Source organism: Lissotriton helveticus, chromosome 10 (genome assembly GCF_964261635.1).
Source record: "Lissotriton helveticus chromosome 10, aLisHel1.1, whole genome shotgun sequence".
NCBI classification, from domain to species: Eukaryota; Metazoa; Chordata; class Amphibia; order Caudata; family Salamandridae; genus Lissotriton; species Lissotriton helveticus.
Window position 1 is genome coordinate 978,894,767 of NC_136071.1, and position 288,358 is coordinate 979,183,124.

General features: G+C 45.1%; 1 protein-coding gene across 3 annotated transcripts; it reads right to left on the reverse strand.

Annotated features, from left to right (window-relative positions):
• Positions 1-1,518: 1,518 nt before the first annotated feature.
• Positions 1,519-162,417, reverse strand: FAM133B (family with sequence similarity 133 member B). Of its 3 annotated transcripts, XM_078663654.1 has the most exons (12): positions 162,259-162,399; positions 147,173-147,245; positions 128,576-128,673; positions 123,945-124,023; positions 121,848-121,922; positions 121,704-121,736; positions 94,165-94,233; positions 83,017-83,115; positions 75,757-75,804; positions 62,562-62,660; positions 35,493-35,567; positions 1,519-3,934 (listed from the first exon to the last, which is right to left on the reverse strand). In XM_078663654.1, the coding sequence occupies exons 3-12, from the start codon at positions 128,665-128,667 to the stop codon at positions 3,848-3,850; spliced, it is 756 nt and encodes a 251-aa protein (XP_078519780.1). In that variant the 5' UTR covers positions 128,668-128,673; positions 147,173-147,245; positions 162,259-162,399; the 3' UTR covers positions 1,519-3,847. The 3 variants fall into 3 exon arrangements, with proteins under 3 accessions (XP_078519780.1, XP_078519779.1, XP_078519781.1); XM_078663653.1 differs by lacking the exon at positions 147,173-147,245 and having other exon boundaries at positions 162,259-162,417; XM_078663655.1 differs by lacking the exons at positions 35,493-35,567; positions 147,173-147,245 and having other exon boundaries at positions 162,259-162,408.
• Positions 162,418-288,358: the final 125,941 nt, after the last annotated feature.

Sequence of the window (288,358 nt, forward strand, 5' to 3'; positions counted from 1 at the left end):
ACATCTACAGTTTCTTTTCTTGATTTAGCTATATTTATGGCTCCGTTTCTACTTTATTATCAACATTAGGTTTTACCATGGCGTAGTTACATTTACAAAACACTATTATAGTGAGGTGGGGCACTAGACCAGTGTGCCGTGGGATACCTTACTCATGAGCAGTCTTCACTTTTGGAACTGCTACTCATTGAAATACACGTGCCCTACGTGTATGATATGAATCATATTTGTACGGTCATGTGGGAAGGCTAATTATGGGTACTATACCTGCAATAGGAGTCTATTGCACTCTAGCGTAACCAATGAACACCATACGAACCACCAGTCACATTGATTACTCTAAAGTTTAACATCTCTACAGTTTCCTATACCCAAGCTGAATGTACTAACTCAATGTAACCTGAGGCGTACATACGAACGCCTATAAGCCTTGTTTACTCTGTTACGATTCTCTCTGTGTTTCTACATTGTGAACTATGAAAATTTATCAAGTTTGAAAGAATTTGAATTTATAACATTTTATGTAAAAATTACACGCTAAAAACGGTATTCAGATTACAATTGAAACGATTTCCTGTGTCAAATAATCAAACAGTCATGTCAATGAGCATTTATTTAACAATGTAGCAGATTGTTGATTGTTTCCAGGCATCTATTTTTACATTCCAATCTTGTATTTCAATTCTTCTACATCTAGTGATGCATCACGTAGTCACTACGCTGATGCTTGTACCTTTAAATACGTGTTTGACCCAAGAGGAGGTCTTTCTTTGCTTAAATAAATACCTATTTTTGCCAGATCAGTAGGCTTGTGGATATATACACACATATATATTTATATATCCTTCGCCAAAACAGTGTCTACTGGGTGTTGTAGCAAAGCCAAAGGAGCTAAATTATGCAATATAATATTTTGCATCTAGCAATTGTGTTGTCAAAAAAACACACTGTTGCGGGATGTTGGGGACAAGAAACCCTAACACAGTTCCACAAGTCAGAGATAAAACAGAGTGGGCATTGGCTGCGACGCATCAGGCTATCCTGAACAGATGACATGTTGGCAGACTATCTTAATACTTTAGGCTACCATACTGCAGGTCTCTGGGGAAGAGGGGGTCCAGATTACACAAATGGAAACGCCAGCACAAAATGCAGAAGATAACATGTAAGATGACATTAATGAGAAGGTACTATGCTGGGGAAAGGCACCATATGCAAAGAGTGCAGTAAAATTACTGATAATTGCAGTACTCATATGGATTGCGAACAGCTGGCATGGGGAGTGGGTTACCTGGCCCAAAATGCATAAGTGGTACAACATGAGATCTGTTCTCTTGGAGGAATGTTGTAAAAGTTGTGTTACTGCCTAACGCATGTTAATTTGAGAAAATGACAAATATTTGAAACAAATTAGCTAAATCTCCTGTAATCCAAATTCCCTGGAGATGGACCTGGAATGAAAAATTTTGTAAAGCATAAAATGACATTTATGCACTAAAAAGGAAATAAACAACACAATTGTAAGTTACACAGTGTCTTTATTGAGAGTCTGGAAGTAGCTTTAAGAGACAACCGCTTATCAGGCCCCTACTAAATGTTTCTCTGTAATAAATCAGCTTCAATATGAAACTGTTAAATATAAAAAAATGGCTTTGTACATGCTAAATATTCTCGATAACAGTGCAATATAACACAGCAATGCAAGTATAATATTATTAAGGGAAGAGGATAATTACATACCAACAATCGTGTGCCCTGAATGGAATTAATTGAAAAAAGGCTGTTTGCTGGTTACAACAGTACAGAGACTTCAGCTTGTGGATATGAAAATGAAATGTTTATACATGCAAACCTTTTAAAACAGACCTGCAGTATTTCTAGAAAATAATTACACATTTTAAAGAAGCACAGAAAAAGATGTTATGTTTTAAATGTGTTGAAAAATATAGGAGTGGGGGTTGATGCTAGGGATTTTAGGTGTTATGTCAGTATCTGGATTTCAATAAAAATGTACATGTCATCAATAAATTACATTTATACGCTAATGACTGACTAGGCAATAATGGCAAAAATAAAGCCTGCTTTCTCACACTGAACAATTATTTTTAAAAAAGCTATTGTGGATTAGCTATATCATTGATGTTGAGTCAAAAAGAAAATATTTAGGTTACATTTTTTCTGACAAACTTTTTTTACACAAGAGGAAAGCAAGAGCTTTGATCAGTAAACTAAACAATTTGAAAATCATGTAATCAATTTGAGGTTTTTAAGAAAGATATTTAAGTAATGTTACAGTTATGTATACCTTTTCCAATCTGTTTTGCTGTTGCGCCTGTCTGAAAGGAAGTTTCAAATGGAAATACCTTTACAAACACATTAACTAGGGTGTTTCCTTTACAGGAAATTCAAGAACCACAGTTTAATGACACTGTCCATTAAAGAGCAGTACCTTACAAGTGGACCCACAGAATATTTAAAATCTGTTTCAGTTTGGTAACATGCTAAAATATCAATTTATTTTTAAAAGAAAAGCCCCTTTTCACAGATGTATTCATAGCACTTAATGACATACCAGGTTTGATATGAGTTTCAAAGCTACTGCTAAAATTTGTTATTGTAACCTGCTCTTTTATTTTTGGTATCTAAAACTGGCAAGTATTTCTAGATTGTTCACAGAAGTTTAGTACACATGGTATAGTTCAGTTTTGTTTATACTGTTTATCTGTTTAACAAAGAAGGTGAACTGATCAGAAAGAGGTTTGACATTCATTGTATTTAGGATTTTCTCTACTGGGAAGCACATTGTATGCCGTCATTATGTAAAGTTGTTTTAGCACACATGTAATGTACTGTTATGTGTGTACATGAATATGTAAAATATGGAATACATTAAAAGTCCACAGAAGTATGAACAATAACAGAGAGGGCTGATGTTACACAGTCACCACAGGGTCTCACTTAATGCGTAAGCTATTAAGCATTAAGATATTATATTCTCCCCAGACAGACAATATCAATCACAACAGTGGAAAAGACCCAAGGTATTCTCCTTTAGGCTGCATTACATAATTATGCTAATTTACTCGTATTGTACTGTTTGAACATTACTTTCAACAAATGATTATCCCATGATATTTAGAAACTATAATTAAGATATGCTTTTCTGTTTTACTGAAAATACTTGTTCTGTTCATTAATTCTGCCAAATGCATAAAATGCCCATTGTGTTTTATCAATTTTTTTGGTTAAAGCAGCTTAGCTCATAATACATTTACACACTGACTGGCCACTGATAAGTGCCAACGCGCTCATTTCTTTTTTTTAAATAAATGTGCACTACATCTAAATGGACTGTAAAATTGCACAATGAAGACTTGTGCATCTAAAAACATTAAAATGTATTAAAAGGAAGCGTATTCCTAATGATAGATCTTGTTACTATTGAGTCTTATGAGGTAAAATAACTGGTGCAATATAACACTCGGTTTACTGCAATAAAACGTCCCAGAAAGGTCAATGTCAGAGGAAATGAAGGTGTTGAATGGCTGTTGATGTCAGTCCACCACAAATTTAGGTTAGTGAACTTGAGACAAAGGTGTCTATATACAGAAAACTGGACTAGGAATACGCTTCAAAACAGTCATAAATTATAAATATATATATATGATTTGTAGTTGTAACATTTTCTGACACAAATGCATATTTGTCGCTATAGAAACAGTTGAAACAAGAAAAAAAAACACAGCAGGTGCCATGCATTTTGGTAAATAATAGTATCCTTTTCACAGTTGAAGCTTTCTTCAGTCATTACACTTTTGTTGGCAGACTATTATTGGCTTCCTCATTCTTACTCAGACTCACAGCCCGAATTAGCAGTCTTCTTTTTCTTCTTTTTACTGTGCTTCTTGTGCTTCTTTTTTTTCCTCGCCTTATCCTTAAAAACAGGAATATTTCAATTTACTTAACAGAAAACTTTAGTCAAATTCAAATTTAAAATTCTTCATTTCGGTTCCAATTAAAACCATAAAAGATTCATCATAAATGATCACATACAGATGTGTAAAATATTCACATTCAAATTGGTTAAGTGGGATTAATACACCTGAGCTTTCAAATGGTGGCACTTGATCAAGGAAAGGAAGCTTAAAGAAAATAAATAATGTAAATGACCAAACTTCAATATAACAATTAAAATACATGGGACAATAAATACATTAAAAGCTAGGCCTTACTTATTTTGTAAAAATCATTTAAGTAAAATGCTTGAATCAAATGTCCCTTACATGGCAGTAACTTAGGCATCCATCATACAATCCTTTCAGTGCAATTCCTTGTCATAGGTCTTTCAAAAGGTAAGATTACTTTTTAGTGCAATAGTAAAACCACAAGGCTTACCTGTTAACACCATGTAATTATAAAGTGCCTGTGCATAGCTTACTTAAACCATAGTCTTGAGTACACATATTCCTAAATCATTAAAACTTCAACCCAGTTTTAGCGCTTATGCAATTCACATTAAAGAAGTATCTTCTGACACTAAAAACTATTTTATTAGATATATCTGTTTTCAATATTTTTTCCGCCTCCAGGCAAGACCTAGTACTCAAGTTTCTACAAATGGATTTAATCCATTTCTTCCTGCGTTTGTCATAAGCGGAACAAAATAATAATACATGTAAGTCCTTTTCCTTAGTCTCAGTTTGACATAATACACAGCACTCATTGTTATTTTCCTCCTGATTGCTAACCCATTTCGATGTGTTCACATCAATTTGCAACACACCATATCTAAATTTCATATATAATGATTTTGCTAACTGTGGGCGCACTTCGTCCCGAAAAGGCTCAAAACTTGCTATTTGTTTGAAAAAAAAGGTACTTAGTAGTGAATATGCTACTTACCAGTATGCATCTGTTCTTGGCATGTAGGGCTGCTGACATTCATATCTATAGCATAGATCGCCGCCTAGTGTTGGGTCCGGATGATTGCACATTGTTGTCCTGGAAGAGTCTTCGAAGTATCACGAGATAGGTGGCTCCTCCCCTGGACTACAGTGCGCATGGGCATCGACTCCATCCCCAGATAGTTTTTAGCCATTGTGGCGAAGATGGAGTGTAACAGTGTAAGCGATGACCATGCTAAGAGTAAGTGTAAATTCTGCAGCCGCTACAGGCGCCGGGAGGAGGGCGGGCGATATGAATGTCAGCAGCCCTACATGCCAAGAACAGATGCATACTGGTAAGTAGCATATTCAGTTCGAGGCATGTGGGCTGCTGAATTCATATCTATAGCATAGAATATATAGCAGTCCCTCCATTATCGGCGGCCGCCTGTGCCAGCTGCAGACGTTTGAAAAAGTGTTTTTAGAACAGCCTGCCCTACAGCTGCTTGCTGCTTGGAGTGCACATCTACACAGTAGTGTTTAGTAAATGTGTGTGGGGTAGACCATGTGGCTGCTCTACAAATGTCTTCCAAAGGGATATTACCAAGGAAAGCCATGGAGGCCCCCAACTTGCGGGTGGAGTGGGCTCTGTGGGGGACCGTTAAAGTGCGCTTAGCTTTTTGATAGCAAATTTGAATACACTTAACGATCCACCTGGCTATACCTGCTTTGGAAATGGGGTTGCCTTTGTGTTGGGCAGAAAAGGCAACAAAGAGTTGTTTCGTCTTCCTAAAATCTTTGGTCCTATCGATGTAGTACATCAAAGCTCGTTTGACGTCAAGAGTGTGGAGCATTCTTTCGGCCACTGTCTCTGGGTTTTGAAAGAACACAGGCAGTTCAATAGTCTGATTGACATGGAACTGTGAAACCACCTTAGGAAGAAATTTAGGGTTAGTGCGCAGCACCACCCTGTTTGAGTGAATCTGTATAAATGGCTCTTGTACGGTGAGCGCCTGGAGCTCACTAACACGTCGCAGTGACGTAATGGCTATAAGGAAAGCCACTTTCCATGTTAAGAACTGGATCTCGCATGAATGTAGAGGCTCAAAAGGTGGACCCAGCAGTCTGGTGAGGACCACATTAAGGTTCCATACAGGAGCTGGCGGTGTTCTGGGAGGAATGACCCGTTTCAGTCCTTCTAGAAAGGCTTTAATGGCAGGCACTCTGAAAACTGAGAGATGCTGCCTGTTCTGGAGATAAGCCGCTATGGTGGATAAGTGTATCCGAATGGAAGCATATGCCAGATTGCATTTGTAAAGATGTAACAAATAACAAATGATGTTGTGAGTAGATGCATCTAGCGGGTTGATGTTGTGTTCTGCACAGTAAATGACAAACCGCTTCCATTTTGCTGCATAGCATGCTCTGGTGGTGGGCTTTCTTGCCTCCCGTATGATATCCATGCAGTCAGGAGGCAAGTTAAGGTAGCCAAATTCTAAGACCTCAGGAGCCAGATCGCCAGGTTGAGCTGTTGCGGATCTGGGTGCTGAATGTCGCCATGGCTCTGCGTCAAAAGTCTGGGTGTGAGGTGCAGCCTTTGATGCGGTACCACGGAGAGTTCTAGAAACGTGGTGTACCATGGTTGGCGTGCCCACGTTGGAGCAACCAGGATGAGTGTCATCGAGTGTTGCTTTAGCTTTCTTGCCACCAACGGTATGAGAGGTGCTGGGGGAAAAGCGTACGCAAATCTGCCTGACCAGTTCATCCATATCGCATTGCCCTGCGACTGTGGGTGAGGGAACCTGGCAGCAAAGCTTTGGCATTTTGTGTTTTCCCTTGTGGCGAACAGGTCTATCTCTGGATGACCCCACTGCTGGAAGTACGGGCGGAGTACTGATGGATGTATCTCCCACTCGTGCATTTGGTGGCTGTACCTGCTGAGCAGATCCGCCATCTGATTGTCCTTGCCCGGGAGGTGGTCCGCCATGAGGAAGATGTTCCTCTGAATGGCCCACTTCCACATGCTCTGAGCCAGATGAGACAACTGTGGAGAGTGTGTACCTCCCTGCTTTTGAATGTAGTACATGGCTGTCATGTTGTCCGTCCGGATCAACACGACTTTGTTGCACAGATGTACCTTGAATTCCGTCATCACCATGAAGATTGCCATCAGGTCCAGGTAGTTGATGTGCATCTTCTGTTGCTGCGTTGTCCATAGTCCCTGCACCGTGTAGTGGAGTACATGAGCTCCCCATCCCTGGAGAGATGCGTCTGTTGTCAGGACAATTTGTGGCACAGGCTCCTGGAACGGTCGGCCCTTGCAAAGGTTGTGTGGATTCCACCAATGCAGAGAGTTGTATGCCCGACCGGTCACCAACACTAGGTCTTGCAACTGTCCTTGAGCCTGATTCCACTGATGTGCTAAGCACTCCTGAAGCGGACGCATATGTAGTCTCGCATGCGGGACTATGAAAATGCAGGAGGCCATCATGCCTATCAACTGCATGAACACTCGTGCCGGAAGCGAGAGTTGCGGTCTGAACTTCTGGATCAGCGACTGAATGCTGTTGATCCTCACAGAATTTGGCTGAGCCGTGGCTGCCAGAGTATCTATTGTCGCGCCCAGGTACTGCCGCACATGGGCTGGCTGAAGGTGCGACTTCGGATAATTTAGTGAGAATCCCAGATTGTGAAGAAGGTGAATGGTGTGGGACATGTTGGCAGCGCACTGCTGGGACGACTTTGCTTGGACAAACCAGTCGTCCAGATAAGGGTAGACGTGAACATTCTGCCTCCTGAGGTGCGCAGCCACTGTCGCCAGGCATTTTGTGAAGACCCTGGGCGCTGTGGTCACTCCGAAAGGGAGGACCTTGAATTGATAATGCGGATTCTGAATGGTGAATCTGAGGTATTTTCTGTGTGACGGATGTAGTGGAATGTGAAAATATGCATCCTTGAGATCTAATGTTGCGAGGAAGTCTCCCTGATTGAGCAACGGAAGAACCTGCTGCAGCGTGAGCATGTGAAAGTGTTCTGAGAGAATGTACTGGTTTAAGGGTCTGAGATCCAGTATGGGTCTGAGGGACCCGTCCTTTTTCGGGATCAGGAAGTACAGGGAGTACACTCCGGAGCCTCTGTCCTCCACCGGCACGATCTCTATTGCCCCTTTTTGCAGCATGACAAGCACCTCCTGCTGCAATAAGTGCAAATGCTCTGTTGACATAGGACGGTGCCTTGGTGGGATGTTGGGTGGAGTGGACGTTAACTCCAGACAATAACCGTACTGGATAAGTTTTCTGACCCACCTGTCTGTGGTGATGGATTTCCAGACTGGCAGGAACTGTTGGGAGTCTCCCCCCGACAGGTGTTGTATGGTCGGGGGGGCAGTGACAAGGCGTCACTGTTTGTTGGTGGCGGAGGATCGGGAGTTGTTGTTTCCACGACCTCTGCCCTTGGTGCTGTTGCCACGATAGCCGCCTCTACTCTGCTTGTTGTAAGAGGTCTGCGCCCCACCTCTATTGTACTGTGTTAGCTGGGACATCTGGCCTCTGGAAACACCTCTATTGCTTGAGCGACGAAAAGTACAACCCCATAACTGCTGGGACTGGAGAGCCCCCATGGACTTTGCAGTCTCGGTATCTTTCTTTATTTTTTCCAGGGTGGTATCCACCTCAGGTCCAAATAAGCGATCAGGGTTTACAGGCTGATTGAGGATGGTGGTCTGTATCTCTGGTTTGAACCCGGAGATTCGGAGCCAGGCCTGACGTCGGAACATCACACTCGTGTTAATGGCTCTGGCCGCGGTGTCCGCTGCGTCCAGTGCACATTTAATAGAAGCATTTGAGATGAGCTTCCCTTCCTGAATGAGCATCTCCGCTGCCTCTTTATACTGATCTGGCAAGTGTTGTAACAGGGTCTCTAGTGTATCGTAGTGTGCCCTGTCATATCTGGCCAAGAGTGCCTGAGTGTTTGAAATACGCCAGATATTGGCCGCTTGAGCCGCCACCCTCTTCCCTGATGCTTCTAGCACTTTAGATTCCTTGTCAGGGGGAGGAGCATCACCAGTGGTTTGTGAATTTGCCCTCTTGCGGGCATTAGAAACAACCAGAGAGTCCAACAAAGGTATCAAACAGGAAGTCCACTTCAACAGGGTCAGCATGCAGCTGGACGTCGTGATTTTTAGCCGCCCTCTCAATTAGAGCATTAAATGCTGCAGAATCCTCAGTAGGAGAGGTTTTGACATTGTACACCTGAGTGTCCGGGGCAGTTTGCTGATCCCCTGGGTCCCCTGCATCTGCCCATGAGTCCTGGTGATCCTCAGGATCAGTGTCGGCAGGGAAGTTGTACTCCTCATCGTCCCCTTCCCCAGCCTCCACATCTGAATAAGTGGGTGAGGGTGGAGCAATGGTTCGAGGCCGTGGATTAATCGGCTCAACCAGAACTGGGGAATCTGTAGAAGGCTTCTTGCGCTTCAAAGGAATCGTGTTGGACTCCATAGGCTGTGCCGGCGTGATCTTTCTCTTGTAGAGGGTAAGTTTACCGGTGTCGGCGTCGATAAAGTGTTCTGACTGCTCCTCCATCAGGGGTTGTCGATGCTTCGAGCTCACAAGTGGCTGAGGAGGCTTTGACCCTGTAGACACCTTCATGGGCGCGTCATCGACCTGTTCCTGATGCGTTGCAATGAGTCCGACACCTGCTTTGTGAAGGATGCGGACGGTTTCGACGACCCGACAGATGTTCTCGGTCCACCAGCATGTGCAGACTCGAGCGCCGAACCCTTGGCTTTCTCCGGCCGATGTGCAGGATCAGCCCCTTTTGGTGCGCCGTGTCCTCCTTCCGTGACGACGGCCTTTGGCGCCGACGGTGTCGGGTCGGCGGCCTTGACAATTGGTTTTGGTGCTCCAGTCTTCGGCTCGACGGCCTTGATCGATTTGGGCTCGACGCCCTTGAGCGACTTCGGCTCGATGCCCTTGAGCGACTTCACCGGATCGACAACCTTCTTCGGCTTCGGCTGCCCCGACGTGTCGGAAGACGAGAAGGCGACCAGAGCGACAAACGTCTTCTGTTTCGACGGCGTCTCTATCACTTTCGTTGTCGTCGACACCAAAGCGTTCACTTTCGGTTTCGGTTTGACCAATGGCGGCTCCGTCGAAGTGTCCGTAGCCGGGCCCGTAGGCGAGGCCGTGGATCCAGTTGTAAGATCTTGGGTAAGGCCAAGTGGCGATCCTTCGACCTGAGCCTTAGTGATTGTTCGAACGGGGCATAGCTCTTCGCCTGAGCTATCTTCCGTGGCCCCATAGGCCTCATTGTCGTCTCCTACCTCGTCGACGACTTCTTCTGTATCGAGCACTTCGACGTCTGCGTCGTAGTTGTAGTCGATCTCCTCCGCTGGAGTTGAAATCGGCTCTCGATCTTCTTGCTCGTCTGCTTCTTCCCCTTCGAAAATGTCCACCGGTGCTGGGGCCGTCTGCTGGGCCTCCTGGCGCGCCGAAGTCGAATCGTCTTCTTGGAGCGAAAACGGGAACAAGCCATACAGTTGGCTTCATCGTGATCCGGCGTCAGGCACTTGTTGCACACCGGGTCGACGTCGATGTGGGGATACTTTGAGTTGCACACGGGACATCTCTTGAACGGGCTCCGTTCCATGATGTGTCGTCGAAAGTCTGGTTGCGTTGACTGGGCCTCGAGCACCGAAGAGCCACGCGACTCCTCTGGATGTCCGACTCGGGAACTGAGCCGGAACAGAGCTGGGCACCGAACGCAAGACAATACCGACGCTATAGGAAAAGGCCTTTGGGCCTTAAGGAAAGTTTATATCGATTCCGAACTGGAGATATCGAATATGCATCCGAACCCAATGGCGGAAAAAAACAATCTGGGGATGGAGTCGATGCCCATGCGCACTGTAGTCCAGGGGAGGAGCCACCTATCTCGTGATACTTCGAAGACTCTTCCAGGACAACAATGTGCAATCATCCGGACCCAACACTAGGCGGCGATCTATGCTATAGATATGAATTCAGCAGCCCACATGCCGCGAACTCAATGTACCAGTGGCCGAATTATGTAGCACAATATTTTGAATATAAGCCCAGAAAATAGATTTTAACATTTCCTGTAGAATAATGTCAACTGAGTCGGTTTATCCACAAAATGTATTAGTCCTAATTTTCCAAACCAGGAAGAAACATGCTTAAGCCACGGTCAATTCTTAAGATCTCCGCTAGGCCATCTTTGTAGTAGGCAAGTTCTATTGTAGACCAGAGTCGCACCCAGAATAGTAAAGGTCTTAATACAGCATGGTGGTCTATACGTTTGACCATTAGGTCCTTGACAATAGGGATTAAAGGTGTTCGTACTGGTAGGCATAGCAATTTTCTAAAACATTTATTTTCTCCTAACTATAAAGTTTTTTTTACAAAAAGCCCCCCAAATTTCAGCCCCACAAAGGGAGGCAAAGTTTGCTCTATGCTTAAATACCTTAAAACTTTAGTCTGCTGATGTATTTTGACAGGCACTACTCTTTCAGTTTGCCCAGAAGTTTGTTATATTGTTACCTTGTTGCAAGTATGTTTCGGCAGGCAAAGTAGGCTTTTATTTTGATTATCAAATTGTAACATTTCTTTTACAGATACAGTCAAAAACATTACTGTAGATTTAGTTATAGACAGAATGTCTAGCCATATGACCTACATGCAAATGAAGACACTGGATCAGATTTTTTGGCTAGGCCATAACTGATTTCAAATTAGTTTTGAAGGCACTTTCTAAATCACCTAAGCAGCAACGTTTCAGGAAAAAAACAAGCAATGGGACAGTGGCTGGAGTAAATAAAATTACTGTGAATGTGAAAGGTGTTGACAATTTTCATAGTTCATGGTCGGATTAGTTCTGTGGAGCAGAGATCGGTCTCATTTAGGCCATTTAGCCCTATTCAATTGGAGGACATATCCCTCCGCTACCCCCTAAAAGTGATCTTCAGTTTCAATAGCTTGACTTCCAGACAAGGTGCTCTCAAGTTCCAGCCAAACAAATGTCAACCGTTCAACCCCAACTTCAGCTGCAAAACTGTTATTTAGCCCTGCACTACAAGATCCACAAGCCCTTCCTGGAGAATTCAAGGACGTGGGGCTGAGCATCAAGACAGGCCTTTCAGAGCCACGATCTTTCAGAGTCCACAATCTTGGCTCTAGTACTCTTTAACTTCAGGCATATGCCTTGGTGAGGCAACATATTCAAGCCAATTATGAGCTGTTTTGAAACACTGGCAACCCGTACATCATGCTTTAGGTGACAACAGACTTAGAAAATGGATATTCATTCCGAATAAAGACATCCTGAAACTTTTCAGCAAAACGTATTCTTTAAGGCTCCACCAACATTTTAGTCTATGCGAGAAGATGGTTACTAGTTGAGTGAGATGGCGGTGATTGGACGAGAGATAACAAACCCCTTGTTTATGTTGGGGGGGGGTGGGTAAATCAAACATACGCTGGTTTACATTGCAAAGAAGGTGGTCAGCAATTAAATACTCCACTGAAACATGCGTTGACTGCCTGCTGAGTCACCTAGCTCTTCTGCAAAAACTGTACACGAAAAAATAGTGATCTCCTGGTTGGGTAGATAAGAAAATCCTGCAGGCACATGACAGGTTGTTATGAGTACGTATGAGCATGTGTGAATGGTATGTATGGGAGGTTTCAGAGCAGAATGGGATTTGTAGTTACTGAGTACAGCTTTTATATTGTAAAATAAATGATAACTTATGGTCTCTGAAATGTAAATAATTGTAATGATGTTTTTACATTGAAAATTGTGAAAACAAGATAAAAATAATGAGAACCGAAATAAATGTATCAATAATACTGTTGTATCAGTAATTATTTTTTAGATTAAATTCAAGCAAGAAGCAATACAGGTTAAGCAGGAATGTTTGTTGTCACTTGAGATGTTATTTCCTCCTTTCCCAACTTTGGAATATATTATTGGGGTACCCTTTATGCTGTGTGCTACTCTATTTATAAACATAAGCAAATGGGAGTCCAAGTAAGAGAAGATAAAACCTGTTATGTGCATGCAGCTATGACCTGCATCTGACAGAACAGACGCTGGTTAGAAGCTTGCTGTGGTATCCTATTTACCTGTTCCTAGGGGACTGGATGCCATCGGTTCTAGAATGTTGGGGTGCAGGATCAGTTATCGTTAGTGGAGCTGGCCTGCGGTTGTACTTGCATGATCTTCTACAATAGGCCGGATTCTGGACTTAATCTGCATCTATGGTTCTTACAATTTGGTGACGAACTTGGGATATTGAACCACACGAATCCCCTACGAGTGAACAGGCAGAGAGAGGGGAGTTGGAACGAGTTTATTTTTGTCCTCGTCCTGCAAATCTGAATACCAGAAGAAACCAGAAGGAAACTTACTTACCGACCATAACTCGGATTCTCTACGGCAACCAGAGGTTAAGATTCCTTATTTTATGGGAATTTCGGTGGATCTCAAGGTACGGAGCCATTGGGGTTGTGTGTGACCATTGGTGTGCTCAAGGCTGCCTGCACAAGTCGTGGCTGTTTAACTCGAGCGCTCAAGACATCCTGCGCAAGTCAAAACAGATGCGCGCTTCAGTAGTGTGACCCCTGAACTCACAACGTGATGTCAGCGTGTATCTACGTGACATGCTGCCATCTTGGGGAAGATGCTCACCTTATCGGATCGGCAGTCAATATCAAGTATTACGGTGATGCGCACACTAGTTAACATTTGTGCTCACCAGTAATCTATATTTGAAATCACAGTGACGCGCACACCAGGGAATATTGTACTCGTTATACCAGAAGTAATTAATACACAGTTACGTGCAAGCCACGATAATTGTCGCGCACACCAGGGAATATTGTGCTTCTTATACCGGAAGTAATTAATACACAGTGACATGCACACCACGATAATTGTTGTACAATGCAGAAAGAATTACATTTTTTTCTGCTCACTTCACGAAGCACACATCGGATTACTCCTTGTTTTGCATCATTATTAAGCATGCAGAGCTTGGGCATCTCCATTTGTTTTTAAAATCCTTTAAAGCAAGTAAGTACTATTTATATTTTTTGCGTGAATTTTAACATGAGTGCACATAACTTTGGACTCGCACCTCCTGTTCCATTTCTTGCCCATCCAGGAGAACCCATTTTAACGTGGCCAGAGTGGAAAGAATTTCTTGAATTACATTTTGGCATTAGATGAAGAAAGTGAAGACGAATATTCACCTTCTAGGAAGAAAAAATTGCTTTTACATAACTTGGGTCCAGAAGGTTTGCGTGTGTATTATCAAATGGAAAACAAAGGCTAGAGCAAGCAGCACAAAGGTATTTAAGTTCTTGAAGACTTTTATCATCCCACTGTATATGTTGGTATAGACAGATACATCTTTTTCCAGAGGACACAAGAAGTCAATGAAAGTGTAGAAGATTACGTTGCTGCATTAAAAAAGTTGGCTGTCACATGCAAATTCAGAAATCTCCATGATGATTTTATCAGAGACCAATTAGTCATACATTTATTTAATTCTGGTATCCAAGATAAACTATGGGTGGTTGGTGAAGCACCTTTAGCAGAAGTCACTGCCTTAATAAACAAGCATTTGCAATGCAATTGGTCTCGCATTTGAAAGTTTCAGTTATTGGCATTGTAAATGATATTGTTTTTTATATATGTTTAGTTGTTTGTAGTGCAGTGGATGTATGTTTGTAGTGGAATTATGTGGTTTGAACTTGGATTGTTAGTTTCTGAATTGTGTGGGATTGAATTGTGTAGTGTATTTGTGTATTGTAAATATGTTGTATGGTGAATAGATAGGGGTGAAAGCTATATAATAGATTAAAAGTAAGAATGAGAGGGATACGTAGTTTGTGTATGAAGTGGTGAATGAAGCGCAGATAAAGTAGTATAACAGTGTGTGAGAAAGATAGATAGAAGGGGAGAGAATATTATTGTCGTATAAAGAAGCTGTGGTTGTGTATGTAGAACATAGAAAAATAAGAGGAGGCAAATGCGTGATTGTTGTTATTTTTTGAAAAGTTATGGTATTGAAAGTGTGCCAAAAGATATGAAGTGAATTAATATGATAAATGCTGGATTAGTGTAAGAAAGTGAGACAGTGGTATGAGAGAGAACGAGAGAGAGTGAGTTGTGGGACGTGACTTGGGGGGGAGGTGTGAGGTTGAGCTAAACCCTGGTGTTGGGATTATGACCCAGTGGCCAAAAAAGGCTACCAGGATGCCATCAAGACCTATCATAGGGCCATACACTCCGCAGGGGAGACCTATTTTACTAAGGAAATCAAGTCCAGCAAGTACCCTGCCAAGTGTATTTTTAAAATTCTTAATCTTAAAAGTAGGAAAGATTCCGCTACTTTTGTAATTACATCTGAGCAGCAGTGTGCGGACCTGGCTGTCTTTTTGTGGATAAGGTGGAAGTGATTTATAAGTCCTTTCCTGGGGCCACCAAAGGTTTCTCTGGTGCACATTCCCCTCCCCCCTATGCATACCCTGGCAGCCATTCCCCCAATCTCACAGGATGAGTTTCTCCTGTTAAGTAAGAAAGTCAAATCGGGCTCTCCTACGGATCCTATGAAACCTGCTCAGTTTAGGGAATCCCTACCTGTGCTTCTTGCACCACTGTGTCAGATGATTAACATCTCGCTTACCACAGCAGTTGTTCCTAGGATATGGAAGCATGCTAGGGTATTTCCTATACTTAAGAAACCCTTGCTGGATCCAGCAAAATTGGAGAATTTCCGTCCCATATCGTTATTGCCATGTGTAGCTAAAATAGCTGAGGCACACGTTAATAACACCCTTACATCCTTTTTGAATAACACCAGCTTCTTAGATTTGTCCCAGAATGGATCCCGCCCTGGTCACAGCACGGAAACTGCTCTCCTAGCAGTGACCGAACATCTGCGGACCATTCTGGATGGAGGGCACACCGCAGCGCTATTACTTGATCTTAGTGCCGCATTTGACACGGTCTCCCACCGGATCCTTCTAGATTGTCTGGTAGAGGCCGGGGTCGTAGGTCGAGCCTTGAAATACGTTTAGATCATTTTTGTCAGATAGAACGTTCCAGGTATCTGCTCCTCCCTTTCTCTCTCGCGCCCAGGCCATCGGGCAGGGTGTCCCTCAGGGCTCTGCCCTCAGTCCTATACTTTTCAATCTGTACGTCCAACCCTTAGCCACGGTGGCCAGGGACAATGGCCTTACCATGGTCTCATATGCTGATGATACGCAGTTGGTGGTGGCCCTCTCCGACGACCCTACGCAGGGCGCTGCCAAATTTCAGAATGGCTTAACGGCGGTCGCGGAGTGGATGACCACCAACTGCCTTCAGCTCAACGCCAATAAGCCTGAGGTGTTGTTGGTGGGGTGAGATCAGGGACTATGGAGCGAGCATTGGTGGCCTAAGACCTTGGGCTGCGCTCCCACCCCCAAGTTGGCAGAAAAAAATCTCAGCTTTCAGGAGCACACCAAGAAATTAGCTGGGACCTGCTTTGGCCTACTCCGAAGGTTGAGACCCTTGTTGGGGTTCTTTGATCCATCTACCCGCCAGACGATAGTGCAGGCGGCCATCCTGTCTAGATTGGACTATGCTAATTTGCTTCTGTTAGGGGCAAATAAGGAAGAAATTACTTGTCTGCAGCGTGTTCAGAACGCAGCAGCTCGTGTCCTGCTGAGGCTTCCTAGAACCTGTTCTGCGACTAGGGTGATTTGTCGCCTTCATTGGCTGCCACTGACTAAAAGGATCGAATTTAAAACCCTGTGCCTGACTTTTAAAATCTTAACATTTTCTTCCCCTGAGATCCTGTCCAATTTACTGCTACCCTACGTGCCCATGCGCCAACTATGATCACCTGAGCAATACCTAGCTATGTTATTTTGATAATTGTTATTTTTGATTTATAACGCGCTCAATCACCTGCAGGCCTCTAAGCGCTCGGTCCTCGAGTGAAGCGTCTTCGAGCTGGTCGATGTTCTTTTCGCTGTTTGGCGGCTAAATTGTGGAATTCCCTGCCTAGGCAGATCCGTTGTCTAGATAGCTTGATGTCTTTCCGTAAGGCAGCCAAGACCTTTCTTTTTCCCGTGGCTTAATCTCGTATTTCTTCATTGACACTGCTACTAGCGCCGGGACGCCTCTTTGCTGAGGCAGCTGTGCGCTGTATAAAAAGATTTAACATAACATAACGAGGATGTAAAGGTTCGGTCCACCTCAAGTGTCAAAAAACTCTGCTCATGATTGTTGACTTTGGCATGCCTTGGCATGTTTTAGGAGAAAGTTGTGTGTGCTGTAGTTAGTCCTATTCAGTTATGAGGGGAACAAATGAAAAATATTATTTTGGTAGTGGATTATTACATCAAGTAGACAGAAGAGGAAGTTAAAGAAGAGATCATGGATAGAAGCACTGAGAGACACTGAGAATTAATTCTGGTGTCCAAAGAAAGAAAAGAGACAAGTGAAATTAATGCAAAGTTTTCTGAACTACGTCATAGTGATGGATTTGAGAATTAGGTTCACTGCCAGCTTAGGCTGTTTTGCCTGACATTTACCTGATGGTATTATTCACAAGACTGATACTAAAATTTTAAAAACTGCATGTAATAATCACTAGTATTGGCCTGGGATTACATTTAATAGTAGTTCCTGTTTTGGTTAGATGGCAACTTAAATAAAGACAAAAGAGTACTGTTGGAACCCATATGGGAAAGTAAATGAAACGCACCTGCTGCTCGAAATGCTTTGCATTACATGTATGAAGTGAATGTAGTTAGGTGCCATGGTATGTGCACATAATTACAGCATGGTAAGCATCTGTAGATGCAATGCGCACAGATGAAATAACAGTAAAAAGAGAAAATGCAACTTATTTTAAAAGAAAGGTGTGGCGGTATGCTGGGTGAAATAAATAATTAAATACTGCTCAGTTGTATCTATTAGGTGAATGAATTGTTATGTTATCTGTGCGCATTGCATCTACATATGCATGCCATGCTGTAACTATGTGCACATTCCATGGCACCTAATTACATTTACTTCACGGTGGAATTCAAAGCTTTTAGAGCACTTTGTGAGTTTTATTTACTTTCCTGTTTGGGTTGCAACAGTACATCGCCTTCTTTTGCCCATTCTACACGCCCAACGGCCATATAGGTAGAACCAGTGTAATTTGTTGTTGCAGTACGCATGCATACGTTAAGCAAACAGGAAACGAGGCACCCACTAAGATAACATATTCCCGGTGGTCCGGACTGCTTTATTAACATACTGGTCATTGTAGAATTGTCATCCAAGTTTATGTATGTTTGCCTTTCCTAAGTGAAGAATTTAATTTGATGAAGCAGCACTACTATATAAACAGAGCATGACATGTACCCACAGCAGCAATTCACACTCAGAAACGAATTTAAAAAAAAACTAAACTGTACTGTGATGAAGCCACCAATAGGACAGCTCTAGTTTTGTTAGGATGAGTGTCACCTGTTGGGTGAACTCACCACTGATCCTCACCCTTAAGCTAGATCAACCTAATCAATAACTTTCTAACATAATTTACCTATATAGAAGAGTGTGAGCAAGCATGTAGGATCGCATTTTGACAAAAAATACGCTTGGGCACCAAAATACAAGTGGCGCATTACTGAATTAAATTGCTAAAAAAATAAATGGCCTTCATTTCCATATCAAGGTAGTTTTTACCTTTTAACCGCATGCGTGCAGCCGCGATTTCTGTGCTGTGCGGCTATTTACGAAAAGCCGCGTTACATGACGAGCTGAGCTCGCCATGAGCATGCGGGCGGCGCAACTCATGACGAGCTCAGCTCGTCATGCGCATGGAAGGGGTTAAAGACACCCTCTATGGTTGTTGGGCAAGGTATGGGAGAGTGCATGCATTTGTGGATGCTCCAGACAAGGTTTGTGGTAATATGGAAATCGACAGACCATACACAAGACTACAAACTGACAAAAAAACAGCCCACATACTGACCTGTCAGACCAGCCCTTCTGGCATTTCCACGTTACCTATAAGTCAGTCCGACCCTGTCAGCATGGATGGTGTTATAAGTATATTTTTTCACGGGCATCCTCCAAGGGCTTAGGGTGGCAATGCTAAGTATATAAGGTGGAACACTGCGAGATCGCCAGTTTCCCAATATAAAAGCCATGGGCTTCATGTGACCTTAAAAGTACTTCAACGGGCAAAAGGTATGTTACTAGAAATCAAAATCCTTTAAAGCAGTGCAGCGTCCCACATTGACTTCCTAGATGGGAGAGAAGAATGCGAGAAAGCACTGTATGCTTCAAATAAGTGTGCTACCGAAATCTCGGTTGTCATCTAACATTCCTAAAACCAAGCATGCAAACAGGTCCTGCTCCAAGCGAGGTGCTAGCTGTTGTGTAAATAAGAGTTTTTTTTATAACAGAGACAACCCAACCATACACAAACCATGCTCGGCGGAAAGGCATCAGGAAATGAATGTTGCCAAGCCCCATTGCTAACGTGTTGCTATAGATGCTGCTATCTAACTTAATGGGACCCTCTTATAAACCTTGATGACAAAGACACAATATAAGGCATGAAGATTTAAAAAGTTGACAGCTACCCAGCATACACAGACACCAACAAAACTATTGCATGGAGGATTGAGCCCGGCACATTATTGATCAAAAGATGCAAGCGGGTGCGAGTACAGGCTGAAATTCTAGGAAGGATGAGTGAAATAAGCAAATGCTAAAAGGATCGGGCAAAGTTTAATGTTACCAGGAAACCGTGGATTATTAAATAGTTATACATGTGGATTGGGATCATTAATTGACCTTTCTGTGCTGGACATTGGAGCAGCCTAGAAAGGATGGGTACGCTGCTGCCAAAGGAAGGCACGTTGACAGCAGGCTCCTTTCTTGGTATGGCCTGAAATTAGTGGTGCAGGAGCAGTCGCTCTTACCTATGCCGGGGGCATGTAGATAAAACCGAGGCAGAAGGAGGAGAGTGAAAAGAAGGTGAAGATGGAGCGACTAGCAGTCGCCGCAGCAGCATCCTCACGGCCATGGCAGGTTAGGCCGTGGCGAAACAAACGCCAGAAGCGCGACAAAGAGAGTGGGAAGTGAGCCCTCTAGCGCTAAGGAGGTCTTGTGCTGCTTGCTGGGACTCTCTCCCCATTACTGTGGGGCCTGCCACGCGCTAGAGTGTAAAACACACGTATCGGAAGCGAGCGCCGTGTTTATAAAGGAAGGCATGCTTTACGTATTCACCCTAGAAAAAGTGAAGGCACCTTCATTTGGTCACCAGCATTCTCGTTGTTTATTGGCGATGTAGACTGGAAACGTTTACCCCGGTATCTTATTGGTTATATAATTATTTACATCTCGCTCATTGGATAACACTATCACCGTAAATGTTACCACTAAATAGATGTGTCCTTCTTTAGAATCGTGATTTCGATGGCGTCACCTGGACAGACACCGAGGAGGAGACTGCACGCGTCGGAAACTGATTCAGTCAGAAGAAATCAACAGACGGGAAGCACCCTGTTCCGGCATCATCTCTGTTCCACCTATCTTGCACTGATGAAGACACATTACGGATAACAACTCCCAAACAGCTCTGAATCACAGGCCTGATCACCTGCCCTGCCTCATCCATTATTGCCAGCCTCCCCCTCTTCCCTCACACTGAGTACCCAGCTGGGTCCAGTGTGAGTATCCTTATTCCTTTTACACTTGACCGGTGTCTTCACTACGCACACGTGGCTGCGGATACCAACTGTTATTTTTTCAGATGTCCCTATATTATTAGGTCCTGAAGAGACCCTGTATCTTTGGAAGGGTCGAAACGCCGTTGAGTAAAAAGAAAACTAATCATTACACCAGCAATGATTATTGTTCACAGTATCTGAGAACACTGTTAAAAATATAAATGATCGTGTTTTCAATATAATGGAAACCATACTATAATTGGCACAAATGTCACTACTCCATTTCACTTTTGGTTCAAATTTTTCACTGGGGACACTAAGCACCAATCTTTGTATATATTTGAAATCTGTCCTAATTGTTAAAAACGACAAATACGCAATCACACTGTACTCGGCTTCCTTTATGTCTGAAACCCACTTGACCCATTGGTATTGCCATTGTGCATTTTGATTATCTATATAACTTGTTATTGTCTCCACAAGAACCGATGTTTCTTGATATACAATACATACCCTGGTTCTTTGTGAGTAGGGTTTCCCTTGTGCTTGTCGAATAATTCCTCTACTCCGCAGCACGACCTATCCTGCACAGTCCAAAGCTGAAATAGTAGCGCAGGAAGCTGCTAACTGGATTCTGCGCCGAACATCACCAAAACCCGAGATGATGCCCTCTGCATAACCCAGTGTTCCTCTTGCTTGCTGCAGCCTCTAAACCCCCACTTCCTTAATTCGTCATAGAGTGGGTGGAGTCCGTGAACCTCCCTGACACCACCTCACTATGTGATGAGTTCGAGAAGGGCTGAGTGACATGGCTCCACTCCTTGAATGACCTGAAGCCCCTAGCGTTGCTGGGTTTTCCATGAAGCGCCTGGAGGCAAATCTAATCAACACGTTATTGAGGGGGGAAGCTTACCCCAGGAGACTAGTACTTTGCAAGGTTGAGGACCTCACAGGCCTCAGGGCTCTGAGATTACCCTCCCCTTTAGCAACAGAGATATTATACAACAGAAACTGAAAAAGGGTGCTCTGAGAATGCAGTAAAAAAAAAAGTTGTCTAAACTGTGTTTTTAGGGATTGTACTCTCGTTTTTTGGCTAGGAGAGTGAGTAAGGTTTTAGAAAGATAGTATTGTTAGAGGGCAAAGTTTGTGAGGCCCTTACCTGCAGGACTCCAAAGTGAGGATTGAGCAGGTCTCCTGGGAGATTCTGAATTGAGGAGCAGCCTCCAGCCCCCTGCCCAGCAAACATTGCCTGAGGTTGCATGGACTTTATATAGGCTCCTATTGGATACTACATGTGTACACTGATTGGTGGTTGTATCTGGTGTTTCTATTGGTTTAGGGTTAGTGTTCTCATTGGTTGAATATTTGAGGTTGCGGATTGGTTCCTGGGTCAGTGACTATTGATGTAGGGCTTGGGGTTAGTGATCTGATTGGTGGATAGGTTTAGGGTTTTGGATTGGTTCTTGGGGCTGGGATTTCTACTGGACGTAGGGCTTAGGGTTTCCTGAATGACTGGCTGCTGGGAATAGGGTTGGGACTAGGGCTGGGGTTAGGCTTTCTAGTGGATGAAGGGTTTAGGGTTTCGTGTCCGATTGGATGCTGGGACTAGGGCTGTGGATTGGCTGTAAGGGCTTGGTGTCCCATAGGTCCTAGGGCAAGTGGTGCCATTGGTTAGGGATAGAGTTCCTATTGGCCAAAGGGATCACCTAATTACTAGAGCTATTTAAGGACAGGGTTCAGGGCGTCTCAGCCTGGGCATTGAGGAAAAGGGCGCAGAGGACAAGGGCAATTGCCTGTTTGAGCCAGTTTGTGACTGGTCAGGACTAGGGCCATAAATGCTGCCCAAACATCAAATACAGCAGCACCAACCCTATCCCATCCCATCCACAACCAGAGTATCAAACTCACAGCACATGTACTCTACTCATTTACTACAAACAAACCCAATACAAAATTCAATGTCTCAGCACTCACTACAAAACCCCACAATCAACACCTAATACAACCTTCTATCCCAGGGTCATCGCATTTCCACCTTCACCTACAAACAGTACACAACTCTATCCTATCACACTATAAACAATCCACTCATCACTAATACATCCCAAATCCACACCAAACTTAACTACACCGAATTCAGACACCACTCCCTGCTCTAATCACTCCGAACAGACCCCCTGTCTCTAAGAAACCTATACTCAGGCTTCCATAGTTTCTCCAACCAACACCCTCCTCTTCTTTCTACCACAATAACACAACCGTCCAACACTTAAATTCCACTGCACCACACATATTACCTCTTGCAGCAATCAAGTCTAAGACAAACACCTAACTCTACTTCATCCCCTCTTACACACAACATACACTCTACTCACAAACACATCACCACCCATTTACCTAACAACTTCCACTCAAAAACATTACTATACAAACATCCATCTCATAAAACAAATACACCAGCACCTTGTTTCACAACTCCTCAAAAACAAAACATAACACCCACACCAGTATACCAAAATCTCTCAAGCGCAACACCTCATAATACTTTCCATCACAAACTACAAACATTAAAGCGCCTTTCAGACTACACAAAGGAACAAACTCCAATGCCTAGCTTTCTCTCTTTCACTCCACCTAACACATATACAGCAACACAGCGATTCTCTTTGAACAGCCTCTCCTTCACTGGACAATTTACAACATGATCCACATGCTGCACCACCACCCCTAACTCGTACACCTTCCGCCCTAAACAGACGTAAACAAAATAAGCAACGTTCCATACCTCACACCTTCGCTTCTCCATGTCTAATGCACAACAAGGTTACACTACAAAAACAACACAGAGCACCAACTTTCAACCACAGTCTCCGCCATGCACACATGCAGACCCATCAAAATGCCTTCTTAGTCTGCTGAATGAGGAACACGATACAGAACAGATACACAATTGCTATCTTCATACAGCTAATACCAACACTAATAACACACCTGCTACAAAATCACACTATTGCCAAAGCACATTCTTTACACTGTCTACTAATAAATGCTTGATCGCTCTCTAAAAACAAACATCACATCTACGACCTTCTCACTGACACAAAACCTGACATTCTCTGCATCGCGTTTGTGTCCTAGGAGGTTGCTGCACCGTTGGACGATCCTGCTGGGCTGCTCTTTGTGTTACTAGCCTACTGCTCGCGGAACCCGCTTCGCGGGTCCCGCTTCGTGGAGGAGGTCTACGAGGGAACTTGCTGCTGTTACTGGGGAGCGCAGGGGCAGGGCAGGGCTGCGAGCGATAGTGCGGGGACTCCATCTCCCAGGAGTCCATGCTTGGCCAACCTGAAACACCTGGCCCGCTCTCTCTGCTAGCACCGCCCCCTGCATACAGGACATTGAAAAACTCTCCCTAACTGCTGACCGACGGGATTCTCTGCATCGCGTTTGTGTCCTAGGAGGTTGCTGCACCGTTGGACGATCCTGCTGGGCTGCTCTTTGTGTTACTAGCCTACTGCTGGCGGAACCCGCTTCGCGGGTCCCGCTTCGTGGAGGAGGTCTACGAGGGAACTTGCTGCTGTTACTGGGGAGCGCAGGGGCAGGGCAGGGCTGCGAGCGATAGTGCGGGGACTCCATCTCCCAGGAGTCCCTGCTAGGCCAACCTGAAACACCTGGTCCGCTCTCCCTGCTAGCCCCGCCCCCTGCATGGTTCATACCCAATAAGAACAAGATGCGATGCGGGAGCGTCCCGGGACAAGGGCGGGACCGTCTGTGGCCGTCAGAGGCCGGAAGAGACTGGACTGGGCAAAGGCTCTTGGCTCCTCTCCTGAGACTGTGGTAGATTTATTATTATTATTATTTGCTGTGCAAGTGTTCCTTTCTCGTATTGAGTTCAACGCTAGTTAGGGATTTTCTGAGTTGCTTAGCTGTCATTTTAGTGAAATATTTATGAGCGTCTAGTGTTCGCGGTTCCCGCTGTTTCTTCTTTTAGCTCTGGTGACGAGCATGGAGTGCCGCGAAACTAGAAGTATGGCAGCGGCAGGTAGTAAAAAATTGACAGGCACCCTAGATGATTTTATTGTGCGCACCAACTCGTTGATCGATGAAGGTATTGTACTTATGGAAAGAAGGGTTTCCCAGGAATTGGCTTTTGCCAAAAGATCATCTTTGGGTCTCATTGGTTCTGCCCGCACTCCTGATACTTCATCCCATATACTCAATCCTGTGCAGGTCCTTGCTGATATTCACAACGTAAATTGTAGTCAGTCTGGCTCACGAGTTCCATCACCCCTTAATCCCCAGGTTCAGGCTCATAACCTCACAGGGATTTGTTCGGACATTAACCAGGCATATCATCAGGTAGACACCCAGGTAGTGACTATAAACGAACAAAAGAGGGGGAGGCGGGAGGGGGCAATCCCTAAACGAAAACTCCCAAACACTAACATCACTGGAGCCAAGAAAGCCAGTGTTACTATAGCCGGGAATACTAGTATTGATTCGAATGAGAGGGATGGACGGGTAGAGTCGAGAGATCCTGGCAATGAAGTCATTAGTCAGAAAACTGGGACGATAGTAGCCCCGGCTGAGGTTGCCAGTTTACCCCTGAACATCATCGATGACACCATTTTGGATAACTCCCTAGCTGATATCTTCGAGGATAGCATTATAGCCAATAGGGCGAGGGTTGATTCATTAGGGGTGGCTAACGGGGAGGAGGAGCCTATAGGCTGCATCATAACCAAAATCGTTAAAACCATACTCGCACCCCTAGAAGCTAGGCTCCATGGCATTGAAAAAGTGCTTCATGATATACATAAGGACATAAGGTTTCACGATAGCAACTTTTCCAATAGGACCATCAATGCCACCATTGAAGCGAGTAAATCAGGGCTTGCGGGCAAGTGCGCAACAGCGACAAAAAACAAGATGCCCAAAAAAATCGGTAACAAACCCCCCCCAACCATGTGATTAATAAAGAAAGCACCCAAACCCCCACTTTAAATAAGCCCATTGACCAAGCCAACGTAATAGGCCCCGCTATCCCTACCTCAAAACCCGCCTCAGCCCCTCATCAAAATAACTTGACAAGGCGAAATATCCATCTACCGCCAGATGCATGTCCTTATGTGATTATTTTGACGGGGGTAACGGAACTGGCCCCGCCAAATACAGAAAACTTCAACGCGCTCAAAAATAAGGTATGCCACTGGTTGGCTAATAATTATCCTATACCCCCAAATCTTTGTGGCAATATCCTAATGGTTGAGCGAACGCCTTGGGTAGGTCAAAATAGGAAAAGAATATAGGGGGACTGCATAGTAGTGACCTTTGAGGATTACCGCATCGCGGAATATATCTGTCGGGGGAATCCTCGTAGCAACAACGATACTTTGGTCACGGCTAGGCCCTGTCCTATTTTTATATGCCCAATGACCAACGGGATAACATATGGAGTTGGCTTAAAGACCCAAATCATCATAGAGGAGCGCCGAGACAAGAGGTGTCCAGGGGAAAGAATCATTATAGCTGGGGCAGGGGTGGTGAGGAGGGGTGTAACCTGGTTCAGAGAAGAGGAGGCAGACAGAACAATGACAATAGATATCAAGTAGACAGCTTTAGGGCCAATGGTATGTTTTCTGGTCAACCTTACAACTATGCCCAGGTTTGTCATCCACTAGATAATTTTGGTAACATCCCAATGACAAATCAGTATGACTGCCTGTCCGATTTGGGTTGGGTGGATTGACAACAGGCGGTTAAAGCGCTAGGACATGATAAAGGAAATAGGACCAACCCTGCCTCACCCGTAAAAATGGTCCCGGAGACCGGGGTCTTATGTGTGGACATCAGGGAACTAGTTCCCGCTGCCCATGAGTTGGGTAAAGGTAGGGATCTAGTATCTAGCCCAAACACTCAACGGGTGGGTACAGATGCACCTAGAGATAATAGATATATAAAGGTAGGAACATGGAACATCGCCGGGCTAAGGAACAAAGTCGATGACCCCATCTGGAGGCAATCTATAGGGACCACAGACATCATTGCCCTACAAGAGACGTGGGATACAAAGAACACACTCACCTTGGATGGATACACTACCTATTCTCTCCCTGCAGTCACCACCACTAGAGGAAGAGCGAGGGGGGGACTGGTAACCTTGGTGGCAGCTAATATTTCAGGCACACACACGGTGATTGCCTCAGGGTCCCCCTATTGTCTGGTAGTCAAAATTGCACATAAAGGGGCATATAACGTTTTAATCATTAATTTTTACAATTCTTTTGACAGAGCCACCTCAACTAGCAACCTGACAGCGTTACATTCCTTTTTAACAGATTATAAGGAGCTGTCGGAACAAGAATACTATATAATATTACTAGGGGACTTTAATATCCATAGATGCCCAGACAAATGTTTGCCCAATGATCCTTCTGCCCCTATTGAACAGAGCGAAGCTCATTTTGAGCATACAGAGCAGGGAATTCTATTGGACTACATTTTGGCTGAAAATGGTTTAATGTTACCCATGGGGGATGAGGTGGATATACCAACTTTTAAAGGAAATGGTACTGGTCAACCATCGATTTTATTTTCACAAGTTTAACGCTAGGTAGTTACATTGTAGACTATTCTCCGGTCTGGTCTCATTTCAGCGATCACAACCCCGTTATTTTACGTGTTAGAGGTGCCCTTAGTAGATCTGAGATACAACCGAACAGGGTTGACAACCAAGACATCTGCGCAACAGACCAGGCTCGCAGAATTAAATGGTGCAAAATTGTTCCTGAGGATTTCCAAGGTAACCTCTCCAATAGTAGAGGGGAGGAGCTGCAGATATGCATGGATAAGGAAGCTGGGGACAGTGAGGTAGTGGAGGCATACCAAAAGGTTTGTCACCAGATCATGTCTGACCTGACATACCCTGGCAAAACCAAAGATCTAGGGTCAGTTGGCTGGTTCAATCACAATTGTTCAGCAGCCAACCATAATTTAAAGGAGGCCTTGAAATGTAAGCCTGTTGATAGATAACGCGTGGCATTGCTAAGGAAAGCATATAAAGCAGCAGTAAAACAGAGGAAACGGGAGATCAGGGAAGATGCCTGGGCAGAATTGACTTCTATTGACGTAATAAAAAACAGCGCCAAATTCTGGGCAGTGATCAACCAACCCTACTTTGTTGACTCGAGTAATAACGTCTTAGACTGTGGTATTCAGGAAGGCAAGTGGCTCACCCATTTTAAGTCAGTTTATGAACAGGTATCCACAGGGGATGACGATTCAACTTCGGGGGTTAGTCACCCATACACTTTGGAGGTGAACGAGGGTGAGGTGGTTGAAGCCATCAGCAAAATGACAAGCAACAAAGCCCCCGGCCCTGATGGCGTTCCAGCCGACCTTTTTAAATCAAACACAGCAACATGGTCCAAAGTTTTATCCAATGTATTTAACAGAATTTCTAAATCTGGCATCCCATCGACCTGGTCGCAGTCGGTAATTGTACCTATCTTTAAGAAAGGTAATAGAGAAGAGCCGAGCAATTACCGCTCAATTTCCCTTATAGATTCTGCTGTGAAGGTCCTAGGTAGAGTCGTCCTGTGCAAATTATCCGACTGGCTTTAAGAAACAAACTCTTTGTCAGCATTACAGTACGGGTTTAGAAAGGGGCGTAGCACGATAGATCAGAGCCTCAATCTCCAATTAATGATTGGAAAGTATACCATAGCGAAGCAAGGTTGTTTGTACATAGCATTTATGGACCTGTCCTCGGCCTTTGACCGAGTAAACAGGTCCAAGCTATGGGGCATACTCCTAAAGATGGGCATCGACGAAAATGTAGTATACTTTCTAGCTGACCTCCACAGAGACCTCACAGCCACAGTAAGATATGATCGTAAGGGGAATTGCACGGATAAGATAGGTATAGTTAACGGGGTCAGGCAAGGTTGCATTTTAGCCCCTTTATTATTTACTTTGTATATCAATGAGTTAGCCAGTGTCTTGGGAGCAGCTTGTAAGGACATCCCAAAAGCAGGCAAGTTTTCCCTCCCCGCATTATTATACGCGGACGATGCCGCACTCATAGCGCGCACCCCAGTAGGCCTACAAAGTCTTTTAAATTCCTTTTATGAGTTCATGTCCTCTTTGGATCTTAGCGTCAACTATACAAAATCTCACCTCATGGCCGTGGGCGCAAAGGGCAGGCACAGGAAGTTGATGACACTCCACTGTAATGGGAATAGGTTATCTAGGGTGGCCAAATTTCCATACCTTGGGGTGGTTTTCGATGAAAGTTCCACTTGGCTTCCTCAATTGTCCGAGAAAAGAAATGCATTTCTTCGGTCCATCTCTGCTGTCCTGGGTTATTCCCGTAAATTGGGGGTAAAACCACTACAGGCAGTATTACAGGTGTACGATGCAAAACGTGTCTCCATAGCAAGGTATGGCGCAGATTTGTGGGGTTTTAAGAACGTTAAGCTGTTACAGGTGGCAGAGGACAAATTCTTAAAGTCCATTTTATCAGTACCACAATCAACCCCAGGTTTTATAGTTCACCAGGAATGTGGGGTGGAATATTTAGAGGATCGGATTGCCATCGCACCCCTTTTAAAGTGGATTATGGTCTGGCTGAACCCAGAAGTGGATGTGAACCACGAGATCCTGAGGGACTGTCTTAGTTTAGAACACTGGGAATTTATCCCGGGGCTAAATTATGTTAAAAAGGTTGCAGTCTCATTAGGGCGCCCAGAAATATTTGAGGAGCCGTCTAAACTGGTTAAGGCCGATATAAAATGGGTCAAGACTGCTTTTAAGCTTCATAGAGGGATGGACAGAGAGGGCTTCGAGCTGATTAAACCCACTGTGAGAGCCCATCAGCTAGTCGTAACTACAGACAATGACCTGGAATTATATCTGAAGGTTGTTAACAATGCCAACCACAGATATCTACTAACCAAGTTTAGACTTAATAAATTCCATTTACTCCTCTCTGGGCGCCCCTGCTGGACCAAGGTATCAGACTTGAAACTATGTACCTGTGATGGTTTTTCCATAATGGACACTGCCTACTTCATGTTCTTTTGTGGCTATTTTATTGAGATACGGAAAAAATTCATTGTACCGCTACTAAAGGACAAGGGCTTTAAACAAGTAAAACCAGCCCTACTTTACCTTCAACTGCTGTCTAAGGTGTCGGAAATTAATAATGTTGCCACTTTTTAAAATATAGCCATGAGACTGAGGAAAAAATTAGCCGGTTTGAGTTGATGGGTTTCTGTGATCCTCTCTTATAGTTTGTCAAACAATTAATATTTATCCTCATCTAGATGAATTGTGTAGGTTTGTAAATTTAGATATTAACTTGATATCCAATTTTTAATGTTTTTTTAATTTTATATTTTCTCTTTGGATGCTCTGTTGTTGTAGATAGCTAGTCATATTATAATTTTAAATGATTTTTTCCCTTTGTGGTTTTCTGTATACTTTTGTGGTTTTTGTTATGAACCGAATAAAGTATTTTGACTGACTGACTGACATACTATTCATAACTGAATTATGGTTGGTAGATGATATGGCTCCAGTCCTGCATGAAGCTGTTCCTTTGGGGTATCAAACTATCACCAAAAAACATATAGGCAAAAAAGAAGGTGGCCTAGCTATTGTGTTCAGACAACCATTACACATCACTAAAGCTGACAACGTCTCCATAAAAGATTGAGGCCCTTTTCACCAGATGCAGTACTACACCATCTTCCTCCTGTAATTTTCTGCTCCTTTACAGACCTTCACATAGCAATGTGACATTCCCAGACACACTTCTAGATGCAGTTTCAAACCTGATAATATTACACTCTAACCTATACGTTCTGGGTGACCTCAACATTTGTTTGACAAACCCCATATGCCCCATCCAAAAACAATCATCACTGGCCTAGACGCAATGAGCCTGCATCAGATTGTCCACAAACCCACACATCGCTGGACACATCCTAGATGTCATTTTTGCAAATACAGAACTAGTTACCTTTCAAACAACTACTCCGGCTGTATGGTCAGACAACAATTTGCTTGCTTTCCAACATAAAACAACATTAAGCGGCTCAATTTGGAACACAGAGAAACACAACTAACATCTAGTACAGATCTAGACACAAAATCTGTTCAAAAACTAGATGAGTGGCTACAGGGAGCTTTTAGCATCCTGATACCACTAAAAACCACACACAAAAACAAAAGAAAACAAGCACCATGTAGAAATACAGAGATAAGAGAGATAAAACAACTAATTAGAAAGCTGCAACATGCCTGGCTCAAAATAATCACCAATCAAGACAAACTTCGCCTACAGAAAATTAACAGATTCTACAAGTCAGCTATCAAAAAAGCTAAGAAAATGTATTATTCAGATAGAATTCAAAATGCGAAATGTGCACATAACAAATTCTTTAAAATTCTCAATGAATTTCGTAAACCAAATTGCCTAAAAGGAGCTCCTCCCGTTACTCAAGATTTCACAGACAAACTGGCAAATCATCACACGGCCAAAGCAGACACGTTGGACTCGTACTTAAAACAAAGAGAAAGCACCAGCACTAACCCTTTTCCAAGACAATCCAAAAATACTGTAACCCAGCCTCTCAGTTACTTCGAACACATTTCACACAATGAATTTATGGACCTGGCCAAAGCAAGCAGGCCTGCCGGCAACTTTTCGGACCCGTGTCCACTGCAAACCTTCAAGACAATTCTTCTAACAACCTCTGCTGCCACACCAGAAAGAAAAATCATCAACAATTCCTAAACTACCGGAATATTTCCAGAATAACTCAAACAGTCATATATACGCCCATTATTGAAGAAAACAAACGTGAACCCTCTGAACCTTGACACTAGGATACAACACACAAGTGAACCTTGACAACTACAGACCGATTACAAATGGACTTTTCTTGGGCAAACTGATAAAAAGAGCAGCATTAACCCAGATGTCACAATTAATTGAAGATAATGCCATACCTGCAGACTTCCAAACGGGATTTAGTCCAGGAAGAGGCACAGAATCTACCCTCCTTGACATTTAGGATAACCTGAAGGACACAGTTGACCGCAACAGGATTGCTGAGCTACTTCTCTTGGACCTCTCGGAAGCCTTTGACATGGGTGACCATGACACCGATAAAAAAAAGACTCTACCAAGCCGGCATTTAGGGGACTGCTCTAAACTGGATCAGATTCTACCTTCAAAACAGAACTAATGTCATCCATACCCCCCTTTCTCGCCCAAACTGTACTTCACAAAAGCAAAGGTACCTCAAGGCTCTATCATCTCGCCCATGCTTTTTAACTTCTACATGAAGTCATTACCGGCACTGATCAATCAATTTCACCTCACGTGCTATAACTATGCAGATGACGCGCAAATACTCCTTCAACTGGAATGCCCAAAGACATTGGAAAGTGGCCAATTTTCAGTTGTCTCAGAGTCGTGGATTAATAAATGACGAGGAGCCATCTCAAATTGAATGCTCCCAAAACGAAAACACTCACATGTGGAGATTGGAAACATTATGAACAGCTCGCCGTGTGGCCTGATGATCTGGGAACACAGCCTAAAGTATCAAAGCACGTAAGAAACCTCGGCATGCCAATAAACTCCAACCTATCAATGAATGCCCAAGTGGACAAACTAGCTTTGTTACTATAAATACTCTGCGACAAATCTTCCCCCCTTTGGAATTTCCACACAAGGGCTAGGCTACCATCTCTCTTCTTCTGTCCAATCTCGATTAAGCCAATAGCCTATACCGCAGTTCACCTTTAACGACTATGAATAGACCAGAATGGATTCAGAACTCAGCTGCCAGAATACTCTTACATATAAAACCACAAGACCACATCTCCCCTGCCTTGAAAGCCCTGCATTGGTTACTGGTTACCAGAAGATCGATGTTCAAGCAGCTTTGTATCACCCACAAAGCGATACATGGAATAGGACCGCTCTTCATCAGGAATAAAATCACCAAACACATTCAACAAAGAAACCTCTGCGCTAGAGTCGCACCTCACCTCAAAAGCCCAACATACAAGAAAGAATTAATGGGAGGCACATCCTTCTCTGTTCTCTCTGCCACACTATGGAACTCCTTATTCCCCAATGTAAGATCCCCAGATAACCAACTTGTCTTCAGAAAACTACTCAAGAATTGACTCTTCCACACATAACCACCATACGCAAACAGAAATATACAGCACATTCCTCAGTATATAAGCATTTATTTGTACTAAATATATGTACCTGTACATGTGTATTGCGTTGTATAAACGTGTAGAATAATCATGTTAAGAAATATAGATATTCATTAGTTCTGACCACTAATCCTTTATGGGTTCTGGAGTAACGTGCTACTCGCCGAAAAAGTGCTTTTGACGCCTCGCCTGGGGTAGTAAGTGCTATATAAATGCAATTACAATACAATCCAAGCATGTGTGTGCATGTATATTGTTTTAACACAAAAATTAAGAGGGTAGTGCGCCAGCACCCACTTGGGGGAGCTGCTGCTGAATGTCTCTCTGGAAGCTAATGCAACATGTGGTAGACTTGCTGGTTTTAAAATGTTCCAGGGCCAAATTACCTTTGTGCAAAAAAAGCTGTGCATCACCAAAAGGCAAATCTATTGTCGCTTGCACATTCGTGGAAAACCCTATAAATCGTAAGCAGGTATGGCGAAGCCTATGGTCAGCACAATGGAATCAGCATCATCTAGACTAGATTTAATAAGGGTTCTGAAAGTATCCTGGCCATTTCGGCACATCTCTGAAAAATGATTTTTAAAGTGGTCTGGTAAAAAAGGAATGATTAATTGGGCCATGCTCCAAAGAGCGAAGGGTTTCTTCCTAAGAGTCAAGGAGAACTGATGAATTTAAGGGCAGTAAATCAGAAAATATCTTCTTGCCCCAATTTCCATCTTTTCAGATTCTCTAAATGCCCCAGTGGGTATGCTCCTGAAACTTGCTTTGAACTTGCACTATCAAGCTCTCAGGAAATAGAGGGGATGACAGGAAAGAAGAGTCTCCAGGCATTGGTCAGTGCATCCATGCCACCAAACTATTGATGACTGGGAAAGAAGTGGGTTACTCCCAGGTCAACATAATAGGATACAGCAAGGCCTAGTTCAACTGTAATTGAGGTTTCGTGGCCTGCGTTGCTAGCTGAAAAACCTCAGTAAGGTTGTTGGTCTTAGCAGCTGTGGGGATAACCGTATGGAGAAAACTCCGGAGGGACATAGCCAGTAGGAAATTCTATCTCCAGTTCAGAATGTCTAAGTCACTAACTGTTCCTAACCCTAAAAGGTGAGCAGTGTCAGACTGTCCATCTAGACTGTCATCCATGTCATGTATTCCCATTGGGTCTGAATCCAAACCAAAGAGTTCATGCAGTTTCCCAACACCGGCCTTTGAAAGTAATAGGCATAATGGCATTCAATCCTACAGTCATGTTTACATCTGTATGACATAAATCACCTCTGAGTGAGACATGTCTATATTATTAAGCAACCTACAATGCCTGAAAATCTTTAGTGAAGTTCTGGAAATAAATATCCACAGCTTATATAATTTGTCTTTACCATTGTATTATGACTATTTACAATAGCATGTGACTATATGTCCACTAGTGGTTAATGTATTTTCAACAGCAGTGTTTGCTTTTCTCACAGATGTTTTAGAGCAGACTCTGGCTTCAAGCCACAGCCTACTTTCAAATATACCTCTGCAACCCACATCAGGGGAGCTGAGCCTATATCTTGTTTAAGATGGAGTACTTCTTCAAAGCCAAATTTGTAAATGGTGTGCAACATAATTTTTTTAATGCACAATTACACTTGTCTCCAGGACAATTGCTATGCTATCGACCCACATGTGTACACACGGCACCTCTAAACTGTATAAGGACTATGGTGTTATCATTGATGTCATCCATTTTATTTCCGATATATTTAGTGATGGCATTTAACATATCATGAGTTATGTTTCACGTCAGGTCATAAGAGGTATATGGCAGGGACGCATGGTGCATTTAGCTCAGTAAAGTATTACTGGTGAATTTCATAGGTAATTTAGTTTTTTAACAATAGTTTTTACCTATTTCAACACCTAACTAGAACGTCATTTTGACCTTTGGTGTTTTCAGTGTATATGTATAAAAAATCTAATAAAAAAGGGGAATGATCACCCCCAAATATACCACAATGTGAAACTCCTTGTCACCATCTCTGGTGCTGAGAGCTTTTGAAGCTTTGAACAGACAAGAAATGTATGTTACTTGGTAGTGCAAGGCTTTGCTCTTTCTGCAGAGGCTGCAAGCAGAGATGTGGTATTCAGACTGGAAGAAAAAAGGCATTTATTGCCCAAAATACAAATAAAGATTTACTACATAGGCATTTGTGACAGAATCAAATGTGGCCACAAAAGAAAAAGATTGACAACGGAACAAGTCAAAAGGAGTCACACCAAAGATGAAAAAAGATGAGAACAGTGAAGAAAAAAGCAGCTTCAACTTAAGCTAGTCTTTAGATAATTAGCAAGGAAAGCTATGAAAAAAAGAAGGAAAAAACCAATGAAATTGCTTTGCTGAAGCTGAACATGCTGGAACTGTAATGTCACCTCTGTACTAACGTTTAAACAAATAGAGTTCTCAATTTTGAAATAAAATAGTGTTTCAGGATCCTTTTTTGCAGCAGGTAACTCTTAAGCTTCTGAAAAAGGAGAAGTCCTTTCCACAAGAAACACTTCATGTAATACAATGGAAAGAGAGAAAACATTCTTTAAAACACAACCATCTGCTTATTACTGCATATCAGCTTACACTATATGTTGGAATAGGAATTGCACTTGTTTTTTCTCTTTCTTCGCTGCTCCTTTTTTTCTTTTTCACTTGCATCTACAAATGTAAAAAAAAAAAAAATGGTGGCATGTTCTGAGGTTTACATTATGTACATATTTTTACACTACAATTAAAGAGATTATGGCACCATAACAAGGAAAATACTACATATGACAGACATAACTTTTCCCTTTTGCTTTTAAATTCAATTTCTTAGCTTTTTTTTTTTAACTGTTTCAGAGCGGAAGACGGCTCAGTGCCGCCCTCCACATCAGCGCTCCTGTACAGAGGACAGCTCAAAGCAGTCCTCTCACACGAAGCAGGAATTTCCTTTTACTGAAATCAGCCTCAGGAGCTGGGGAAAAGGTTCTACAGCACCTGTGGACAATATATTTTTAATGAAATGCCGACGTTATTACAATGAAAAGGGAAGGAAATGAGCCAATCAGCTTATTTCAGTGCATTGATGCCATATATCCACACAGCACGATTTGGATAGGAGAGATCCTATTGGAAAGGGGAGAATCCCCCCATGCCAATGGTACCTTTCCCAAGTGGATCCCTGCATGGGAATCCCCACAGAAGGGCGATCCCTAAGCAGGGATCCACTCCACAAGACACTAGGGACTCTGTTTGAGGGGGGGCGCTGACCATGAAATAAGGTAGTCCCCCTCCCATCGCCAAGTCTTTCCCCCCCCCCCACCCCCGGCAGAAAGCCCACTTGACACCAGGGATTATTTTATAAGGCCATAAATGGGTAGGTGGCGGCCCACCCAGGCATCAAGTCTAGCCCCCCACCCACCCATATAACCGCCAGCAGTCTTTCTGTTGCCCTTTAGGGACAGATTGGAGGTGTCTTCCTCCAATTAATTTGCCCCCAGGAGGAGCAGAAAGCCCATAGACCACCAGTGACTATATTTGGATGAGGAGCGCCTATCCCGGATGGAAAAGTCTTTCTTCCTCCCCCAGGGGCCAGATAGGAGGTTCTTCCTCCAATTTACTCATCCGGGTGGGCCAGAAAGGCCACTAGACACCATGGATTTATCAAATAGAGCCATAAATAGGGGGTGGTCCTCCAAGGCATCAGATCTAATCCGCCCACCCACCCATACAACGGCCCACAGTCTTTCTGCTACTTGTCGGCTGGAAATTGGAGGTGCTTTCCTCCAATCTACCTCCGCCGGGATAAGAAAGCCCACTAGACCATCAGGGATTATAATTGGAGTGTGGAGCAGCCACTGTTGAGAATGAATAATGCTACCCACTACCCTCAAGCCCAAAAGTCCTTCTCTCCCCGGGGTCATTTTGGAGGTTGTAGACACCAGGGCTGATATTTTTTGTGGTGAACGAGTGGGGGCAGCCCGCCTAGGCATTGGGCCTAATCCCACTCCTCACATGACCCACAACTGTCTGTCTATACCCCCAGGGGGCAGATAAAAGGTCTTTTACTCCAATCTGCCAAAGCAGGAGGGGCAGAAAGCCCACTAGACACCAGGGAGTTTTATTTTTACTGCTACTTGTCCACACACAGGGCCAGTCTCTATCTCCAAAATTACCCAAAAGTCTTTTTGCGCCTTGGGGACTAAAGAAACCCACCTTTTTGGCAAGAAGGGCGATTCTGATTTGGGATTTTTTTTTCTCATACATATTTGTTCCCGGTATCGTCCTATGTCTATCCTGAGTGGCTACACTTTTTGGGCTTGTGGCAGCTGCCACCTGGAGACATTTCTGAAAACTAGCTATCTAGGGGAGGACAGGTAGGTATGTATTGAGTGGATCTCACAAGGTTTTCTTACCCACAATGCCCTGCAAACCAGAAAGTTTGTCTAAAACTGAACAATTTCCTTGCATTTCTGTGATGAAAACTTTCGAAATCAGCAGGAGTGCACATGTTTCCTACAACCCAACTTCCTACCACCCCACTTGTCCCGATAAAAATGCTACCCACTTCTGTGACACGGCCTAGTGTAAGATTAGAATAGCAGGATATATGCATTATTACCAATTGTATTTCCCTGCATTTGAGCCTTCCAAATCTAAGCCAGTGTGCAAAAAAGAGGACATTTTGAAAAATCGCTGTAAATCATCTGCTCATCAAGGTACCAACATTTTCAGAAATGTACAAATAACCAGTGCTTCTAAACTCTGTATTTTGTGCCCATAACAGGAATACATAGGTTACCTTCAGACCTATTTTTCACACTTCATATTTCACCACATGAGCTGGTCTAGGCTCAGTACACAATGAAAAACCATTGTAAGGTACAGCTCAGTTTTTGGCTCTGGGCACCTCAGGTTGTTGGAGAAACTACAAACCCTATATATCCCCATAACCAAAATGTTACAGATGAAAACATTGTTAGCAGGGAAAGTGTAACACAACAGTACTGTTTGTTATCTCTTGATGCATCAGTTGTACAAAATCATTTCCTTTAGTATTTTTCAAATCCACATGAAACAGTTGGCTATGCTCACAAATTGATTTTCTTGGCCCACTAATCTTGCTGACTGTTAATTAAAACATAACATACTCTCCACTAACCGTTTATTAATGGAGAATTGCAGTTCTTCCATTACAGCATGAAGAATGTTGGTGTTATTATGGTAACAACCCTTTTCTGAGGAGACAAGTTAGCCTCTACAGCTAACAAGCATTGGAAAAGCAATAAGGTTTCTCCTATGCCTGCGTAGTTGGAAGAAATGGTCTTCCAGGATTAATGCTTCGAGCCCGTTGACACGTCTAAGTGAAGTAATGGCTATCAAAAAATCGACATTCCAAGACAGAAATTGCAGGGAACAATTATGTAGTGATCCAAATGGTGGACCCATACGCCTTGTAAGAACATTGTTATGACTCCACATAGGTGATGATGGAACTCGAGGTAAAATTACTCTTTTAAGGAGTTTCAAAAAACCTTTGAAGACTGGTACTTTAAACAAAGACCAAAAACAAAAAAGTGTGGCTCAATGGTTAGAGCGGTAGACCCTGATGCAGAGGTCTGGCCCGGGACCAGGGATCAATTCCCACCTCGGCGGGTCTCGGGCTCAATTTCCCCGGACCTGATAATTCTCGCTTCGTGCCTATTCTAATCATGGGTCCCACTCTGCAACTCTGGGCAATAGCTAGCTTAATCTCCACAACGGCCCCACCAGCGCTGGGATGCCTGGCTTCACCTTGGGGGTGCCCAGGAGTGGGCATTTCACAGGGAAAAGCCAGGAAGGGTTCCACAGCGGTATGAGTAGAGCGCCAGGACACCTCTGGGTATAAGTGCGCTATACAAGTACGAATTCATTTAATTTCATTTCAAATGTAGCCTGTTTTGATATAGGCGGCTACTGCAGCCAAATTAAATTCTATGGAAGTGAACGCAAGGCGAGAGAGCTGTAAATGGAGAAGGTAGAAAATAATGGTTTGTAAGGCAGCATTAAATGGATCAATTGACTTATTACGGCAGTAAAAGACAAATCTTTTCCATTTAGCTGCATAGCATGCACTAGTTGTAGGTCTGCGAGCTTCTTTGAGAAAGGTCATGCATTGAGGTGGGAGATTTAGGTAACCAAACTCAATTACCTGAGGAGCCAAATTGACAGGTTTAGTTCCTTGGGATTTGGCTGCCTAATTTCTCCATAGTTCTGAGTGAGAAGGTCTGGCATGAGAGGAAGCTCATATGTGGGGAACTACTGACAGTTTGTGTAGCGCTGTGAACCATGTCTGCGGAGCCCATGAGGGAGCTACTAGTATGAGTGTGAGGGATGTTTGCCTGAGGCACAAGTTACTTACCATCGGTAACGATATATCTGTAAGAAACATTAGTTAGTGTTAGATTCCTTACCTTAGAATATCCCCAGGGGTCAGACTGGATCCGGAAAGTTTTTGTCAGCAGTACCCCTGCGCATCGGTAGGCATCGTCTGCGGATCCGCGTCCGTCGTCGGCGTCGTGATCGCCGGGATGACGTCGTCGGAGTGCTTAGACGCCGCCTTCGCGCGCTGACGTCAGTTCTGTACATAGCTTTCCGCGCCAGGAACGCAGAGCAATGCAAGAAACTGACACTGGTGCCATGAAACTAGGGCCCTCAAAGGGAGATACCTTAACCCTAGATATCGGTTCGCAGAACAGGGAGGATGGGTGGGGCGGTAAGGAATCTAACACTGTTTCTTACAGATATATTGTTACCAAAGGTAAGTAACTTGTGCATCTGAAAGAAACACGTTAGTGTTAGATTCCTTACCTTAGAATAGATACACCAGCAATACCAACCCCGGTGGAGGATCTGCGAACCAAGATCACACCAGGAAGTCCTGGAGAACGGAACGGCCGAAAAAGCCATCTCTCCGGACTTGGCTGTCCAGGCACTAGTGCTTAGTAAACGTGTTCAGCGAGGCCCACGTAGCTGCCTGACAGATGTCCTGCAAGGGGACTCCCCAACCCAGGACAGTAGTAGCCGCCGTGGCCCGAGTGGAATGGGCGCGCAGACCCACAGGAGACTCCTTTTTCGCCAAAGAATAACAGACCTTGATGCACAAAACAACCTACCGAGAGATGGTCCGCTTGAGCACCGCCCGTCCCTTCTTACCGCCCACGTAACCAACAAAGAGCTGGTCGTCCACCCGGAAAAGGCGTGTGCGGTGTAGATAAAAAGAGAGCGTACGTTTTGGTTCCAGACGGTGGATCCTCTCTTCCTCTTTCGAAGGATGAGGAGGCAGAAAGAAGGTGGGCAAGGTGATGGACTGCCCGATGTGAAAGGCAGTAACCAGCTTGGGCAGGAAAGAAGTCCTCAGAACAACTTTGTACGGATGGACAGAGAGGAAAGGAGGCTTAGAAGGCAGAGCCTGGAGCTCACTCACTCTCTGGCAGAGGTGATGGCAACTAGGAAAGCAGTTTTAAGAGTCAGAAGCCGAAGGGGACAATTATGAAGTGCCTCAAATGGAGCGCACATCAGATAAGTAAGTACCAAGTTCAAGTCCCACTGAGGCATCATGAAGGGAACTGGAGGGAACATGTGTGTGATGCCTTTCAAGAATCTATTAGCAACAGGAGACTTGAAAAGAGAAGGCTGATCAGGAAGGCTTAAAAAGGCTGAAATGGCTGAGAGATGGCCTTTGATAGTGCCCAGAGCAGAGCCCTGCTAGGCAAGAGAAAGAAGGAAGAGGAGAACCTCTAAAAGATGGGCAGAAAGTGGATCCAGAGCATTTGCTGTGCACCATGCCACACATTTGTTCCACCTGCAGGCGTATACCGTTTTTGTGGAGGAACGCCTGGCTGCCATAATCACATCACAGACTTCAGGAGGCAAGTCAAATGGCCTCAACTCGCCGCTCAATCTCCACGCATGTAGGTGGAGACTGGACAGGTTCGGGTGGAGGACCGTCCCCTGTCGCTGCGACAAAAGGTCCTCCTGAAGAGGCAGACAAATCGGGGGATCGACTGACATACTGAGCTGCTCGGGATACCAGTATCTTTGTGCCCAGTCCGGAGCAACAAGGATGACTTGGGCCCGGTCGCGTCAGATCTTCTTCAGCACTCTGGGCAGAAGTGGTATAGGGGGAAAGGCGTACAACAGACCGCAGCTCCACTCGTGACAAAACGCGCCGCCGAGCGAGTGCCGCCTTGGAAATTCCAACGTGCAGAACTGATGACATTGCGCGTTCTCTTCAGTGGCGAATAGATCTAACCAAGGCTCTCCCCACTGCTGAAAGAGACCTTGCGCCACGTCCGAGTTCAGACGCCATTCGTGATCCATCATGCACCAGCGGCTGAGTTCGTCCACCCTGGAGTTCAGGGAACCTGCCAGGTGTTGAAACACCAGGGTAATGCCCTGGTGTTCCAGGCATGTCCAGAGGCACAGGTCCTCCTGACAAAGGGTCCACGACCCCACGCGTCCTGTTTGTTGCAGTACCACATGGCGGTGATGTTGTCCGTGAACACCAGCACTAAACTTCCCCGGACAAAGGGAAGGAAAGCCGGATCGCCCGCAGCTCTCCAGGAGGGACACATCCATCACAACTGTGTTGGGGTAGGCAGAGGGATCTGCCACTGACCCAATTGCAGTCCGCGAGTCACCACTGCAACTGGCTTGCAGTGCCCTCCGAGTTCAGGACGTGGTCAGACAGGTTGCCCTGATGCTGTGCCCACTGGAACTTTAGGTCCCACTACAGAGCCCGCATCCGCCACCTGGCATGATGTACCACCAGGATGCCAGAGGCCATCAGCCCCAGGAGCCGCAGCGTCAGCCTGACCGAAACTCGGGATAAAGGCTGAAAGATCGGAATCAGAGCCTGAATATCCCGAACCCGCTGATCGGGAGGATAAACCCGGAACTGCGCCGAGTCCAGAACAGCTCCTGAAGAGGAGCTTCTGAGAGGGGCACAGGTGTGACTTCGGCACGATGATGGAGAACCCCAGCGAGTGCAGGAGATCGGCCGTATTCTGGAGGTGGAAGACAACTGTCTAGGGCGAGCTTGCCTTCAACAACCAGTCGTCGAGATAGACTGGAACCCCTGATCTGCGCAGATGAGCTGCGACCACCGCCATCACTTTCGTAAACACCCGAGGGGCATGGTGAGGCCGAAGGGGAGCACGATTAACTGAAAGTGCTCGTGGCCTGCCGTGAACCGCAGGTAGCGCCAGTGGGCCAGCAGGACGGGGATGTGGAAATATGCGCCCTGCAAGTCTTAGCTTGGCTAAAAAGCTTTCTATGTAACCGGACCCAAACGGTTAGCATGGGTACATTTCGTTCTGCTGAAATGGGGATTGCTAAGGGGGTGCCACAGGGCTCTTGTTTGAGCCCGACTCTTTTTAACATCTATGTGGCCCCCCTGGCAAACTGATGAAGGTGCATCAAGCATAACAAACGCACCGAAACGCGTCGACTTTTGGACTGTTTTAATGTGAAAAAAATGTTTTTTATCGATTTACTGTATTGGTGTATTTTAAATATTGAGTGCATATCATAAAGTGGCGACTCTGTGATAGAAACCGTAATACGGAATTGTTAGTTAGCGGATATATACCTGTACCAGAGCACCACGGTGTAAAATTGAATGTGTATTTAAAAATGAATTCCTAAATATGAGCTTTTATGAAAATAAACTTTGAGTAAAAAGTATAATCATCCTAGTGTGGAGCTTAAATTTTGACTTCTTGTCTTCGTCAATTGCAAATGAATACAATAGCTAATTGACATGGATAGGCCTCATGGTCACCCTTTGAAATAAATACACAGAAAGGAATCTTTTCTTTGAATACAAATTGTTAACCCAGTCCTTTCTGGTCCCTGGGAAACTCTCTTTTTTTGAGAACCCCCTGGCAAATATCCTGAGAGAGTTTGGTTTCGTCCCCGTATCTTACGCGGATGATACCCAACTATTGAATCCTTTTAGGCATCTCACGAACGAAGTGAAGGTCTCCTTTTCCAATGGCATGAAGGCTGTAGCCAAATGGATGTCATCAAACTGCCTTCAATGCAATGTAGGGAAGACAGAGGTCCTGTTATTTGGAGAAGCTAAGATCCTGTGGACCCCAGATTGGTGGCCGCAGGAACTTGGGCCAGTACCTGAACCCAAACTGGTCGTGAAAAACCTGGGGGTACGCCTGGATCGAGAGCTTTCCCTGAAGCAACATGCCAACTCAGTGGTGGGCACTTGTTTTCATGTGATCGGCCTTCTTCGTAAAGTTTTTCCCTTGCTACCAGATGCCACCAGAAAAACCTTGGTGCAGGCTCTGATTCTTAGTCTTTTAGACTATTGCAATGGGCTCCTGCTGTCAGCCAACAGGGAGTTAAAGCCAAACTCCAGGTTGTGCAAAATACAGCAGCAAGGCTTGTTTTAAATGCCCCTCCAAGAACGCCATCCAAACCACTTTTGGATAAATTACACTGGCTCCCTGTTCGGAAAAGGGTGATATTTAAGACCTGTTGCCTTATTCAGAAGAGCTTAAATGGACTAGGACCAACATACTGGACAGATAAATTTGTACCTTACACTCCGGTGCGATCTCTCAGGTCCAGTAACCAGCTGCTCCTAACAGTGCCAGTCGCCAAGAAAGTAAGGCAGGGTGGTAGGGCTCTGTCCGTGGCCGGTCCCACTTTGTGGAATGGATTACCTCTGCCACTTAGGAAATGCACAGAACATTTGAGTTTCAGGAAACAACTTAAGACCTTTCTGTTTCAGTTATAAATCATTTATTTTTGGACTTGCTGATAGCGCTTACTAGGTCACAGGCGCAGAGATACTCCTTTGGGAGTCTATTCTAGCGCGGAACAAACCTATAAATAAATAAATAAATAAAGTCCAATGCTACCATCCAGTCTCTGGGGTCAAGGGCAGCCAGGACCTGAGCTAAAGTCAGCATCTTGAACTTCTGCTTGTGGAGGAAGCCGTTGATGCTCTGGAGGTCCAAGATAGGGCGCAGGCCCCCTTTACCCTTCTTGGTAACCAGAAAGTAGTGGGAGTAGCAACCACGTCCTACTTCTCGCCCAGGAACGCGCTCGATGGCCCCCTTGGCCACGAGGACCGTAACTTCCTCCTGCAGAAGCTGCAAGTGATCCCCCGACATGCGGTGGTACTGCGGTGGCATGGCTGGAGGGGTCACCTCGAATGGGAGGGAGTAGCCCCTTCAGACGATTTGCAGCACCCACCTGTCCGAAGTGATGGTACGCCAGTGGAGGAGGTAATGGCGAACCCTGCCCCCTATTGGCGTTGAATGGGCCTGAAAGCTCGGACTAGGCAGGCTTTGAGGCAGATGCTGAGGGAGTGGATGTGGACTGACCGGGCCTCTGTCCCCCTGCACCGCCACGGCGGTTACCGCGACCGCGTTGTGGTTGGTTCTGCGGCCTGTGGCTGGACGAACGTGTGGGGGCAACGAAAGGGGCGAAAAGCAGAAGTCGGTTGGCGCTGGCCCGACAGGCCCAAGAACTTGGCCGTAGCCCTGGAGTCCTTGAAACACTCAAGGGCACTGTCTGCTTTGTTGCCAAAAAGGCGACGGCCATCGAAGGGCATGTCCATGAGCGTGGACTGGACATCGCCCGAAAAATTGGCGGACCTCAGCCAGGCGTGGCGACGGATCGCCACCGTCGTGGAAAATGTTCTGCCCAGCGAGTCCGTGGTATCAAGTCCACCTCTGATGGAATAACGTACTGCATCTCACCCATCAGCAAGAGCTTGGGTGAGCCGGGCCTGGGCCTCCTCCGGGCACTGGGGCAGCACATCCGCAACCGTATCCCACAAAGAGTGGGTGTAACGGCCCAAAAGGCAAGCGGTGTCGATGGACCGCAACCCCAAGTTAACTGAGGAGAACAGTTTCTTCCCAAACTGGTCAAGCTTTTTGGATTCCCGATCTGGAGGAGCAGACAGGAATGCGGTCTGGGACGTAGAGGCCTGGATCACCAGTCTCTCGGGGTGGGGTGTACGGACAGAAAGCAGGGGTCGCCCGGAGCCGGGCGGGGGCTTCGGGCCACGTTCCGATCCACAGGGGGGACTGTGGAGGGCTTGGACCAAGTGCCCATCAGAACATCTGTGAGGGCCTCATTGAACGGCAGCAGAGCTTACTGGCGGTTGAAGCACCTCGGTGAGGAGATTAGTCCTCACGGCCGCCATATGTAGCACCCTCCTCCGTAGCCACGGAGGGAGGAGAGATGAAGCTAGTGTCAGGCGAAGTGTCAAGACCACTGGCACCCCCCAGCTCGTCTGCCTAGTCCTGACTCAACTGGCACTGTTGTGCCAGAGGGTCCTCAGACCCCTTCCAGTCCTCCCCTTCATCCGTGTCCTGATGAACAGGCAGGAATGACGGAGCGGGTCATAGATGAATTGTTCACCCGGACCTGGAACGGGGCTGATACCGGGGTCGTCGTTGTCCAAAGACGGCGCCGGGAGTGACACCATAGGGGTCAGCGCCAGCGGAGAAGTCGTGAGGTCAACTGCCGTCGACCAGGATCCAGGTTTGGTTCCTACGGGGCCTGCGGCGTTGGGACCGAAGTCGACGACAGCGCTGGGGCAGAAGCCGCCGGCTCGCTAGGACCCCCAGTCGGGACTGCGGGGCCCGAAGGTGCGCCGGCAGGCCTCAACGGAGTGAAGGGAGTCCTCATGGCCACGAGGAAATCACGAATCTTCTCTGGCGTCGCATGCAGCCTAGGGACCGAAGGGTATGGGACCGGCTGCGGCAGAGATGCGCGGGTGGTGCCACCCGAACCCTCGGTCGGGCTGCGCGACCAGCGAGGGGAGTCAGAAGAGCGATGCTGCCTCTTCGACTTCGAGTGCCTCAACTTACCTGAATGCGAGGACTTGGAGCCGGACGAACGGTGAGGACTCCTGCTCCGCGACCGGCCCCTCGACTTCCTCCTCGACTCGAACCTCGAGAGGCGCGGAGCCGACTGCCGGAGCTCGAGGAGCAAGTCCCGGCAGTCGGGGCACGACTTGTCGTCGTGATCGGCCCTTAGACAGTAGAGACACCGGCGATGGGGGTCGGTAACCGACATCAGTCGGTGACAGGCGTCACACTGCTTGAAACCGGGCATCCCTACCGGCACCAGGAGCTGAATCGATCCGAAAGGAGATAGTCAAAAAGACCAAAAAGTCAGTGAAAAAGTGACAAAGGGTACTAGCTCTTCCCGGATCTGCGCTTGCTGGCGCGGAAAAAAGAAGAACTGAAGTCAGCGCTCGAGGGGGGCGTCTACGTACCCGACAACGTCATCCCGGAGATCACGACACCAAAGACGGACGCAGAGCCGCAGACGACGCCTACCGAAGCGCAGGGGTACTGCTGACGAAAACTTTCCGGATCCAGTCTAACGCCTGGGGATATTCTAAGGTAAATAATATAACACTAACGTGTTTCTTTCAGATGTTCAAAACCAGAAAAGGAGGGAGAGCAGAAAGGCGGAGGGAGAGCAGAAAGGCGTAGGCAAATATCCCTAACCAATTCCTCCATAGAGTATTGCCCTTGGAAAGTAGGTGTGGGAACCTGGAGGCAAAGCCTGGGCAGTTTGTGTTGTCCGCAGTAGCGAACAGATCTAATTGTGGAAACACCCACTTGTGGAAGTAAGGGAGGAGGACTTTGGGGTGGGGCTCCCACTCGTGGCAACAGTGTCTACAGACTCTAGGGCACACCTAATGGAATGTTAAAAATGAGCTTTCCCTTAGCTACAAGCTCCTGCTCTCTTTTTATGGTTCTCTGGGAGGTGTTGAAGGAGTTCCTCCATTTCGTCCCAGTGGGCATGATTGTATCTGCCTAATAACCCAATGGTATTAGCAATATGCCAGGCATTGGCGGACTGCGCTGCTACTCTTTTGCCAGATGCAAAAAGAACAACTGATGGACGGAATGCTGAACAATGTCAAACATTCAACCCCCAGTACAAAGATCTGGGCCTAATAAATCCATCGATTTTTTGCTCATGATCCCATTCCAGTTTGGACCATATGGAAATCAGTACGCTGGCCCGGTGGAAAATTCGGCATCTCGATTTCTAACTCGGAGACCTCGACTGAATTACTTATCGACCCGAAGCATGATAAATATTAGTAGCATGTCTGAGAATCCCTTTGAGCATGGGGCGATATTGGCAGGATTGTTGTGTAGATGAGAGGGTTTCTATGAGGAACTCATCCACCTCTTGTTGTACATGTAGCTTCATGTTGTGGAAGGTGTCTGCTCTAAGCAAGACCTCATGATAGTAAGGCACATCATCTAGGCATGAGGAGAACTGGGTTAAGTCTTCTCGGGTTCTATGTCATAATCACCCCAGGGATCTGGACCCTGTGAGTCATGAGGTGGGTCATAAGGGAGCCTTGGACTGCCCTGACCCCCCGCCTCACCCCCAGAGTGTGAAGAACCCAGAGGTGAAAGTTGTAGAGATTCCACAGATAGCAAAGGGGAAGCAGGGGAAGGTGGAGAAGGGAGTGGGGGATGAGCAGGGGTCAAAGGAGAGGTGGCCCAGTCGCGTTGTTTAGGCTTTTTGGGAGTTGTGGGCACCGGAGTGTTGATAGTCTCCTCAAAAGTACATTTCCTCTTGTCAGCAACCGAGTCCCTCGGCACCTGTGGAGGCTTTGCTAGGATACGACCAGAGTCCAGCTGGAAGTGGAAGCACTGCTTCACAAGATGTTCTTGCAGCCGTTTGAGGATTGGTTATCCGAAGTCATGAGAGGTGGCAGTAGAAGGCAGCCTAGATGGAGCCAAAGAAGGTCGATGTCCAGGCGGCGCCAAGCTTGGTCTCCTCTCCGCAATTTTCAGATTAATGTGTCTCGGCTCAGATTGCTTCGGGTCATTTAATATTGACTCTAAAGCTTTGGATACACCCTTTGCGAGTCCAAGAGTAGTCAAGACTGCTTCTTCGGGTCTGGCGCCGAAGCAGTGGTGGTAGTAGACACTCAAGGATTCAAAGTGGACTTTGGCGCTGAATGCGAAAAAGGTGCCGGGTTGAGCTCAGAATGGTGGGTGTCTGTTGACCATGGCCGGAAGGCAGTGGTGCACCAGAGGCCTCAGAGGCAGCACGTGAACTCAAGGCTGGTGCCTCCATGCGGTAAAAAGATGGGATGGCAATACTCACTGTGGTCTTTGGCTGACAATGGGTGGGTGCAAGCTTTTCTGTCTCCACATCTGTCTCGGAAGAGACACTTTCTGGTGAGAAGACTGTTCCAACTTTGGTGCCTAGGGTTTCAATTTGCTCGTCATCAGACTCTTCTAGCTCGCCAAAGAGGTCTTCGGTGTCTTCTTCCTCCCTTTTGTTCATCATGGAGGCCAAAGCGATTCAAGGAGTGCGCCTGTTCCGAAGGGTTTTCTTGTTCAGGAATGAGATACACACCGAACAGGAGTCTTCACGATAATCGGAAGATACACACTGCAGACTTTGTGGATGTCAGTCCTTGGGTACTCAGTGTGGCAAGTAGGGCAAAACCGGAAAGGAGTCTGGTCCACCACGGGGACATTCTAAACCCGGAAGAGGGAAGTTCAGAGATGGAAGCCAGACACGGAGTCAAAAGGTAGAAGACTGTGTAGACTGACAAGAAAGCAAGATTGTTTAGAGAACAGCCATCAAGGAATATACCCAAAGGTCCAGCAAGAACACCACATAGCGTTAACCCAGATCTCTCATCGACACATCTGAACCGGATGGTGGGGAAAAAACAATCTAACAATGGTGTTAATGCCCAACCTTAATACCACTATTAGGTGGAGTCACTCAGTACAATGTCTCAAAAACTGATTTTGATGAAAAACAAGTTGTACACGTCTGACCCTAAAACTAGATTACGGAAACATGCACAGCATGTGTATCAACAGCTACACATGCCACAAACATGACCAAACCTCCCCACTAGAATTCCCCTTTACCGCCACAGATCTGTCTAACACACCTAGACTCCCTCCCCCGTCTCCGGATCCACACACTCAACTTCTGCCCGTCTCCCACCACCCAGACGTGTTGGCACGATTGGACGATATCTCCAACCTACTGCACCTTCTCTCCAAAGAATTTGATCGTCCTGAAAGCCCTCTCACTTGAATATCTCCCCTTGTTAAGCACCCTCCGCTCTCATCCAAACTGGCCCATTACCACCGCCAGTGTCACAGATAAAGCTACCCATGATCATCCCTCTTCCCCTACTATCGTCCCTCTTCATAACATAGCTTCTCCCCTTAGATGCGCATTGACAGGGCCTGCGTCCATTGAAACTAATAGCCTCCTCAAGCCATATTCCTCAAACACTGACTCCAACTCAAGTATAAAGGGAATAATTCAAACAATTCACTCTAACCCGATCAGAGAACCCCACCATAACCACAGAGGCATAAATAATAACAACCTCAAGAGAGTGAAAATCATTCAGCCTCCTCCCCCCCCATACTCCGACTACACTCAAATGCATACTACTTAACTGCAGATCTGCCAACAAACATGCATCTGAGATCTTCGACCTCATACATCAGAATGAGATAGACATCATTATCCTCACAGAAACTTGGCTCAACCCCTCGTCCACTCCGATGCTAGACCTCTTGGTGCCCCCCTCCCATGACATAATTCGTCTGGACAGAGTTACGAAAATAGGAGGTGGTCTAGCCTGTATACATAGAAGGACACTTGCGATCTCCCTCTCAGAATCCTCTTCCCCATCAATCTGCGAATACCTTTGCCTCAACATCTCTAGTAACAAGCTACTGGTCTGCAAACTGCATACATTCTATCACCCCCCCTGGCGACAACCTACCATTCATTGAACAACTAATGGAAATCATAGCTAACAATGTGGATTCAATGCAGCCACAAATCTACTTGGGAGACTTTAACCTTCATTGGTCAAATCCTAACGACCAAGCTGTAGCATGCTTCAACTCCTTCCTGAAGGATCACGATTTGGTTCAACATTGCGACCAACCTACCCATAATAAGGGAGAAATTCTAGACCTCATCATTTCCAAAGGTCAGTCTATAACTTTGAACTCCATCATACCTTGCGATTGGTCTGACCATCCCGTCATTTCCTACCATATCAACTTGGAGGTATCTCAGATTAAAACTCAAATTCTTAAACCAATGATCTGGAGAAGAGACCTCAGAGACATCAACACAGCTGACCTAGTAACCCGCTGTAAGCGGGACCTCTCTCTCCAAAGAGACTTAGCCGAAGTACAGGCACTTACAGATTTCTACAACTCGTCTATCTCCAACATCATGGACGATATTGCGCCACTCCAGCAAAAAAATGCACCCTTAAAAATATCTAAGCCTTGGTTCAACAGCAACCTAAATGCGGAGCGTCGCAATCTTAAGGCCTTAGAGCCCTCCTGGAGATCCTCTCCTTCAACGGTCCATCAAAAAAACCTTAGATCAGCTAGAAGCTCTTATAACAAACAAATCAAGACAGCCAAGGCAGAATATTTCAGATCCCAAATGAACCAAGCGGCCAAAAAATTGTTTGTACTGGTTAAACAACAATCTGTCATAGCCCCCAACCGATCAGATCCTGATGTCAATCCTCCCTCATGTTTTGACTTGGCTGACTTTTTTAATGAGAAATCCAGACTTATTAACATTGATCTAGAAACCAGGAGGTCTCTTTTAACATCCATAGGACCTGCACCCTCCCATGCCAAACCAGATAAGGCTGCTCCTCTTAGCAGAGGTATCAAGCACAACGCTTCCTGGGACACCTTCACCATCCTGAACAAAAAAGAAATCAATAAGGTCCTTCGGAGTATCAACCCATCTAATCACTTCAATGACCCTTTACCTCCCACCATCTTCAAAGCAATTAAAGATTCTATATCCCCCATCTGGACAAAGATCGTCAATGCCTCTTTTTCACAGGGAACGATCCCAGATTGTCTAAAAGAGGCCCAGGTAACACCTATTCTAAAAAAAACTACAGCAGACAGTACAGATCTTAACAACTTCGGCCCCATCTCCAGCATCCCCACTCTAGCCAAACTCTTGGAAAAATGCGTCCAATCTCAATTATGCGCACACATCGAAAACTTCAATCTCCTGGACCAACACCAATCGGGCTTTCGTAGTGGGCACACCACTGAATCGGCTCTCACTCATGTCATGGATGAAATCCTAATAATGCTTGACAAAAATGAATCTTGTCTCCTTAACCTACTCGACCTCTCCTCTGCCTTTGACACTGTCAATCACGACAACCTCCTAGAAATTCTGGAGCAAAGGATGGGCCTCTCTGGGCAGGTGCTGCAATGGTTTTCGTCTTTCCTCCAGCAGAGATCCCAAAGAGTTAAGGCAAACCACTCTCTCTCCCACCCATCCCCAGTCACCATGGGGGTTCCACAAGGATCCTCCTTATCGCCCATTCTCTTTGATGTACTAAAATCCTTGGACATTCGATTACATATGTATGCAGACGACACCCAACTCTACCTGAAAATCTCCACCCCTGACAGCATCACTTCACTCAATTCCACACTATTGACTACTCAACTTTGGCTAACTAAGAACCACCTCCTGCTAAACGCCACCAAAACAGAATTCCTCCTCATCTCTCCCCTGAAACACACTCATAACATTGACCTCTGGATGAACCAACTTACAGCCTTCAACTGCTCCCCCCGCATCATTGACTCAGCCAAATCGCTAGGAATCACATTGGACAAACACATGAATATGAAGACCCACATCAGCAACATAAGCAAGGGAGCTAACCACCTTCTGAGAACTCTCAGGAACCTCAAACTTTTCTTACCTCAAGCCGACTTCAAGCAGGTGGTCCAAGCGCTGGTACTACCGAGGCTTGACTATGGCAGTGCTACGTTATGCGGCCTCCCCAAATACACTTTGGCTCCGCTAAAGGCTTCATTGAACGCTGCGGCCAAACTGATTACGGGCATGGTCAGCTCTTAGCACATCGGACACACTCCAAGAGTGGATGTCACCCCTGTATTTTTCTATTGCATTTGCTCCCCATGCCTTTATGCCCCCAATGACTATATTGGTCCTTTCCTGTGCACTATTTTGGGATTTTCTATGTATATTCCCTATTTGTTCGTACTGATGTTACCTCATTCCCTTGTGAAGCGCTCTGATATCCTTTGGGATCAAGTTTGCGCTATATAAAACGTTATAAATAAATAATTTCCTGACAGTCATTTTGATCTTAAATATTTAGCCACCTTGATCATTTTACTATTATCACTGTGAGACAGTGTGGACACACTGCATTTGCCAACTCAAATGACACTATTAGGTAACAGTCGGACGATTAATTATGAAGCAGTAGTGCCCTCAAACCTAGTGGCAGATCAGGTTTCAAACGAAAGCTTGCATTCTCTCCTAAAACTTTCTATCATAACTTGTGAGAATGGCTTAGGAGATCACCATCCGAAGTGCTAAAGAAGACTGTGGCAGAGACGCTCTGCCGCATAATATGCAGGGTTCTTCCTTCTTCATCCTGGATAGGTGCAGGAAGCACAACTGAGATACCACCTTTGGATGTCTTCTTAAATAAAGGGTTGCTAACTCAAATACTCAGTATTTCATGTCCTGCAAGGGTCACTTTCTAGTGAAATAGCCGAAGCAAAAAAAAAACAAGCAGTTTGAGAAGAAGATCCAAATGTTGAAGGAACAGGTAAATCAGAAGGAAGCAGACAGTACACTTTATTTCAATCACTATATATCAAAAAAGTAAAACATAGAACAAAACATTTACACACGCAAATAACATAGGACATTTAAAATGCTCATTTGTTGGTCCATTACAATAGCAACACAATGAAAAGATGAAAACTTCATTTAAAAAGACCACAGAAATTCACCATAAAAAGGCCTTTCTTTGAAAAACAAAGAATAAAATACAATGAATATCTTGTATAAATGTTAAAAGACATAGGTCTGCAGATACTCGTCCAAGTGGCACGATACAGAATTAAGGGACCCTTCAATGAGTGGCAGCCCGTAAACTACCAAGCGAACACTTAGAACCCACATTGCCATTAGGAAATTGGCTATACAGAATACAACAAGAGTACGCCTCCTTGTAAATTCTTAATCCCAGATTTCTGTAAAGTGGAACTATCCATTTAGTTCGAGACTGACTATACAAAGGACAAAAAAATAGAACATGCTCAAGTGACTCTGGTCCGCCTTGGCAACAAGTGCCATTTTCAACCACCATGTCCACTACTTCACACCATTTCCTTTTAAAAGTGTTAACACGTAGGCACCGATACAGGAACTGTAAGTATAGCTTCCTTGCAAATGGAGGGACAATTTAATTTATAGTGGTCTCATATAACGGGGTTGGTTTAAAATCAAAAAGAACAGCAGAGAGCGAGCCTTTACAATTTAGTATGTTGTCAGTCTCAGCAATACCCCAGTAAACAGCTTTGAGACTAGTTTTATGGGTCTGACACAGGGTTTCTGGTTGGCCCCAATAAATCAGAAGGATGATCACTAAGAATATTGAGATAACTAAAAAGGATCAGGACACATTTCAGGAACTAGAATCTTCAGATATGAAGTAAATGCCTGCAAAATCTTGGACAAAAACATTTAGCAAGGGAGCAATGACCCCGATCAAAAAATGAATTTCAAATGTGTAGCAATGGAGTGAACAACAGATTACCCCTCTCAAAGCCTTCACTTCCTTCCTTTGTTGAAACCATTTTCTAGGAGTCTGTGCACTTTTACTGCTGCTAACCAGTGCTAAAGTGCTTGTGCTCGCTCCCTAACACCTGGTAAAATTGGACTGGATGATTGGTACACTGAATTTACTTGTAAGTCCCTAGACGGAACAACGCATTCCGCTGTAACGGAAATGCCTTTACCAAGCATGCGGTACAACGCAAATGCCTTTACAATGCATAACCTTTAGTACACATTTTGTTTTACAACAAATATGCCTTTACCATTTATGCCTTTACAACGAATTTCGTTGTCAAGGCATGCAGGTTAAAGGCATATGCATGGTAAAGGTTTTCCCTCACCCCTGCTCTTTGCTCTTAAACCGGTCCCCTCCCCCCAGCCCTTCTTAAAATTACCCATCCCCTGAGCCCTAAAATCGGTCCCCTGCGCAACTCCCCCCCTGGCCACCAGCACTTTTAAAAATCTCACGGACCCTGCCCTAAACCCATACCCTGGCACAACCTTCGCCCTTCCTAAAAAAAATGTTTTCAAAATAAATCCCACTACCAGTCTAAAGCCCTAAAAATGCCCCCCACCATCCCAGGCCAAATCCCTCTTACCTCACTACGACAACGGGGCAGCTCTTCTCAGGCATGGCGCAGGTGGGGAAGAGGGAGGGTCTCTCAGTTTCCTCTAATGAGCATTTACCATGCTTTACCACCAGTACCAGACATATGTCCTTACCATTCATACCTTTACAATGTTAATTAGTTGTAAAGGAATGTGCGGCAAAGGCATATGCGTTGTAAAAAAAATGTGTGGTAAAGGCTATGCCTGGTAAAAGAGCATGTGTTGTAGTGCCCCAAAAGGTTCATAGGGCAGGGTTCATGTTCCAGCAGTGGAACCCCCTAAAGTGGAATTTCACTGTTTTATGACCTTTCTCTCCTAAGGACTAACACTGGGTTACTGTATAACATTTACTAAGTGATAACTTTAGACTGGGAGCAGGTAGAGAAATGGTGTTTACACTCAAGTGATTTGCAATTATTGTAATTTAAAATCCTCTTTAATGGTTGGATTTTAAGTCACAATTCAGGAAATGCCACTTTTAGAAAATTGCCATGTTATTGCCCTAACCATTTGTTCCTTCTGCGTGTATCCTGGGTCAGATGAATCTGAAAGGCTCTGCTGTTGAGGTTTTTGCATTCTTCCCAGACTGTGAAACAAAAGGAGCTTAGATGTGGACAGATAGCTGGGGGAGAACTGTGCCCTGCCCCATTTACACTTCAAAGGGCTTCCCTGCAGGACATACAAAGGACTCTAATACTAGCTTATTTCCACCCCAGACAGTTTGGAGCCCGGACAGGGGAAGGGAAGAACCTTTGAGAACTAGATATGGAGGTAGGACAGGGAGTCAATACCACACACAAAATTTGGACCAGGTATAAAGACCTCCTGAACCACTTTTCAGTACACTCCAGCCCGTGTAGACATTACAGCGGAAGGACTGCCTTGCCCTCCAGAGGGCTGCCCTGCTGCTTGGGGCCTGCCTTTCGGTAGAGAAGTAAGAATGGACATGCTCTCATCGTTCCAGGCTAACCTGAGTGACTCCAAGGGTCAGTCGGCTGACCTTGTGTTTTGAGCTACAGGGACACAAAAAGCTCCAGTGGCCTTCCTGTAACTGCCCGGCTGACCTGCTGCGCCTGAACATGCTGGGACTGTCTAAGCCCCGCTGGCCTCTGCTAGAGTGAGTCCCAAGAGGTGCCTCCCTAGGTCCTGGACACTTGGTTGGCATCAGCGTGCACTCCTCTTCAAGGAAAGGAGAAATCCTGAAGTTCTAGGCTCTTCGTGATGCGAACATGCCTGCTCTTGACAAGAAACTTTTGTCTGTGACAACTGCAAACATAAAGCTCTGGTGAACCAGACTCTTTGCACTACAGGGACGACTGGCAAAGCGAGATCTGCACTTCACGCAACAGCAACAGCCCGCAGTGATCACCAATGCGAAGATACAGCAATGACCATCCACAATGTCGGACTGTTTCTCTGCGCCATGGTGATGATTGCCAATTCTGTCTGGCTTGCTCTTTACACTACAGCTATGACCACTAACAACGCTCTCCATATTCCCAGAGGCCTCCTCCACCATTAACGGAAATCTTCACCGGACTTTGAGTAGGAACCTTTTCAGCGGTGCTAAGCTAATCCACTTATCAATCCAGTGACCTAATCCACTTAGCATTCCAGTGCTCCATCGTGGTCGCCCTAAACTTTTTGTCATTTTGGTCTCAGTTTAATTATGAAAGCTTACTTTTTCTAAATTGGCTTGGGATTTTTATTGTGTAGTATCTTCACTTTAGTACTATTTGTGTGCTGCATAAATATTTTACACTTTGCCTCCAAGATAAGCCTGACTGCTTTTGTGCCAAGCTACCAGAGGGTTAAGCATAGGTTAATTTAGTGAGTTTTTTTATTCACCCTGACAAGGATTGTGGCTGCTGCATGAACCCAAGTTCCTACACTCTCCCTTTTATAGGATGCAATCAGGATGTGCAATTCAATGAAGAGGAAGTGAGGAAGAAGAGTGTGGTAAAGAAAGTTTGGTGGCACCTTGCGTGTGGCATTCTTCTTGTGAGGCAACTTTATCTCTATCATCTTAAATGGCCTCAACAGATCACTGGAGAAAATGAACACACCAGTTTGGCAGAGGAGAAAGTAACTGTAACGGCCACCTGTCTCTTTTTAACGTGCAGAGCTATATGGTACAGTCATATGCAATCTGGTGCCCACAATTAAAGCTGCACCAAAGCAAGCAGCTCAACAAGAGGGAAACATGCCCGAAGAAGGCACCTTCAGCATTGCAGCAGGACACAATGAATAACTATCCTCGGAGCACAACCTCAACTAGGAAATGCACTGATCTGGGAAAACAGAAAGCCCATCTGCTGCTGCTGTTTGCCCAGCCCTACGGTGGGGTCACGATTGTCCTGAGGATGAACGGCGGGACCAGGGGAACCTGGGGAGTGCAGCACTACAATCCCCAGCAACGTTCGCGGCACCAGGTGCAAGCCGCCAACATCATCGCCGTGCCTAGAGGCGCATATTTAATCCCCCTAGGGAGCCCGCATCGCGGGACGCGTGCCGGCAGCGCCTGGGACAAGGGCAGGCCCGTCCTGCGACCGTCGTAGCCCGAAGGAGACTGGGCTCGGCCATATCTCTTGGTCCCGCTGTCTGGGATACGAGGAAGACTCAAAATATTCCTGTAAGCACCAAGAACTTAGATATTTGACTCTTATGATTGAGGACGTATATGTGATTTTAAATCCAGCTTATAACAGTCTATAGTGGAAGGGTATTAAGGGGAGAGACAGTGAATATCGTGTGATTAGGATGCAGGTATTCAGTAGTTACTATCTCTTAAATCGGATCCTTTGGTCATAGGTAAAAGGGAATTACGAAGTCTGAACCATGCGCACACAGGTAGTAAACTTAAAGGTGATAATATGTCTTTGCTGAATTACTTAACGGGGCGGTTGGAGCTCTAGAAAAATGAATATCCACCATAGAGGAGTCCTTAAGTAAGGATTCACAGGGCTCCACTTTAAGTGGCAAATATACTGATGTACAATACATTGAGACTGCGGCCAGCATCGCTGCTGATATACATAAGGAGCCTTCAAATGGTTGCATCCAGGCCAATAGAGACGAGATATCGAATAGCGATCTAGAGCCGGAGGTGCCCCCACCTCCAAAAAGAACCTGTAATTCTAAAACGATTGAAATATCGGATAACCCACTGCCCTCTATACAGCAGAGGCATCCACTGCAAACAAGCCCAAAGTTAACAAACAGCAGGGGAAAGGCAACCAGTTACATTATAAAGGCAAAGCTAAAGATGTAGACATTAAAAAAAATAATAATGGCAATGTAGCCCCCACTAAGGATATTTTAGGGCTAGTAGACCTAACCAGATACCGCCTGGTAGACCTATAAGTAGTGGTAATCAGATGGCTGAGAGGCACAGTAATTGTAGCATGACAGGACCTAAGTCCCAAACTGAAACACAGAGCGTTAGATCTCTATCCAGGGAGATGGAGAAAGGATCTCTAGTAGTACAGCATAGTATGGCGGCCCCTTGCCTATAGACTTACGGCCAGGTACAGGATCTCATAGCCCTAACTTACATGGTTGCCCATCTAAATCACAGAATCTGCATTTACCCCCTGCGACTACCCCTTATACAATCATATTGGCTAATGTCCCTCCAGTACCCAAGGAAGTTAATGAAACATGGATTACCTTGAGGAATAGTGATATACATTGTCTGGGACAAAGAGTAGGCCTCACTAGAGAGATGTTCTCTGCTTTTAAGATAGTAAGACTGGTCCCGTGGGTAGGCCCACAAAGGAAAGATTTTGGGGGGAATGTGTAGTTTTGTCCCTGGGGAATCCCACATTGGTGCTAGAAATAATTTACAGAATTAATGGTAATACCAATACGATGGAAGGTATGCATGCCCTCCCCCAGGGATACTTATATCCGCCCAAAGACTTTAATAGACCTTCATTTCCGCACCGTCACTCACAGCCCATCCTCTCTACAAATTTTAACCTAGACGTATCCAATAGATTCGGGCCCTTTCAATCCTTAAGATGAAAATTACTGACTACCTGATAGTAGCTGTCATCATTTTTCTGGCGTTGATAAATCGACCTCCCAATCTAGTAGGGAGAGTACTTACATATGCCGAGTCGGGGATTCTAATACAGTCCCTGACAAAAATGGTATAGAAAGTATAGAAGCTGAGCCAAGGAAGAGGGTCATGGGCCAGGTACCCGAACGCCAGAATAACGATATGGTCAGTGAAAGTGTAGTTATGGGCATCAGATTGCTCTATTGGAATGAAGCTGGCCTGCAAATCAAGGCGAATAACCCAATTTGGTTGGATTTTGTCCACAGATTTGATATTTTATTTTTTCAGGAGACATGGTTGATGGACGAGGTAAATATTGATGGGTATAAGACCTACCACGTGCCATCAATAAGATCTATCCATGGGAGAAATAAAGGAGGTATATGTGTTTATATCTCTAATTTGCTGGGGGTTTTGAGAATAGAAACAAACATATCAACCCCTTTTTACCAAATTGTTATTGTTTATGTGAATTGTAATTTAGCTGTTCATGTCGTCAATTTTTATAACAATATTGAGAGGGGTCAACTGGCGGAGGTTTTAAAAACACTTAGCGAGGAATTAAACAAGATAAGAGCACAAAAAGACTGACGTGATTATAATTTGGGGAGGTGATTTTAATTTAAATATATGCACAATGGCAGGAACAGGGCAGTGTGGAGTAGTAAATAAAGGGAATGAACCTATGTCTCATTTTACACATACTGATAGGGGAGATAAGTTCAATGATCTAATGGCCACACATAATCTGGGTTTTGCAAACATGCGGTGTTCCCCTCCTGTGGATTTTGATCATACATTTATGGGCAGAAGCTGTAAATCCACAATTGATTTTATAGTTATTCCAACCCGCTATGCCACTTGGTTTCGAAATTTTGAACTCCACACCAATGTCCTGAGTGACCATTTGCCCCTTAGTATTGAGCTAACCATCCCCAAGCGGGGGTCTTACTTCAATAGCCTAAATAAAAACACAATTTCTGAAGACACCTTGAGGGCTTTTGCTGAAATCACTAATGTGGTTCAAGATTTGCTTACAACAAAGATAAAGGGTGGCTCCACTAAAGAAAATGGTTGGTTTGATTCAAACTGTACTAGATCTTACACTAAACTGAAAACTGCACTGCACAGAACTGTAAGAGACCAGAGGGAAATTAGAGAATGTAGGAGGGCATACAACCTTGCCAGAAAGGTACGAATGAAAGAACTAAAAGACCAAGCTTGGGATGCACTGTACGAAGCAGCCCTACGCAGCGCCTGTACCTCATTCTGGCAGGTGGTAAATGCCCCGTTTTTTTCCTGTAGGGATGGAGCAAAGATTGAGGTGGCAATTGATGAGAAATCATGGACTGACTTTTTTGCTAACGTTCTCGGGGGTTGGATGGTAGTTTTTTGGCTCCTGAACCCCCATGCGGGGAGGGCTATGATGACTTCACCCCAATAGATTTATATATAACACATGATGAGGTGAGAGAAGCTATTAATGCAAGCAAAGGAGGCAAGGTACTGGGCCCTGATGGGGTCCCGATGGCTTTATTTAAGTCTAATCCATCTTTATGTTCCCCGCTGTTGACTAGGGTCCTTGATGCTTGATGTACTAGGGGTTTCATCAGGACATGGTTGGTATCTGTGATCATTCCAATCTTTAAAAAGGGTAATCGGAATGATCCTGCCTGCTACCGACCATTATCTCTCCTAGATGCTTTGGCAGGTGGCAGGTATGGTTGTCTTATAGAGACTACAAATATGGGCCGAAGATAACAACATACTGAGCCCCGTACAATACGGTTTTAGAAGGGGGCTTGGGACCAATGAACAGGTTTTAAATTTAAGTTTAGTAATGGGGAAGTACGTACAATCTAAGGCTGAGACACTATATGTAGCTTTCGTAGACCTCTCGGCCGCATTTGATTGCGTCATCCATACTAGACTGTGGCAAATTTTGACGGATTTAAAGGTCGATCCTGTACTGGTACAATTTTTAAGACAATTCTATTCGGAGGCTAGTGCCAAGGTGAGGTTCGGGCGAAAGGGAGAATGCACCGCGCCGCTCCGCGTGGAGAGGGGGGTGAGACAAGGTTGCGTCCTGGCCCCGTTCCTATTCTCCTTATATACCAATGCTCTAGAGGGGGAACTGGTGGCGGGGGCGATAGACCCCCCTCGAATTAACAACAAGCCAATAGTGTCCCTTCTTTACGCGGACGACGCAGTGCTTATGGCTAGAACACAAATCGGCCTTCAGCACGCCCTAGTAATGTACGTCAGCTTCATGGATAGCTGAGGATTAAAATTAAATGGAAAAAAAACTTTTGTAATGTCTTGCGGTAAGGGCAAAAGAAAAGGTAGTAGACTAACGGTTGGTAAAGATAGGATTGATTCAACAAATATGTTCACCTATCTGGGTGTCGTATTTGAGCGTAACTGCTCGTGGGGAGCGGCAATTAAGAGTTGTTGCCCTCTCTTCAGGAGATCAGTCATGGCAGTAATTAATTTTGCAAATAAGCTAGGCATAAGGCCTCCGTAGATCCTCCTGAAAATCTATCAAGCGAAGTGCATTAGCATTGCAATGTTTGGGTCTGGAATTTGGGGCTTTCAGGACGTCTCTCCAATGAAAGTAATAGAAAACATTTTTAAGATTTATTTTAGCGGTCCCACAGAGTACACCGGTTTTTAACTGTCATAGTGAAATGGGGATTCCATATATTTCGGATAAGATCAGCATGCAACCTCTTTTATTATGCCATCGAGTCTGGACATCTACCACCACAGTTTTGAATAGAGATATTATTGGGGATATGATTAAATTGGACCATGTCTCCAGAGTAAGCTGGATGAACTATATCAGGAACATTTTAATAGACATTGATCGTTATGATTTTTATACCTTTCCTGAAACAATGAATTCCATTTCAAGGAAAGATTTTAAACTATTATGTATGACACACAAATTTTTGTTGCCTATTCTTAGAGAAGCCGGCTTTACCCAGGTAAGACCGGCTTTGCTCTTCTTACAATTACTGCCTAATCCCCACATTACTTTCTGCATTGCTAAATTTCTGGTAGCCGCCTCAAGGGCGAAAGCTGTCTGTCAAGATTAGTTACCTATGTCAAACAACTCTTTTTAACTGTCTGTCACAATTTTAAAATTTGTTGTTAATATTCAACATTATGTGTATTATGGAAAAATTTTGTATGAAATGTATTTTATCCTTTTTCTCTTTGTATGGTTTTTAAATAAGCCGAATAAAGATATTTTGACTGACTTTGACTGACTGATGTATGACACACTTAGAGTACTTAAGAGCAGCACAGGAAATGAACAAACTCATGGTGGCCCAGCACCAATTGACTCTAGTAACTTATCGTATACAGCCGTATCTGATTTGGTGCATGGGAGGATTTGACAGATATGTTCTCACAAGGTTTAGGTTCGATTGCTTCCATCACCAGGTCAGTTTTCCAGTTGTTAATGATTGGTCTAGAAATCTATGTCACTGTCCTTGCGATAATATATCAAATCAATCTACTTTACACGTGATAGTTTTCTGTAAAATGTACTGTAACGAAAGAAGTAGATGGAGCCTGCCATTTTTAAAGCATGGAGGATGGAGGCAGTGCCGTACGGCATTTTTGCATTTGCAACTAGTGGAAAATGCATGAATGGATGTATGCCATCATGACGGGTTTTCTGAAAAGCATAATAAGGAAATGAAAGACAATAACTGTGAAATAATGTATATTATCATTTTTTTTAGAAAGATTGTTAATAAAAATATGATGGATATGTTTTAAAATGCAATCGGCCTAGGTAATTCTGTCAAATGAATTTTTAATAATGCTTATTTAAACGGTGACTTTTATGATTTTAACATGCTTTGAAATCGAATAAAGTTAATTCTGGTTCTGACTAATTAATGCCACAGATGAGTGCAAGAACTATCACCCCCTGAACTAGATGTCAACCCTGATTATCAGCTTCCCCGGCAGTGCACGGGAGGCATGCTACAAATGTTTGTTTGCCGTACAGAATTCAGGAAGGAAACACTTGTATTCATCTTGGCTTGTTACAGTACTATGAGAAAGGAAATGTTACTTACTTGCAACAATCGTTCTCCAGCGGCGTGTCCTCCTCTAAAATCGTCGCATAAATGCATTTAAAAAAAACAAAACACATAGCACGAGGATGTTCAAAATTTTTGAATAAGTCAAACAGGATAGTTGACATTGCTCTCACAATCCTTGAATGGAGGGGGCTTTTCACATGATTAATTAATAGAAATATGAACCTCGTCTTCATCTTCTGATCCGGACAGAGACTCTGATGTAGAATGGCAGTCATCAGTATCAAGAGGTTTCTTCCTTTTCCGGCTTGGACTTTTGGCATCCTGTTTGAAATTTACAGAAAACAATAAAAAAAAAGATATATGCTTGAAGTGAACGCAGAGGCTTAGATAGTGAACTTTCTGACACTATTAGGAAAGATAATTATTGTGCACTTTAAAATCAGTTGGTTGCATTACAAATTTAGTACTACTTCATTCACACATTTTCATTCTCACAGCTAAAATCCAGCAGCATTCAAGAGAAGTTTAGAACAAATAGGCATTTTATCCGGCAAAACATGCTGGTCAGACACAAAAGCAAAGCCAATACATCTGTCTTTTTGAACAGTAGTTCAAGTCATTACTAGGTATCGGTCAAGTCCGAAGCAACAGCTGGAAAGCTGCAGAGCTTCAAAACTTTACAAGAAGTCCCTCTGAAATCAGCAACTGCTCAACAAGCCTTTCACAAAGCTTCAATATCTCAGCTCACTACTAGATGTCCCTCTACGGTAAGATATAACTGCTTCAAATGTCCTTCAGAAAGTTGAGGGGTTGTGGTTTTAACATAAAAATGTCAATGTATACTTTTGCTTGTTTTCCGTAGGATAAGTAAATATGGTAATACTGGTATATGATGATGACTCAATACTGCAATGTTCAATCTCTTTAAATAGGACATAAAACTCTGGAGAAAAATACTTCACTAAATTGTTCAATCATGTTTACAATACAAACTGGATCCCCCCCCCCCGCCCACCCACTTACCCCCCCTTCCCCGAAATCATGCAAAGGGAGAATCGTTCATCCCATATACAAAAATGGCAGCCAAACAACACCTTAGAACTGTAGGTTAATCGCACAGATAAATGGCGAAGCTAAATTGTATGCCTCATCTCTACTTGAAGATCTCCAGGCCAGGGCTGACGAGAACAAATGAATTCCAAAGAATCAAACAGGTTTCAAAGCAGGCAAGGGGACAATTAAAAACATATTAGTACTAAGCATATTAACAGAAAAAGCAATACAACAAAAAAGTTGTCTATTTGCCTACTTTGTAGATCTCAAAGCTAGCTTTGATAAAGTGCTTCTCTGACGTCTTTGAACAAAACTGGCAGAATGGGGTCTCCCTGGCAAATTTCTTAATGCAATTATTACCCTGTATTGATGCAATTATATCACCATGTACAGCGAAACATGGGCACAGGTTAAGATCGGAAATGTGAGCCAAGTAACATCCAAACTCCCTACAAGCCATGTACTGAAATAGGGGTGTGTTCTAGCCCCCACCATGTTCAATTTATACCTGGTCGATCTGGACAAACACCTGGCAAAAGTCGAGGGGTTTCACCCAAGATTAGCTACAGAGAAAATCGGGTACCTACAATACGCAGATGACAGTTGACACCCACTGGGCTTCAAAGGAAAATAAACACAGTGGTCAAATATATAGAACACGAGGGCATAGAGATGAATTTAAACAAAACAAAAATAGTCCACCTTGCAGACAAAAGAATTCAAGTAATTTTCTTGGAGAACAAAGGGCAAAAGCATTAAAGTAATAACAGCTTATATATATATCTTGGGATTTATATGGAACGCCAGCACCTAGATTCCCAATATGTCAAGGTGCAGTCTCTGATCTATGCATTCAGGTTGTTACGAAATAAATTTCAATGGCTCTTCACATAACCATCTTTTTTTAATTTCGAAATATTCTTCATTAATTTTACTATATACAACAGACAAAAAAGGCAAAATGAGACTGATTTAAAGAGATCAGAACAAATAAGGAGTCATTATTACAGTAGTGTATTACATAGGATAATCAATAAACTTTAAGCATTAAAATGAACCATGTTTTTTAAAAACAGTTCATAACAAATATTACCAAAGCCTTCCAGAAACAAATAAATAAATAACTATTAAGTAGAGCATAAAACCCCAGGTAGAAAAAATGGAAGACCAAAAAAGCAGTTTGGGAGAAGCCAAAAGCTGTAAGTATAGGTAAGTGGGTCTCATCTGGTTTAAACCAAATGCAAACAATATAGTCCATCGATATTTATGTCGGAGGGTGGAGAACGTTGGACATAAAAGTACTACGTGCATGGAGGGACAGATGGAAATCGTGTCACAGTTGCAGGGGATTGAGAAAATCAAACCCACTTTACGAATAACAGTTGATGGATAATATTCAGTCTTAGAAATGTTAAGAGAAGCCCGTGATGATTAGACATATCCAAGAACAGGAACCGCTCCATGCTCGGAACAGATTTAACCATGATAATACCACGTGATGACATTTCGTTAAGGTGGAATTCTACCTTTCTGTAATCACCCACTGGACAAAGGCTGTTTGAAACAAATTAGGTCCTTGTTTGTGATACCCACAGGATTATGAAAGAGGCCTAGGAGGCCCAATCCCGTGAAAGTTTTCTTTATGTAGGAGACCCATGGGACATGATTAGCTTTCTCTAGGATTTGTCTATTTAGATGCAATACTTCTTTTGACCAGACAGAACACCACAAAATACGTAGACGTGTATGAATGAGATCAGAAATGAAGGCCATCCCCAATTCCTCTCGAATTATCTCAGCAGATGTAACTTGACCTATAGACAAAAGATTCCTCAAAAAGGTATTCCCAACCATTTGAATTTGGTCAATTTTGGAGTACGCCCACATTTCACAGCCAAAGGTTGACATCAGAATACATTTGGCCTTTTATAGAAGTGAAAGGGCTGCTACATTTGCCATTAAAACCATATCTAACTACTTCTGTGAGGTCAGTATGGAGGGCTCTCATGAATCCGAGTGGAGCTGAATCCATCGCATGGTCCTCAACAATGCCAAGAGCTTTTCCCTGTTAATTTTATCAAGGGCCGATCTGCTGTCCATAAAGGTCATATGAATGCCTCCCCCCTTCACCCGGGTGTATTTCTAAATCAAGAGATGTAAATTGGGATTCTTTTTTATTGTACCACTGCCCGATCTGAACCCATAGTGTACTTCAGAAAGAATGGCCCTCTCATTTTCCCATGTGGCGAGTCGCTCCAAAATAACCCTCCCAATAATCTTGACCTCAACGTCGATTAGTGAGATACGCCTGTTACAGGTCGGGTCTGCTCTATTGCCTTTCCTGAATATGGGGACGATAACAGATCGCTTCCAAACGTCAGGCAGAGAGCCTCTAATGGCTACATTGATATGCAGGTGGTAACTGGGACCCACACATCCGGCGGAGAATTCAAAAGTTCACCCGGGCACCCACTGGACCAAGGAGCCTTACCAAAAGCACGCTTGAGAATACCATTTCTCACCTCCTTCCGCTGAACCATAAACCCATCAATCGGGGAAATAGAGGTATATGAGGGCTTTCCAAGTCATAAAGAAGATTAAAATGGTTCTCCCAGGCCTGGCAGGAATAGTGGCCTCCTGTTCCGAAAACATATCGTTCTTGAAGAAGGAATGATTTAAGACACCCCAAAATTTAGTTGTCGTTCACTTGGCTCCACGTCACCATGTGACCCCTACAGTTCTTTCTTCAGCTGCTCTAGAGATTTTAATAGCAGTCCTGTCACATGGAATATGGTTAAGAGTTGCCATAATATTATTAGCCAGTTTATCCAAATGCGATGGGAAGTCCTCTGAAAGCAATAGGGCCAACATGCTAATCAAGTAATTAATTATAGGGGTGAACATTATTTTTATGGTTTCTATGTGTCCTCACCAGGATATGAATTTGCGTTTCCAGCTTTCTACTAAGTGGTCTGTTTTTGAATTGTGAGATTTTCATTTTGTTTTATTGTGTCCATGATATCTGCTCTAAATTCGATGCCTAAATATTTGATGTAACGGGGTTGCCAGATCAAATCTTAGTTTTCTAGTAGGCATTTTGTACCCAAAGAATTGAGAGATTTATCTTTTGACATCTTTATGTTTAATTTGCATCCAGAAACTTTTGAGTACTTTTAAATTGTTTATGTGAGCCCCTGTATTCAGTATTTCAGTCTATCCGTGACAGTTAAAATGTCATCTGCATGAGCAGACAATTTTACTATCTTCCCGTGGAAGCAGATTCCTGTAATGTTAGGGTCGTATTAATATCTAGAATGAGGGGTTTGAAAGTTAGCAGAAAGAGGGATGGAGAATGGGGACAGCCTTGCCTGGTGCCTTTCCCCAGTTTGAATGGTTGTGATAGGGAGCTGCTTGTTCAGATATGAGCGCTTGGGTTACTGTAAAGGACCATGACCATTTTTTTTTATCCATTGCCTAAATTGAAGGTTCTAAGCGATTCTTCAAAAAAGGTCGAAGAAACTCTTTTGAATGTTTTCTCAGCGTCAAGTGCTATCGCCACAGAAGTTGACGTGGATGTATCTGCTCTTTCTAGAATGTGACATAGGAGACGTGTATTATCATTGGACATATGGTTCTGTTGAAGCCCAACTTGTGTTTTGCTTATCAAGCTCGGTAGGAATAGGGTTAGACGCTTGGCTAAAACTTTCGCATATAGTTTGCATTCCAGATTTATTAATAAGGCCTATAGTTTGTGGGAATCAGCAGGTCTTTAATGGCGGATATCTTCTTTTGATTCGGTTTATGCTCAAGATATGAGCCCAACATTTTGCCAACGTTGTTGGCTTCAAAGAGCTTGAGGCCTTTAAATCGGTTTATTCAAACTCTCGTTTTTTCACTCAAAATATTACTATATTCATATTTCTTTCCCATGAGGACGAAGAGGGTGCTTTTATCTAAATTTTGGACGAGAGATAATTCCAGTTGTTTGATTTCGTTTTCGAGTTTCAGTAGTAGAGCATTATTAGTTTTGCTAATTTTCACCTGCATGTCAATTAGATCAACTCTCAAAGTTGCTTTGAGTGCATCACAGAGTGTTTGAATGTTTATGTCCGATGAAGTGTTTTCTGTGATGTAGTTTGCGATAGTGTCTCCGATTTTGTTTAGGTTACCTGGATTGACAAGAAAGTTATTATTAAAGCACATAATTTGGTACTGGGTTTAAGATTGGCTTCAGCAAGGAAAGTCCTTATGCAGGAATGGTCTGAGCGTAATATTGGGGACATGGTAATATGGTCTATTAAGTATAAATAGGATCCAGAGATGAGAATGTAGTCAATTCTTGTATTGGAGTTGTGGTGTGCTGAGCAAAAGGTGTAATCCCTTGAGTCGGGATGTTGTAGTCTCCAGGAGTCTTTGAGATTACATTTTGAGCACATTTTTTGTAGGATTTTGTAGGACTTAGGAGGATGGTAATTACAGGTGGATTGGTGGTCTAGGATAGTGGCAACCGGTAAATTAAAATCCCCGTCTACAATGGTGAGGTTATTTGAAGGCAGGCATCCTATGTTGTCAGATATTTTGTTCTAGATGGGTGTATCATCATTATTAGGGCCATATATATTGACTCTGTGGAACAGGAAATCCCCTGTGTGTAAGCTGGTTATGATTCAGCTGCCATCTTCATCCACAGATCAGGACTCAAGTTTAATGTAGTATCATTTAGATATTAGAACGATAACGCCATGTTTTTTGTGTATTGCAGGGGAAAACGGACCGCAGATATCCAATTGCTTTTGAGAGACCAAGCTTCTTTATCATGGATTCTCATTTCTTGGAGGAGTATAATATCTCCTTAGAGGTAGTCCATTATTTTACATTTCTTGACTAGATCATTCAATCCTTTGACCTTGAAGGAGACTGTTAAGAATGTCAGGAAGCGTTGGATTAGCCATAAATCTGGTTCGGGTTTTAATCAGTCAGAGCATTAAGTGTATTAGGGTGTCCTGATTGTGTTACTAGGACAGTAATCGTGGATGCAAAATCGGTATGACCTTCTGATTTGGTCAATGGTGGGGTAAATCAACATTAGTGAAGAGACATTGTTTAGTGAACAGAATATATACATACCATCATTAAGGAGCACAGAGGGAACAGAAGAAACACAGGGTCGCCCTCCACTTAAAAGTCATCCAAACAACGTGACCCGGTTTCTAAGGCAATTTTTAATCCAAACGTGTGCTAAGTATTGCAGTTTTCTACATAACAAACACTCCCCTTCTTTATTTATTTGGAGGTAGTGTGCCACACGCTTTACTGCCTTTCATAAAAAGCCTCCATCCCAATTATGACAGTCTAGATGAACAATAAAGATGACTGACGTATATAATGTACAAATTCCAAATACATTCAGTTCCCAACATACGTGTTGTGAAAATAGTGCAAGGGCAAAATGACCCCTCACAGGCGCACCACCAACGGGATACCTGGCAGGTACTCACCAGATAAGCCCATTTTTCTCATCATCGGCGGTCATTTTGCCCAAAAGAAAAAAGTGACAAAGAATCTCACTTCACGTTGTGACAAAAAAGTGTTTAAAATTGATAGGTGCACTCGTCTCGCAACCACTTTATTTTTCACTTAGTGAAACCTATCAAACTAAAAAGCAAGGCAGGCTGCTATTCATGCACACCATTACCAAATGCCAACATGTTTCATTCCCCGGAACATTTTAGCAAAATTATTCAGGGCCAGACTTTTAGCCACAGCACCAAAGTTGGGCACACCATTCATGTAGACTTCAATTAGCCACAGTGTCTCCTACCGGCTATGAGGTGCGATTAAAAGGAAAAGGCTCCTCATGCGAGTCCTCCTCTCTGATTCAGCCTTCGGTCGTTGCGTGAATCAACCGGGGCCTCATGGAGCGTGTTGTCAGAGACAACACGCTCTGTGAGGCCTTCTTTCTTTAGGATGCCGGTGGTGAGAGATTTTCTGGAAGGCTTAAAGAAGGTATACCCTCCAGTCAGATCACCTTCTTCGCCTTGGGAACTTAATGTGGTATTGACTAACCCCTTCCATGCTCATGACGAGCTCAGCTCGTCATGGCATATACCTCTCAGGTGCTCATGATGAGCTGAGCTCGTCATGACCACACCCGTTTTTATTGTTGTCCAGTACAGCAGGGGAAACTCTCTAGCAGCGATGAGGCTAAGTTAATGGGTGCTCCTTTTGAGCCTATCTACAAAGCTTCCTTACAGCATTTAACTTGCAAGGTTGCATTTCTGGTAGCCATTACTTCTGCTCGCAGAGTGAGCGAGATCCAGGCACTGTGTTGTAAGGAACTTTTCACGGTGTTTCATGCTAATAGAGTAGTACTCAGAACACACCCTGCTTTTCTATCCAAGGTTGTTTCAGACTTTCACATTAATCAATCTATAACTTTGCCGACCTTTTTTCCAAATCCTACGAATCCTCCAGAAAGATCTCTCCATTCTTTAGATCTGAAGAGGGTTCTCAAGTTTTATTTGGACAGGACAAAGACATTGAGGAAGTCGGACCGTTTGTTTGTGAACTATGGTCCTATTAACACGGGGTCTGCAGCATCCAAAAGGTCTATATCTAGATGGATTGAAGTTAGTATAAGCTTGCTACTCTATTCAGTGCTTATGACTATTGATGAGTATCCCCTGGAAGAGAAGGATTAGTTACTTACCTGTAATCCTAGTTCTCTTCCAGGGGTATACTCATCAAAGTCATAAGCACCCTCCCGCCTCCCCGGGCGAGCAGTAGCATTGTGTTTAGATATGTTATTATTGCATTCTGTATGCAGGTTCCTGCAAATTTCCTATACCGTACAAAAGAACTGACCTAACTGTCACCTGTGGGGCATGATGGGAGCAGGGTTCTCCTGGAGGCCTTAAAGGCAAAGTGTTCAGATTCTCTGAGGCCTTAAAGGCGAGGTGACATTCTCCTTTTCTGTACAGGGATGTTATTTATTTATGCAGCCTACTTAGGCTAAATGCCTTTTATTACCTTTTCTTTGATGAAAATAAAAGTTTGTTTTCTGTGGAATGCATTTAAGGTTCAGATCCTTTTCTTGCATTTGATTGTATTGATTATTTTCAGTCTGCAGAAGACATGTAATTATGGCTTTATTAGCCTATTGATTATGGATAGGGCTGCATATTATTAGTTATACATGTATATCTGTATCATTATTTTAGTACTATGTACTATTTTTATATATTTTACACATATATATGTATTAGTCTATATGTTCCGAGTTCCCGCTTATGGGCGAAGATAATTCAGTGCTGATGACTATTGATGAGTATCCCCTGGAAGAGAATTTATAGTACCCCTTTAGCAGGCCTTACAGCATCAAGGCAGGGTGCATTATATTACATGTGAGGACATATCTGCATGAGCAGATATGCCCCCGTGATGTTCAAGTCGATTCTTGGACATTGACAGTGAACAGGGAAGCCGCCTTGAATGTATGTACTGGGCACTGGTGTTTAGGAGTTCCCCAGCTACATGATGGCTTCACTGAAACCAAAGATGTTTGGTATCAAACATCTTGTATTAATAAACCCACACTGATTCCAGTGATGGCTGTATTAATACATGCACCCAGAAGGCACCTTAACCACATGCGTGCGGGCGGAATTCCGCTCGTACGCGGAGATTTTTAAAAGCGCATGTTGCGTGACGAGCTGGGCTCGTCATCAGCGTAGCAGTAGGCTACCTCATGACGAGCCCAGCTCGTCATCAGCGAGGAAGGGGTTAAAGGTACCCCCTGAAAACCTACTAACCTCTCTCGTGCTGGCTGACTGGTCTAGATCAGCCTGCCACCATAAACAGGTTTCTGAACCTCTGCAGGTGAAAGCACAAGCTCTCCGGGAGTGGAAATAATGCCTGCTCTGGCAGGATGGCTAATAATCAGCATATCAAGGCAGGAGGCTTCACAGACCTCTGCCGCCTTTGATATGGGACTCCTCCTACCCCAGACCTGGGAGATGCCGCCCCCCTGCCCTGAGGCCTATTTGGCAGCAGGACAGGCGGGAAAATGAGCTAGTCATGAGGTGTGCTCACCATCAGACCAGTTCCACCCCTAAGGTGTGCTACCTGAAATGAACACAAAAAACAGAATTCCACCCTCTTGGTTTTTGGTGGAATTAGGTTCACTGGGTCAGGATTACGCCCACTTCCCAGAAGAAGTGGTCATATAGGGGGTGCACTCACCCTAAAGGTAGGTAGCCCATTGGCTACTACTTATCACTCTCCTTAACGCCCCTAAACTGAGTATTTAGGTAGCAGCCCTGATGCCAGGAACTCAGATTTGACGGGCCCAGAAAAAGAGGACAAAGAGCAGCGAAAACAAAAACTGAAGACTTGCTGAGGACATTTTGGCATCAAACCCTGTCTGCCTACACTAGTCTCAACAATCATAAAGAAACCAACTTGTCCAAGAACCTCGGTAAGCTGACAGCCTGGCACAAACTACCAGCAATCTCCCATTGGGTAGAAGAGCTACTTCCCTGCAGTCCGCAGGCACCAAAACACCATAGTCCGGTTTACCGTGCTGCCCCTCCCTGGTCATAGAGACACAGCAGCCAATGAGCAAGAGGTCACCATGCTCAGGAAGGTCAGATCTGTCTCCCAACCAAGAGAGAAGACTTCAGGACCAACAGGAGTATGATACCCATGTTATCAGACTCCTTACAGCATTAAGCCTGGTTGAGTCCACACTAGACTGCCACGAGACCAAACTGACGTTGAGGGACGTCAGCAACGCAGAGACCCACTTCCAGAGTGGGCCAGCTGCCCTGAATTTTGCACCCTCAACTGGTGAGACCGACCACTGCAAGGTCCTCCAGCCCAGCTGACCCTGGCCTAGATCCTCAAGAACCGGCTGTGCTGCCCTGCTCCCAAGACTCTTGTGAAACAATCACCCTGTTGACATCTCCTGGACTAGCACACAAATACCCCTCCGCAGCCTGTTTGTAGATGGCTCTGCTCTCTCTATTGGTGTAGCTCGTAAGGCAACCAACCCAACCAGCACATCTGCACCCGGACACCACAGGGAAGGTAAATTCTAACTGTTTGAAGTACTTTGGACCTTACCCTCCAACCACCTTAAGTCTTGAGAGGACCCCCAGAAACCTATAGCATGTACCTGTCTACGGTAAATGTCTTTTTCTCTCTCTCATAGAATAGCATTACGTGTAAAGAAGCTTTCAAGTGAACATTTTACTTAAATGTGAAAGTCTATATTTTAAAAAGTACTTACTTGTTCACAAAGTTCTTCGTATCAAAGTTTATATAAAAATACACGTTATTTTTCTAAATTGGTCTCCGATTTATTATTGAGTGTGCCTCTCATTTATTGCCTCGGTGAGTACAACACATGCTTAGCACTACACTCTGATAAACCTAAACTGCTCACCCACACTGTCAAATAAGAGATTATTTAGTGTTATCATTTTTGCCATTGTAAACCAAACAGAGTTGCCTGAACTCTCTGCACAGTGTACCTCGTGTTGGTACACTATATAGAGTCAGCTTCCTACACCCTTTATAGTACGACAGGTAAAAAGGGTGTTAGGGGGTGCCCCATATGGAAGGGATATGCTGATATGTAATCTGAAACATGAAAATTGAGGATCTGATGTCAATACAAAAATGAAATGATGTAGGTTGTGATGTGCTTGGAGATTTATACCTTGTGAGCCAATTTAGATCTCAGAAAGTTGCAATCGTCTCCTTTGCGCTCAATACAGGGCAAAAATTACAGTATGCAAACATTTACGTAATGGCACAGTAGATATGGCCTTGCTTCCCAGAGGAGGTGGAACCCTCAGACGTTGCTGTCGCTCCTATCTCTAGCGGAAACGGGCGGACTGATTTCACATAGCTAAGGGACGCTAAGAGAAGACTTGCCAAGAATAATACCAAAAGCCTGCGCCAGGTCGGAGGAAACCTTGGGGAAACCCTATCCACCTAGAAGTGGGAAAATGTCCATGCTGGTGTGCAGACAGTCAGCTCAAAAGCAGGGTTTGAAATGGTTCAATATAAATATACAATATAATTATCTCTCACCTAAAACCTCACATCATATTTATAATACAGGGACAAACAGATGTGTTTTGTGTGGAAGCCACGAGGCAGATTTTATGCATGTAGTGTAGAATTGCTCGTCTCTGGCACAATACTGGTCGGGTATATTAGAGAGCCTCAATAGGGCCACTGGGTGAGACCTGCAAGCCACATCCCATATAGTTCTGTTGGGCCTTATACCAACCCTGGACAACAAGAAACTGAGCTGAAAGTTTCATTTACTGGGTTTCCTGCTTGCAAAATGCAGCACTGCAATAAAATGGCTGGTGCCACCACCTCAAGATACTGAGATTGGCACAGAGATCTGTCCGAATGGGCAGGGGCAGATGAAACACGTAAGGCAAGATGAAAAAGTAGAAGATGATCTGACTGCGTGAACAGCAATGTTGGCTGACTTGCATGAACAACTCAGGACCTGGTGTGAATGATGAGGAGATGACGAGCGTGGAACTTGTGCCTTAATCTAGCGTGACTTACACTAATGGGGAGGCAGAGAATGTCGGCCAATTGGAGGAAATGCTGGAGTTCAGCACAGCAGGGACTGGAGAATGGAAGTGCATACAAACTAGTTTAGGATTGCAGCTCTCCTATTGTGGGGGACTGAGTAAATTAATCAATCAATCAATCAGGATTTGTAAAATGCGGCAAATCACCCATGAGGGTCTCACGGCGCTGGAGTTGCTAGCTGCTTAGCGGATAAAGCAGTGAAAAACGAGGCTAAAGCAGAAGAAAGCACTCAGAAAAATGGGGGGGAAGGAAGGAGAGAAGTGAAAAAAAGGACTCAGAAATCAGGGAGGAAGCAGGGCCGTGCAGCAACACGGGAGAGCTAGGCTGCTGCAGCCTCCATTAAGTTGGTCCTGGGAGGGAGGGGCTAGACGGGAGGCAGCAAAACGGCCAGCAAATGAGGGAAAAAACAAGAAGCAGCGAAAATGAGGGAAAAGCAGGAGGAAACACTCTGAAAAACAGGAGGGGAGGAAGGAGAAAGCAGTAAAAATCAGAGCAAAAGCAGAAAAAGCACTCAGAAAAACGGGGATGAAGAAGGGTGGAGCAGCAGCACAGGAGAGTTAGGCCTTGGTGGGACCACAGGGCCCGGAATATCCGTTATACATCATCAACAATGGGTACCCTTTTTAAACTTTATTAGAGGAAGATGGGGGGTGGAGGGGTGAGAATTAGGAACCTGTTATTTTTGTTGGGTTTATATACCAGAGCGGATTTACAGTGATAAATAATTCAACACTGCAATTTTCAATAAATGTTTTGATTAGTATGCAAATAGACACCCTACTATACCTGGGGACTAGCAGTCAGGGGAAAATACTAGTGTTTAAGAGCTCTATTCTTGGGGAACTATATTATAGGTATCTATAGGTGTAGGCACTTATGAATTATCACATGACTGGCGTTGCAGCACAAGAGTTTATTTTTTTTGTAAAATATATTCGTATTTAAAGTGACACAATTTACAGAGATGTATATATCCAAACAAAGTAGGAACCTTTAAAGCACGTAACATATTACAGCCCAAAAAAAGGTCGCATCATTTATAAGAGACTCAATTCAAATCATAAGATACTCTCAGTCATAGAAAAACTGCAAAACAAATATCCTCAAAAACGCTTGATCAAAAGGATCATTTGGAGCTGCTTGTGAAATGTCATCACATTTTCAGACATTATGGTCTTAAGCAATTCATTCAAAACTGAATTACCAAATCATGCAGAGTACAAATACATATCAGCAGCCATATCCCAATGCAAAATATTTTAAGCTGAGAGGTTTTCGTTCAGCAGTATACATTTTATTGATTATTCAAACCCGCCACTGCCCAATGTGAGTCATTTTGCATCCACAAAGACCATGACAAAGTACTTGGAAAAGAAATAGAATGCATGGATGTGATCTTATGAATGAACAGTTCTGCATGTTTATGAAAGACTACGTTTAGTTACACAATCAGGTACTTAAGCTTTTAGAAACGACTGCACGTATGAGATATAAGAGCCTTTTTATGCATTGAAAAGTGTGGGGAACAGAGAATCAGTGAGAGTCTTATCATTAAGTGCACAGTATGCAGTGGAGATAGTCGGAAATAAGAACTCATTGTCATTTCAAAATCCGTATGACATCAATAGCGTTTTCAAAAACATCTCTTGGACTTAATACATGTCTCCAATTCCTGGACACAAGCTGTATGCAATGATTGGTATTTCATTTTGACACTTCTCCCATATAAAAAGGCTGTTACCTTATCCTTATCTTGATCCTTTGGCTTCTTTTTCTTTTTGCTTCCATCCTAAATGTAACAGAATAAAGTGTGGGCTTAGGCATTTGGCATAAAGCGCATGAAAATATATATTTTTTAAATTGTGAAGGTTCTATAAACCCACGTAGCAGAGATTGGTTCTACACATGAACAAATTTAACATATTTTCTTAACCAAGGTTAATCGCATCCCAATGAGAATCTTTTGGTTGCCATTATCTGAAATTATGCCTGCTTTTCCCTAAGGTCGCTTCACGTCGCCTTTCCTGCCACAATTATACCTTTCTATACCCTTGTCAAACAAGTAGCAGTTACTGGTGACTGTTTTGAAAAGGTTCCAGAGAAGATCATTATTCGCTACCAACTGTTGCCATTTGCTTACAGTTGGAAGGTGTCCCTAAAGTCAGACTCCGTTCCAACAAACTTACAGTAAGAGTTAATGGTTTAAAGACCATGTAGTTTATTTAATTTCACTAATTTAACCATATCAAACTTTCCTTACCCAGTCAAAGTTCTGCAGTGCATGGACAAGTAGATATTTTATTAAATTCCACACCCCTGAATGCAAGTAAACCTGCAATAAAGGATACACACATTCTTAGTAAGGAATTAAAGTGTATCCACAGTGTATCAAGTCCATAAATGAAGAAAGAATGTATGTACCCTTACCTCAAAAAGTGTAAGGGAAAGAATGTATGAGTAATTATTGTTCTGAATCATTCAGTTTCACAATGCCAATCCAAAAAAAACATAAGGGTGACATTAAAGACAAAGGCTGGATATACGTAACACATGCAAGGTATGTGTGTTTGATAAAGGAGAGCACAGTGAGCGTGGGACCAAGGGGAACCCATCCATCTACAGTAAAACCGTCATGGGTTTTAACAATCACAAGTTTTGCTGCGGAAAAGAATACACCATCCAGAGGAGAGTGCCGCAAAAGCCAGGATGCGAGGTGGAGTTTAGCATGCAAGGTACATAACAGATACAGAAACCTGGGACACAGATACGCCTGAGGATATTCTGTGTGCAGCGCTCAGATGGAACCGCAATCAGAAAAGCCAGTGTGAGCTGTGCGCATGATGGAGCAACACACGCTAAACACTAGCTTTACACTTTAATTCATTACTAAGAATGCGTATATCCTTTATTGTAGATGGCTACTTGCATTGTCCTGATGAAGATTCCGTCAAAGTTGTACTTTTTGGGCCGAAATGTCAGCTTGTTGTTTAGTTGACAGTGCAGTCAAGGAACATGATAAATTCTTAGTTAAAAATTATTTCCTGAACGCCGTTCACTATTGGATTACTCAGAGAACAGGATGAAGGCATTCATAAACGAAAGTAAATTCTGAAAGCAAGTTCTCTTGACAGATTTTTCTAGGTTGGCACTTGAGAACTCTTCCACAGAGACAGAAATCTAAAATTGCAATCCCAGTTATGTACCTATGTACTTTGTTGTTGAGACAGGTTTGGGCTAGGATTGCTTGTTAATGCCAGAATTTTGTTTTTGTGGAGTTAAGCTTCAGGTAGGTACTGAGCACACAGGCCTAAATGACTTGCAGGCTTGATTTTGAGCCACTGGACCTCTAGAGCAGATGTGACCTGTCTCAACAACATGAACCTGGATGATTTCAGCTTCAGCTTCGACCCAAAGATTCATCCTGGTCACGGATTTCCCCCTCAAGGATAACATCGCAAAGAACACTCAGACAGCCAAGTTCTCGCTATCAAAGAAAATTAAACCTTTTCTCCGAGAACTTTACTTTAGAACTGACCATGTACAAAGCTCCACTGTCTTTCGGCTAGGTTTCTGCTTTGCGCACTTATTAGTCTACATACGTAAATCACTGGGATTGCAATTTTAGACTTCTATCTCTGTGGAAGCGTCCTTAAGTGGCAACCTAAAAAAATCTGTCAAGAGAAGGAAATTATTTTTAACAAAGGCTTTATCATTTTGCTTGACTGCACTGTCAGCTAAACAACAAGCTGACATTTCGGCCCAAAAAGTACAACTTTAACGGAATCTTCATCAGGTCAATGCACGTAGCCATCTACAATAAAGGATATATGCATTCTTAGTAATGAATTAAAGTGTAAAGCCAGTGTTTTGCGTGTGTTGCTCCATCATGCGCACCGCTCACACTGGCTTTTCTGATCGCGCTTCCTTCCGAGCGTAGCACACAGGATATTCTCAGGCGTATCTTTGTCCCAGATTGCTGTATCTGTTATGCACCTTGCATGCTAATCTCCACCTCGCAGCCTGGCTTTTGTGTTACTCTCCTCTGGATGGTGTATTCTTTTCCGCAGCAACACTTGTGATTGTTAAAAGCCATGATAGTTTTACTGTAGATGGATGGGTTCCCCCAGGTCCCACGCTCACTGTCCTTTCCTTTATCACACACACACCTTGCATGTTACGTATGTGCAGCCTTTGCCTTTAATGTCATCCTTATGTTTTTTTTAGATTGGCATTGTGAAACTGAATGACTTAGCGTAGTAGGTCGGCTACGCCACTTGTCGGAGCACCCTAACCTCAACACAACAACCTCAAAAACTTTTGTAGAACTCTTTCTTTAAGCTACAGCTGTGCACTCAGCCAATTTTGTTTTAGAATATGGGGAGGTGTCAGGCCAGTGGCATCACCCAGTGCCTCAAACCATTCCATGTCCTGGGGCTGCGGGATTTCTAGAGGATCCTGCTCCCCTTCCCAATCCTCTTCGTCTAAACTCGTCTAAACTCCAACCTTCAGAAAGGGGCTGTTTAGACAGTATGAAGCAGACAGCTCTGTTGGCGCCGGCTTCGGTGGACGCCAGACCAAATCTGTATCATCTGGAATAAGGATGTGGGAGGTGCCACCTGTGGGCGCCACATACCTCGGCATCTGACGCGGCACCGGGACAGGTTGCTGTGGAGGTGTGACCTGCGCCGATCCAGACCCAGGAACATGTCCAACATGAGGCCGTGGCGCCGCAGGCACAGAATCTCCTTCACCTGGGCCGGCATGGTCAGGCTGCTCAAACATGGCCCACAAGGCGTTGTAAAACTTTTTGAGTTGGGCGGGGGTCACTCCTGGCCCCGGAAAGTGGAGGACGCAGAGTTGACCCAGGAGTCTGCTCTGCGGAACAGGGCCTAAAATGCTGGTGCTCCTCTGTCTTGCCGCGTGGCGAAGTCGAAGCACGCTTTGACTTCTTGTGGTGCCTCTTTCCAGAAGACTTTGAGCCTCTGGAGCAATGCATGGACCTTCCCCGAGACCGAGACCGATGAGGCGACCTAGCGCTGCGTTCTGGGCCACAAGCAGCTGCAAGGACCGCTCCCTCAAAGCCTTCTTTGCCATGGACCAGCAATCAGAGCACAACTAACTGTTGTGGTCGCGCTCTAGGCACCAAATACACACGAGGTGGGAGTTTGTTACTGACATGTAGTGGTGACAGGCGCTGCACTGCTTAAACCCTGAAGTCTTCCTACTGGACATCCTAACACACCATATGGAGTGGACAAAAAGTTGAAAAAAAGTTGTAAAAAAGTGAGGGGGGTAGCTCTCTTCAACGGATTGGAGCCAGCTGGCGCAGAAAAAGAACTGCGGAGGAAGACTCTGTTTGAGTTGTACTTTTGGGGTCAAACGTTGATGTGTTGTTCAATTGACTTCATAATACTAAGTGCCATTTGTTGGACCCTGAATACAGGGATGCATCATTTTTTGAAACTGTGCACCTATAAGTCAACAGTATATGCTTTTTATCTCACAGTGCACTCTTTTTTCACTGCATTTCTCATTAGTCACTACACTGCGCCATTCACCAAGAGCACCTACGCTTGTGTTTCACACTGCTTGGTGAAATATTTGAATAACTGTGCTATATACTTTTTATATGTTTACATTTTGCACAGGATTGTGCAGAACAAGATACATAGGCAATCAATAAACCGATTGTCCATGCCAAATCAAACTCATGACCACAAGTACCTATCTTTGTCTAGGAAGCACAGGCTCAAGCTTTCCCCAAGGGAACCATTGTTTTTGTTGACATATCCGCTACTGCTAAGCGGATGCACTGTAACTCTAACTTAATTTAGACAAGATTGAGGCCATCGTCTTTGGCAACCATGCCTCTCTCTGGACAAATGAGTTATGTTATGTTATGTTATGTTATATGGATATTTATTGCGCGCACAGTTACTCGTGAGTATCCCGGCGCGAAGCATAACCACAGAGAAGTCGAGAGCTGAACAGCAGAACATAACAACTTTAATAGGCTACATTAAAAAGATGAGTCTTAAGAAGCTTCTTAAAGCAGCCAAGGTCTCTGGTGTCCCTGAGAGTAAATGGGAGGGAATTCCAGAGGGCAGCGGCTTTAACCGAAAAGGATTGACCGCCCAATCTGGTTCGCCGGAAGCGGGGACTACCATCCGGCGTTGGGAGGTCGACCTAAGATGGCGACTTGGGACATGAAAAGTCACTCTTTTCCTGAGATAGGCAGGGCCAGTATCATGAAGGGCTCGATGCGTGAGTACCAGGGCCTTGAATTGAACTCTTTGGGCCACCGGCAGCCAGTGAAGATTGGCTAAATGCGATCTTATGCTATTTCGTCTAGAGATACCCAACAAGAGTCTCGCAGCCGCATTCTGGATAAGCTGCAATTTGTTTACCAGAAAGGAGGGGGAACCCAGATACAACGCGTTAGCATAATCCAGGCGGGACAGTATGAGGGCTCTAGCGACCGTTTCTTTAGCTGGCTGGGGTAAAAGAGGGAAAAATCTACTCAAAGATCTGAGGGTCCCGAAGCAGGCACCCGTCAGACGCTTGATCTGCTCTGCGAACCTCAAGTGATGGCCTATGGACATTCCCCACACACCTTCTAGATCCGTGTGCAATATTGCAGTCACTATTGACTCCACCTAATGTTTCAAGACCTAAATCAACGAATAAGATAACGGTGTCATCCTAGGATGCTGCACAATCTCATGAAAAAGGCTAATCACAAGTAAAAGTGTTATCAAACTAGATCTTTAGGGCCAAGTAACCAAAAATTTCAGTAGGAGAAGAAGAATATGGTAATGTAACGGACTGTACAAAAGGAAGCACTGAATTCAGTCTGGTAGAGGCCCAACTGTAAGAAAGAGCAGGGGTTATAAGATAGAATAATTGAGTCTGCAGTTTTTTTTCTGGATAGCAAGCCGAAATGGGGTTGTACAAATCGCAGTAGGCATAGTTACAATAAATGACTGAAATACTGACGATTCCTCTCAAAACCTCATAGGCCTCCTGGGATCAACTCACTAGTTAATTGTCAGCTGTAACTGTGAAGACAAACATGTGGGTGGCATTATTATTATTCCCAAAAGTTTAAGTGCCATATGATGCACACTGACCAGTATTGCTTTCCAATGCATAATCCTTTACATTTCTGTTAGTTAACTAAAATAAGACTAAAAGTCAATTTACCACCACCCTGGTGATAGTTACTCCTTCTTGGAAGACTGTATGGATTTTTCTGCTACTCAGTTGATTTTGGATTTTAACGTCTTTCCTGGGGGCTTGCATTATGGGGTGACCAGAAGGACAGCATGGTAATGCTCATTTCATTTTCTTCCGGAATAACAATGTTCTGCAACATTGCTGAAACCCCACCATATTATAGGCACTATTCTTGATCTCATCATCTCCAAAGACTTTCAAGTACCTATCAATGATCCTTTCCCTGTAAACCGGTCTGATCAACATCTGACCACACGCACATTATACACCAACCTTTGACCAACCTAAAAAGGAGACTTCATGTTTTTGTGGAAGATTAAAAACAGATAGTGACAATCTCAATCACCAGCAATTCACAGCAGAGGAGTGCGAAAGTAGTGATAAAAAACGTTTTTGGGCCAAGCACGCAAAATTAAATCCTTACTTGATATCTTACATGTTCTCTTTAAGTCTCTAGTCCATTTTGAAGACTTCTTCTTGGCTCATCATGAACAACATTTATGTACAAGTGTATACATGTGTGGTGAATGGTGGTGGGCTCTCGATTTTGGCAATATAAAAGCTTTTATTTTTGTGTAGGTCGCATGTGTATAGGAGTGTAAACTTACATCATTCCTTGCTTGCTTGCAGCCCTGAGGAAGCCTATGGCTAGACATAACACGTTGGCAGTGCCTGTCTGTAATCTTTGAGGAAGAACAGAATAAAAAAAGAAAACTACAAGCAAGGACCGACTCATCTTGTTTTCTTTACTTCTTTGAATAACTCTCTGCTCTCATACTATAGCTTTTGTTGCCTCTCATTGGATGTCATAAAATGATTTGACATGAATACTTCATCCAGTAGTCATTGAACCAAACTGAAGCAGAACGTTTTGGTCAATGTAATGAATAATAAACAGAACCTCAATGACAAACAACTACACTTATTCGTAGAATAAGGGACCACAACCTTCACAACTGAAAAAAATGAGGACTAACAGAAACTGCCATATGCCAGCTTGTAAATGGATTTCCTTTGGGATAGACACATCGTAACAGATGGTTTGTTAGCTTCTCCTAGAACCTTTTTGCATTCCTGAAGAAAATGAATCTGAAAAGTTCAAAGAAACAGGCGGTGATTCAACAGCCCCTCTTTAGTTCTAGTTACAATACATGTTTTGTAAGGAATTCCACAAGTACATAGCAGGTCCAAGAAACGAAGAAATATATGGGGTTATCCCAAGTTGGGGTTACGACTGTCACGGTTGCCTTTGATGTCTTGAATTCGTTGGATGCTTCGGTACAGGAGGGGAAAAGTATGCAAATATATAGAAAATCCCCACAGCAGTTTACTGAAAGTGTATCTTCTTCCAAGCACTTGAAGGCATATCAGATGATAATCTACTGTGACCAGAATCTATTAAACTCTGCAGACCCGCCCTCACCGCAAGGACATTTTCAATACTCTCTTTTACATCCTACTCAGATTAAGCTTAAATATTTTGTAATGTTTACAACTCTTAACAGGTAATACCTTTCATTGTAAAACTTAGCAGTTAACTATTATATAATTAGCAAGCAGTATTAATGTAGCTGATTGAGTTGCCCTATTGTGCTTAACTAGGACATTGGCAGATAAACAGGGATGGCCAAGCTCAAGTGCTGCAAGTTAATAGATACTGAGATGAAAAACCGGTCTCCAAACCCACACCTTTATCCAACATCAATTTTCAACCAGGTATTATCAAAATGAGTAAATATCACAGGGACAATGATTAATACTGCACCTTGCAGTCAGATTCTATTTCAGACGTAACACTTTCAGAGGATTTTCTGGAAGAATGATGCTTCTTTTTCTTCGTCTTTTTCATATGTTTCTTTTTGTCCTGTTTGCAGATTGAAGGAAACAATAAAAGATTAGTTACTGAAAATGGAGTTACTTTCACACAGGTAAATCTGAATGTTTTAATCAGAAAGGTGTGAAACAAACAGTTCCATGTAAAGTAATTTCTTTCAATCGACACTGATGGGTTTGTTACAAATGACAGTGACAGAAATGGTAAATGATGTTTTACTCGTCTCAATTTGAATAGTGATTTTCATCTTAATCAGATCGTGCCACCTTATTAAGCACACAATGCTATAAAGGCAGTTAATGCTACAGGATTTAGGGATTTCAGAAACCACTTTGCATGAGTGTTTTTAACCTTTTCAGAGCATTTACTATTTTGAATCACACTGTTCTAATGGGCGGAGCCAGAAACTCCCGGTCTGCCAGAGATTTTTTGCTCCAAACTGCACGCTTCAAGAAAAAAAGAACGTACAATCGGGCTTTCTCCGGAGCCGCACAAAGAATATGGAAGTCGCTCCCACCCGCCATCAGGAAAATACCGTCTCTAGCCCACTTCAAAAAGGAGACCAAAACTTTCCTACTGAGCAAATTCCTCTCCTAATGCTCATCCTCCAGGCTATTGAGAATGCTTTCTAGCTTATTGTATCTTTCTGTTCCTATCCCAATAGGCAGTCCCATATTTTTATTTTATATGTACTGTATCCTACTATGTGCTCCCTATCCTTTCCACTCCCCCTCCCTTTTTTTGTCCTGTTAGCCCACCCGATAATACTGTAAAGCGCTCTGATACACTCACGGGTCTGGTTTGCGCTCTATAAAACACCAAATAAATAAATAAATAAATAAGCAGAGCATTTGTGTGGGAGGTGTTTGAGACTAGAATGGTGCGTCCGCTAAGTTAAGTCCTTTCCTTGGATGTGACCATGTTGTAGCAACGGGTTGGGAGACCCGAGCAGCTGCTCATATTTTCAGTGATCTGCCAAGGATTTTCTTTAAAAACCAAAAATAACATTTTGCAATGCATAATAATACTAACCCTAGAACTCCTGCTTGAGGTAAAAAACCTACTTGTGGAGGACAAACGAAGCAAGTATTTACACAAGGGATTTAAGGAAAGTTGTCAAGAAATAAACCTAGGAGGCAAATGCATACTTTACATAATACAGAGAAAGTGGCAGGGGCAACTGGATGATAACCAGGCACGAACGATGAAAGCGAACACTGTGACCCATTCTACGTAAAACAAAGAGGGGTGGAACCGGGAGCCGATATTTAAGCAAGTCCCGCACATGTGGCTCCGAGGAGTAACGTGTTAACTAAGGGGAGTGCAGTTCCTAAAGTGAGGATGAAAGGGAAAGGGTAAGAGGAAAAGATAAATCTTTTGTCATGTTGCCCTCACACACCCCGAGAGGTGTCATGCTTCATCATTGGGCCTTGCTCCTCGTCGGGACGGCGCTGCAATGCCAGACGGGCTCACAGTAAATGGGGCTCTTTCTCGGAGATCTTTTTAGAAGAAGCCATTGGGAGCGTGTGGGTGAGGGGGCAGTGGAGGTAATTTGTGCACGTGAGGTGTGATCTAAAATAGGTCAGGGTCAGTCCTATTCTCAATAAATGTTAATGGTTAAGGTAGATCCTGCCTAAATAAAAATGAAAGGGACGCCCTGTGGGAATGTGATGTTCCTAGCGGGCAGTCTTTAAGGTGGGGACGACATGTTTTGTCTTTCCCATTCTACGTAAATCATCTCCCACTGTAATGCTAGACCCAATGTAGGAAGCTGGCTTTCCATATAGTGCACCAAAACGAGGTTCACTCTGTAGAGTCTCCAGGCAACGCTTACTGGTTTACATAGAAGTTACAAACCCAAATGCTTTTTTTTGTGGTAGTGTGGGCTGAGGGGGAGCGCTAAGCATTTTTATACTCACAGAGGCCATATATGAGACACACACTCAAGAATAGATCGAAAACCAATTTAGAAAAATAATGCGTATTTTTATAAAACATTTCAACACCAAGAAATTCAGGATCAAGTCGGCACTTTTCAAGATATTGATTTTTACAGTTAAGTAAAATGTTCACTTAAATGCGTCTTTACACAGCATTGTGTTCCTATGGGGAAAAAAGGCATATACCGCATACAGTTACTTGCAAATGTTTTCCGGTGGTCCCCTTCACGAGTTAAGGGTGTAGTAGGCCAAGGTCCAAATAACCACCAGCAGTTAGTTTTTACCTGTCCTGGAGTGTCTAGTACACCAAAAGAGAAGAAAACGGGGGACCACCTAGAATCAGGCTGCAGAGGGGGGACTTGGGGACAAAGCCGGGAGCTCCCAACTGGGGTGGGGGGATAGGTTCCTGAGGACACTGGGAGGAAGGAGGCACTGTTGGCTCTCCGGAACCCTCATTGGAGTTCTCGATTGAAGAGCAGTTATGTCAGCTGGGCTTGTGCATCACTGGCACCTACGGTTGTGGGTCTCGCCTGTTGAGGGAACAAAATAAACAGGACAGCTATGCCACTTTCGAAGTGTTTCTCTGTGGTTCAGACGTCCGTCGACAGCTGCCCAGTCTTGGAGTCCGGATTGGACCACTCAGACAGGCTTTGGTTGCTGCAAGGGGTCCAGTACCAGCACCAGTATTGGTGCTGTGCAGCTCCGGTTGGTCCTGGCGTCTTGTCACTTGGGGGTGGGGGACTTTCTGTTTGGTGTCTACAAGCTGTAGGGGAGTAGTTACTCTACTCCAAGGAAGATTGTTGGTAATTTGCGGAGGGCTGGCCGACCACCGGGGTTCTTGGCAGATGGCCAGTGGCAGGACGAGTCGGTTTGTTGAGACTGTCAGGAGATGTGCAGGCAGGGTTTGGTGCCAAATTTCTGCAGCTGGTCCTCAGTTCCCACTTCATCGTGCTTTTTGTGTCCGTGGAATCTGAGCTCCTGGCATCAGGTGTGCCAACTAAATACTCAATTTAGGGGTGTTAAGGGGAGTATAAGGTAGTAGCGAATGGGCTACTTACCTTTGGGATGCCTACAGTCCTATATGACCACTTTCTATGGGCATAACCCACACCCAGTGTATCTAATTTCACCAAAAACCAAGTTGGTGGTAGCCTACCTTAGGGTGTTACTAGCCTGATAGTGAGCACGCCTCCTGATTAGCTCATTTTGCTGCCTGAAGTGGTTCCAAATGACGCCAGGGCAAGGGGGGGGGGGCATTCCCCTGTCTGGGGGAAGTGGGCTTGTATATCCTGTCTTGATATCCTGATTACTAGCCATCCTGCTTGGAGGCGGTGACAACACCTCCTCTAGCCGGAGGACGCATTGTTTCTGCGCTCAGAGAGCATGGGCTCTCACCTGCAGGGGATCAGAAACATATCTGTTGTTGCAGACTGCTCTACACAAGTCAGCCAGTACACTAGAGGACAGTAGGTTTTCAGGGGGCACCGTTAAGGTGCCCTCTGGGTGCCAGTTTTAATAAATGCGCTACTGTCATCAGTATGGATTTATTAAGACACAGTGTTTGATACTAAACACGATAGGTTTCAGTGAAGCCATCGTGTAGCTTGGTAGCTCATGAACCAGTGCTCAGTACATGTACTCAAGATAGTTTCCCTGTTAACATGCACTATCTAGCAATCGGACTAGACAGCACAGGGAGCTAATCTGCTCAAGCAGATACAATCTCACAAGTAATATAATGCACCTTGTCTTAGGGCTGCAGGCCTGCTGTAGGGGTGGCTTACATACACTTAATGCAGTGTCTGGGGACATGGCTCACAGGATGCAAGCAATATGTTTTCACTTTTGGTTGCACCATTTCACGCAGCTAACAATGGCATTTTGCATGAGTTTGGTGGTGGGCCCCTTAGGGTGGCACAATACATGTTGCAGCCCTTAGGGACCCTCTTTAGTACCCATACCAGGGTACAAGGAGTACCCTTTACTAGAGACTTACAGTTTACCTTGCATTAGGGAAAGAACATTGGCACTGTGAACCTGGTTAGTAGGCACCCAGTGCACTTTAGAGCTGGATCAAATACCAGACAAAAAATGGGGGTAACCATGTAAAGAATTAGGCAGACTTTCCTACACCCACCATCATGAAGAACCATAAAGACAGAACAGGATAATGTGATTGCTGTATTTAATCATACCACTTACCCTTATTTGAAAGACTACCAAATTCTAAGCCATTTTTTCAGGCAATGAAACAAAAACGTGTCTGATAGCTTGAATGATCCCCAGACACTCTTAGAAATTCCTCATAGACTAGCTGCCAATATCTGAGGCAGGGATGGAGAACCAGTCTTTGTTGCTGGATTAAGAGGTCAATTGAGATTTAGAATATGTAAGAAACTGAGACTGTAGACCCACAGAGGAGCAACAAGAGCCATTTGGTTTCTCTATTGCTTTCTGGAGAATATTGGGCATTAAGGGAATGAGAGGAAACCCATAAATTATTTCACTCCTCTATTCACAGAGAACAGTGATCTCCACAAATAACCTCCCCTCCTTTATCCAGTCTTTAGCAGAAGACAATATTCTATTCTCGCGTATGAAGAAGACATCATAATTATGTACCTTAATACAGTAGGCCTACAGAAGACACTGATGGTCTTTAGTGGTTAAAACGAAAATAAGCAATGAATGATTAACACATCTATAAGCAATTAAATTATTTGTTTTCCTCATAACAATATGGGATAAGGAAAAGAAAAAAAAGAGTTGCTCTATAAACGGTCAAAAGATGGACTTGGTCACATGTAGCTTATATCAGTGTCTCTAGAGGATACATCAACCAGGCCATCACATGGACAATTTTAAAGAAATGCCATCTCTGTATGTTTGTGTTTTGAAAAGCGCATGGCTACCAGAGGGCATCCCCTCACTAGTGAGTACTGTGCTGAAAATTAGGCCCCTAATAATTGATGGGGAAACAGCCATGTCTTGAGTTTCTTCCTAAAGCAAAGTTCATTTGCCAGTGTTCTGAGGCTCGGTGGAAGATCGTTCTACAACTTCGGTACTAAACGCGCATACAATCTTCCTCCCCATCTCATCCTTTTTACCCTGGTTGTACTGAGGAGAAGAAGATGCGAGGATCTCAGGAGTCTAGTTGGAGCATAAGTGGTTACCAACTCTCTGATCTTTACAGGACCCTTGTTATTTATGGTCCTATGAGCAATACAAAAGGATTTAATCTCAATCATTGCCTTGATTGGAAGCCAATGCAGCTGCTTGAGGGATTCTCTTGCAGAGACATAGCTAGAAACCTTTAAAAGGAGCCTTGCTGCCACATTTTGCAAGGTCTGAAGTCTCTTTATTATGTATTTGGGTGTGCAAAGATAAAGAGAGTTGCCGTAGTCCAGACGGGAAACTTTGAGGGATTCCTTAGATGCTGTGATCAATACCAGTATATTCCTGAGCATTCGAAGTAGTGAGAAGCAAAGGCCAGACAATTTATTTGCTTGGTTGTCCATTGCTAGCGAACTGTCCAACCAGATTCCCTAGTTTTTTATTACCAGTTTGGTATCGAGGAAGGGCGGCATGTCATCTGGCCAGCTACTCGGAGGTCTATGTATGGCTTGGTTTCCTAATAACATTAGTTAGGTCTTATCACCATTTAGCCTTAGGCGGCAATTTGACATCCAGCTTCGTAATTTATCTAAGCAGGGTGCCAATTGTTTATTTCCCAGATTAGGACCCTCTTTTAGAGAGACCTCCAACTGGGTGTCATCCGCATAGGAGATAGCCGACAAGTCAAAATATTACACTAAGGTGGCAGGCTGACACACATATATATTAAACAGCGTGGGGCTGAGTGACGATCCCTGAGGGACACCACAAATGGTTGGTAAGCTATCTGAGAGGCAGTCGTTGTCCATGACTTGGTAAGATCTGTTTTCCGGATACGAAGTGAGCCAATCTAATGCTTTGTCCTAAAGTCCCACTTCCCGAAGTCTGTCTCTTAAGATAGCGTGATCCGCGGTGTTGAATGCCGCACTAAGATCCAATAGTAAGCTAGCGGCTGAGCCTCCGTTAGCTAGTATAGCTTTGAGCTCCTCTGTGACCACCAGAAATGCAGCTTCCGTGCTATGTCCGATTGACATTTTTCTCTAGTAGTTTTCCTAGAAAAGGAAGTAATGAGATGGGTCGCAGGTTAGCAAAGATTGTTGAATCTAGCTGGGGTTTTTTCAATAGAGGTCTAGTTACTGCATGCTTCCAATGATTAGGAACCAAGCCCGCATCTAGTGAGTGATTAAGAAGCTCCATTAGTGAATGTAGTATAACCTCTACCACTTCGGATTAGATATATGGGGGTGCAAGATCTAATAGAGATCCAGATTTCGTTGCCTTTATTAGGTTTAGGATTGTATCTTCATCAAGCTTAGGGAATTGTGCTAAAATTTGAGGCAGTGGCAGATCCCTGCTCGTGATTTCCTACATGCGAACACGTTCAGGATTGCTCTTGAATTGACCATAAATACTGGTCACTTTTTTGTGGAACAAGGAAGCTATTTCATTGCATCTTTCTTTTGTGGCTTGGGGAAGGATGTTACTATCAAGTGTAGTGGACAGGGGTTTGACCACTCTAAATAGTTCCTTCAGGGAGTTCAAGGCCAGAGTAATTTTTTCCTCACAGAATTTATCCTGCGCTTTCTTTATTTCGTTCTTACAGGATATGATTGAAGCTTTATATTTTATTTTAAGCACCGGGTCAAATTCCTTTTTCAGTTCCTTTCTAGTTTCCTGCAATGTTTTTTCAATACAAAGCGATGGTCGTTGTACCATGGGGTTTGTTTTGTATGTGTTTTCGGACTGTAGTAAATATTGGGAATGCATCCATCTAACGACTGGACAATCCAGTTTTCCCACTGCTGATAATCCTTTTCTAGATTACGTACAAAATTAGAGATTGTATCCTTCAGGACAGTTTCCCAGGTCCTGGGATCCAGCTTCGACCATCTCCTTATGGCCGTAGTCTGGGTCCTTCCCTTGATCGGTTTGGCAGATTTGGGTAGTTTAAAGAGAATAAGGCAGTGGTTGGACCAGGGAACTGGGATTACTCTAGATAGTGTGACCAGAGGATGGAAAAATGAGGTCCAAAGTATGCCCTTTCCCATGTGTGAGGTTGACATGAGTGGGTTAGTTGTAGTGCCCCTCAAGGTCTGCTTTCACCTTTTTATTAGAAGGGTTGTCCTGTATGTCGAAGTGCAGGTTGGAGTCGCCCACAATTGTCATGTGGGTTTTCTCTAGCGCTAGGCTGGCCAGTATATCTGGGATTGCCTCCAATAATTTGGAGCTAGTTCCCAGTGGTCTGTAGATAAGGACATCTGAGAACCTACGGGTGGGAGACAGTGTGATCTGGAACTTAAGATTTTCACATTCTAGAAGGGAGATGGAGGATGTGAAACATCTAAAATAATGTTTTTTAAATAATGGCTATTTCACCACCAATTTTCCTACCCAATCTAATCTGTGAATCTGGTAGCCTAGCGGGAGGGCGAGATCGATATCTGGATCTGAGCTGTCGTTAAGCCACGTTTCTGTGACGAATAAACGTCCAGCGGATCCTCTTCCAGCAGAGTTCTAATGTCAAAGGCATGCCTGGGCAGCAAACGTGCATTCATCATTCCCAGATTCCATGTAACTATCTGTAGCTCCCGAGTTGCACGATGAGAGTCCTTATTCCAATGCAACTCAAAGCTGCATCGACTACAAACTAGTCTAGTATTAGTCAAAGGTTCATTTTTTGCTCCCAGCAGTGATGGACATAAAGGAAGTGGTGGGGGACTTAACGCTAGTAGCTGGTTTGTGGTGTACCTGACCTGGCCTGTGCTGGAAGGAGCAAAGGTCCTGGCACCTGGGCCTGGTCGGGCATGGACAGGCACAGACGGGCTTGCCTCCGCCGCACATCCGCTGCGTGCCCAGCCTGCAGCCGACATTTAATGAGAAAATGGAGTTGGCAACTAGAACGCCAACCTCCCGCCTTCGCTCGCACTCTATGGTTAGAGGAGGCAGAGAGCTACTCTACGGTCAAAGTGCTGACGAAGATAAACGATCCTTCCATATAAAGAGCTAACAAGTTCTGCAATAATTGGCCTCTCTGGACTCGGCTAGAGTAAGAGTAAAGAGAGAACTGAGAATATGAAATTAGTATATGAGAGAAATGGTCTGTCAATTCTACTATATGGGACCAATGGCATTGTTACAGAACGTTGTCCCTTCGAAAATGTTTAAATAGGTAATTTCGAGAAAATATCTTTCTAGGAGTCAAAGACTTTCTATTCACGCTTTGCAGCTTGAATTAGGAAACTACTGCATCTGGAAAAGCATAGGCCTGTATGTTATTGGTACAATTTTGTGAATGCTCATTAAGGTATATTAATACATTTACTTTTTGAGGACATACTTAAAAAGGGAGGTGCTATTGTTGTACTTAATTTTAAAAACATTATCCTTTCTGCGAGTAAAAGAATTTTATCAGCATAATTGCATTTCCAAACATGAGATCAAAAATAATGTTGGATAAATATTTAAAATAGTATGTTTGAACAGTGACATGGGTGGTACAATCAATTTGAAAGAGCCTCTTTATTTAAGTAAAAACAAGGAAATTTGTCAAAAGTTGTTTTATTTAAAAGATCTAAAAGATTGGGATGTTGCTTATTCAATTTGTGTTCTAGTTGTTTAGTTTTTAGAATGAAAAGATATGAATAGTCAGAATTTATTATTTTTGCCACATCTTTAATTCTTATACCATAGGGATAGAGCACATTTTGTTTGTACGTGCACTTTTTCTTTACAACCTAGTTTTGAAAATAATAAAAAAAATTACGTAGATCCTGCTATACACTATTGACTTATCCAAACCCGCCCTGGGACTGTTAATCTCTGTGTAAATATTTTATCACGTTTACTTAATTCCTCAGTGGAAGTCTGGAATTGTACGATGAATAAAAGAAAGCCTTTGGAGTCCAAGAAATGAATGCCAAAAATATTTCTAACAAAACATAGGCAAACACGGTCACACTTCTACTTCACCGAAGTTGTTTCTCAAGGCAATACTGCACCTTTTAGAAGTATGAATTAAAGGTATCTTATACAGTTTTGCAAAGATAATATCTGAATGCCTTAAATTCTTAGCAAATTGGAGCATCAGACTTTTTCTTCAAATGTAGGCAGTTACCTAAATGTGTCAGTTTCAGTCTCATGCTGCTCACTAAGCAGATGCCACATAGAGACTTCAACAGATTGTGATAAATTCCCTTTTTGGTAATGAGTTAACTTATAGAGTTCAAACTCATTGGCTGCACTTTATATCAAGTCAATTTCACAGATTGGATAAATAGCTTGATGTATAGGTCATAGAACCTTCTCACAGACTTTGTCAACAACATTTTTACAAAAAGAGGATGAGAGACAGTATTAAGAGTTAACTGAGACTTTATGTCAATTGAAAACTAATGTTCTGGTACTAGTAGCGCAAAGAGTAGTTTCCCCAGTAGTAGTCACACCAGTATCAGTAGTTGTAGCACGACACATAGCAATAGTAGCAGTATATGTAATACTACTAGTAGTTTCAGCACTACTTGTAGCAGCAGAAATACTCATCAATTTTTCAGTAGGACTAGTAATACAACAACAGTACAAGTATCCACAGATTTAGTTCCAATAGTAGTACTAGTACTTCATGCATTTCATCTAGAAGTAGGATTTGGATTAAGGTACCAGCAGTAGTAGCAACTGCTGGGGTGCTATTAGCAGTAGATATTTTACACCAGCAGTAGATTTGACAAGATGGATTGTTCTCATTCCTTAAAAATCAGACTGAACACCTGTGTTTGGAATATTTTTAAGTACAATCAGTTCAAGTGACAGAGCGATACTGTGGAATAGTTTTTGCTTTCTTCCTATGTTTTTACAAATGTTCCCCCTATGACCCAGTAGTGCTGAGAACTCAGCCCTTTGTAGAAAGGCTTCCTCACCCTTTTCTCAATTACGCTCTTTGCTGGTTAGCCCTCTCCCTGTGTTGTCTAGATTTATCTATGTTGGGAAGCACTCTGACATACACTGCAACTATGTTTGCACTACAGAACAAGCATTGGCCATGCCAATAGGTTCGGCTTTACACAAATATTGTATGGTAATGTGAAGCATTAAAGAAGACAGCAAGTGAATGGATATGGGTTTGTGTAGAAGCAAAGAAATGTAGCAGAATATTGGTGTAGGTCAAAAGAGTCAAGCCAGACCAAAATAAGTTGAATAAATTGTTCTAGAATTAGCAGCAGTACTTTGTGTACTACTAGTAGCAGTAGTGAAGCTACTAGCAGCAGTAGTGAAGCTACTAGTAGTGGCAGTATGAATAGTAGCATTAATAGGGAAATTCGAAGAAGTGGGACCAGTTGATGCATGAGTAACAATATGAGTAGTAGTGGTAGAGGTATCAGCTAGAAGCATCACCAAAGGCAGTTAAAAGAAGACTACTTTAATTTGAGAAAATGTCATCACATTTTTATATTTATTAAAATGCCAGTAATACTTTCCATGCTTTATTTAAAAAAGGAAAGGAGACAGGAGACAGGAAACAGTGAAGCTGACCGTTTTTGGTCCTCCTAATATTATTTTATATGGAAAACGAGAACATGAACTTAAGTTGGTGAGTATGACAACAGATTAATTGTAAGACTATATAAACTAATTAGCCCCCATGTTTTAAATTAAACATCTTCAATTCCTGTATCTTTATAAAATTGCAGATCTTCGGGGAAATTTTGTGAATGATATGCTGCAGGATGCTGTCAAAAGGGAAATATAATATTTTACCTTGTATTATATTAAACATGTAATGCCAGTCCAACCACAATCAAACTCTAACCCTCTCACAGACGCAAGACATCTATGTGAAAATGTGTGTGCTATAATATTTTTAGGAATGCAATGCAAAACAAAACAAATGAATGAGGCATTTGTTTTTTACTTTACTTTTCTCTTCAAATAGTAAAGTTTGATGCTCTCAAACAAAGAAAGTACAAGTGCTATACAGACATTTCTGGCACACTCTACAAAGTAATAAAATAAGAGCAGTTTTATTCCTTACCTCACCATCAGTGTCATAAGAACTGCTGGAAGAATCAGAGCTTGATGAAGGAGAGGAAGATGGAGACAACTTGACCAAATACAATAAAAAGTAAAGATTGTGAGATGACGCATTTAATAGTCCAAAATATATATTAAACTAAACAATTTAAAAGGCAAGTGCCAAATTAAGAAAAACCATTCTTCGCTAGCCGACATAGCAAAATTACCGCTGTAAGATAAGTACAGTCTTCCCAAAATATTCTGATATATGGTAAACTTTAAAGAGAATTGAGTTCTTTTGAGGAATTACACATTGCAAAAAGCCTTGGTTGAGAGTGTTTATTGTAAAATCTATAAAACAATGTCTCCCCAAACAAATATTTCAAAATTCATTTAATTAGGCACCACTTCTAACTAACTGAATTCCTTGCTCAAACAGATCAAATATGTCCAATTTCCGCAAATTATGCAACGGCAAACGGTTATGAGAAACGGTAACACAAATTGGCAGGTGCGATTAGAAATTCAATGAAAGGCTCAACGTAGTTTGTTAGAAGAAAAACAGAATTCTGAATATAAGGACTAAACTCCGGAGTCACCAAAAATGTTTCCCTAGCACTATCTTGCAGAGACTCAAAAGTGCAGACATTATGCAGCCACATGGTTTGAAAATCTATGAATTTAAACATGCATCTTTTGAATTTCTTTAAAATATCTCAACTACCTAAAAAGCTCATTCCCACAGTCTGATGAATAAGTTACTTACCTTTGGTAACGCCTTATCCGGTAGAGACTAGATCTAGCCGCAAATTATTCACAGGCGCAAGACTGGACCTGGAAGTTTTTGTAGAACAGGACCTCTGCGCGTCGGTAAAGGGTGGCGTGCGACTTCAGACACCAGAGATGATATTGTCAGAGTCCACATACAGAATTGGCACTGTACAATAATATGTGCCCAAGAAGGGTACATACAACGACCACAACAGTGGCCCATTGGCAGAAAGCGAGACAACGGCAAACTGGAAACCAGTCACATGGCCCCATCTAAAGGGAGAGGGTGGGGCGTAAGTACATACCCCAGAAAACCAAGGGAGGAGACAGAAACAGCACTACCACCTACAGAACAGTACGATTAGGCAGTCAAGAGCCAATTGGGGGGGAAACACAGGCGAGAACCAACTTTGCTAGAATAGAGAAAAAGAAAAGACCACAAAGGAGGACTGGAAAAAGGAACCAAGGTGGACGGGACCAACACCTGGGAGGTCTATGCAGGCAACCAGGCCTCAGAGTAAAAGAAATTAGTATCGGAAGACCAAAGCCAGAAATGAAAGTCCAACCAAAGGGCCAGTGTAAAGAAGAAAAGGACAGATAGCGAGGCAGTGCCCACAGCCTAGGAAGCAGAAAGGCCAAAAGGAAAGTCCTCTTATGCAAGCGACAACCCGTGCCCAGCCAAAAAGCCAGGGAACAACATGGGTGAGGATCCGGACACCACCAAGATGTTCGTCCCTCGGATGGAGAAGATACGAGGCCTATCATAGCCAGCTTGGTTTCTTTACACGTTATAAATTGCATAAAAATAATCTTCTCTACACGTATAGAATATTTTCACATTGTGTTAACCATGGCGACACATTGGAACAGCCTTTGAACTTTTGGGTCTATCACCAATTACTCTACTCTTCAATCCCGTGTCAACTTATAGAACCCTCTGATGTGAGGCATATTGGATCCTTTGCGCAGGCACCTTCACGATATACTGGGTGGATCCTATACGTTCTGTAGTGTAGTTCCTATCATCCCAATAGGCTCTGCGCATTGGAATAATACCTTCAATAGTATAGGCCTAGACCAGACGTTAACTAGGTCTACTACTGTCGATATTAGACTTAAAGTTTTGGGTTTGCCAGCTTAGCTCAGAGTTCACTAGAAACTTTCTCGAATAGGCAAGGAGGAGTTGAACCTCCCTGGATAGACAAGAAGGGATTTAGTTTCTGACAACCATAGAACATGACAACTTTGCTCTCCCCTAATCAAGAGTGTATCTCTAGAGTCGTGTGAAAACAAAAGACGACTTATTTTACTCAGTCAGTACGTGCATTCTTAGTCTCACCAGATTGTAGAGAAAAGGAAGAGACGGGCGTGTTCAATAAAAGATGTTATTTATTGATCAGTCTCTTTTCTCGTACAAGAGAAATGGATCGATATTATTGCAATACTTATGGTTAAGTAAAGTGCATACATTAAAAGCAGAAGTATAAAATAATACTGTAAAAACATTGATATGGTTTCTAAGCCATATGAAGGTTTAAAATGAATAAAATAGATACATACACATATACATTTGACTAATCGTACTCAACTGGTGTTTCTAGCTACGCCTACCCCGTGTACCTGACCTAAGCCTAATACGTGGGCGGGAATAGAAAGTTACAGTTTAAGTTAAGTTTGTTTTGCCAAGTGACTGACTAAAGAATTCTCTGCGAGGGGTTATTCAGTTCTGTACCTGGAATCTAGGATGGATGAGGGATGGTATCTCTCGTCTCTGGTCTCGATATTCCAGGCTGCCTGCGAGGGCTACCCGGAAGCGCCGGAGCTGGATTTCTCGGCAGGAGAAAGGCAGCGTGTCGTTCTCAGCGCGTCAGGAAGGCGGGGCTGCGCCAGCGGGGTCTGCTCTGCTCTGGGCTTCGGCAAGTCTGGCTGCTCCGATCTCGTCACCACCGCGTGTGTTTGCATAGGGCAATATCGGTAATATTTATACCTTTAAGGTGCCGAGATTGACGTAAGGATGGACATAGATACGTCAATAAGGATGTCATACGACTTGGTCGTTAGCACATTCTTTTGCTGAAGTTCTCGATGAAATCAAAACAATGGCCGCAGGGTTTTTCCCAGGTTGTCATAGGTTTGATTTGTTTTGAGAACTCCGTATGCCTTATCAGGGGCTGGAGGAATATCGCTTGTCTAATTAGGTGGCAAGCGTTATGACCTAATCAGATAACACGTTTCTGTGCCGTAGTGTGGCTTAATCAGATAACGGTTTCTGCATCATGGGGGTTTTCTGCATCATGGGATGGCTGCTAGTTAACTTTTTAACCAGAATAGGGTCAGGAATAGGGGGATCGATACAGAACCTATAGGAATACATCACACCCACTCCACGCTAACTATGGACATATTTACTAATCTAGGCATAGTAAAACATACTGTAGAGTATAGTGTATACCTTACCACCCCAAAATACATAAATGCATTTTGAAATTATCAAATATATGGAAAAAAGGCAATCATATGTATTATATGCACTCAAGCTGTAGAATAATGCTAAAGTAATCACGCATTTGTATACATTATTGCTAATTGGTATATGAGAATTTACACATGAAATGGCTCTTAATACAGAAAAAAGGTTCGAGACCATTTCATCACAGAATAAGAATATTTATGAACATACCAGCGGGCAGCTAATGTCTATAAAGTATCTAAAAATAGAAATTTTAGTTCTCTAAGAATAGTTCTTACTTTAAGCAGAAGATAATTGTCCCGAAAAAATTGTAAAAATATTTTTGGGGCTGCTGAAAAAAATTGCTGTCCGTGAACTGGAGGGAAAATTGTTCATGTGACTTTATTATTAAAGTTGAAGGCCAAATTCAGGGAACGCCGTGTGCGAGCTTGCTCAAAAGTCTCTATTTCTGCTCTGGTGAGAACATCATATCATTTAGGCTTTCGAAAAAGCTGTCAACAGCTTCCTGGGAGAGTTCCACTAACTCGGAAAAAGGTGTAACCATGCATTTGTGCGCATGATTGTCTCCATTGACGTTCTGATTGGGATTGCTGACAGAAGGTCGTACCTGATCGATGCTGCTTTCATCTTGAACTTCACTACCCCTCAATCGTAGTGGTGAAGTTTCCACAAATGCCGTCATCAGGATTGGTAGCCTTTGAGGGCAGCACAAAGCATGAGCCTTGATTGGACTCAACAATGTCTCTGCATCCATTGGCGCATCCGATTGTAGCGTCAGACAGGTGTCTAACACGCATTCTTCTCCGCATAGCAAGCACCTTAATACAGGTAAAACACATCGTTGCCACATTGGTCGAAATGATAGAAACCAAGTCATGTTCAGGTCTCTAAGCCGGGATAGTCCCAGGATTTTTGATATCCGGTCCCGGTATCCAATGGCTAGGATTGTTTCTTCCCTTGTCGCAGGTGTTTTGTCTGTGACATGGTTTGCCATAACGAAATATAAGGACTAAGAATAGGATTCCTGCAATTAGTCCCAAAATGAGGGGAAGTCCGCCAAAAATCGAATGGACGAAATCTGGAAAAATACCCAGTATGGCTTTGAATGGTGTTAGTGCCATCGAAAATACTGTCTTAAATACTTTTGAGACTCCACTGGTATCAGAAATATTTAAGATTTCATTCAGGATTTCTGCGAAATGTATGGGGGAATTAGTTGATAACAATGAATGAATCTCGGCAGTCGTCCTTGCGACTTGGAGATCATACGTTTCTTTTGATGACGTGAGCCTGGTCGGCGTCTGAAGAAGCACTGTTTTCATTCTGCTTAAAGTATCTATTCGAATAGAAGTAATTTTCAAGCTGGGCCATGCCCTTGCCTCCCTGTCTGGAAAGGAGCTGGGGAACAATGAGTGTCCACAGCACTTGACCTTCGCAGTCGTAGTTACGAGATAAGGAGTCCCGGGCATAAGACTACAACATCTGCGATCTACAATTAGAATGTAACTCCCATTATAGAGTCTTTGAAAGAATGGTTCTATCTCTGTTGCAGGTGCGCCTAGCTGGTGACATGAAAGGTTATTTGAGTTCCCTTCACAGGCTCCATGCAAACTAATTCCATTACACAGAAGTGTACCGCTTAGTGACATTGCACAATTATTGCCACTAAGAAACACTTTCTGTCCTTTATTACTGACACATGCATGTGAATAGGGCAAGTTCCATGTTGTTTTAATGTACCCTTTCCCCAATTTTTCGTACATGCCAGCCTGTATATATTTTTGGCAGTATTGAAACCTGAAGGTTGATATTGGAATATTAAGTATCCCATGTATTATCCATTCACTGACAGGTCGTTCTGACATTGTCACTGGTAATCTTTCGAGTTTCTCAATGCTCAGGATTGTATAATCAGCACCCTTCTGTGCCATACTGATTTGTTTATCAGTAAGGTTAAAGATATTAAATAGTGACGTTGTGTTGATTAAACGCCAAGGCACATAGCCTGAACGCAGATTTTGTAACGTCCAGCCAAGCTGTACAATAGAACGCAATTGAGACTGACCGTGTTGTAACAACAGTAAGTCTTGCGATATTATGTCGATTGCTGAAGACACAATGCTGTCCAGAGAAAAAATTCTGGAGGACAGAGTCATTAACCCATTGTCCACTACAGAAAGTGATTTTTCCAAATTAATACGGTCAATTTCCCGTATTCTTTCTGCTGTTTCAATTTGAGTCACCTTCCAGGCCTCGTTGTATGCTGCATATATGGAGGCTGCTATGAAACGTTTTTGACGCTGTTTGCGTGGTCCCATAATGAAATCACGCAAGTCAGCACCATCAGTAAGTAAAGTTAGGTGTTGCTTAATTTCTGCCAGTGTGGAAGTTTGTAGCCATTGAAGGCATAATTTGCCCACACTGTAGGTGGTTATTATCCCTGGGTGTTGTCTTTGGGGATATCTAGGGTCTGGCCAGGTCAATTTGAACCCCTGTGTTTTGTTCAGGAATCTGTTTTGACAGTTATTAGTATCTGTGGGCCAGATCAACCACTGTTTCCAATCAGGATGTGTTCTGTTTTGGTTTAATACATAGTTTACGTCTATCTCTTCATCTGTAGAGCTATTGCTGTTCATTGTTGGCTTTGGAATAGACAGTTTATTTAAGTCTTTGATTTTGGCTAAGCCAAGACAGGTAGTTTGTTGAACAGTGTCATTTAAAAATATTATTTGTTCTGGGATCATGCAGGCTCTAAACAAAGATTCTATACCTTGTACTTGCCATTCTTTTGTACCCCAAACACTTTTCAATTCAACATTTTTGTCCCAATAATCAAAACCAAAAGTATTCATTTTTTCAAAAAATGAGTCTGAATATATCAATTTCGTGTTTGTTATCATGGTCTTTGTCCCTGTCTTATTTGACAATTTAAAATAAAATGTTTCAGCATTACTTGTGTTAAAACCTGAAAAGTATGAATATTTGTCATAAAAGGTTCTTGAGCTTCCTTTTGGAGGGGTTGCACAATGTTCCCATTGATTATAATTTAAAACATTTCTAGGTTGTGCAGATCTATGTAGGAAATGGTTACCATAGTGGTTATAACAGTACATACTATCATAATTTGTAGAACCCTGCAAATAATCATGTTTGGTAAATTTAGCAGACATCACTAAATCAGACATCATGTTATTAATGCTTTCAAAGTCCCAATCATCAGCAAATGAGCTTGGTTTTACAAAGTCACTCAATGAGATCTTAATTTGGTGTGGATATTTCAGGATTTCAACCAGACCAAAGATTTCGTAGTCAGTGTTGTCCCATGCTACCCCACCCGGTATAGGATTGGCTGTGAAGTTGACTGAAGAAAGTTCTCTTTTCTCGACGTGTGAAGATGTGTGTGGTTTGAGGATCAAGTTGATTTTCTGACTTGCTGTGTCCATTTTAGCATATTTTCCCTCAATGAAGCGTCCCAAAGTTAGTACCATGATGAGCCAAAGTATGAGGATAAATGCACCAAAACCCACCCAAAATTCAATCCATGGAGAAATCAGATATGTTTCTTTCAGTTGTTTCAAAAGTTCTTTAGCTTTATCTTTAAAGGCTTTTGTTGATGGCTGTGTTTTTGATTCACTAAGGTCTTCAGAGGAATCATCGAAGTTTATGAAGTAGCCGGATGCAGTTCTGTCAATTGTTCCAATTGCTTCAGGATTACTGTTTCTTGCACATTCGTTTGTTACTTCATTGTAGATTGGTGTGTCTCTGCTAAATGTTTTTATTTGGGTTTTCAGAGGTCTAAGTTCCATTGCATTGTTGCATAGTCCTTGTTGTTCTTCTGTAGGCGTTTCGAATGTGATTAGCCTCTTAGTTAGGACCTCTGTATTGGTAGCAAACCTTGGTGTTCTGATACTTATTGGGAGTCCACTTGGCCTACTGTTTGTTATCGGCCACATGATTGTGGTTTAACCAGGTCGATGGATACAACTCGGTTCTCCTTTTTACCAGCAAGCGGCGGTAGTACTACTGATCTTGTCCCGTTGACAGACAAGACAGGAACTGCTTTTCTGTAAGAAGGCCCAAATTCCTTCTTTACCGCGATCTTTTCTCTGACTAGATCCCCGACTTTTGGAATCCAGACAGGTCTTGCTGGGACAGGTGGTGGTTCTTCAGTGGTTGTTGGCTGCTGTTTCAACTTTATGTTGCTCAGGTCTTTTCTTGTTTCGTTTAAGTCCTGTAAAATAGCCAAACGGTCTTTGATATCAAAGCTTTTTTCCTTCACCACTGAAGTCTGACTATCAAGGTCAGAGATTAACATCCTAGTTCCAAATAATAATTCGTACGGACTGAATCCCTTCAGAGAATTTCTTGGCAGGTTATTTAGACTATGTTGGACACTTATTAGATGTTTGACCCACCCAGCTCCCGAACCTAATACCCTTTCCGTTATAGATTGCTTTCTGCCTTGGTTTTTTCTTTACACCATCCCGTATCCCTCAGGAAGGAAGTGAGAAGAATCCCGCTGTGCTATGCTCATTTGACTATGTTTCCCCACAGGCTTGAGGGCTAAATGTGAAAACATTGGTCAAACGTAGCATGTTCCTAGCGTATATGCCATTTAGACTCGCAAATCTTTGTATAACAGTCCAGACGTCAGCCGAGTGCTGTGGATCTACATTATAAGTGGAAACTAGCCTGTATATGTTAATCGGACGCTTTGCTTTTTACTGTTGATCTTTTCTGGAGTGAAACGCCACGGTAGTATACCGTTTCTCTCGCCACTGCGATTTCTGTTACAGTTTGGGCAGTTCTTTACAAAAATGGTATGCTGCAGGCTCATGCCTGGCCACCAGTACCTTGATTGTAATTCTTCCAGAGAATCTTTTAGTTTGAGGTGTCCGAGACCCTCGCCCATATGTGCGTCTGCAATTAACAAGGTTCTCCTGTCCATGTTTGGAATTACTCTATCCCCCACTCCAGGGATTCGAGCAAAAGGGACGGAGTTTGCATCGATTATGTATGCATAATTGAGTGGATAGTTGATCGGTAGCGCTGAGCAGTCGCCTTTTGATGACGTTTTCACCGCCAGCACTGTTTCACCGTCAATGTATTTTAATGTACGCTTTTTTCTGACTACGGAAGCCGATTTAGTTGCTGCCGCTGTGGCTGTCTCAGCCAATGAATTCCCTGCAACGTGAACGCCATCACGCTGATGACTCAGTGAGTGTGTCACGTGAGTCTTTGGTAGTTCTTTTTGTAACAGAACTATTTGTTCCCAAAGCAGTTTTTGCTTTATTGTTGCACCTGTGTCATCTTTGTAACCGTTTTGAATCCATGTCTGCAAATCGTTGTTATATGATTTGACGCAGTAATATGAATCGGACATTATAAGTGTCAGGATTTCGCGATCCGCATTATCTAGCGCCATTTTCAATGCTAATATTTCAGTCTGTTGTTCTGAATTAGTTTCTACTGAGTGTGTTTTTGTTAATAGAGGTCTTAGTTTACCTCCGCGCCACACTTCTTTTGTAATCTCACATGTGGGGTTGTATGCTTGTTCTCCCCAAACGGAGGGTTGAGCATGTCCGTCTGTATAGATTACACAAGCGTAGTGTCGTAAGGGCAGAATGTCGATTGGCAGAGGGAATGTTCTTTCATATTCTAGATTTTTTAATTCTTTTAGTTCTGGATCAAAGTAGTAGTATACTTTGTCTGTTGTAATTGAATTCACCCATTGTATCCATTCCGGATTCAATGTTGTTGTTGGTAAATTACACGGTGTTGTTAGTGCCTCAAAGGCTGGTTCTGCTGTTCTGACTGTGATATGTCTACCGTCAGCTTTGTCTTTTTCTCTAGCTATTGCGGTTTGAACTGCACGAACAATGTTTTCTTTAATACTGAACTTCTTTTCAGCCTCTGTGTACAAGTGTGATTTGAATGCAATTGGTACCTTTTCTCCCTCATTAGAGGTCAGGTATGTGAATCCGCATCTTCCTGGGATGACTCGAATCACAAGATTGCGTGTGTTATCACGTGTTTCTAATTTTGTTTTAATTAACATGTCTGTTTGTAAGGATCTCAGAATTTCTGTGTGTATTTGAGTCCAATTGGTTCTTTTAAAATCTGGTTTTATTAGATCATAAAGGGGTTTGACCCTTTCTGCGTAATTTGCAATGTATGTTCTTCCGAAATTTAGGAAGCCTAGAATTGACTGTAGAGTTTTTAGTGTTCTAGGTGCTTCGAGTACGGCACATTTCTCTAGGAAATTGTCAGCCAGGCTTTTGCCTTCACTTGATAATTCATATCCTAAGAACAGGACTGTCAGATGGGCAATTCTGGATTTTTTAAAGTTGAATTTGTAACCCTCTGCTGCGAACCCAAGTATTATGGTGTTCACTCTCTTCAAGTGAGTATCCAAGTCATCATCCGTTAGGTATATGTCGTCGACATAAGATAATGCTTCGTCATCATATGTTTGTAGTAATTCTGTTACTCTCGCTGAGAATACTCCCGGGCTGTTCTTGTACCCCTGGGCTAACCGACAGAATTGTTTTTGAGTGCCATTTATGGAGAACGCAGACAAGTATCTGCTCTCTGGTGCTATGTTTTGACAAAAGAATCCATTAGAGATGTCTAATGTTGTTTTGTATTTTTTGCGCACTATGTTATTCATTAGTGCAGCACTATGCGAATTTTGCACTGCAAAAGTTTTGCAACATGAGTTAAGGTGTCGGTAATCCAAAACTAGACGATATGAATTGTCTGGTTTGGAGACCGGAAACAAAGGGTTGTTCATTTGTGAGGTGCAAGTTTCAATCACCCCCTGGTATTCTAGCTGATCTAGGATTTCTTTTACCTGTTTTTTAGCTTCTTGCTTAATTGGGTACTGCCTTTGTGCAGTAGGTTGTGATTTTAACTGGATTTTGTGAGGAGGAGAGTCCTCATCCCATCCTACGTGATTTTTATATAAAGCAGGAGCTTGAGCTACTGCCCACTTTCTAGCAAGTGTGTATTTTTTATGAATTGGGATATGATTTGAGAAGGCAGGCATAATTATTTCTTCGCCATGAGGGCAATCCCTGACAAACTCTGGTGGCCAGTCTTTTTCAGCTAGAAGGATGTCATAGCCCTTGGAGAGATTATCCCAAAATAGTCCCCTTATTTTTCTAGTCTTATCCCCCTCTATACGTAATGTTATTTCATATATTTTGTGAGGTTTGCTAACTCTGGTGTCTGCAGTTTCCACTTGAAGATATTCATTCGTGTCCACTGTCTCCAGATGATTCATAAGGACTTTGCGAGCTATGCTCACTTCTGCTGCGCTGTCTAGCATTGTCTGAGCCCATTCTCCGTTTTTCAGTTGTGTCCTCAGAATTCTCGGCATTGTTAACTATTTTAATGCTGGCTACCTTCTTTTTTGGAAATTGTAATTTCTTTTTTAGATGAGCAGGTTCCTTGTCTTTGGACTTGGCGTGCTCTTCTCTTTGTTCTGATCGTCCTCTTCTTTCCGATTTCTGCGAGGAAGTCTGAAAAGATTGAGAGGGACGTGTATCAATGTCTTGATATCTATCAGGTTTCTTTATATTATCCCTATTTCTAAGGTTGTATCTTTTCCCAGAGGGGTCACTTTGGGGTGACCTGTGTCTTTGGTTCGGAGATTTTTCTCTCCGCCGAGGAGATCTTCCTCTGGACTGGAATTTCTTTTCTTTAGGATTGGAGTGTTTGTTTCCATCCCAGCTCTTTTTTGGTGATGTTGAATTATTATTAAAAAATATTTTTTCAGGACTTTCAATTAACTGTGGTTTTACTGGTATTCCACCTAAACTATCTCTACCTAGTTCCTCATAGGATTTTTCTATGATTCTGGCAATTTTAGCTGGTTGGTCTGCTATATCTGTCTCTTTTAACCTCTGGCGGATCGCCACGTTTGCTGCTTCTCCCTTTATGTTGGCTAATAATATAGCCGAGACCTGCTTGAAGTCTTTCAGTAATTTCATACCAAGAGTTAAAGCGGGTTCTGGACCGTATTCGTCTTGAATTTGTTTTAGCACATCTGGTATTACCGAGATGGATGGAACACCATGCGTTTTTGTGTAAATGGAAGCAAAGACTGTACCCCAAGTGTCACAGTCCTCCACGTGTGGTGCGATTCCCATTGGAAGACAGATAGTCAGAATCCTGTGTTTTTCTAACGGGGTGGTGTCTGGAAACACCGCCTCTATTTGAGTGATTTTCTGTGCTAGCCAGAATGGTATTTGTTCCTGTTTAGCCGGTACTTTACCTAGGCAGGACTGTATGTTCTGTGGTGTAATTTTATTTGTGTTCCCCTGGTGAGGGGTCCGCAGTGGAATTTTAATTGCTGGTTGAATTGTTGAAGTCCGCATCACATACTGGACTAATTGTCTATGTATTTTTATTAATTGTTTTAGCTGTGTTAAAAGATTTGCTGCAGACATCCCGTCGATGTCTGGATGTGGTGTGTATCCGGCTAGGACCGGCCACGTTGCTCCTGGTCTACCTAAAGGACCGAGCCTGGTGATGTGATTGTTATGTTTTAGGGCGCCATTAAATAAGAGCAGGTGCTCTTGAAATTTAAGTGGTACTTCCACCTCCTCGAAAGGAGTGTACGTTTCAGGAGGTTCCTCTATTTTATAATAGTGGAAGTACTTTGTTACAGCATTTGCTACTGGAAAGATTATCCATTTATAGAATACCTCTGTCTGCCGATATTCGTGTGCCTCAATTACGAATATGACTGTGCCACCTCTAGGTGTCAGTCCATTTTCTATAAGTTTTAAGGTTATAGATTTCCTTGTGTTGACCGGGATGATTATTATACCCGGGTCTGCTTCCTGCATGGCAGTATCAGCTTCTGCGAGTTCAGTTGCTATTCTAACTGTCTCTCTTTCATCATCACTGTCTACCATTTTTCCGACAGGAAGGTTATTTCTTTTGTTTGCAGATCAGGTTTCTTATGGAAACAAAGATTGGATGCACAATATTTTGGAACAGTGTATCCTTCAACGTTGACTAAACCAAGAACCATACATAGGAGTTCCCTCCTGCGAGGTCTGGCGGATATTACCTTTCACCCACTCCAGACGTCTTTGGAGTATTATGGGAAAAAGGGGTCTGAGTGAAAAAGCACGACTGAGTTACTCTAAATGTCTTACGTTAGTTTTATCGCCTTATCCAAACGAGTTGGGCGCCATGTAGTGTAGTTCCTATCATCCCAATAGGCTCTGCGCATTGGAATAATACCTTCAATAGTATAGGCCTAGACCAGACGTTAACTAGGTCTACTACTGTCGATATTAGACTTAAAGTTTTGGGTTTGCCAGCTTAGCTCAGAGTTCACTAGAAACTTTCTCGAATAGGCAAGGAGGAGTTGAACCTCCCTGGATAGACAAGAAGGGATTTAGTTTCTGACAACCATAGAACATGACAACTTTGCTCTCCCCTAATCAAGAGTGTATCTCTAGAGTCGTGTGAAAACAAAAGACGACTTATTTTACTCAGTCAGTACGTGCATTCTTAGTCTCACCAGATTGTAGAGAAAAGGAAGAGACGGGCGTGTTCAATAAAAGATGTTATTTATTGATCAGTCTCTTTTCTCGTACAAGAGAAATGGATCGATATTATTGCAATACTTATGGTTAAGTAAAGTGCATACATTAAAAGCAGAAGTATAAAATAATACTGTAAAAACATTGATATGGTTTCTAAGCCATATGAAGGTTTAAAATGAATAAAATAGATACATACACATATACATTTGACTAATTGTACTCAACTGGTGTTTCTAGCTACGCCTACCCCGTGTACCTGACCTAAGCCTAATACGTGGGCGGGAATAGAAAGTTACAGTTTAAGTTAAGTTTGTTTTGCCAAGTGACTGACTAAAGAATTCTCTGCGAGGGGTTATTCAGTTCTGTACCTGGAATCTAGGATGGATGAGGGATGGTATCTCTCGTCTCTGGTCTCGATATTCTAGGCTGCCTGCGAGGGCTACCCGGAAGCGCCGGAGCTGGATTTCTCGGCAGGAGAAAGGCAGCGTGTCGTTCTCAGCGCGTCAGGAAGGCGGGGCTGCGCCAGCGGGGTCTGCTCTGCTCTGGGCTTCGGCAAGTCTGGCTGCTCCGATCTCGTCACCACCGCGTGTGTTTGCATAGGGCAATATCGGTAATATTTATACCTTTAAGGTGCCGAGATTGACGTAAGGATGGACATAGATACGTCAATAAGGATGTCATACGACTTGGTCGTTAGCACATTCTTTTGCTGAAGTTCTCGATGAAATCAAAACAATGGCCGCAGGGTTTTTCCCAGGTTGTCATAGGTTTGATTTGTTTTGAGAACTCCGTATGCCTTGTCAGGGGCTGGAGGAATATCGCTTGTCTAATTAGGTGGCAAGCGTTATGACCTAATCAGATAACACGTTCCTGTGCCGTAGTGTGGCTTAATCAGATAACGGTTTCTGCATCATGGAGGTTTTCTGCATCATGGGATGGCTGCTAGTTAACTTTTTAACCAGAATAGGGTCAGGAATAGGGGGATCGATACAGAACCTATAGGAATACATCACAGTTCTATTGCAAAATTCTTGGTTACTGCCGTAGACGATTGATGATCTTGTAAATCTAGCAACTCTGTTGCATCCGATACCCTTCAGGATTAGGGATAAAGCCTTGAGAAAGTCACTTGACGTGACAAAACACGTGTCGGCTGTCGCTTATCTGGACCAAGATGAAGAGGACACAACTACCGATCTTAGTCTTTAGAATGTTATTCCTCATTGGGGGATACCTGTCCTTTCATAGTCCATGTTTCTGAAATCTTTTGAAACTGTATGTTTGAAATCTTTGGAATTGTGATGTCTCAAATATAATTTTTTTTAATTTTTTTTTGGGTGTAAGATGTTTATTGCACGTTTCGCAGAAGTAAAATGCAATTTTACGCCTACAACCATATTAGGCCGGCCACATACTGGTGCAAATCATGTAATACTTTGTGTTTTGTACACAGCCCATCAGCCGACATCGTTAGGACCGGCGGCGTTACATGTAGAAGCATTGGTAATATAGAACAGTGCTGTATACGCTTCAAATCATGTCCATGTTCTTACATTTTATATTTTTAATTTTTCCATAAACCTGTAACTACAGTAAAACAACATGAGATTCTGTAACTTTGGTCACTGTGTCACAGCATTCTTCCTTTCCTTTAGAAACTGTTTATTACTACTCATCGTCATGTACTATGTCGCATACCATCCTTGTTCATTCTATTCGGTTTGTTCTAGTGCGTGCGCCATTAAGTAGTCACGCAAATACATCCAATAGTCCCTGGGGCGGGATCTAATCAGCAGCTCCTCCTCATAAGTGGCCAGTGTGTCACGACAGTATGTCAGATCTTCCAGCCAGTTTTTCATCTTCGGCCCTATCTTACTATTCCAATGTAATGAGACCCTCCTTTTTGCCAGTAAAAGCGCTACCACACAGAACCTACGCCGTTTCGCTCGTAACTGCGGGACAATACCCAACAAACAGACCTTGGCCTTACATTCGATTGATACCCCAAGCATGTCACTTATGGCCTGTACCACTTGCTCCCAGTATCTCGCCACAGAGCGACAATGCCATGCTAAATGCATGAAATCCGCATTCTCCTGTCTGCATCTTACACATTTGGAATCGTCCCTTAACCCGTATCTATGGAGCCGCTGAGGCGTTTAGTACACTTGGTGTATGTATTTATAATAGATGATCCTAAGGTTCCCATTCGATGTTAACATGCCAGTGAGTAGGCATGTGGTTTCCCAGTCCTCCTCTGACAGCGTATCATCTAAGACATCGCTCCATTTACCTCTCATCCCCTCAGTGCTCCCCCAATATCATTCTGCATGCTTGTGTATAGTCTCGACACTAGGTGGGAGGCAGTGGGCGTGGTGAGAACCAGTTGCAAGGGAGTCAGGGTCTGGGGTTCCTCCGGGAATGTGGGAAAGTGCTCTTTTACCGCTCTCTGTAACCTGTAATAGTTAAAGCTAAATAATAGTGTTGGATTGCTAATGTAGTCTAACTTATCTAGGGTTTGAAAGACTCCATCTTTATATAAAGCTCCCATCTTATCAATACCAGTGTGTCTCAGTAGGTCCATCCCAATCTGTTCTTGTGTAACTGAAAGAGCCGGGTGATGTGCCAGTGGGTGCGCAGGTGCGTAGAGCGGGAGGCGTTTAGCCACCTTGCCCATCAGTCTCCATGCTTCCGCGGTGGTGTTTACCGGGTTTATGTCACGCTCATGCAGTCTAACTCGTTTATGTGGCAGTATGCTGGCCAACGGGACCGGGTCTGCATCACCAGCTTCCACCGCCACGTGGGTCAGGAAAGGAATCTCGTGGTACTAGTAGTGCGCATGTTGCGCCTGTGCGCATAAGTAATACAGATATAGATCTGGCACTTTGAAACCCCCCTTAGCATATGGTAGTGTCATCGTTTGTAGTTCTAATCTGGCTTGTTTTCACGCCCAAAGCAGATTGAGCACCAATTTTTTAATATTTCGGAACACCTCCGCAGGAGGTTTAATTGGAATGTTATTGAACAAGTAGAGGAACTTGGGCAGAAGCACCATTTTTACGATTGCAACTCTGTCCGCCAGCGACAGCGGCAGTTTATTCCATCGTTTAATCTTCTCGTCTAACGAGGAGACTACTCTCCCATAGTTGGTCCGGATGACGAGTTCTGGGTCCCTGTGAAACCACACACCCAAGTATCTGGTCGGCTCATCCTGCCACTCTAGCGGATAATCCAGGGCCGTTGGGTGTGTGCCGTCCGTTAACGCCAGAACGAGGGACTTAGCCCAGTTGATCTGGAGATCTGAGTGTTGGCCGAATTTGATATATTCGCACAGTAATGGGTTAAGGTGCTGTTCCGGGTTCTTAACGTAAATTACCATATCATCTGCGTACAGTGAGATGTGTATTGGGCGTGTCGGTAGCTGTATGGCCGAGTAGTGGTGGTGCTGTCTAATTTTGCAGGCTAAGGGCTCTAGTACCAAAGCAAAAAGCATTGGGGAGAGTGGACACCCCTGCCTAGTGCCGCGACATATTGCGAGTGGTTCCGAGACATGCTTGTTCACCCTAATGCGTGCTGTCAAATTTGTGTAAAGCATCGTGATCCATCCTATGAAGATCGGAGGAAACCCCATACGCAATAGTACTGCGTGCAGAAATGGCCAATCGATCGTGTCAAACGCTTTGGCCGCGTCTAACAGAACCGCCACAGCCTTTACCTCTGGCGCCAGATAGTGAGCTAGCGCAAATAAGGTGCGTGTGTTATGTGTCGTTGACCTGTCCGGTATGAAGCCAGATTGGTCGGGTCTTATCAGCAGTGGCATTAGTGGTTTGAGTCTGTCTGCCAATAAGCTAGCTATAATTTTTGTATCCACGTTTATGAGTGATAGTGGGCGGTATGAGTCGCAGTACTCCTCGTCTTTACCTGGTTTTAATAATGCAATTAGCAAGGCCTCCCTCATGGATGTCGGAAGCGTTTGTGCTTCGTGTGCCTCCCCATATAATCTCACCAAGTGTGGGGCGAGTAGGTCCGCGAATGTCTTATAGAATTCTATCGTGAAGCCGTCGGGCCCTGGTGCTTTGCCACTTGGTAGACGGTTGATGGTGTCTACTACGTCCTCTACCGTGATAGGGCGAGCCAGGTATTCTCTATGACCCCCAGACAACCACGCCATTTCTACATCCGCCATGTAAGACAGTAATTCCTCTTGCGGTAACGAGGGGCGTGCCTCAAAGTTTGCCATAGGAGTCCACTAATTCACCCATTATTCCTTTAATGTCATGAGTTATGGTTCCCGTTCGGGTTTTGATAGCAGTGATGTGTTGTGGCATTCGCCCGGTACATATTTTCTCAGCTAGGGCCCTACCTGGCCTTCCCCCCTCACCGTACCTCCTAGCAGTTTTACGTTTGGATATATAGTTAAGCTCATCTGCTGCGAATTGTCGATGTTCTGATAGGAGTTTCTGTATATCTCCCAATACTGCTGTGTCTCTTGTTTGTGTATACCTTTGTTCTAATGTGTATATGGCGCCTTCACGCATTTTTAATTGTTGCCTGATGTCTTTTAATATGCCCGTGGTCGTGCTAATGCACACCCCCCGCAATGTAGCCTTGAAAGCTTCCCACAGTAGGCAAGGGTCTTCTGTCGTGGGGCAGTTTAGATCAAAGTAGTCTATTATTGCTTTATGTATGGTGTCTACGTATAATGGGTCGCGTAAGGCTACTGCATTAAATCTCCATGTAAAGGGTGGAGGCACATAGCGCGGTATGTCAACCTCCAGGAGCACAGGGCTGTGATCTGAAAGTGTTCGCGGGAGATGTTTTATATGGACAGCCCATGATATCACCTCCTGTGTGCCCAGCCAGTAGTCCAGCCTAGACCAACTTTTATGTGCTGCATTTATGTGCGTTGCCGCTAGTTCCCCTGGGTGTTGGACCCTCCATATGTCAGCCATCCGTAGATCTTCCAGAGCTTCCTGGAGTGTCGCCCTCGCTCGTACGTGTGGTTCCAGTGTGTTTGGTGACCTGTCAAGCCCCTCCTTCAGTGCTATGTTGAAGTCGCCTCCCCATATTATGTTGTCAACCTGGATATCTGCTAAGGTGCTCCATATTTTCTCAAAGAAACCCGGGTCGTCTATGTTCGGGCCATACGTGTTCACCAGTGCCACCGTGTGTTGTCTCACAGTGCCCACATCAATTACACTTCTGCCTTCGGAGTCTCTGTGTGTGTTCGAGATCTTAAAGTGTACCCCCTTTCTTATTAGAATGCTGACCCCTCGAGAGTAGGAGGAGTAATTTGAGTGGGTGACCGATTCTGCCCATTTAGCTCCCAATGTGGAGGCGTTGGTGGCCGCTATGTGCGTTTCCTGTAGGAAAGCTACGTCAACACGTAATCTATCAAAATATGCAAACATCTGCTGAATTTTCTTCGGATTGCCCAAGCCTCGGACATTCCACTTGATAAATTTCAGTGTGGTGGATTGTGTCACAACAGCAATTGTGGATTTTGTCGGTTCTTGTTAGAGCCCTTCTCCCCATACATTAGGATTACCGTTTTCTCTGTCCCGTATGAGAGTATACATTTTCTAGCAATGATCATATCGTCAAGTACAATGCATTTAGTAAATAAAGAGGTCGCAATGCTTCTCAGACACAGTGAATCAATTTGAACAACTCCCAATTCCCCCTTCCTCCCCCCTCCCACTTTAGCACCCAAACTTTGCCAAAGCCATCCCCATGTGATAACCAAACTAGTAGCAGAACTTGAATTGGGGCGCACCCGCTTGGGGATGTCGCCAGGTGCACACATCTCCATCCACATAGTGGATGTGGACGGGTGCGTACGCTATTTCTATGATCCGCCATATCCGTTTCACCTCTCTTTTCCCGCCATAGTCAGATAGTAGTCTAATACACCACAACTACAATTGTATATAGTTCCATTTTACAGCAGTGTGGCTGAAATCAGATATGTTACTTGAGTCCACCCCTATTTTTCCGTCCTCGGACTTTGTAGCAGGTCTCACCTTCTCAGTCGCGCAGGCTGGGTCCAGTGTTCACCAGCTTGTTAGTACGGCGTATCATCATTTTATTGCTGCTAAGGTGCTGCATGCCCATGTCCCAGCACCGAGTTCCCTCCCTTGTCCCATATACGGCATGGACTACCAGATTACTCACTGTGCAAATCCCTGGCGCGTACTCGGAATGCTGATAAGGATTGTCCGCGTGGCTCCCTCGGGCCCACATTTGCAGCTGCACCCAACTGTGGATGACGTCTGTAAGACTCCAAGTGCCTCAATGTTGACCTGTAAATGTTCGGAGTGGTCCTAGCATGGAGGTGCCACCATCCTCGTGGAGTCTTTTATACTGTAGTGGCACATGCCCTCCCGGCGTCTCAGTCATTATCACTAGTTTGTTCATCTCGGTCCTGTGCCGTGCGTCGTTTTCCCAATTTCTTGACATATTCCTGTGCTGCTTGCACCGTGGGGAGAATCACGGGTTTGCCCGCATTTGTGATTTTGAGTTTCGCAGGATATAACATTGCATACTCAACACCCAGATCTCGCAATTTCTTTTTCACTGGTGCAAATTCTTTGCGTGCTAGCTGCACCGCCATAGTATGATCTGGGTAGAATTCCAGGGTATTACCTTGATATGTGATTACACCCATTTCTCTGGCCAGCCTGAGAACTGTGTCTCTGTCCCTGTAGTTGAGCAAGTGGGCAATTATCATGCGCGGAGTAGCGCCTGGTTTTGGTGTAGGCGCCAGGGAGCGGTGTGCACGCTCGACGAGGAACACTGAGGACAGGCTTTCAGCTCCAAATAATTCTTTCAGCAACGTCTCGATGTAGTTTTCCATTTTGCCCGTGTTTGTTGACTCTGGCAGACCTGATATGCGGACGTTGTTCCGTCTCGATCTCGCTTCCTGGTCCTCCACCTTAGCTTTCAGGACCTCCAGCGTTTTTTCTATGCCGCCACATGTCTTCGTCGTGGTGCTGGATTTGTCCTCTACTCTAGAGATCTTTTGTTCCGCCTCCACAATCCGCTCATCGTGTTTTTCTATTTTCGCTGCCATATTGTCCACCCGTTGCATCACATTATCCAGCTTGTTGTTCATTTCCTGTAGACTTTGTTGAATCGCCCTTAGGACTGCCTCCATGCCTGTCCCATCATTTGTGTCTTGCTCCCCTTCCGCATCCGAAGCGGTCGCGTTGCTTTTAGTTTGTTTCCTCGTCTCAAAGGGCAGTTTAGTTTGCTGTTTGTCCGGTTTCCCCATATTTCCGGCGCTCGTTAAGAGGGCTGTGCCGTGGCTTCCCCGGGCTTACCGTCGCCGTGGCTCTTGCTGTAGATAGGTTGCGTTGTTGGGGTGTTCTCGCCGCCCACTGTGATGTAGAGTTATGCATCAGACACCCCGCATGTTCGCCTATTTTCCGTGTGATACTAGCTCAGGGACAGAAATGGCTGCGTAGGAACCCCTCCGTAGCTTCTCAGCGCTTTACTGCGATGTCGCTCGTTATGCCCGCAGGGCCGTGTTGAAATTGGCTGCCTGAGGGCGCGAGGTCTATCTGAACACTTTTAATTCCCCGCTTGTACAACCATGCACATCGCTCTCCCACAGTACATTTGCTGTTGCCCATGCATCCCCCTTGAACACCTGCAGCGCTAGTACACAGTGAGCTTCCGTTGCTCGGCCCGCTTATCTTTTTCTCCGTGTGTCTATTGAGCAGGCTTTTGGGGGGTACTCACATTCCCTCACGTCAGTCAGCCAGCATGGCCATGCGTTCGGCTCTGTTACAGAGTGTTAGGCGCCATATTCCGTTCAATGCCTTCCTGTCTGTAAAGCGGGGCAGTGTGATATGAGAGCGAGTAGGGGTTCTGTCCTTTCCTGCAATTTCCTCCACCGTCTGGCCACTCTAGTTGCCCCTCTCCCCGGTCTGCCGAGTACCCGCCTAGCCTTCATGCAGTCCCGTAGTATCACTCCGCCGCTGTTTTTTCCCTGCGTTCCATTGCCGCCGCAACCCTTCAGTTAACGTTTCGGACTTCGCCGTTAGTTCCGAGCTTTACCGTTGTGGCACAACTCGGTCGCTATAATAATGGGACGCAAAGTAGCCAGGGCATTCCTCGTACCTGCGTGTGTTTTAGATCTTATGGTCATCAGAGCCGAGCGCCGGGAGCGGCCATCTTGGATCGCAACTCGCATCCGTGCCGTTTTTCGCCAGTATTTCCGACAATGACCATCAGGCAGGAGTTTCATCACCGATAGAGTATGGGCAGCATGTTCCGATTTCCAGTTTTATCCTTTCTGTTGCTCCGGCGGTACTTTCGGAGGTGTCGGGCCGCTTTTCCTGCACCCGTCCGGCGGAGCTGACTGACTAGCCAACCATCCCGCAGTGCACCCTCTAGCGCCCCTCTCAAATATAATTTTGAATTAAACATCATTCAATTTTGAGAACCTAAACTTGTTTATTGCCAGTGATATTTGGTTAATACACAAAGTATTTTGCTTTGATTAAATACAGACAAGAAAAGTTACTTTTGAGTGCCGGGATATCTGTACAGAACCACCAAGATCATATTCACCGTCCTATCATCACAAGGGAGATGAGCCCTCAATGGTGAGAACTGCAACCGTGCTCACAAGAAGTGAAGGAAATTCCCTGGAAAGAATCCTAAGGGATCACAAACCTCTGTACGATCCGCCCGAGGAGTGGAAGGACAAGGAACCCATGCCTGAGAAGAACGGAAGAGGTACTTTCGCCATATACCCCCAAAAAGGGCAGAAGGCCCACCTAAAGAACAACCAGGCCAGTAACGAACGAACATTGGGGTTGGACACGGAGGTGTCATAGAAACGGCTCCAATCAAAAAAGTGAAAGCAACCGCAGCTTCGTGCAATCCAAAAGCAGGGGAAAACAGGCCACGCAGAGGCATTGAAGAGGGAGGGTGGCCGGTCATGCCAAGATACAGACAAGGGATGACCAGGAGCAAGTGTATAGCGAGAACTAGCACAAGAAGTACAAACTCCTGGAGAAAGAAGGAACACCACTCAGAGTGGACCTAAACGATCGCTGGCCAAGAACCATGCCCCTTCCCTAGCATCTGCTTGGAAAGAAGGGCACCAACAGAGTGGAAGGGAAGAACCCCTTGGCCAGAGCGGACAAACACTCGAACGGGGAAGAGGAGTAGGAAAGGCAGCGAAAAAAAGTAAACTGGCACAGCCCTATAACAGGAAACCATTCCCAGTCTGACACAGTACGAGAGGGAAAAAGCCGGCATGGCAATCAGATATTAAGATTTCGCTCCACTCCGACTATCCCGAAAATGGTGTAGACAGGAGTCAGCTTGAGAGCCAAATGGATATTGACAATCGAAAGGTAGGTCTATCAAGGCAGACTGAACAGCCTCAGAAAAGCCAGAGGTACGTAACCAGGCACGTTGGCAGAGAGCAACCGAAAGAGCCATGACCTGTCCGACAGAATCTGTGGTACCCATGCCACAGCTAATCAGTAATGTAGCTGCCTAACGGCCATCCTGGTTCAGTTGAAAAAGAGTGTCCTGGGAGTCATCAGGAACGGAGAGGAGAATGAGTACTGGATCCCAGAGTACATGAGACCAACAGTCCAAAACACAAGCAGTATTGAGGGACCGCAAGGTGCAGCTGGTAGCAGAAAACCCAAAACATCCAGACCTCTAGACTCTCTGTCTTGAGGGATGTCACGCAGGGAGCCGATGTTGGGGGAGGCTGTAGTAGCCTGAACCACAAAACTGTGTGGAGTAGCATGACAGGAAAGGCAGAGCGGGTGTCCAAGGGCAGGATGGTGCCAACGAATTATAGACAGGTCCACCGTGATTTATGGGAAATATTAGCATTATGGAGTCATTTGATCAAGGGCCTCTTAGATTTAGAGAGAAAATAAAAAATTACAATCACAAAACTAAGGGCCAAATGTACGAATTACTGGTTGCACAAAACACCTTGCAATTTGCAAGCAGCATTTTTGCAGCCCATAGCGAATTTTACAGACCAACCTGTGTACTAATGCATCATGTTGTAAAATTATGATTCGAAGTGGGTCAAAATCTTACCCACCTTGTCAACAGTAATGATAATGAAGTAAGTTGCAGATTGCAATTCACTAAGACTGGTAACCATTAAAGGGATAGCAGTCAGCTAAGTTCGGTTGGCCAGCAAGTCTGTGATTGAGTTTAAATAAAGTAAACCTTTATTTAGTTAGTTTCAAATGCAGCCTGTTTTACTTAAAGGAAACAGGGCTGCATTTTAAAGAAAAACAAGGGGGGGGGGGGGGAGTTGTAATGTTTGAGAGCTACATTGGTCGCCTAGACCACCACCTACTTGCTAATAAACTTTTCTTTAAAACTCACAAAGGAACAGGGGGACCCCCTTCCCTTTGATAAAAGAGTCACTAACCGAACTCAGTAATTTTTTAATGTTTTGAAACTGGATTATAGTTTCAAAATAATCATACATCTCAGAGATTCAGTATTTGGAAGCCATGCCTACAACATACTCTTTTAAAAAAAATTATATATCTTTATTTGTATTGCATTGTTTACATAGGAGATAGTGTTACACTAGGGTTCTACAGGAGCTTTCATTTATACAGTCGTATATAGCAAAAATGTGGTCAGCTTGGGCTCAGTTGACCGGTTAAGGGAAATCGGGGTTACAATGTTAATGCACAATAATTACCTTATGTTTTATAAAAACAACTGTTGTGGGTACATCAACATGTCTATATTTGGATCTTTTCATACCCCAATGCAGTCGTTTGTCTGCTTGCCCACCTGGCTTTTTCTTTTTCTCTCATACCTCATTGTCTCTGCCATTATAACTGTTTGATGCAAATGCAACACATTAATTAACCAAACAACAATACCAACATTCCGTCACGCCCAGGTCATTTCAAACAAGTAGTGAGAACTGCCTACTGAGTGTTATTTATGGACATATCTCCCATCCCCTCCTCGCGGTGTTGGGGAGGATGTAATGCTGGGCCTGGCTCACCCTCTTGCATAGTAATCCTATCTGTTCCTACTTTGCACACTCCTACATTTCACGTAGCCTGAACCTGGGTTGCAGTGTGTTTAGGTGCCTGTGTATGAGTCCAACCTGTCTTCATTTTGTGAGGGATTGCTCTCGAGTTCCCTATCTGCTCAATTCAGCTTCACAAGCATTACACCCAGGTATTGCGCGATGGCATATTTACGCAGACCGGCTATTTCCTCCTTGTGTTAGGACGTGCTTTCTGCCTGCGCCCACACCGCCAGTGAGTTTTTCCAGCTATTGAGGGCGGGAGGATTCTGTTTTTCCACCCTTTAGTAATCAATCTTTTGGCGACTATGAGTCATAGGTCGCTAAACCTTGAGGTAACCCTGTGTTTCTTTGATCTGGAATAGAAGCCCAATATACATGCCTCCCATGATTGTAGTTGGGGTCTGTCGGTGTATGTCGCGAGTGCCGTTGTTGTTTGCAGGGAAGGGCATGACCAAAGCCTGTGTAAAAGATCTGCATTTACCTGCAGGCGACGAGGGCATGCTGAGTTAGTCAATTGGAAGTATTTGCCTGGGGATAGGTACGCTTTATGTGTGATGTTTGTTTGTATGAGGTTGAACTTGGCGTTTCTCTGTATTTGAGTAGGATTAGCCAAGACCATTTCCCATTCAGGATCTGTCCATGGACTTCCCCTGTCTGTCTCCCACTTTGTGCTCAAGGCCAACATGGGCTGTGTTGTATGAGATAGTAGTGCCTCTGTCAGCCAGTGTATTATGTGGGATCCGTTGCCCCCTACATGTAGTTATTGTATGCATCTCCGGCTCAGTGTTTATGTCCCCTCAAACCAGTGAGAGCGATCTTGTAAGAGAATTGTATACCAGGAACTGACCTGCCGGAAAATCATACTCCTCCAACAGTCTTTCAAAGGGTATCAGAGTACCATTGGCATAGAGGTCACCCCAGCGTATTCAACTCGGCAGCGCGCCCGTGTGTTAGTGATCTATTAGGGGTGCTTATTTTTCTTCTTGGAGTTCCCAGGAGCGGCAGCAGTGGAGCATAGGGGAATGTATTCCTGGTAAGGTAGAGACTTCGCTTGTAGCAATGATGGGCAAGAGCTAGGCAGGTTTGTGAAGGACTGGAGGAACGGGCAATTGGGTGAAACAGATGATATATCTGAGATTGAGACCATGGTGGGAGCAATGTGGCTGTGTCATTTAAATTAAGTCCAGCAAGCCATTTTGTCACCCACTGAAATTGTGCAGCCAGATAGTATAACTCCTTGTTATACAACACACCATTTCGTAATAGCAAAATGATATGGGGTCGCAATTCAATTTAAAGAGTTGATAAACCTTACAAACTCCTAAAACGGTATTGATACAATGAAATAAAACTCGTTTGTGGTCATTAATCTGTCTCCATGTTCTAATTAAACAACCCTTAAATTAGAAAGACACTTTAAACATGATTGAAATTTTATTTAAAGTTACAATAAAGCTAGAGTTTCATTTTATGGACAGAAACTGGTCATAACCAAGGCAAAAGTAAACATTTACCTACTACGTCTGTCACAAAAATCTAATGAAAAAAATATATATATGAACAAAGAGCAGAATTTGCAAGTAAACTGCACAATGAGAATAGAAAATGTATGTTATGTTATAACTACTTATATAGCGCTCAGATGCCCCAGCAAAGGGGCGTCCCGGCGTTTAACAGCAGCTAGAAGAGCAGCATACTACGGTGGAGCTCAGTAAGACAGATCCCAGCAAGAACTTTATTTTTTTTAAGGGAAAGAGGTGAGTTTAAACTGCCTTCCTGAAGGTCAATAGGTCGTCCAGTTCTCGTATGTGGGCTGGTAGTGAGTTCCACAGTTTTGCTGCCAGGTAGCGGAAGGAGCGACCTCCCGCTCTGCAGCGTTTTATCCGAGGCACCGTCACTAAATGCTGCCCAATGGAACGTAATGTACGGGAAGGGACATGCGGGATCAGCAAGTTGTCAAGCATTTTAGGCTTAGCCAGTTTGAGAATTTTAAAAGACAGGCAAAGCATCTTCAATCGAATCCTCTGTGCCACAGGGAGCCAGTAAAGCCTCCGGATGGTATCGGCGGTGGAGCAGAACCGGGGAAGGCCATCTAAGGCTCTGGCTGCTGCGTTCTGGATACGCTGCATCTGGGTGATCTCAGCTTGATTGGCCCCAGAAGCAGGGAGCTAGCAAAGTCCGGGCAGGAGAGAATAGTAGACTGGATTATCAGCTGTCTGGTAGATGCATCAAAGAATTTTAGGATAGGTTTAATCCCTCGTAGAATGCCGAAACACGTGGCAGCAACTTTTTTAGTGTGGAAGCAGAAACTAAGAGAGGTGTCCATCCACACCCCCAAGTTCTTGACTTCATTCTTAGGTTCGGGGGCCTTACCCAAGGCATTAGGCCACCAATGGTCACCCCATAAGTCAGTGTTCTTACCGACTATTAAAACTTCTGTTTTGTTTGCATTAAGTTTCAAGCAATTAGATGTCATCCACTCTGCCACAGCCGTAAAGCCATTTTTAAACTTGGAGACATTCAGGCTTGAGCCATCCGTTAGAGCAACCACTAGCTGCGTGTCATCCGCATATGAGACCATAGTAAGGTTCCCATTGTCTGGCGACAGCAGCTACTGGCTGAACATAAAGATTGAACAATGTGGGGCTCAATGCCGAGCCCTGAGGGACACCCTGCTCAATTGGATGCGCCTGAGATCAAAATGGAGGAGTGGAGACACGAAAGGATCTTCCGATCAGGAAAGATCTGAACCCTTCAAGGGCCAGGTCTGAAATCCCTACCTCCTCCAGGCGTCGGGGCAGAATTGCATGCGAGACCGTGTCAAAGGCGACACTGAGATCCAGTAGGATCAGTGCTGCCGTTTGACCGGAGTCAAGAATGGTCCCCAGGTGTTCCGCCATAGCCAGTAGAGCAGCCTCTGTGCTATGCCCAGTGCGGAAGCCATGTTGCGTAACATCTAGAATGTTATTGGAGAACAAGATGTTGGTGAGTATGCTGTTGGCATGGGCTTCGGCAGCCTTCGCCACCTAGGGGAGGAGAGAAATAGGTCTATAATTCTCGGGCTTCGTAGAGTCGAAGGGTTTTTTAAGGATAGGAGAGACCCAGGCCTGTTTTCATTTTGCAGGCACGGTGGCGGAAGAGAAAGAGGCGTTAATTATCTGGCATAGAGGGGTCAGACAGAGCAAGGAGGATTCTCTGATCTGAGCAGGCTTAAGCGGGTCAGCAGGGGAGCCAGATTTAATTTTAACGAGCAGTTTACTAGTTCCTCGGGGGAGATGTCTGGGATAACCTTAAGGCTAGAGGCCGGTCCTGGTCTGGAGGGAGTATAGATGCAAGAAGTGGACATAGAAGGAAAGGACAGATAGATTGGCCATACTTTCTCCACGAAGAAGGAAGCTAGTTCTTCATAATGGGATTCGGAAATGGTTGTAGGTACCGAGACTTTCTTGGCACTGAGGTCTTTGAGGACTTTGAATATGAATTTGGCAGGGTTAGGCCTGCAACATCGGTTAAATAGTGTCTTTGAAAAATCTTCGTGTCTTACAGACAGCAGGTTTGTTTTGTGTGCATGCAAATTATCACATTTGCAATATTTGGAAGTAATCCATGTTAGTCTCAACAAAACAGAATACATTGGTCAAAGAAACACTTATTTTGCATTGTTCATGTACCATAACCCAAAGGAAAACTGTCCTCACCCCAGCAGATTTCTTCTTTTCCTTTCTCTTTTTCTACAAAATAACCAAAACAAAAAACAAACAGAAACATTACTGGTATCACCATCATTGGAAGGGCCATTCTAGTAGTACAATGATTAATATTTTTAAACATTGTTTTCATACCTCCTTCTTTCTGGAAGAGTCCTCAGTTCCACCAAGAACTTTTTCTCGATGTTTTTCCAGCTCTTTCTTCCAGTTCTACAAGAGAATGACAAGGTCAACAACCATCACAAAAGCCGACATTTGGTCACTCTCACATGCACTCTTTCACATACCTGATTATTACTTAAAATGATAATTATTATTAATAGGCATAATAAAGCATTCATTAATTCACGTATATCTACTATTATCAACAAAGTGTTAATTTTGAGGCAAGCTCATAAAACAGGACATTACAAAAATCTAAAACATTATTGCTATACACTTTAAAATACATGTATTCATAGCAAATTAAGTAATTAATACAAAAGCAGCTAAACATAAATTAAGTGCAAAATCAGAGCTGTAATCAATATTACTACCATATGAATAACATAGTATAAATATCTCATCACGTATAATGATTAAAGATCCTGCCGTACTCTCTCTTTACTAAGTCACAGATGTGTGCCAAACTCTACTCTGACAGAATATAGCAAGTTCTGAGGAGGCCGTCAGAATGATCGGTAATGCCTGCATGTGTGACCAGAGGCTCATACTACTACACAGAGGTTGAATTTATCATCTACGAGTATTGGTCAGATTTTATTAGTGCGGGCTATATTTAGCTCCTACTCTCTTCTGTGCTGGCGAGCAGACAAAGAACAGGTGTTCTTCTCAATCAGAAAGTGAAGGAGAAATAAAGGTGCCTTTAAATCTTTTTTTTATCTTGCCGCATTTGCTCTGTGTTCAGAGACAGAAGTCTTAAAATTACTTTTCTTTCGCTGACTATAGTTTCAGGATTTTGTAAAGTGAACTGTCTGACATGCTGTACAGAGCGTGAAACAAATGGATGTAAGGTACTTTTCTAACACATATTTAAATGGCTAATAAGTGAACTGTGCAAACATTTCAAAATATATTTCAGTAGCTATGAAAGCCCCTTTTTATAATTGTGTGCAGAAAAAAAATATTTTACATGGATGTAAACAAATCAGTACACTTTACTTGGCGATATGTAAATGATAAATACGTTTGCCAATTTCACACATTATTGTTTATGTACTACATAGTTAATGCATGTTAGTGAGAACGTTTTTGGCCATTTCAATGGGATATTTACGGTCTGTAAATGATAGTATGCTACCACATAATGCTTTATTTATTAAAAGTGAGTTTTTAAACAAGAACTAAGAAACACTTGTGCCCTTTCCATAACAGCAAGGCTTTTAGTGAACTAAGAGCCAAGTCAGGGTTCAATTATACTCTATATGTTGTATAGACTATTATACATGGAGCAAACGTTTAGTCTATTTAATAAAAAAAATAGTTTTTTTGTACAGCAGAAATACTGAACTCACATATCTGAATGTGCTCATGAAGTAAAGGTCGGCTCTGTAAAATAAAATAATTGCCTAGAATCACACAATTTGAGATCAGTTTATAGGTTAAGTACATTACAGCTAGGTGGGGCAGATTATTCAAGTTACTACACCTGCAGGTCTAGTAAAAAGTTTTTGATTTTTGCGAGCAAGGACTGGCTTCGCAGGGGGTATCCATCTGCCTTCAAAGAGGGAACAGAGATCTCCCTGCAGGAGGATGTAGTGAGTGACTGTACCCAACTGCAGGGGGATGCCTTCTCTCTGAGGAAGGCTGTCCTCAAAGGGTACATCAATTGTGCCACCTTTTTGTAATACACAGCTAGTGCGCGTTCTGATGGCCTCTTTACCTCTGCACCAGCGTATATAAAAGTACACAGGCACTGTGTTTGTCCCATACAAATAAGGGAACATGTGCAAAAGTGCTATTTGAAGGAAGAGGATTAAACTCTTAAAGTATTTACAGAGGGGATGAAGGACAGCAGCCAGAAAGTTTCTAACTGCATGGTTGCCAGGGTGCTATGTTTTGTTCTTTAAAGTGCTGTGTAGAGAACTAGCAACAAAGAGGTATGCATAATGCTAGCCTAATTGTCTTTAATAAAATCTAGAAGCTCTTGCCATTCAGCCTTGGAGGATCATCGTTCACCAGCACCAAGAGAAGGGGTTGATATTTAAGTGATTTTTGCCCACAGTGACAAACCTCATTCATCTTTTCTTCAAACTCTGCTAAAGCTCGAGATCCTTTCTTCTTCTTCTCTAATTGTTCTTTCACTTCTTCCCTTAAGCAACCCAAAACAAACAAAAATTACATGAATTAATTTTAAATCAAAAATGTCTTTCATTTTGAGCAGCACATATATAATGTATCTAATATAATCCAGCCTATGGTGTTCTATTAATCTCGTTGTAATCATGAGATACTGTTTGTGCTAGGGACGAGGAGTACTTCGATGGGGACCACCTTGCTTTCTGAGCGCCACAAACATGTCACAGCTTCCAATTAAAATATCAGGGGTTGCTTGTTTCACGGACAAAAATGCAAGTCATCTTCCAGTGGAGGCCAGAATATTCATGTGAAGGTCAGACTGATTTGTGCAAGGCTGACCTCTCTCAGAGTTAGGCTGCTGGATTTTAGTCTCCAAATTACTGTCATTCGGATTGGCAGCTAATGTTAAAAAAAAAGAAATTTAGATTTTGTTCACACAGCACACTTATATAGAACTTTTAAAGACCCGGCTGAGTTGAGGGCACCAGGAGATGGAGGCCACCCTTGTTCCATGGAATGGAATGGAATGGAAATTGCACTTATATAGCGCGTAACTACCCGGAGGCCTCGCAGCGCTTTAAACTGATTTTTTGTGGCGGGCACCGGGTAGATCACCAAGCTTTTGCATACAAGTGCGTTTTTAAAACCTTTCCGAAGGACATGAGATTATTGTTTTCTCGAAGGGAAAGGGGGAGGGAATTCCAAAGTTTAGCCGCAGCATGAGAGAAAGAACGGCCGCCCCAGCGGGCCTTGTTAATTTTAGTTGTGGTTACAAGCTGAAGAGAGCTAGAGCGCAAGGCTCTGGATGGTGCGTAAGGCGTAACCACAGGATGGAGAATTGCTGGGCCAGTGCGATGGAATGATTTGTGCACTATGCACATGGCCTTAAACTGTACTCTGGCCGCCACTGGGAGCCAGTGAAGCTCTTTCAGAGCTTTCTTAGCTGACTGCCAGCGGGGGATGTTATACAATAGCCGAGCAGCACAGTTTTGTGTGCCTTGAAGCCTGTGGATAACTGCTACCGGGGCTCCTATGTAAAGTGCGTTCCCATAATCCAGGCGAGAGAGAATCAGGGCCTGGACCATGACTCTCCTAGCCTGGAATGGGAGCAGAGGGAGCACCTTACGGAGCATTTTCATCAGCCCAATGCACGTAGAGGCAGTTTTGATAGCTTGGGCTGAGAAATCAAGCGTCTTATCTAGCCAAATTCCCAGGCTCTTGATCTGGGATTTGGGAGGGGGAGGCGGGCCAAGACATGTGGGCCAGATGGATGCAAGGGCAGATGGAGAAGGATTGCCCAACAGCATAATATCTGTTTTCTCCCCGTTTAGCTTAAGACAGGAAGATTGCATCCATCTGGCGACCGCCTCTAGACAGGGACCTAAGGTGGAAGACGACCCCTCGGAGTGGTCAAGCGAGACCACCAGTTGGGTGTTGTCTGCGTAGGTGACAATACGCACACCAGAGGGATGGACTATCCTTTCTAGAGGTTCCATGTAGGCATTAAAAAGGGTGGGACTCAGGGAAGAACCCTGAGGCACCCCGCAACTAAGTGGATGCTTAGGGGAGACTGTCTCGCCCTCAAACACCTGAAAGAATCTGTCATCCAGGAAGGAGGTAAGCCATTCCAGGGCCGCACCCGACACGCCCAAACCACTCAAGCGTTGTAATAATATGGCATGGTTGACCGTGTCGAATGCGGCGCTGAGGTCTAGTAATATGATGGCGGCCTTTCCTCCCTTGTCCAGCACGGCTCTGGCCTCTTCAGTCACCGCTAAAAGAGCAGTTTCAGTTCCGTGCTGAGGACGGAACCCTGTCTGAGAGGCACGAAGCAGACTGTTGGCTTCTAAATAGTCCACTAAGATGTTATTAACGTGCCTCTCAAGCAGTTTACTCATCCAAGGAAGTAGGGAGATGGGGCGATAAAGTAGCACAGGCAGCATCGCCATAAGTGTTTCCACAATTAATAAGCTAAGAAGCTTTAAATAAATACACACTGGCTGGAACAACAATAAAGCCCTCACCTCACTTTCCATGACTGTTAGTCACTGGCCTTCGTGCACTAACTGCAAAAAAGGGGAGCTTAGCCACATCCCTCACCAGTCCTTGATCCTGCTCTCCCTCCTGGACATGTACTCTGAACCTTCCCTCGACCGTAGAGACCCTGCTATTTGTCCGATGTCCAGTGGAGCTACCTGTTAGCTGAAGAGGAGATGGGTTGTGGATTCCCCCTCGGCCGTCACCTACCCAGCCAGATTTTGGGCAGACTTTCTTTCGTCTCTCTGTTGTTTGCCCCTCCTACCCTTTCACCCCACGCCCTTCCCCCTCTACGCTCCCTTCTTCTCGACATCTTCCCCTTTAATTGTTTTTCTGTTGAGACGTAGCCATTTGACCGATGCCCGGTGGACCTACCTTATAGCTGAAGAGGAGATGGACCGAGGATTCCCCCTCGGCCGTCACCTACCCAGCCGGACCTTGGACAAACTTTCCCTTCGTCTCTCGGCTGTATCTATACACTACCCCTTTTGCCCTCTCCCCCTTTCCATTCCTCACCCCATTTTCCTTTTCTTCTATGCTCCTAAAAGTTTTTTCTGGTATCTTTTGTAACTATTTTCCCCTTGTCTCTATGTCCTGTCTTCCTCCTACCCCTTTACCCTATCCCCTTACCCTTCCTGCTCCATTCACCTTGTTCCCCTATGTTCTTTAAATGCTTTTGTAGATACTTATGTAACTTTTAACTGATGTAATTTGCAACATTACTGTCCCTCATGTAAAGCGCTCTGATTCCATCGGGTCTAGCCAGCGCTATATAATAACTCATTAATTAAATTTGTTCCCGTTTAGAACTCTTTCTCCCTTTGTCTACCTCCCTAGCTCATATCTCCTATCCTCTCTCCCCTGAATCTCTCACCTTGCCTGCTAGTCTGCCTAGCCCCCTGTCCTCTGTGCCCTTTGACTAAGCACTCTTTCTCCCCTTGTTGGGGTAAGATCCAATATTTATATTCTGGAGTCTCAGCGTACCCGCTGAGAGAGTCCACTGCGCCAAGCGAGCTACTTACAGCTGAGGTATGGTATGGCACCCCTTGCCAAAACACTCCCTCTCCCCTTTTCGGGGAAGGATCCAGTATGTAGGCCTTGGAGTCTCCGAGACCCCTCTGAGAGATTCCACTGATACCACTTCCCCTGGGATCACAGCTTACTGGACTTTGGACGTTGCTTTGACTCGTCTAACGGTTTGTGTCCCGTCTCCCTTCCCCTCCTCTTTCCTTGCGTTGTCCTTCACCCTCCCACCTTCATTACCTATCTACTTCCCCAGCTCCTTCCCCCTCCCCTGAATCTTTCCCCTTGCTTGCTTTTCCCCTTTCGTATTTGTGCTTATTGTTTATCTTGACCTTACAAGTAACTATGTTGCCATGCTCTAATAACTGTGTAACCTTTGTAACAATGTAACCTGTAACTAGGATCTGATGCTCATGTAAAGCGCTCTGATACCTTCGGGTCTAGCCAGCGCTATATAAAACTTTTAAAATAAATAAAATTAAAATAAAATGGTGTGTTGACTGAGATACAATATTTCAGTAAAAAGAGATAAGGAGACATAGGTAAAGTGGAGAGGGGAAAGAAAGAGGGAAATTTAGTTAAAGAACAGGAGAGGGGAAAGAAGAGAAGATAGAAGGAGATGGCAGAGAGAGGGGAGAGGAATAGAGGGGAAAATTATGCATTGAAGATAATAGGAGAGGGGAGAGAATAAGGACAGGGGAGAAAATTCAGAACGATAGACGCAGAGAAGAAGTGGTGTAATGGCAGAAGAAAGGACAGACAAAAAAGTAGGACGAGAAAGGAAGCAATGCGATGTGGAGAGTAAATGCGAGCAAAAAAATAGGAGATCGAGAATGAGTGCCCACAGAAGGAGGGCAAACAGGAGAGAGAGAGCAGCGAAAAGAAGGAAAGAAGAGGGAAAAAGGTGAGATAATGTCAGCGGGAAGAGAAGTGGAGAGAGAACGGAATGGAGGAGAGGAGACAGGAAGAGAAACACAGTAGAGTCGTGGAAATCGAGCTAGTACACCTGAGCTCTCAATTAAGTGCCAATAAATGAGTTAACTAGAAGGTAATGACTATAGGTCACGCCATTACGACCTACTGACTTGGTCAATGGTTTTTAGCCAGGCTAAAGAAATAAAAAGCACTATGACACTGGGGAGGAGTCATTTTGCCGCGACATGCACCACACATGTGCGCCTTTACAAAATTATGCATGTGCTTTTTTATTTATCAAGTTTGATAAGAGAATACAAAAATGTAAGTATTACAAAACTTTTTTTTAAAAGCAAGAGAAGGTGGAGTAATACGGGGGGCACATCACTAAGGAAGAGGATGGTAAAGCATCAAAGGCGGCGCAAGTGAGGGGAAACAATTAAAGGAGAGCGACCGTAAGGACAACCAATGGTAAACAATGTTTGAGCTCTAAAGCCCACTCTAAGCTGACAACAGGTCTCATTAGTTATGACAACTTGTGCGACCTAAAAAAGACAGGTACACTAGCGCTGCCAACATTTTTTTCTTACCAAGTGGGCCTTGGTCTATTGAGGTAGTCCTGTATAGTAGGCCCGCCGGATGCCGATGGACCTCGAGATCGGGCCATGGCTATGGGGTTCATATAAGCCTAAAAGAGAAAACAATTAAAAGTTGTACAAATATAGGTAAATATATTTGTAATTTCCCCATTAACAACAAAGAACATCAAAAATCACAAATCTCTGTAACGTTACATTACTTGTGTCCCAACACGAGAGCATTAATATACGATCAGACAGCAGTTCTGATATGCAGAACAAGGTGAAAGGACACTGGAGAGGCTCAATAAAGTGAGCAATTTCAAAACAGATGCCTTTTTTTCTAGATCAGCAGGCCTCGAATAGTTTTAAAATGTTGTCAAGACCTCTGACCCCGGTCCGAGGCCTGCTCTCTCCCAAGCAGCTCCGCTGTGCTCTGCTCAGCTCAGCGCCGCAGACTCTTGGCTCAACCCAGGTAGGGTTCGAGACCGCCCGGATTCAAGTGCCCACCTCGCTCGCATCTGGTAATTGCGCTTGTCCCCTCTCCTGGTTAGCGCCGTTGTAGTAACTGTATTTTCTGTTCCCCACTTATGTTTATTGTGTCAATTGTTTCCCACTTGTGTAAGTAACTGTGCCATTTGTTTTCCTCGCACTCTGCCCACGTATTTTTTTTTATCCTCTGCGATTCCTCTGTAATTCGTGCCCACCGTGGCTGTTTTGGTCGTCCTGCCTACGTTTTCCCGTCATTACCGCCCCAGCTTCCGCCTCCCAGCTGCACGTTCCCTCCCCTACTAAATGGCAGTTGCTTAAGGTAACCCAGTCTGCACCCGTCTGCGCCCGTCCATGTCCCAACCGCGGCCAGGGCCAGAAACCCTGGTTCAGCCAGCCCCACTGCTACGACTACGCCACCCTCCTTGCACTGGAACCCTGGAACCCACAGACTGCCAACAAGCCTCACCGAATACGACCCACGGCCAGTTCTCCTGCCTCCACTGCCGCCGGACCTTCACCACCACCCTGGCTTCTGACACCACCAACTCCATACCAACGACACCCTCAGATACATCCTCCTCAACATGCGCTCCGTACACAAACATGGCATGGAAATCTGGAACCTACTCACCTCCCTCTCGCCTGACATCGCCTGGAACAACGCCGCCTCCGACCCCAACATCAACACCGCCATCCCAGACGGATACAAGATCCAGATGAAGGACCGCCCCAACCGCCCGGGAGGAGGCCTCAACATCTCACACAAGAGCACGCTCTGCCTCACCACCTGCAGCAAAACCTTCCCCTCTGCCGAAAACCTTCACTTCCAGATCCGGACCAGCCCCTGCACCACACTCCGAGGAACTTTCATCTACAGAACCTCGGACATCCTTCACCACCACCGACTTCATCGCACCCCACGTCATCGCATCCATGAACTACATACTCATTGGAGACCTCAACTTCCACCTTGACAACCCCAGCGACCCCAATGCCACCATCCTCCGTGACAACCATGCCAACATCGAACTCAACCAACTCGTCACCATACCAACACACAGAGCAGGACACACCCTAAATCCCATTTTCACAGCAGGTAACAGTGTTCACTTCAGCCACACAAAGCAACCTCCATAGACCGACCACCGCTGCGTTCCCTTCACAGTCGACAAACCCAAGTCACCTAAACCAGCCCCCCGCCCACCATGACGGAACTGGAGCAAAGTCACCGACGAGCAATTGAATGCCACCCTCACCCGAGACAACCACACTGACTCAAACACTGCGGCCAGAGAGCTCCACAATTGGATCTCCAACTGCGCAGACTAGCTCGCCCCGCTACGCAACCCTGGCAAACAGCGCCCCAGGAAAGCCGCCTGGTTCACCACCAATTTCCAAGAAGCCAGACGGAACTGCAGATGCCTGGAGAAGAACTGGAGGAACACCAAGACAACCAACAACTACTTCACCTACAAGAAAGCCATGACGGATTACCACAACCAAATCAGAACAACGAAAACAAAATCCTTGCCAACTCCAAGCAACTCTTCACTGTCATTCAGGAATTCACAAAACCACGCAGCAAGGCCACAGACATCGGCCCATCCCAAGACCTCTACGACAAGCTTGGAACCTACTTCCACCTCAAGATCACAACACTCTATGACAACCATGTCGCCCTCCCATGAGACGCCGCAGCCTTCCCCTAGGGAGACACCTGCCAGCCCACCATCTCCGACTGGGCACCAATCACGACGAGGAAACTGCCACTACCATGAAAGGCATCCACTCGGGGGCCCCCCAACGACCCCTGCCCCCCGCACATCTACCACAGAGCAACGGACACCATTGCACCTGAACTGCAATGCACCATCAACACCACCTTCACAACCAGCACCTTCCCAGATGACTGGAAGCGCGCAGAAGTCAGGGCCCCTCAAGAAGCCCACGGCCAACCCCTCTGACCTCAGGAACTACCGGCCCATCTCGCTCCTCGCCTTCGCAGAAAAGGTGGCAGAGAAAGCAGTCAACAGGGAACTGACACGATTCATCGAAGAGAACGCCATCCTCTACCCCTCCCGATCCGCATGCCGAAGAAACCACAGCGCCGAGACCGCCCTACGAGCTGCCACAGATGACATCCGCACCCTCCTGGACCAAGGCCATTACGCAGCCCTCATCCTCCTCGACCTGTCTGCAGCCTTCGACACCGTCTCTCGCCGCACACTAGCCGCCAGACTACACGACGCCGGAATACAAGGAACAGCCTTGTACTGGATCCGATCGTTCCTCAACGGAAGAAGCCAAAGGATCAGACTGCCGCCCTTCCTCTCCGCCCCCACGGAAATCCCCTGCAGAGTCCCACAGGGTCATCTCTGAGCCCGACCATCTACAACATCTACATGGCCCCCCTTGCAGCCATTGTCCGACTACACAGCCTCAACATTGTATCCTACGCCGACGACACCCAGATCATCCTCTCCCTCACCAGAGACCCTGCCACCGACAAACTTAACTTCCAAAGAGAAATGCAAGACGTCGCAGTCTGGATGACCAACAGCAGCCTAAAACTCAACGCCGAGAAGACAAAAGTCCTCGTCCTCTGAACCACCCCCTCAGCATGGGACAACACCTGGTGGCCCACCTCCATCAGAAGCCCACCCACCCTCTCAGACCACGCCAAAAACCTAGGCATTTTACTTGATTCATCACTCACCATGAACCGACAGGTCAACGCAGTCACCTCCAGCTGCTTCAACACCTTCCGCATCCTTCGAAAGAGTTTCAAATGGATCCCCCCTGAGTCAAGGAAGACAGTCACCCAGGCACTCATCACCAGCAGACTGGACTACGGAAACACTCTCTACGCCGGCATCAACAAGTCCCTACTCCGTAAACTCCAGACAATACAGAACACAGCGGCCAGACTCGCCCTTGGCATCCCCCGGCACGAACACATAAGCCAACACCTGTGTACACTCCACTGGCTCCCGGTGGAAAAGAGAGTCACCTTCAAAGTCTTCAAAGTCCTAACTCAGGCCTACAAATGCCTACACAACAGCGGACCCAAATACCTCAACAACAGAATAAACTTCCACGTACCCAAAAGAAACCTCCGATCGGCTAACTTCGCACTGGCCAAAACCCCGAGCACCCACAGAGCCAGAACTGGTGGAAGATCCTTCTCTCACATCGCAGCCAAAACCTGGAACGAGCTACTGGCAGACATCAGATGCACCCCCTCCCAGACCACCTTCAGGAAGACCCTCAAGACCTGGTTCTTTGTCTAAAACGGATCTGTCGAGCTGATTTCTTAGGCCGTCGTCACCGAGCAAGCAACTAATATACACAATGGTCTGGCCTGACAAATAGGCAAACATTAAATGCATGTTGCAGACCTGCACGTTAGGTAGAGTAAGGGCTACGTCACCTAATTAATATTTATGAGCAATTTCAATGTATGAGGCACGTTCACAATCAATTAAACTTTTCTATCGTTTCCTCTTCATTGACTTGTGACGTATCTACACATTTCTTTACGGTTAAGAATGCTACTTTTTGTTTCCATTTATAACAAAACATGAACAGGTTTGGGTTGATTGGGACATTCTAGCGAATTTCTTAGAACGGTATGTTTTCCCAATCAAAAACTACATTCCTTTAATATTTTGCCAACAGACGTCACAAGTTAAGGAGGGTGTGCTCTGTAGTGCACGGAATGCATATTCGATACATCTAAGTGCTCCCCATTTAGAGCTGGCGAGTTGTGACATGGGCTTATGAAGTCTACCCAAGACCACACACCGGGGTGCAGGGATTCTAAACCCGGCCTTCCGGTGTACAGGTACACAGTCTAGTCATTAAACGTCATCTGCTTTAACGGGATGTGACAAATGAATTCTCCTGTTCCTGTCCTTTTCACATTGGGCCATTGTTCACTCTCGTACTAAACTAATAATTGTAGAGACTTTCCCGCGGGATAGAGATGTTCATTTGTGATGCATGCCCCCGGGCAATGGATGCGGAGAATAATTGGACTTTATGTGTGGTTGACCACTGCGATACAAAGCGGGGACGGGCCAGTGATAATAAATAGCCGCTAAGAGGCTGACAGCACAGTTATTATAACCAAACGCGCCTCTCGCCCTCTCTCTCCGTCGCAGAAATCAGCGATGACAAATTGTCTCTCAAATATAGAGCAGCAAATGGGGGCATTTTTGAGGAGGACGAGTTGTGAAGCTTAAAAAGTGAAAATACTTTTCTCTACTTTTTATACCCCAAACCCGGAAGCCCCAAAGTACGTCAGGCGTAAACAGGAGGCATTTTTCATATCACCAACCAGTTTTCGATCACACCTCGCAGAATCCATGCGCTATCACATTAAAGTAAGACCCATTGGCGTTGCCAGTGTTAGTTACAAAAAGGACCCCGCAACACAGCCCACTGTTGAGGTTTCGGCACCTTTCACCCCATATACCGGCATGTGTGTGGTTACTCCTGCAACATCAGCCAGGGGGTACTGTAATCCCCCCATAGTAGAAGCCGAGGCACCACCCACAAAGAGCAGATCCCACGCAAATGGAGTTGCCACAGACAGAGGGGGATCCCAATCACCCTAACCACTCCACTTAGCCCAAGTCTATCCCATTCTACGGCCAATCCACTTCGGAAACCAACTCGCAGTGCAACACAGTGGAGCCAGATCTCAACTCCTCCAAGGTCAGATGAGGCAGGGTGGCTATCTGGGCAGTTCTTAGCGGTCCTAGATATCGATCCTGCAAGCTCGGGCGACAAAGGAAGCTCTGGCTCCCCAGGGTCAGAAAGCGAAGGAAGAGCTGTAGGGGCAATAAGAGCTACAGAAGACGAGACACCCAGTGGAGGAAGCACAGGGAGGACAAAGATAAGACAGACCTGAATGCAGGGACACAGCTAAGAGACTTCTGGAGGAGAGGAGATCTACCTGCGTTTTGGAAGAGGAAGAGAGAAGTGAGGCAGGCACAGAGAGCGAGGGGAGCAGGAGTTGGACGACAAGAGGCTACTCGGCAGCCTAGGATCACCGTGCAGCAGACTACAACCCATGGCGAAATACCGGAGCCATAGGGCAGACGAGAACAGGAGGCAAGGACTTCTGATCCTCACAACCTCGATGCTCCAAAAATAAGATACTAACAGCACAGAGACGTAGCTCCTACCCACAAACTGCAACCAATGACACGGCACGGCACTTGGAAGCGGTAACTACACCCTAAAAGAGTTAACTGCACTAAGGTAAGGTGAATTTTACGTTTACCCTTTTTGGGTTTGCCATGCACAGCGCTTGCGCCATGCTTGTGAAATTTATTATTTTTAATATACATCTTAAAAGGGGGGTTTACATACCGCCCCCTCGCTTTCCTGGCTTTTCATTGGCTCCTGTGATTGCACTTTCTTTTACTTAATTTTTATTGGCGGTCACATATTTTCCTGCATTTACCAATGCTTGTTCCTGGTTTGCTTCTCTAATCAGTTTCCCGTAGCCAAACTAGTGTTAACATCCGCTTTGGTGGAACTATTTTTTTATATAGTTTTGCGTCTTTCTGATTTTTTGTTTTGGGTGATACTTTAAATTAAATTAGCAGCTTTATATAGCTCAATTTATCACTCTAGAGAGATTCAGTGATTTGCCCAGAATCACAGGATGTTGCGCAGTGGAGACTCGAACCGGCCGGGATCCCCAGCTCTTGAATCAGCAGCTGTGGCCGCTGCACCACATCCTCTCCACTCCCTAGATACTCAGCTTGCACTACCTGTTCTGGGAACGACAAGGACTGTCACTACAGTCATGCAGAAGCACGGCGACTCAGAACAATCTAAACTAGTCTGGAGCGTTCCTATGGTGTACTTGCGTACTGTGGCGGCCATGTGAAGTGTGCCTTAGCTATGTAAATCGTGAACTTGTTTTCTCCTAGGAGGCTTTTTTTATGGGACTGATTCCACCAATATCATCCTCTACGCATTTCTTGATTTTTTCCATATAGCCCACTTATAGTCTTCACCGTTCCGTCCTTAATTCGAACTACATCCATGATATTGTGATTTTTAGTTCCGTATACTGTCCTGTGCGGCAGACATTTTAGAGCCAGGCGGCCTTTTTACAAAATATTTGATCACACAGTTTCTGGGCTATAAATACCCCTCTGTAGCTTAACACTGATGTACCCATATATTACCACAGCATGACATGTCCAGTATGTATTATAATCTGCCAATTTCCCAATCACAGGATGCTGCACTGTGAAGGCTCGAACCGGGATCTCTAGCTCTCGAATCAGCAGCTCTGGCCACTGTGCCACATTCTCTCCACTCCAGCGATAATTCTCAGGGAGTTCATTCCTTGGTTCCGGACTGCTATAAATAAAAAAGTTTACTATTTAGCACATAGGCAAAACCGGTGCATTACCAACGCTTGTTGTAGTTTGCAGCCCAATGGACAAGGGGAGAGGAAGAGTACGCTAGTCCTTAAGCAGGGTCATTCGATCCAGAAGACATGGCAGAGGATTGCATTAGGCATGAGGGGAGAAATCCAGATTGGGACTTCCTCTACAAGCAGTAATATCTTGCAAAGTGGAAAAAGTACATCAAGGACAAGCCCACCAGTTCAGCAGGAAGGTTATTTTCCTTGATCCAGTGGGGGGCACAGGGTTTGTTTACGCCCCTTGGGCCCAATGGGACAAAGAAGAGCTTAGGACTAAGCTTCCATCCCTATTAGAGGGGGCAGGGAGCTGGATAACATGCTTTGAAAAGATCACAGGAGGTATCACACTCGGTATAGGGAACATTAAAATCCTACTAAGCACCCTGATAGATACTCAGACTAACGCCGTGTTCGCCCGAGCCCGCATACCAGCAATACCTCTGACCAATACCCAACGCAATGAAACAGTGTTTAACACATGGAGACATCAGATCTGGACGGCCCTGAGAGAAATGTTCCAAGAGCAAGCGGACATAAGAAGATGATGGCAGAGACTATTAAGCCGGACAAAGGGATGAACAATTATCTCAGCAGAATGAAGGAACAATGGTGCCAGGAGACAAGACAGTTGATGTAGGGACACAGCTCACCTTTTTCTTCAATATCCTTAAAAAGGGACTGCCAACCGAAGTACAAAATGGAATAGACAATATAGATGAGTTGTACACAAAGCAATGGCCAGAGATATAGGTCCATATCATACATTATTACAGGAAGAAAATAGAAAAAGACTAAGACAGGCAGGACCAAGTACAGAGAAACACATCCAAGTTGATACAGCAGAAATTAAAAAAGGGAACGCTCGAGGGAGCAGATGTAGCCGTAGTCACACAGTTGGGCAGATGGATGCGATCCTCATGAGAAGAAACACACAGAACTTCCAGGGATTCCAAACTAATGATCAAAAGGCAAGAGGAGCTACCAATGAAAGACAATATAGAATGTTTTTACTGCCATAAGAGTGTATACCTTGCAGCCCATTGCAGGACTAGAATGTATCAGGAGCAACAAAGATCCAAGTGGGAGGCAAGCAAAACAAAAAACAGCCAGCCCCAGCCCAACACCAACCCACAACACTTCAGATGCAGTACACTTATGCCCTCCCAAGTGGGCATCTAGGATCCCCCTTCTCACCACAAACATGGATAGTCAGGCCACACTTTGTCAGGATCAGCAAACAGCAGGAAACCCATCCCAAACATTAGCAAAGGTTCCAGGTTTCCGTGCAGCACAAAGAGGAACAACAGTATGGAGAGGGAGCTCACTGTTCCAGCCCCAGAACCTGTACCAGGTCCAATGAAGGCACCGAGGAAACTCCATGCATCCTGTATTGTCAGTCATGCACAGGCCAGCTGAAGAACACACTGTGACAGTGGCTATCAATGACATACCTTACACCTTCCTAGTGGACACCGGGAGCCACAAGATTTTGCCTCAAGGAAGGGAATGTTCCCCTTACACGGAACATCATGGACATGCAGGGGTTTTCAGAGCTGTGAAAAGGGTTCCCTTCACCGAAATACCTGACTTGGAGAAAGGTAGAAACCAACTCCAAGTTCAACTACAGTATCATCCTTCATCCCCTACCACAGTTCTGGGGAAAGATCGAATGGCCAAACTGAACATGCAAAAACAATAAGATGATAGACGGTGCACTGAAACTTTTCAGGCACTCATCCCCAGTCATTATTAGATGTGGGTTAAAGCCATCATTGTTATTTAGCTCACTTTGCCATCCCAGTTCAGACCCAGACTTATGAAAATAACTCTTGATCCTGCTCCTCATCGGAACAGTCCAGCCTGAACTGCCAAGCCAGGTCTTCCTTGGACCGGAAACAAGCATCCTGGGACTGGTTTTGGGGTAACACCGCTCATCAGCCAGGCTACCTTGAATTCAGTGACAAAGTGAGCAAGGGACCCACAGCTGGGTATACCCTGTGAATTTAGGGCAAACAATGAAAACACAATAAGGTGATGAGAGGAGTGCTGAAACTTTTCAGACACTCACCCCCAGTCATTATTAGTTCTGGGTTAAATCCATCATCGTTATTTAGCTCACTTTGCAAATCTAGTTCAGACCCAGCCTTATGCAAAGAAGTCTTGGCCCTGCTCCTCATTGGAACAGTCCAGCCCGAACTGACAAGCCAGGTCTTCCCTGGACCGGAAACAAGCATCCTGGGACCGGTTTTGGGGAAACACCCCTCATCAGCCAGGCTAGCTTGAATCCAGTGGTACAGGGAGAAAGGGACCCACCTCACACACAAACTAAATATGACCATTAACTTTCTAGAAGATGAAAGCATGACTTGCTCAACGCCCGGGATCTCCCCCTAATGACTTTTTACCCTAGGACCTAGTTCTGGTAAGGAGGACACAGTCCGGGCCTCACCAATAGATCAGGCTGAATTCTATAAGGCAGTCCTGACACTCATCGCCAATGACCCAAAGCTATTAGGGAGACAAGTACAGCTGCCCTAGGAATTCTTAACCCGTAAGGAATGGAACCAAGAGCGTGAGCCCCAAGTAGGAGGAACTAGCGAAAGTCAAGGCAGTGAAGATCAGACCTACTTACGGGGTCTTGATGGCCTCTGACGACAATCAAGTCACATGGGCATACTTAATTTTCTTAGACCCAGGTCTCCACGAATGGGACATTTCAGACTAACAACTGTTCGCCAACTACCAAGAAGCCTCAACAGAAGTCTTTGTAGATCACATAGACATCAGAGTCAAACATCAGCTCAGGGCCTCGGCGCCTGTCACCATGGCAACATCCCTCAGGGATCCAGATTTCACACAAGTACCTTTACAGCTATGGGCAACTGGTCCACATGACGTGGGGATCAGCAACACCGCCAAACCAGTTAGGATCACACTAAGGAAAGGAGTCATCCTCACCAGAGTGAAACAGTACCCACTGTCCACGGAAGAAGAGGAAAAAATAGCCCCCACGATACAGGACCTCATTGATTAGCGAGTGCTCCGTCCAGGGGTGTAATACTCCCATACACCCTGTGTAGAAGGCAAAGTGAGGAACTTGGTGCCTAGTACAGGACCCAAGCCCCCGAAATGTTATAGGGGTCCTAGAGTTCCCTGTGGTACCACACCCCTCCATCATACTGACCAACATCCCAAACGACGCAGTGTACTTCTCGGTCATAGATGTTAAAAATGCTTCATTCAGCATTTTGCTTCTTTCGGACAGTCAGTACCTAACGGCATTCACATTTAGAGAAGCTCAACTACTTTATCAAAGCCTGCCTCAAGAGTACTGTGAGTCACCAAGTATCTTTAATAGGATCCGGAGATGCGACGTGCCCAATTTCCCCAAAGTCACAGCACACTAACAATATGTTGACGATATCCTTATATGCAGCCCCACTGAACTGATATCCACACAAGACCCATAGTCCTCCCCACTACGTTAGCAGAGAGAGGGTACAAAGTGGACAAAGAGAAAGTACAATACATGCTACAGGATGTCAGCTGTTTGAGTCAGATGATCTCAACCTCAAGAAGACAGGTCACACCCAAGGGAACACACAAAATTAGAGCAGTGGGACAAGCCCAGACAAAGAAGGAGATGTAAAAATTCCTTGAGCTCTGCAACTACGCCAGGCAATGAGTCTTAAGACAACTGCACCCTCGTAGCCCCCTTGCTGTCCGCAATGAAGAATGCACGGTCAAATGGTGCCCAAGTGACATGGACCCTTCAGATGCAGGATGCCTTCACCCAACTGAAAGAAGGAATCACAAACGTACTTGTGACCCCAGACTAAACCAAGGAGTTCTTCCTGTACTGCCATAGCGATGGACTTGTAATGACAGCAGTGCTCACCCAAAAGTGCCCCTCAGGCATCTTTTGGGACGGTATAAGCCCACCAGATTTCTGATTTTGCAAGGCCCTTTCTTATTTATGTCGGCTCTGTGAGTGAGGCAGAGTGCTTTGAACTTGACTTGCTTCAATCGCGAGCCAATTTAAATTTCTACGATGCTTCTTCACAGATTCCTGCATTGGGATTTGACATAGGAGTCTGATCGCTGCATTCTGGACGACCTGTAACTTGTTAGGGACATATTTAGGTGCGCCCAGAAAGAGGGAGTTGCCATAATCCAGACGTGATGTGACCAGAGAATGTATAACCATTTTTCTTAGCTGTATGGGAATCAGCTCGAGGATCTTGCGGAGCATTCCTAACAACCCAAAGCAAGTGCCTGCCACTGTCCTTGCTTAGGTCTCCATGGTCAGCTCCTTATCCATCAGAAGCAGAGATTCTTAATGGCAGTGGTCGGGACTGGAGCGATCATTACGCAGCTTGTCAAACTGGCTAGAGCCCTGGGTACTCTTGCATTTCCGAGGACAATCAGTTTGGTTTTGTCCCCTTTAGTTTCAGACAGCTCCCTGTCGTCCATTTAACCACTTGTCCAAGACAAGGCGTCAACTGACCTGACTCACCATTAGTCCTGGAATCAAGTGACACCACCAAGTGGGTGTTGTCAGCGTATTAGATCAAGGACATGCCATATTCCTGAACTATGTCAACCAATGGCTGCAAATAAATATAAAATAACGTGGGGCTTAGCAACGAGCCTTGTGGCGCACTGCAAGTCAGCTGCTTTATGTCTGAGAAGAGGCTAGCTTCCATAACTTGGAAGGATCTCTCCTCCAAGAAGGACCTTAACCATTCTAGTGCTTTGCCCTGATTGCCATTTTCTCTGAGACTGTTAGCAAGACGTAGTCGACCTTATCGAATGCAGAGCTTAGGTCTAGAAGTAGTATCGCAGCTGATCCACCTAGATCAAGGGTCATTTTTAGTTCTTCGGATACTGCTAGTAAAGCGGATTCCGTGCTGTGCTGAGGGTGGAACCCCATCTGTGTAGGGTATGGCCGAAGGTGATCTTCTCGAAATTGTGACAGGATTCTGTTAACATATTTCTCCAAAATGTTGCTATTAAATGGGAGAAGTGATATTGGTCGAAAATTCTCTGGTAGAGCAGCATCTAGATTTGGTTTTTCAGTAAAGGTTTTATTATTGCCTAGTTTCCATGCGGTGGGAAGTCGGCCTATCTGGAGAGATTTAGAGTTTCAACTATTGACGGCCTCAATGGCCTTTGCAAGAATATGTGGAGGGCAGGGTCTACAGGGGAGCCTGATGTAATCTCTCCCATGAGCATTTGGGCTGTGTCCTTATCCAGATAAGGAAAATGGGTTAATTTGGGATTGATTGTGGGGACCGCTTTCTACAGTGACTGAAGAATCCACCTTTCCCAGTTAGCATACACTTCAGCAAAGTTTCCGCATGTATTAAAGCCCGAGAACAACAGGAATTCCATCCTGACTTCTAAATTCAACTTAGCCCAATTCTCACTCAGGGGTATGAAGCAGACTTTGTGGGTTGGGAATTAGTCTTTGATACTTCCCTCTTGCCTGGTGTGATAGAAATTAAATAGTGGTCAGATCATGGTACTGGGACATGAAGGTGTATTGCAATTGAAATGTATATACACCCATCCGAACTGACCAAAGCTGGCAGACTCCTCTCCAAACAGGTTACCCAAACGAAGGAGGTGCGCACCTCCGTGGACCTACACAACACCATCCCGCAGCTCGGAGACCGAGTCCTCCTCCACAACTTTCATTGTCAGTGGAGAGGCAGCAATCAATTTTGAAGGGCTCTTCAAAGTAATCTTTCCAACTCCTATAGCTATCAAGGTCGAGGGGAAATGGTCATGGTACCACTTGTCAGATATTCACTTGGACCCATCACTACCCCCATGTTATGTGTTTCATGGCACTGCGTGGAAATTAAATAAACAGCCTTGCAGTCTCAGATTCCTATACTGAGCACTTCAAACTCCAGTGCCCCTAGAGAGAAGCACCCCCATCATGCAAGCAAGGCAAAAACTGAGGGAGAAAGAAAGAAAGAAACTGACGATCATGTTTAACAATGCTTACCAAATTGCAAAACAAGGTAAGCCACTCTCAGACATGGAAACCCTATATAGGGCTATGAAGAAAGCAGGTGTGGATATAGAAGATATACAAACTGCGAAAAAGACTCAGAGCTCATAAGATGTGAGGAAGAAATACTTCGACAGGACATCTAAAATATTGTTTCAAATTCTCGCTTCATATGCATTATTGAAAACGAAAGCACAGGTAGTGCAATCATTGAACAAGAAACTATGCTGGTGAGAGTAGTCAATGGTGGAAAACCCTACACTCTAACTACAGCTCTTGTTCCACTCGAACATGCACATGCTCAAGGTGTTCTGAATGGTATAACTAAAGTAATCTAAATGTTATCTTTGGATTTACTAGATATGTAGGTCTACAGAACATCCAGGCCCATCACTAATAGCTGGCAATTTCGATGGTACTACAGTATCTGATGGTATCTAAGGGAGGTGTTGCAGCAATCCTAAAGAAAGACGTTCTTTTTCTTCTGCTCTTCCACTATGCAGCTCTCAAACTTCAGCTTGGGATTCTAGATACTGTAAAATCCAACACCTCTACTTGTGAGTTTGAATAAACTTTAAAATGGATTTTCACATTTTATTGGTACTGTCCTAAAAGGCAAAGAGACACCAAATACATTTCAAGAATAATTGACTAAAACTCTGATATTAAAAAGGTTAGATGGGTATCTAGCAAAACCAGGCCTTTGGCAGCCATGCAACAAAACCTGCAGACAGTGGTTCTTACTACACGTGGGACAGGCTGCAGTTGGGAGTGATGATTCTTCTGCCAAGGCAAAAAAGTACTTCTCAATTGATACTAGCTCTACATTTATAAAAAACAACCTTTACAGGTGAGAGACGTCCTGAAGCCAGTATCTCATCTTTCAGAATCCTTTTAGCCTAATGAACTGCTTTTATTGCATGTTCCATCTGCATAAGAGAGGTGTGCATTGACCCTAGTAGGTCTAAACAGTGAGCTGGGTGAATAAATGCAGCAGTTTAAAAAACGGTACCAACCCAAAGAAAATAAGTTTGGCAACATTTCTATAAATGGCTGGAAAATCCATCGGCAACAACAGTCCAAAGTGGCAGTGAGCTCATTGAAAATGCGGATAATTACATTGATGAGAGGTTTGCCCATTTTAATTGCATGCCAGTTCAAGGATTTCAGGCATTTGATCATACATGTTGGCCGACAAGTAGAGAGGCACTCTATAAATGTGGACTCTCTGATACTGCGGCAACTGTTCAACATTCTGAGGAACTTTTCACCACAAACGAGAAGTTGGCAATTGTAGAGAAGTTTTGTGGACTTAAAACCCATATGAAAAGCTTTCAGACCAGAGGCATTCCTGTATTGCCAAAGCGATACAAAAGGGGATGATGGACGGAGCGCCTGAGAAAATCAAACACTCACCCCCAGTCAACTGATCTGGGTTTAATCCATCACCATTCTTTAGTCCACTCAGCCACCCCAGTTCAGACATGGCTAAATGCAAATCAGTCTGACCCTATGCCTCATGGGAACAGTCCAGCCCGAACTGCTAAGCCATGTCTTCCCTGGACCGGAAACAAGCATCCTGGGACCGGTTTCGGATTCAACATCTGGCTCGTCTCCCCTTTGTTCTCCGGCCCGGCCATTTTGAGTTCCTCCGCCCGGACTCGGAGAACGGTGCCGGCGGCGTGTGGGGTGCCAGCGCATCGACTTCTTCTGGTGGCTCCCCTTCCTGCCCTGGTGGCACCTCCGCTGGTGGTTGCCGGTATCCTGTTTTGCCCCGCTGATATCCGGGCGGGGGTCGGTGTTCGCAGCGGCCCCGCCGGGCTTCTGAGATGGCGGCCGACCCTGTGACTCTCGGCCTTGCGGGGACCGGCGATGCGGATCCGCCGCGCGGCACGTTTGCTGAATACTGTAAAGGTGAGCCTACGCTTGGCGACATCCTCGCCGCCCTGCGCTCCTGGATCAAGCCCTGATCTTTGGACTGGGTAAGAGTGGTCTGCTTAATTCAGACACTCTGTTCATCACCACCCCCTTTTCTGTATAGTTTTTGGCCACTATAGGTGTGGCAGGGTATACTCAGACATGAGTCCCTTTCTCACTGCTCCATCAGGATTCAAGCAAGCCGGGCCGAAGAGGCTGAAATGCCAGAAACCGGTCCCCGGTAGCTTGTCTCCTTTCTGGTGAAGAATTGGCTTGGTAGTTTGGTCTGCCCTGTTCCCATGATGCACTGGGCCAGGGACAGACTAATTTGCATATAGCCAGGTTCTGAGCTGGGATGGGGCAGTGAGATAAATAACGGTGATGGATCAAGCCCTGATCTTTGGACTGGGTAAGAGTGGTCTGCTTAATTCAGACACTCTGTTCATCACCACCCCCTTTTCTGTATAGTTTTTGGCCACTATAGGTGTGGCAGGGTATACTCAGACATGAGTCCCTTTCTCACTGCTCCATCAGGATTCAAGCAAGCCGGGCCGAAGAGGCTGAAATGCCAGAAACCGGTCCCCGGTAGCTTGTCTCCTTTCTGGTGAAGAATTGGCTTGGTAGTTTGGTCTGCCCTGTTCCCATGATGCACTGGGCCAGGGACAGACTAATTTGCATATAGCCAGGTTCTGAGCTGGGATGGGGCAGTGAGATAAATAACGGTGATGGATCAAGCCCTGATCTTTGGACTGGGTAAGAGTGGTCTGCTTAATTCAGACACTCTGTTCATCACCACCCCCTTTTCTGTATAGTTTTTGGCCACTATAGGTGTGGCAGGGTATACTCAGACATGAGTCCCTTTCTCACTGCTCCATCAGGATTCAAGCAAGCCGGGCCGAAGAGGCTGAAATGCCAGAAACCGGTCCCCGGTAGCTTGTCTCCTTTCTGGTGAAGAATTGGCTTGGTAGTTTGGTCTGCCCTGTTCCCATGATGCACTGGGCCAGGGACAGACTAATTTGCATATAGCCAGGTTCTGAGCTGGGATGGGGCAGTGAGATAAATAACGGTGATGGATCAAGCCCTGATCTTTGGACTGGGTAAGAGTGGTCTGCTTAATTCAGACACTCTGTTCATCACCACCCCCTTTTCTGTATAGTTTTTGGCCACTATAGGTGTGGCAGGGTATACTCAGACATGAGTCCCTTTCTCACTGCTCCATCAGGATTCAAGCAAGCCGGGCCGAAGAGGCTGAAATGCCAGAAACCGGTCCCCGGTAGCTTGTCTCCTTTCTGGTGAAGAATTGGCTTGGTAGTTTGGTCTGCCCTGTTCCCATGATGCACTGGGCCAGGGACAGACCAATTTGCATATAGCCAGGTTCTGAGCTGGGATGGGGCAGTGAGATAAATAACGGTGATGGATCAAGCCCTGATCTTTGGACTGGGTAAGAGTGGTCTGCTTAATTCAGACACTCTGTTCATCACCACCCCCTTTTCTGTATAGCTGCGCTCCTGGGGGGCACCCATGACCGCACCGACCGCTATCCTGGAGAGGGGTCCCTTTGTTGGGCCTGCCGGACCCCCCTCGGTTTGTGCGGCTTCATCTCTGTTGTGTGTTGCTGGAACTTTCCTTGGGGTCGTGGACCTGGAGGCTGCTGTTGGTGTGGATGTACGGGAGTCCGCTGCCCTTCTTCGTCCTGTGCCTCCTTCTATTCCGGAGGTTCCCCGGCTGGATCCCGTCTGGACCGACCTCGATGGGTCTCTTTTTCCTCCTTTGCCTCACATGGCCGAACGAAGATCCTGTGACGGCGCCGCGGGACCGGCTTTCTCCGTATTCTCATCGGAACTTTGCCTGCTTCGCCTGAAGTGGTTATTGTACTTTCTGGATCATCCGGGTCGCGATCGCTATAACTTGAGTGTATTTTTGATTCGACTCCCTGTTATTCACCTCCGGTTCCATGTGATTTGGTTCCTGGTGCGTTGGACGACTACAGTTTGCGAAAAACGAGGACAGGGTTGAGCTGATCTTGCCTCTGTGGACTGTTATTTTCTGGTATGGTTTGGATGATCCGTTCATAATTGTATGATTATGTTTGATACGTCTTTACGTTCCTGGAGCTTATCCGTGTGTTTATTATCTTCCCGTGGGCTCTGAGTATTTTCGGGCGGGGGGGTGGGAGCCGAAGGGGTTTTGATTCTGTGGCTCCTCTCTCGCTGTTTTTCCCTGTTTTCCCTTCCCCCCCTTTTTAATCTAAGTGATTCTTTCTTTCTTATATTTCTCTATATTTCGGGTTCTAATTAGGGCGACAGGCACGCTGCTGGGGGGTAGGCCATAGCCTTCTGCAGGGGTGCAGGGTGGGCTGTGCGGGGTGGTGGGGGGTCTGTTTATTGTATCTTTCCCTGTTCCTCTTTTTGGTTCTATGGCTCTTATGTATCCCCTAATTTCGTGGCGCGGTGTCGGCACGTAGCCCCCCGGGGTGTTTGTGCTGGCATGGCCCTTTTGGTATGTCTCCTGTCACGGTCTACTACGCATTCATTTCTCCTGTTGCCACTGGTTCCATGTGCCGAATTAGTGTTGGGTGCTTTGTTAGCCGTGGGGGGCGTGCACTGACGCTGCGCCCTCACTTTCCCCCTCACTTTTTTTGATGTCCTCTTCTTCCCTTTGTTTTCCCTTTCCCCCCCCCCCATTTTCTTTTTCTCCCTTGGGTTGTTGTAACGGAGGGCTTTTAGTTTTGTAAGCGTATTTTTCGCTGTTTTATTATTATGTGCCCTGGTAGTGGTGGGTGGGTGCTGAGCAGCGATTGTGATTGTTCTTGATATGGGACTCACGTTCTGCCTTTGCCAAAATGTACTGTTCTTTTGGTCTTTTCCTGTATTCGAGACTTCGGCTTGCTCACGGCCCACCACGGCCCTCTGGACTTTACAGATTGTCATTATCCTGTGACACCCTTTTTTCTATTATAAAATTAACCTATTTTTATCCTGTCCGTGATGGCGACTCAAAGACTTGTTGCCTTTGCCTTTCATATGAGCTATTTCGAAATCCTGTTGTCTCTCCTGTATTGCCTCGTATGTCTCTTTATTGTGGTGGCCGGCCCGGTGGGTTGTAGGCCCGTATCTGTGAGCGCCTTCTGTACAATAAAGGTTTTTAAAAAAAACAAAAAAAAAAAAAAAAAAGAATGGTGATGGATTAAACCCAGATCAGTTGACTGGGGGTGAGTGTTTGATTTGTTCAAACGCTCCGTCCATCATCCCCTTTTGTATTCCTGTATTGCCTGCATACTCCACCCTGTTAGCACCAAAAACTTCCACATTGACTAATATATTAAAGCTTGTGGAGATTATGTTTACATTCAGTGCATCTACAGCAGACGCTGTAACCTGTATTTTCTGCATTAAATATCATTACGAACTCACTAAGAACACGGTTGAAGCAAGATGTTCTCCAAGACCTAATTATTCTTAAGACAGAAGAACCCAATTTTGAGGTTTATGACTAAGGCTTCCAGTTTTCCGTTTTTCAGATCAATACAGACCGCTTGTATTTATTTTGAAAAGCGGAAAAATACAGGAAACTGTGCTTCTTGTGAGTGACTCCTTGTTATTGTTAATGAATTCAGGACTAACTGCTAAGCTGATAGACACCTAGGGGATTTAAAAAAATGTATGTGATTCCCTCAAATATAGGCATATGTTAACATATATTTGTATACAATGCTAATATTTACCTGTTGGTGTAGCGTTTTGTCATATTTGGCTGCTTAATTTGCTCACACGTGACAGGCCCAAAGTATGAGTGTACTGTTAAATAAATATGGAAATATACCATTTTAAGACTTAATTTATTCTCAAAACATAAAATAAATATGGATAAACAACAATAAAAAGGGCAAACAATTAATATGGATAAATACAGCCGAAAATGTTATAAAAATATATGCCATAAAACTTCGAGCTCAAATTATGACCCTAGCTGAGCTATCGATCTCTGGCTCACAACAGCAAGCACAAAGCATGTGTGTGGACATAAAAAGCCACATCTATCATAAACTATTGAAGTATTGTCAATATAAGTCTTACAGCAGCCTACTGTGCAAAATAATTTATTGTTGTATTTCTATACGTTTGAATAAAAGGGATAATATTGTTTTTCAAGTTTTTCTTTAGCATTATTATAAAGCAGTCAATTGTTTATCGATTATATTAATGAAACAATATATTGAAAGTTTCTCTGTCAGACCATGTAGGGATGGGAGTAGGTGGGCCAAGTTGGTTTTACAGGACATGTAGATCTCAGTGGCATTTTGTGCCTTTGCCAAGTAGATTAGTTTAACATTATCACAACCTTGTAACCAAGTACAATATCGTACACAACGTCCTTTACATCCTGACAGAGCAGGATGAGATCCAGTTCAAGTTAGCCAAACTCAAGAAAAAAGGGTCAGGCACTGTATTGGAACACTGGGCCTAAAAGCATTCCCCTTAAGGGATTCTTGGAGTTCACCAAGCCCTCACCCCAGTCCCATAACATGTCAGCACAAGTACCAACTTGTAGACCAAGGCTAGCCCTTAGAGTAACTGGAGCTATATTTAAGAACAAGAGGAACCCCAAAATTCAGTTCACCTACAGAGCCATCAATTTGGGGAACCAAAGTGACAACAGATCCCATGGGGGTAGACTGAACAACACTCTACTGACGCAATGCCAAGACAACTGAAACTCTGAGGCAGGAGGGTACACATGGATAGTGCAAACTTTGTGTTTTCGGTGGAAGGGGACAATACCTGTTGGGGTGAACAGCAATTGCAAGAGCATAACATATAATAATGATATGCAGTGGGGCACCTCTCCATTGATGGACTACTTCTGGCAATGCTGCGAGCATGCCTGCACCCAGCTCGTCCCACACTGGAGAGGGGTCTACTCACTGGTCACCCTCTACACACCCACATTGATCTTTCTACACTGCGCTACCACCCCATGAGCAAAGACACACCGCTTCTAGACCAATTACACAAAAGAAGGTCAGCTAAGTATTAGGATGGCGCAGATTCCTGAAGAATTCCACCTCTTCACCAAAGCGAAAATAGGGGTAGGAGGGTCAATACCCTTCTTCGCAATGCAAACTAAGGCCTACGCTCGGTGGCTGCAGATCACGAGGTGGGAACTGCTGAACACGATGAATGCCACCAATGACGGCAATAACATAATCAAAGAAGAAATGTGCGCAATGCGCATCATGGTGATACAGCACCAGTAAGTGTTGGATCTAATGGCCACAATGGAAGGGGCGTATGCTCCAAAATAGGCACAGCGTGCTGTACCTCCATCTCCATGAACGACCTGGACAATGGCACACTGCCAGTCACCATCCAAGCACTGCACAACCTACAGCAAGTCATGATTAAAGAAGGAGGTGCCCCACCCATAGAATGGTTCACAGGTTTGTTTGACTGGGTACCAAGGTTGATCGCAGAACTATACAAGGCATTGTTCCCAGTGTTGCAATCTTGCTCTTGCTGTGCTGCACTCTACAACTAATATGTGCTTGTGGGAAGAAGGCTAACTTGAAAATAGGGGGAATATATCTGGTCAGGACACACAATTCCAAACATGAAACCCCCATGCCCAAGACACAGACACAAACAGCCAGGGTAGTAGTTGATAACTCAATTACAGGGGAAAATTTTAGCATCAGATCAATTTATAGAAAGGTCCGGCTCTTAGGAGTCCAGCACGCCACAAAGCAACTGTTGCCTGCGCTACCCAAATCCACCCTAAAAAACTAGCTACGGGTTCAGAGCGACCTTTTATCAGATCAACGTAACACAGCTGCCCTCTGTTAACCTCTAGCGCTTAACGTGATGGAAACCCTAGATATGAAACAGGTCTCAAACACACCTGGAAGATTGCAGCAGCAAATCACAAATGACCTTAGGATGTAACACCTAAAGAAACAAGTCAGATCCACACACTCAAACATAAATAAATGCATAGCAGAGAGACCAAGGACACGATGTCAGAGCAGCCGATCAGTTGCATTCATCAGATAAAGCCCAATCAATGCCTAGTAGTAAGCATCAACCTAGGTAACACACATGATACACCTGGCCACCTGGACAACCTCAGAATGTGACTTCCAGTTGGTATTAATGACCTCTCTATCAGAGTGGGACCAAGCATCCAAAAAAGCAATGTATTACCCACTGTACCAGCATTTCCTGCCCAAAGGGGGATGAGCTTCACTTGATTGCACCCACTGTACAGTACAAATCATGCAGTGTACCTAATGCAAATTTAATTCCAGCACACAACAGTAAAGTGTTGCTGCTATTCACTGCGTTATTGTTTAAATAAACGTAAACTGTTCATAATTGCCAATCCTCACTGTTCTCTTTTTTGATAATCAGGGACTGGTTCAACAAAAAGAGCAATCTTTTTAAAGTCCACAACTAAAAAAATATGTATGGATGTCATTGCATTGTGGCGCAAAGGATGTATCCAGAATACGTTTGAACTAGATTAGTATGAACAAGGAGGCAATAGATGGTAGAAGGCTGCACCCTGACATTAAAGAGCTAATAGAGAGAATAAACTGAAGCAATCATTCCCAATAAACACACAACTGGCTTTAAACTGCCCTTACTGTTCCCACATGAGTAATTCAATAAATACAATGCAAAGCATACAAGGTATTATTTTTTCACACCGAATATAATGGACAAAATGCAGGTAACCAATCAATCATTCAGGGAAATTGTAAGCGCGCTACTCACCCATGGAGGTCTCAAGGCGCTGGAAGGGGGGTTTCCAACTCTCTTCAGCTGAAGAGCCAGGTCTTGAGTGTCTTCCTAAAGATGTTTAGGGTGGGGGCGCGTCTGATGTTGATCTGGAGCTCATTCCAGTTCTTGGCCGTGATGTAGGAGAACGCCCTTCCTCCTGTCCTGACTTAGCTGATGTGCAGAGTTTCTGCGAGTGAGCGGATCGGAGACTTCTCTTAGGTACATGGAAGGAGATCCTCTCATTGAGGTATTTGGGTCTGGTGTTGAGGAGGCACTTGTAGGCGTGGATGAGTATCCTGAAGGTGACTCTTTTCTCTATGGGGAGCCAGTGGAGACTGCGCAGGTGTTGGGTGATGTGTTTGTGTCGAGGGACACCGAGGACGAGTCTGGCTGCGGTGTTTTGTATGGTCTGGAGTTTGTGGAGCAGAGACTTGTTGATCCTGGCATAGAGGGCATGTCCGTAGTCCAGTCTGCTGGTTAGGAGTGCGTGTGTTACGGTCTTCCTTGATTCTGGGGGATCCATTTGAAAGTCTTTCGGAGGATGCAAAGATTGTTGAAGCAGCTGGAGGCGACGGCGTTAACCTGTTGGGTCATGGAGAGGGAGGAGTGGAGTATGATGCTGAGGCGACGGCGTTAACCTGTTGGGTCATGGAGAGGGAGGAGTGGAGTATGATGCTGAGTATTCAGGAGTGGTCCTTGAGGGTTGGAGGGCTGCCAAGGGTGGTGGGTAACAAGAACAAAGTAGTGACTTCTGTCCATGGCTATATCCACGTGTTGTCTGCAACAAAATTATTTAAAGCATGAAGACATGCTTACAGTGTGCACAGTTATAATTATGCCCAGTAGCCTCTATGCCATTTTAATATGCTTTTTCCCCTTCCAGCCACAGACCTTCAGAGACACCCTCGGGGGAGGTCAATGCTGGTGTAGGAAAGGACTGCAAAATGAGCAGTATATTTTTAGAGCTCACCACAAAATGATTACGCATGTGCCTGTCCATGACCAAACACCACCAGATTTTGCATCACAGAGTTTTGCCCTGCCACAGGTTAAGTGGTGCTTTAAGGGCAAGCAAAAGCAAGTGCTATTGTGCTGTTTATATTCACACACAATACCCAGAGAAGAAAATTTTGGGTAAGAAAACGTACTGGATTTTATGCAAATCACACTCTCTGGACTCCCCTTGGTGTCTCGTTTTCAGGAATATATGAGGTAGGTAGGTTTCTCAATGTGCCAAATGAGCCAAGGCCTAAATACTGCCACTACCAATATCACCAGCATGAGTGAATTTGAAATGGAAAATCTTGACATTTCCTTATTGCGTTTTGGTGCCTTGTCTTCCTAGAGTGTTAGGCCTCCCACTCAAGTATGCACCATTTTTATCAGTATAAATGCTATGAGTAGAAATTAAGTAACAAATACTAGCTCAAAATTTGGGATTAGCAATTCTTTGATTGCGGATCTAAGATGGCTGCTCGGAGCCTCTGCTCCGCTGGAGCACCTGTCTTCAGCAACTAAGTGAGGCGCTGAACCCCCACCTAAACAACTATTTCAACCATCTCCGGACATCGGATGGCTGGGAGCGTCTGATGCTGTGGCCGCCGTTCAAACTGGACGCGGCAACGCCAGGATATCGGCGAAAATCTTGCCCGGAGTTTTTTTCCACAAGATGGCACCTGAGGAGGATGATCTCCACTCTGAAGCTCGTATCGTCCAACAAAGTCAGGTTTGGCCATAACGTTATCAGGCCAAGGCGTTTATGGATAACCATTATGTCTGAGGAGGTATTTGACTTATAATCATTATCGAGTGATCGAGTTGCGAGCTTTTTAACCCGTTCCGTGCTGCCGTCGGCAGCACTACCTCCCCAGTGCTCCCACTACCTCCCTACTCTGCTACACTCTATACCACTACACTGTACCCAACACTACTATGGTCTATAACACTATAATTCACTATACCACACTTCATGTTACACTATATACAACTACAATGGACTCCACACCACTATACTCTATACCACAGCACTCTAAACTACTCTACCTCATTACACAGAAACATCAATACACTCTACACTCGTTTAGTCAAAACAAATGCTCACTACACCCTATACCAATATACTCTACACCACTGTACAACACTATACACAACCCCCTCAACAACACTCTACATAGCTCCCTCGACACTACAATATACTCTACATCGCTACACAACAATATAAAATACACTCTACAACACTATACTAAATTTGAATACTATAATCCACTCTGCAACACTATACTCCCTGCACAAAACTTTAACCTACTTCATAACACTACTCTACACTCCAATCCACGGCACTAAACTCCACTATACAGCGAAACCTATTGGCATTGCCAATGCTCGTTTTCCTTGGGATCTTGAGTTACAGACCTCTCAAGATTACAGGTTGTTCCTTATTTGGTTTATTTTAGTATAGCTGGGGGAAGACGAACAAGTTCCCTTTCTTCTCACTCTCTCTTCTTTGTTGATTATAGATCTGAGGCTCATCACTTAAAGTACAGTCACTGTCTTGAATACAGTTAGGACGATTGCCGAGGGCTCCGATATTTTATCTCTTTGAAATCTACAGAGGGTGACAAAACCGTGTGCCAATTGAGACTAGAATTGCTGTCAAACATACTTTTCAAATTATCATGGTCGTTCTAAATGGAATGATTTGTTCCCTTAAAGTGACTTTTATCAGTCAAGAATGGAATAATCAAACAACATTTACTGCTCATTTCTTTGCGTCTTACAAAGTTTGGATGCTGTAGTTTTTAAATGTGTGAAACTGGGATTTCCCCATGTAGCTAGATATTCTCTTTTGCCCACATATTTGAGGCTAACAGATCCGTGGCATGTTCCTTTGTGTCTTATACGTTAACTCATCGTAATGTCAGTAATCAGGAGATCAGGAGTTCTTGAAAATGAGTTAGACAAAATAATATTGTTTGGTCAATTGAGGGATTCTTCATTCATGAGTGTCTTTGCAAGAAAGACCAAACTTTCTGCTGTTTTCTTCAAGTTTGAATGCATTGAATTCTAAGGGGGGGTTCGATATTGCTCTAAGGGGGGGGTCTCTTGGAGATCCTAAAGTGGTTGAGTGTCCTGTCCACTTTTTTGGATTTAGTAATAACCCTTCACACAAACAATGTGCGATGGAGGCCAAATGGTGAACCAACACAGACCACTGGAGATAGAAAGTATGCAATATGGTTGTGATTTGGCCTCTACCCTTTTTTGTTGTTTATAAACAGCTATGTATGCTATTAATAATTGAGAGAATGATTCACCTAATTTAGCCGGCCTGAAAATACCTGCACTATTATTCACAAACGATACCACCTGGTCTCAGAAATACCCAGAGGGAAGTAGATCCTATTAGAAAGATTTGTATGTTTTTGCACTTCTCATGGACCTGAGATCAAGGCACTAAAAACTAAGTTCATGTCCACAATCCCCCTTAAGAACTTTAGGGGAAAACAGTCATTGGTTTAGCCTTCTTTGGAGAGAGTGCCAGAATTTTACTATCTTGGCGTCAGGCTTTAGGATTTCCAGTCCATGTAATCACAAACCTGTAGGAGTGCTATTTTACTGAAATAATAATAATAATAATCCACATTTGTAAAGCGCGAACAATCACCCGTAAGGGTCTCTAGGTGCTGGGGGCCGTCGGGAAGATTAAGCAAGCTATTGCTCAGAGTCACATGGTGCTGGGCTAATCTGCCACCGGCAAAGGGGATCGAACCGTGATCCGCAGATTCCAGCGTCAGTCGCCCTGGCCGTGTCGCCACACCCTCCCAAGGTATCAGCCATTGCCTGATTTGCTATCTGAACTGTCTTTTACCTAGTATCCTCAGCAACAGAAATCTACAGAGTGCAAGTATTTAGACCAGCATTTTATGGCTCCAAACTCTGGGGTATAGCAATGTTGATGCACTCACGGTTACTGAAAAAAGTTTTGTAAGAAGTCTGCTGAGACTCCCAAAATGTACCCTGCTAACATCTCCGCACTGAAGCCAATAGTCAGGTTTATTAAATTGAGACCATTCTTTACTGGCTTTGTATCTGGTCCATAGAGGAGCTTGTAACTTCTCTGACAGCATTAGATCTGAGAGATTACAGTAACACCTCTTCTATTACCCCCCACTTTGAATAAACTGAAGGCACGATTTTGGTACGTTGAATGGGGGAGGGGCTGCAAATGGCTCCATCAAATTCATATTTGGAAATGAATTTGAACCGAAATGTTAAGAATTTCTGGATTATATTTTCCAAACCTCAGCCAGAGGTTTGTACACAGTGCATTAAATGGGCTGGTACTCACTGGTACTAAGTACCGGCACTTCTGAAATTTCTGCCCTTGAGTACCGGAACTTCTTGGCCAAACAGGGTACCGGTACTCAAGGGGCAGCAAGGCATAAAGGAAATGGGTATGTGCTGAAAGAAGAGCAACACAGCTGACGAGTCGGCCTGTTTTCGTGCAGCACTCTGATAATCGAGTGATAACTTGCACTGTGGTAATTCGGAAGCAGACCTAGCCGCGCAACGCCCATTGGGCCCAAAGAGCAAATGTAACCATTCCTAAAAACAAAAACTATTGAATGAAGTTGACTGTTATAATGGGTCGTTGCCAGTAGAAGACTGGATTCAGAGAGGAACGGCAAATAAGCAATCAATGATGCCTGTTCCTCCATTATCAAATGATGACAATTATAATCAGGTTCACTATTTTAAAGAAAGAATATTTTCTCAAGCTTCATTGTGCATAAGTGCTCTGTGTCACTGTGCATGATTTTGAATGCATGAGTGTTGTCTGCAGTGTTCAGCACACCAAATTATAGCTTTCACCCCGAAAAGCCTTGTATTACCACAGTCCGACGTTAAGCGCGTGTAAAAGGATTCGCGTATAGCAAGTACTAGGCCACTCTTTCTCTCCCCAATGCATAAATGCTTTTTCTGTAGCGTCTCAACACAACTGTATTTTGTTTTTAAGAGGCCATTTTCTCTAGGGTTAATGGAGTGGCTCTGGGAGAGGCAGAGGTGAGCATACCAACAAATAAATAAGGATAGCAAGTCAGAGTTGAATCAAGAGTCTGGCTTGGCTTGAAGAGCCCTTACATAATTTGAGCTTTGAAAACATTAAAATTGAAATAAAAAGTGTAGTCTTTAACTTGTGGAAGCATTTATCTTGGTACATAAGATTATAATCATAGCATTGAGAGGAGTTTACTAAAAGTGATAGTGAAGTTAGACACTTTTGAGCTCCCACCAGGACCACAATGCCACTAGTGAACTAAAAGGCAAGTCAGTTCTCATTTCTCATGTGTGCATTTTATATAGCTTATTTTGTTTTATGAATGAAGCAACATTATAGTGCATTAAATCTAACACAAGATCTGATGCCAGAAGGGTGGCGGTAGTGGCGTTTGTTGATTTGATTTGGAACTCTGCCTATCACCGGGTCCAATCAGCGCTGCAGAGTCCCTGCGCTGGGCGACTGACCTGACCTGGGAGGCTCGCTACTTTTTCGCCGACGGGCTGCTGGGCTGCCACATGTGCTGTGACCAGCAAAGACCAAACTTCCCAGCATCCTTCACTGTCGCCTGCTAACGGAATCATCTACAAGCGTCGGCAGGCACTTAAAATCCTCAAAAGACCCGCAGAGCTCCAGCGTTGTGGTACGTGCGCGGCTGGCGCCGGGAGAAGCCTGAGACAAGAGCGGGACCGTCTTAGGCCGTCAGAGGCCGATGGAGGCTGGGCTGGGTCACCTTATTTGGCTTTACTGGACAAAGAAGATGAAGGGCTAACGAGGAGCAAGGTAATGTGAGAACCTTGCTATTATTGAATTTGATAGTATTTTGTTGCTCGGAGGACTAAGTCACTGCTCTAGGGGTTACCAGATTTATTGTTTAAAATGAGCAAGCGGAGAAGGATAGTCGGAACTAATGACGATTTTATCGTAAGAGCAGAGTCAGTACTTATGCATGAGATTCAGGCAACAGAGAGAAGATTGTCTCTGGATCCTGTCTCGCTTCAAACGTGCCTGTCACTCGGGGGTTCTGTTGATCCAAATAAATTGGACATTTCAAAAATGTCCCTAGTGACTGTAGGCCCTAGTACTCTGAACCCACCCTTGCCATCTTCATCACCCCTGGCTACCCTGAATTTAAGTGCACCCTCCACTAACACCCGAGGGAATTCTGGCAAACCTGCCAGAGGCCGGACATTAGTTGCTTCATCAACTAAAGAAAAGAAAAATGCTGTCAAAATAACCCAGACTAAGTCCAAGCAGAAAGCAAAAAATGCCAATACAGAAGCCCTTAGTAGCAGCTTGGAAGTGGTCGAGGTTGTAACCACAAACTCAGTTGCCTCGCAGACTGATGACAGTTTAGACAATGGACGCAACGCAGTTGACATGGGCATTGCAATCCTGGACACTCTAATGGAAGGGTTTGAAACAAGATTGGATCGTATAATAGAGAACCTTGTAAAAAAATTGGATTCGCTTTGGGAGAAATTGCCGAATTCCAATCCATTCTTGGACAATTCAAATGGGGGAAGGGGAAATAATGCTGTTACTACTACAACTAAATTAACGTTAAATGGTCAAGCTGATTGCAATAGAGTAATACAACTACCGAGTATTGTTGACCCCATGGTAACCCCACCAATTGAATCATGCGTAACTTGTGGGAATAAAGGGGCGTGCCCCATAGTAAATACTGATCTCATCGAGAGAGGTACTCGGGTGACATCAGGATTGGATAACACAGGCAACCTGAACATGGCAATAGGTAGAGCCCAAGATAGGCAGCCCCAGCTGGGTACAGCTACAGCCGTTCGTACCAATGATATGAGGGCAGGTTCCTGTAACTTAATCACAAATTCTAACCCTGATGTCTTACACTTGCCACCTGCCTCTTGCCCTTATGTGCTTGTTTTACCTGGTGTTCCAACTCTTGCTGAGGGCCAGAGAGAGTCATGGTCTGATATCCGTAACAAATCAGTAGATTGGCTCCGCAAATATAAGAATGATGACCCGCGTATGATGGAGGAAATAATTATGGTCAGGAGAGTGGGGTAGGTGGGCCAATGAAACAAGTCCATAGACAGTACAGTTTAGAACTGTATTGTTCTAAACTTTTGTAGACCTCGATTGGTCCGACGTTTACTATCCATTAGAGAACAGTCATTTGTCGGCACAACTGATATTAGTGCACTTCCCCTGGGCTATTTCTATAAACCTCTAACAATACCAATAAGAAGTTTTGAAGCATTTGCGCCACAAACTAACAGGTTTCATGCACTTTCCAACTTGGATACTCAGGACTGACCATCAACTGTGGTATCCAACACACAAGCCCCCAATAGACCAATATCAAGCACGACCCTTAGACCTAATAGAACTACAGAGAGGACAACTATATTCAGAGGCAGCAATGGGGCTAATTTGAGTATCCTAAGCTGGAATGTTGCAGGATTGCGACCCAGACTCGATAACCCAGAATGGCCAAATATGATAAGGGAGCATGACATTGTCATGTCACAGGAAACCTGGGACATGGAAGATCTGCACATCGAAGGGTTTCACTGTTTTAGCGTGACAGCCTTAACACCCAGGATGGGCAGACCGTCGGGAGGACTATTTATAGGGATTAATGTGGCTGCTGGCGGAAGTTTTAAGGTAATTCCAACCCGCAGCCTAGACTATCAGGTTGTGATCTTTAAAAGACGAGTTTGTTTTCACTTGGTAAATTTTTAGAATAATGACTTTCATTCTGTCCCAAACAAGAGTTTTATTAGTCTCTTTGATTTTATTTCAAATTTGGATACACGGTCCAATAAGGGGGATCCAATAGGTGTTTTTTGGGGGGGGGCGATTTTAACGCTATAATTCCTGGCAAAGGGCCGGACGGAGGGTCGGGCTACTCTGGGCAATCTGCGCGCAGAGGCGCAGAACTTGCCCCGCTCATAGATCTCACAATCTGGCTGTCATGGATCTGGTGGGCGGGCCAAACGCAAACGACCATCCAACATTTAGGGGTAGGGGCTGTAGCTCCACGATAGACTTTGTTTTCATATGTCCCGTAATTGAAGATCAATTAAGGGCAGCAGAAGTAATCGCATGAAATTATAGAGACCATAACCCCATTAAAATACAGTTGAACTCTGCCCCCAGACCGGTCTTCCAGATTGAATGCGGGGCTACAAACCTGACGCCATCGACTTGACAATTTAAGATTGCACTGGAAGGGGGTCGATAGTTGTAAAGTATTCAGGGAATTGGCCAAGGAAAACATGCATCTTATTGACTCTTGCCTCTCACTGCAATCTTCACACACAGTGATAATTAAGGATTTTACCAATCTATGTCAAGCGATTAAAACCCTTCTCTCAAGACCCATATCTCATGAAGAAAGCACCCCCAGATGGTTTAACCACGAATGCACGTTGGCAAATAGAAATTTACGTAGGGCACTAACAGCCACCCCGAGGTGTGCGACAGATGTTCAACTGGCCAGAAAAAAGTACAACGGGGTGTTTGCAGGAAGAAAGAAGGATCTCCTGACTGAACGTTGGGAAACTCTTTCTGAGGCGGCCAGTAAAAAAAAAGGCAATATTTTTTGGGCAGCAGTAAGGGATCTCCGATCTATGGGCCAGTTATCAACCCCGATCAGCTGCAATATTTCCAGTGACGCATGGGTCAAACATTTTTCAGAAATATATGCCACACCGCTAACAGGGGTAGAAACTTATGTTCTCGGCAGCTTAGTACCTATAGAGATAAGTATCTCAGAAGTAGAAGAAGCCATCAAGCAGAGTCTAGGGAACAAAGCCCCAGGGGCCAGACGGGTTCCCAATTGACTTAATCAAGTGGATCCTGGATTTCTGGGCCCCATTGTTACTGAATGTTTTTAACAGTGTAACTCTTGCAAATCTACCAGTTACATGGGCCAAGAGTATAATAGTACCAATCTTTTCGAAAGGAGACAGGTCCCGGCCATGTAATTACAGACCCATATCCCTAATAGATAATACCCTTAAAATTTTAGGGCGAGTTCTGTATAATAAAAAAGCCTGGACAGAAGAAAACGACATTTTAGAACCATGTCAGTTGGGCTTCCAGAGCAAGGTTGGAACAATTGAACAATGCCTCAACCTCCATTTGATTATTGGGAAATACACCATTGCACGGAGGTCCCCGATTTACATGGCATTTATGGATCTGTCCACAGCTTTTGACCTTGTGAATAGGGCAAAGCTGTGGACAATCCTTCTGGCAGGAGGGCTGGATGAGCCATTGGTACACTTCTTAGCGTACCTACATAAATATCTCCAGGCTCAAGTGAGGATTGGTACGGGATGTGAGGTTTCGGGGACAATTAATGTAGGTAGGGGGGTCAGACAAGGTTGTGTTCTGGCCCCCCTCCTCTTCATAAAATACATCAATGGACTGAATAGCTCTTTGGAAACAGCTACCCAGGATGTCCCCAAAATAAATGGGAAATCCATCCCTGTGCTCCTATACGCAGACGATGCGGTCCTTATAGGCCGCACCCCAAACTCCCTGCGTATTCTGGTCCAAAATTTTAACAAGTACATGAATGGGTTAGACTTGCCGGTTAATTTTAAGAAATCATTTTTAATGTGTAGTGGACCAGGGCAGCGAGAAATAGGCTCTATTACAGTAGATTGCCAAAAACTGACCTGCATACAATCATTCGTCTATCTGGGGTTGATCTTTGCTGCGAACAGCTCCTGGAGTGAGCATTTAGCCCATTCCAGGAGCAAGTTCACAAAGGCCAACAATTCGATCTTGAGCCTGCCCCGTCCTAAGACTACTGGGGCCATTTTAGCAGTTCATAAAATCTACAAACTTCAGTGCATTCCGGTGGCCACATATGGCGCCGAGATTTGGGGTATAGCGAAAAGTTTAGGTATCCAACAGGAAGAAAATAGGTTTTGTAGGAAACTGTTGTGTACCCCAATCTTGACTACTCAATTTATATGCCATAAGGAACTTAACATAAATTGTATATCTGATTTTATCCGGGCTTGACCTGCACTTTTTTGGTTATCAGTGTGGAAGAATCAAGCTACCTCTCTGACCCGGCAGATTATTATCGATTGGCTAAATTGCGATAAAGGGCTGGAAATCCCATGGATAAAAGGCGTGCAACAAAGTTTGCATAGTATCAATAGAGAGGATATTTTCCTAGATCCCAGCTCAGCTGAAGCAGTTCCAAAAAAGAAACTGCTGTACGCCTTTTACTCTTTATACAATAAAGAGCGGGATGTCTTCGAATCTGGGAAAATACTTGTGCACAACTATAAGCTTATTGAACAGCGTTGTCACCCGCTGCATATATATTTGACCTTACCAATGAGCCGATGGGAGAGGAGCTTATTATTTAGATTAAGAGCTGGTACAATCAGATTTGTACTTTGTTTTCCTTTTGGCCACCACCTAAAACCTAATCAAATGCTATGCCCCTGCGATGGGAGGAGTGGTCAATCTACCATACACTTTTTATTCTTTTGTAAGTACTATTCTAAATATTTTAAGTGGTTTTTAAATCCTTATTTTAAAAAGAGAAGACCGATTAGTCTGGACAAGGCCTATCAGTGTATAATAGCCCTAGATGATGTAGATTTGATTTTTCGCACTTGCACTTTTCTTAGAATTGCCATAAGAACACGTAGGTCTATGTTGGATCCTTGATCATTTGAGTTACAATTGGGAAACTTTTAATGGTTTTTATGTGAAAATGTTTTTTATTATACTCTTAAATATGATGGATGGCTTTGTAACTTTTGGCATTTGAATTTTATACTTGTATGGATTGACTATGATGAATTATGAATGTGTGCTTTTATGGGTACCAAGGTATCCGAATAAAGTCAAACTGAACTGACTGTACAGCATACATCCTGAACTTGTGTATTTGAATATACGATCATATGTGATAATGAAGAAAAAAAGGAAGGCTTCTGTATCATTATGCACATCAAAAACATCTCAATAAAGTTAAATATGTGCTCCTGGACACGTCCCTTAGCACCACCCACTGTCCCGCCCCAAAACCCACCCCTAGTCCACAAATCAATTTGGTGAGTACCTGCTAGGCGCGCAACACCCATTGGAATCAAAGGGCTTCAGCCCCCCCACCCACCTCGTGTGTGGCAGCCCAGGCTCAGACAGCTCCCGGGCACACACGCAGCCGCACCCGAGCACTTCACAGGTCTTTAATAGACCATGTGCATGTTAAAGAGGCTTTGTTGATGTTTCATCCCTTCTAAGAGGCCCTGCAGCGCCATTCTACCTACTGCTTAAAGTTTCAGCCCCCCCCCCGAAATTTTTTTAACCTTTGTATTGTGTAAAATAGCTAACATTTGAACTTCAAATATGTATTTATATGTTGTTTTATCTATGGATTTTATCCGATGTCACAATAAATGGTGATTAATACTACCGGTCATTGATTTCCTTAAGAGTTTTTACATTCATGTTTAGAAATGGATCAGCGTGCTGACTGAAGAATAAAGCGTGCTGACTGCAGAATAAAGACGTGTAAATATGGCCCATCAGGCACGCGTTTCCAAGTTAATGTTTTATTATTTCCTAATCAGAGCACATGCAGAACCCAAACAGAGATACTTGAAGCCCTTCTTTGAGGAACTGTCTGTAATGTAAACCAGATTACTTTCCGGTGTTCCCAATATTTCTCCTAAAACTGGACACTACCAAAGATTCCAGTACAGAATAGTGTTTCGTGGAGGTTGGACACGTGTGCACACACCATCACCTGAACTCAAAGAGCCTGCTTAAGCCTTGCAACGGAGCGCATTGTCCCAGGAGGCCCCCAAGATCTGAATTGTAGCTGGGAGCCATGACGTCTAAACACAGTGCCATGGAGCCTTAACACGTATGCACAGAGCCTTGACACGTAAACAAACTGACCCCTTCAGGCTTAATGCCCATTCACACTCTCCGGTTTTAACTCACCACTCGGTTGTCCCGCTTGCCCATGGCTGGTCACGGCTCCCGCCTTTCGGGGAATTTCCGGACCAGACAGCTCGGGAAGCTCTTTTCCTCTCCCCCAATTTCGCCTCTTGACAGCTTCCCCCACAGTCTCCGGTACGAGCCACAGCAACCACCAACATAGAAGATGGACTAAAACTGCAAGCACAGATCTGTACATATGGAAACAGAGCCCCTGCCAGAATGAGCATCTGAAGAGCGACCAAGGTTCTGAATAAGCGATCACAGTGGAAAGACAGATTCCCAAATTCATTGTTTTGCACAGCTTGTTAAAAAAAAGCGGAGCATAATATACTATAAAAACATTTACAACAATACCGTTCGTACATTTAAAACAGGTTACTAAAAGTAAACGGTTTATCTTGCACACGTTATGCAGAGAGGGATATTTTTAACGATCACGCTTCATCATTAACTCTGAATCACAGTGTGCCTTTCATTTCACGGGATTTTAAATGCATTTAAATATGGCGGCCAGAAGGACTTTGTACAAGAAGCAGTCAGTTCTAGTCACTTTTTATTAACACTGGTTTAGCATTCTACAGCTAGTTAGTTTTTCACGCGCGGCGCTCTGCAAGCAGCAGTTGTTTCCTACGCCCGCCGAAATAGGTGCTACCCACGCAGGGGGGGCACAATAAGGGACGCTAACGTGTACTTCTCTGCGACACCGTTTACGTGATATCCGCAGAGTGACGCTAAAAGCGATCAGACCACGCCCAATCACGTGCGAATGTTGATATAGACACATTTGCCGCTGTGTCGTAGCATCCATGTTTCAACTTTGGTTATGTGTGGCATTTACATGTCATCCTTTTTTGGAAACCGGAAAGAAGGGTGTTGTACTTCATAAGAATGACTCCTCCATAGACGCAGTAAGGTTAAAAGTTCTAAGTTTATTCCATATAGAAGATCTCACCCATCACAGACTGCAGCAAGGAACCAACTGCCACACTCTTTATCACATAGCTTATGACATACCGATATTCAAATGACAAATACAACATTCCACTTGGCTAAGGAAAGGTGACATCACACTGCTATTGAAGACAAAGTGACAGGTGTCATGCTGTCCTAGGCACATGCCACAAAGGGGTCTTTAGAAAGAGATTGGGATTACTTATTTTCGCCACTGATTAAAAAATGAGACACTTTTAGACTGGTGGCAGATGAATAAAATATGTTTTGGCTTAAAAAATTTAGTCTTTTGCTGGACTCCTGTGTGTTTGTATGCATGTGTGTGTGTGACATTTTAATGCATTTTGTTTCAGGCTTTAAGTGACTTTTTCAGTAGCCGAACAAAGTCTAGTCCACATAATGACACGCATTTTAGAAATTATCTAATTTTCTTTAATATAGTTGTTTTATTGCTGTCAGTCGTGTTATGTTGATCAGCAGGTCATGTAATGTCGGTCTGGAATCTCACAATGGTGAGATTCTATGTATTCTTTGAAATGTAATGTTTCATGCTCGAAAGTTTGTCTGGCTGGCATGGGAGGTGGTCACTCAGAGCTGTACCACCCTACCAAGTACCACGCATCAGACGTTAGACTAGAAACGAACATTAATGTGGTGGTCCGCATCACCGGTTCCGGCATGATGGAAATAGTAGAGCGCATGCTGCCTTACTGGCAATGCTGCTGCACTTTAACATAGGCATAAGCTTCCCTGTCTAAGTCTGTCACGTGATGTTGAGCTGTTACCAGAAAAGCTGTAAGGAGTCCTCTTTCTGAAAACCAGAAGCTGTAGAGATCAGGTGGAAGTGTGAGCATCCTATTCTGCAGTGAAAGACTGTGTAGGCATGAGCATTAAAACGTTGTGCATGTTCGCTGGAGAGGAGCTGATGGCTCGGAAACAAAGTAAAATAGAAGGGATAGCCAGGCTATGAACCAGAGGCAAGTGAGGCGTATTGAGAGAGCCGTTCTGGAGCAGTGTTGCACGAGCGTCATAGAGGGCAATTGCCGCCCGGCATCATTTCAACCAGCATTGGCACCGTGACCCGACAAAGCCCAGTGAGAGTAAATTATTACTGTGACACGCCGAATCTTCTAGAGGCAAGATGGCGGCCGTGGCGTGGGCTGTGTAGGCAGCTCTAACCTCCCTCTCCTGACTCTCCGAGAAGGGAACGGTTACTGTGCCCTCACCTGGTTTTTTCGGCTGGTGGAGAAGATTGCCTTTAAGGATAACGCGCTCTGTGATATTTCCAGCTTACGCCAGGCAGATGCCGTGGCAGCAAAGTATCGAGTTACAATAACTCCTGTGTAAAATGCCGAGAAGTTGTGCGGGGCGGAACTGAGCCGCGACGGAGCATTGGAATACGGCTGCGTATCGATTGAGCACACCTGGGCAAGCTCTGTATTCTGTGGCTTTGAGACCGTGGACTGTAGACGGGAGGCGATAGCTGCTAGAGCGGAATTTTTCCCGAGTGTGAGACGGGCAGATTCTGGGCGACTTGCATCGCACCCGCCGCCGAGTCTTACTTTGGCGTTTTCCAGTGCTGTTGCTGGGTCTTCATCTCTGTGCTGCTCCAGGCCGTGGAGGCGCCGTGGCGCGTAAAAAGATGCCGCCCAAAGCACAAACGAAGATCTCTACACGAAGCGCTAAAACCGGGAGCCAATCTGCTGTGGCGGGGGCGCTGGACAATGCCGGCGGAGGTGAAACCAATGCACCTAGTGGAGGTGAGAGTATACAAATCACTTCCCATAGTAATATTCAGAAAGGTGCTGTCTCTTCTACTAAAAGTGTTGCAGCCTCGCGGCTGCCACAGCAAGGCACACAAAATTTGCTGGCAATGTTTGAGCGCCAGAACTTGAGGAATATTGGGACTCAACCCACAATATTAAATACATTAACTATATCAGTGGAATCAGCATCGGACATTAGCATGGTGGAAGGTAGTGGCAGCTCGGTGCCTGAACCCAGTGAGCCTACTGTGTCAAGTTTAACAGATTCCCCCACAAGTATTAACCCTCAGGCTAGGACTGACCAGGATAATGGTATGGCATTAGAAATAATGGAAACACAGCCTGGCCTGAATCTAAGCTTGAGGCTTGATGAGAATTGCATTATGGGGGATGGGGTCTGTCACGGAACTGCTGACAGTATTAAACAGAGCTTGATTGGCAGCAAGAAAGATTTGATAAATGACTTGACAAATGATACAGAGACCGACCTGCCCGTTTTGTCCGAAAGTGCGCAGGGCATAAAGTTAACATACGAGACCGGCGAAAATTTTTACTCTATGTCGGACCCATCCTCTGATGAAAGTGCAAATTTTAGTCGTGACTGTGGCGGAGGATAGCGACGACAGTATTTCAACAGAGAATTTAAGGACAAGTATAGCTTCACCAAGTCCTAGTATTGCAACGGTTAAGAAACGTAAGAAGAGAGCGCTAAAGTTACAGGCTAATAGAGCAGATGGAGCAAAATCAGTGGAAAAGGATGGGGGTATACCTGATACGGATATAGAGATCTCGAACAAAGAAAAATCTTCCCCCCAGGAGATTACTTTGGCCACTATTTAAGACACAATGATGAGTCACAGAGCAGAGAGCAAAGCAGAGAATTTACGCACTCAAGCTACCTGCTGTAAAGTCAAGAACGCTCTCCGACGGGTGATAAAAATGTCTGCTGAAACAGCTGATAGAGTTACGGAAACTGAGGCCAGAATCTCAGTACTGGAGGATGAAGCTGTTGCTCAGAAGACAGAGTTAGAGTTAGTTAAAGCCCATCGGGATGATTTGAGTCATAAACTATCGGAGTTGGAAAATCACACTAGAAGAAACAACCTATGCTTCTTAGGGGTGCCTGAACTTAAGGAGGGTTCTGATACACGGAAGTTTGTAGCTGAACTATTACAAGAAGCTTTTCCTGAGCTGACGACATGGGATTGGTCAAGGGAAATACAAAGGTTACATCGTTTCCCTTTTAAAAAGAAACAGCCACGTGAAGGAGAAGAGGACCTTCCTAGGGCAATTCTAGTGTGTTTTAATAATTTTCTAGCTCGGGAAGACATTTTTTTGCGAGCACGACCTGATAAGAAAGCACTTGCTAAGGACTGCAGTTTTTTTGTTAGACCAGACATTTGTCAGGCCACTGTCTCAAAACGATGGCATCTGCGCCAATTGATACCCGATTTTCAACAAAAAGGGGCAGTGGTGTATCTGCAGAACCCGGCTAAACTTAAAGTCATGTTTAATGGGCAAACTAAATTCTTTCTGTCTGAAGTTAAGGCCAGAGAATATCTTGGAGGGTATAAAATAGAGAAAGGGGTGGGAAAAATGGTGTCATAGTCTATTGTTTCTTTTTCTGAGTCCTTTCCGCCCTTTATAAGGTCCAAATCTATTTTGTTTCTCTTATTGGAGAGATTCGGAGGGGGGGACACAGCACTACATATTCTACAGGGACTGATGGTCCCTGGGCCTCATGTGTTGGGTAGGGAGCCAGGGAGGGGAGGGTGGCTGCGAAGGGTGGGAGTGGGGGGGGAGGGGTTGGGTTTGGGGGGTAGGTGGTGGTTGGGGGAAAAGTCAGCAGCAGAACAAAAGCATGTAGCTCTAAATAATGCATGGAGGAAAAATGTATCCTCTGAGAGTGTCGCAATCGTAGCGGTGGAGGTAACCGTATGTGAATGGATTAAGTTGTTTTTTTATGATAATGGATAGGAAAATTAAAATCTGTACGTTATTTATTTATTTATTTATTTATTTTAGAGGTTTTATATAGCGCTGGCTGGACCCGGGGGCATCAGAGCGCTTTACATTTTAGAGACAAGAAAGGTCAATAAAACAGGGGACATACATAGCATCAATGTAAATAAACAACATAAAAGTCTCCGTCTGACAGATTTCAAAAAGATAAATATGGGAAATAAGCACAACAAAATGTGTAAGATGTGATAAATCAAACATATCAAAAGGCACAAATTGAAAAAAAAGCAGAAAATTGCAGGGTCAGGATAGGAAGGTTAGTGGTCCGTTAGGTTGGTAAGGAAGAGAAGCGGGAGGGGCAGAAATGGGAGGGGGTTGAAGGGGATGCGGGCTGAGGGTGGACGAGGGAAGGGGGGAGCAAGGAGGAGTGAAGGTGGTAAACAGGGAGGGGGAAGTGACGAGAAGGAAGGGCGAGTAAGGCTAAAAACAAGGGAGGGCGAATGCATCTAGGGTCGGACAGATGTAGCCAGTGGAAGAGAACAGATATGGATTAGGGTCCCCAGTATTTATTGAGGAGATGTAGTTTGAGTTCTTTTTTGAAACAAGAGTAGGAAGGGTTGCAGCGAAGGTCAGTTGGAAGGGCATTCCAAATGCAAGGAGCGTTGCCAGAAAAGGATCTAGACTGGGTGGTTTTCTTTTTTAGAAGGGGGGGATAAGAAGGAGGGTGTTAGTACTTCTCAAGGAGCGGGAGCAACCGGCTTTAGTGAGTTTGCTAGCGAGGTAGGTCGGTGTATTCTGATGGAGAATTTTGTGTGTAATGCAGGCCGTTTTGTAAATGGATCTACCTTCAATGGGGAGCCATTTAAGAATTTTAAGGGCAGGGGATATGTGGTCGAATCGCTTGCAGTCTGAGGTAAGCCTAGCTGCAAGGTTAAGCACAGATTTAAGAGGTGCTAGGTGGATCTTGGGAATTCCGGTGAGAAAGGCATTGCCATAGTCGATGCGAGAAAGAACAAGGGATTGGACTGCTAGTTTGAAATCATCGATCGGGATGAAGGGCTTGATTTTCTTAAGGTGGCGGAGAGTGAAGAGGGCTCCTTTGGCAGAATTATTGATGTGTACCTTGAGGGTTAGGAGGTTGTCCAGGGAGATCCCTAGTGATTTGACTGAGGATGACAAAGATAAGGAGCAGTTGAGGGCGTTAAGGTCAGAGATCCACTTCTGAATGGGAAGCTGGTTATTTTTAGGGGAAAAAAGAATGATTTCAGTTTTTTAGGGTTGAGTTTGAGGTGGTTACTGTGGAACCAGGATTGGATCTTGATGAGAGTGTTGTTGAGTTGAAGGATGTCAGCATGAGTTTTAATCTTATAATAGAGTTGGGTGTCGTCAGCATAGAGATGGTAGTTGATCCCGGCTTGTTTAAGAATGAGTGTGAGGGGTTCCATGAAAAGGTTAAAGAGAGTGGGAGAGAGGATGGATCCTTGCGGAACTCCTAAGGAGATGGAGGTAGGGTTAGATAGGCAATTTTGGATTTTGATTTGTTGAGAACGGTGTTGTAGGTATGAGACAAACCATTTGTGTGTCGTACCATTCAGGCCGAATCGATCTCTAAGAACATTTAGTAGAGCAGAGTGGTTAACAGTATCAAACGCTGCAGAGAGATCAAGGAGGATCAGCAGGCTAGATTCACCATTGTCAAGTGAGTGGTGGATGTCGTCAATAATGTTTAGCATGGCGTTGTACGTTGAATATATGTGGCCTCAACGATTTTAAAAAACGGCAGGTATTGGTGAAAATTGTGCAAATATTACACATTGATGTATTATGTTTACAAGAGACTCATGTTGCTTGGGCTAATAGGGGATATCTGAAGAATTTAGGAATGGATCTGGCAGTATGCTCTAAACAAACAGGGGTGAAAAGAGGGGTAGCTATTTTGATAAAACGAGGAGTTGGTAGCTGTACCAAGGCAGCAGCAGACAGATGGGGCCGCTGGGCTATTGGAGAGTTTAAGATTGGGCAACAGGCATTTACCCTATGTAATATCTACGGTCCTAACGTGGATGATGCCGAATTATTGGATTATATAAAAGTTGAAATAGCCCAATGGCCACAACCTGTGGTAATGTGCGGTGACTACAATATAAATATTGCTGCTGGCTTTAATGTTCGATCAACCCGTGTTTATACGGGCAAAAAGAAGTTAATGTACTCTACATTACGGGGTCTAATGATAGAACACGGATTGTATGATGTCTGGAATGTATTACTCCCTGAGAACCCAGGTTTGACTTTTTTTTCTGCCCCATACTCTAAATTTGTTTGCTTGGATTTTTTTTTATTGCTTCAGCCCTATTCTCCAAAGTTAATATTTCGATTCAACCTAAATTGGTCTCTGACCACAATCCGGTGGTTCTAGAGCTGGCTCTGGACTCAGGGTTTCAACTAGGCCCACGACCTTGGACTTTCGACAGGCAGCTATTAATTGATAAGGAGTACTATCAATTTATGAGTAAGATTATTCAGGAATTCTTTGCCACAAATAAGGGTACAGCTTCACAGGAGATTGTTTGGGACACGTTCAAATCAATTGTCAGAGGAGAAACCCTCAGCTTCTCCAAATTTAAACGCAGGAATGCTTTAAGGAAGCATCAACAAGATTTTGAACGGGTCACCATTGCTGAATGCAATTTAGCCGACTCAATACGTCTTGGTAAGGAGCCAGCTCTAGTCCGAAAGGCCCAACAGGACCTTACTATCGTTAGATCCTTTGCATATATTAACATTGCTGATCAGAGTGCCGAAAAATATATAAAGCACAAAGAAGAGGCGTATGAATTTGGTGAAAATACTGGCAGATTATTGGCAAAGAGACTAAGGGAGAGAGCAGTTTATAATGATATCCCAAAAATCATAGATATACAAGGGACTTTGCAGGAAACTAAGGCAGGTGTTCCCGAGGCGTTTCAAGGATTTTACCAAACATTATATAGTAATCCGGGGTCTGGTACGGGGATTGAAATAGGCGCTGGGGAGGAAAAGGAGTATTTTTGTGAGTTGACTTCCGAGACATTGCCAGATCACTGCAAAGCAACATTATCTATCCCTTTGGATTCCACTGAGGTGGAAACAGCACTTTTAGGGTTGGCACAGGGTAAGGCTATGGGCCCTGATAGCATCCCTTTAGAATTTTATCGCACGTTTTGGAACATATTAAAGATTGAACTGGTGGAAATATGTCAACAGGCTTTTCTAGGTAAGGCACCAGATTCATGGTCCAAAGCAACGATCGTATTTTTTAAAAAGAAAGGGAAAAAAGAAACTGAATTGGGTTCATACAGGCCAATCTCGCTACTGAATACAGACAGTAAGATTTATTCTAAGATTTTGGCAAATAGGATGTGTGATCTGATTCCCGAGCTAGCCTCAGCAAGGCAGCATGGGTTTATTCAACGTAGGGATACTACTGACCATATTAAAAGGATTGTCTCTATACTGTACTGGTCACAGAGTATAAAATCTCCCGTTGGCGTGGCCCTGTTGGATGCCGAAAAGGCATTCAACAGGGTCTCGTGGCAGGTCCTGTGGGCAGTCTTGGTCTGGAAGGGATTTCCGACAGAGTTTATTACAGCTATACAAACTCTGTATTTTCATCCATCAGCTGTAATTCATGTAAGTGGGGAAGTCTCCGGTGAAGTGGCGATTGCAAGGGGGACGAGACAAGGTTGTCCCTGTTCACCCTTGCTATTCGCTTTATATATAGACCCTTTTATAGCTACCCTAGAGAGAGATAGAATAATAAAACCTGTGCAGATAATCACAGGATCTTTTAAAGTATTTGCGTACGCAGACGATATCGCTGTGATAACGTCAAATATTGTAGAGGCCTTACCCCGTATAATTGAGGATGCGAGAGTTTTTGGGAAGTTTTCCGGATATAAACTAAATGTTACTAAAACCCAAATACTTCACTCACAAACTGGCTGCCCTGATAATATGACCTTCGAGACTGAGGCAACCTATCTTGGTATCAAGATCACACCGAAAGTAGAGAATATCATCTCTATAAATCTTGATCCTATTATTGCCTCATCCAATAAAACATTAGAAAGGATTAATAATCTACACCTTTCATTGTCTGGTCGTAGTAATGTCCTAAAGATGCTGATTTTCCCCAAATTCTTGTATGTATTCCGGTCCATCCCATTTTTAATTCCTGCCGTCTTTTTCACCCGAATTGAGAGAATGTACTCAAGGTTTCTCTGGGGCTACCCCGAGCCAGACGAGCTTTGAAAAGATGTATTTTATCTAGAGAGAGAGGAGGTTGGGCGGTCCCCGATTTTCAACTTTATCATTGAACTGCCATATTGCAATATATGGGGGTGTTAATTTTGCCGGAAGACCCAACACCAGATTTTGCTGCCCCCTCAATCTATGAAATGCTTTTGGGATCAGAAGCAAAGCAGTGCTTACATCGTATAATTGAACCAAGTTATTTTAAAAAAACGAAATTTAAGCCTCTTATCGCTGCATATGCAATATGGAGGAAAACAAAAAAAACTAGGGATAGGCCCGAATTTGAGTGTCTATACCCCTTTTCAAAACTCCTCTTTGTTACCTGAGATTTTTTGTGATTATGTAATGGTAAGATGGCACAATCTGGGTATTCGTCACTTTGGGGATTTATTTCAGGGGACTCACTGTGCTTATTTGAATTCTTACAGCAGAAGTACAACGTAGACCGAAGGGATTTCTTTAAATACCTTCAGGTTCGCAGCTTTTGTGAACAGAAATTAAATAAGAATGCGATCATATTAAATAAAATTGAGATTGTGGAAGCACTTTGAAAAAGGGCCAAGATAGGTCTTCTCTACCAATTATTCATGGCCAAAATGGAGGATGATTTAGAAGTATGTGAGAGAAAATGGATTAATAAAGGGACGGAGGGGGTTAACCTCACAAGAAGCATCGAGCTTGCGACTAATGTTCTTTTCAATGGTCCCATAAAGTCTCAGCATTTTATGTCAATTTTTGGACTATATTACACACCTGGGAAACTGGCTAAATGCAATTCGGGTAGGGGGACCAGTTGTAATCGATGTGGTTTATATGCGGCTGATGCTACCCATATGTTTTTTTCCTGTGTTAAGTTCTCTAAATTTATTAAAGATGTAGAGGTCTTTATTACGGTTAATCTATGCATACCAATACAAATATCACCAACTCTGGTGATATTTGGGTGTCAAGAAAATGTGTTGAATAATTGGTCGCCCGCTGAACAGGGATTTGTGTTTATTTGTATGGCCATCTTCCGTTTATGTATCACCTCTCAATGGCTGGATGAGGCATCGCCAATTTTTATTAATTGGCAAACTAGACTGCTTTCCACATATCATCTTGAGATGGCACTATACAGATCTAAGGTTATTAGAAGGAAAGACCAGGGGAGCAAATTGTGGCACCCTATCTCAATGTGGATAGGTTCGTAATGTGAAGGAATTATGGAAACAAAGTAATATATTTTATGATCTTTCCATTTATAGGCATAAAAGGCTAAGTAGTAATGTAATAGTGAGGATTGCCTGTAAATTGCATTTAACAGTTTATCCTTTGGTCAGTGATCCCATTCTGGGGAAGTCCCTGTTGGTAGTGCCAGACATGGGGTACTCACAAACCTTCTCTCGGGGGCCAAATTTACAGTGTGGTTTGTGTCTGAGGGCCGCACCGGTCGGGGCGGGGTTAGTGGGGGAGGGGGCGGGGCTAGAGCAACCAAAAAAACTGTGACCATGAGGATGAACACAGGTTCCTGCAGCGGACGCCTTCGTCCACTGAGCCACCAGACCCGGCATACACACATCTCTCTCTCTCTCTCGCTCGCTCTCTCTCTCTCCCTCTCTCTCCCTCTCTCAACCTCTCTCTCCCTCTCTCAACCTCTCTCCCTCCCTCTCTCCCTTCATCTCTCCCTATTTCTCCCTCTGTCTCACTCAGACTGTCTCACTCCCTCTCACTCCCTCTCTCTCCCTCCCTGACTCCCTCTGTCTCTCTCTCTCTGACTGTCTCACTCCCTCTCTCTCTCTGTCTCCCTCTCTCTCCTTCCCTCTCCCTCTCTGTCTCCCTCTCGAACCTTCCCTCTCCCTCACTCTCCCTCACTCTGTCTCCCTTCTCACTCTGTCTCCCTCCTCACTATGTCACCCTCCTCACTCTGTCGCCCTCCTCACTCTGTCGCCCTCCTCACTCTGTCGCCCTACTCCCTCTGTCGCCCTCCCCCTCCCTCCTCCGTCCTTCTGTCTGTCACCCTCCTCCCTCCATCCTCCCTCCCTCTGTCTGTCACCCTCCTCCCTCTGGCTGTCACCCTCCTCCCATCCACCTCCCTCCCTCTCTGTCTCCCTCCCTCTCCCTTTCTCTGTCTCCCTCCCTCTCCCTTTTTCTGTCTTCCTCCCTCTTCCTCTCTTTGTCTCCCCCTCTCCCTTTCTCTGTCTCCCTCCCTCTCCCCCTCTTTGTCTCCCTCTGTCTGTCTCCCTTCGTCTCCCTCCCTCTCCCTCTCTTTGTCTCCCTCTGTCTGTCTCCCTCTGTTTTCCTCCCTCTCCCTCTCTTTGTCTCCCTCTGTCTGTCTCCCTTCGTCTCCCTTCGTCTCCCTCCCTCTCCCTCTCTTTGTCTCTCTCTCTGTCTCCCTTTCTCTGTCTCCCTCCCTCTGCCTCCCTTTCCCTCCTTCCCTCGCTCTCCCTCTGTCTGCCTCCCTTTCCCTCCCTCCTTTACTTCCCTCCATCGCTCTCCCTCTGTCTGCCTCCCTTTCCCTCCCTCCTTTCCTTCCTTCCCTCCCTCGCTCTCCCTCTGTCTGCCTCCCCTTCCCTCCCCCCCTCCCTTTCCCTCCCTCCCACGCTCTCCCTCTGTCTGTGTCTGCCTCCCTTTCCCTCCCTCCCTTGCCCTCCCTCTGTCTGCCTCCCTTTCCCTCCCTCCCTCGCTCACACTCCTTCTCCCTCCCTTTCCCTCCCTCGCTCTCCCTCCCTATCCCTTTCCCTCCTTCCCTCGCTCTCCCTCTGTCTGCCTCCCTTTCCCTCCCTCCCTCGTTCTCCCTCGCTCTCCCTCCCTCGCTCTTCCCCCCCCTCTCTTTCCCTCCCTCCCTCTCCCTCTGTCTGCCTCCTTTTCCCTCCCTCCCTCACTCTCCCTCTGTCTGCCTCCCTTTCCCTCCCTCACTCTCCCTTGTCAGCCTCCCTTTCCCTCCCTCTCCCTCCCATTCCCTCCCTCGCTCTCCCTCTGTCTGTGTCTGCCTCCCTTTCCCTTCCTCCCTCGCTCTCCCTCTGTCTCTGTCTGCCTCCCTTTCCCTCCCTCCTTTCCCTCCCTCCCTCGTTCTCCCTCTGTCTGCCTCCCTTTCCCTCCCTCCCTCGCTCTCCCTCCCTCCCTCTCCCTCCCTCACTCTCCCTCCCCTCCCTTTCCCTCCCTCCCTCCCTCACTCGACCTCTGTCTGCTTCCCTTTCCCTTCCTCCCTCGCTCGCCCTCCCTTTCCCTTCCTTGCTCTCCCTCCCTTTCCCTCCCTCCCTGTCTCCCTCCCTCCACCTCCCTCCCTCGCTCTCCCTCCCTCCCTTTCCCTCCCTCTGCCTGTGTCTGCCTCCCTTTCCCTCCCTCCCTCGCTCTCCCTCCCTCCCTCGCTCTCCCTCTGTCTCCCTTCCTTTCCCTCCCTCTGTCTCCCTCCCTCTACCTCCCTCTGTCACCCTCTTCATCTCACGTGCGTGTGTGTGCCCGGGCTGAGACAGTTTCCTGGCACACACACACACAGCCGCACCCGAGCACTTCACAGGTCTTTAAAAGACCATATGTATGTTAATGATGCTTTTGTATTTCACCTCTTAGCGCCTCTGCAGCTGCACTCTGACTATTACTAGAATGGCCGGGCCCCCACAGAGCAGCAGAGTCTCTCAGAGTCGCAGTGTTTGCTGACACTCTTTAATTTTTTTTTTTAAAACACGGGTAAATTGTCTGCAAGGTCCGCGGGCCGCCAGGGAAGGCTTACCGGGCCGCTGACGGCATGCGGGCCGTACTATGAGTACCCCTGTGCCAGAGGATTCGCTCTTCCACCCTCTACGCTCAGCGATCCTTGCGCCTCTTACCTTGAAGTATGTTGCTCGTTTAGAAGTGTTGGGATTTTTTTAAGCATTTAGTCATTCTGGTCCTACACACTGCAAGTTATTGCCCGCAGCGTTTATTTATAAGAGCATGCTGCACTCAACAGGAAACACCTCTACATGTTTTAAAATAAAATGTATGCTGCAGTTATTCTACGCTTCCAATTACATTCTAATTTGTATTTAGAGTTTCAGGCTTACTTTCAGCCAATAAAAACAGCCCCCAGAACAGTATAAAGTGAGAGAGAGAGAGAGAGAAACACATATTCTTATTCGTAAAGACAAACACAGTCTCAGTGGTATGTCGGAAATCCTTAGTCTGTGCTTTTCCAGTGAAAAAGAGATAATTCCCTTGAAGATGATTACAACACAAGCTAAAACTTAGCCTTAAGGAACATTCTATCTATAAGAACTCATATAAGCACAGAAGTGTAAGGATTAACAGATTTATTAAACTCAAAGTATGATTAAAAACAATTCATTAACACATTTATTACAAATTGTGGTACCTAAAAAAATTATGGAACAACAATAACACTTGTATTGTGACCTGCACAAAACAAAGGACAGACAAAAATTTGTAAAACACACAAATGGTAAAATACAAATTGTACATTAAAAGAAATCCCAGTTGTATACACCACTGTTTTATCACTAGAAATTGTTAGATATAAACATTAATGGTGCAGGTTTTAATTGTACTATACAGGTGCGTCGACGCGTTTCGGTGGTTTTGTGTAACTGTAGTCCACCTTTATCAAGACATTCTTTGGTTGTCTGTCGAATTTGAGGGGTCTGTACAATTTCCCTATTACTAAGGTCCTTGAGAGTCTTATTAATCTCTGAGGTGCGACGTATTTGTGAAAGTTGTTAAAATTCGGACAGTTCTATTTAGATAGATTATGATGACAATCCTCATGTGGGATTCGTTTATCGCACATCTCTTTGGAGATATATTGGAGCACCAAAAATGGAAATTCTAGTGACGATCCTCTACTGTGGGTTGCTCATCGTGGATCTTGTGTTGATATAAAAATCTTGCAGTGGGCTTGACAATAGAAAAAGAATTGTCGTATTCCTGAATTACGAGGACTCTGTGTTTCAGCTCAGTGGAGCTATTGTATTTAAAAGCAGGAAATTTCAAATGGACGCCGCTGCTATCGGGACCAGGTTGCCTCCGAAAGCCGAGTGCTCCCGCTCATAGAAGGGATTCCGTGTGCTTTTCCAGACCAAACACTCCTAAAATATACTGCTGACTAGTATGGATGACTTGACTCCTACACTTAGTAATCCTCATTGTCTCATGTAACATTTACTACTGATTAATTTACGTAGATATAATTAATTGACTCTGTATAATGTGGCTATGATGTAAAGTGCTCTATCATCCTACACTAGGGCGGTCGACCTTGAATCTGTGGAACTGGGTTCGAGTCTCGGCAATGACGCTTAACATCCTGTGATTCTGGGCAAATCACTTAATCGCCCCGTGCCCAACAAAAATGAACGTGTCCTCATGTAACGCAACTGGTGCTATGTAAAGCGCTCTGATACCCGATTCGGGTCAAGTTCGCGCTATATAACACTCTGTAAAAAAAACATGGATATTAGAGATGGGCTATGGAGAGATGTGGGGCATTGTTGGAGAGTGGTAATGAGGAAATCCGTGGAAAAGGAGGTCAATGGGGAGGCAACAAAAATATTGTTGCACTGGGCACCATAGTGCTTATACCAGCTTTTAGACAGTGAGTCAGTGAAGTCTGTCACTGTGCTGTTTGAGAATTATATCATACTAATGTTTGGTACTGTATAGTTAGAGAGGAAAGGGGTTGGTTCACAAATAAGTTGTGTTGAAAAGTGTGTATGTAGCCATGTTACAACAGCCTGCCAATTTTACACTGACTGTTCAGAGACACCAATGAATGTCATAATGTGTCCATGTTACTGCAGGAAGATCAGCTGCAGCGGTCAAAAGAGGTGTCTTCATTGCTTGATACTTGCCCGCGAGAAAGTATCACTCATAGTCCATGAATGTCACTCATAATTACATGAAATATTGAAAATGTCACTTATAAGTGTAGTACATTCCTTGCATGCTTAGCTGTCTAGTTTTCCTAAGAATATGTTCACTTTATCATTCTATGTTTGTACTTTCACCCGAGTTTTCTGTTCAAAAGCAGTTACTCTCCACACCTGCTTTGAAGAGTCCGCTCTCGTCTTGCTCTGTGCCTACAATAAAGTTTCCTGGATTTACTCACCGCCTCTGCATCTAGTTACTCATTACATTTTGGCGACAATTCTCTTCGGACCCCTGCGTGCAAACCAGCCTCTTCTACTCCTGGTTTCTACTACTTTTGACGTGTGTCAAGAGCGCAGCGCACCCGGATGAGAGCGGATGGCATTGACGCAACCCGAAGGCATGTCTCCTCTCCTCCAAACTTCGTTGCAGTACAGCAAGCCATTTTCGGGAAAGAGGTACGCGTTGCCGCTGACGCTCCAGCGATTACGTATAGACACAGCGGTTGCCGACAGTGACGGACCCTGCTCACTGCTATTTAGCTTGCCAGCATTTCCATGACAACGGTAAGCTCCTCACCCTAGGATTTTCTTCCTATCAACGTTCTCTCTAAGCTAGCCACGCTGCGTTGACGCACTTCGCTGTTACTTGCTAGCAACGCGAAACGTCAACTCTGGAGTACGCCCTGCATTAAGACGCCCAACGTCAGCGTGGGCACGTCGTCTGCCATTTTCTTGGCTTCTCCACACTTTGTTTTCCCTGGCAACCCTCCGCGGGGTGATCCAGACTTCAAGGAGTTCACTGAAGCTGCCTAGGCACTTCCTCCTCAAGCCAGAGCATCGGATCTGACCCTCACGGCTATATGCATGCATGTGGTATATTGAAGCGCATCTGGGACTTCTGGCATCCCTTTGAAAGTATTTCTCGCTAATTGACGCTCACTCATGACTTTAACTTTTATGCCTTGGATTTTCTTACGTAAAACCTCCTGGTGTTGACTTTTCTTTGGATTGTCTGCTACAGTCCTTTATTCACCTCCTCACTTTTTAGGTCTCGCTGGTGTTAGCAGCACATAGCGCTGCTCCAGCGTAAGACCTATTGTCGTGGGTTTCCTGGGAATGGCTGAGAGGGGGTGGTTACGCGCATTACCTCGGCGATTTCGCCTCGAGGACGCGCTTCTGCTGGCGGGCTGACTCTCCTGGGCGCTCGCGCTCACACACGCGCTCAAACACACACGCGCTTACACACACACACGCGCTTACACACACACACGCGCACACACACGCAGGCACACACACATGCAGGCACACGCACGCAGGCACACACACATGCACACACACGCAGGCACACACACGCAGGCACACACACGCGCACACATCCCCTCTCCCACCCCCCCCACTCACCGGGCTCTTTCCTTGTGCTCCTCTCTCCCTCGGCAGCGGGTCAGGCTCAGCAGCAGGCGGGGCTCTCCACAAGCACGGGAGCCCCGCTAGCTCACACGCCCACTTCCGGCTGGCTTCACAGGAGCACGGGGTAGGCTCCCGTCTGTTTCCTGCCTTTTTTGCGGCCCCGCCCCCGTCCCAACACAGGTTGCCTGGCTTCCTGTTCGAGCTCGGCTGCGGCGGTGAGTTTCGCAATACCTGGCTATTTTATTTAATACAATGCCCGTAATGCTTGTTTTAGAGGTAGTCGTACACTTTCAAATTGTTTTCTCTGGCGAATATGATTGTTAAAATCCTAGTTCATACTATTGCAGGTTACACCATTAGGAAACCCAATTGAATCAGAGACGTCATTTTTGGTTGTGAGATTAAAAATAAAAGAAGTTAAATGTTTGGAAACTGTGCTACTTTGAAAAATGCTGGGTTGGTATATATTTCATGCGTTTTTCAAGGCTGCAGCTGCCTGAGGTCTTGCATACACGCCCCTCGCCCAGCAGATGATGCTGTTTTGCATCAAACTGAGTGTTTTGTTGGAATAAGAGGTGTAACAGCATGACCAGCTGTGAAAAGGAGCGAGGCAGGATATTCTGTAATTATTGGAAGGCTGAAGGGCTGCGACGAAACTCAGCGAAATCCTCTTTTTCTGTTCTAAGATCAGGGCTTTAGGTGGACCGGGTCCTGTCGTTCCAAGAAGAAGGTGCTGGGACGGGTCCCGAACAGGCTCTCCATTGTTGCCCTCTCCCTTAGGGTGCAAAAAAAATCTTGTCTGCAGCAATGCCACCTTTCACTGCCTTTTATGTTCCGTCAAAAAGACTCATCGTTTTTTCACTGTCTCATAATTTCAGAACTGAAGCGGTTTCAATATTATGTACAACAAAGCCATAGTTCTTGCTTATTTAGCTTATGCAACTAACAACCATTGACAACGCCAAGAGTCCTGGTTTGTTTTAGGTGTAAAATGTTACTTGTATTATATAAGTGGGTGCATTGACAAACAGCAAAATACCAGTCGGGCGGCACACTATACGTGTTTATAAGCCACGCCCTAATTACAAAGAACACAACCCCTTTTCGAGACCCCAAGTTTTTTCAGCCCACTTAAAACCCCGTCTAAGAAACTATATGGAACGAAGCAGCATAATTCATTAAAGCATTGTCAATATCACTTTGCGGCATGTATAGATGTGGTTAGTTTATAGCTCGAACCTAGCCAAAAAGCGGAGGAGGGCCGTACACGGTCTGAGGAAAAGATAGTCAATGAGTGAGTGGAGGCGAAGCTGGCTTTCATGAGACAAGATAAACTATTTACTATCTTGTGATGTATTGAAGCATGCACAGAAACAAGTACATCTATGCATATTTGGACGGAGATATGCAAAGTATATGTATGTGATGGCAGAAAATGAAGATGCAGTGTATAGAGATTGATAGACAAATTGTTTGTGATACCACAGATGCCTAGATACCATATAAATGTGATTCTTGAAGGAAGTTGGAGATGAGGAACCCACCACCTTCGCACAAGCCACTGCGGGGGCCCTCGGGATATACCACAGGTGTGGGTGTGCATATGTCGTAGGAAGGAAAATCTGTGTGACAGTAGGCTAGTTTAATAAAAAAAAAAATTCTGAAACTAAAGTATCTGGCCAAACATATATATCACACTGGATGTGCAAAGCGCGAGCCTGGCTAAAGGTTAAACCATGAACTGACAGGAGCGCAAACGACGTTCTTTAAGAGTTTTTGGAAGCATGTGAAGAGCTTCGGCTGGGAATTGCTTCTCCTATAGTGTGTCACGTGACGTACGAATCCCGTCTTCCGGTTGACAGCCGCAGTGGCATGGGCTCAACTAAGCATTTGCAATGCAGTAGGTATCGCAATTGCGAGATTTTGAGCTATTGGTATTGTAAATGACAATGCCTTTTATTTATGTGTTTAAAAAACAACACATAAATAAAAGCCATTGTCATTTACAATGCCAATAGGTCAAAGTTTCTAAAATGCGAGGCCTATTGCATTGCAAATGCTTGTTCATTCATACCATAACATGTCTTCTGCACATATCTCTGTCGTACCACCCCCTAATTTCTTGGCAAAACCCGGTCCTCCTTCCTTCCCATGGAAGGATTAGATCCTCATGTTTGAAAATTACTTAGATGCTTTGGACAGACAAGATTTTTCAGCCAAAAGGAAGAAAGCCCTCCTCTTAAGCACTTTAGGAAAAGAAGGACAACACATTTTTCGCTATCTTCCCCAAGCACTTCAGGCTAACGGTCCAGTCATGCCTGATGAATACAATGAAGCAATCTGTAGATTGGAAATAAGGTATGCCAAAGAGGAGAACTTATTAATGATCAGATATAAATTTTACACGCAACAGCAGAAACAAGGAGAATCCATCAATGAATTTATTTCCAGACGCAGAGAATTGTCCATTAAATGCAAATTTGGTACAATGACAGACAAACTAATAAGAGACCAACTTATTGACCTATGTTATAATAAGAAGATTCAAGTACGACTCTGGGCAGCGAAGAACCCTAACCTTAAGACTGCCATTGACTTAGCCAAAGTTGTTGAACAATCCACAGGGTGCAATAAAAGAACTAGAAAGAAGAAATATCAGTCATGACATTAACAAAGTTTCTTTGCAGGAGTCTCGAGACAACCACCGGGGCGGTGATGTTTCAAGCATCATTGCCACAGCTAAAAATAGAGGGAAATTCCTAAAGAAGCCCTTCAACACTAGGTCTTCTGGCATCAAAATGTGTAATAGGTGTGGTAGCAGTGCACACACTTCAGACTTATAATTTTGTTTTGCGTCCAAGCAGGAATGCCTGAAATATGGTCACATGGGTCATTATGCCAGAGTTTGCCGGAGCAAATTTCGTTCCACAGTAGCTAGTGTACAAGGGTCTGGAAATACTGATGACTTCGATGGTGACAGAATGTTAGTGGTTGAGTTGGAAGAGGTCTCTGTTGATGATGACAGAAGGAAAAATATACCCAAGGCTACATTTTCCATAGATGGATTCGATGTGTGCTTGATGGTTAACACTAGATCAAAATTTACCATTATCCCTAAGTGCCTTTTCTATGGGAAGTGGGGCAGTAAAAAGCTTCTCCCGAAAGACATTTCCCGGGGGGGGAGGCCTATCAAGGCAAGTCAATAGACATCTTGGGTTATTTTGAGGCACACATTATTTTCTCTGACAGGAAAATTCATGGCAAAGTTTATGTAGTGGAACACAGCCCAGCTATTCTAGTGATGGAGCTAGGACTCATAGAGAAGAGACTTGCTCGGAACAATCCACTCATTTAACTCATAAACAAGTTATTAATACGCACCACATTGAACACGCAGGTTAGTGAAGCTTGCTTATGTGTGTACTAATGCGGATAACAATGAAATGTGGAAACTGTTGTGCGCATGTGACAACTGCATCTACACAGTATGAAGAGCTAACGCTTGGAGGGAAATTCTGGTGCATGAGCAGACAATACTAAAATGGAGTCTTGAAGACTCGCGTGCATGGCATCTGCTTGTTTGAACTAAATTGAGTGGTTTTTACTAATGCTAATGCGGGAAAAGACATAGATAAATAAACTGGGTAGAGTAGAGGTGGGTGCTATACAGTGCGACCATTTTATTTGTGAAAGTAACATCTGTCTTTTGACTTATCACTAGTGTGTATTTGGGCCTCTCTTGCATAACTGGACTGAATGAAGTGATGTGATGCCTGCGCATGCTCACTGAGTAGAGCCATGAAGGTGATGATTAAGATGCTGAATGAAAGCCAAGATAGAGTGTTACAAGCTTGGGAACAGATGGTGAAGATTTCAACGAAGAAGAATCTTATTTAGAATGTTAATAAAATGTTTCAACGTGAATTTAGAACCGTAGGAGAACTACATTTATGAATAGAAATTAAGGGGATGGGATTGCGAACAATAGTTGAACTAATTTTAATGACATGTAAGCATGGTGTGATGGAGCTTCCCCCTTGCCTGACTAATCAGATTTCGTATTTGTACGATATTGAAACTTCAGAGGGTGGAATATTTAGAACGAAAGGTATAATTAAGATAGTTTTAGTTAGCTAGTCAGAACAGAGGGTGCAAAAGATCTTGGGATGCTGTCGTTTCTGCGGGAGATGCTGTTGCTGGGAGAGATGCTGTGAGACGCTGAACTGAATACAGAAAGCAGAACTTTCTATCCTAATTGAATTGGGTTAGATCAGAAGATTTGCAGAAGAATCTCGAGGAGGAAGAGAGTGTCAGAGAGGGGTGCGGCGCAATTGTCTGTATTCTAGAGAGGTCAGCTATCCTGTCCTGAATCCTGTCCCGAAGTCTTTGTCTCCTGTCCTAACCCAGGGGACCCTTACCAGCCCTTTGGCCAGGGGGTTGGTCTTTCATACCATCCTCGGTAACTATATTTTCTCGTTATTTGTTGATGTACTTTTCTCTCTGTCCTCTCCCTTTCTGAGCATTGATTATTGTATGAGTCCGAAGTATATACTTGGTGTTTTGAATTGAACTTGCCCTCCTATGAATGAAGATGACTTTACTGTATTTTGGAATGGTTCACAGGCATTAATTTAGATAAAGATTTAAAACTTTCCTGAGTCTTTGGTTATTTACATTGAATAAAAGAATAGATAGTTTTATGTTATTTTCACCATCAACTAGTTCAACTAATGGTCCATTGACTAGTGGAAAGAACTTGTTGATCAGTGAAAGGTTAGTTAGAAGTATTAACTAATCCTGACCACTGTGAAAACTACAAACTTCACCCCAGCGGTTTTATGCACTATGAGTTTATGGGCCCAGGTGAGTATATGATAGTGGAGTATCTGTTGTTGTTGAACCTCTGGATCACTAGGGTGGGTACACCAGTATGACTTACGTATTATAGTCAACCCAAAAGAGCGCCCATGCAGGTCATGGTTATTGAAGACGAAAGCTTAGAGAGTATCCTCAAGGGGGTGGACAATGTATTTAGAGAAGAGCTTGGGCAGCTCAAATGGGATGTCCATCGCATTATACTTAATAAAGATTCTATACCCGTTCAGTACAAGGTCAGACGCGTGCCCATTGTAGTGAATGAAGAAGTAAAAAATCTCATTAAACAAATGCTTACCGCGGGAGTCATCGAGCCAGTGGAGGCTTCTCCCTGGCTTTCTCCCGTCGTAATCACTAAGAAGGCTAATGGCAAGTTGAGATTCTGTGGCGACTTGAGATCGTTAAACCAGTGTGTAGTAGCATATACCTTTCCTCTCCCCAACATTACCGAGTTAGTAACCAGCCTCAAGGGTGCCAAGTTATTCTCAAAGCTCAACCTCAAGAGCGCATACCATCAGATAGATTTACACAGAGACTCAAAACACCTCACAGCATTTATCACCCCAGAGGGGACATTCCAATTGACACGTTTGCCTTTTGGGTTTAATTCAGCCGCCAGGGTTTTCCAGTGCATGGTCTCCAATATTTTGAAAAGGTGTAGACAACACAATTTACTTTCAATATGACATCTTGATCAATGGTTAATCGGTATAGGAACATAACACCATTCTCAGAATTGTTCTTGAAAGGTTGTCCAATGCTGGGATTACCCTCCGCAAAGAAAAATGCAAATTCCTCATTGACAAGATCGAATATCTTGGTCATACCATCAGTGCTTCAGGGGTAACACCAAAGAAAAACCTGTGGAGTGCTATAGAGCTGGCCCCGTCCCCCACAGACAAGGACCAGCTACAATCATTTATGGGCCTAATAGAGTACTATTCCGAATTCGTAAAAAAAGGTTTCTGACAAAACTGCTTATTTACGACGTTTGCTCAAGAAGGGGGTGAGTTTTGTATGGAATATGCAACACCAAGAATGTTTTAACAATAGATATTCTTCTTTTAACGTGAACTGCAAATCCATCCTTACAGTCGATGCAAGTGCCACTGGGTTACGGGCAATTGTATTCCAATGTAGAGCCGAGTCCGAAAGGACAGTAGATTTTGCCTCCAGGACACACACCGATGCAGAAAATAACTATTCTGTTATCGAGAGGGAGGCACTTCCTGCATAATGGGTTACAGAATACTTTCAAACTTACTTGTGGGGTACCAAATTCCTACTCAGAACCGACCACAAACCCTTAATCAGAGTTCTTTCCCCTGGTGGTACTGGGCAAGGGTCGGCGAGACTCGCTAAATAACCATCTAAACTTTGAGAATTCCAATATCAGGTGGAGTAAATACAAGTCTGGAGGAAAGTCCAGGCTGACAATCTCTCCAGAATGTCACTTGATTGGAAGTCTGTTCTTGACCCCGCCACCTCTGAAATTGATGAAAATATTGCTGTAGCCTCAATAGATGATGCTGTCTTTGTGGGTGAAGGTGTGTTTGATGCTAAGGATTGGAAGTGTGAGATGGTGAATGATCACACTCTACAGGAAGTAGTCAAGGTATTGAAGTCTAGGTCTAGAAAGGAAAGTTGTCTCCCAGTCTCAGTCCGCCCTTATGCCAAAATTCTAGATGAGTTGTAGTTAGGCAGTGGTGGCGTGTTAATCAAGGGTGAGAAGTTCATTCCCCCATTTGGCATTAGGAGGAAACTTTTAGCTTTGGTCCACAAAGGTCACCTTGGCCAAACTCTCATGCAACATCGCCTAAAAAATCATTTCTGGTTGCCTGGTCTAGAGGCACAAGTGGTGAATTGGGTAGAATACTGCCCTGTGTGCAAGGAGGGTGAGAAAAGGCTAAAGGTGGGTTGCAAGTCCAATAGTACACACATTGAGAACCCCGATTTGCCCAGGCACAGCATTTGCCTTGATTTTATCGGTCCCATGTGAGAGCTTCACGAAAAAGACAGATTTGCCATTGTGGTGATAGATGATTTTTCCAAATGGTTGGTTGTTGAGTTTACTAATGACATAACCACTGAAGTACCATCAAGTTCCTGGGTGAATTGTTTAGGGACGAGGGCATCCTTCCATCTTCATTACAGACAATGGCACTAAATTAGTATCAAGGGAGATGCAAATCTTTAAAAAAAATTGAGGAGTCTCCCATCACCGCACCTCTGTTTACAACCCTCCAGTGGCAGCTGGTGACATTTGAAAGTGGTGAGGCGTAAAACAATTGTCGTACTTCACTGCGGTGAGCGTGCGTAGCGAGCGTGCCTGAACCACCTACAGGGGTTCGGGGGGGTTCTCCACCCGAGAAAATTTTGAAAAAAGAGGAGCAAATGGTGCATTTTCAAGCAAATTTCAGAGTTACTCAAGCTGTAAATGGTGTTTTTAAGCCAAACCACGTCAGAATTATGCGGGACGGAGCACATGATCCACTTTCACTGCATTGCTCACCTTTAAGTGTGGCTCCAATGCTCTGCACCCCGCCAACCCCCGTCGTGTTTGTAGTTCATGCTTGGGTCATTTCATGCATGATGTAATAAAGTTTGATCTTTTCAATTACGTGGTACAAAAAAACCTATAATGAAGTACACTTTAATATATCATTGTGGTTGTACCCTTGTATGCCTCACAAAGTAAACTCTATTTGAATTAGCTTTTTTACCCATACTAAAATCTATTCACATTTCAAAATGAAAAGTCTATGTTGCCTTATTTCTACCGGGACACGTAAACATATTTGTAAAGTTTAAAATCTGATGGAAATAAATGTTTTTAATTACACAACAGTTGGAAATTCTCTGTCAAGCAGACGCCTTTGCTTCTACACACTCGTGTATCCCACAGTTGCATTAATGGGTTGAGGATAAACAGTCCCTCGCTTAACAGGCAGAGAAAGGTAAATACAACAAAGGTGTCTATATTTAATTAGTTAGCGGCGGGTTGCAGACGCTGCTTGATATTTGACATCTGTTTATTTTAAAAATGCTGACAGAAGAAATGTTGAACTGTATTTTAAAATGACCCACATGACTCCATTTTGTGTTGCCATGCTCTCGGAACCTGGTGAAGAATTGCTCTCCACGTCCCTGTTGAAACTTGCACAACCCTCCCCGCTCCTTGTGGTCGAGCCGATTCCAAGAAGCTGCCTGTGTGCCTCACCCCCCCAGTTGTGCCAGAGACTCAGCCACATCCTGTCCATTGTTGGCAACTCAGCCTGTCACGGCCAACTGCCCCGTGACCACACCATGTGGACGAGGAAGCACGAGGCTGTGCCCTGTGACCACACCAACTGATAGAGGAAGCACGAGGCTGTGCCCCATGACCACACCAGTTGGGCAAGGAAGCACGGAGCTGCGTACATTGTGCAATCAGAGACAGATGTCCCCTGGCCACGATTGCACCACACAAGACTGACGAAGAACTTGTCAGATGAGGAACTTATCGAAATAGGGACCTTGTACTGTGCAAATGGGCGTGGCTAGCGCTATAAATATGTGTACGCTGTGGAGTAAAGCAGCAGTCTCTGTAGAATTGTCTTTGTACCATTCTGGGACCCTGTCCTTAGCTCGAGCTAATACATAACTTACTTCCCTCCTCGGCTGGCTGTCCTGGTCTCTTTGGTATTGTATGATTTATGAAAGAAGAACCCGTAGATTCTAGGTGTCCCCGGCACCACTGGCTTTGACTCTCCAAGTGGGGAGGGGTCTCCAAAAAGCCGGTTCTACAATTTGGCGCCCAACATGGGGAGTCTTCGGTGGTCGTTATCGAGCCTGGTGGTCGTGAGGAGTCCGTGATCTAATTCTAAGGGAGGCGTGCCACTACATTGGCTGAAAATTGTCTTTGTGGGCCCGAGGACTCCGATTGCGTGATTCCTCCCTCCAGTGGGCTACCCGACTGCGGCTCCGACTGATGCCCCAGTTCTAGTCCCTAGTTTTGGGAGATCGGGACCTTTGTGACACCTGCCGTGTGATGGAAGATTAATTGTCAGGTAAGAGTGGGAGTGGCCCACTTCTTTGGTGAATTGTATTTTGGTTTTGGGTATTGTTCAACTTTTGCAAAAGCCGAAAACCAAAGGGTAAGTACAGTTATATGCTGTAAATGTTAGATTTCACCCTTTGATGTTTGGGACCAGGATACACGTCTAGAGATGCCTGGATTTAGTAAGTTTCGGAAATGGTGTTGTTGTTATTGTACACAGGTCTCCGCATTGGAAGAATCTTGCCCGATTCCTCCTTTGGGGAGCCCTAATCATGAAGTTTATTCTAAACATGGTGTTGGCCCAATTATGTTTTGCTCACTTTGGCATAAGTATGCAAAGGGTAATGCTGAGTTACAATGGCCAATGTATGGTAGTTTGAACCTCCTGTGTTAGATAATTTAGAGGAGAAGTTGTTTCAAAGAAAAGCTAGACCTGCCATGTTTGATTCCTTTCGGCTTTGGCGCAAGGAGTCCAAACAGAAAGAAATCAAACTCAAAAAGAACAAAGCTAAAATAATACGTATGAGTGTGATTCAGAAAGCCCAGAATCACGATAATCAGAGAATAGAAGAGGATATAGTAATACATGATAGATTACATTGAATGCAGATAGATGGATTTTACGTTACAAAGAAGGTTCCCGAAAAGGCCCGGGACAAGGAGGATGACCCTCTCATGTCCTCTATTTGAGCACCCCTCCATCTTATACCCCCGCCATGTATCCGGCCCTTGATCCCGCACAATTGACTCCCGCTACTGCTCCAGTTGTTGCCCCTGCCCATGCCCTGGTTTGTCCGATTTCTCAGCCATTTGTTCCCAACGCCCCGACTATTTAGGCCACTGTACCAATGCAAGTCTACCCTTCCCTTCCCCTTGTTGCACCTTCCATTGGTCCCGTACCTGTCCAACTTGATATGCCTTCAACTCCTGTTGCAACCAACCCATTTCTTGTTGACAGTCATCTGATACCTTCCCCCAGTGCAGGGCTATTAGCGAATGCTTGGTCAGTGGTCCGTGATTATATCCCTTATGCAATTCCGCATAGATCACCCACTCCCAGAGGACGCACTTTGCGCAGACTGATAGGTAATACACAAGAACAAATTGCTATGGGTCAACAAGCTCGTAGGTGGATGGAAAGTAGCACTATGTACACCACTCAGGATATATGGATGACAATGGATCAGTGGACACACATCCAACAGATTGATATTTTTTGTGAAATGTGTGACATACTTATCCAAATATGGGAGGATTTTTTAGAATCAGGTCCACCCTCAGGTCTGTCTGACCTTCGCCATCAGGTTGAAAAAGGGGACATACAGGGCCCAGCACTATTATGCAATCTAATCACGTTGGTAGCCTACAGAGACTCCTTATCTGGTGTTACGTTAAATAAGGGTTTTACAATGAGGGAGGTACAGCCTGTCTGGAGAGACCGCGTTGTTGGCATAGATGGCAACCCTAACACACCGGCAGGTTTTAGACAAATGTGGGTCCATGTCCCTCGGAAAAGGTCTGACGTCCTCCAACTTAAAAACCAATTGCCTGACCCGCGTAAAAAATCCAGCAGGTTATTACAAGGAATTAACTCAGACACTCCAATCTTGCGTGATGACTTCAGCAGATATAGATATGTTAATGGGACAGGTAGTACCGACTGAAGTATGGTCTAAAATACGCCATAACAATCAGGCAGAATTTGGCCATACGTGGAAAGAGTTTGAGGAAGCTGACAGGGCGCGAACTGGTGGTGAGAAACCTGACCCCATGATCCTAGCCCTTCCGGTCCAGATACTTACCACCATGAAAAAGATGTTGACACCTCACCGTATTAATTGGGACAGATTAGCTGCTTGCAGGCAAAAGAAAGATGAAAGTGTCTCTGACTTTTTCACATGATTCGAAAGCACATTCACTGACTATCGTGGACAGGACATGACTTCAGAAGGGGGACAGCGACTGTTTGTGGATACATTTGTGTCTAATCTGTTACCAGAGCTTGGGACTAAGCTTAAAATGTCAGAAAGTGCATGACCTATCTCCACCCCATGTGGCATTTTAACAATGACCCAGTACTATGAGACTAGGGAGAATGAAGAGCGAGATAGAACGGATAAAAAGACTATAGACTTAAAGACAAAGGTCTTACTCCAACAAGCATACCCGACCCCAACCCAAAACAGAGGTGCCCCTAAGTTTCAACGAATAGCTCAGAGACCTGCCCCTGTGACTCCTCCCCCGCCGCTGGGACCCAACCAGTGCGCTTATTGTCGCCAGGAGGGTCATTGGCGCGATGAGTGTCCCTTGTTGGCTCAGAACAACTCTGTCCCTGCTGACTGCTTCACAGGCCAACGTCCCCAGAGAGGACGAGGGCGAGGCGGACCTAGAATGCAGTTACAGGACAGGCGCCCCCTTATGCAAGAGAATAGATTTGATACCGCTAATTATGAAGACCGTAACTATTTTACTGAGGATTATGAGCCTGAAGAAGGGACGGGTTTCCTGTCCCACTAGGATTGCCAAGGACAAGAGAAGTAACCCGTGCCTATTTCTGTTGACCAGAAGGGACCGTATGTCCATGTTACAACACTGGGCTCTACGGAGAAATTTTTGGTCGACACTGGTGCAAGCAAAAGCTCTATTGCTAGGTCTAAAGTCCCTGGGGCCCCCTTGTCTGGCGCAAATAACATTTCTGTGAGATTTTCTGGTACCCCAGTATTTAGCCCCATATCACAACCACTGGAACTAATGATAGGACCCTACACAGTTGATTCCCCTTTGGTTTTGACTTCCACATGTGGCAAAAATGTGTTGGGTTTGGATCTATTAAAAAGATTACATGCCACCATATACTGTTCTCCTGATGGGGTTTACATCCCTATGGGTCCCCCTACCACACATCCAGTATATTTAGCCTCCTCAGATCTAATTCCCCAGGAACCTCAGAATGTCCCTCCTGCTCTTTGGGCCCAAGGTGATACTGATGTCGGCCTTTTGTCCATACCCCCTTTTTCTGTTACCATGAAGGAAAATGCTCGCCCTCACCGACTTCCCCAATACAAAATACCCAAAGAAGGGGAAAGGGCATTACTCCAGATCATTTCTGAACTTGTCGACAAGGGTGTGGTTGAAGAGACAGGAGGAAATGTGTGCAATAGCCCAATTTTGCCTGTCCTAAAACGCACAGATCCTTCCAAGCCCCCTGTTTATCGTTTTGTCATCGATTTACACGAGATAAACAAAATAGTAGTCCCCCAGTTTCCTGTGGTCCCAGATATCACCACCCTACTGACTATGGTTCCTCCGTCTGCATGTTTTTTCTCTGTCATCGACTTAAAAAATGCCTTTTTTAGTATACCAGTCGATGAACAGAGTAGGGATCTATTTGGATTCTCATTGGCAGGACGAAGTTTCCGGTTCTGTATACCTCCACAAGGACATACAGAGAGCCCCTCAATTTACAGTCAGGCCCTCAAGGGCCAACTTGATTCCCTGACCCTACCCCAAGGTACCGCATTACTCCAGTACGTTGATGATTTGCTTATAGCGGCAGACACCGAGGCATTATGTAAAGAAGCTACAATGAAATTGCTCCTGCATCTGGCACAGTTCAATCACAAAGTTTCCCACTCCAAACTCCAATATTTTCGACATGAGGTGACCTACTTAGGCCATCTCCTGTCGAAGGAGGGATGCCGCCTCACCCCTGAACGAATACAAACAATCAGTAAAATGCCCCCACCAAAAACGCAGAAAGAGGTCCGTGATGTTATTGGTATCACCTCCTACTGCCCCCAGTGGATACCCAATTTTTCTTTACTCGTTAAACCTTTATTGACCCTCACACTTAAAGATGTTCCCCACCCACTCCCTTGGACAAATGAATGCCGGCATGCATTTGTAGAACTGAAAACAGCCTTGTGTTCGGCCCCGGTGCTAGGCACCCCTAGTTTTCAGAAGCCCTTCACTCTTTTTGTACACGAGGATAATGGTTGCGCATTATTAGTGCTAACACAGTGTTTTGGTGACAGACAACGCCCCTGTGCATATTTTTCTGCAGCTCTAGACCCCTTGGCCCACGCACTACCCAGTTGTTTGAGAGCAGCATCTGCAGCTGCCATATACATTCGCCAATCTGCTGGCCTGGTCCTTGATACTGCACTCACAGTTATGGTTCCTCACGCAGTTGACACTTTATTAAATAGAACAAAAACTTAACATCTTACTAGTGCACGTTTGTCCGGATATGAATTGACTCTCTTAGCCAGTCATATCACCATCCGCCGCTGCACTATGCTAAATCCAGCCACATTGTTACCCTTTGTTGATGATGACACTAATTCTGATCCGCATGATTGTGTCCTCCGGACAGAGGAAGAGACTAAAGGCCGTGTGGATTTGACTGACACACCCCTCACTGAGCCTGATGGTACCCTGTATGTAGATGGTTCTTGCTTCAAACTTCCTGATGGTAGCACAACTTCTGCCTATGCTATCACCATGTTACAGACAGTAGTGGAGAGTGAGAGAATACCTTACCAATCAGCACAGTCTGCCGAGTTGGTAGCACTGATAAGAGCGTGTGAACTGAGTATGGGGATAGCCGTCAACATCTACACTGACAGCCAGTACGCCTTTGGCGTGGCCCATAATTTTGGGCGATTTTGGGCTGAGAGGGGATTTTTTACTTCTCACGGTACTAAAATGCAGCATGGTCATCTGGTCAGCAGGCTGTTAGAAGCATTGACTCTTCCTTCAAAGATAGCTGTGGTCAAATGTAGCGCCCACAAGAAAGTGACTGATGACATAGGAAGGGGTAATGCATTTGCTGACCAGACTGAAAAGGAAACAGCTAGAGATGTATCTACCCGTATGTATGTAGCTGGTCCCTCAAACTGGGTACCGGAGAAGGGGATGCATGAGGATACTATTAGAATGTGAAAGAAATACAGGCAGAGGCGACTAGAGGGGAAAAGGCTCTCTGGGAAGAGCAAACAGGCCTATTAAATGAGAATGGCTGTTGGACGGATCTGTCTGAACAACAGCGATGGTTGTTACCCGATGCCTATGTTTTGCCAGTGGTCACTATGGCTCATGGCCCAGCTCACATTAGTGCAAAAGGTATTTGCAAATTGCTAGCACCGGTATGGCAAAACAAACACATCCCAAAATATGCTGAGAGGTTAGTCAGAAATTGCATGATTTGTTTGATACATAACCCGGGAAAAGGCACACCAACACCTGCTGGTAAATTTTGCACCCCCATCTTACCACTTACAAGTGTTCCAAATAGATTACATACAGATGGAAAGATGCAACAATCTCCGATATGTCCTGGTAGTTGTGTGTGCCTTTAGTAAGTGGATCGAGGTCTACCCCCTTAAGGACAACACTGCTATAAGCACTGCCAAAATACTGTTGAAGGAATTTTCCCCCAGATTTGGGATGCCCAGAATTATCTCGAGCGACAACGGAAGCCACTTTACAGGAGAAATAATGAAGAAAGTGTGTGTAGGGATGAGGATCAGACAAACATTCCATGCCGCCAATCACCCCCAGTCAGCGGGTTTGGTTGAGCGCCACAATGGAACACTGAAATTGAAGATGGCAAAAATCCAGGCTGACACAGGACTATCTTGGCCGGACACCCTGCCCCTTGCCCTCCTATCAACTAGAGCCACGGCACATTCTCGTACCGGACTATCTCCGTATGAAATAGTGTTTGGTCGGCCAGCAAATGTTTGGGGAGTACCCCGCCCAAAGAAATATTCTGATATTGAATACCCATTGTTGATTGATTACTTACATGAATTGACCACTAACCTACGTCTCATTCATCGTCAGGTACAAGATATCCTGCCACCCAAACCCGAGGGACCTGGTCACACCATCCAGCCAGGCGACTGGGTCTGCATCCACAATTTCCAGAGAACAAAGAACTTGGAGCCGAGGTGGAAGCCGCCCCAGCAAGTGTTGCTGGCTACCTGGTCTGCAGTGAAGGTTGCAGGAAGAAAAAACTGGGCCCACGGAGTGCACTGCAAGAAGGTGCCTCTACCGCTACCATACAACCGGTGGGTCAAGGAAGGCCTGGGAGACGACGGATGTGAGAAAGTCCTGCGCTTTGCACCCTTCAGTGACGCCAACATTGCCTGAGCTTCATCTGAATGAGAGGACGACGACAACCTGCAATCTGCCATTCCTCCGCATCTGAGGTTGCGGGACACTCAACAGCCAGAGCCTTTGTTTCCTGATCAAACAACGCCCAGGTCTACCCGATACAACCTCTGACCCAGAAAAAAGAACTGAAGAGACAAAGGTCTCTGCCCTCTGCTTGACATGGTCCGACAAATCGCTGCAGGACTGTGATACACCGGCGCATTTGACCTGAGCCGGTACAGCGTACCGGAGCGTGCCAATAGGACTTACGGAATCACTGACCGGTGAAGCAACCACCAATCACAGGCAGCAACTAGGGAAGACCAAGTGAAGCAGACGATGACCAAAATGAACACTGAAAGCTTGTAGAGCAAAGAAATAAAAAAACAAGAGTACATAAAGACAATACATGGCCGGTACTAGATCTGTCTAATCGTACTAATTACTATTTCACTGGTACTGGCATGCATAGGGTGGGTACTACACACTGCCCTTGCAGCACCTGAGTCTCCTACCTCTACAGAATCACCTCATCAACATGTGTCATTACCCACCCATGAGAAAGACAAAAGGACAGGTTTCTTCAACAACACTTTCATTCAAATGTTACATCAGCACCAACTTGTGGTGAACACAACAAACTGTTGGGTATGTGGGTTGCTGCCCCATACTACAAGCACTGGGATGTCCCTGATTCCTGCTCCTTTTTCTCGAGCTGGTTCAGCCTACGGCTGGTAAACTGTGTTCTTTGACACATTCTATTCAGGAGACACTTCCACACGATCCCTGGGGAAGATCAGTAGCAGACAAGCATTCCGCCACATCATGGCTGCGGAGTAGCCAAGCATGGATAAAGATTCAGCAGAAAAGAATGAATACGAGAACATTCATGGGTCTTTTTATCCATCGAATATCTACAATGGTGGGGGGAAGAAAAGACTGCCACCTCTCCGGGATCTCCCTGTCTACCCACATCCCGGAAAATACTGCATGAAAAGCAATGGAACAGTATGGGTGGGGCAAAGTGATTGCGTCTACACGCTCCAGCTCAATAGTTCCACTCTCCCAGCTCTGGTGTCCTCACTGAATACGTACTTTGTGTGTGGGAGCAAGGCCTACACCTGGCTGCCCAAGTCCTGGGCCGGCACCTGTTACATTGCTTAGTTGCTCCCCCCCACCTACACTACCGATACAACTCACCACATCCAGAAAGAGGTGTGATTGACGCTGAAGACACAGCGGGCCAAGAGTTTGGGGACTTTGCTAAGGGGTTCCTCCCCTTTTGGGGCCCTATGGTCAATAGTCGCAGTCTGCGACATCTCACAAGGGTGGTAGAGGCCACCATCAACGCAACTGCCGGTGCCCTCAGTAACATCACGGCGGAACTTCAAGCAGACCGCCTCATGACTTTACAGAACAGAATGGCTCTTGACATAATACTGGCATACCATGGGCGAGTCTGCACATTGATCAGAACACGCTGCTGTATATACATACCTGATAATGCGCCAACAGTCTATCAAGCAATACAGAGACTGCATAAAATTGCTTCCGACATCCTTCAGGATGAGGGTTCATGGTCCCTAACCGGCTGGTTTTGGAGCATCGTATCTCAGTGGGGATGGAAGAAAATGATTTTCATTGCCATCATTGTAGCCGCATTGTTCTCTTGCTGCCTCTGTGTTCAATGCATGCCAGCGCTATGTGGGCTCTGTGCCACCTCTTTGACACCCAAAGAAATGAAATTACACCATCACAATGCCATGATGATGATCGAGAGAAAGGTCCAGGAAATGGTGGACATTGACCTAGACGACGATTGATTGTTGCCTCTGCATGGCAAAAGGAGGGACTGTTCAACTGTATTTTAAAATGACCCAGATGACCCCATTTTGTGTTGCCATGCTCTCGGCAACCTGGTGAAGTATTGCTTTCCACGTCCCTGTTGAAACTTGCACAACCCTCCCCGCTCCTTGTGGTCGAGCCGATTCCAAGAAGCTGCCTGTGTGCCTCACCCCCCCCCCCAGTTGTGCCAGAGACTCAGCCACATCCTGTCCATTGTTGGCAACTCAGCCTGTCACGACCAACTGCCCCATGACCACACCATGTGGACGAGGAAGCACGAGGCTGTGCACTGTGACCACACCAACTGATAGAGGAAGCACGAGGCGGTGCCCCATGACCACACCAGTTGGGCAAGGAAGCACTGGGCTGCGTACATTGTGCAATCAGAGACAGATGTCCCCTGGCCATGATTGCACCACACAAGACTGAAGTAGAACTTGTCAGATGAGGAACTTATCGAAATAAGGAACTTCTACTGTGCAAATGGGCGTGGCTAGAGCTATAAATATGTGTGCGCTGTGGAGTAAAGCAGCAGTCTCCGTAGAATTGTCTTTGTACCATTCTAGGACCCTATCCTTAGCTCGAGCTAATAAATAACTTACTTCCCTCCACGGCTGGCTGTCCTGGTCTCTTTGGTAATGTATGATTTATGCAAGAAGAACCCGTAGATTCTAGGTGTCCCCTGCACCGCTGGCTTTGACTCTCCTAGTAGGGAGGGGTCTCCAAAAAGCCGGTTCTACAGAAACACAATTGAATGGCCACTTAATTTGTCATCGTCCATCAGAACTCTTTCAACGTTATCTGGGGGTGCTACAGCACCTCATGAGCAAACCTAGAGTCAATAAAATTGAAATTGTTTGTTAGTTTTATATAGCGTGATGCTATCAGAGCGCTTTACATTACAGACTGACACATTCATTTGGCTGAACATACTAGACATTCCATTTTACCCAAATGGGCTAACGAACAATTTCTTTTATCGTCACAGAGTTGTTGAAACTCTGCCTGATTTTCTAGTCAGTGCATGGTAACCAGTGCGGCACTGCTCTACCTTAAAGGCATATCCCTGGGGTCGATCAGTAAGTCTTGCTATCAATCCTGCAAGAGCTTTAGGGTCAAGTGTGTATTGGCACTCTTTAAACACCTGTGGTCACGCAGTCCTTGACTGGGAATGTGGAGCTCGCTATTTTCACAAAAATAACACTGATATAAATAGCCCAAACACTAAGTGAAATTTAAAAAATACGCTGATCTCTCAGGCTCCAGAAAGGAATTGTGCAAGTCATATGCCCTGAAAACAGCTAGGTTCCCTTGTTAACTACTCCTGTGCAGCAGACCCAGTATGCAGCCAGCAAACGCACACCACATTCCCTCTCACAACTCTCCCGCCACAGTTCAAGCCTGAAAACCCAAAGCAAACACTTGTCGGTGAAATGTTGACAGAGGTTCGACCACAGTACCTGTAGTGTTCTGGCCAGTACACTTTGTGTGCCCGCGAGGGAGAAGGTATCCGTAGAGCAACAGGTACAGTGGCATCAAAACCTACTACACCTCAATTGTGCCTACATTTGTATGATGAAATGTAATGTGTGTTGTGTGTATGTGTGGGGGGGGGTTGCTTGCTCGATTGAGTCCATGGCATCTTTGTTACGCCAATGCAGTTATTCACCATGGATGAAAACAAATCATATCATATACCCTAGTACAGCTCCCAGCATCCTCTCGCAAGTGCAGCTTTCGGAGTACCTGGAGTGGATAAGACACATTTCAACACATGCATATCAAAGACATGTTAAAAACCGAGTGTAATCCTGCCAGTCAATTCACAGGAATGTGCGTGCTTCACTGCACTGTTACGGGAGCAGACCGGGAAAGTGCTGCAAAGGACAACTCTGTTCTCTGTTCACTCTCCTCTATATAAAGTGCCTGTCTCTTCCATCAGAAGAACAACGGCACGGATTAACAGGTCTCCCTGCAAAGTCTCAAAGTGTCCTGCACTTGTCCCCGCTTGACATCACGGTGTCATTTGAGTCTGCAGGAGTGCTCAGAGTACAGGCTTGTTGTCTGAACTGTGTACAAATTAAAATGATCAACCCCCGCTTTATCAGTATTACTTTAGTTATCTTGTAAAGTTGGTGCCCCAGACCCCATAAACAAAACTCAGTGCACCCCCTCGGTTCGCGGTCATGGAATGGGTTAGTTAGTTAGAAAGCATTTGTTGAGCGCGCTAACACCAAGCGGTTTCATGGCCCAATGACTTGACTTAGAGAGAAAAAGGGGTGAAAATAGGAAAAGGCGCGGACGGTTATTGTAAAGGAAAAGCTAAAGGAAAGAGATGAGTTTTAAGAGCTTTACGGAAATCCATGTAGCTAGGCAGGGACCGGATGGAGAAAGGAAGGGCGTTCCAGAAGGTGGGGGCAAGAATGGAGAAGCGTAGGCCACCCTGGTTTTTCCTCTTAAAGCGAGGGACCACCAAGAGAGCTTGGGTGGAGGAGCAAAGGCTCCTGTTGGGAAGATAGGGCCGGATTTTTGAATTAACAAACCCAGGAGCAGTGCCTGCAAGGGCCATTAAGGTAAGGCAGCCCAGCTTAAAAAGGGAACGCTGGGAGATGGGGAGCCAGTGGAGAGATTTAAGAAGAGGGGTTACGCGATGATACTTAGGGAGCTTAAAGATGAGGCGTGCCGCCTGGTTCTGGATGAGTTGGAGGCGCCGGAGGTCGTACACCGGGATCCCTACATAAAGGCTATTGCCATAGTCTAAGAAGAAAACCACAATGCCCCTGCACTCGTACAGAAGTGTAATTAAGGTGTGTGGTAACAACACTGTCAATTAGCTCAGTATGAGGGAAAAATTAGAACAACATCCAACTCATTCAAGTAGATCAATTGTCAGTAATCATTTTTCAGACAAAATAGGGAAGGAAAATCAGGATGTAATCCGTTGTTGGTACGAAAGAGTTTCGTTTATTGTTCCTTTAGGTAGGCCAACACGTGTTTCATCGCAGGGAAACAGACTGCGAATCTTCAGGGCTGGATTAAAACATAGAGAGTACATTTGCGATCATGTTTACGTTGCAAGTGTATTCAGATGTGACTTGGTAGTGTCACCAATAGTGACAGGAAGACATGCCAACTTGTGACTGTGGGTGACTTAGTGTTCATATGTGTGGAGACATTTTTCTTATTGTGAGCAGTGAGGAAAAATGTGCAAATCTGTGACTTTCCTGGTCATGTTGTTACTAGTGACGTGTTGTAGACAGTTGAACATTTTGTGGCCGTTGAAAAGTATGGTGCTATAAGTGAAAAGGTTGTGTAACAACGTGAGGTGTCTAGCAAGGAAAGAATACGACATCCCGAGTGACTGTTGAGGTGAGTTTATATACATTTCATCAGAACTCATATGGTAACTGTACCATGGCGCTTAGTTGGTGGATAATTTCTATATTCTCTAAGGCGCTTTCTTTTATGTACATAGTAAGTCTCAACTATTGAGTGTTGGAACGCTAGGTAGTTATTGAATTTAAAAATGGCTCTAGGTTCTTGGAGGCTAGCTGTGTACTGAATGCGATATTTATGCTCTATTGTGTTTGTCCAAAAACGAGCGGTGATGTTACAGCCTGTCTACTATCCAGACGTGTGTCGTCTGAAATTGAAATCAGTAAAAAACTGAAGAAACCACAATTAATAAAATCAAATACGAGATACTCCTTTTGAGTAGTCTCTAGTTCTGGTATTTTGTCAAGAGTTAAGCACCTAAAAGTCGAAAAATGCAACGCATGCTCAAGTGGATGTATTAGTTAAATGGGAAGGGACAGAGGAGCACTCACCCTAATAGGTGAGGTGCAAAGGCCACCTCGGATAAGTGTATTCGAAGGATCCTGTAAGGCGGAGTTTCACTGGTTGAGTGAAGTCGCACTCCGAGACCGGATAAGTCTGTTGGAAGTACAATCAAGGTTTTCTTTGTTACAAACGATTTGTCCGGATATTATTACATAGTTTGGTCTATATGTACTGTGATAGACAAGGGTTTCAAAAAACGCGCGCAAAAAAACGCGCGCACAAAAAGGGGGGAGATGGACCTACCTCTTAAATAAAGCACAAAGTGTAAACCGGGAGGAGAGGATTGACAGGTAACTTCAAATACGTGACGTTGTCAACAAACACGAAAGGCGGGTACACCTATATTTGTCCGTCACAAGAGAGATAAATAAGAAGAGCAACACGAATTATTTCGGCTCCACCATCGTCTCTGGTAGCTAGGCAAAACAATTATGGTTCGGGGACGTCGGGGAGAGGTCGCTTACCTTGTCGTAGCAGTTCTCCCTCTTGAGTTTCCCGGCGCCGTTTTCCGAGGACGGTCACGTGACAGGAAACCCGGCACGAAGATATACCGGCCGGCGGTTTCCTGTTTGTATAACTACTAGACCGTCAACCCTGTGTGGTTGCATTCTCTAGTGGTGGCTGTAGTGAAGAAATACTACAAATCCACAGTGATACCTGTGGGCTTAGGCGTACCCGTCTATGTGTAACGGGTGTTGCCTTAATTCTAAGAATATTGATTATCCGAATTCGTGTGAGCCTAGTGCCTAAAAATCTATAATGCTTCAAAAATGGAAAATCTTTTAATTAGCAGTTGATTCTCTGGCAATGGTTAAGCCGAGATGATTCATTAATTTGAGAGCATGCGTGCAACAAAGTTACTAGATTGTGTAGTCAGAAAACTACCACACAATCTTTCATTATTATTTCCTTAATTACTCTATATAAGAGATTATCAGTTCCTGTTTTAGGAAGGAGGAAACCTGTTGGTCAGGTTTCTCACATACAGTTAAATACTGTATACCTCAGAAGGTGTATATTATGGTTACGAGCACAAAATTCGGTTTATTCTTATGTGTGTATATCAATTATTAGTTTAGGGAAAAAGGGAAGTCCTACACCTCGATGGGGTTTGGTTTGTTATGCTGGCTACTATTAGTAACTTTGGTTTACCTTGTTCCTGTTATCTCACAAATCGCAAGATAAACATACCACATTTCTTTTATCAAAAAACAATAATAGTAATACAGCAAAAATCCCATAAATAATTCTTCTAACACGTTATTTATGGAGTCCTTATGTCAACACATTTCAAACAGTATCTAATTGTTCACAATTCTTTACATTAGCGATACTATGTTTTCAAAGAAAATAAAAAAGAGTATGAAAAAATGTATGAGAAATTAGAAGAAATTAGTAAAAACTTGAAGAAATTATTTTTCACGAAAAAAATTATTATTAATTTTACATGGGGAAAATTTACGATGAAAGCCGGTGAGTCACAGGTTTAAGTAAATAGTATATATATACTGCATATAGAATCCCAACAGACTGAAATTTCATAATCTATTTTTTCAAGGATTATTTTTGATATTCAGTTTAGGTGATGCGAATGGTTGTGGCTACAACATCTCCATTTTGGATCCATTGGGATTACTAGTTTCCTAGGAAAAATTGCATCTCTGGATCATAATTTAGTCCGTGTTCAATACTTCGAAGACGCATTATCCATGTGGCTTCTTTGCGTCTGAGTGTCAATTCTCTGTTACCTCCTCTTATGTGTACAGGCACAGTTTCAATTCCATAGAAGGAGACTGAGAAGTCTTCTGTATTGGCCTGACACGTAGCCACATGAAGAGCCACCGGATATCTGGGGTCCTGTTTTTGAATAGCCCTCATGTGTTCTGCCATTCTCTCTTTTAGTGCTCTGATGACACTTCCTACGTACAATTTTCCACATCGGCATTCAATGATATATACCACGTATTTAGTGACACAATTGATATTGACTCTTATTTCGTAGCTCTCTTTGTCTGGTCCATAGAACTGTTTAGTTTTGTGTTTGGCCCATTTGCACATTGTACAGAGGCCGCATTTAAAGAACCCATTGCTGCGTTGGGTTAACCAGGTAGGTCTCAGGTCGCTTTGTGGGACGGTTGGACTCAGTCTGTTTCTAAGTGTTCTCCCTTTTCGAAAGGTGATTTGTGGGGTTGTTGGTATTATGGCTTCCAGGGTTGAATCATCTTTCAGCAGACCCCAATGTTTCTTCATGCTGTGTCTCAGTGAGTGATGCATTGCGTTGAATTCAGTGATCAATCTCACTGTAGAGTCTTTTGCTAATGGTTGAGTTTTTGGTTTCAGCGTATCTGGTCTTTTGATTTTGTGGAGTTTTGTCTTGGCCTGAGTCAGGATGCCTTTGGGGTATCCTCTTTTTTCAAATCTGCTTTCCATATCTTGTATGGTTATCTCAAGATTCTTATTGTCACTGCAGTTTCTCTTGGCACGGAGGTATTCTCCAAAGGGAATTGATTTGATTTGGTGGTGAGGATGAAAGCTATCTGCTCTTAGGATAGCGTTACAAGCTGTTGGTTTTCTGTATAATTTGCTGTGCAGTTTGTTTTTCTCTACATAGAACTCAAGGTCCAGGAACTCTATGTTTGTTTTACTTGATTTCATTGTGAACTTGATTTCCCAGTCGTTGTGATTGAGATGTTCAAAAAAGTCGTTCAGAAGTTCATCTGTCCCTGTCCATAGTAGAATACAGTCGTCTATATAGCGACCCCAAAACAAGATTGAATCAGTGTATATAGTGCCTTTCGGGCCCCAAATCTGGTCATCCTCGAAGGCACCCATGAACAGATTAGCAAAAGATGGGGAAAATTTTGAACCCATAGCTACTCCGCGTTTTTGCTGGTACCATTTTTTGTGAAAAATGAAAAAATTGTTGTCTAGGATGAGATTCATCATGGAGATCAGCATTTCTGTGTGCGCCCAAAGAGACGCCGGTCGTTTTGACAGAATATGGGTGATTGCTTTCATCCTCAAAGGTGGATTTATGCTGGTATAAAGTGCGACTACATCCATGGTGACTAATATAGTGTTGGGTTGCCATTCTAGGTCACCCAGAACACTAAGTATGTGTTTTGAGTCCTGTATAAAAGAGGGCAGGTTCTTCACCAGTGGGTTAAGAAACATGTCCACGTACTCAGCAAGTCTCTCGGTGGGACCTCCAATACCCGAGACAATCGGCCTTCCAGGAGGAAAAGGTAGATCCTTGTGGATTTTGGGTAGAGTGTAAAGCCACGGGTATGTGGGTTTGAGTACTTTGAGGTACAGGTACTCGTCGTCATTCAAGAGACCCTTCTCTTTCCAAGTTCTTAGATAGTCATTGATGGTGATTGTCAGAGTGCCCATGGGGTTGTTGGTGATGGGTTCGTAACAGGACTGGTCTGCTAGCTGAGTTTGTATTTCGTTGTTATAGTCGTCTGTGTTCATGACCACAATATTGCCTCCCTTGTCCGCTTCACGTATGATGATGGTGGGAGTCTTTGTAAGTGTGGTAAGGGCAAGACGCTCTCCTTTGGTCAAATTATCTTTGAAAGTGAAAGTTTCATTGTATTTTTTTGTGTTGATTTTGTTTAGATCCTCTAGAACTAGTTTATGAAAGGTGTCGATGCTATTACCACCCGGTAAGGTCGGTGTCCAGGTGGATTTGTTTTTTAAACCACTTACTATATCCAAGTTAGTCTCTATGTTCATTTCCTCGAGAAGTTGTCCCATTTCCATAGGACTATCTTCCCGTTCGGTAATGGATAATAAAAGATGAATTGCTTGAACATCTTTTATTGAAAGCTCATCATTAGCCAACACATCTGGAATATTTTTTACATTTTTGTCGCTGGTTGTTTTGCCCAAGAAATGTTTTTTGAGTTTCAGGTTTCGAACAAATTTGAACAGATCTATTTTGATTTGACAGATATCGCCTGTCGAGTATGGGTTGAAGTTAAGGCCTTTGGAAAGAAGGTTGGTCATGTCTGTGGTTAGGGGAAACGAGGAGAGGTTTATTACTTGTACCTCCTTATCTTCATTTCTTACTTCCTTGTCGTTCCTGATCTTAGTTTTTTTCGGTAATCTTCGTTGGCCACCCCTGCTGCCTCTGTGGGTCTTGGATTTTGTGGTCTCCTTTGAGGCAGTGCCCTGTATCCTTTCCGGATCCGCTCCATTTCTACTAAAAAAGGAGTACTGTTTGTGTCTAAGTTATCTCCTGCCTCTGATCCAGGTTCGCTAGTGCCTGCGCTGTTCAGGGATGTGTTGCTGGACGAGACTGAGCTGGGGGCAGATCTGTTGTCACTCGGTTTTGTGGGATTCGTAGATCGAATCATCGCATCGTATTTGCGATCATAGGTGAAGATTCTACCATTACGGTAGTCCTCATCATCCCTCTTTATTTGTCTGGCTTTCCTTTCTTTTATTTCATCTTGATGTTTGGCTAGAAATTCATCTAGGATCGTATAGTTTTTTACAGTAGGTTCTGGTAAGTTCAGGTCTTTTATTTCTTTTTCCAGGATCGCTATCTCTTCTAGTAATTTAACTGATTTACGATCCGCGCTCTCTATTAGGATATCCATGAGAACAAATGAATTGTTGGTTACTGAATCTTCCCATTTTTTTAGAAGATCAGCATCTAAATTATCGTAGGTTGGAAAAATCTGGGAGCGTAAGCCTCTAGGTATCTGTTTAAGTCGCATATATTGTTTGAGTGTAGTGGCATCCCACCATCGTGAGCTCTCTTGTTTCTTCAGTCTTTCTAATTTTTTGAATTTGTCTTTAAGGCCCTCTACGCGAGGGGGACCGGCATTGGCCGTGGCAGTGTGTGTAGGCATGCCTTTTGCTAGATTTTCGAATAGATCTGCCGCTATTTTGTCTCTGTTCATGATGAGATAGATTTGGTAAAAAGGTGTGTTCTAGGTTGTGATATACTGTTGATTAGTTAGTGGTATACGGGGGGCTGCCCTCTCTGGAAATCAAGAAATGTACTGGCAACTGAGGTTTTTTTTTGGGTATTCCAGAATTACAAGGCGCACAACCAGAGTGTCCGTAAAGTTAAAGTTTGAAACAAAGGTATACAGTAGTTGGTACAGGCAATGGGGCGAACGGTAAAACCTCACAACCGCTCAACGATGGACCAAGCTTGGTACATACTAGAACAAGAAGAAAACCACAATGCCCCTGCACTCGTACAGAAGTGTAATTAAGGTGTGTGGTAACAACACTGTCAATTAGCTCAGTATGAGGGAAAAATTAGAACAACATCCAACTCATTCAAGTAGATCAATTGTCAGTAATCATTTTTCAGACAAAATAGGGAAGGAAAATCAGGATGTAATCCGTTGTTGGTACGAAAGAGTTTCGTTTATTGTTCCTTTAGGTAGGCCAACACGTGTTTCATCGCAGGGAAACAGACTGCGAATCTTCAGGGCTGGATTAAAACATAGAGAGTACATTTGCGATCATGTTTACGTTGCAAGTGTATTCAGATGTGACTTGGTAGTGTCACCAATAGTGACAGGAAGACATGCCAACTTGTGACTGTGGGTGACTTAGTGTTCATATGTGTGGAGACATTTTTCTTATTGTGAGCAGTGAGGAAAAATGTGCAAATCTGTGACTTTCCTGGTCATGTTGTTACTAGTGACGTGTTGTAGACAGTTGAACATTTTGTGGCCGTTGAAAAGTATGGTGCTATAAGTGAAAAGGTTGTGTAACAACGTGAGGTGTCTAGCAAGGAAAGAATACGACATCCCGAGTGACTGTTGAGGTGAGTTTATATACATTTCATCAGAACTCATATGGTAACTGTACCATGGCGCTTAGTTGGTGGATAATTTCTATATTCTCTAAGGCGCTTTCTTTTATGTACATAGTAAGTCTCAACTATTGAGTGTTGGAACGCTAGGTAGTTATTGAATTTAAAAATGGCTCTAGGTTCTTGGAGGCTAGCTATGTACTGAATGCGATATTTATGCTCTATTGTGTTTGTCCAAAAACGAGCGGTGATGTTACAGCCTGTCTACTATCCAGACGTGTGTCGTCTGAAATTGAAATCAGTAAAAAACTGAAGAAACCACAATTAATAAAATCAAATACGAGATACTCCTTTTGAGTAGTCTCTAGTTCTGGTATTTTGTCAAGAGTTAAGCACCTAAAAGTCGAAAAATGCAACGCATGCTCAAGTGGATGTATTAGTTAAATGGGAAGGGACAGAGGAGCACTCACCCTAATAGGTGAGGTGCAAAGGCCACCTCGGATAAGTGTATTCGAAGGATCCTGTAAGGCGGAGTTTCACTGGTTGAGTGAAGTCGCACTCCGAGACCGGATAAGTCTGTTGGAAGTACAATCAAGGTTTTCTTTGTTACAAACGATTTGTCCGGATATTATTACATAGTTTGGTCTATATGTACTGTGATAGACAAGGGTTTCAAAAAACGCGCGCAAAAAAACGCGCGCACAAAAAGGGGGGAGATGGACCTACCTCTTAAATAAAGCACAAAGTGTAAACCGGGAGGAGAGGATTGACAGGTAACTTCAAATACGTGACGTTGTCAACAAACACGAAAGGCGGGTACACCTATATTTGTCCGTCACAAGAGAGATAAATAAGAAGAGCAACACGAATTATTTCGGCTCCACCATCGTCTCTGGTAGCTAGGCAAAACAATTATGGTTCGGGGACGTCAGGGAGAGGTCGCTTACCTTGTCGTAGCAGTTCTCCCTCTTGAGTTTCCCGGCGCCGTTTTCCGAGGACGGTCACGTGACAGGAAACCCGGCACGAAGATATACCGGCCGGCGGTTTCCTGTTTGTATAACTACTAGACCGTCAACCCTGTGTGGTTGCATTCTCTAGTGGTGGCTGTAGTGAAGAAATACTACAAATCCACAGTGATACCTGTGGGCTTAGGCGTACCCGTCTATGTGTAACGGGTGTTGCCTTAATTCTAAGAATATTGATTATCCGAATTCGTGTGAGCCTAGTGCCTAAAAATCTATAATGCTTCAAAAATGGAAAATCTTTTAATTAGCAGTTGATTCTCTGGCAATGGTTAAGCCGAGATGATTCATTAATTTGAGAGCATGCGTGCAACAAAGTTACTAGATTGTGTAGTCAGAAAACTACCACACAATCTTTCATTATTATTTCCTTAATTACTCTATATAAGAGATTATCAGTTCCTGTTTTAGGAAGGAGGAAACCTGTTGGTCAGGTTTCTCACATACAGTTAAATACTGTATACCTCAGAAGGTGTATATTATGGTTACGAGCACAAAATTCGGTTTATTCTTATGTGTGTATATCAATTATTAGTTTAGGGAAAAAGGGAAGTCCTACACCTCGATGGGGTTTGGTTTGTTATGCTGGCTACTATTAGTAACTTTGGTTTACCTTGTTCCTGTTATCTCACAAATCGCAAGATAAACATACCACATTTCTTTTATCAAAAAACAATAATAGTAATACAGCAAAAATCCCATAAATAATTCTTCTAACACGTTATTTATGGAGTCCTTATGTCAACACATTTCAAACAGTATCTAATTGTTCACAATTCTTTACATTAGCGATACTATGTTTTCAAAGAAAATAAAAAAGAGTATGAAAAAATGTATGAGAAATTAGAAGAAATTAGTAAAAACTTGAAGAAATTATTTTTCACGAAAAAAATTATTATTAATTTTACATGGGGAAAATTTACGATGAAAGCCGGTGAGTCACAGGTTTAAGTAAATAGTATATATATACTGCATATAGAATCCCAACAGACTGAAATTTCATAATCTATTTTTTCAAGGATTATTTTTGATATTCAGTTTAGGTGATGCGAATGGTTGTGGCTACAACATCTCCATTTTGGATCCATTGGGATTACTAGTTTCCTAGGAAAAATGGCATCTCTGGATCATAATTTAGTCCGTGTTCAATACTTCGAAGACGCATTATCCATGTGGCTTCTTTGCGTCTGAGTGTCAATTCTCTGTTACCTCCTCTTATGTGTACAGGCACAGTTTCAATTCCATAGAAGGAGACTGAGAAGTCTTCTGTATTGGCCTGACACGTAGCCACATGAAGAGCCACCGGATATCTGGGGTCCTGTTTTTGAATAGCCCTCATGTGTTCTGCCATTCTCTCTTTTAGTGCTCTGATGGTACTTCCTACGTACAATTTTCCACATCGGCATTCAATGATATATACCACGTATTTAGTGACACAATTGATATTGACTCTTATTTCGTAGCTCTCTTTGTCTGGTCCATAGAACTGTTTAGTTTTGTGTTTGGCCCATTTGCACATTGTACAGAGGCCGCATTTAAAGAACCCATTGCTGCGTTGGGTTAACCAGGTAGGTCTCAGGTCGCTTTGTGGGACGGTTGGACTCAGTCTGTTTCTAAGTGTTCTCCCTTTTCGAAAGGTGATTTGTGGGGTTGTTGGTATTATGGCTTCCAGGGTTGAATCATCTTTCAGCAGACCCCAATGTTTCTTCATGCTGTGTCTCAGTGAGTGATGCATTGCGTTGAATTCAGTGATCAATCTCACTGTAGAGTCTTTTGCTAATGGTTGAGTTTTTGGTTTCAGCGTATCTGGTCTTTTGATTTTGTGGAGTTTTGTCTTGGCCTGAGTCAGGATGCCTTTGGGGTATCCTCTTTTTTCAAATCTGCTTTCCATATCTTGTATGGTTATCTCAAGATTCTTATTGTCACTGCAGTTTCTCTTGGCACGGAGGTATTCTCCAAAGGGAATTGATTTGATTTGGTGGTGAGGATGAAAGCTATCTGCTCTTAGGATAGCGTTACAAGCTGTTGGTTTTCTGTATAATTTGCTGTGCAGTTTGTTTTTCTCTACATAGAACTCAAGGTCCAGGAACTCTATGTTTGTTTTACTTGATTTCATTGTGAACTTGATTTCCCAGTCGTTGTGATTGAGATGTTCAAAAAAGTCGTTCAGAAGTTCATCTGTCCCTGTCCATAGTAGAATACAGTCGTCTATATAGCGACCCCAAAACAAGATTGAATCAGTGTATATAGTGCCTTTCGGGCCCCAAATCTGGTCATCCTCGAAGGCACCCATGAACAGATTAGCAAAAGATGGGGAAAATTTTGAACCCATAGCTACTCCGCGTTTTTGCTGGTACCATTTTTTGTGAAAAATGAAAAAATTGTTGTCTAGGATGAGATTCATCATGGAGATCAGCATTTCTGTGTGCGCCCAAAGAGACGCCGGTCGTTTTGACAGAATATGGGTGATTGCTTTCATCCCCAAAGTTGGATTTATGCTGGTATAAAGTGCGACTACATCCATGGTGACTAATATAGTGTTGGGTTGCCATTCTAGGTCACCCAGAACACTAAGTATGTGTTTTGAGTCCTGTATAAAAGAGGGCAGGTTCTTCACCAGTGGGTTAAGAAACATGTCCACGTACTCAGCAAGTCTCTCGGTGGGACCTCCAATACCCGAGACAATCGGCCTTCCAGGAGGAAAAGGTAGATCCTTGTGGATTTTGGGTAGAGTGTAGAGCCACGGGTATGTGGGTTTGAGTACTTTGAGGTACAGGTACTCGTCGTCATTCAAGAGACCCTTCTCTTTCCAAGTTCTTAGATAGTCATTGATGGTGATTGTCAGAGTGCCCATGGGGTTGTTGGTGATGGGTTCGTAACAGGACTGGTCTGCTAGCTGAGTTTGTATTTCGTTGTTATAGTCGTCTGTGTTCATGACCACAATATTGCCTCCCTTGTCCGCTTCACGTATGATGATGGTGGGAGTCTTTGTAAGTGTGGTAAGGGCAAGACGCTCTCCTTTGGTCAAATTATCTTTGAAAGTGAAAGTTTCATTGTATTTTTTTGTGTTGATTTTGTTTAGATCCTCTAGAACTAGTTTATGAAAGGTGTCGATGCTATTACCACCCGGTAAGGTCGGTGTCCAGGTGGATTTGTTTTTTAAACCACTTACTATATCCAAGTTAGTCTCTATGTTCATTTCCTCGAGAAGTTGTCCCATTTCCATCGGACTATCTTCCCGTTCGGTAATGGATAATAAAAGATGAATTGCTTGAACATCTTTTATTGAAAGCTCATCATTAGCCAACACATCTGGAATATTTTTTACATTTTTGTCGCTGGTTGTTTTGCCCAAGAAATGTTTTTTGAGTTTCAGGTTTCGAACAAATTTGAACAGATCTATTTTGATTTGACAGATATCGCCTGTCGAGTATGGGTTGAAGTTAAGGCCTTTGGAAAGAAGGTTGGTCATGTCTGTGGTTAGGGGAAACGAGGAGAGGTTTATTACTTGTACCTCCTTATCTTCATTTCTTACTTCCTTGTCGTTCCTGATCTTAGTTTTTTTCGGTAATCTTCGTTGGCCACCCCTGCTGCCTCTGTGGGTCTTGGATTTTGTGGTCTCCTTTGAGGCAGTGCCCTGTATCCTTTCCGGATCCGCTCCATTTCTACTAAAAAAGGAGTACTGTTTGTGTCTAAGTTATCTCCTGCCTCTGATCCAGGTTCGCTAGTGCCTGCGCTGTTCAGGGATGTGTTGCTGGACGAGACTGAGCTGGGGGCAGATCTGTTGTCACTCGGTTTTGTGGGATTCGTAGATCGAATCATCGCATCGTATTTGCGATCATAGGTGAAGATTCTACCATTACGGTAGTCCTCATCATCCCTCTTTATTTGTCTGGCTTTCCTTTCTTTTATTTCATCTTGATGTTTGGCTAGAAATTCATCTAGGATCGTATAGTTTTTTACAGTAGGTTCTGGTAAGTTCAGGTCTTTTATTTCTTTTTCCAGGATCGCTATCTCTTCTAGTAATTTAACTGATTTACGATCCGCGCTCTCTATTAGGATATCCATGAGAACAAATGAATTGTTGGTTACTGAATCTTCCCATTTTTTTAGAAGATCAGCATCTAAATTATCGTAGGTTGGAAAAATCTGGGAGCGTAAGCCTCTAGGTATCTGTTTAAGTCGCATATATTGTTTGAGTGTAGTGGCATCCCACCATCGTGAGCTCTCTTGTTTCTTCAGTCTTTCTAATTTTTTGAATTTGTCTTTAAGGCCCTCTACGCGAGGGGGACCGGCATTGGCCGTGGCAGTGTGTGTAGGCATGCCTTTTGCTAGATTTTCGAATAGATCTGCCGCTATTTTGTCTCTGTTCATGATGAGATAGATTTGGTAAAAAGGTGTGTTCTAGGTTGTGATATACTGTTGATTAGTTAGTGGTATACGGGGGGCTGCCCTCTCTGGAAATCAAGAAATGTACTGGCAACTGAGGTTTTTTTTGGGGTATTCCAGAATTACAAGGCGCACAACCAGAGTGTCCGTAAAGTTAAAGTTTGAAACAAAGGTATACAGTAGTTGGTACAGGCAATGGGGCGAACGGTAAAACCTCACAACCGCTCAACGATGGACCAAGCTTGGTACATACTAGAACAAGAAGAAAACCACAATGCCCCTGCACTCGTACAGAAGTGTAATTAAGGTGTGTGGTAACAACACTGTCAATTAGCTCAGTATGAGGGAAAAATTAGAACAACATCCAACTCATTCAAGTAGATCAATTGTCAGTAATCATTTTTCAGACAAAATAGGGAAGGAAAATCAGGATGTAATCCGTTGTTGGTACGAAAGAGTTTCGTTTATTGTTCCTTTAGGTAGGCCAACACGTGTTTCATCGCAGGGAAACAGACTGCGAATCTTCAGGGCTGGATTAAAACATAGAGAGTACATTTGCGATCATGTTTACGTTGCAAGTGTATTCAGATGTGACTTGGTAGTGTCACCAATAGTGACAGGAAGACATGCCAACTTGTGACTGTGGGTGACTTAGTGTTCATATGTGTGGAGACATTTTTCTTATTGTGAGCAGTGAGGAAAAATGTGCAAATCTGTGACTTTCCTGGTCATGTTGTTACTAGTGACGTGTTGTAGACAGTTGAACATTTTGTGGCCGTTGAAAAGTATGGTGCTATAAGTGAAAAGGTTGTGTAACAACGTGAGGTGTCTAGCAAGGAAAGAATACGACATCCCGAGTGACTGTTGAGGTGAGTTTATATACATTTCATCAGAACTCATATGGTAACTGTACCATGGCGCTTAGTTGGTGGATAATTTCTATATTCTCTAAGGCGCTTTCTTTTATGTACATAGTAAGTCTCAACTATTGAGTGTTGGAACGCTAGGTAGTTATTGAATTTAAAAATGGCTCTAGGTTCTTGGAGGCTAGCTATGTACTGAATGCGATATTTATGCTCTATTGTGTTTGTCCAAAAACGAGCGGTGATGTTACAGCCTGTCTACTATCCAGACGTGTGTCGTCTGAAATTGAAATCAGTAAAAAACTGAAGAAACCACAATTAATAAAATCAAATACGAGATACTCCTTTTGAGTAGTCTCTAGTTCTGGTATTTTGTCAAGAGTTAAGCACCTAAAAGTCGAAAAATGCAACGCATGCTCAAGTGGATGTATTAGTTAAATGGGAAGGGACAGAGGAGCACTCACCCTAATAGGTGAGGTGCAAAGGCCACCTCGGATAAGTGTATTCGAAGGATCCTGTAAGGCGGAGTTTCACTGGTTGAGTGAAGTCGCACTCCGAGACCGGATAAGTCTGTTGGAAGTACAATCAAGGTTTTCTTTGTTACAAACGATTTGTCCGGATATTATTACATAGTTTGGTCTATATGTACTGTGATAGACAAGGGTTTCAAAAAACGCGCGCAAAAAAACGCGCGCACAAAAAGGGGGGAGATGGACCTACCTCTTAAATAAAGCACAAAGTGTAAACCGGGAGGAGAGGATTGACAGGTAACTTCAAATACGTGACGTTGTCAACAAACACGAAAGGCGGGTACACCTATATTTGTCCGTCACAAGAGAGATAAATAAGAAGAGCAACACGAATTATTTCGGCTCCACCATCGTCTCTGGTAGCTAGGCAAAACAATTATGGTTCGGGGACGTCAGGGAGAGGTCGCTTACCTTGTCGTAGCAGTTCTCCCTCTTGAGTTTCCCGGCGCCGTTTTCCGAGGACGGTCACGTGACAGGAAACCCGGCACGAAGATATACCGGCCGGCGGTTTCCTGTTTGTATAACTACTAGACCGTCAACCCTGTGTGGTTGCATTCTCTAGTGGTGGCTGTAGTGAAGAAATACTACAAATCCACAGTGATACCTGTGGGCTTAGGCGTACCCGTCTATGTGTAACGGGTGTTGCCTTAATTCTAAGAATATTGATTATCCGAATTCGTGTGAGCCTAGTGCCTAAAAATCTATAATGCTTCAAAAATTGAAAATCTTTTAATTAGCAGTTGATTCTCTGGCAATGGTTAAGCCGAGATGATTAATTAATTTGAGAGCATGCGTGCAACAAAGTTACTAGATTGTGTAGTCAGAAAACTACCACACAATCTTTCATTATTATTTCCTTAATTACTCTATATAAGAGATTATCAGTTCCTGTTTTAGGAAGGAGGAAACCTGTTGGTCAGGTTTCTCACATACAGTTAAATACTGTATACCTCAGAAGGTGTATATTATGGTTACGAGCACAAAATTCGGTTTATTCTTATGTGTGTATATCAATTATTAGTTTAGGGAAAAAGGGAAGTCCTACACCTCGATGGGGTTTGGTTTGTTATGCTGGCTACTATTAGTAACTTTGGTTTACCTTGTTCCTGTTATCTCACAAATCGCAAGATAAACATACCACATTTCTTTTATCAAAAAACAATAATAGTAATACAGCAAAAATCCCATAAATAATTCTTCTAACACGTTATTTATGGAGTCCTTATGTCAACACATTTCAAACAGTATCTAATTGTTCACAATTCTTTACATTAGCGATACTATGTTTTCAAAGAAAATAAAAAAGAGTATGAAAAAATGTATGAGAAATTAGAAGAAATTAGTAAAAACTTGAAGAAATTATTTTTCACGAAAAAAATTATTATTAATTTTACATGGGGAAAATTTACGATGAAAGCCGGTGAGTCACAGGTTTAAGTAAATAGTATATATATACTGCATATAGAATCCCAACAGACTGAAATTTCATAATCTATTTTTTCAAGGATTATTTTTGATATTCAGTTTAGGTGATGCGAATGGTTGTGGCTACAACATCTCCATTTTGGATCCATTGGGATTACTAGTTTCCTAGGAAAAATTGCATCTCTGGATCATAATTTAGTCCGTGTTCAATACTTCGAAGACGCATTATCCATGTGGCTTCTTTGCGTCTGAGTGTCAATTCTCTGTTACCTCCTCTTATGTGTACAGGCACAGTTTCAATTCCATAGAAGGAGACTGAGAAGTCTTCTGTATTGGCCTGACACGTAGCCACATGAAGAGCCACCGGATATCTGGGGTCCTGTTTTTGAATAGCCCTCATGTGTTCTGCCATTCTCTCTTTTAGTGCTCTGATGGTACTTCCTACGTACAATTTTCCACATCGGCATTCAATGATATATACCACGTATTTAGTGACACAATTGATATTGATTCTTATTTCGTAGCTCTCTTTGTCTGGTCCATAGAACTGTTTAGTTTTGTGTTTGGCCCATTTGCACATTGTACAGAGGCCGCATTTAAAGAACCCATTGCTGCGTTGGGTTAACCAGGTAGGTCTCAGGTCGCTTTGTGGGACGGTTGGACTCAGTCTGTTTCTAAGTGTTCTCCCTTTTCGAAAGGTGATTTGTGGGGTTGTTGGTATTATGGCTTCCAGGGTTGAATCATCTTTCAGCAGACCCCAATGTTTCTTCATGCTGTGTCTCAGTGAGTGATGCATTGCGTTGAATTCAGTGATCAATCTCACTGTAGAGTCTTTTGCTAATGGTTGAGTTTTTGGTTTCAGCGTATCTGGTCTTTTGATTTTGTGGAGTTTTGTCTTGGCCTGAGTCAGGATGCCTTTGGGGTATCCTCTTTTTCCAAATCTGCTTTCCATATCTTGTATGGTTATCTCAAGATTCTTATTGTCACTGCAGTTTCTCTTGGCACGGAGGTATTCTCCAAAGGGAATTGATTTGATTTGGTGGTGAGGATGAAAGCTATCTGCTCTTAGGATAGCGTTACAAGCTGTTGGTTTTCTGTATAATTTGCTGTGCAGTTTGTTTTTCTCTACATAGAACTCAAGGTCCAGGAACTCTATGTTTGTTTTACTTGATTTCATTGTGAACTTGATTTCCTAGTCGTTGTGATTGAGATGTTCAAAAAAGTCGTTCAGAAGTTCATCTGTCCCTGTCCATAGTAGAATACAGTCGTCTATATAGCGACCCCAAAACAAGATTGAATCAGTGTATATAGTGCCTTTCGGGCCCCAAATCTGGTCATCCTCGAAGGCACCCATGAACAGATTAGCAAAAGATGGGGAAAATTTTGAACCCATAGCTACTCCGCGTTTTTGCTGGTACCATTTTTTGTGAAAAATGAAAAAATTGTTGTCTAGGATGAGATTCATCATGGAGATCAGCATTTCTGTGTGCGCCCAAAGAGACGCCGGTCGTTTTGACAGAATATGGGTGATTGCTTTCATCCCCAAAGTTGGATTTATGCTGGTATAAAGTGCGACTACATCCATGGTGACTAATATAGTGTTGGGTTGCCATTCTAGGTCACCCAGAACACTAAGTATGTGTTTTGAGTCCTGTATAAAAGAGGGCAGGTTCTTCACCAGTGGGTTAAGAAACATGTCCACGTACTCAGCAAGTCTCTCGGTGGGACCTCCAATACCCGAGACAAATAAAGAGGGATGATGAGGACTACCGTAATGGTAGAATCTTCACCTATGATCGCAAATACGATGCGATGATTCGATCTACGAATCCCACAAAACCGAGTGACAACAGATCTGCCCCCAGCTCAGTCTCGTCCAGCAACACATCCCTGAACAGCGCAGGCACTAGCGAACCTGGATCAGAGGCAGGAGATAACTTAGACACAAACAGTACTCCTTTTTTAGTAGAAATGGAGCGGATCCGGAAAGGATACAGGGCACTGCCTCAAAGGAGACCACAAAATCCAAGACCCACAGAGGCAGCAGGGGTGGCCAACGAAGATTACCGAAAAAAACTAAGATCAGGAACGACAAGGAAGTAAGAAATGAAGATAAGGAGGTACAAGTAATAAACCTCTCCTCGTTTCCCCTAACCACAGACATGACCAACCTTCTTTCCAAAGGCCTTAACTTCAACCCATACTCGACAGGCGATATCTGTCAAATCAAAATAGATCTGTTCAAATTTGTTCGAAACCTGAAACTCAAAAAACATTTCTTGGGCAAAACAACCAGCGACAAAAATGTAAAAAATATTCCAGATGTGTTGGCTAATGATGAGCTTTCAATAAAAGATGTTCAAGCAATTCATCTTTTATTATCCATTACCGAACGGGAAGATAGTCCTATGGAAATGGGACAACTTCTCGAGGAAATGAACATAGAGACTAACTTGGATATAGTAAGTGGTTTAAAAAACAAATCCACCTGGACACCGACCTTACCGGGTGGTAATAGCATCGACACCTTTCATAAACTAGTTCTAGAGGATCTAAACAAAATCAACACAAAAAAATACAATGAAACTTTCACTTTCAAAGATAATTTGACCAAAGGAGAGCGTCTTGCCCTTACCACACTTACAAAGACTCCCACCATCATCATACGTGAAGCGGACAAGGGAGGCAATATTGTGGTCATGAACACAGACGACTATAACAACGAAATACAAACTCAGCTAGCAGACCAGTCCTGTTACGAACCCATCACCAACAACCCCATGGGCACTCTGACAATCACCATCAATGACTATCTAAGAACTTGGAAAGAGAAGGGTCTCTTGAATGACGACGAGTACCTGTACCTCAAAGTACTCAAACCCACATACCCGTGGCTCTACACTCTACCCAAAATCCACAAGGATCTACCTTTTCCTCCTGGAAGGCCGATTGTCTCGGGTATTGGAGGTCCCACCGAGAGACTTGCTGAGTACGTGGACATGTTTCTTAACCCACTGGTGAAGAACCTGCCCTCTTTTATACAGGACTCAAAACACATACTTAGTGTTCTGGGTGACCTAGAATGGCAACCCAACACTATATTAGTCACCATGGATGTAGTCGCACTTTATACCAGCATAAATCCAACTTTGGGGATGAAAGCAATCACCCATATTCTGTCAAAACGACCGGCGTCTCTTTGGGCGCACACAGAAATGCTGATCTCCATGATGAATCTCATCCTAGACAACAATTTTTTCATTTTTCACAAAAAATGGTACCAGCAAAAACGCGGAGTAGCTATGGGTTCAAAATTTTCCCCATCTTTTGCTAATCTGTTCATGGGTGCCTTCGAGGATGACCAGATTTGGGGCCCGAAAGGCACTATATACACTGATTCAATCTTGTTTTGGGGTCGCTATATAGACGACTGTATTCTACTATGGACAGGGACAGATGAACTTCTGAACGACTTTTTTGAACATCTCAATCACAACGACTGGGAAATCAAGTTCACAATGAAATCAAGTAAAACAAACATAGAGTTCCTGGACCTTGAGTTCTATGTAGAGAAAAACAAACTGCACAGCAAATTATACAGAAAACCAACAGCTTGTAACGCTATCCTAAGAGCAGATAGCTTTCATCCTCACCACCAAATCAAATCAATTCCCTTTGGAGAATACCTCCGTGCCAAGAGAAACTGCAGTGACAATAAGAATCTTGAGATAACCATACAAGATATGGAAAGCAGATTTGAAAAAAGAGGATACCCCAAAGGCATCCTGACTCAGGCCAAGACAAAACTCCACAAAATCAAAAGACCAGATACGCTGAAACCAAAAACTCAACCATTAGCAAAAGACTCTACAGTGAGATTGATCACTGAATTCAACGCAATGCATCACTCACTGAGACACAGCATGAAGAAACATTGGGGTCTGCTGAAAGATGATTCAACCCTGGAAGCCATAATACCAACAACCCCACAAATCACCTTTCGAAAAGGGAGAACACTTAGAAACAGACTGAGTCCAACCGTCCCACAAAGCGACCTGAGACCTACCTGGTTAACCCAACGCAGCAATGGGTTCTTTAAATGCGGCCTCTGTACAATGTGCAAATGGGCCAAACACAAAACTAAACAGTTCTATGGACCAGACAAAGAGAGCTACGAAATAAGAGTCAATATCAATTGTGTCACTAAATATGTGGTATATATCATTGAATGCCGATGTGGAAAATTGTACGTAGGAAGTACCAACAGAGCACTAAAAGAGAGAATGGCAGAACACATGAGGGCTATTCAAAAACAGGACCCCAGATATCCGGTGGCTCTTCATGTGGCTACGTGTCAGGCCAATACAGAAGACTTCTCAGTCTCCTTCTATGGAATTGAAACTGTGCCTGTACACATAAGAGGAGGTAACAGAGAATTGACACTCAGACGCAAAGAAGCCACATGGATAATGCGTCTTCGAAGTATTGAACACGGACTAAATTATGATCCAGAGATGCAATTTTTCCTAGGAAACTAGTAATCCCAATGGATCCAAAATGGAGATGTTGTAGCCACAACCATTCGCATCACCTAAACTGAATATCAAAAATAATCCTTGAAAAAATAGATTATGAAATTTCAGTCTGTTGGGATTCTATATGCAGTATATATATACTATTTACTTAAACCTGTGACTCACCGGCTTTCATCGTAAATTTTCCCCATGTAAAATTAATAATAATTTTTTTCGTGAAAAATAATTTCTTCAAGTTTTTACTAATTTCTTCTAATTTCTCATACATTTTTTCATACTCTTTTTTATTTTCTTTGAAAACATAGTATCGCTAATGTAAAGAATTGTGAACAATTAGATACTGTTTGAAATGTGTTGACATAAGGACTCCATAAATAACGTGTTAGAAGAATTATTTATGGGATTTTTGCTGTATTACTATTATTGTTTTTTGATAAAAGAAATGTGGTATGTTTATCTTGCGATTTGTGAGATAACAGGAACAAGGTAAACCAAAGTTACTAATAGTAGCCAGCATAACAAACCAAACCCCATCGAGGTGTAGGACTTCCCTTTTTCCCTAAACTAATAATTGATATACACACATAAGAATAAACCGAATTTTGTGCTCGTAACCATAATATACACCTTCTGAGGTATACAGTATTTAACTGTATGTGAGAAACCTGACCAACAGGTTTCCTCCTTCCTAAAACAGGAACTGATAATCTCTTATATAGAGTAATTAAGGAAATAATAATGAAAGATTGTGTGGTAGTTTTCTGACTACACAATCTAGTAACTTTGTTGCACGCATGCTCTCAAATTAATGAATCATCTCGGCTTAACCATTGCCAGAGAATCAACTGCTAATTAAAAGATTTTCCATTTTTGAAGCATTATAGATTTTTAGGCACTAGGCTCACACGAATTCGGATAATCAATATTCTTAGAATTAAGGCAACACCCGTTACACATAGACGGGTACGCCTAAGCCCACAGGTATCACTGTGGATTTGTAGTATTTCTTCACTACAGCCACCACTAGAGAATGCAACCACACAGGGTTGACGGTCTAGTAGTTATACAAACAGGAAACCGCCGGCCGGTATATCTTCGTGCCGGGTTTCCTGTCACGTGACCGTCCTCGGAAAACGGCGCCGGGAAACTCAAGAGGGAGAACTGCTACGACAAGGTAAGCGACCTCTCCCTGACGTCCCCGAACCATAATTGTTTTGCCTAGCTACCAGAGACGATGGTGGAGCCGAAATAATTTGTGTTGCTCTTCTTATTTATCTCTCTTGTGACGGACAAATATAGGTGTACCCGCCTTTCGTGTTTGTTGACAACGTCACGTATTTGAAGTTACCTGTCAATCCTCTCCTCCCGGTTTACACTTTGTGCTTTATTTAAGAGGTAGGTCCATCTCCCCCCTTTTTGTGCGCGCGTTTTTTTGCGCGCGTTTTTTGAAACCCTTGTCTATCACAGTACATATAGACCAAACTATGTAATAATATCCGGACAAATCGTTTGTAACAAAGAAAACCTTGATTGTACTTCCAACAGACTTATCCGGTCTCGGAGTGCGACTTCACTCAACCAGTGAAACTCCGCCTTACAGGATCCTTCGAATACACTTATCCGAGGTGGCCTTTGCACCTCACCTATTAGGGTGAGTGCTCCTCTGTCCCTTCCCATTTAACTAATACATCCACTTGAGCATGCGTTGCATTTTTCGACTTTTAGGTGCTTAACTCTTGACAAAATACCAGAACTAGAGACTACTCAAAAGGAGTATCTCGTATTTGATTTTATTAATTGTGGTTTCTTCAGTTTTTTACTGATTTCAATTTCAGACGACACACGTCTGGATAGTAGACAGGCTGTAACATCACCGCTCGTTTTTGGACAAACACAATAGAGCATAAATATCGCATTCAGTACATAGCTAGCCTCCAAGAACCTAGAGCCATTTTTAAATTCAATAACTACCTAGCGTTCCAACACTCAATAGTTGAGACTTACTATGTACATAAAAGAAAGCGCCTTAGAGAATATAGAAATTATCCACCAACTAAGCGCCATGGTACAGTTACCATATGAGTTCTGATGAAATGTATATAAACTCACCTCAACAGTCACTCGGGATGTCGTATTCTTTCCTTGCTAGACACCTCACGTTGTTACACAACCTTTTCACTTATAGCACCATACTTTTCAACGGCCACAAAATGTTCAACTGTCTACAACACGTCACTAGTAACAACATGACCAGGAAAGTCACAGATTTGCACATTTTTCCTCACTGCTCACAATAAGAAAAATGTCTCCACACATATGAACACTAAGTCACCCACAGTCACAAGTTGGCATGTCTTCCTGTCACTATTGGTGACACTACCAAGTCACATCTGAATACACTTGCAACGTAAACATGATCGCAAATGTACTCTCTATGTTTTAATCCAGCCCTGAAGATTCGCAGTCTGTTTCCCTGCGATGAAACACGTGTTGGCCTACCTAAAGGAACAATAAACGAAACTCTTTCGTACCAACAACGGATTACATCCTGATTTTCCTTCCCTATTTTGTCTGAAAAATGATTACTGACAATTGATCTACTTGAATGAGTTGGATGTTGTTCTAATTTTTCCCTCATACTGAGCTAATTGACAGTGTTGTTACCACACACCTTAATTACACTTCTGTACGAGTGCAGGGGCATTGTGGTTTTCTTCTTGTTCTAGTATGTACCAAGCTTGGTCCATCGTTGAGCGGTTGTGAGGTTTTACCGTTCGCCCCATTGCCTGTACCAACTACTGTATACCTTTGTTTCAAACTTTAACTTTACGGACACTCTGGTTGTGCGCCTTGTAATTCTGGAATACCCAAAAAAAAACCTCAGTTGCCAGTATATTGCCATAGTCTAGGCTGGAGACAATCATGGCCATGATAATGAGCTTGAGGGCATCAGCAGAAAAAAAAACAGGAAATTTTGCGGATGATGCGGAGGGACAAGAAACAGGACGAGACAACGGCGCTAATCTGAGGGCGCATTGTTAGGTCTTGGCTGACTAGGATACCCAGGGTTTTTGCTTTAATGGAAGGGGAGGGAGGAGGACCAAGGGCAGGGGGCCAAAAAGCAGGAGACCATGGGCTGGGGAGGCTGCCGGTGAGTATCAGTTCTGTTTTGTCTGGGTTTAATTTTAACTGGTTATAGTTCATCCAGTCAAAGATGAAAGTGAGGACAGAGCAGCGGTTAGACCTGGAGTCGTGAGAAGGGGAAAGATTAAAAAGGAGCTGGAGGTCGTCCGCATAATTGTAGACTGACACCTCCATGTTTTGTAAAGCAGAAATGAGAGGGTGGATATAAAGATTAAAAAAAAGAGGGGAGAGAGAAGAACCCTGAGGGACCCCACAGGTGAGCGGACAGGGAGGGGCAGAGAAGCCATCCAGGTGGACGGCTTGTGTGCGATTTCCTAGGAAAGAGGTAAGCCAGGCCAGAGCAGTCCCCCGGATGCCGGCGCCTTTGACACGGTCGAGAAGAATGGAATGGTCGACCGTGTCGAAGGCGGCGGACAGATCAAGGAGAACCAAGGCCTGGGAGGAGTTGGTGTCCGCGCACTGCCTAAGCTCGTCCAGGACCGAGAGGACCACGGATTCCGTTGAATGAACTGGACGGAAGCCTGCCTGGTGAGAAGCCATGAGATGGTTGTCCTCAATGAAGGTCGAGAGGCAGGAGGTGATGTAGATCTCAAGAGTCTTTCCCAGGAACGGGAGTAAGGAGATGGGGCGGAAATTAGAAAGGGAGGACGGGTCAATCCCAGGCTTTTTCAGGGTGGGGTGATGATGGCCGATTTGAAAGCGGCCGGGACGGTACCCTGTTGGATGGATGTGTTGAGGATGGTAAGCGGGGGTTCAGGGCAGTTGGAGAAGACCTCCTTCAGTATGGGGGCAGGACAGCAGTCCAAGGGGGACCCTGATTTAACTTTCTTCGATAAGGTGAGGAAGGACTCTATAGAAATTAAAGGAAACGTGTCAAGAAAAACGGATGGAGGGGGAGGTGAGGGGGGAAAGAAGGAGGGGGGAGGCAAGGGTATGTTGTGTCTGATGGCGGCTATCTTTTCTATGAAGTAGGTGTTGAGGGAGTTGCAGGGATATTGAGAGGGAACCGGTTTGGGTAAAACTCTATCTGCGGCTGCTAAATTGTGGACAATGGAGAAAATCTCCCTGGGTTTGTTGCTAGCTAGGAGGATTTTGGCCGAGAAGTGCTCAGTTTTGGCCAGCAGAATAGCTGTTTTATATTCACGGAGGAGGGCGGAATATTGAGACTTAAGAATGGGACAGTATCTACGCCTCCAATGGCGTTCGGCTTGTCTTAAAGAGAGTTTGAGAGTTTTAAGATCGTCAGTGAACCATCTATTGGCCTGGTGGGAGCGGCAGGACCTGACTAACTTGGGGGGGGCAGCTGAGTCGCAGGATGCCGAGAGCCAGCTGTTAACGGCGGCTATCTGTGAATCCGGGGAGGAGTCCACCAAGTGAGTGGGTGAGGCCGCGAGGGAGGAGCACAAGGCGGCATGTCCACACGGTTCCAATTGCGAAGCCACGTATTTTTTTGGGGGGATAATTTATTGACAGCTCCAAGATCGAGGGAAAAGGAAATAAGCGAGTGGTCGGACCAAATGCAGGGGGAAATGGACAGACACGAGATGGAGATGTTGGCAGACCAAATCTGGTCCAGGATGTGGCCACCTGAGTGGGTGGGGAGGTGGATCAGGGAGGTGAAGTTAAGACAACTAAGAGATTTGGTGAAGTCTTTGGACATGAGATCTTCCCGGGGGTCATGGGGCCAGAAGTTGAAGTCTCCCAGGATTAACACGGAGGAATTGTTGACCACAAGAGTGTCCAGCAGTTCCTGAATAGCTGTGATAAAATGAGGCATTACCTGAGGGGGACGATATAATATTATGCAGGTCAGAGGGACCGCGAGGTTGACTGAGCGGGCCACAAGGAAGTCAACTGAAGAGATAGGGGGGTAGGGCAGGAGTTGAAACTGGAATTTAGAGTGGACAATCATGACCACTCCGCCACCAGCTTTCCTGTCTGGACGGTCAGCGCGGAGGGCATAAGATTCAGGGAGAGTCACCAGAACATTAGGCAGCGAGTCAGGGGAATACCAGGTTTCGGTAAGGAATAGGATTTCGGGTTTTGCGGAGGTCAGAAGGTTGAACAGCTCAAGTTGGTGCTTAACCGCCGAGCGGGTATTCAGTAGCATGGCACTAGCCAGGGCCGGGGAAGAGATCGTAGACGGCTGCGGGGAGTGCCCTGAAAGCGCTAGTAATTCCGCTGGAGTCAGGATAGGTGAAGAGATTCCAAGATTGCTAATATGTGCCTGGGTGAGGGGGCTAATGCACCAGTCGCCCCGGCAGGCCTGAAGTTGAGCAGATGAGTAGGATATGATTTGGGCATTATGACAGGCCCCGGGACCCGGCCGGTCGCGGATGGGCGCAGACGGGCTTGCCTTTGGCGCGCCTTTGGTGCGCCGCCGCTGCGCGGCCGGGAGAGAGGAGGCATCTTATGCTGTAGGGAGGTGGGAGGGTCTATCAACTGCATCGCCAACCCACGACTCCCTCCCTCCAAGATGGCGGCTGTTCTCGCTGTGCCCGATCCCCTGCTGCAGCCCCAAAATCGGCTGTGCGGGGAACGGAGCGAGGTGAGGAGGGGTGGAGGGAAGAGGGTGAGTGAAAAGCAAAGTTGTTTAAAATCACGAACTCAAAATTAAAAAGAGCTACTCCTGGCTTCCGCCTCAGGAGTTGTGGAAACTAAATCTTGTCAATGCGCAAAATGCTGGGGCGCGGCTTAAGTACAGGCGGGAGGCGGGCGGGTCTATCCGGTGCACGCCAACCCACGACTCCCTCCCTCCAAGATGGCGGCTGTTCTCGCTGTGCCCTATCCCCTGCTGCAGCCCCAAAATCGGCTGTGCGGGGAACAGAGCGAGGTGAGGAGGGGTGGAGGGAAGAGGGTGAGTGAAAAGCAAAGTTGTTTAAAATCACAAACTTAAAATTAAAAAGAGCTACTCCCGGCTTCCGCCTCAGGAGTTGTGGAAACTAAATCTTGCCAACGCGCAAGATGCTGGGGCGCGGCTTAAGTACAGGCGGGAGGCGGGAGGGTCTATCGGCTGCACCGCCAACCCACGACTCCCTCCCTCCAAGATGGCGACTGTTCTCGCTGTGCCCGATCCCCTGCTGCAGCCCCAAAATCGGCTGTGCGGGGAACGGAGCGAGGTGAGGAGGGGTGGAGGGAAGAGGGTGAGTGAAAAGCAAAGTTGTTTAAAATCACGAACTTAAAATTAAAAAGAGCTACTCCTGGCTTCCGCCTCAGGAGTTGTGGAAACTAAATCTTGTATTAATATTACTTTAGTTATCTTGTAAAGTTGGTGCCCCAGACCCCATAAACAAAACTCAGTGCACCCCCTCGGTTCGCGGTCATGGAATGGGTATAATGACAGATGAAGCAGCAGCTCTTTCAAAGAAATCTGGAGGTTGAAGGGCTAACATTAGTGTAGCGCACAGCGTCTGCGACAGTCGCGGCTCGCAATACTCACAGGGGGGTCACGTGGGGGTGGGGACCGGGGAAGTTTAAAATTAAAATAAAGTAAAAAGAAAACATGCCTGACTGGGTCCACTTCGCCTCTGCTCCTGGGCCGGGGTCCAGCGTTGGCGCTCTGACTTCAACTTGTGCCGCGTCACTGGCAACCCCTCTCAGCCAATACTGATGCTGCTCCAGCAGCAGGATTGGCTTAGCAGGGATACTTGCCACCCTGCCGCCCATTTGGAGAACTAGTCTTGCGGCGTTGATCAACCCTCACTCTCTGTGCAGCCACCAACCAGAGCAAACACTAGTGGGCATGACTGGCTGGTCGAAAAAATTCTCTGACCTAAACCCAACATGCGCACTTGTGCTGCTGCCTGCTGTGTGCTCCACGCCACCCCCTGGTCTGGCAATGCATGTCAGTCCGCATGATGCCGGACAGCCCACCCCCTTCAGACTTTGAAGGGGGTGGGCGGTCCGGTGTAATGCTGACTGACATGCATTGTCAGTTCAGACAGAGCCGCCGAGGGAGCTGCGGGCGCGGCTTGTGGGTCAACGCCCCAGCGCCCTAATGCACGCAGTGCCACTGCAACCCTAAAGGGAACGGCTTGCGTGAGAGGTCCAATGAAGTGGTGAAAGGGATCATCCAGATGGCATCTGCTGAGGGTTCGGTAATGCGCAAAATGGTAAATTAAATGCTTTGGGATTACCGGACCACTCCCCTTGTTGACGGAAAAAAATCACATTTGAGTTGAAGACCTCTACGCCGGAACCACCGCCAAGCTCCAGAAGAGACTCCAGCGGATCCAGAACACCTCAGCCAGACTCATCCTCGACATCCCACGACACAGCCACATCTCCGGACATCTGAGAGACCTGCATTGGCTCCCCATCAACAAGAGAATCACCTTCCGTCTCCTCACCCACGCACACAAAGCCCTACACGATCAAGGCCCGAGCTACCTCAACAACCGCATCAACTTCTACGCTCCCAAACGCCATCTCCGATCAACCAGTCACGCCCTCGCCGCCGTCCCCCGCATCCGAAGAACGACAACAGGAGGAAGGTCCTTCTCCTACTTGGCCGCCAAGACCTGGAACTCCCTCCCGACCGACCTGCGCCTGACCCAAGACCACCTCTCCTTCAGGAAGAAGCTCAAGACCTGGCTGTTCGAGCAGTAGCAGCACCCCCCCCCCCCCAAGCGCCTTGAGACCCTCCGGGTAAGTAGTGCGCTCTATAAATGTCTATGATTGATTGATTGATTGATTGAAGAGGGGCAGGATCCTTGGCTCAAAATTGGTTCCGACTTGGATGAAACAGAGAGTTACTTTACATGGTGTTCCCTCCGAACTCCAAAAGGTTTTGTGTATCCCCTGTCACTTCAACGTATTTGACCTAGTCAAGATCCAAAGTGGCAGGGTTTGGAGAGGCCTTTCAAAGTTTAAAGGGTCGTTCCCTGTCAAAAAAGTTCTTAATCTCTGTGTCATCTTAAGGAATGGTGAATGTTGGAACTTCTGACGAGTAGCTCTCTACCAAAGAACCGGTCTGCACCACAAACAAAGTAAACATATGGACACTCTCAGTAGTAGTAGAACCTGAGGACGTCTCCCATCCAAGGCTGTCTGGTACGGCCCTTGTTGAGGGAGATTCCTTGATTCCTATGGGTCCGTCCTCAAGCTGTTCACCTCCCTCTCAAACCCCAGGTTCTGTTTCAGGCTCTGGAGGCTTCTGTTCCTCCCGCTCTCTCACAGGTGCCGCAAACCCATGGTCTACCTCAAAGATTTCCTTTGTTCGTTTTTTTGGGAGGGGTTGATTTCCTTTCTTTTCTTTTCCTCTCTACAGTTGAACATTTTCCCTTTGTTTCCTTGCCTTTGGAAAGGGAGAAGATGTGTAGTACACTCCTTGCAACATGCTTTGCAGTCTTGTGTTTCTAAGAATGTATTCACTTTGTCATTCTATGTTTGTACTTGTACCTGAGTGTTCTGTTCCAAAGCAGTTACTCTCCACTCCAGCTTGAAAGAGTCCGCTCTCGTACTGCTCTGTGCCCACAATAAAGGTTCCTAGATTAACTCACTGCATCTGCATCTAGTTACGTCTTACAATAAGAGGAGTTTTCATCTGTTTCCCCGCACACAAATATGCGTGCAGGGAAACAGATGACAACATTTGCTCTGACAGACAGGGTGCCCCCGGGGTCCCCAACAGAGGTCACTGGGTGCCCAAGGGGCTCCAGGTAAAAATAAGCCGTGCCTCGGGTGATGGGGTCCCTGGGGCCAAAATCAACCTGGGGTGCATGGCCTCATCATTGTATAATGGCCGGGCATCAGGAAATGGGAACCCGGGAGGGGGGCAATGCACCCCCTCCCTTAATAAGAATAGGCATTACTAATAGATCATCTTAGGACACTCACCCTTTCTCTACCACTATGCAAACGGGCCTCTGGACCTGACCTCCAGGAAAGCATGGGCATATTCAGTAAGTTCTGGGGTAACCCAAAGTCTCCTCCAGTAAGCCAGGGCTCTATAACGGGCCACATCCACCAGGTACTGGCAACCCAAGTCATAAAACAATGGTAAAAGGGGATTAGATTGGGGTAGACCCGTAATACACCTCATGAATTTGTGTTGTGCGGTTGACAATACGGTTAGATTACTAAAACCCCATATTTCTGCCCCATACAGAACTGAGGCTAAGATTTTAGCATTGTAGATTTTCAATATAGGGGCTATCGGTTTAGTGTAGGATTGGTGATGTTCTTTTACCAGGGCTCCAGACAGTTGGGCATGTCTAAGCAGTAACATATCTATATATGGGTTCCACTTAAGTTTGGAACTTAGGGTAATGCCCAAATACGTAAAAACATCTGTCTGGTCCAAGACAATGGTATTCATAGTGACTATCCCCTTTACAGCATTCTGTTTATGGAGTACCATAAACTTAGTCTTATCTATATTTATGATGAGGCCATAGTCCTTACAGAATAACCCAAACCTTGTAATTGCCATTTGGAGACCTTTCTGGGTTTTGAAAGCAGGAGGGTATTGTCGGCAAACATTAATAAGAGGATTTTACTGCCATTTAATGTCGGGGCATCAGTAGGGTGAATAGCATAATAATCTATCACCTTATTAATGTAGAATGAGAATAATGTTGGCGCCAATACACACCCCTGCCTTACCCCTTTGTCGACCTTAAATCTGTTGGTCACTTGACCATGCAAGCCCCAGCGTACTTGAGCATAATTCCCTTGATGAAGTTTAATCAAAAAAGACACCAGGTCCCTAGGCATTCCTTGTTCAATTAGAAATTCCCATAACCTAGCTCTTGGTACCAAATCGAATGCCGATTTTAAGTCTACAAATCCGGCGTAAATTCTTCCACCATTAATAACAACCACACGCCAATAGATTAAAACAAGTCTAAAAACCTGGTCGATTATTCAAATACCTACACAGAGCCTACTACACCCGGGAGCGATTGTGGAAGGCGGGTCTGATTGGGGCCCCAGAGTGCCTGCGCTGTGGAGTTGAAAGGGGTACGTTGTTGCATACAGTCTGGTCCTGTGCGGGCCTTACCAGCTTTTGGAATGGTGTCTGGGCTTGTTTGTCTGAGGTGTTGGGATGGGATCTGCCCCGCACCCCCCGACCAGGGATTCTTCATGTGCTGGAGGGTGTAGGGGGGAATATATATAAGCATCATCTCCTACTGCTGGTACTGGTGGTGGCCAAGAGGGACCTGGCACGGGCATGGAAGGGAGTGCGAGCCCCCCCACTGTGTGCATGGAAGGCTGGCTTAGACTACTTTATGGGGCTGGAGCGCCCGGTGTTCGAGGCCAGAGGATGCCCCCGTAAGCATTATAAGATCTGGAAGAGGTGGGCGGAGTATAGGGGACTGCTTCTGGACCCTCCGATAGGACTGGAGGATGAATGGCAGGAGGCGAGTGGCCCACAGACCTAGGGAGATACACGGTACCGGGCACGTTAAGTCCTGGTGTTGAAGGTTTCATATGATCACGTGCAATGGGTTAGGGCGGGATAAGGGGTGGGTAGTTGGGAAGTTGGGTTGTTGGGGCTGGGGGTGGAGGGTAGGGGGGGAGGGACTTGCTTGACCCGTATCACTGTTTGAGATTTGTGATGATGCAAAAACATGTCTTGATATTTGGTGGCACTCTCCTGCTTGTGGGGAGCCACATGTATGCTTCTCTCTGACCGATCAATAAAAATTTTGTTGTGAAAAAAAAAAACCTGGTCGATTGTACTTTGGTGAGAGCGGAAACCCGCCTGTAACGGGTATAAAATATTACGTTCATCTATCCAGTCTAAAATGCAGGCCAACACAAGCCTAGCCGTCACTTTTTGCAGGCAATCGATCAGGCTAATGGGCCTGTAGTTCCTCGGATCTGATTTGTCCCTCTTTTTAAAAATAGGTAAGATCTCCGCACCTCTCTATGACTCCGGGATTGGGGAGCCTTTCGCAATTGCATTTACAAGAATCTGTATATATGGTATCCAAAGAGCCTTATTAGAAAAAAACAAGTCTGCAGGGACACAATCTGGCCCCGGGGCTCTACCACTCCACACACAATTTATGGCCACTTCTACCTCCTGTATAGAAAAATTCAACACAGGAGGATCTATTTGGTTATCCATTGGCCCAGGTGGTGGGACATATTCAGTAGGGTCAACAGCAAATTGATTGTTAAAATGCGAGACCCAAAGCTCAGGTGCTACATGGTTGGTCGGGGGTTGACTTGTTCTACCCTTGCCCCATTTTAGCAAGTACAAAAAACCAACCATGTTCCTTTCTAGGCTTGCCTCATACAGCTCTTGCCAATAGGCCTCATCCCACTCCTTCTTAGCTTCATACTGTGCCTTTTTATATGCCTTGCGTGCTAGTTGGATACTGTCCCGGTGCTTCGATCTAATAGCCAGGGCCAAAAACTTGTAAGCCAATTTACATGAATTCCCATACCATGAGTCATGCGAGACCGTAGCGGATTTATTCCTAGATGAAGGTTTTGAAATAAAATAGCCTTTCAGGTTATTAAAAAGTTTATTGTGTACCAGTAAAACTTTGGACTCATGCCCTGGTTCGTCATGTCCCCTTAAAAGTTCTACTAATGCATTGGACACTTGAGTATTAATGGCCTCCAACTGATCTTCCTTTAATATTAATTTAGACCACTTAACTCTTCTGGTATCATTACTCAGGTAGATACCAGCTCACAGGGTTGGCCCGACAATCACATTATTGACCGCCCAAACCATATTCAAAACCAAGGGATTGTGATCACTCTCAGCCCTACTCTCAATCGCCATATCTATTAGTTTCGGCCAGGATTCCTTATTGACTAAAATATAGTCAATGCAGCTATTTCTTAACCCACAGCTATAGGTTGCTGACCCGTGCTTATCGGACTTAGTCCTTCCATTGACTGCTCTTTAGCCATGTTCCAAACACACAAGTTTGAGTTGTATGGCTGCTTCCGACCATTTCCTGATCGGTGCCAGGGTTAACTGGGGAATATCCCAAAGTATATCCTCCTCATAATCTAAGTCAAGATAATTCTGGTCCAGGAGCTCGTAGGTGCAGTTAAAATCTCCAGCCACCACTATATCATCCTTGCCTTTGTGCATGTTAAGAAAATGATCAAGCAGGGCGATGGTGCCTGACGCTTTCCCACCGGGTAGACCTCTTGCATATACATTGATAATTATAAGGTCCTTAACACCACTCCTCTTTAACTTAATTATCAATATATCATCTCCCTCGATGTCCAACTGCTCAGTAGTGTATCTATCAGACTGTCTAACCCAGGTGGTAAGCCCCCCCATCGGTCTCCCCCTGCGGGCAGCAATAGCTGGTTTATAAAAATTAATATAACCAGCATTAAATAACGGGTCCAATTACCATGTCTCTTGTAAGATCCCAATGTCCTTGGTTTCTATAAATGACCTCCAGTCAAATGACTGCAGCTTAGTAGTCAGGCCTGCTATATTCCATGAGGTGAGCACTAGATTACCCACCTCTTCCTGGAACACTCTACTTATAATTGGCACAGCAAAGCTTACGTCACTCTCAGGTAAGGCCCTAACCGCATGCGTACCGGTTGCCTCATGAGAAGTAACTAGGGAGCTAACCACAGGACCTTGGATCATCTGAGTAGAGTGAAAATCAACTAAAGAATAATTTGTAGTTGTTTGACAGTCCAGCCCTGGGTAACAGATTTTAGTACATGCCGATCCTCCTGGGTTCGTCGGGGTACATTCCTGAGATGCTGCCCTCAGTCAATCAATTTCCTCCAGAGAGCTCAGGGCCTCATATCTATTGCTGGTAGGGACGATATACTTTGGCGGACCCCTCACATGGCCCTGTAGCCTGGGCACTCCGCCCCCCTATGTGGAGGACTAGCACGATAGAAGTACCCCAGTGGGAGAATGTGAACACAATCTTCCCTTACTGATGAAGATTCTGCCCTATCCAAAATACAACTAACTATGTTGGGAGATCTAAAACTGATGACTATACAGTCCCCCGACAAACCTTTTACCGACTTACCCACCCACGCTACCCTTCGTACCATTAAAAATTCCTCAAATAAATGCTTCCCTAGCCCAGTTTGGGTGTCCAAAAAATGAAAAGCCTTATTTTTTAACGAGGACCAATGTTCCTCCACTCCTAAACGCAATAGCGGGGCATTAGCCAACACAATGGTATAGGGAGTTGACTCTGGGGGAAGATCTAAGTGTACCCTTCCATCAACTCTACTATCTCTCCATAAATGTAACTCAGACCCGTTTGATAGGCGAGTGCATGGGATTGTTTTGCTCGCAGTAAGTGGCGCTGAAACTGAACAGATAGTGCGGCTTGCTAATTGGGGGAGTGGGAGTTGGTAGAACTTCAGAGGCCGATGTATAAACTTGGGGGGGGCACATGGATGTCTATATGTATAGATCCTAATACTTCCCTAGGAGCACTCCCTATGTAACAAGCAGCTGGTTTAGATATATAATCTTCAATTTTTGCTAATCTTAACTCAATTTGGTTAAGTCTACCCACTAACGGGCTTAAGAGATCTGTAAATATATCCTTAATTTGGGTTAAAGAAACCCCATTAAAATCAAATGTAGATTTTTGCTGCTGACCTTGTTGACTTTGGGTCATTACAGAGATGTTATCCCAACTATGAACCTGGGCAGTAGTAACTACCTCGGATCCGCCAAGTACAGATCCTATATTCCTATTCTTTGCTTGTTTAGCCGTCTGAGCACTTGTTTTGGGTGCGGTACAAGCTTTCCTTTTCCTAGTTTGGGCCACATTACCTGGAGCTAAAACCCCTTCCTTTTGTCTGGTTCTGGGTCTTACGACACCCACTCACTCCCCTCTGAGACACTCCTAGCGACTGGGCAGACCGGATTCTGCTCTGAGTGTATGTTAATGAACAGTTATAGGTTTGCATTCTCCACTGTCTGACCAACTCTTCATTTGGTATGGAAGGCTAAGAGATGGTCATTAGTGACCCGGGTGGCACTTCCTTCAAAACTGTGGAAGAGGCCATGGGCGAATTTGTGACTAGGTTGCAGGAGTTATCTACCAAGTGTATGTTTGGTCCCATGACCGATTAAGTCATTCGGGATCAGTTAATTGCAATTTAAAAGTAAAAGGTCCAGGAAATTGTGGGTCACTAAGAACCCCACATTGAAGGATGCAGTAGATATTGCCAAGGTTGTTTACCAATCCAATTATTTTATGAAGGAGAGGGAAAAGAAAAAAAGGACTGTAGGGTATTACATTTTGGAGGTAGGGGCAGTGACAAAACCAAATGGGGAGGTGGTTGCTGCTGTCAAATCCCAGAAGAATTATTTTAAGGGAAGTGTACAGTCTAGGCAACCCACTGAGTGCTGCAGCAAGTGTTGGAGCATTAATTATATGGCAAACTCTAAATTCTGTTTCGCCAACAACAAAGATGAAGGAAATGTGGCCAAGTAGGGCATTTTGCCGGAATGTGCAAGCCTACCTGTAGTGGCAAAGTTGCTGCAATTTCAGAAGCTTCTTCAGAATTTTGCGAGTGGAGAGCGAAGGAGACATTAGCTCGAAGGTCAAAAGGAATAATCAACCTAAGTCAATGTTTGAGGTGATTGTCCGTCGTGTACAACTCATGGTTGATACAGGGTCTATGTACACAAACATTCCCAGGAGCATTTTTGAGCATAAGTGGAGTGGTATTTCAACCCAAAGACATTTACCCAGGGGGGTATCAATGGGAATCCATTGATATTTTGGGTTACTTGGAGGCAAACATTAGATTTGAGAGTAGGAATATATGTGGTAAAGTTTATGTGGCAGATCATGGACCATTAATATGGTCTGCACATTATCAATCCAAGGGCAGCTTCCCAAGTCATGGTGGTTAAAGACGAATCCTTGTCAGACATTTTGGATAGTGTGAATCAGATTTTTGGAAACAAACTAGGACAGCTCAAAGGATCTTTACATAAGATCTTGTTGAGGAAAGGAGAGTTACCCATTAAACATTAGGTTAGGAGGGTACTACTTTGTGTACTACTGAGTGATATTTTTTATAACATATATTATGTGAGTAGCTGCTTGACTGTGTGTATCCATGTGTGAGTGGATGACTGAGTGGCTGCATAGTTGTGTGAGTGGCTGTAGGGGTGAATAAGTGTGTGACTGAGAACCTATATGAATGAATAAGTGGGTGTGTGAGTAGCTGTATGGGTGTGGGAATGGCTGTATGACTGGCTGTATTGGTGAGTGAGTGGATAAGTGAGTGGCTATGTGAATAACTGTATGGGTATATGAGTGGGTATGTGAGTGGCTCTATGGATGCGTGATTGGGTGTGTGAGTATCTGTATTGGTGAGTGAGTGGGTGAATAGATGAATGAGTGGCTGTATGGGTCTTTGAGGGGATATGTGAGTGGCAGTATCGGTGACTAAGTGGTTTTGTGAGTGACTTCATGGGGGAGTAATGTGTGTGTAAGTGGCAGTATAGGTGACTGAGTGGCTCCTTGAGTGAGTGTTTGTTTAACTGGTTGTCTGAGTGGCTGTACTGGAGAGTGAGTGCCTATGTGAGTGGCTGTATGGGTGAGTAAGTGAGTGTTGAGAGGCTGTTTGGGTGAGTGACTGGATGTGTGAGTGGTTGTATGGTTAAATTAGTGGGTGTGTGATTAACTGTATTGTTGGGTGAGTGGCTGTGTGAGTAACTGTATTCGTGAGTGAGTGTATGGGAAGTGAGCATGTAACAACACGCTCCAGTTCTTCCCATGGGCCAATGACGCTGCGAGGCCTGAGGCTGGTCTGGATCCCCGGCCAACTCTGCCCTGCCCCGGTGTCTGGGACGAAGAGTTCGACTGCACCATCAGGGCATCCAGTGCCCGAAACTGTGGGGCTGGAGTAACGTGAGCTACGGGCCTGGTGGAGGTGGAGAGGGGCTACACCCGGGTCGCCCATTCTTCGTCATAGGGGTGTGGCCGCAACCGCCCGGAGGAAGTGACGAGATCTCCCTTGCACCACATGCTATCGTTTGTGTTTGGAGCCACAACGCGAGCCGGCTGATTCCCTGGCCACAGATTGGGGGTGTGAACTCTGCTGGACCCCCGGCTTCCGGCTCTGGACCTGGAAGTGGTGGAGTAGGCCCGGGCGCAAGCTGTTCAAGCATCGCCTTAAGGGTGTGGCCTCCCAGCTCTGAAGTCACAGTGAGAGCCCCCTTGGCCTGCTGCCAGCCTACGGGGAAGGGAGCCGTGCAGCGGGGGACAGCTGGCAGTCTCAGTCCTAATCAGGGGTTTGTGGGCTGCTGAGCCCCTGGCTATCGACTCCCGGCTTGGTAGTGGAGGAGAAGGCCCGGGCCGCCTGAACTTCGCATTAAGAGTGTGGTGATCCCACCCAGAAGACACAGCGAGAGCTCCCTAAGATCGCGGACTGCCTGTGTTGACTACGGCTGCACCGCTGTGGCCTGCCATCTGCATTGCTATCGGCCGCAGCACCCCCCTCTTGAGGTTGATATCATTTGCCAGCCCCCGAGCAGTGGCTGAGGGGGTTGTGTTTGTGGAGGTCGGGGATGCATGGTGAGGCACTGCTGTTCCAAGGTCTGTTCTCTGCAGGCACGACACAGAGAGAAGCTCTTTCACCCCTGAAGCCCAGTGCAGGGGAGTGCTCACTAGAGACAGGGGCCCTTGGTGATTGATCAAGCAGCTTGTTCGGCCCCCTAATACATGCACACAGACTGTAGCACTCTCGCTTCCGTAGCTCTTGAGGGTAGCCTGAAGAAGGTTGTACCATCCTGGATATGCGTCATCCTCCTACCCTCAGCTGAGACTCACCGGCGGTGAACCGACTTGGCACACCAGGAAGGGCCTTAGTTGGGCTGTGGAGTGCATCTGGCCCTACAACATTTGAGCAATTTGTATCAGGCCGTGCGGGCCCAAAGCTCTCTCTACCTCGAGAAGAAACAGGTTTGCACTGCTCCCCCCCATTGGGTTGCACTGTGAGCGATTGGGGCCCTGTTGTCCTGCCACCCATAAAGCAGCCACTTTACATACAAAGCGTCTTCTCCAAAGCCAGATCACGGCGACGGGCAAAAACAAGAAGGAGCGATCAGTGCGTGATTTTCTTTTGAAGTCATCTGGAGATTCTCAGACCGCTGGTCAGGTGGCTGCTGGAGATGGTGCTGAAGGGGCAGTTACTAGGAAGTTCCTGGAGTCCCTATTCACTTCGCAACGCGAAGACATCCTGGACCTGTAAGCGGACCTAAGGGAGGTGCGGAGGGACATCGATGCTGTGGGCAAGAGAGTCGTGGCTCTGGAGGAATCCACAATGAAAAATTTGCTGCGCTCCAGCAAGAGGTCATACAATTGCAGGACCAACAATTAAACCTCCAGGCGCACTCGGAAGACCTAGAGAACAGGTCGAGATGGAACAATGTCCGTGTCCGCGCTGTCCCTACATGCGCAGAAGGAGAAGATCTAGAGGGATACATCAGGTGCTATTCTGAGCGGTCCTGAATTCTCTGACGGAGTCCACAGTTAAAATAGACCGTTGTCACCAACTGGGACCCCCTCAACAAACCAATCGACCTCCAGCAGACATCCCAGTTTGTGTGAACCATTTTAAAGTGAAGAGGAGATTCTTAAGGCGGCTCGCTTCAACCAAATGCTGCAATTTCGAGATCACTCGCCATAGCTCGTCCAAGATTTGACTGCCAGCAACCTACAAAAGAGGAGAGACTTCCATCCTGTGACCCACCATCTGTGATTGGCTGTTATACCTTACACTTGGGGCCACCTGTTCTGCATCATTTTTTGCTACAATGGGAAACTCCACCAGCTTCGCTCTTTGGCAGTGACCTGCAAACTGCTAAACCTAGATCTTGATAACCTTGTCTCCCAGTCTTCAGCTACAGGGTCGGGGGCTGCAGTACCACACAAGTGGGGTCCACGTTCCGGATCAAGGTTGGACCGACTATGCCCGACCCTTGAACAATGGTCAAAGAACGATCGGCGGTGCTTCAGACACTCACTTGCACCGAAGGCGACTCTTTGGGCTCTAATGATTAAGGTAATGTGGGTTGGGTCCGCTGCATAACTTGATCTCGCCGGGGGCAGGGGGTTCTTTTTATGATGGGTGTTTTTGGCCCCCCTCTGGGATGGACACTACGTACTTAATAACCTTGTTTGATTGTAGATTATTGTTTTTTAAATTTGTTTTTGGGTGGGTAGGGATCCCTCTCTGGTGAGCCTCTGAGAACTTTTCCTCCAGAAATAGTTTATCAAGGTGTTTTTGAATGTTCAGCACTGCCCCCAGCCCGCTAAGTTTCAGTGGTTCTATAGCCTAGTGCACATGTAGTAGCTATCCCCCTTGGGCATACGGAGAATAAAATAGTTAGTCTCAATGTTCGTGGTCTTAACAATCCAGTTAAGCGGAAGTCGATACTCTCCCTACTTGAACAATCCGGCGGGGGGGGATATTTGCGTGCTTCAGCAGACGCATTTACTCTCTAAGGACACACAAGGGATGCACGCTAAAGAATTTCCCTGCCAGTATTGGTCCCCGGGAAGGGTAAGAGGGGTGGTGTTGTCATTTTGTCTTCCAAGCGCTTTAGAGGTACGGTGCACGGCTCTGTGGCGCGAATTAAGGGGCGTCTGTTAGCTTTGAGGGTACAGATAAGCACCTATTACTACACAGTAGCTTCACTCTATTCCCCTAATGAGCACCAGGAAGAGTTTCTGATTGAAGCCATGGCCAAAGTACTTCATGCACTTGACCCTGCAGTAGTGCTGGGCAGGGATTTAAATTTGGGGATGGACCCAGTGATGGACTTCTCTGGCTGGAGGACCGGGGAATCGGGGGGATTTATCCCTGGCAGGTAGGGAGTGGCTGGAGGAATGTGGGCCTAAAGACGTCTGGCAAGGCATGCACCCTAGTGGCCGGGACTACACATATCACTCTGCAGCTCACAAATCCTATGCCCACTTGGACCACTTCGTCACTTCTTCAGTTTAGGAACGTATTCAGGCCTCTTCTATTGAAGCCGGATTAATCAAAGATCATGCACACATTACTCTGACTATACGGACGTCCTCCCCGGCCCCTTTCCCACTGCAGTGGCACTTGAGGGACTCTTTGCTGTTATCTCTGACAGTTGTTAAGGCGCTATGAATTACGTTGACAAACTATTTCACACTTAATGATGACGGCTTCACTGCACTATTCTCAGTTTGGGAGGCACTTAAATTGGTTGCTCGCGGGGCTTTAATCGCTAAAGCTGCACATGAAAAAAAAATCGAAGGGATAAAAGGGAAGAGCTGGAATCAAAAGTGAAGGAACCTGAGGTCATTCACAAACGCTCCGGAGCACCCCAGATCTGGTGGCAGCTAGAGAAGGAACGGATCCACCTCCGCCTTTAGTTCTGGACAGAGCTGAACACGCTGTGGTGCGATTGAAGCACAAGTATTTTGTGGGAACGAATAGAGGGGTTCGAATGCTAGCACATTGCCTGCGCAGCAAACAACATGCACAAGCAGTAAAATCGATGCGGGGAGTACAGGGGTTGGTGGTTTCTGAGGATCTTGGCATTGCGGTAGCCTTTCAGGCCTTTTACTCAGAACTATACACTGCTGAGACCCTGATCCCCTCGGATCCATACGCCTAGGTTAAAGGGTGTCAGCTACTTCTCTACCGCTTACCGAGGCTGAAAATCTCGACGCTCCCATGCGTATTGAGGAAGTAATAGCTGCTATTGCCTGATTGAAGCCCCTGAAGGCTCCTGGCCAGATGGGCTTAGCGCGGTATTTTTGCGCAGAGTTGGCTCCCCTGCTCACCAGTTTGTTAAACTCATTTGCAGACACCGGTACACTTACCGAATCGATGCTCCAAGCATCAGTTATTGTTATACCCAAGCTCGGTAAGAATCCCACATACTGCAGTTCATACTGTCCAATCTCTTTGTTAACTATCGATGCAAAGTAATTTTCTAGTATCCTCGCCCAGCGTTTGAAACTCCTGATGCCAGGCCAAGTTGACCCAGACCAGGCTGGCTTTATCCCTGGTCAACAATGTGGGGACAACACTAAGCGAACCTGCCATTTAATTGATAAGCTACAGCGGTCCCGAGAGGAGGCCTTGTTATTAGCGGTCGATGCTGAAAAGGCTTTATACCAGGGACATTGTTGTTTGCTACCTTACAACGCTTCAGGTTGGGCATACATTTCTGCAATTGGATTGCTAACATATATAGATTCCCTAGTGCCTCGGTCAAGGTGAATGGAGTACGTTGGAGGTGTTTTGCAGTCAGGAGAGGGACAAGGCACGACTGTCCCCTCTCACCGTTGCTTTTTGCTCTCTATATGGAGCCCTTCGCTCAGAGACTCTGAGACAACCCCAACACACAGAGCATTCCATTGGAGCTGACCGACATTTGATCAGCCTCAATGCTGACAACATTATGTTTTCAATTGCTCTTTCCCTGACTCCCCTCCCAGCTACAGTCGCAGAAGTGCAAGCCTTTGGCTGGGCTTCAGGTTTTAAAATCAATCTGCAGAAGTGTAAATATTGAACTTAACTTCCAAACCGTCTACTGTAGATACTCTACGGGCCCAGTTTGACTTTGACTGGGTATCTGAGGAAATACCTTACCTGGGGCTGGTCCTTAACAAAAATCTAGCAAAAACATCAAACGTAAACTACTCTAATTTGCTCACCCGCCTTTGATACGGTAGACCACAGCATCCTCCTGCGTCGGCTCGAGGAGACCGGCATTGGCGGTGTGGTATTGCAATGGTTCCGCTCCTTCTTAGACGACCGCTCCTTCTGTGTTGCCATCCCTCCCTTCAAGTCCAGTTACCATCCACTGGCCATGGGGGTTCCGCAAGGGTCCTCGCTGAGTCCCACGTTGTTCAATCTTTACGTGAGGCCGCTGGCTGATGTCGCCAGGCAGTGGGGCCTCACCCTGGTCTCGTATGCCGACGACACTCAGCTGGCGGTTACGCTCAGCGGGGATGCGGAAATTGAGGCCCCCAGGTTTCAGTCCGGACTGAAGGCGGTGGCTAGTTGGCTGACAGGCAACTGCCTTCAGCTAAACGCCACTAAAACAGAGGTGTTGGTCGTCGGGAAGGGAGTGGAGCTGTGGGGTGACCACTGGTGGCCTCCAGAGTTGGGTCCCACTCCGATCCCGGTATCGGAAGTGAAAAATCTGGGGATATGGCTGGATGCGGGCCTCTCTTTTATAGGCCATACGAAAAGAACTGCGGCCTGCTGTTTCGGTCTTCTGAGGGGCTTGAGACCTGTTCTCAAGTTCTTTGACGCCCCGACCAGGCAGCTGGTGATCCAGGCCACTATCATCTCTCGCCTGGATTATGCCAGCTCTCTCCTGGCTGGGGCCAATCAGGCTGAACTAACCCGATTACAACGGGTTCAGAATGCTGCGGCGAGGGCGATCGTCGGCTTACCAAGATTTTGCTCAGTGAGAGGTGTCCTTCGCTCCCTACACTGGCTTCCGGTTAGGAAGCGTATTCTCTTTAAAGTCCTGTGCCTCGCTTTTAAAATCTTGAGAGGTACAGGCCCGGAAATCCTGTCGAATTGTCTGTCTTTCTATGTTCCTGCCCGTTGCCTCCGCTCCCAAGGTCTGGCCCTTGCGGTGGTTCCCAGATTCAGGCTTAGCCGCATGGGAGGCCGCTCGTTTCGGGTACTGGCTGCGTCAGCATGGAACTCCTTGCCTGTTGAAATCCGCTTGCTTGAGGACCTTCTGACTTTCCGGAAGGCGATAAAAACCTTCCTGTTTTAGTTGTCTTTGTCCCTGCTCCTGTTTTAGCTGTTTATTTGCCTCTTTTTACTTCCCGTTGTGTTACGAGCTACCTTGTCTTTGCGCCGGGACGCTCCTTGGCTGGAGTCGCTGCGCGCACAATAAATAGACGTAACATAACATAACATATAAAAAGGCTTGGCACAATGGCAGCGGTTGCCGCTGTTGTGGTTAGGTAGGTAGACTAAGATTAATGTCCTACCAAGGGCGCTATACATTTTCCAGGCTCTTCCCCTTCTCCCACCCCGGGAGTGAATCCCAACATTCAAAGAGAGATTTAGCGCTTCATCTGGGGCCCGATCTCCCCTAGGTTGCAGAAGACTCTGTTGCAGTGCCCCAAAAAAGACGGCGGCCTTGCTTTGCCAAATATTAACTGCTACTTTCAGGCATCAATACTACGATACCTGGTTGAATGGAACCGTCCACTGATGGAGAAACACTGGGTATTTATGGATCAGACAGTAGCTAGTGTCCAAGTCAGCGAATCTCACAACATTCCCATTGCCTACGTCCCCAATATTCTCCAATCCTGACTTCCCACCCGGTATGACCAAGGGGGTAGACACACGCTGGGTGAAGGGAGAATGCATGAGACTAGGCTGCCTTTTTTACCATAATGGCTTTACACAACTTGCGGCTAACTATAACCTCTCTCCGTCTGACCACTTTCTTCGTACGCAAATATTAGACTGGGTTCTGGACACCTCCACCCGTGCTTTGGTAGGCAGACCAATGCTTCTGTTTGAAAAATGGTTATTTCTTCAGAAAGATGACCAAAAACTAATTTCTGACATGTATTTGCTTCTTTCGAAGGGTATCCGCAAGATCAGAACTGCTGGACAGAGGCGGTGGCAAGCGGAAATTGGCCGGACGCTTTCCGACAAGGAGTAGGAGGACATTTATTATAGGGCCCATCTCACTGCACACTCCATGGGGCATACCGAAACTTCATACAAGATTATTTCATATTGGTATTATACTCCCTCTCGATTAACGAAATGGAGCTCCCAATGTGATGGTCTTTGCTGGCGGGGTTGTGGGAGCCCTGGCACTCTCCTTCATTTGCTATAGAACTGCCCAAAACTCACCGGACATTGGGAGAGCATTCTGGATGATATAGACAGGGCCTTTGACACTTCTATCCCTAGATTCCCAGCTTACACTATACTAGGCCTGCCTAACACTCTGACCTTTCTCTTGCACTCACTCAAGGGTAGACAGATGGCCCTCGCACTTAATGCCGCCCAGCGAGTGCTCTTAGCTTGTTGGAAGACTGATAGAATCCCAGAGCATACACAGTGGCTCCACCAGTTGTGGTTTCTCTTAGGGATGGAAAGACTGTCTCTGGCCCCTCTGGTGGATCAATCTGACTATGCGAAGATCTGGCCCCCTTTATAACCATACTTTCTTCTGAGTTTCGAGAACTAACTTGTCCCGTTTATCTACGCATTTTGAAATTGATACCGGACTAGCAGGGAGAGATTATGACCATGGTTTCTGGGTAGGATACATCGAGGGAGGGCTGGCCTGTGGCCCCCTGGTATGGCTGTAGCCATCTTCTGTTGTTGAACTTAGGGCTTCTTTTCTCTTTTTTGACGAGGCCGGCCCAGTATAGGTTGTAGGCAACTTACAGTGTATTTAATTTGCAAAAAGAATGCAATATCAACCGCCTTCTTAATGTGTACATGATGACCCTTAACGCAGCCGGCCCACTGAGTTGTAGGCAATGAAGCGGTGTAATGTTTTAATTTATGTTCTGCTAATAAAAACCGATTTAATCCTAAAAAGCTTCACCTAGAAAAACTCCCCATTTCACTTGCCAGCAAATAAACCGGCATATAACAAAGCAACGCAGCAGCTTTTGTTAAGATCATCTCTGAATCCCTGGCAGCACAGGGTGAAACAGCAGATGCAAATACAATAAACACAGCCTTGTACTACAAGTGAGCCCATGTCCTGCTTTGGATGCACAGCCCATCTTAATGATCTTGCAGCACCCTGCTGAATTCAGAGCAGGCGTCCATGCTATAATCCCAGACAAACGAAAGGCACATGGCAGAGAACACACATCTTCTTAGCTTCTCGAGGCAAGGCACGCATTTTATTTCCTAGTTTCATGTCACAAGTCAAACACAAATTTCATGTTGTTTGTATTCCATTCACACCTATGGTCTCGCTCTCTTCCCTCCGCATGCTCTTATCTCAGCACTTGAATTTCCAAACACTGGACAGGGCTTTTCGCACCTCTTAGCTTTCCCAGAAATTAGCTTCAATCAATCAATCAATCAATCACAGCATTTATAAAGCGCACTACTCACCCAAAGGGTCTCAAGGCGCTAGGGAGGGGGGGTCCGCTACTGCTCGAACAGCCAGGTCTTGAGTTGCTTCCTGAAGGTGAGGTGGTCCTGGGTCCGGCGGAGGTGGGTCGGGAGGGAGTTCCATGTCTTGGCGGCGAGGTAGGAGAAGGACCGTCCTCCTGTGGTGGCTCTTCGGATGCGGGGGACGGCGGCGAGGGCGTGGCCGGTCGATCGGAGCTGGCGTTTGGGAGCGTAGAAGTTGAGGCGGCTATTGAGGTATCCCGGGCCTTGGTTGTGTAGGGCTTTGTGTGCATGGGTGAGGAGTCGGAAGGTGATTCTCTTGTTGACCGGGAGCCAGTGCAGGTCTCTCAGGTGTCCGGAGATGTGGCTGCGACGGGGGATGTCCAGGATGAGACGTGCTGAGGCGTTCTGGATCCGCTGGAGTCTCTTCTGGAGTTTGGTGGTGGTTCCGGCGTGGAGGGAGTTGCCGTAGTCCAGACGGCTGGTGACGAGGGCCTGGGTGACCGTCTTCCTGGTCTCGGTGGGGATCCACCGGAAGATCTTACGTAGCATGCGCAGGATGTTGAAGCACGACGAGGAGACGGCGTTGACTTGTCTGGTCATGGAGAGGGAGGAGTCCAGGATGAAGCCCAGGTTGTGTGCGTGGTCTGTAGGTCGGGGTGCGCTGCCCAGGGCGGGGGGCCACCAGGAGTCGTCCCAGGCGGAGGGTGAGGATCCCAGGATGAGGACTTCCGTCTTGTCCGAGTTCAGTTTCAGGCGGCTGTTCTTCATCCATTCGGCTATCTCTTTCATCCCTTCGTGTAGGTTGTCTCTGGCGGTGGCGGGGTCGTTGGTGAGGGAGAGGATCAGCTGGGTGTCGTCGGCGTAGGAGATGATGTTGAGGTTGTGCTGGCGTGCGATGTCAGCGAGGGGGCCCATGTAGACGTTGAAGAGGGTTGGACTGAGCGAGGAGCCTTGAGGGACGCCGCAGATGACTTCGGTGGCTTCCGATCTGAACGGAGGGAGGCGGACTCTCTGTGTTCTCCCGGCGAGGAAGGAGATGATCCACTCCAGTGCCTTCTCCTGGACTCCGACGTTGCTGAGGCGCTGTACTAGGGTACAGTGGCAGATAGTGTCGAAGGCCGCGGAGAGGTCTAGGAGGATGAGGGCCGCTGTTTCTCCGTTGTCGAGCAGGGCACGGATGTCATCGGTGGCTGCGATCAGGGCGGTCTCGGTGCTGTGGTTTGCCCGGAAGCCAGACTGTGAGGGGTCGAGGGATCCGTTTGTCTCGAGGAAGGCGGCCAGCTGCTTGTTGACGGTCTTCTCGATGACTTTTGCAGGAAACGGGAGCAGCGAGATGGGGCGGTAGTTCTTGAGGTCGGTGGGGTCGGCTGAAGGCTTCTTGAGTAGGGCGCTGAGTTCGGCGTGCTTCCAGCTCTCCGGGAAGGTAGCGGTGTCGAAGGAGGTGTTGATGATGTCCCGCAGGTGGGGTGCGATGACAGCGTCGGCCTTGTTGAAGACGTGGTGAGGGCAGGGGTCGGTCGGAGATCCGGAGTGGATGGAGTTCATCGTGCGGATGGTGTCTTCGGTGTTGATCGGGGTCCAGGCGCGGAGGGTGGTGGTGGGGGGCGGGGGTTTGGTCTTGGCGTGCGTCGGTTGAGTGCTGAAGCTGTTGTGTATGTCCGCGATCTTGTTGTGGAAGTAGGAGGCGAGGGAGTTGCAGAGGTCTTGCGAAGGGGTGATGTCGTTGTTTCCGGCGTTGGGGTTGGAGAGCTCTTTGACGATGTTGAAGAGTTCCTTGCTGTTGTGTGCGTTGTTGTCCAGTCGTTCCTTGAATGCGGTTTTCTTGGTGGCGCAGATGAGTTGGTGGTGCTTTCGGGTGGCGAGCTTGAGGGCAGCCATGTTGTCCGGAGTTGGGTCTCTGCGCCAGGTTCTTGGCTTGGCTTATTTCGATTTATCGCCCCAGGTAAATGGTGGTCCTCGGGGCACTACAGGGCCAAGGAGCATGGTCCAAGTGCCCCTCCTCCAATTTAGGAGGGGGGGTTCTGAGTGGCTCCCTTTCATTTTATTATATAGCATGCCCCCGGGACCTGGCCCACTCAGGAGTTAATCTTTGAACAAGCGTGGGACCCTCCCCTTCGATGCAGATGATGGAGTGTGGGCCTCACCTTCTGACTGGCAAGGACTGAGGTCGGGGCAGGAGCCCATGCCCTAAGCTTGTAAAACTCTGCTCCGCTGGTGGTAGACGAAGTTGTCTTAACTCCACTCTCTAAGGAGAGCGCCAGAGTGGCAAAACTCTGCAAACTCCACCAGCGGAGCGGAGTATACCCCCCACGCTATCTGCCAAGTTTGGTGTAATTCCGTTCAGCAATTTTAACTATAGTCATGTTCAAAATCCCTACAGGAATTAACGTGGAGAAAATGTGTTTTGGGACCCCCTTTTTCTCGGCCCCCGCCTGGGGCAAAAAAGCATTTAAAAAAAATGTAAATAAAAAAAAAAAGCACAGACTCCTGCACTTCTCCATTATTCAGCTCCTGGCTGGGCAATGTCCAGGGGGCTGGCTTAAATTAAATGTAAAGTAGGGGGACACACGGGGCCCCCCTCCTTGTGCCCTGGGGACCGCTACCTCCTCGAGGCTAAATGAAAAGAAATCTCACCGACCCCGTGCCCCAGGGACCATCACTTTCCCAGGGCTAATTTGTTTGTTATAGGAGGGCCTCACAGATCCCCTGCTGGCATGGGGATCACCACTTCCCCGGGGCCCATTGCTGTTATTGAAATAGGAGTGGGGCAGCGTGGCCCCAGGGACCTTCCTGGGGCAGGCTCTGATGAATCAAAAGAAGGGCACTGCACAGCCCCCCCCCCCCCGGGAGCCACAGATGGCTCTGGGGACCTCCACCCCACAGGGCTGGCTCCTGCTATGTCCCAACTACCGGGACACAGGTGTTTGCTGCTCCCGCCAAGCCACAGCACACACTCCACTTTCAGCAAGAAAGAGCGGAGCAATGCTCGCGCATTGATGGAAGCGGAGCATTTGTCTTCTTCCCTGCCCGCTGTATAGCAGCTCTGTGTGTGTGAAAGCAATGCCAGCTTCTGCAAGAGGTGGGAAGCCGACAGTGACTGTGGGGGCCTTCTGGCTCCCCCCATGGCCCAATGCTACAGAGAACCATTGCGATGCCCCATGGGATGTAGTCCCCGGGGCTGAAATTGGATCAGGGAGGGGTGCCACGTGGAAAGTAGTTGAGTGCGTCCTCCTAATAAGATTACCAATAGTTTTCTTATTTCTTCAAGTGAATGTGATACTCTAGAATAAATTCATGTACTATTTAATTGGATTGCATACTGTCTTGAGGAGTTTGACCCTGGACGCAGCATCACAGATAAGCAAACTCTATAAATAGGATGGCCTAAGATATTGTCATGTTAATAGTAATTTATCCGCTACCTCGATATACCCGCTAACAGCTTTCGTTACAATAAGACCCTCGATATCCAATTCACTTCTAGACCGTCTCTGATACCTGTATCTTGAGCATCGATGCACTTTCTTGATAGACACACCGATATATCAAATGAGTTCCTTCCCGCCTTCTATAAGTTTAACCAACCCAATCCAGCAGGATTTTCATTACTAAGCTTTAACTTGCTAAATGTTTTTGATTTTAGTGTCACGCACTGAATACACCACCTTAGCCCTTGAGGTACCCTCTTTATAAACCAACCACATGGCCCACAGAGCTGTCCTGTCTCGTAAATTACACATCAACATCTCAAATGAGAAACTGTGTCACTGATGACGTCAGCACTTGTTTACTTTCTGTTTCCCCACCGGTGGCCGCCATTTCCAAGCTGCGCCTCGGTGGGGAAACAGGTACGGAGAACGATCTCATCGCATTTCTTTTTGTTTGCGAGGCACCGGGGGACAGAAAAGGGTTTGCCTTTCCCCCCGGTGCCTCTTTTGTGCATTCCTGCTGCACGGTCGTGCAGCAGGAATGCAGAATAGTCCGATTTTCTTTTTTGTCGATTTCTGTTTCAGGGAGCGGCCCCTTGAGCAAGGGTCGCTCCCCCAGGGGTGCATAATATATTACAGAGCCCACTGGACCACCAATGTAACACTGTATGGGGAGTGGCCCCTTGGGCAAGGGTCGCTCCCCTTGGCTCATGTTTTTGGCTGTCTGCCCCCATGGGGGGGCAGATCAAGCCATGCTTTTTGTTTTTTGTAGCCCACTAGGCCACCAGGGATGCGTATAAGGAGAGTGACCCCTTTAGTAAGGGTCACTCTCCATTTTGGCCCCACTAGACCACCAGGGATGTGTGTGGGGAGTGGCCCCTTGGGCAAGGGTCGCTCCCCAAAGGGGCATATAATTTTACAGTGTCTGCCCCCGGGGGGGGGGGGGCAGGACATATATTTATGTATTTTTTAGCCCACTGGACCACCAATTTTACACTGTATGGGGAGTGGCCCCTTGGGCAAGGGTCACTCCCCTTGGGGGCATGTTTTTGGCTGTCTGCCCCCGTGGGGGGGCAGATCAAGCCGTGCTTTATGTTTTTTGTAGCCCACCAGGTTATAAGGAGAGTGTCCCCTTGGGCAAGGGTCACTCTCCATTTTGGCCCACTAGACCACCAGGGATGTGTGTGGGGAGCGGCCCCTTTGGGCAAGGCTCACTCCCCAAGGGGTGCAAATGTCTACGGTGTCTGCCCCCTATATATTTTGTATTTTTCTGGCTGCCTGGACCACAGATTGTGCGGTCTATGGGGAGTGGCCCCTTGGGCAAGGGTCACTCCCCTTGGGGGCATGTTTCTGGCAGTCTGCCCCCTTGGGGGGGCAGATCATGCCGGTATTTTTGTTTTTTGTAGGGCCCACTAGGCCACCAGGGATGTTTAGAAGGAGAGTGACCCCTAGGGCAAGGGTCAGTATCCATTTGGCCCACTAGACCACCAGGGATGTGTGTGGGGAGCGGCCCCTTGGGCAAGGGTTGCTCCCCAAGGGGTGCAATTTATTTTGACAGATTGAATGTTTGGTAATGTATTGGCCCACTGGACCACCAATGAAGCCGTATGTGGGGGGGTGGCCTCAAGGGCAAGGGTTTCTCCCCTTTTACAGGGGTGAATATTTTATTTATACTCTTAGGCCCACTTACCCCTTAGCTTAGCTGGTGTATTGTGTGTTGACTGGTGCATTATTTGAATATGTGATTGTAATGTTTTTTCTTCTCCTTTTTATTGTAGTGTAATGCTTGTGATTCCTGTTTGCGGTTTCGGCAGTGGTTGTTGTGCAGTTTTGCGTATTTGCATTCATTTGGTAAGAACATTTTTTTTGTAGGGTTTACTCCAAATGAGTATTATTGTTATGCATAAATGTCTTTTTTTGTAAGTGCTGTCATAATGGCTGTATTTCTGTTTGTGTTCTGAGCATGAAATTATTTGCGATGTGTTTAGCGTTGTCTTATGTGTAATTTCTTTTTTTTTCTTTTTCTTTTTTAGTGGGATATTGTTGATCCTTTCTGTGTCTGTGCAGAGTAGGTGGTGCTGAGTCTAGCTGCTTCTGTCAAGTGAGTGGTATAGTGTTGGAGTATATAGGTCTGTGAGATAAAGCAACATTGTGTTTATTTCTTTTTTTTTTTCCAAAGGAATTGTTGTTCACATGTTTGACAAATAATCTTTTTTAGTTAGCATTGTGGCTAGCCGTAGAATGACTGCTCAGCAGGGGATTGGTTTGCTTCTTGAATCTTCCTCTGAGCTGGATTATGAGACTGACAGTGCGTCTGAGGGAGAGGAGGGAGGGGATGATTCAGGCAGTGAGTTTTCACTCCACATGGAATCATCGGATGATGAATCCACTCTCAGTGCCTGTTTTAGAGGAGGAGATTGATGTGCCGATGGTGCAAGAGACATCTGCCTTGCAGCCTGGTGCTGCAAGCCTTCCCATTGGAAGTGCTGGACTCTGGGTTGATCCAAACATGGTGCAGCCGGTGTTGTCTGACTTTACTGGTTATGCAGGGTGTAGAGTGGATTGTGAAAGTTTCTTGCCTATACAGTTTTTTAAGTTGTTCATGGATGATGTCTTTTTGGCTGAGATTGTTGAGCAGACTAATTTGTATGCGGAACAGTTTTTGAGGAACAACAGCGCCAAACTTGGGCCCCACTCTAGAGCTACCCGTTGGACTCCCACAAATCTGGATGAGATGAAGAGGTTTTTAGGTTTGACTTTTTTGATGGGCTTGATAAGGAAGCCTTCCCTGGCTTCAGATTGGTCTTCCAGTCCCTTGATGGCAACGTCTATATTTCCTGCAGTTATGAGTCGTGATAGGTATTTACTTTTGCTTCGGATGCTGCATTTCGTTGATAATGCTTTGGCGTTGCCACGAGATCACCCTGACTGTGACCGCCTTTTTAAGATTAGGCCTGTTATTGATCATTTTGTAGATCGATTTTCAGAGATCTATACTCCAGGCAAAGAAATATCTATTGATGAGTCTTTGGTCTTGTTCAAGGGTCGTTTACTTTTTAAGCAGTACATTCCTAGCAAGAGGGCACGTTATGGAATTAAGCTGTATATGTTGGCTGGGAGTAGGACAGGATATGTCTCCAATTTACGTGTGTACACTGGTAAAGATTCCACTATTGACCCCCCTGGTTGTCCGTCCACTTCTGGAGTGGCAGAGAAAATTGTCTGGGATCTTGCTAGAGGACTGTTTAACAGAGGCCACCATTTGTACCTTGATAACTTCTACACTGCTTTGCCATTGTTTAAGGAGTTGTTGAAAGTGGACACTTTTGCCTGTGGCACAATCCACTCTAACCGTAAAGGTTATCCGAAAGAGCTTGTTTGCAAAAAGCTTCAGAGGGGACAGTGCAGTGCCTTGCGTAGTGATGAACTGCTAGCTGTAAAAGTTGTTGACAGGAGGGATGTGTACATGCTGACTACCATCCATGATGAAAGTACTACATCTGTGCCTGTTTGGGGTGAGGTTGCTGAAGTGCGTAAACCTGTGTGCATTGTAGACTACAGTAAGCACATAGGTGGTGTTGACAGAGTAGATCAGAGGTTGGAACCTTACACTGCTATTCGTAAGTCTTACATTTGGTATAAGAAGTTGGCCATCCATCTGTTTAATATAGCAACTTTTAATGCTTTTGTTGTGTTCAAGGAGTGTTCTCCTGCGTCAAAGTTGACTTATGTTCAGTTTCAGGACTCTGTGATAGGCAGCCTTGTTGTTGTGGATCCGGCACATGTTCCTAGAGTCGGAGTGGTGGAGGAAGTGGCTAGATTGCGAGATCGCCACTTTCCCGATTACATTCCTCCCACGCCCAAAAAAAACAATCCCTGTAAGAGATGTAAAGTCTGCTATCGAAGAGATGTGCGGAAGGATACTTGTATGCACTGTGCCGATTGTCCTTCTCATCCTGGGCTGTGTGTGCCCAGATGTTTCAGAATGTATCACACTCAAAAGAAATTTGGGGAGCTACCGTGAGTCTAATGGTCTACTGCCTGGTCTATAATGGTTTTTATTGGTTATTCAGTTGCACCTTTGGCATTAGTATTTTGTTTTTTAGTTACCGCTGTTTGTAGTTGTAGTTTTGTATCTAGTTCCAAATGGTTTGTAATTTTTTTCGTTGTTTTAAAAAAAAAATTATTTGGCGGTGTGCGTGGACTGGTGTTTGGCTGGCGGCGTGCGTGGACTGGTGTTTGGCTGGCGGCGTGCATGGACTGGTGTTTGGCTGGCGGCGTGCATGGACTGGCACTTGACTGGTGGTGTGTCTGGACTGGTGCTTGGCTGGCGGTGTGTGTGGACGGGCGCTTGGCTGGCGATGTGCTTGGGCTGGTGCTTGGCAGGCGGTGTGCGTGGACTGGTGCTTGGCAGGCGGTGTGCGTGGACTGGCGCTTGGCTGGCGGTGTGCGTGGACTGGCGCTTGGCTGGCGGTGTGCGTGGATTGGCGATTGGCTGGCAGTATGCATTGACTGGCGCTTGGTTGGTGGTGTGCGTTGACTGGTGCTTGACTGGCGGCGTGCATGGACTGGTGTTTGGCTGGCAGCGTGCATGGACTGGCACTTTTTTGGTGGTGTGTCTGGACTGGTGCTTGGCTGGCGGTGTGTGTGGACGGGCGCTTGGCTGGCGGTGTGTGTGGACGGGCGCTTGGCTGGCGGTGTGTGTGGTCGGGCGCTTGGCTGGCGATGTGCGTGGACTGGTGCTTGGCAGGCAGTGTGCGTGGACTGGTGCTTGGCAGGCGGAGTGCGTGGACTGACGCATGACTTGCGGTGTGCGTGGATTGGCGATTGGCTGGCAGTATGCATTGACTGCCGCTTGGCTGGTGGTGTGCGTTGACTGGTGCTTGGCTGGCGGTGTGCGTTGACTGGTGCTTGGCTGGCGGTGTGTGTGGACTGGCGTTTGTGTGGATTGGCGCTAGGCTAACGATGTGCATGGCCTGGTGTTTGGATGGTGGTGTGGGTGGACTGGCGCTTAGCTGGAGGTGTGTGAGTAGTTTCTTTCTGTTGGTCACTACACACACTGCTAGCTGAGCGCCACTCCACGCAGTCCATCACTTTGTGTAGTTGCAGTGTCTGGAATGTGGGCGTGTGAAAGTGATGGGCCCTTGAATGGCGCTGTCTGCTGGTGTGAGTATTGTAATGTGATGGACCCGCGGCTGGCGGTGTGAATGTTTTGTATGTGTCACACGTATGAAAGGTGTATGAATGGCCTGTAAAGAGGTTGGTGCCTTGACGTGGCTTTACAGCTCACGAGCTGTGAGTCAATGGTTCAGTTTCTCATTCTTTCAATTATTAACAGTTCATTTCATTTTTGTGAAATGACTTGATAATAAAATTGTATATACTGAATCATCACTCACCCTCGTGCCAAATCCAACCAGTATGTGTGTTGTGTGCTTGAGGATTAGATGGCTGTACAGTAATATTTGTCTTTTTTCTCTTTCTGAAGCAGGGTGTATCTTGTCCCTTTTTGTGAATGTTGTAACGTGTTGTTTTTCCTCCCGGATGGTGCGAATGTTCTTGCGTATATCGGGTATAAAAGGTGCGTGAATGGCCTGTAAAACGGTTGGTGCCTTATCGTGGCTTTACAGCTCACGAGTTGCGAGTCACTGGTTCGGTTTTTTCTGCATTTAATTATTGACAGAGCATTTCATTTGTGTGAAATCTCTTGTTAAATAAATGTTATGTACTGAACCATCACTCGCCCTCGTGCCAAATCCAACCAGTATGTGTGTGTGTTTGAGGAATAGATAGCTGTGGTGGAATGTTTGACTTTTGAGTGTCTAAGTTAAGGTTGTACATTCCAGCTAAGAATTACCTACTAAATGTAGATATTATTTTTAAACAATGGGAGTATATGGTGATGTCTCTCTTGTGAATTCCAAATAAATTTTTTATCCACAATGTCCTGCAAAGTTGAAAATGTCTGTCACATTTTCCATGCAATATTGTCCCAAGAATCTCACGCTGTAGTACTGAACACATAATTATGTCAAATCAATTTGATTTTGCAAGGGAGGTCACCTGTTTTTTTGCCCCGTCCTTTGCGGCCATCTTTGGAAACTACCAAAGCCAAACAGTTCTGAAAACTAGACACCTGGGGGAGTCCAGGGAGGTATGGCATGCGTGGGTCCCCCAACGTTCTCCTACACTGAATTCCCTGCAAACCTTTAAAATAGGTTTTAAAAAACACTTTTCCATACATTTTTGCGTCGGATCTCCGTGCCGGCACCCGGGGGCTTCCAAGGAGGTATGGCTTGCGTGGATCCTCCAACGTTCCTTTACCCAGAATCCCTTTCAAACCTCAATTTTAGCTGAAAAATCAGTTTTTTCACACTTTTTTGTGTGGGAAAGTGTGGCATCACTGGGCTCACACAAATTACCTCCCACCCAGCATTCCCCCAGGTCTCCCGATAAAAATGGTACCTCACTTGCGTGGGTAGGCATAGTGGCTGCAACAGGAAAAGGCCCAATTCGTACGGTGGAGACTTAAAAATTACCTTTAGCAAAGCTATCTTATTTTTTGAGGGGGTCACCTTAGCTTTTGGCCCGGGGCTTGGCGGGCATCTTTGGAAACTATCAAACCCAAACAGTTCTGAAAACTAGACACCCGGGGGAGCCCAGGGAGGTATGGCATGCGTGGGTCCCTCAATGTTTTCCTACCCAGAAATGTGTGAAAAATCTGATTTTTTTCAGCTATAATCGAGATTTGCAAGGGATTCTGGGTAAAGGAACGTTGGAGGATCCACGCAAGCCATACCTCCTTGGAAGCTCCCGGGTGTCTACTTTTCAGAAATGTGTGGGTTTGGTAGGTGTCCCTAGATGGCCGTCTAGCAGGGGGCCAAAAACCCAGGTAACCCCTCTTGCAAAAGCTGGTGGTTTTGACATTGTCACCATTGTCAAAACCACCAGCTTTTGCAAGAGGGGTGTCCTGGGTTACCTGGGATGGCTGCCGAGCCCCGGGCCAAAAACTCTGGTGCCCCCCCCAAAAATCAAGATAGTTTTGCTATAGGGTATTTTAAATTCTTCACCGTATGATTTGGACCTTTTCCTGTTGCAGCCACTATGCCTACCCACGCAAGTGAGGTACCATTTTTATCGGGAGACCTGGGGGAACGCTGGGTGGGTGGAAATTTGTTGATCCACGCAGATTCCAGAACTTTACACCACAGAAATGTGAGGAAAATGCATTTTTTTGGCAATTTCTTAGCTTTGCAAGGGATTCTGGGTAACAGAACCTGGTGATAGGCAGTCGAGTCACCCCATCCTGAATTCCCCTGGATGTCTAGTTTTAAAAAATGTAGAGGTTTGCTAGGTTTCCGTAGGTGCCGGCAGAGCTAGGGTTCAAAAACAAAAGGTAGTCTCTTTGCCCAAAAAGGGCACGATTTCACTGCGAAATTGAGGTGCGACCACGTTGCGTTTTGCGCTGTTTCCTGTCGCAGGGACTAGGCAGACCAAGGCAAGTGAGGTACCATTTTTTTCGGGAGACCCAGGGGGAACGCTGGGTGGGTGGAAATTTCTTGATCCACGCAGATTCCAGAACTTTCCACCACAGAAAGTGAGGAAAATGCGTTTTGTTTGTCAATTTCTTAGCTTTGCAAGGGATTCTGGGTAACAGAACCTGGTGGTAGGCAGTCGAGTCACCCCATCCTAAATTCCCCTGGGTGTCTAGTTTTCAAAAACGTATAGGTTTGCTAGGTTTCCCTAGGTGCCGGCAGAGCTAGGGTTCAAAAACAAAAGGTAGTCTTGTCCAAAAAGGGCACGATTTCACTGCGAAATTGATGTGCGACCACGTTGCGTTTTGCGCTGTTTCCTGTCGCAGGCACTAGGCAGACCCAGGCAAGTGAGGTACCATTTTTTTCAGGAGACCCGGGGTAACGCTGGGTGGGTAGAAATTTGTTGATCCACGCAGATTCCAGAACTTTCCACCACAGAAATGTGCGGAAAATTCGTTTTTTTGTCAATTTCTTAGATTTGCAAGGGATTCTGGGTAACAGAACCTGGTGGTAGGCAGTCGAGTCACCCCATCCTGAATTTCCCTGGGTGTCTAGTTTTTAAAAATGTATAGATTTGCTAGGTTTCCCTAGGTGCCGGCAGAGCTAGGGTTCAAAAACTACGGCTAGGCACTTTGCCATAAAAGGGTCAATTTTTAAGTGCAAAATTGAGGTGTGACCACGTTGCATTTTGCGCCGTTTCCTGTCGCAGGCACAAGGCCGACCCACACACATGAGGTACCGTTTTTATCAGGAGACTTAGGGTAATTCAGATTTGTAAATCAACTGTTATTACCAATTGAGTTTTCATGCATTTCTCCCTTCCCAATGAAAGAAATTGTGTAAAAAAAATCTTTTTCTAAAATGACCAATAATTCTCATGCTAGTATGAGTATTCCCAATTTTGAAAATGTGCAATTATATACTGTTTCTAAACTCTATAATTTGTACCCAATTCAGACATACATAGGTGTCTTTCATACAGATTTTTTCATGTATACATTTTCCAAGAAAAAGTGTGCTATACCCAGTAAATAAAAAAATACCATTGCAAGTTGCTGCTCAGTTTTTGGATCTGGGTTCGTCGGGTTCTTGGTGAAACTACAAGTCCTATATATCCCCACAACCAGGAAGGTCTAACGGATGTAACGGTATATTGCTTTCCAAGAGCTGTTAAAATTACAAGAAGTTATAGGTGAAAACGTTGAGACAAAAGGCTGTTTTTTTCAACAAATTTTCAATTATTTCAATATTTAACTGTTAGTTTCTATAAAGAAACCTTCATGGATCTAGACAAATGACCCCTTTCTGAATTCAGAATATTGTCTACTTTTCGTAAATGTATAGCTTTCTAGGATCCATTATTGCTTTCAAACTCATTTCTACCATTAACTGGAAGGAGGTTGAAAGGTCTTAAAATAGCAAAAATAGGCTATGTCCCAGAAAAATGCCAAAACTGTGTGAAAAATGTTGGTTCTCTGACAAAAGACTGTCATTCCCTAAAAGCTGAGAAAATGGAAATTTCAGCCCTATAACCCCTTTTTTGATAACATTTGCACGGAAAAACCCAGAGGCTTTCATTTGCAGCCCGTTTTTCCCATTTTTCTGAAAAAAAACTAAAATTTCACTGTATTTTGCTTAATTTCTGGGACCCCTCCAAGGGAATCCACAAACCCTGGGCACCTTTAGAATCCACATGATGTTGGAAGAAAAGGACGCAAATTTGGCGTGGATACCTTATGTGGTCAAAAAGTTACAGGAGCCTAAGCGCGCACTACCCCAAATCGCCAAAAAAAGGCTTAACACAGGAGGGGAAAAGGCCTAGCAGCGAAGGGGTTAACTAACAATCAACATAGAGGTAAACATGGGCACTTTTTATAAGCACCTGTTTCCTCCACAAACTAACAACACTCTGACCACTGCAAAGCAAGTATATGCCCTGCCTGACATCAACCCATCTGGAATATCCACCTGCATTGGGACAACGTACTTCTCAGCACCCCTGTCACTCTATTTCCCTTCACGAATCAACAACTAACCAATGCAAAGTAACATGTGACCGGACCAGATTGATCTATCCCCTTTGGCATTAATATACCTTGCCTGTTGACAGGCAATATAGCTCTGCCATTGATATTTAGACAGTATGATGTTGGAAATGCCACCTTCAATGTTTTTCATGTCTTAACTCACCCTGCACCTTGTGGTGGCTACACTTAATTTTAAATGAACCCTAGTACTGATGTTATTCATCATATCTTTGCAGCCTTGAGAAAGCCCGAGGCCAATGGGCCACTAGGGGGGCTCAAAAATCACCAACTATCGAATACATGCTTTGAACAGGATGAAAAACTCAGATGGAGAATAAAATAGGAAATACATCCAATGAAATAGTATATGAATTGATTCCAGCATATCACATTCACATGAGGAAATAAGAAAACCATTGGTAATCTTAATAGGAGGGCGCACTAAATTACTTTTCACAATTGTTTATATAGGAGGCATGGAAGGACCTTCCTCTAAACAAACAAAAGGAAGGGACATTACTCTCCAGAGAGAGAGAACCTGGACCTTACAACCCGAAGAATATAATGGAGGCCGCGTTGCCCCCTCCCCATTTCCAAATGGCCAGGCCCTGGAGGATGGGTCCCCGGGGCCAAACTCACCTATGGGAGAGGGGGCGCACTGCCCCACTCGCCTGTTAAAAAAAATAAAATAAAAGCCCAGGCCCTTTAGGGTAGGGACTGTGGGGCTGAAATGGGCCCAGTGAGGGTGGCCAAGATCCCCCTCCCCATTTTGGTAATGCCCGGCCCCGGGAAAATGGGATCACTGGGGCAGAAATCGGCCTGGGGGTCACCCAGCCCCCTACCCCCATTGAAAAAAGGCTGGGACCCGGGGATGGGGTCCCCGGGGGTGAGGCAGGGGAGGGTGGGCCATGCCCCATTGCATAAAGGCTGGGCCCCAGGAGTGGGGACCGGGACTGAAATCGGCCAGCGGAGGGGGGGCCATGCAGCCCCTCTCTCCTAATAAAAATAGAAAATAAAGGTCAGAAGGGTGTAGATAGAAGCATAATATAGGTTAGAAAGGAGCAGAAAGAGGCAGGATAAAGGTGAGAAACGAGCAGCAAGATACAAAGTAAAGGTGAGAAATGAGCAGAAAGAGACAAAATAATGGTGAGAAACGGGCAATAAGGCAAAATAGAGATCAAAAACAAACAGAAAGAGGCAAAATAAAGATCAGAAACGAGGAGAAAGAGACAAAATATTGGTCAGCAACAAGAAGAACGAGGCAAAATAAAGGTAAGAAAGGAGCAGAAAGAGGCAAAATAAAGAACAGAAAGAAGCAGAAAGGTACAAAATAAAGGTCAGTGACGAGCAGAAAGATGCAAAATAGACATCAGAAACAAACAGAAAGAGGCAAAATAAAGATCAGAAACGAGGAGAAAGAGACAAAATATTGGTCAGCAACAAGAAACTAGCAGGAGCAGAATCCACTCAGGCACTCATGCACCTACTCACAAATTAACTGAGACATATACACCCATTGACAGACCCAGTCAGACACTCACGCACCTCCTTACTCATAGTCTCTCACCCACTCACAGAACTACTCAGTTATTCATGCACAGACCCACTCAGAGACTCACATACCCACTGACAGAGCTACTCAGACTCACACACCCACTTACAGACCCACTCAGACACTCACTTACAGACCCACTCAGACACTCACTTACAGACCCACTTAGACACACATGCATCTAATCACAGACCCACTCAGAGACTCATGCACCCACTCACAGACTCACACACCCAGTCAGAGACCCATTCAGAGACTCACTCACCCCCTCAGAGACCCACTCAGATGCTCACACACTCACTCACAGACCCACTTAGACACTCACACATCCACACAGACACACTCGGAGGCTTACACACCCACTCACAGACAAACTCAGACACTCATGCACCCTCTCAGACACTCATGTACTGAGTCACAGACCAACTCTGAGACTCATACACCCAGTCATTCACCCAATGAGATACTCACAGACTCAGTCACACACCCATTAAGACACGGTTGCACTCACTCACACACTCATTTTCAAAGGTTACAGGTTATAGTTTGGAAATAACAGAGGTTATATGGGCTTTATAGTTGGGAAATTGAATTTAAAAAAACCTTAGAAATTCACTGAAAAAACAAAGGTTACAGGGAAGTTATAGTTATGAAATGGACTAAAAAACATAGAAATTCACTAAAAAACACAAAGGTTACAGAGACGTTATAGTTAGGCTCACATTTCACTCGTACAATACCATTGAAATTCAGCAGTTATAGCTATCTGAAATAATGAACTGCTTATGATCTCACATATTACAACATCCACGACATGGTCAGTGACATTACTGAATACATTACTAATGACATCATCCACAGAAGCACTGACACACCAACTCACACCCCTATATAACCTTTCATACACCTACTCACACAACCACTCACATATCAATTCACAAACCTATACAAGTACTCACACAACTACTCACTCCTTCATAGAACCACTCAGACACCCACTCACTCGTACAGGCTATCACACAACCACTCACTCACCCATAAAGCTACTCATACAACCAGTCACTTCCTCATATAGCCACTCACGGAGCCAACACTCACCCATACAGCTACTCACACATCCACTTATTCACCTATACAGCCATTCACACACCCGCTCACTCACCTATACAGCTTCTCAACACAGCCACTCACTGACCCCTACAACCACTTACATACCCATTCACACAGCCATATAAGCACTCACACATCCAGTCCCTCACCCATACATCCATTCACACTGACACTACCCTACAATACAGCCACTCACACAGCGACTCATTTAACCAAACAGCCACTGACACACCCATACAGCCACTTACACATCAAGTCACACACTCATAGAGGCATTCAGACACCCATTCATTCACCCATACAGACGTGTCCACACCCACTCACCCACCCACCCAACCAGCAACTCACACAGCCCCTCACTCACCCATACAGCCACTGACACCTTTTGTGAACTTGCTCTTTCACAACGGAGCTCCAGCTGGTAGCTGATGCTGTCCCCGTTACTGCTTCTGACCCCAGTCAGGAATTCGAGGCCCTCCCTGGTGGTCTAGTGGCAGAGCGTCCCTGCTCATCACGGATCGAGTAGCCTCGGACCTCCGACATGATCTAACATCTTTAAAGATCCATCTAGTAAACAACGAGCCTACCCATGAGAAGGGCCACTTATTGGACCCTATCCTCACCAATATAGCAACGATTACCACCAAATCACCTGTGACCCTCCCATGGACGGACCATTTTCTGGTCCCTATTTCCTGGGAAATCTCCACACCGATCCTCCCAACCTCTAAAACCCAGGTTTTCGACCGACAATGGCGCAAACTGTCACCTGAGAAATGGGCTGCCTCTCTTGCAGACTCCATTCCCGAGCTCTCCTCTGACCCCACTATGGCGGACAAACAATTCAGTGATTGGATCACCTCATCCCTAGACACGATGCTTCCGAAAACCATCACCCTTAAACAGTCCAAAAGATTATCCCCCGCTTTATGGTATACTCCAGAGCTTAAAGCTCTGCGCCAAGAGTGTAAGAAAACCGAACGCTCTTGGAGACGGGACAAATCAGAAACCAAAAAAAACACCTACTCTATTTCTCTTCTAACTTATAAAACCGCTATTCGAAAAACCAAAAGCATGTTCTTTCAGGAGAGAATTGAGAAAGCGGGATGCTCCAGTAAGGAAGCATACGTCATCCTTAAAGAGCTTTTAAAACCTCCGGAACTTGGACTGGGACCCCCCTCCGACCCTAAAGCCGACCAAGAGAAATGCCAACAACTGGCTAATTTCTTCCATGACAAAATCCGACTAATTTTGGATTCAATTCCTCCCTCGAGTCCGGGGGAAGAAACCGTTTTGTCACACACGACATCTCCCACTTGTCTTTCCACGTGGGGACAGGTCACTATAGATGAAGTGAGAAATACCTTCAATTCCATGAAGAGCGGCTCCCCTAGGGACCCTGCCCCTTTTCGGATCCTCAAGGAGGTAGCCCCTACAATCATTCCCTCCCTCACTCATCTGATCAATACCTCACTCCAACAAGGAGTTGTACCCCTGAGTTGGAAGACGGCTGTCGTAAAAGCCCTACTGAAGAAACCTTCTCTCGACCCTGAGAATCTGGCGAACTACAGGCCCATTTCCCTACTCCCAGGAGTCAGCAAGATCGCGGAAAAATTAGTCAATAGGAAACTCTCGCAGTTTCTGGAGGCCAATAACAAACTAAAAAGTTCCCAGACCGGCTTCCGACCAGGGCAGGGCACCGACATCGCCCTCCTGGCAGCGGTAGAGGAGGCCAGGGCACTACTGGATGGGGGAGGATCAGTGGCAGTGATCCTCCTCGACCTTAGTGCGGCGTTCGACACCGTTGACCACCAACTCCTCATCGAAAGATTGGCAAGAGTTGGAGTGGAAGGTACAGCCCTATCCTGGCTTTCATCCTTCCTGGCCCAACGGACCTATCAGATCTGGGAGAAGAACGCCCGCTCCTCCGAAATGCCCCTCCAATGTGGTGTGCCCCAGGGCTCTTCCCTGAGCCCCACATTATTTAATATCTATATGTCCACATTGGAGGAGGTTATCACCCCATTCGGAGTGAGCGTCGTCAGCTATGCTGACGACACACAACTAGTGGTGTCTCTGTCCCATCCTAAACAACAGAAAGCTGATCTCTTCAACTGCCTTACGCAGGTCCACCGATGGATGAATAGATCAGCCTTAAAGCTAAATGGGACAAAAACCGAGGTCCTCATACTTGGTCCAAAAGGAACCTCACTCCCCCTGGACATTTGGCCAGCCTGTCTAGGTCCTCCCCCCGATCCAAAAAAAGAGGTAAAAAGTCTGGGTGTATGGATTGATTCTGATCTCTCATTCACTTCGCAAGCAAAGAAGGTAGCAGGGACCTGCTTTGGTTTCTTAAAATCTCTGAGGAAAGTCCTGCCCCTTCTCCCCCCCAAGTCCCAAAAATTGCTAATCCAAGGTCTCATAATTTCGAGACTAGATTACAGCAATGTGATTTATTTGGGCGCTCCTGAAGCAACCCTTAATAAACTCCAGAGAATTCAGAACACCGCTGCCCGGATTATCACAAACACCCCTACCAGATCATCTGCTAAACCTGCTCTCAAACTTCTTCACTGGCTCCCCATAAGGGAGCGAGTCAAATTCAAGGCCTTGTGCCTCGTCTACAAAACTTTGCATAACCAAGGCCCCCCAGTCCTTAGCAACTTTGTCACTCCTTACATAACCACTAGATCCCTCCGGTCTACTGCAGAAAACCTCATCAATACTCCAAGATTCAGGAAAGCCCGATCAGGAGGAAGACGCTTTTCGGTACAAGCTGCTCATCTTTGGAATTCACTCCCTCGCGACCTGCGTCTTGAACCTCAATATCTGCGCTTCAGGAAGCAGTTAAAGACGCATCTCTTTCCCTAGTTTTTTTTATGCCCCCCTGCTTGAATTCTCACCCCTCCTCTCTTTTGCTCTCAGCTCCTGGTCCTCAGGTCTGCAGAATTAGGATTTTTTAGCGCTGGGATACCTCCGGGTGACTACGCGCTTTATAAAAATAAATAATAATAATAATAATAATACTCCAAATAGAGTTCAGTGTCTGTATGCACACCGGGCACGTAATAACGAACAGTAGAAAGCAAATGACAGGTGCGAACAGCCATGCCTGGTTGTGCTTTTATGTGTAATACTAATATTCGTTTGTTAAAATAAATATAATAAATTGTAAACATATTGACATTACGAGTGTGACTCTAAATAGAGTTCAGTGTCTGTATGCACACCGTGCTCGCAATAACGAACAGTATGAAGCAAATGACAGGTGCTAACAGTAATGCCTAGTTGTGTTTTTATGTGTAAAACTAATATTAGTTTGTCAAAATAATACACTCAGAGGGTTGATTATCTTGTCCGTGAATACTATGAACATATGTGTGCATTAACGGATCGATTCTCATGTTCTATCTTGTAGTTACAGAGGTCGACATTTACCAATACACTGCTTAAGGGAACATACCAAATAGCCCCAGTCTTATCCAGGATTCTAATATAACAGAGGCACAGGCATGACTTCTTTGAAGAGGACGTCTACATATGTACAAGCATACCATATGTATAAATAGAGAGGTGCGTATAGATATTGCAAATGGAAAGGCGGGATTTTAACTCTAGAGTCTGCTTACCATTCTCCAGAATCCCGTCTCAGGTCGACTGGACCTTTTTACCTGTCATAGAGTGATTAAGGAAACCTGTTCACAAATAGCAATTTAATTCTACTGATTCCCAATTGCTTCCCCCAAAGAACCACTGACTAGAGACTAAAATTGAAGGTTTATTACATAACCAAAAACAACTGAAGGTACAAGCACCTCAGCAAGAGGTTCAAAAGGTAAACAGGTACTAATACAAACATAATCCTACGGAAAAATCTCAAGCGCCTGATGAATAAAACGAGAATCAATTCCAGAATCATCAGACTAAACAGGATTGCTATAACCTGGGTTCTGGTACTCATCGGAATAATAGACATAAATTCAGATTAGTCTGTCCCTACACTATACTAAGTGACATCCCTACTCAGCAATAGCCCAACCTAACCAAAGGTGTCAGCAGTAGTGACTCCCAAAGAAGTTCACTCACTCTCTCCCTAAGACTAGAGAACCATCAGTCATAGCTAAGCTCTTTGCCAAGACCAACTGCTCTCTCTAGCTCCTCAGCCCATCTGCTCTCTCTCCACCCTCGGGGTGCTGTCCCTAATACGAAACCCCACAATGTATATGACATGCCCTCCAGTACGCCCCTCTCGAAGGTGCGGGATTTCAAAACTTTCCACCATGGCACTGGTCCATCCTTGCCCGTGCAGACGTCCTTGGGTCCCACACTCTCCATCGTTTCAAGTTGCTTCTTTGAATTCCTGGTTTACTCCTCCATGTCTGGGTCTAACAAATCTAACACTCATACACAATGGGCCCTTCTACTCTGCGGTCTACACAGTGGTGCACCTGCAAAGAAATACACTCAAATAGGCTCTCTTTCCATAAATGTTGCAACATTTTCTAAAGGCATCTTTTATCATCAATTCTACAGTTAATATGTTTAAGCAAGACATTTTCGAACAGGCCTGCACCATTTCTGTGAACTAGGCCTCTGCTTGATTTATAGGCCCAACATTTCACATTAGCAATCCATTGTTTCTCTAGGCCTCTAACATTTCCAGCAAATGCATTTTCTACTTTAAGCTAGTTATCGAATATAAAAGGCACAGTTATATTTCAATATGCAGATCTAAATGCACAATAGTGCTCGTTTAAAGGCACTTCTTATTAGTGAAAGATTTCATTTCAGCAACATCTCTAGGTTAAACAACAAGTGTGGATTTGCAATACATCTATCCCACACTGCATCTAAACATGATAAAAGTCCTCTATATATACGGATGCTGACTACTTGTACATATGATGCACCCCTACAAATTTTGCTTTCATTGGCGCTCTCTCAGTTCCCCCCTTTGATGACCCGTGTCATCACCACCCTCACATCATCTTCAGGGTAAGAACCAAGCTAAACCGAGCTTGTGGCCACCTTCCCTCGCTTGAGCATCTCCAACGCTCTCAAACTGCGATATTGACTGTCTTGCAGCCTCTCCATTCGCATTTCTTGCACTTTCATCGATCTCGCCAACCTAGTCGACCTGTACCACTTGTATAATCTCACCAAACCCCACAATCCAATCACACACGCCACTACTATGATGAGGGGTTTCAGTACAAACCCAAGAAAACTTTTCCCTAAGTTTGCAAACCAGGTTCCAACCTTTCCAAACCCTTTGCCAACTGTCTCCCATGCATTCTCTTGAGTCAAATCCTCTATTTCATAATGGATTGCAGTAATGTTGATTATATATTTCTCCAGATCTTTAGAGTTGTCTGGTATATAGGTGCAACATTCTTGGACCTTCAAACGTTTACAGACCCCGCCCTCTTTTGCTAGAATGACGTCTAGGGCAAGACGGTTCTGTAGAACCATTGTCCTGATCGACAACATCTCACCCTCAACCAACACTAATGACTTAGCAGTATTCATTGACAATTCGTCCACCACAGTTGCCAACCGCCGTATTTTCACATCATTCAAAATGACTCCCAACATAGGTATCGCTGCTCCAAACACATCTCCCACAATTGCTCCAGAACTTTCCCCTCACTTCACCCGCCTTTGAGGCCCTCCCTCTAAGAGTGCAAACTCCTCAGTGCGGTAAATCTTGGGAAAAATAATCGCTAGATAGCAGGTTCCATACCACTTCTCCGGCAGTCTCACATACGCATTCTTTCCGCAAACAAAATACACAGTAGGAATCACCTGCACCACACTCTTCAAGAAATCTTTCGTGTAATATTCCAATGTGAAGGTGTGTTCACATGTAGTGTGACCCACATACACATTTTCATAATACGTCTGTGGTCGGTGAAGGCACAACTTCCCCTTCTGTACTACATCTAGAGCTATTGGACCATAACTCCCCCTTGACTTGTGCTTCTTCTCCTCTTCCGTCCAATCTACCTTGCCTTGCCCTGAATCTCTCAACTGTTTTTGCCTCGTGTACCTATCTTCCACTTGTTCAATGAACTTCTTCTCTGTCTCGGATAATAAACATGTCAAATTGTGTCGGTGTGCATACGGGGTGTCTAGCTCTTGTGTGGGGATGAAAAAGTATCCAAGTCTGTCCTCTGACTTATAATAATCCCACTTGTTCAAGTGCTTATAAGCAGGGACTTCTGGTAACACAGCATCATAATTCGAAAAGAAATATTCAAAATGATTTCGCCCATAAAATATGCTAAGCAGCAGACTACATGAAATTCCATATGTCAATGGAAGGTGATGGTATCTAATGCCCTCATCTACTGAAGCTGGCAGTTGCATACACACATAACAGTCCTTCGCATCCATCGCATCAATGTATTCATACAACAACTTTGCATATGCATTCTGCCCAAAATTTCCTTTAGACAGATCTGTATGTAACCTACGACTTTCTGCAGCCAGCAAAGCTTTCTCTCTTCTTGCTCTGTCTTCCTTCTGGCTGGGGGTAGTGGGTGTCGGTGTCCCCTCAGCCTTCACTAATTGCTCATGTGGTGCAAAGTAGGAAACTAGAACTACTACAACTATAAGGAGTATCACTCCTCCTAACAGGGTGCCTACTATGCACTTAGCTCTACGATTCGGGTTTCCAGCCGCCATGGTCTCAGCACAAAGTAGTTCGTTCTCGGAAATCACCCAAAGTCTCTTTCTTTGTTATTTGAGTCTCTCGAACCACATCTGGCAGCAGAAATCCCCGTTTCAGTTATTCTTTTGCTTCAACAACAGACAGCCCTAACCCTTCTCCGTCCTCTGTGGAAAAGTCCCTAAATTTCTTCTTCTTCCACTCGGCTCTAGGTTAGTTCGACAACTATTCACAAAGTCTTTTCAAAGTCTCTACAGATCTTTAATAATCAATGATGATACTTGATCCGATTGCCTGCAACACATAGTCTAAAAGTTCCATGCGGAGCACAACTGAGTCATAAGATGGTGTATCCGGACCAAATGTAGGAAAAATCAGTCTATCCAGGAGTAAATCACGAATCTTGCTTAGGAGAGGGGGATTAGGAATTGTGAGTGTCAGTACGCCTTCGATTTCAAGTCCAGGTACCAACAGCATCACTTCCAACTTAACGTTTGGGATCGTACTGGTCACAGCCACTGACCTCACTCTCCCGGACCTCAGTACACCTGGCATTTGTAAAAGGGTAGGTCCACTCGGGAGTGGCGTATCTTCGACAAGGTACTCTCACTCTCCTTGATCTTATCGGACCCCTTTGCTATGATTCTTGATCCCCTTCTTCCAGATCTGAATCCTCGGACACAGGGGCAAGATCTCTTTCGAAAGCCAATCTCACATTCATTCGCCTCCGTCTCTCAGACCAATGAGCCTCTGCACCTCTAGCTCTTCTGCTCCTCGTTTGCACCCCCTGTTCGTTCTCACTTTCAGCTTCTTCTGCGCTCAGGTCGCCTTCTTCGCCACTTCCTCCTTCAGAGGCAGATTCAGTGTCACTGTTGTCGTGGTCGTTTCCTGCCTGATCAGGGGAGTCCCCAACTTCCACCGGCACCCCCACAGCTTGACTTGTCCCCTCTTCTGGATCTTCCTCCTCGTCCGGATTTCCCCTTACGAGAGGAGCTGTATTTTCCAGGGGTGCTGGGACTCGCCGGGTGTGAGAAGCATGGATCCAATTTGGCAGACCACCACACTTCACAGCAGTTGTTGTCACCAGAATGACTTGGAAGGGTCCTCTCCAACGCACATCCAGGCAGCTCTTCCTGACGTGCTTCCGCACCAGGACCCAGTCACCCGGGCACAGGTCGTGACAAAGGTCGCTAGAAGCCGGGATTTCAGCAGCCTGCACCTGAAGGGACACAGAACGGATGACATCAGAAAGTCCCCTGCAGTAATCAAGAATCAGATCATCTGTGATATTTAGCAAGGCAGTTGTAGGGATAGATGGCAGCCTCATAGCCCTCCCCATCAGTACTTCATGAGATGAGAGTCCTGTCCTTCTGTCTGGCGTACTACGCATACTCATCAGTACCAACGGCAATGCATCAGGCCACTTAAGGGATGTGGATGAGCACACTTTTGCCATTCGGGCTTTGAGAGTTCCGTTTATTTGCTCCACTATGCCAGAAGCCTCTGGTCGGTAGCTACAATGCAGTCTCTGGTCAATGTTCAGGGCAGAGCAGAGCATCTTCACAACTTCGCTATTAAAGTGCTTTCCTCTGTCCGATTTCAAAGAGGTCGGAACCCCGAATCGTGGCACCAACTCCCTCAACAATAATTTGGCTACTGTGAGTGTGTCGCACCTACGAGTAGGATATGCCTCAACCCATCTAGAGAACACACACACAATCACCAAGACATACCGGAGGCGGTTGCACCTCGGCATCTCAATGAAATCCAGTTGCATCCTATAGAAAGGTCCACCGGACCTTCCAATGTGACTCAATGTAACGGGCGTTCTTTTTCCCACATTCATCTGTTGGCATGTTACACATCTCTGACATACTGCTTCCGCAGCCTGTCTAAATTTCGGATTGTACCACGTTTGCCTGAACACACGCATCATCGCATCCCTTCCAAGATGCACAGGACCATGTATCTGTCGTGCCATCGAACTCACCAACTCATTCGGCAACACTGCTCTTCCATCCGCCGAGACCCACATGTCCAAGTCTCCCTTGACACAACCAGCCAATTCCCACACCCTTCTCTCATAATCTGACGCCTGTCCCTGCATGTACTTCAATTCTTCCCATGTGTCTGCCACCTCAAGCATCATGCTTAACTCAGTTCTCTCCCTGGGCCCTTCAATTGCTTGTTCAGTAAAAGAGTATCCCTGCTCCGCAGAGTAACGTGCGACTTCATCAGCATAACGATTCCCCATGGACACAAAATCTGTACCTTTGGTGTGGGCCGTGCATTTTACTACGGCTATCTCTGCTGGACCTTGCAAAGCCTCCAGCAGTAGCCTGATAAATTCTCCATTCCTGATTGGGAAACCCGATGATGTCATATAACCCCTTTGAGACCACAATTGCCCAAAGTCGTGAACCACTCCAAATCCATATTGACTGTCAGTGAATATGGTGATCTTAATCCCGTTGGCTGCCAAGCAGGCACGCGTCAACGCAATTATCTCAGCCACCTGCGCGGAGTGTACTCCTTCCAGGCAGGCTGCTTCAACTATTCCAGAGATAGTACAGACAGCAAACGCTGCTCTCAACTGACCAGTATTGTCTCTTACACATGAGCCATCCACAAAGTAAATTTCGTCAGGGTCTTTCAAGTAGTGTGGCTCACTGGTTAGAGGCGGCAGACCCAAGAGCAGAGGACGGCCCGGGACCAGGGTTCGATTCCCGGCGCGGCAGGTTTCTGGACCAGGGTCAGCGGACTCGATAATTCTCTCGCCTCGGTGCCCACTCTGATCAGCGATCACACTCGGCAACTCTGGGCATTAGCTTGCCTCATCTTCACTAACGGCCCCACCAGACCGCCGGGGATGCCTGGTCTCACCCTGGAGATACCCATTAAGGGACCATCTCTCAGGGAAGCCAGGAAGGGTTTCGCAGCGGTCGAAGCGCCTTGGGACCCTACGGGTAAGTAGTGCGCTATATAAATGCCTATACATTTACATTTCATTGGCTCATCAACAATATCCGGTCTAGGTTTGGTACATAGTTCAGTCACATCAAGGCAATCATGGTCTTCCCAATCATCTTCTATATCATTTGGTAATGGCAACAAGGTAGCAGGATTCAAGACAGAGCACCTCCTGAGAGTCACATTCTCCGCAGCAAGTATAACCTGCTCGTAGCGTGTGAGCCTATTGTTAGTCAGGTGCTGCGTCTTGGTCCTGGTCATCAACAATTCCACTGAGTGGGGTACATGCACTGTCAGTGGATATCCCATCACGATACTTTCACATCATTTAATGCTGACACCTGTTGCAGCAACGGATTTGAGACATCCGGGCAACGCTGCGGCTACTGGATCTAAGGTAGCCGAGAAGTAAGCAACTGGTCTACGGACTCCTCCATGATCCTGCACTAGGACTGCCAAAGCACACCCCTCTCTCTCACTGCAGAACAATGCAAATGATTTAGTGTAATCGGGCATTCCCAGAGCCGGAGCACGACACAAGTCCTCTCTCAGCTCGAGAAAGGCCATCATACAGTCTGGGTCCCATGGTACCGGATCACTCACGTCCTTGTGCGTCAGTTTCTGCAATGGTTTCGCCTTCAGGGAAAAGTTAGCAATCCACTGTCGGCAGTAGCCAACCATGCCCAGGAACATCCTAACCTCCCTTTGAGTCGAAGGCACCGTCATTCTCATGATCGTCTCAATCCTGGCAGGCGACACTTTTCTCTTTCCCTTCTCTATTCGGTGACCCAGATACTGCACTTCAGATAGGCAGTACTGTAACTTGTTGGGGGATACCTTGTGTCCATTCTCTGCCAAATGGTTCAGCAAGGCAATGGTGTCAATCCTACAAGCATCTTCGGTGTCTGACGCAACAAGGAGGTCGTCTATGTACTGCACGAGAACAGAATTCTGCGGCAGTACCAGACTCTCAAGATTCCTTTTCAGCAACTGATTAAAGATCGATGGACTCTCTGTATACCCCTGAGGGATACGACACCATGTTAAGAGGCGGTTCTCTATTTTGAACGCAAAAAGAAATTGGCTCTCCTCATGCAATGGGATGGAAAAGAAGGCCTGACACAAATCAATCACAGAAAAAAATTCAGCTTGGAACGGTATCTGAAACAGTATCACTGATGGATTCGGTACCACTGGACAACATGGAACAACTATGTTGTTTACCTTTCGCAAATCCTGCACTATCCTAAACTTCCCACTTGGTTTCTGCAAACCCATTATCGGAGAGTTACAGGGGCTGCCCATGACCTCCGTCAGGATCCCCTGCCTAATCATGGACTCAATCACGGGTTTTATTCCTGCAAGTGTTTCTGGGGTCAACCTATATTGGGGTGTTCTCGGGAATTCAGCATTCGGTCTCACTTGAATTCTGACCGGCTCTACTCCTTTGATCAATCCGATCTCCTCCCCGGTAAAGTCCCACACCTGCGGAGAGACTGAATCTCTCAGGTCCCAAGGGAGTTCCTCCACTGTTAACGCAGGGTACAATTCAATGCACACATACGTATTTGCAACCTTAAAGTCTGCATCGTCATCGTTTGTCTGCAACTCAACTCCCTTGGGGGTACAATAGATGGTGCAATTGAGTTTGCACAAAAGATCTCTTCCTAACAGGCACACGGGACTGGAATCACACACTACAAACTGATGTCTGTCCCTGAAGATTCCGATCTTCACCGGGACTGGCTCAGTCAGGGGGTTAGTCATTCTTATGTTAGCGACTCCTACAACTTGTATTGTCTGTCCTGAAAGGGGTAGGTTGGGGACTACCGCAGACCGCACAGTAGAACGGGAAGCACCAGTATCAACCAAGAAGGTGGTGGGATGTCCATCCACGTCGGCCTCCACAAAAGGTCCCCTCTGATCTACTTCCAGCACTGCTCCCAGAGTACAACCCTCCTCCCATCCAGGTACCGTCCTGTCACTGGGTCAAAATAATAACACTCGTCCCCTTCAACTATGAAAGGCATCTGCTTGTAAACCTTATTCCCTGCTGAAATCTTCGGCGGCTGGGGAACCGGTGCCCTAGGGGCTGAAGTCCCCCCTTTAGCCGTCTGGAACTTTGTCACTGTTACCTTCCGTGCCGGAGGGGCTTGAACCTCCTCCTCCTCTTCTTCTTGTACCTGATTGTCGGGGTTATGGGGACACTCGCGTCTCCAATGCCCCACCTCCTGACATTGATGGCACTTGGTCGTCTTTTTCAGCGTTGCTATATCTATCCTTGGTCTCGGACTGTCCTCGTTGTCCCTTCTCTGTCCCCCTGATTTCCTCCCCAGTGTGCCACTTCCTGACTGGCCCTGCCCTCCTGATTGCATCTGTACTAGCATCAGTTTATCTTTAAGTTTTCTTGTCTTCGAGTCAATCTCGTCACTGCAATACCTTGCGTACCTCAGGATCTCATCCAAAGGCTTATTCTGCCAACAGATTAAATGTTGCTGTATCATGAGACAGATATCAGGCCGCAATCCCAAAACGAATTTGGACACAAACTGTCCCATGTCCTTTGGGTCCATTACATCTAACCCACTGTACTGTTTAAAAATCTGCAATAATCTCTCATAATATTCATGTACTGTCTCCTTTGGTTCCTGCCTAGTCCGGTCTATTTTTACCCAGTCAATGTCTTGTGGTGGTACTTTAGTCTTTAACCAGGTGATCGCCTGCTCATACTTTGCTATCACCCTGGGCGACGGTCCACTGGTGGCAGTATCTCGCTCTGGCTCCGCTGTGGGCCATTCAACACTGACCTTACATGCTATCCACAAATCACCTGGGACCACAATGTCAAACAGCGTGTTTAAATCAATCCACAGCACCTTTGAGATTTTAACGAACCTCTCTACCTGTTTGTACCATTCTACTGGACTCTCACGCAACTTTGGAAATGTGTTCGTAAAGGCAGCCAGATCTCCCCTACTCCAGGGCACATGTACATAACCCCCATGAGCCACCTCCCTCAAAGGGTACGCTTCAGTATGCATCAACCCTCCTCCCGGGGATGTCTCAATAGTACTTCGTCTGACAGTCTTTTTCTTTGACCACCTTTCTTCCCACTTCTCCAAGCTGGACCACGTTCGGATTCCCACAACCAGTTCCCTGATGTGGGATTTTAGTCCGATCACTCTCTTCTCTTCTAGGTCTTGGTCCGAGTACTGCAACCTATGGGCACCCTGTAATGCTTTTGTCTTTGTCAAATCCACCCCATACTTGTTTGCTAATTCAGAAAGTTTCTCATGAACAGTCCTAGCCCTCCGGGTAACATCTTTAGCCACAAACAACAGCTCGTCTGGTTCATAGAGTTCAATTCTTTCTAGTGGCAATGTACCTTCCACGATTTCCTCCACCTCTGATTTTAGTCTCAGCACATCTATCCTTCTTGCCTTAATTGCAGCCCTCAATGTACCTTGGCCAGAAGTTCCATTAGAGTCCCTCCCGCCACAGTCCTGACTCTCTCGTCTGTTTTCTTCAGGTGTGTTAGGTGGAACCCTTCTGTTTTCCCAACCTTCTCGATCCCATTCCTGTCTACTGTCCCCGGAGGTGTGGTGGGATGCCCCCCTATTCTCCACACTTCCGCGTTCCCATTCCTGCCTACTTTCACTAGGCGCACAGTGAGACACCCTCCTACTTTCCTGGCTTCTAGACCCAAATTCATTCGCTGATCTGTTGCTCTGCGTGTCCACAATTGTTTCCCAAGTTCTCAAATCAGGCCTTAATTCTCTCATCGACCTCGGCCGCGGTCCCCTCAGATCCATTGGTCCCCTCCAACCCAGCTGTTCCTCTGAGGAGTCTGCCGATGCTGCCAAAGGAGTGCTCCTTTCTACGGGCCTTGGTAACTGTTTCACCCTTCCACCACATTACTCCTGTCTTCACTGGCACATCTCTCACTCCCCATTCGTGACGGACTCTCGCCCTGTGTCTGCTCTGGATTGTACACTGATACTATGGGACCTATGGTAACTGGTACCGTAAGAGCATCTGGCAGTTTCTGTGAGTTAACACCCTCCTCTACCCGAACTTTTTGTACTGTAAATCTTCCCACTACTCTCGTCACTGGGGAGGGTGGAGGTGCCTTTTCTCCCTCCGCTGGGCCAAACTTGTCCCCTGAGGTGCTCAGTCCACTCACCATTTGGACCCCACCATCCCCTACTGATTCTTCCCGGTTCCTTGCTGATGTCTGCATTCCCTCTAATTCAGGATTGTATGGAGGTGGTCTCTCTGACAACAGCCTCTCTATCAGGCTGTCGTCTGTCTCGCTTTCCTCATCCTCCGTACTTTTACTCTGCGCGTCCCCTGTATTTTCCAGCAACGGGTACAACCTAACTCCTTCAATGGTCTGTACCCTCCACCTCTTGGCCATTGCATCCCATCTCGCATCTTGCACCGCCCTAACTGATCGCTTCACCCTTTCTTGTCTCCTATCTCTGTTCTTTTCATGGGCTGCCATGATCCATGCATTTAGCGCTTCAAACTGTGTTGGTCTGGGCAAAGGTCGCAACGCAGCCATAATCGCCTTCAACTGATACAACACCTCTAGTCTAAACGTTCCATATTTAGGAAATGTCAACTCTTCGTTTCCGTCTGTCATCTTACACCAGGTATCAAGCCACAATATGGTATGTAACCCAACATTCGTTGCCATATAATAAGCTGGAGTATCCTCGGGTGGAGCCTCCTCCCCACCCCGAGGTTCTATCATGTCGTCGCCCTTGAAACATTTCCGCAACACTTTAAAACATTTCATGATAAGAATCCACAACGTTTTCTTGTTTACTGCACTCGTTTATTTCCTGATGACAATCCACCAATCCCAGCGCGGCTTCTCACTAACCGCCCTATCCCAGCGCGGCTCCTTCTGACGTCACGCGCCTCCGTTTCGCAGCAGTTCCCCTCCTCTCTCCGCTCGTCTCTCGGTCACGCATGCGTCCCAATCATACACTGAAAGTGATTACTTCCGACCAAGCAACCACTTCCCTGACTGTACGTCCACAGTCTAACTGTAATTGTCACCAACTGGCAAATGTCTATCCGCGAACGACCGGACAATCGCCTCAACTGATAGGTTACAAACACACGGTAACTTTCCGACCAGCGTCCGTTACCCACGCACTCACGCATTCGTTCCCCCTATCTCGGTCCTGCGGGCGATCAATGGTACCTCATGACCCCCTTAACTCTGGTCGACAATTACTTTGGGTGTTCGATACACCCGAACCACTTAAACTCCCTTTGAGCTTAAGATTTTCTCCGGTTGCGCGCGCTCACAACCTGTTCTCTTTCACACTACAGGCACTCAACTCCGCTTGACAATACAACACACAACACAACATAACCGCAATCTAACGACGCATGACCCTTTTCATACTCACTCTCCTCCGACCTGCTGCTTTCTGCCGCACTGTCACTCTCCGTCAGTTTCCATGGAACGCCAACCTCCGTCCGCAACTCTCTGGACACTCTTCATTTGTTCTCTATGGGCCTCGGTGAAATCTATACCTACTTCTAGATTACCCTCACTCCAGAAGATAAACCATCCTACTCTGCTACCAACTGGAAAGGCGGGATTTTAACTCCAGAGTCTGCTTACCATTCTCCAGAATCCCGTCTCAGGTCGACTGGACCTTTTTACCTGTCATAGAGTGATTAAGGCAACCTGTTCACAAATAGCATTTTAATTCCACTGATTCCCAATTGCTTCCCCCAAAGAACCACTGACTAGAGACTAAAATTGAAGGTTTATTACATAACCAAAAACAACTGAAGGTACAAGCACCTCAGCAAGAGGTTCAAAAGGTAAACAGGTACTAATACTAACATAATCCTACGGAAAAGTCTCAAGCGACTGATGAATAAAACGACAATCAATTCCAGAATCATCAGACTAAACAGGATTGCTATAACCTGGGTTCTGGTACTCATCGGAATAATAGACATAAATTCAGATTAGTCTGTCCCTACACTATACTAAGTGACATCCCTACTCAGCAATAGCCCAACCTAACCAAAGGTGTCAGCAGTGGTGACTCCCAAAGAAGTTCACTCACTCTCTCCCTAAGACTAGAGAACCATCAGTCATAGCTAAGCTCTTTGCCAAGACCAACTGCTCTCTCTAGCTCCTCAACCCATCTGCTCTCTCTCCACCCTCGGGGTGCTGTCCCTAATACGAAACCCCACAATGTATATGACACGCCCTCCAGTACGCCCCTCTCGAAGGTGCGGGATTTCGAAACTTTCCACCATGGCACTGGTCCATCCTTGCCCGTGCAGACGTCCTTGGGTCCCAGACTCTCCATCGTTTCAAGTTGCTTCTTTGAATTCCTGGTCTACTCCTCCATGTCTGGGTCTAACAAATCTAACTCTCATACACAATGGGCCCTTCTACTCTGCGGTCTACACAGTGGTGCACCTGCAAACAAATACACTCAAATAGGCTCTCTTTCCATAAATGTTGCAACATTTTCTAAAGGCATCTTTTATCATCAATTCTACAGTTAATATGTTTAAGCAAGACATTTTTGAACAGGCCTGCACCATTTCTGTGAACTAGGCCTCTGCTTGATTTATAGGCCCAACATTTCACATTAGCAATCCATTGTTTCTCTAGTCCTCTAATATTTCCAGCAAATGCATTTTCTACTATAAGCTAGTTATCGAATATAAAAGGCACAGTTATATTTCAATATGCAGATCTAAATGCACAATAGTGCTCGTTTAAAGGCACTTCTTATTAGTGAAAGATTTCATTTCAGCAACATCTCTAGGTTAAACAACAAGTGTGGATTTGCAATACATCTATCCCACACTGCATCTAAACATGATAAAAGTCCTCTATATATACGGGTGCTGACTACTTGTACATATGATGCACCCCTACAAATTTTGCTTTCATTGGCGCTCTCTCACAAGCTTTGACGTGGTACTTTATTACTTTAACATATCTCTTAGAAGGAGCACCTCAAAGCTTACCTAACCTGAGCAGAGAGAACATTTGTGTAGTATAACGGATAATTGATGAGGTAACTATATTATGTTACAAACCTTTGTGTATATACATAAGCTGATCTCCTAGCGATGCTGCATTAGACGTCATAATTTGGACCATTTCAGGCATTTACCTAGGCTTGTTGATCTCCCAGTGATGCCGCAAAAAATGTCACGATTTGGATTATTTGAATCTCTTACTTATGTTTTTTCCTTCAGCTCATACAATTGTGTAAAATTGAATAATATAGTTTTAAATAGTAAGACAGTACCCAAATATAGGTTTCCATACTGTCTCACTGACATAGTTCAAGATGATGGTTTTACCTCAGAAATAAGAACAGGCAATTTATATATTTTTTATGGGAACATGATGACTCGTAGAGTAACGCTTATATATGGATCATGGCTTAGCATAATGCATGATTATGTGCACTTCATAAGAAAATAAGTCGATTGTTTTAAAACAAATCAGCGTAAATATGTAAATAGAGTATGGATGACGATATATATATATATATATATATATATATATATATATATATATATAGTCGCAAAACATTTGCATTTTACCACCTACCACAAATGAGAATGGGTCCCCAGCATGAGGCGGCTCCCCTCTTTGTGAGTTTGTGAGAGATGGCATTTTGCTTATGCACAATGTGCACCTTCACTATAAAAGTGGTCCCCATCAGGGCCTTGGCTGGTGGGGGGGCAATGTGTAGTTTTTTTGTTTTTACATTTCTGTCTCACTTTTCCAAAATGTAACTTTTTTTTCCTTTTGCTCACACAGTTATGCAGCTGCCTAATGCCTTTCTAGCCACCTTCTTTCACAGTAAGACATCCACGACAGCTTCAACACCTAGACCCCCCAACAGCCGCCAACACCTCAGACGCACCACCCCTCAGCCACACCACCCTCCTGTTCTCCTGGACCCACGTCAATGACAACGACACCATCAAAATCATGAACACCATCCACTCCGGCTCACCATCCGACTCCTGCCCGCACCACATCTTCAACAAAGCAAGCTCAAGCATCGTACCCCAATTCTGGAAGATCGTCAACCGCTCCTTCGAGACCACCACCTTTCCAGAGAGCTGGAAGCATGCCGAGATCAACGCCCTACTCAAAAACCCAAGGCGGACCCAAAGGATCTCAAGAATTTCCGGCCCATCTCCCTACTCCTGTTACCGGCAAAAGTCATCAAGAAGATTATCAACAGGCAACTGACCCGCTTCCTTGAGGAGAACAACACCCTGGACTCGTCCCAAACCGGAATCAGCAGCAACCACAACGCCAAAACCGCCCTCATTGCCGCCACCGACGACATCAGGACCCTGGTGGACAACGACGAAACCGCAGCCCTCATATTCCTGGACCTCTCGGCCGCCTTCGACAAATCTGCCACCACACCATACGCGTATGCCTCCACGATGCAGGGATCCGCGACAAAGCCCTGGATTGGGTCCCCTCTTTCATCACTGGCAGAACCAAGAGAGTCCGCCTTCCTCCAATATGCTACAAAGCCACCAAGAACACCTGCAGCATACCCCAAGGATCTTCCCTCAGCCCAACCCTTTTTAACATCTACATGGCACCGCTCGCCAACATTGTCCGATCACAATCTCAACATTATCTCATTCATCGATGACACCCAGCTGATCCTCTCCCTCACCGAGGACCCCGCCACCACCAAAACCAACCTCCACGAAGGAATAAAGGCTGTTGCCGAATGGATGAAGAACAGTCGCCTGAAATTGAACTCGGACAAGACGGAGGTCCTCCTCCTCGGCTCCATCCCCTCCGCCTGGGACAACACCTGGTGGCCGGCCGCACTGGGAGCTGCACCGACACCCACGCATGCAACCTAGGGTTCATCCTGGACTCAACGCTATCAATGACCCAGCAAGTCATCGCCATCTCCTACTCCTGATATAAAACCCTCCGCATGCTTAGCAAGATCTACAGATGGATCCCCACCGGAACAAGAAGGACGAGGCCATCGTCAGAAGCAGACTGGACTACAGTAACGCCCTCTATGCGGGAACCATGGCCAAACTCCAGAAAAGACTACAACGCATACAGAACGCCTCGGCACGCCTCATCTTTGACATCCCCATGCCACAGCCACATCACAGCACGCCTGCACTGGCTCCCTGACAACAAGAGGATCACCTTCAAGCTCCTCACCCATGCTCACAAACACTCCACAATGCCGGACCGGCATACCTCAACATATGACTCACCTTCTACACCCGAACCGCCAGCTTGGCTCCGCTGACCTGGCCACTATTCCACGCATCCACAGAATGACCGCCGGTGGCAGATCATTCTCCCACCTTGCCGCCAAGACTTGGAACACCCTCCCCATCCACCTGCGACAGACCCAGGACCTGCTGACCCTCAGGAGACTCCTCAAGACCTGGCTGTTCGAGCAGTAGAAGCACCCCACCCCCTCAGCGCCTTGAGACCCTCACGGGTGAGTAGTGTACTCTACAAATGCCTTGATTGATTGATTGATTGATTACATTAGGAGTAACAATTGGAGACTGAGCTAGCAGCGCCACCAATTCAAGATTTTTGCCGGCTCAACCTCAACTGCAGTGCACTAGTTGTTCTTTACAAACAAAAATGAAATGTCATGCGTGCGCTGCATAATGAACGCGCACTTCACCTGACAGAATTGTTGGGGAAGCAGCCTAATTTGAGTTCCATGTCTTGTCTAGTCAGATATGGTAGGAGCATCTGGTTTCGTCATTTAGCTTCTTCAGTACTTACCTCCTTCATGCTATATTCACTTAGGAGCATTGCTTCACTAACACACAAGTCATTTAGAGCGAAAGTGTAGTGTCTCTCGCATTGAGTCTGCCAACAGCTCTCCGAGATAATCTTCAAAGAAGAACACAGTTATGTCATACGGACTACGCTCTCTTTGATTCGTTCGCTCCTTTGACAGCAGTGCCTCCACTACAAGCCTGTCATTTGTTCCTCTCTCAGTAACCAATTGATTGTCAGTGGTCCACTAGATAGTGTTACGCTTCCCTACTAAAAATATTAGGTGAGCAACGTCCCAATTCCATGAACTCTGCTTATGTAGATAATGCACGGGAGCCTGTTTTTTAAAATAAGAAAGATAAATCCACACGTTTGAGCAGGAATAGCATTACAGAAGTTCTGCAGTTAAAGGATGTATCTAAAGAATTAAATAAAAAGGTAGAAAAGAAGTAAAGACATTTATGCTTCAAATTTATTTGCATATTCTTTCTTGCGTTGAGTTATATATCATGAAAAGAGAAACAAGAAGAAAAGTCAACCATTTATTCAGAAAACCCTTCTAAAGAACTCTTATCCGAAGATCATTCATTCAGTTTCTTCAGTGAAATCACTCAGACTCGCAAGTACTTCTTCAGGAAGGAAAAGATAACAAAAATCTCAAATGCAATTTATGTTGAAAGTGTAATTAATTAATAACAATACAGAAGCATAGCTGTTTACCAGAAGAAATATCTGTTTACAGCATGGAAGAGGAGCAATAGCTTGAGGCAGTTTGGGTATGTTATGAATAAATGTGAATAATATAGAATGTTAGCAAATCAGTAGAATAGGATAAAAAATGTTTAGTAATGTTCTTTGGAGTTCCAGACACCACGAGAAAGGTATATAAGTAGGAATCTAAACTGAAGGAAATAAACCTTCTTTGATAACAACCACTGTTTTGGCTGTCTCTTCTTTATCCCCAATCCCTTTCCCCCTTGGGATGTAACTGCGGTTAAATATATATTATCTTTTGAGAAGTGAGTTCCAGGAGGGGAATTGGGAATTTACGTAATTTTGCTCCTGTGCAAACCTCTTACTATTCTAGAGTCCGACAGAGTGAAGTGCCCACGAGGTTATTTGTACCCAAGCAGAATGGCAGAAGGAATAGATTTAAAAAGTTTAGGAGTGAACTTGGGGTGTATCCAGAAAGAGTTAGTGGCTGTAAGGGAAGAAAACAGAATCGTACAACAAGAAATAGTCAGTTCTAGAAGAAATACCTCAGATTTAGCGACTCGGATGAGCGAGAAAGTGTCAGGGGAAAATTTTAAAATCCCTACTTCAGAAACTTTTAGTCCCACTACTAGCTCAAAGTCTTTCAGACCCACTCAAGTCATTCACTCATTCTCCCCAGAAATTCCTTTATCACCCCAGACCGTTTTAGTTGAGATCCTCAAAAACCTCAAATCTTTTTGACATAATGTTCCCTTCATTTTATGTAAGGGTGGGTAGCACACTTCAGACAGTTGGCCGATTTGCAGAGCTTTTGTGACTCCGCTCTCCGCTTCGAATGTGAAGTTCAGCAAACACTCCGCTGACCGCCAAGAGGTGTAGTTTACCAGCACGGTGGCACCCACTCCTACTCTAGGTAAAGGAGGGCCGCTTACCCTGGGTTAAATTACCCCGTCACCCGTAAAAGACCCATCTCTTGCTGGAAAGGAAGAGGAGGTGACGAATAGTATATTCTCGTCTTACTTGCTATGTGAATACATAATACTTGTTATTAGATAGCATGGGACATGTCTACATGCTTTAAGTATGCATATGCATAGATGCAGCCAGCTCTGTAATGACAGAGAACGCATCTGTTCATAATGTAGAGTCTGAAAATAGTTTTTGCTTACACTGGCAACATGTCATTAACTTTCAGGTTGATCAAGGGATGGGACACAAGTTGGGAAATAAGGGCCAGATGTACAATCATATTTTGCATGCGTAAACAATTTTGAGACCAGTTTGTGCATGCAAAATCTATTAGGGCCATGTACAATGACTATTACAGAGTTGTAATTCTTTCATGAATCGCTAAATAGGAATTGCAAGTCGCTCCAAGGGCCTCCCTTCCTAATAGTGAGTCAAAGGCCTATGTAGGAATGTTTTGCAACCGCAATTGCGGCCCTCTTCAAAAGGGTGGTAAAGCACTCGCAAAGGGGAAGGGGTCCCCAAGGGACCCCTTTCCGTTTCGCGAATGCATGGAAAAATATTTTTTAGGGGCAGGCAGTGGTCCCAGGGACCACTACCTGCCCTTAAAAAATTAAACAAAAACTTTTCATTTTTCTTTTTTAAATGTATCCAGTTTTCCTTTAAGAAAAACGGGCTGCATTTAAACCAAATAAAAACTGCTTTATTTAAAAGCAGTCCCAGACATGGAGGTCTGCTGAGCCCAGTAGTTCACCATACCTGGGAGGGCAAGACATTCCTAATGGGGTCATGAATTGTGAGTGCCTCATTAATATCGCTAACAGTTTCTCAAACACTGCATTTAGCAACTCGCAAATGAGCGCAATTTGCGAGTCGCTAAATGACATGGTCGTACATCTGGCCCCTAAGTATCTTGTGAATTTCCCCAAAAATCTGAGAGCAGACTAGAGTGATGATCTCCCACTCAGCCGTCAAAATGATTTTAACTATTTAATTTAACTAACAAGACAACAACAGCAAACATGTAATGCAGGAGGCACAGGGAAAGATTCTAGCTGCATCTATGGTAAAAGCTTCATGCGTGAATGGTAAATTTTTGTCTGCTCTCTGTAGGGAGACCAGCTTTACATAAAGAGACCGGCCACAGTGTGCAACCCTTCTTTTGTTTCTATTCTAATCTATATTGTATGCCTCAGAATTGCAATGAGGCTTGAAACGCAGCAAGTGGGGACCCATCCTCAAGCTTGAACGTCTTCTGGGAAATTGCCTTTCCTTTACTTCAGTGTATGTGGCTGAAGTGGTTTGTCACTGAAGTGCAGGAGATGCTGCAGCGTCACCCCTTACCCACTGTCTCAGCTTGGCACGGTCGACTTAGGAGAAACCCGAGGCATGGGTAGGAGGGAAATACAAAGCAAACCCAAGGTAAGTGTCAGTCCTGATCGGATGCCCTGCCCAGTCCATATCACGCCAGGGCTGCATTAAACAGAAAAATAGTGTTTCCCAGTTTAATGCAACAATACGCCAGCGTCAAATGCCCCATTCCACCCTGTACCTGAAATCCGCTGAATCAAGCAGAGTTTTTATGTAATTCCGCGGAATGGAACTTGGCGAGCTCTCCCCACCCCTGATTTTATGTGCTGTTCAATGATTTTTCCTGATGCACAGTCTCAAGTAGTGTTTATTTTGTCTTATCTCAGTGGAGGTGTGGCATCATGGTCTATGTCTCCAGTAACAAAGGATGATCCGATCCTATATGACTTAGAGGAATTTAACCATGAATTTCTTTGCATATTTGATGGACGGAAGGCATCACAAGCAACCGACAATGAGTTGTTAGAGTTAAAACAAGGAAATCGAGAGTTGGTTACCTATCTGGCTCAGTTTAATAAACTAATTGTTGAAACCGACTGGCCTGAGAATAAAAGAGCAGCAGTCTTCTATAGGGGTTTAAAGGACAGACTGAAAGATGCATTAGCACAAATCCCTAATCGACCAACTGAGATTTCAGCGTTAGTAGACTTAGTGCTGGGAATAGATTTGACAGAGCGAAAGACAAGGAGAAAAGAAAATAGAATTATGATCCAGTGTGCCTAGATTCGATAGAATATGGACAGAAACTCCAGGAGATCCATCAAGAGTAGAACCAATGCATATAGACACCATGGGCCCGATTCACAGAACTAACTTAAGACAAAATCCTAAACTTACTACTTTTGGTATTCACAGAAGTTAGGATTTTGTCTTAAATTTGTCTTAAGACAGACTTAAGACAAAATCCTAACTTAAGTCTGTCTTAAGTCTGTCTTAAGTCTGTCTTAAGACAAACTCCTAACTTCTGTGAATACCAAAAGTAGTAAGTTTAGGATTTTGTCTTAAGTTAGTTCTGTGAATCGGGCCCAGGTAGAGGAAAATTATCAAAAGAAAAAAAAGATTGAATAAGTTATGCCTCTACTGTGGAGCTAGTGGACACTTTGTAAAAATCTGTCCCAAGAAACCCAAGTTGCAGACGAAGGAAAACTCACTGAACCACCAGTAGAAGGAGTTGGATTTGTGAGTGTGGATTGGGAAACAACTCCCATAAATCATATGGTGGCAAATTCCTTGCAAGAGTATTCACCCCACTTAGTCCTTTCGGCTACTTTGAGATTTAGACATATAGTTTTACAGGATGTGTCTGTAATGATTGACGCTGGGGCCACGAAAAACGTTTGCGACCTAAAGTCTGCAGATCACAGGGAATAAGAGCCATTAGGAAAGATAAAAGTGAATCCGTCAGAGCAGTAGATGGCAGCAATATTTTATTAGGATCAATTGTGAGTCACACAGAACCAGTGCAACTACAATACCTAGAGGGACATCAGGAAGTTCTACAATTTAATTTAATTGATGCTCCACAATTTCAACTCATATTAGGCCTTCCCTGATTGACAGAGCACAATCCTACTATTAACTGAATTCAGAATATTACAAAAAGTAAACCATATCAAGTGTCAAATGCAGCAACTCAACTTTGTGATAGTGGAGTTTCAGTGTGTGTAATATAAACTCATTAGATTCCTGAGGAGTATAAACTCTACGCAGATGTTTTTAATGAAGTCGAAGTTGAGAAAATCCTTCCACACAGATCTTGGGATTGCAAGATTGAGCTAGAAGCTGGCTCAAATTTACCCTGTGCCGAATCTTACAGTGACTGAAACGGACAACCAACATCTAAAAGATTATCTCAAGAAATATCTAGACCATTGATTTATCAGGCCCTCCCAGTCTCAGGTGTCATCACCAATCTTTTTTGTGCTGAAGAAAGGAGGGGAACCTGAGGGCTTGTATAGATATAGAGCGATCAACTAAATATCTATCTATTGTCTCTCACTTATTTGCTAATAGATCAAGTGAAAAAGGCGAGAATTTACACCAAGTTAGAGCTCACAGGTGCTATCACATGATTAGACTACGAGACGGGGACGAATGGAAGTCGGCATTTCAAATGAAATATGAGCTATTCGAGTATCAAGTGGTGCTGTACGGGCTATGTAATGGCCTGCCATAGATAAACTTGCAATTGTCTACATAGATGATATTTTAATTTACTCAGCTACTGAGGAGGAACATCGGGAGCAAGTGAGAGCAGTACTTCAATGACTGCGGGAGAATACCTTATATGTAAAACTGGAGAAATGCTCTTTCAACACAACTGTAGAATTTCTAGGACCTGTTCTCTCTCCTATTGAATAACCACGGATGAGCAAAAGTTTAAGGCTGTCCGGAGTGGAAATCACCAACAACAGTAAAAGTAGTCCAAAGTTTCATTGGCTTTGCCAATTTTTATAGGAGATTCATTCATTAATTTTCTCAAAAGATTATTTCACTCACTGAGTTGTTGAAGAAAGGAGTGCTGTTCAAATGGTCAGAAGAAGTGGAATAAGATTTCAACTCTCTGAAGAAGTTTCACCTCAGCTCCAGTTTTGCTTCATGTATACCCCTCTGAACCATTCTATCTCAAAACTGATGCATTGGAATTGGCAATAGAAGAAATATTGTCGCAACGACATAAGGTAACTGGACAATTGCACCTCATGGCTTATCGCTCCTGAAAATTGATTCCAGCAGAAGTAAACTATACAATAACAGAAAAAGAATTATTGGTCTTTAAAGATGCTTTTAAGGAATGGAGGCACAAATTAATGAGTGCTAGACACACAGTAATGGTATTTACCAATCATAGAAACTTGACAGATAATCATTGTACTTTGCAGATTATAATTTCATTATCACGTACAGAACTGGAACTAAGGGTGGGAAGTCAGATGCTTTGTCAAGATTGGATACGGAAAATAAGAAAAACTCTAGCGAAGATCAGACGGTAATCCCTCAAGAAAAGATAATAGGTGCAGTTTCCAAAGAGACCTTTGAAGAACAAATCATTTGATCCTTGAATTCGGAAGAGATTAAAGAATGGGCAGAGTTAGATCCAAGAAGAGAGACCAGTTACTCTATTAAGATGGAGCTTAGTACTTTCCCACTACAAAATTACAGACTTACAGCCTGATTCATGAAGCGAAATTGCGCCCGCAATGGCTGCGAAAATGCAATTGCGGGTGCAAAACACGGAATCGGCATTCAAGTACAAAATAGCGAATTCGCAAACACAGAATAGCGATTTAAATAGCGATTACGCTATAATAGTCGCAGACTCCGGGTAGTCGAGCATTAGCGATATGGAAATAGCGACCAACCACGGAATCTGCGAAATGAATAGCGAAACGCAATATTGTCTCAATCGGCATTCATGAAAAAAATACAATAGCGAAAAAGCGCAAATTCGCACGTTTGCGCGGCGCAATTTAAGGACAACTCAAAGCAGGTGGTAACCATAAAAGCCATGATTAAGTAAAATTTGAAAAACTGTTGGCCAATCACCAACAGGTCCAGGCCTGACCAATCACACATAAGGACATTCAGCAGCAGCATTAGGCGTTCCACAATGCCAGGGATGTACATGGTGGTGAGGCGGCGAAGGCTACAGCGAGCAGCACGGAGGAGACGCATGAGGCAGGAAAGGATTTACCGGCAGCGGGTCACCTTGCTGGGCCAAACCAGAGAACAGATTTATGCTAAATACAGGCTGAATGGGGAAATGATCACCTGGCTGATACAAGAACTCGACCCCATCATGCAGCACCCAACAAGGCGAAACAATTCTGTGCCCACACATGTGCAGGTATTGTGCAGCCTGCACCTCCTGGCCTCCGGCAGTTTCCAGGGCATAGTAGCCGCTGCTGGGGGGATATCCCAGCCCACCATGTCACGCTGCCTCCACACTTTTGTTGACGCCATGCTCAGCCAGCTCCACCGCCACATCACATTTCCCACGAGCCAACAGGAATTGGACCTGACAAAACTACAATTTTACAATGTCGCCCATTTTCCCCATGTCCTCGGCTGCATAGACTCTACCCACGTCGCCATCTGCCCACCAGCTGCCACGGAGTATATGTACCGCAACAGGAAGTCCTACCACTCCCTCAACATACAGATGGTCTGCAATGCCAAGACCATCATCACTGACATTGTGGCCCAGTACCCAGGGAGTACCCATGACTCCTTTATCTTCAGGCACAGCGGACTCCACACACGACTGCTCAGGGGAGAGTTTGGGGAAGGACACCTACTTGGTAAGTACACTTTGTCGACAATGTCACATTGCTATGAAGTAACTGCGCTGCACAGGCAATCAACATCTGCTCCTCTCATTCAGGTGACAGTGGCTACGCCCTACGGGAATACCTCCTGACCCCTTACCTCAACCCTGCCACACCTCAGCAACGGCGCTACAATGTTGCGCACATCCGGACAAGGAACTGTATAGAAAGGACATTTGGCCTGCTCAAGAGCAGGTTCCGTATTCTGCACAAGACAGGTGGGGCGATGTATTACAGTCCTGCAGCGTGCTGCCGCATTGTGGCTGTCTGTGCAATGCTTCATAACATTGCAACCAAGCGCCGGATACCTGTTGACATCTCAGGCAGTGAATCTGAGGGGGACGACCGGCCACCAGCACATGCGCACCATGCACGCGGGGAGAACCCAGCTGAAGGCCACAGACGTCGCAACCACATCACAGCGAACAATTTCTAGCCCACCCTCTTCCCCCACCCCACATATCACAATTGCATGCAAAATGTAATGATTACACAAGGCTAATGTGTGCAGCAAAATAAATGTATTTGTTTCATTCACAAGAAAAAGGTTATGGTTTCAACTATTTACAAATTACAGTATTCCTGCATACTGCAGTGTGAAGGTTCTTGGCAGGCTTAGCGTCAGCCTGTGCCAGTGTCCCTCAGACAGTGTCAAAGGCGCCTCCGGCGCGTAATGCCCAGGCGCCTGTGAGGCTCATCCTCATCCTGGGCACCTGTACCAGGCGTTGCCCTGGTGCTGCACCTAGGCGGCGGGACCTGCGTGGCAGATTGGCTGCTCACGCTGGAGGCACCCTCACTGGCATCGTCTCCCCCTACAGTGGCCGGTAGCACAGGTGTGTGAAGTGCCGTCACGGCAGTGGTTAGGTTCTCCAGGACCCTGGTTATGTCCTCGCAGCAGTGGACCAGTTGGTGCTGCTGGGTGAGAGAGCGCCGCGACAACTGGGTGGTGGCATTTGCTGCCACATAATTTGACCTACTATAGGACGACAGCCCGCTCATTAGCTGGTGGTGGCGCCTGCTTGCTACACTGCGGTGCTTGATGAGCGCAGCAGTGTTCTCCTCCATGGCTGCAGTCATGCGGCCCATGGCCGCCGTCATGCGGTCCATCCTGTCTCCAACTCCCGCCACATTGCGGCCAATTTTGTGCAGCTGGAGCTGGATGGCTCCTTGCTGCTGCGACTGGCGCTGGTGGATTCTGAGCATGCGCCGCTCGACGCTCATACAGGCATGGAGATGCCCATTGCCCCTCCTGCTGATCGGCCGCTGTGTTGCCGCTGTCGCAGGCCCAGATCTCGTTGCACGAGCTTCAGGTGGTGTCGCAGCAGGTGTTGCTGGTGCGGCAGGAACTGGAGGCACATTGGTGGGGTGCCTGGCTCTGGCTGCCGGTGGGCCGGCAGATGCAGGAGCAGGTACGGTGGGGGGCCGGCCTTGGCAGCCGGTGGGCCGGCAGATGCAGGAGCAGGTACGGTGGGGGGCCTGGCCTTGGCAGCCGGTGGGCCGGCAGATGCAGGAGCAGGTACGGTGGGGGGGCCTGGCCTTGGATGCGGGTGGTGCGGCAGATCCAGATGCAGCTACGGTGGGGGGCCTGGCCTTGGCTGCCGGTGGGATGCTAGATGCAGGGGCCACAACGGTGGGGGGCCTGGCTGCTGGTGTTGGTGCAGCGGCAGATGCAGGAGCAGGTACGGTGGGGGGCCTGGCTGCTGGTGTTGGTGCAGCGGCAGGGGCTGGTGCCTGGGTTTCGGGTTGTGAATCCTCCTCCTGGGCCTCCTCATCAATCTGCAGCCTCTCGCTGTCACTGCTATCTGCGCCACCTGTGAGGGTAAGTGGATACTCATTAGTTGCATGTGACTGTCAGACGTGCAGATGTTACATGCATGCTGGGTGACATTCCCTGGATGTCTGTGGATTTGCGTACTTTGGAACCTTTCTGGCTGCATTGTGGTACTACTACATTGTGGACATACTACATCTCCCACAATGCTTCAGGGCATTTCCTGATGCACAACATAGGCATGACTAAGGGCCAATGAGTGAGCCTATTTGGTCAGGGACGGTCATAGGGGACAGGGTCGCAGTCGCATGCCACTTACCTTGGGTGTCTTGGGTGGGGCGGGAGGAGTCCAGAGGGGTCACGCCAACGCACGCCTCCCTCTCCAAGGTGTTCTCAACCTGGTCCTCCAGGGGTGTGTTGGGTGGGACTGTCGGTCTGCCACCTCCAGTGCCCGATGCCTCACCAAGGCGCTCCGCCACCCTCTCCTTGGCACGACCTCGGAGGTCATACCAGCGCTTCTTTAGCTCCTCCAATGACCTATCGGCCACACCCACCGAGTTTACGCTGGAGGCTATTCCCAGCCAGATCCTCCGCTTGTCCTGCTCTGGGACCTTCCTGGAGTTGAGGCCGAACAGCCTGTCATGGTTGGTCACCACCCCTTCAATTAGGTTCTCGAGCTCCTGCTCTGAGAACTTGAGCTTTCGCTTTCGTCCTGCGCTGTTGCTGGGGCCAGGGACAGGTTCCTCAGACATGGCGGTCGCTATTTCAGGCGTTTCTGGAGTCGCTATCGCTGGTTAGGCGTCTGCTTTCCGACGTGCTCACTCGTAGGATAGCGTCACTGTGGTGTTTGGGGGTGGGAACTGCCTGCTTCCTGGATGTGATGTCATCACGGTGCTCGGAATGCGTCTTCCCGTTTTCCCGATCGTGCGAGAATGCGAGTCGCATTCCCGATCGCACGGGATTGCGAGTCGCATTCCCGATCGCACGGGATTGCGAGTCGCATTCCCGATCGCAGGTAGCCGGGAATAGCGATTTTTCTGCTTTTTTAGTTGGTCGCTAACGGCTTTAGCGCCCGCGTGCGAGTCGCTATTTTTTCCCCGAAAAGTACATGAATGCCGTTTTGCGTTTCCTCTATAGCGAGTCGCTATAAATCGATATTAGGGACACGCAAAACGGCCCGTACATGAATCAGGCTGTTAGGGTTTGTATGAATGCCATGGCAGCCCTTTGGCAGGGCATAATGGAATTACAAAAACCAAAGACCTAAATAAGTGAAGCTTTTTGTGGCCGCAGATGAACCAGGAAATTCTTCAGTATATAACTAGCTGCGAGATCTGTGCTCTGGGAAAATCAGAAAGACAGGCACCAAAGGGGTTATTGCAGCCCTTACCCACTCCACCATACGCTTGACACACTGTGTCTTTAGATGTCATAGTAGACCTACCTTCTAGACAAGGATATAATACAATTTTGGTTTGGGTAGACAATTTCTCTAAGATGACATATTTTATTTCCTTAAAAGGTATTCCCAGAGCTTAGCATTTTAATTAACACATAATCCGAATTCATGGCATACCCGAGAGTATAATAACAGACAGGTGCTCCCAGTTTGTACCCAAAGTTTGGAGAGCTTTCACCAGTGTGCTACACATAGAAACCCGCTATTCGACTAGTTTTCATCCAGAGATAGATGGGCAAATCGAGAGAACCAATCAAGAGTTAGAGATTTAATGAACGAATAACAATACAGAAGCATTGCTATTTACCAGAAGAAATACTTGTATACAGCATAAAAGAGGAGCAATAGTCTAAGGCAGTTTGGGTATGTTATAAATACATGAGAATAATATAGAATGTTAGCAAAAAAGCAGAACAGGATAATACATGTTTATTAATGTTCTTTTGCAGTTCCAGACATCATGAGTAGGGCATATAGAAAGCTAAACTGAAGAAAAGAAGAAACCTTCTTGGAGAGGAACCACTGTTTTGGCTGTCTCTTCTTTATCCCCATCCCCTTCCCCCTTTGAAATGTAACTGCGCTTTAGTATACATTATATTTTGGGTAGTGAGTTCCTGGAGGGCATTAGGAATATATGTTA

What these genes read in the sequence shown, in the direction of transcription:
- FAM133B (XM_078663653.1), bottom strand. Translation starts at nt 162,282, where the DNA reads ATGGGCAAGCGGGACAACCGAGTG. An exon ending in GCAAGCGGGACAACCGAGTG is followed by an intron (nt 128,674 to 162,258) that starts GTGAGTTAAAAC and finishes TTTCTCTTTTAG; the next exon opens with GCTTATATGAACCCCATAGC. An exon ending in GATCAGAAGATGAAGACGAG is followed by an intron (nt 35,568 to 62,561) that starts GTTCATATTTCT and finishes TTACATTTGTAG; the next exon opens with ATGCAAGTGAAAAAGAAAAA.